At 40.7% G+C, this 212,079-nt stretch overlaps 3 protein-coding genes and 2 pseudogenes across 8 annotated transcripts; 2 read left to right on the top strand and 3 right to left on the bottom strand.

Moving 5' to 3' along the window:
- Positions 1 to 6,809: 6,809 nt before the first annotated feature.
- Positions 6,810 to 84,610, bottom strand: KLHL5 (kelch like family member 5). Of its 3 annotated transcripts, XM_036331514.1 has the most exons (12): positions 59,534 to 59,719; positions 54,381 to 54,462; positions 48,832 to 49,014; positions 44,696 to 44,832; positions 42,343 to 42,539; positions 36,523 to 36,735; positions 23,275 to 23,461; positions 18,265 to 18,489; positions 17,177 to 17,339; positions 15,008 to 15,220; positions 12,604 to 12,775; positions 6,810 to 8,046 (listed from the first exon to the last, which is right to left on the bottom strand). In XM_036331514.1, the coding sequence occupies exons 1-12, from the start codon at positions 59,580 to 59,582 to the stop codon at positions 7,990 to 7,992; spliced, it is 1,878 nt and encodes a 625-aa protein (XP_036187407.1). In that variant the 5' UTR covers positions 59,583 to 59,719; the 3' UTR covers positions 6,810 to 7,989. The 3 variants fall into 3 exon arrangements, with proteins under 3 accessions (XP_036187407.1, XP_036187415.1, XP_036187401.1); XM_036331522.1 differs by lacking the exons at positions 54,381 to 54,462; positions 59,534 to 59,719 and adding an exon at positions 84,533 to 84,610; XM_036331508.1 differs by lacking the exon at positions 54,381 to 54,462 and having other exon boundaries at positions 59,534 to 60,016.
- A 13,271-nt stretch (positions 84,611 to 97,881) lies between these two features.
- Positions 97,882 to 98,025, bottom strand: LOC118662180 (annotated as a pseudogene).
- Positions 98,026 to 98,230: 205 nt separating this feature from the next.
- Positions 98,231 to 134,476, top strand: TMEM156 (transmembrane protein 156). 2 transcript variants are annotated; one of them, XM_036331423.1, is made up of 7 exons: positions 98,231 to 98,371; positions 108,446 to 108,715; positions 112,051 to 112,308; positions 115,645 to 115,764; positions 118,399 to 118,479; positions 130,222 to 130,324; positions 132,850 to 134,476. In XM_036331423.1, exons 1-7 carry the CDS (start codon positions 98,284 to 98,286, stop codon positions 132,860 to 132,862), a joined length of 933 nt encoding a protein of 310 aa, XP_036187316.1. In that variant the 5' UTR covers positions 98,231 to 98,283; the 3' UTR covers positions 132,863 to 134,476. The 2 variants fall into 2 exon arrangements, with proteins under 2 accessions (XP_036187316.1, XP_036187308.1); XM_036331415.1 differs by having other exon boundaries at positions 130,219 to 130,324.
- Positions 116,131 to 116,959, top strand: LOC118667650 (annotated as a pseudogene).
- Positions 134,477 to 152,819: 18,343 nt separating the features above from the next.
- FAM114A1 (family with sequence similarity 114 member A1) lies at positions 152,820 to 211,775 on the bottom strand. Of its 3 annotated transcripts, none has more exons than XM_036331382.1 (14): positions 211,660 to 211,775; positions 204,021 to 204,376; positions 193,893 to 193,980; positions 182,428 to 182,538; positions 182,204 to 182,310; positions 179,689 to 179,823; positions 177,410 to 177,562; positions 171,759 to 171,882; positions 167,348 to 167,445; positions 165,071 to 165,232; positions 164,073 to 164,212; positions 161,706 to 161,778; positions 156,551 to 156,604; positions 152,820 to 154,392 (listed from the first exon to the last, which is right to left on the bottom strand). In XM_036331382.1, exons 2-14 carry the CDS (start codon positions 204,366 to 204,368, stop codon positions 154,291 to 154,293), a joined length of 1,695 nt encoding a protein of 564 aa, XP_036187275.1. In that variant the 5' UTR covers positions 204,369 to 204,376; positions 211,660 to 211,775; the 3' UTR covers positions 152,820 to 154,290. The 3 variants fall into 3 exon arrangements, with proteins under 3 accessions (XP_036187275.1, XP_036187285.1, XP_036187294.1); XM_036331392.1 differs by lacking the exon at positions 211,660 to 211,775 and adding an exon at positions 209,529 to 209,547; XM_036331401.1 differs by lacking the exon at positions 179,689 to 179,823.
- Between the last annotated feature and the right edge of the window lie 304 nt (positions 211,776 to 212,079).

Raw genomic sequence — 212,079 nt, 5'->3', positions numbered from 1 at the left:
GAGGTAGTTTATTCCAAGGCCTTAATGGGCCAACTAAATGCGCCAGCGAAAGTGGGCGGGCAGAATGAGCCCTTATGAAACAGTTTAAGTGGCACAGAAAACCGGATTTAAAAAATACACGATCACATTGCCCGGCTCATAGGTGTGGCTCAGTGGTTGAGCGCCGACCTATGAACCAGGAGGTCACAGTTCATTCTGGTCCGGGCACGTGCTGGGTTGCGGGCTCCACCCCCAGTAGGGGGCGTGCAGGAGGCAGCCGATAGATGGTTCTCATGATTGATGTTTCTCTCCCTCTCCCTTCCTCTCTGAAAGAAATGAAAATATGTTTTTTTAAAAATACATGATCAATTGACAAAATTCCATACCCTTAAAAAGTCAACACACATTCATGATAAAACTAAACTAGGAGTGGAAAGTAACCTCTTTAAAGTGAGGAAGATCATCTGCAAAAAAAAATACCGCTAACATCGTACTTCATAGACTGAATGCCTTCCCCTAAGCCTGTGGGGAAAAAGTTCCCTGATCCATGAATGCGATCTATGTTCACATTGATTTTCTTTTTTTAATTTCTTTAAACAATTTTGTAATTTTCAGTGTCCAAAAATTTTATTTTGTTAAATTTATTCTTAATGTATTTTATTTTTGATGATATTATACATAGAATTTTTTAAAATTTCACTTTTAGACTGTTTATTTCTAGTGTAGAAAAATGGAATTGATTTTTGTATATTGATCTTGTACCCTGAAAACTTGCTCAACTCATTTTTTTTTTTTTTTTTTAGTGGATGTCTTAGAATTTTCTATGGTCAATTTTACTGGTTTCACTTACTCCTCTCCAATCTGGATGGTCTTGTTTCCTTTTCTTGGCTAGTGTGGACATCCTTTTAGGAATGCTAGAACCTATTGATAGGTTGTACGCATTGTTTCTTTTACTGTATTATAAAATTGCGCTGTTATCTTTTTATTTTTTAACATTCATTTTTACCTCAACTGTGATGAAAATTACATAATAGGGTCAATTTAATGTGTATTCAAGAAATTGGCTGAGAAACTTTTCAGACGTGGGAACATAACTTTTCTCAATAACCTAATAATTAAACAAAGCTGGCAGGTAATGGCCATTGCATATTTAACATTTAAATATGAGTATTGAGCATCACATTTGGATTTTTCAAATGATTTTACTTTTGTGCAATGCTTCATGTGTTTATATATTTATTGTGAAATATTACTCTCTTAAGTACTGCCTGGTGTAATAGCGAATTAAACTCCCAGTTTACACCCCGTTCATGGCATTCACTAGTTCTTTAACCTTTAGCCAATTTCCTCTGAATTTGTGTACCCAGATCTAAAGTGGGAATAATAGCCCTAGCTGGTTTAGGGAGAGCCTATTACAGATGCAACAGTGAATAAAATGTTAATTGCTTCAGGAGATACAAAAATATATCCAAGTATGTGCCCTTAAGGAACTAACATTCTTTGCCCATCTTTGTTTTATAGTCTATTATCATGTAAGATTTTAGTCTCCACACTGTTTTGCTCGGTGCCTTATTGATCAGAAAGTTTGAGGCAAATTAATTCTCAGTTAGATTAACTCACTTCCCCAGTCCTTGTCTGCAGTTTTGTTCCCGAGTCTCTGATACAGAATCAGACTTAGATAAGTAGGTCAGCTTTTGCCAGACTTACTACGTAGCATATTCTTTCTCTGAAGCTCTCACACAGCACAGCTATTCTCGTCACTAACAGAGACAGCTCTTTAAATGACAGCTTCTGTAACCTCAGTGTTGTCACGTCATCAATTACAGCAGTGGTTCTCAATCTTCCTAATGCCGCGACCCTTTAATACAGTTCCTCATGCTGTGATGACCCCCCAATTTCATTGTTACAAATTGATCATAATTAAAGCATAGTGATTAATCACAAAACAATATGTAATTAGATATGTGTTTTCCGATGGTCTTAGGTGAACCCTGTGAAAGGGTCGTTCGACCCCCAAAGAAGTCGCGACCCACAGGTTGAGAACCGCTGACTTACAGCATAACCCAATAGTCATTGAGCCATGTGTGCCTTCCCAACTTACAGTTCTTTTAAGGCACAAACATCACATAAATAATATTCATTCTCTAATATAAAGCTATCTTAAAATACTTCAATTAAATATAATTGTTTGTTACCCACAAAGAATTGTCATTAAATGGACCCAACTTCAGCCTGGGTATAGACAGAGGTCCCTGAACATGGTTCCTAAGCTTCCCTGACTTCACGTTCTAGATGCACGTCATTAGCTCAAAGGAAATAACTACTCAGGTCTGGGTCACATAGGGTGTCAGTCGAGGCTAGTCATACTAATATCCCTATCAATCAATACTGCATTTTTTTAAAATATATTTTATTGACTTTTTACAGAGAGAGGAGGGAAGAGGGATAAAGAGCTAGAAACACCGATGAGAGAGAAACATCGATTGGCTGCCTCCTGCACTCTCCCCACTGGGGTGTGCCTGCAACCAAGGTACATGCCCTTGACCGGAATCGAACCTGGGACCCTTCAGTCCGCAGGCCGATGCTCTATCCACTGAGCCAAACTGGTTAGGGCAATACTGCTTTTCTTTAAGAGATTTACAAAATGTCAGTGTTGTTCAGGCCCAGTAGATAAAAAAGAGATATACTTTATTAGGCCTTACAAATAAGGGCCTCTGATGGGATACTGGTGCACTCTTATAAAGATAAAGGTATTTGAGATCCAGAAGGATGAAATGCCAAAAGCAGGCTTAGACTTTTCATGGCATTTAATTTTTTTTACTCTAACTAAAAAATGAAATAGAATAAAAGCACTCCATATGAATTAATAATCTAGTCACAGTAACATTACCCATCATTTTACTGAATATTTGTTCCTGAGTAAGAGTTGAAATATTGGCAACAATTCCAAATAGTTTAGAGTTTATAAAAAAAAAAATATATCTTGACTTTCAGCAAACATTTATGGAGTGTTGTGTACCAGGTCTTGGGGAAGAGCTCCAAATCAAACTTGCCCCTTACGGTTTCCATTGTGTTTATCACTCTCTTTTTAGACTAGATTTAAGATCTAAAGAGACCTTCTGTCAGGCTTTTCAGTTTATTTAATTGCAAATCCCATTTTTAAAAATTGTCTTTGGTAAGGCTATAAATGCAGTTTTAATAATATATATATATATATAATGCTTACTGTTATGACATTTAAATAACAATTTGTAATGTACCTAATACAATTGTAAAATATCCATAAAATTTACCATAAGTGACGTTTACCATAAGTGACATTATACAACATATTCTCCATGTTGTATAACCATCACCACTAATTAGTTTCAGAATATTTTCATCACCCCAAAAGGGAACTCCTTACTCACTTAGTGGTCATTCTGCTTTGCCTCTTCCTCCTAGTTGTTCAGCACCACTTGTTGAAGAGACTGTTCTTTGTCCATTGAATGGTCTTGGTACCCTTGTTAGAATCAATTGACTATAGTGTATTTCTGGAGTTTCTATTGTATGCTATTGGCCTACGTGCTTATCCTTATGTCAGCACGATACTGTTTTGATTACTGTAGCTTTGTAACAAATTTTGAAATCAGGAAATGTGACTCTTCCAATTTCGTTCTTTTTCAAGATTGTTTTGGCTCTTTTGAGTCCCTTAAATTCCATATGAATTTTAGGATCAGCTTTTCCAATTTCTTTAAAAAAGTGGCCATTAGGTTTTTTGATAGGGATTGCACTGCTGTAGATTAATTTGGGGAGTATTGCCATCTTAACATCACAAACATGAGATGTCTTTCCATTCATTTATTTAGGTCTTCTTTAATTTTTTTCAGCAATGTTTTATACTTTTCAGTGTATAAGCCTTGCACCTCCTTGGTTGAATTTATTCCCAAGTATTTTGTTCTTTTTGATGCTATTGTAAATAAAATTTTCTTCTCAGAATTATTTTTTTGCCAGTGTATAAAAATCAACTGACATTTGTGTGTTCATTTTGTATCTTGCAAAGCATTACTGTATTAGTTCTCATAGTTTTATTTTTGTGTGTGGATTCTTGATGATTTTTAATATACAGGATCATAACTGCCAATGGAGATAGTTTTACTTCTTTCTTTCTAATTGGGGTTTCCTTGATTTTTCTTTCCTAATTGCTCTGGCTAGAACTTCTGGTACAATGTTGACCAACTAATGAAAGTGAGCATTTTTCTGATTGTAGAGGAGAAGCTTTCAATCTTTTACCATTTAGTATATTGCTGGGTGTTGGTTTTTCATGAATGCCTTTTTAAAAAATTGATTTTAGAGAGAGAGGAAGGAAGAGGGAGAAACACTGATGTGAGAGAGAAATGTCAATTGGTTGGTTAGCTCATGTACACACCCAGACCAGGGATTGAACCTGCAACTTGGGTATATACCCTGACCAGGGAATGGAACCTGTGACTTCTGGTGTACAGAGTATGTACAGGACCATGCTCCAACCAACTGAGCCACACCGGCCAGGACTCATTAATGCCTTTTAACAGGTTGAGCAAATTCATCCTCTTTCTAGTTTGCTGAGTTTTTACCATGAAAGTGTGTTAAATTTTGTCAAATGCATTTTCTTATCTAGTGAGATGATGCCATTTTCCTCTTTATTTTTAATTTTTATTTATTTTATTTTTTTCTTTACTGTTTAAGGTATTACATATGTGTCCTTATCCCCCCATTGCCTCCCCCGCCCCCCCACTCATGCCCTCACCCCCCTGGTGTCTGTGCCCATTGGTTAGGCTTATGTGCATGCATACAAGTCCTTTGGTTGATCTCTCCCCCTTATCCCTACACCCTCCCCTACCTTCCCTCTGAGGTTTGATGGTCTGATTGATGGTTCTCTGTCTCTGAATCTGTTTTTGTTCATCAGTTTATGCTGTTCATTATATTCCACAAATTAATAGAATGAAGGAAGCAACAGCTAAAAAAACTAGGACAGTAATATGAAAATAAAGCTTTGTTATTAAAAAACTGTTTTAAATAAAAAAACAAACCTTTTTTTTAAAAATAACAAAGAGCTTTATTTTCATATTACTGTCCTTGTTGCTCCCTTCATTCTATTAATGTGGTATATCACACTGATTGATTTTTGTGTGTTGAACCATCCCTGTATTCCTGAAATAAATTTTAGTTTGTCATGGTGTATAATCTGTCTTTGTCTGGTTTGGAAGCAAGGTAATGCTGGTTTTATAGAATGAATTAGGAAGTGCTAACTCCTCTTCTTTTTTTTTGGAAGAATTTAAGAAGAATTGGTGTCAATTCTTTAGATGTTTGATAGAATTCACCAGTGAACCCATCTGGCTCTGTACTTTCTTTGTTGGGAGATTTTTGATTATTGATCCAAACTCTTTAATTGTTATAGGTCTGCTTAGATTTTTTTTTATGTCTTGACTCAGTTTTGGTAATTTGTTCATTTCTAGGAATTTGCCTATTTCATATAGAGTGTCTAATTTGTTGGGAATAAAGCTTATTTTTTATGAATAAATTTATTTATGGTTCAGTTATCCAAAATACAATGCAATTTATCTAATATTTATAAAACTTGAAATGTCATGCTTTCTGGGATTTACTTTTCTAAAGCAAAATGTATACAAAATTCCATAAGATATTTAAGCAAAATCTCTCCCCAATACTCAGGAACCAACATTTTCTTATAAGAGTGTTACTGGTATAAACTTTATTTCTGAAAAGCATAAGCTTCATTCTTTTGACTAACATGAATGCTTCCCCACATAAAATGAAACCTGTCTTTTTCTACCTGGAAGCAGGAATGATAAGAGTGTGGACCCTGAGCCAGACTGCCTGCACTGAAACCCTGCTCGCCGCTTACTTGCTATATATAATCTGGTGGTTAACCTCTCCAAGTCTGTTTCCTCCTCCGTAAAAGGAATAATAGAACATACTTCACAAGGTTGCTGTGAGGATTCAGTGCATTCAAGCATGCAAAAACCAAGTCCCCAGTCCATAATGAGCATCAATAATTATTAACAAACATTGTTTTTCATATGGTGGTCATTAATTGGGGTTAAAATAAAGAACAACTAGACATCTCAATGGAGAGACTAAGAGTAAAGTCAAGGCAGAAATGTTGGATGATGGATACAAGGAAGAGACATATTTTCCTCTAGATTTATAAGACCCTAGACTGGAAGAAGGAGTGTTTGGCAAATGTTCTGTCATTAGAAAAGAAATGTTCTCTTTGTCAGTATCCAGGAGAGCAGGTCCTACTGACTATAAAACTGCATCAGAGAGGCCCTCTAGTGGGACAGAAAATCAAAGGAACTGTTCTAGTGACTCCCTAAAAGAAAGGAAGGTCCTCAGAGAGGGAAATCAGTTCCTTTACTTTAGGGAGTCTGGCTCCAGTGTGGGCACAGGGAACCAGAGAGTGGATGACAGTGTTCTAAGGAATGATCACAAGTACATGTACACGTGCTTCCTTTCAAATCACAGGTCTAAGCCTCCACAAGAAGGGATAATGTACTGATATGTTTCTGCTTTTGAAAATTTTGTTTTGTTTCTTATACCTTTTCCTCTTCCCTCCCTTCCTCTAAATATATAAATATACTCCACAGCTGATCCTCCTTGTCAGGAAAATAATTGAATTCATATTCATAATATAATAAATTTATGAAATATTAATGTACTTGTCACCAGCACTATTATTTTCTAAGCAGTCACAAAGTGAAATAACTACAGGTTTTGTTTGGGGAAACAGAAGTACTCAGTTCCTTGATTTCTAGAAACAATGTGGAAACATTGCATGAGCATTCAAATTAGCTAAAAAAAGTTTGTTTTAATTTTTAAAGAAAGCAACTAAAATAAAGGTTACCCTGATATTCAATGCAAAAACACATTAACCACAACACTGTATTTTAAAATATGGGTATTTAGATTATGCTCATTTATATTAGGATGTAAATTAATGACTTATACCTTAAAGGATTTATCATAAAATGTTACTGCCCAGTGCATTTTTGCAAACAGTAAGCAATTCACTGGGAGTATTAACATCCACATATGTAATTAGAGTTTACAAATGTACAAAACTTTGGGTAATAAACATTTTAAACTTATTTTTCAAACATTCAATATCCCATTTCCCCCAAACTGATTACAAAGAAGCACAAAGGGATAAAAACATCTTTTATAAAAGAAAACAAATTCATATAATTAAATACTTGTTAGGTGAAAGAACATTATAAGGTATATAACATTTCTTTTCTCTACATAAATTTGCATATCTTAAGTTTAATGCAGAACACCATGTTTCAATTCCAATCTGAGAATATCATTACATGTACTTCTTGGTGAATCTAAATATAATAGGATGAATATTTAAATATATTCCAACGATCATATCAAGTTTTTATTTGGTCATTATTACTTTAACTTTTTAATGTTTTTCTTTATTTTAGAAAAAAATCCACAACCAAAGCACATATATTACAGCTATTTCTGGAAGAAAAAAAAAACCCACTAAACTAAATAGCATACTCTTTAGTATATCATTAAAAGAGTGGTTATGGTTAAACAAGGAAATGAATAAAAAATACTGCAACTCATGTATGATAAAGTTACAAAGAAAAAAGTTATAAGTTTTAGTTGGTCTATTTGCACTGTAATAAAAGAAATCTGGATAATGTGTTTCATTATTAAGAAATGAAATTTCCAATTAACACTGGGCTGTGCTTAGGAGCAGTGTGTTTGTTCTTGTATTTTGTATGAGGAATATATGTTCATAACCTACCAGCTATACTTCTGATTTACTAAGAAATGAAAGTATATGATTCTGGTTCATCCTCCCTTTTTAAAAATATCTTCACTTTGAGATCAGGCACTTTGTGCCCAGGAATGTGGCATTGCAAATTTCCTAAAAATGTATCCATTGATAGTAGGATAAATGTACCAAATTCATAAAAGAGGATATTTTCATTTAGAAACCAAAACAGTAAATTATAATTTTACAGTCACAACGCAAGCCCCAGCTCTTCCTAGGCACAATGGAGCAACCTGAAAAGAAACAAAAAGACATATGTTTTGGGTTTGTAGGTAAAAATGTTGATAATACTAGACTAGTTGGTGAAACACTGAAATAGTCCATACTCCTTGGCAACAGGCTGCTGCCCCAGGCCTACCGCTGGCCTGGTTCCTCCCCGCAAAACCTCCTCCTGATGTGAAACTTTTGTAGACATCCCACATCACTTGGGTACATCACATGATTATGTATTATTCACCTCTCTTTAAAGGTAATTTTTCTTTTATTAATTGAGATATAATTGACATATAACATTATATTAGTTGCAGGTGTACCACATAATGATTATATATACACACACATATACATATATAGTGAGAAGGTGTTTTTATAACTGAGGAATTGTTCTACATGAAGTACAATGTTTTAGATAAAATGGTGTACAATATGGGTGTGAGGAAATGCTGATATTGTGAGAAAATGCTGAATACTTACAAGCAACTTTATGACCAATATGGAGAAAATATCAAGTATTATCTAGAGGGGCCCTGTCGGAGGATTATCTGAGAGAATACACAAAATACACTGCATGCCTGGGATCTGCTTACTCCGGAAAAAACAGTGACTTCCCAAATAATGACTGCTTTCTCTGCATGGCTGAAAAAGGCTAAACCCGTGCCACTGATTTTTAGCAGAGTAAATAAGTAATAAATATCTTTTTCAACTCCCCAGTAGTGGGAACAAACCTGATGAATGAACTCTATGACAGTGAGAGAGAAGTGTGAGTGCTAGGAATATAAGGTGTTTACAGATAAGGAACAGCTCTTAAATTTTTCACTTATTGTCCTTTTAAAAAAATGTTTTCATTTTTAAATTTATTTTTTGTTTTTAATGATTTGAGAGAGAGAGGAAGGAAAAGGGACAGATAGAAACATCAATGAGAGAGAAACATTGATTGGCTGCCTCTGGCATACCTATCACAGGAGATCAAGCCCACAACTTGGGCATGTACCCTGACCAGGAATTGAACTGGCAACCTCTTGGTGCATGGGTTGATGCTCAATCAACAAACCACACCAGCCAGGCTGTCTTATTTTTTTTTTTTAATATATATTTTATTGATTCTTTACAGAGAGGAAGGGAGAGGGATAGAGAGTTAGAAACATCGATGAGAGAGAAACATCTATCAGCTGCCTCATGCACACCCCCCACTGGGCATGTGCCCGCAACCAAGGCACATGCCCCCGACCGGAATCAAACCCGGGACCCTTGAGTCCACAGGCTGATGCTCTATCCATTGAGCCAAACCGGCCAGGGCTGTCTTTTTTTTTTAATGTATCCTAAACACTAGAAAATTACTAGTGAAAACAAAAATGTGGAAAGAATAGTTTTCAAAGAACTACTTTGAAAATAGTAAGAATCTATGCATTTGACCTAAGAAAAATAAAATGTTAGCATTTGGGAAAGAGTGACTAATATAAAGAACTAATATAAAGTGTTTGTATCAATTAGTGGATTTTAAGAACACAACAGACTTCAATTGTAAGAAAATTCTCAGTTATTCTCCATCTGAATCAGTTGTTTTGATCACTGTTCTATCTCTTTGAACAAATAATCTATTTTAAAACCATATCTACTTACAGTATTCTAGGAGTGACTTCTAAGTCATTAAAATCAAAGCATCTGTTTGTAATTAGCAGTTTTTCTCAAAAGAACCAAGACACTAAATCTCTACACTGTGAATAGTACATGTTGTTATGACAACCGGCTAGCAAGTTTAGCTTAGAGAATTTATTAAATACAATGCAGGCACCTCCTGCTTTGGGTCAAGGCTGGTAGTAGGGTAGGTGATGGCTTAAGATTTTGTAACCTCATTTCATTCCCTGTACACATGTCCTCTCATCCATTTGTTGGAACACTGAATGAAACATTTATTTTTCAGATACTATGGTTTATAAGCTCACACTTAGGTGCTGTGAAATAGTGATAGAGGTGGCATGCATATAAAATAGCTATGTGGTCATAGATTATTAATTTTGACACAGAATGATTCAGCATAAAGCATTAATTATCTGAAATAATAAGCCTCAAATACTGGCCAATAGATTTCCTTATAACTGGCCCAAGGGTTTAAATCAAATATGTTTCAGAGAAAGAGATCTTTTATCCCATTTTGGGTTTCATGGTTATCATTCACACTACTTCTGCCAAGGTGGAAGGTTGAGGGGAAGTAATCACATAATTTCCAATGAAATCCTGTAGCTCTAACTCAAGCCTTCACTTCTGCCTTAACCCACCTTATCTTGTCCCCTTCTACTGCCAGGCGAACTTTTTGTTACTGTATCACTCTCTTGGTTAAAAGTCTCCACCAACTTGTCATGCCCAAACTCTTTAGCTTGACCTCCATGGATTTCCATCCTGACCCCAACCTTCCTCTCCAATAAGAACTCCTATTCTTCTCAACCAGCCACACTTCCCGAATAGAGCCTACATATTTCTGTTTGGTGACATTTCTTTCATGTTTTCTCACACAATTTCCCCTTTCTACTTTCTGAGTTGGATCCATTAAGGTTTAGCTTAAATCCAGCTTCTTTCTCACTGAAGCCCTCTCAACAACCATTTTCCTTGTTCTCTGGTTTTCTATAACTACTCACTGCCTATGCCACGGGACTCTTCATATCACCACTCTCCATGGTGGGCGCTCCTTACACATGCAGACCTTAACTACTTAGGTAGGTAAGGTCTATGACAGTCCGATTCTCCTAAGTTTTGTTTTCTTAACAGTACTTATCATTGCGTCTTGTAAAAAAGCTTTGGCTCAATTAAATAAACGAATGTCTTTTATGTACCAGATACTGAATTGGGGCGCAAAATTCCTGATTCTGTTCTTGGTGACGGAAAAGAAAGATCTCAAAAGACCATTCCTGGAAGTGTGAGGCTCTCCCAGAAACAGACACATTTGGAACTCTTGCTATAATTTGCCAGATCAAGTGTCTTACTTGTTAATGTAATTTAGGATTACCATCTTAACTAATTAGGTTATGACCAGCCATTTGATCTCCCAAATGTCAGTGGCTTGAGTATTTAAAAATTATTGGTCATGTATGGGTAAGCGGCTCAGATTTTTCTGACTACCCTCTTTGTTTCCCACAATCTCCCCTCCCTTTCTCTTTCTCATAGCCTGATTGTGGTACTGTCAGCTCTGGCAATGCTAGAACATCTCACCAATTCCCAGCAGGCAAAGGGTGGCATACCAACTAACAATAATTTGTCCGAGTAGTATTAACTTATACTTTAAAGGTGATTTTGGATTTTAATTATGTTATAAAATTAATGAGTCCCTCTTGTTTTTTATATTTAATTAAGTGATGATTTTATCATGTTCAGGCTATATATTTTGATACTCTTTTGTCTGGGGATCATAAACCTCCAAAAAATTGAGAGGGTCTGTTTTACTAAAAGAATTGTTTTAACGAAAACAGAGTAAGTGCACAAGGGTTTCCTTTTCTCCACATCCTCACCAACATATGTTATTTGCTGACTTTCTGATAATAGCCATTCTGACTAGCGTAAGGTGGTTCTCATTGTGATTTTGATTTGCATTTCCCTGATGATTAGTGATGTTGAGCATTTTTTCATGTCTGTTGGCCATCTGTATATCTTCTTTGGAGAAGTGTCTTTTCATGTCCTCAGTCCATTTTTCAATGGATTGTTTATTTTTTTGTTATTGAGTTGTATGAGTTTCTTATATATTTTGGATATCAACTCTTTATCAAATATATTATTGTGTACTGTTGGTGAGACTGCAAACTCATGTAGGCCATATGGAAACAGTATGAAGATTCCTCAAAAAACTAAAAATAGATATATCATATGACCCAGCAATTCCACTTCTGGGTAATTATAAAGAAAACGAGAACACTAATTTGAAAAGTTAGATGTAGCCCTATGTTCGTCACAGCATTATTTACAACAACCAAGTATGAAGGCAACCTAAGTGTCTATTGATAGATGAATGGATAAAGAAGATGTGGGATATATGTACACTTTGGAATATTACACAGCAATAAAAAAGAATGAAATCTTGCCATTTGTGACAATATAGGTGGATTTAGAGCAGCAGTCGCCAACCGGTGGTCCGCGGATCACTGGTGGTCCGTGAGGTCCGAAAGGTTGGCGACCACTGATCTAGAGGATATTATACTAAGTGAAATAAATCAGGCAGAGAAAGCCAGATACTGTATGATTTCACTTATATGTACAATCTAAAAACAATACAAAACAAGCAAACAAACAAAACAAAAACAGATTCATATAAACGGAGAGCAAAATAATGACTGGTTACCAGAAGGGATGGGGTGAGGAGATGGATGAAAAAGAAAAGGGAATACAGTCAATAATATTGTGATAAATTTACATGGTGTGATAGATGATTACTAGAATTAGTGGGGTGACCACATTGTAAGGTCAAGTCACTATACTGTACACCTGAAACTAATAGAACCCATATAAGACTCTATACCAACTATAATTAAATAAAAAAATTAAAAAACAACAGAGTAAGTGGAATAATGAAAAATGAAATGACATACCTGAGTCCACTCATTTGTTTGGGGATCATAAGCCTCCACTGTATTAAGATAAGTTTGTCCATCATACCCTCCAACAGCATATAATTTATCTCCAAGTAAACAGACCCCCACTGCATCTCTGCTGATGCTCATCGATGCCACCGCAGTCCACATATCTGTTTTGGGATCATATCTGAAAGAAAATTTTAGAACTGGAGCTGACATTGTTCTCACAATATTTCATGTAAAAATAGTTTTGTTCCTTAAGCCTATCTTTTGTCTTATTATCTGCTATATAAAATGCATTTGTACATAGTTTAGAGAATGTCAATAGAATATCAATATTTTCCTAAAAACTTTTAACTTACAATAGTACAGATTCATTTAGCAGATGCATTCCACTTAAACTTTTCCAAAGAGCTAAGTTCAATACTGAAAACTGCTTTAAGGTTTTTAGATTGCCTACTGAAAATTGCCTACTGAGGAAATCAGTATGTGAAGATCTATATGTGATGACTCACAGCCTCAATCATTGTAGCTGTCCATTTTTGGACTTTCTTCTTCCTTTCATGAAGTATGTTTACTAGAATTGCCTAAAGCTGTCTATCTAAGAGCAGATACATGCTAAGAATACTTATATTGCTCTAATACCCCTTATCTCAATGAACAACTTTTCACTGGGTGCAGTACAACATTGAGCCTGCCGTAATTTATGGGGCAAAGTATATAAAAACTTCCACATTCCTCTCCTGGATTATAACATGCAACATGGGTAGTCTGAATTAGTCTCTCCCCAATACAGGTGAAATGCAGGCGTAACATTCCTGCTTTCTTATCTGCCTCCTGCACACCTCCTACTGGGGATTTGCTCACAACCAAGGTACATGCCCTTGATCGGATTCAAACCTGGGACCTTTCAGTCCACAGGTCGACGCTCTATCCACTGAGCCAAACTGGTTAGAGCTTATGGTAGGCTCTTTACCTGGCCCCACACTTGAGTTTCATGAGGCCAGTGTGGATGACTTGTTAAAGCTTCTAAGCCTCATGAGTCATTTATTATTTTACAATATTTTATTTTATATAAAAATATGTTAGAAATACCCCATTCCTTTTCACTTCTTATTTAGCCTCTAGCCCAGTGGTTCCCAACCTTTTTTGGCCATGCCCCACCTAAGCATCTCCAAAATCCTGATGCCCCCCTCCTTCCCCCGCCGTGACATATAATTCTTATTATTCAAAAAGTGAACTCCTATTCACATGGGGGAAGCCTCAAAGGCCATTAACTTGGTCTAAACAAGCTTTCAAAGAACATGGCACCCATGTAAGAGAAAAATAAAAGAACGAAAGGACAGTTGAAGTACTGAGGAAGAAATCATTAAGAAATTGTTAAAAAATAATAATATGGCCCTAACCCAGTGAACCTTTTGAGCTCGGCGTGTCAACATTTTGAAAAACCCTAACTTAACTCTGGTGCCGTGTCACATATAGAAATTTTTTGATATTTGCAACCACAGTAAAACAAAGACTTATATTTTTGATATTTATTTTACATATTTAAATGCCATTTAACAAAGAAAAATCAACCAAAAAAATGAGTTCGCGTGTCACCTCTGACACGCGTGTCATAGGTTCGCCATCACTGCCCTAACCGGTTTGGCTCAGTGGATAGAGCATTGGCCTGCAGACTGAAGGGTCCCAGGTTTGATTCCCATCAAGGGCATGTACCTTGGTTGCAGGCATATCCCCAGTAGGGGGTGTGCAGGAGGCAGCTGATCGATGTTTCTCTCTCATTGATGTTTCTAACTCTCTATCCCTCTCCCTTCCTCTCTGTAAAAAATCAATAAAATATATTTAAAATAATAATATGAAGTGATATGAAAAATAGCAAATAAAGTTTAAAAACATAACAGAAAACTGAAATGCATAAATATATATCTATATACTGTATATTAGGCCTCTAGAACCATAAGAAATGTAAAAAATTCACTGTTAATAACTTATCCTTGAATTCACTCCCTTAAAAATCAAATTGCTCCCCTGTGGGGCATGTGCCCCATGTTGGGAACTACTGCTCTAGCCCCTAACTAATTATCTCTGAAAATCACTGCGCTCCCTTTCTTTTTTATTAGTTACAGTGTCTAGTACAAAATGGTATACAACAAACATTTTTCCTATGATTCAATTAATAAATTACATAATCAATTCTAAGGGAAAGTTGAAGCAGGCAGTTATAAGACAAGAGAAGAATCTGAGGAGGTTGTTAGGATACAGACTGAGAGATGGCAGAGCAGACAACCCAGTATTTACAAAGCTCCTAAGGAAAATTGCATGTGGTGGATGCTCAATAAAGAATTATTAATTTTTCTGAAAGTGTCTGAGGCCTAAAGCGTTCTTTTTTCCCTAGTTTTCCTGCATAAGAAATTACCTCTCCACACAGTCTGAGAGTCTGGAGGTCAGGTTGGACGCAGGAGCATCGTGCCCTCCGATAGCATACAGCAATCCATTCCAGGTGGTTACGCCTACTCCCCCTCTCCTTTTAGACATTTGTGCACAGAGTGTCCACTTATTCGTATGAGGATCAAAACATTCTACTGACTTGAGACAAGAACTTCCATCCCGACCACCAACTGCATAAAGTCTATAAAAAGAACAAATAGAATGATAAGTAAGAAGCAGTGCTACACTTAAAGAGGTTATTCTTACGGTATTTCTATTAACTTAAGGTGCCATTGAATATAAGACACACTGTCAATTTATGTTCCATTAGAAAAATATATGTTACCAATTAAATGACATATGTATATATCTGGATATATCAGATATCACTAAGTATACATATAAAAGAACACCAAACTCACATGAAAGCAATGACAACTGTTTCACAGCTGCCATCTGTTTGACACACCCTTGGCTGTAAGATGAACTGCATTTTTAGAGACGTTAAAATGTGTCTTAGAATATAGAAAATATGGTATATAAATGCTTCCTTGGTCAATTTTAATTCATTTTCAATTAAGATACAGTACTAATTTGAAAGTCTTTTACTCTAAATATGTATCAAATGGTTTAAATATTTGAACATCTTAATATTTTTATTAGGCACAAACTCTTCTTGTACTTATTATTTACTTGTAGTGCTTCATAGATATTTTTTCTATTAGTTTTTTAAAGAAAGAGCAATAAATTCATGCCCTGACCAGGTGGCTCAGTTGGTTGGAGCATCATCCCATGCACCAAAAGGTTGCAGGTTTGATCACTAGTCAGGACATGTATTGGCAATCAATCCATGTTTCTCTCTCACATCTATGTTTCTCTGTCTCTCTCCCCTACCTTTCTTTCTCTCTCAAATCAATAAAAACATATCCTTGGGTGAGGATTAAAAACAAGAGTAATAAATTCAGTTCATTGCTACTATTAAAGGTCAAGTATTTTTAAGTTATAGAGGCCTTAGTTAACATTTAACTATCTTTTTATTTTAAAGAAATAATATTTGAACTATACCAAGTTTCTGCCAATTAAAATTCGAAGTATTTTTTTAAAAATATATTTTATTGAATTTTTTACAGAGAGGAAGGGAAAGGATAGAGAGTTAGAAGCATCCATGAGAGAGAAACATCGATCAGCTGCCTTCTGCACACCCTCCACTGGGGATGTGCCCGCAACCAAGGTACATGCCCTTGACCGGGATCGAACCCGGGATCCTTCAGTCTGCAGGCTGACGCTCTCTTCACTGAGCCAAACTGGTCAGGGCAAAATTCTAAGTATTTACATTTGGATAATACACATATTTTAAAGACAGATTTTATAATTTTAATTCATAATATAAAGTACACTATGCCACTCAATCTAGTTTTTAAATAAGATGATGCTTTAAATAGCAACATAAGGTTGTAGTAATTGTTACAACAAGTTGTAAGCTTAAGCTATATTATAATATAGAAATTTCAATTTATTTGAAACTTTAATCTGTTCAAATTTGTTATCTGTTAAGTACTACTTTTTGTGTTTCACTGTTCTTAATATTAAACTACTAGAGGCCTGGTGCACAAAATTTGTGCACTGGTGGTGGTGGTGGGGGGGTCCCCTCAGCCCAGCCTGCCACTCTCACTGTCCGGGAGCCCTCAGTGGATGTCCTACTGATGGCCACAGTCTGGCAGCAGAGGCTCGGAGCAGGCGTCCCGTGTGTGTGTGTGTGTGTGTGTGTGTGTGTGTGTGTGTGTGTATGTCCGCTGGGGGCCTGCCCCCAGCCGCATTGGAGGCTCAGAGCAGGCGCTGTGTGTGTGTGTGAGAGTGTGTGTGTCTGCTGGGGGCCTGCCCCCAGCCACACCGTGGAGGCTTGGAGCAGGCGCCCCTCTGTGTTGCTCTCTCAGGCTCCTGGCCTCCACTGCATGTTTTTCTCTCCCTTGAGCTGTGGCCAGGTAGGGTGCTGCCTGCAGGCTGGACATCCCCCAAGGGCTCCCAGATTGCCAGAGGGTGCAGGCCAGGCTGAGGGACTCCCCGCCGCCGGCCAGTGCCTGAATTTCATGCACTGAGCCTCTACTAGCTTAATAAATTTAGTTTATTGTTTTAAAGAGAACTTTAAATATTTTCTTACTTGCCACTTAGTACTGCCACACCTACTGTGCTCCTGGGAGTGGACATAGTGGCAACAAAATTCCACTGGCGTGCCTGAGGGTCCCATCTTTCCACTGTGTTCAGATAGCTCCAGCCATCATGCCCTCCAACTGCATACATGGGACCTTCCAATACAGCCACACCTACAAGACAAGAATGACTTAAAAATTACGTTTTAATTGAAATATAAGTACAATGAATCTTAAACATGCAAATTTAACTAAGCAAAAATTTATGATGTAGACATCTGGTTTACTCACAGCTCTTCTTGGTAGACAGGTGGGTGAGTGTGTGTGTGTGTGTGTGGGGGGGGGGGGGGCGGGGGAGAAACAGCACTATAGCTCTGGTCTTAAAAGTTTTAGAGTGCCCCTGGCTCAGTGGATAGAGCGTCAGCCTGAGGACCAAAGGGTCCTGGGTTTGATTCCAGTTAAGGGCACGTACTTTGGTTGCAGGCTCCGCCCTGGCCCGGGCCCTGGTCAGGGTGCAGGCAGGAGGCAACCAATTGATGTTTTTCTGTCTTTCCCTCTCTCTTCCACTCTGCCTAAAACGCAATGGAAAAATATCCTCGGATGAAGATTAAAATAAATAAATAAATAAATGTCTAAAAATATATTTAAAAAAGTTTTAGAGGCAGTATTTTGAGGACCAACAGTGAATTATTGAATGCAAAAATAAAAAGTTTCTATCATTGCCTTCTCTGTGCCACTTTAAATTTTTCTGGGTTTTACTCATTTGTGCTTAATAAATAAAACACAATAATGCTAAAGATGTTTAAATAATCATTTCAATTAGGTTAGATAATACTAACTGTCAACACAAAATACATCAGTCCATCATGCTACACTAAAATATTCATGTTTTACTTGTGTTAGTTGCACATGGACATTTATGTACATGCTTGTTTCCTCTGCTCCTAACTCCTCAGGTAAGAGAGAGCACGTGAAGAAATGCCTGGTGCCTCTTCTGACTCAGCAGCTGCCATACTGGTCTTCCTCTGCCTGGTACAGAATGTAAACATGCCGTGGAGGCCTAATCCTAACTTAGGAACAAATCTGCAGTGATACTCACCAAGGCCATGCCTGTGTGTGGACATAGGAGGCATCACACTCCAGGTCTTTGTTTTGGGGTTGTAGCATTCTACAGTATTCAACGTCTTCAGTCCATCTCTTCCTCCAACCACATACAGTTTGTCATCTAACACGGCAACACCGAACTGCAGTCTCCTCCCATTCATATTTGCTACCGGAGTCCACATATTGGTACGGAGATCATACTTTTCAATGCTTGTTGCTCCTTAACAGTAATACATAAAATTATGTAAATAAAAATTTCATCATGACTGAGTATTTTATGACATTATACAGATAAAAGTATAATTTTATTAGCATTGACAATAATACTTTTATTATATTCCAGTAAGCCCCTGCATGATCTGGCCCCTGCTATTATCTCTGACCCTGTCTGCTAATATTCTCCAGGGCATACACCAGGACATTCATCTCCTACTATTTATTCTCCCGGGCATATATTACGCTCTGGTATTAAAAGATCAAGTAAAAGAAAATTATTTGTCAAAAAAGGCCGAGAAGCATTAGCTAGAAGTGGGAGGAAAAGAAGGGTAGTTTAGTGTCATTAAAGCCAAAGGAAAAAAAGTTTATAGCAGGGAGGACTATGAACAGTATCAAATGCTACTGAGAGGGCCAAGTAAGATGAAAACTAAAAAGTATTACTGGATTGGCTACGTGGAGGTCATTGGTGACTTTAAGGAGAGTCCTTTGATTGAGTGGTTAAGAGGATTGGGAGGCGAGGAAATGGAGACAGTGAGCACAGATAATTCTTCAAAGTTTGGCTATAAAGGGGAGGAGAGAAAGATAGAAATTACGAGATGGGTTGAAGGAGGTTTTGCCTTGCTTTGCTTTTAAAATTGGAAAAACCTGAGTTTGCTTAAAAGGTAATGGGAAGGATCTAGTTATAAGGAGAGAAGCTGAAGATACAGGAGATGATGGGATCCCGAAAGGCAGGAAAGGGTAATATCAGAGCATGGGTAAGGGGCTGGTTTCACAGGGGGAGGGAGAGGACACACATTCTACTGCAACCAGGAGGACAAGAGCATATGGATCATGTGCTTTGGGAACTGAGTGTGGGAAGTTTAGAAAATAATTATCTGATGGCGTCTACATTTTTGTAAGAATTGGAGGAGTCAAAGAACTCATGTTTTATTTATGAAGTGAGACCAGTGGAGTTAAGGGGAAAAAAACCCCAACCCCTCAGTTACAAAGTTTAGTTAGTATCTACTTTCCTCTTCTAAGCTTCTAATATAACATGCAATCAGTGCTATTCAGTCAGGGCAAACATTTATCCTAAAGAATTTACTGCAATTAGGTCATCAGAGCACCAATATTATTGATAATCTCCTAAAATTTAGAAATAGTTTTATTATATATGTTATCACATTTTCTCATTATTGTAGTTTTCATTATTTTTTATTCACTCTAAAAAATTTTAGGTTATTTTAAATAAAAACCAAGTCTCTTTCCATCTCTATATTTTCACAGGGCCATAAAGTAGATTCCCTTGTACATAGTAGCTGCTCAAAGATACTTTTGAATTTGAATAGTCTTTTTTTAAAATTCTCACTTGAGGATATTTTTAGAGAGAGGGAAAGAAAGAGGGAAATATCAATGTGAGAGAAACACATCGATTGGTTGCCTCCTGCATATGCCCCGAACCAGAGCCTGGGCCAAGGAAAGCCTGCAACTGAGGTACATGCCCTTGACTGGAATCAAACCCAGGACCCTTCAGTCCACAGGCCAATGCTCTATCCACTGAGCCAAACTGACTAGGGCTGAAGAGTCTTTCTATGTAATTTTTAGCTATAAGAAGATTTTACTCATACACTCAGATTATTTTATTAACGGTATACTTGACTCATCACTTTAAATTTGATCTTAAAACTATTCCTTCGTTAATGTATTTCCCTTGCTAATGGATTTAAGAAATATTTATTTCATTTTGATTTTAATTTATTTTTATATCTAGTTCATGAACCAGTATCAATCTATCTAATAAAAGAGAAACATGCAAATTGACCACACCTTCACTATGCCCAAGCCACGCCCATAAGCCAATCAGAGCAACTATATGCAAATTAACCCAACCAAGATGGCGGCCTGCAGCCACGGAGCTGGAGAAAGCAGGAGGCTTGGTTGCCCTGGCGATGGAGGAAGTCAAGCTTCCCACCTGCCCTGGGCTCCGTGCAAAGCAACAAAGTTTCAATTATAGAAGATAAATAAATCCCAGATACCTGCTTCCAGCCAGCCTCCACTGGGAGCTTGGGTGGCTGGGGGCCATGGCCAGCCTGCAAATAGCCCTCAGCCCCTCATACAGGCTGGCCAGGCACCCCAGCGGGGACCCCACTCTGAAGGGGGCGTGGCCAGTCTGAAAACAGCCCTCAGCCCCTCACCCAGGCTGACCAGGTACCCCAGCGGGACCCCAACCCTGATCCAGGACACCCTTCAGGGCAAACCCCCCATGCACCAGGCCTCTATCCTATATAATAAAAGGGTAATATGCAAATTGACCCTAACAGCAGAAAGACTGGGAATGACTAGTCACTCTGACACACACTGACCACCAGGGGGCAGACGCTCAATGCAGGAGCTGCCACCTGGTGGTCAGTGCGCTCCCACAAGGGGAGCTCTGCTCAGCCACAAGCCAGGCTGATGGCTGCCAGTACAGCGGTGGTGGTAGGAGCCTCTCCTGCCTCCTCAGCAGCGCTAAGGATGTCCAACTGCAGCTTAGGCCTGCTCCCCGCTGGCAAGTGGACATCCTCCGAGGGCTCCTGGGCTGCCAGAGGGATGTCTGACTGCCAGCTTAGGCCCAATCCCCCGGGAAGCGGGCCTAATCCAGCAGGTGGACATCCCCTGAGAGGTCCCAGACTGCGAGCGGGCACAGGCTGGGCTGAGGGACCCCCCGAGTGCACAAATTTTTGTGCACTGGGCCTCTAGTAGTCTTATAAATTGCTAATGAAAATTCTTTTGCTAATGTCAAACATAATCTTACATAAAGTCTTAAAACACTATCTGAAACATATATCTTATATATCTCAAAGCATAAGAAGACCCTAACAACTGCAAAATTCTACATAAAGGTTTAGAACTTCGCTAATTTATACCGAATAATTAACTTTTAAAAATAGTAGGCACAAATATAACATTTTCTTAGTGACTATTTAGAACCATTCCCAGTTTATGTGTTGGCTCTATACTAAACAGATACATGATGGATCAAGAACCCCATGAGCAGACTACTATTCAACTAATATGAACAGCTTTTCTTTATAAAGAATAAGGTAGGAGCAGGAAGATAGCTTGAATAGGATGGAAGGTCAGAGTATTATTAAGAAAAACACAGAAATAATGTTGGCCAAGCCACAAGGGCCAGATTACAGAAAGCCTTGAAATCTAGAAGAAGAAATTTATACTTTATGTGGTAAGAAATGAAAATTGCTTGAGCTTTTGAGCAGGATAATGGCATGTTAACAGAAGAGTTAATGAAGCAGAGAGTACTGTTTGAATCCTCACTCCATCACTAATTAGTTTTGTGCTCCTGGAAAGTTACTTAAGTTCTCTCTCCATATCCTCTTCTACAGAAGAGTGTAATAACATTCAGCTCTGAAAATTACTATGAAGATAAAATGATATAGGTCAAGTGCTTAGAATAAATGCCTGGCACACACGAACAACATAAATTAACATGGTCAATATATGTGGGCTGACAGGAGGCTAACTGGAATTAGAAAGAGAGCAATGGAAATGTGGAAGCATAAGACCCATTTGAAAGAAGTCACTTGGTGACTGGGGGCGGGGGGCGACAGTAGATATATTTTGTTTACTCTGGGTACTTAGAACCTGAGTCCCATTCTCATGCTTGGGAAATTTTACACTGTATGTATGAGCCTTGATGAGGGGCAGGAACCCATGTCCCAGAAAGCTGAAAAGACAGATATACATTGTGTTTGCCCTTGGAAGTTTAGGACTAAAGTCTGAGCTAAATGTAGTCATATGGATGCTTGCACTTGGGATTTAAAATTGAAAGCAGGATTTATAAAGAAGGGACAGTGGATATAGCTCCTGCCAATTTCTCAGTAGCCTTCCAATAAATGTCTACCTCCTTAAATGAGTAGACACCAGAGTTGGTATCTACTGAGTCCACTGAGGAACACTGAACTACGAATCCAAGTTTTCAAAGCTGGGAGACATGGTCAGAGAAGATTTGAACACACAAAGTTTGAGGTGAAAGTTGAACATAAAACAGTACATTTTATACAAACTAGAATTATAAGAATAAAATAAAGTTAGAGAGCATAATTAATATAGAGATAATAGGTAAAGGCTTGAAAAAGAGAGAGAAAGATAGAGGGGAACAAGCAGTGCTAGGAACGATTACAATGCTAAGTACCAGTAACAGGTACATAATATATATACTGGCAATAAGACCTTTGGTTACTTGGTTAAGGTGGTGTGCCAGGTCTCTCCACTGTAAAGATATGATTTTACCCTTTGTAACTAATAAGAAAGTGGTTGGGAGATCCTTTGAGACTAAATATCCTGTTCTCAAACTTTCACCTACTAGTCTCACCATCCACTGATGACTTTTGACTGAATTAGTTATTATGGTGGTTGCCATGTGGCGATTTTTCAAATCCCATCTTTGCTTCCACATTTATTAGTTGGCATTCTCTTACAAGGAGGAGCTTCCCTTCACCCTTCTTTATTTGAATTAGTGTGGTCATGAACACTTATTGATTTAATAGGTTGTAATCTTTTAACTACATTATATATTTTTGATGCTGAAGTTATCCTAGATTGGACAGTGGTAGCCCCTACAAACTGTTCCTTGATCTGTCTCCATTATTCTTTGGGCACTTCTTACTTTCTGGTTCTACAAGATGTTCTAGGTTTATCTTGTACTTTTTCTACCCCAATGTTAGAGCAAGCCATTTTTCCAAAGAGCTCCTTGGCCATATTTAGTACTAATTAAAATTCATTTTTCCACAAATAAAAGATTGTTTAATACCTTTTGTTGAATCCATTCCTCCAACAGCAAATAATGTACCAACAGTTGACTTCCTAGGTTTTGTCCGAGGACTTTGTAACATGGGTCGTCTCTCTGGTAATAAATGATACTTCATTGCTTCCATAATTAGTTTCTGACATTCTATATCATCTCGAAAAAGTGCATTATTTTCCATGTCTGCCAGGAACTAGAAAAAAAAGTTATATGTAAATTGAATGACCAAGAAAATAGGAAGGGTAAAAGAATAAATTATACAGTTCACAAATGGCAAGGATCTCACTTTTAAAAAATCCAAGTCTGGACACCTATTTTTAAGTAAAAAATGCAACATTTACAAGATTCACATTTTAAATTTCCTTGAAAATAAAAAACTGTGAGGGATATTTGGTTTGCTCTCAAATCTTAATAGTGTTTATCTCTGGGTAGTAGGGAAACTGGTGCTTTTTTAATAGTATTTTTTTTCACGACTTTTCTGTATTTTCCAGGTTTTCTAAAATAAGTAATTTTACTTCCATAATTATAAATGATTTTAACTGAAGAGGAATAATTATAAGTTAACTAATTAAACTGCATTTATCTGTCCTCTCAAAATAATCTTCAAACAACAGCAAAAACAAACTTACCAATTTCTTAAGGGGCAAAGAACTCTAACTGGTTCTAAAATAATTAAAATCTTTTGTGAGTCACTGAATTCTACTTTTTTACTTATGTAGTTTTATGTAAATGCATACACCCTTCCTTTTAAAAAGTGAATTTCTAAACAGAGTATGAGTTGAAAAATACTTTTATTTTCTTCCAGGTGGCTAGCCAGTTCTGTATGAACACCATTTATTAAATAACCTCTGTCATTTCCAACTGAATTGAACCTTGGTTGTATGTTACATTCTCATAAATAGTCTCAGGATATATGATTTATTTTTTGATTCTTTATTCTGTTCCATTGATCTGATTTATCTATTTCCATTATAATACCGTATATTTTTAGTGTTTTTATAGCATGTCTGATTACCTGATATAAATCGACCCTCACTGTTCATTTCACAGTTTTCTTGGCTATTTTTGAGTCTTTACTTTCCATATAAACTTGAGAGAAATGTATCTAGTCCCCTCCACCATCCTGACCCTGTTGGAATTCTAATAGGAACTGCATTAAGTTTATTTATTAATTTCCTCCCATTTCCCTTCCCCTGGCAATCACCACACTGTTGTGTGTGTCCATGAATTTTTTTCTTTTGCTCAATCCCTTCACCCCCTACCAGCCCTCTCTCCTCCACAGCTGTCAGCCTGCTTTTCATTTTTGAGTCATCTCTATTTTGCTTAGTTCATTTTGTTCATTAGATTCCACATATGAGTGAAATCATATGGTACTCGTCTTTCTCTGACTGGCTTATTTCACTTAGCATAAGGCTGTTGCAAAGGGTAAGATTTCCTCCTTTTCTTTTAATCCTCACTCTAGGATATGTTTTTATTGATTTTTAGAGAGATGAAGGAAGAGAGAAATATCGAATGGTTGCCTCCCATACATAACAGGGATTGAACTGCAACCTGAGTTTGTGCCCTGATTGGGAATTGAACCCACCACCTTTTGGTGTACAGAATGACACTCAACCAACTGAACTACCAGCCAGGCAATTTCCTTCGTTTTTTTTTTTTTCTTCTTTTTCTTTTACAGCCAAGTACTGTTTAATTGTGTAAATGTACATAGCTTTTTTATCCACTTATCTACTGATAGACACTAGAGCTGCTTCCAAATCTTGGCTATTGTAAATAATGCTGCAGTGAACACAGGGGCACATATATTCTTTCAAATCAGTGTTTTGGGTTTCTTCATCTAAATTCCCAGAAGTCTGTTTCATTTTTAATGTTTTGAGGTAACTCCATATGCTTTCCACAGTGGCTGCACCAATCTGCATTCCCACCAACAGTGTGGGAGGGTTCCCTTTTCACCACATCCTGGCCAACACTTGTTTGCTGAATTATTGATGATAGCCATTCTGACAGATGTAAGGTGATAGCGCACTGTGGTTTTAATTTGCATTTCTCTGATGAATAATGACATTGAGCAATATAGAGTATTTTTGTTTCTGGTTTGAACTCATATTGCTTTAGTATCTCACTATTTAGGATAATAGTTGCTATAGCATTTAGTAACTCACCTTTATTATATCTAGGTTGTTTTCTTCTCTACCTTTCTACTTTAAAGTTTTAATATTAAGAATGATTGCTAAAATTTTCCTCAAATACCCTTTATACATCTATTGATATAATCATATGGCTTTTTCTCCTTTATGTTATTAATGCAATTAATAATTACTGCAACAGACTTCCTGAAACTCAACAATTCTTATATTCCCCTAAAAAGACCTTCCTGGTCTCCCTTTTGATACCCTATAGTATTGCATTTGATAAGATAAGGTGTATTTTACACATCACATAATGCACCATTTCAAGTATATAATTTAGTGGCTTTTAGCAAATTTACCAAGTTATGCAACCATTACCTTAAAACAGTTTTGGAAGGAACATTTTCATCACCTCAATTAGATCATGCCTATTTACTCTTAATCTCTGTTCCCATCTCCTGTCCCAGGCACCAAAATGTCTTAATAGATTTGCCTTTTTAGATGTTTTATGTAAACAGAATCATACAATATGTGATCTCTTATGCCTTGCTTTTTAAAACATTTAGCTTATTTTTTAGGTCCATCCATAGATAGCATATACCAGTACTTCATTTCTTTTTATTGTTGAACTAGAGGCCCAGTGCACGAAATTCATGCACGGGCAGGCGGGGGGTGGAGGGAAGAGGAGATGTCCCTCAGCCCAGCTTGCACCCTCTCTAATCCGGGACACCTCGGGGGATGTCCGATCGCTGGTTTAGGCCCGATCCCTGTGGGATGGGTCTAAACCATCAGTCGGACATCCCTCTTGCAATCCAGGACCACTGGCTCCTAACTGCTCACCTGTCTGCCTGCCTGATTGCCCCAACCGCCTCTGCTTGCCAGCCTAATTGCCCCCTAACTGCCCCCCTGCCGACCTGGTCCCCCCTAGCTGCCCCCGTGCTGGCCTGGCTGCTCCCTAACTGCCTCCCTGCTGGCCTGGTTGCCCCCTAACTGCTCCCCTGCTGGCCTGGTCATCCCCTAACTGCCCCCCTGCCAGCCTGGCTGTCCCTAACTGCTTGCTCCCCTGCTGGCCTGATTGCCACTAACCACCTCTGCCTCAGCCCCCACCACCATGGCTTTGTCTGGAAGGAAGTTGACCCAGTCTAATTAGCATATTACTCTTTTATTAATATGGATAATATTCCATTGTATGAACATGCCACATTTTGTCTATCTGTTCACCAGCTAATGGACACTTAGGTTGTTTCCAGTTTTGGGCCATTATGAATAAAGCTGTTAAGAACATTTGTGTGCAAGTCTTCATGTAAGTATTTATGTTTTCATTTCTCTTGAGTAGATATCTAGGCGTAGAATTGCAGGGTCATATGGTAAATTTATGTTAATGTTTTAAGAAACTGCCAAACTGTTTTCCAAGGTGGCTGCATCATTTTATATTCCCATCAGCAATATATAAGAGTTCCTGTTTCTTCACATTCTCACCAACAAATGTGACTATCTCCTTTTATTTTAGACATTTGAGTAAGTGGGAAATGCGTTTTTACTTTGTATTTCCTTAATGACTAACAATGTTGAGAATATGTTCATATTTTGATAATGGAAGAAAAGGAAGCTTCTAACAAAAGTCACTGTAAGAAAGTTTGTGACATTTGGAAACAGAGAACAGCACACTGATGGCCAAAAAGTCAAAGTAAGGCATATGTCTCAGGACCTATGTTAGAGTATGCATTTTGGTATTAATTACTCCATATTTCTTCTATGCACACAAAATAGTTATACTTGCTCCAGAAGCCATTAATGAATATGTACTGAGTTGGCTCATTTATATTAATCTTAATGTTTATATTACTTCTGCTATAAATAATTACTTTAGTCCTTTCTAAATAAAAATGTAAAAAATTATAGAAGGTAATCTTGAGAGACTTAATTGTTACTGCAATTTAAAGTATAACATATTTCTTAGCATACTGACAGCCTATAAATTATGAATAAACTAGAGGCCCGGTGCATGAAATTTGTGCACGCGGGTGTGTGTGTGGGGGGGTATCCTTCAGCCTGGCCTGTGCCCTCTCACTGTCCAGGAGCCCTCGGGGGATGTCCGACTGCTGGATGAGCCATCAGTGGGACATCCTTAGCACTGCTGTGGAGGCAGAAAAAATCTTTCAGAAGGCACTGAGAGAGAACTACAAAATACAGACTCAGGTACTCTGCATTTTAGGTGAATACTATGTGCCTTCTCTGCCATAAAAGAATGGCAAATTATTAAAATAAAAGCATTTATTAAATAGAAGAAATATTTTCAATTTGTGAACTTTTATCTTTACTCATATACTTGTTTAGCATACATATGATTATTTCTCTAAAACTATCCTCCCTCCAAAATAGAATGTGAATGATTTATGAATGCTTTAAAAATTGTTTTGGTATTAAAAAACTTGCAAATTAAAAGAATGCTAAAGATAAATACAAACTCATTTTATATTTTTGACTTTTAGTAAAAAACAACAGTGAGAATTGAGAACCGACTTGTGAAGGCCAAGATATTTGTAGTACAGGCTATACATGGGAACATTAAGAATTTAGGTGTCAATATCTTTTAAATAATGTATATAGGCCCTAGTATTTGTATTTACATGCTTTAAAATTTGATCAAATAGAAAAATTTGGAATGCTTTCAAAGGTAAAATAAAATGACCACAAGCATTTGTCTTCTGGATTATTAAGAGTTTTTGAAAAGGGCACACTAAAATGATTATTTGGCAAAGAATTATAATTATATATGTTATTTCCTATATGATTTTAAGGATCTAGCTAGGCTAAATAGAGTGTTTCATATTAACCTAGTAAGGTAAAACCTCATTGAGAAAGAAACTATTCACAAAAGTAAATTCTAAGGTAACTGGACCTAATGGCAATTTTTAAGAACATTAGTCATTTATTATTTGATAGGTATTGGGACAGTTTAAATAATTGTCATGCTTTTGTATCCTTTAAATTTTTTATTGAGATATAATTGCCATTAACACATTAGCTTTAGAATATAATGATTTCATATCCTATCTAATAAAAGACAAAAAGGGTAATTGACCGTACCTTTGCTACGCTTCCCATTGGATAATCGGGGCGATATGCAAATTAACTGCCAACAAAGATGGCGGCCAGCAGCCATGCAGCTGAAGCGAGCAGGAGGCTTGCTTGCTCCAGTGATGGAGGAAGCCAAGGTTCCCCGCCTGAGCTCCGAAGGCAACAAAGTTTCAATTATAGAAGCTAAACAAACCCCAGATACCTGCTTTCAGCAGGCCGTGGCCTCAGAGCTGGAGCAAGAGCCAGCTCTCAGCTCCAGTGATGGCAACAAAGTTTCAATTATAGAAGGTAAATAAATCCCAGAATAAAAAAAAAGAAGAAAATAGGAGAGGCTGGGAGCTTCAGTCGCCGGCCAGGCTGAAAATGGCCCTCAGCCCCTCACCCAGACTGGCCAGGCACCCCAGTGGGGACCACCACCCTAAAGGGGGTGTGGCCAGCCTGAAAACAGCCATCAGCCCCTCATCCAGGCTGGCCAGGCACCCCAGTGGGGACCCCCACCCTGAAGGGGGTGTGACCAGCTGCAAACAGCCATCAGCCCCTCACCCAGGCTGGCCAGGCACCCAAGCGGGACCCCCACCCTGATCCGGGACACCCTTCAGGGCAAACCAGCTGGCCCCCACCCGTACATCAGGCCTCTATCCTATATAATAAAAGGGTAATATGCAAACTGACCCTAACAGCAGAAAGACTGGGAATGACTGATCACTATGACACACACTGACCACCAGGGGGCAGACGCTCAATGCAGGAGCTGCCACCTGGTGGTCAGTAAGCTCCCACATGGGGGAGATCTGCTCAGGCACAAGCCAGGCTAATGGCTGCCAGTACAGCGGTGGTGGTGGGAGACTCTCCTGCCTCCTCAGCAGCGCTAAGGATGTCTGACTGCAGCTTAGTTCTGCTCCCCACTGGCAAGTAGACATCCCCCGAGGGCTCCTGGGCTGCCAGAGGGATGTCTGACTGCCAGCTTAGGCCCAATCCCCCCGGGGAGCAGGACTAAGCCAGCAGGTGGTCATCCCCCAAGGGGTCCCAGACTGCAAGAGGGCACAGGCTGGGCTGAGGGACCCCCTCCCCCCCGAGTGCACAAATTTTTGTGCACTGGGCCTCTAGTATGTATATATTACAAAATGATCACTACAGTGACACATTTTTTTTCTTTTAAGGAGAACTTTTTGTTTATTTATTTTTATTGTTGACACTATTACAGATGTCCCCATTCCCCTCCCCACCTTTGACCTCTCCACCCAGCCCTTCCCCTTTCCTCTGGCCGTCACCACACTGTTGTTTATGTCCATAGCAAGAAGAAGTTCTTAGAGCTCTTCGCAATGATCAAATATACACTATATTATTATTAACTATGTATATTACATCCCCAGGAATTAGTTATTTTATAACTGGAAGTTTATACCTTTTGACTACAATCACCTATTTCATCATCCCCCAGCTCCTTTCCCCATCTTTTATTATTATTTTTTATTTACTGATTTTAGAAAGAGAGGGGAAGGGAAAGAGAGAGAAAAATGGATTTGTTGTTCCACTTACTTATGCATTCACTGGTTGAATCTTGTATATGCCCTGACCGGGGATCAAGCCCACAACCCAGGCATGTGCCCTGACTGGGAATTGAACTGGTGTCCTCTTGGGGCATGGGATGATGCTCAACCAACTAAGTCACACTGGTCAGGACAAAATTTCCTCCTTCTTGAACTTGAATCTCTTTAGGAAGTTTTAAAAAATTTCTTAGACTCCAAGAATATAAAAGTGTCGAGAAGCTCTGGGAACATGATTCTTCCACTTCCTTTCCCACCTTCAAAAGCAGCTCTTCACCCTGTACCCTTTTTCTTAATTGACAGAACCTTCATTAACTTAGTTACACAAATCAGGATCACTCTGGACTGCTGTTATTTTTTTACCCCCCACCATTCAACTGGACATTAAGCTCTATCAGTTTTACCTCCTAAATAGCTCTTTTTTTTTTTAAATTAAATCTTTACTGTTCAGATTATTACATTTGTTCCTCTTTTTTACCCCCCATAACTCCCCTCCTCCCAGTTCCCGCCCCACCCTCCGCCCTCACTCCCCACCCACTGTCCTCATCCATAGGTGCACCATTTTTGTCCAGTCTCTTCCCGCATCTCCCACACTCCTTTCCCCCCCAAGAATAGTCAGTCCATTCCCTTTCTATGTCCCTGATTCTATTATAATCACCAGTTCATTCTGTTCATCAGATTATTTATTCACTTGATTCTTAGATTCACTTGTTGATAGATGCATATTTGTTGTTCATAATTTGTATCTTTACCTTTTTCTTCCTCTTCCTCTTCTTAAAGGATACCTTTCAGCATTTCATATAATCCTGGTTTGGTGGTGATGAACTCCTTTAGCTTTTCCTTATGTGTGAAGCTCTTTATCTGACCTTCAATTCTGAATGATAGCTTTGCTGGATAAAGTAATCTTGGTTGTAGGTTCTTGGTATTCATCACTTTGACTATTTCTTGCCACTCCCTTCTGGCCTGCAAAGTTTCTGTTGAGAAATCAGCTGACAGTCGTATGGGTATTCCCTTGTAGGTAACTGAGTTTCTTTCTCTTGCTGTTTTTAAGAGTCTCTCTTTATCTTTTGCTCTTGGCATTTTAATTATGATGTGTCTTGGTGTGGTCCTCTTTGGATTCCTTTTGTTTGGGGTTCTCCGCGCTTCTTGGACCTGTAAGTCCATTTCTTTCACCAGGTGGGGGAAGTTTTCTGTCATTATTTCTTCAAATAGGTTTTCAATATCTTGCTCTCTCTCATCTTCTGGCACCCCTATAATTCTGATGTTGGTACGCTTGAAGCTGTCCCAGAGGCTCCTTACACTATCCTCGCATTTTTGGATTCTTTTTTCATTTTGCTTTTCCGATTGGGTGTTTTTTGCTTCCTCGCATTTCAAATCATTGACTTGATTCTTGCGCTCCTCTGGTCTGCTGTCGGGAGTCTGTATAATATTCTTTATTTCAGTCAGTGTATGCTAAATAGCTCTTGAGCCTGTTAATTTCTCTATCTCCTCTGCCACAGAATGCTTACTGTGTGAATCCAATGGCCTTCCTAATGAGTGTCTACTTTGACCTCTTGAATCCATTCTCTACAATGCAGTTATAGGATCTTTCTGAAATGGAACGATAATTATGCTATTTCCTATTAAAAACCCTTTAGTGCTCCCTCATTGCTTTTAGAATGAAATCCATGACTCGAGGATCTTCTTGATCTGGTCCATTTCCCTCTCCAGCCTCATCTCTCAATACTGCCCTTTTATTTCTGCATTCTAGCCAGGCAAGCTACCTTCAAACTCCAGCACATGACATATTTGCTCAGGACTTGATAACTAGGTACAATCGCCTCTCTCTCCTAGACTGCCATGCCCCTTCTGGGTAGCTTACTCAGGATGCAGATTGAGTAACACTTCAGGAAGTCCTCCTAGCTTCCCCACCATCAGTCTGGGTGGGCTACTCTGATTATTTTCATAATACCATGTTTATGCAGGGGTGGGCAAACGTAGGTTCATAATAATAATACAATAATAAATAAATAATACAAAAATAAATTGTTTTGAGTACTCACAACTGTAAGCCTACTTTTGCCTACCCCGGTATATCTATCACAGATTTATTTTTTAATCAATTTCTTCCTCCCGCCCAGCAATTTTAGACATAGTATATACAAGAGGCAGAATGGTTCAATGGAAAAGGCGCAGACTTTACTTGAGTTTGAGTCCTATCTCAGTGTCTTATTAGCGCTATAATATTAGTCAAGTAGAAAACCAAATAAAACTACAATGCAGAAGTGATTCTGCAATCACTTTGCGATTTTGATCACATGGTTTTACTTTTTTGGTTTGTTACTTCATTTAGGTGTTAGACTAAATGATCTCAAAGTGCCTTTCAAATCTAAGATCTTAAGACTATGATTATCAGCAGTATCCTGGATAACAGAAAATCTGAAGTTCTCTTAGGGTCATGCAAAATAGTACCATAAATACAGTGGGGCCTTGACTTACGAGTGTCCTGACTAACGAGTTTTTCGAAATACGAGCCGTCTCTTGGCCGATTTTTTGCTTTGAGTTGCAAGCTAAAATTCAGGTTACGAGATGCCCCACCGCTAATTGGCACAGCGAACATCACAGTGAACACCACAACATCAGCTCAGCATCACGTGTCTCACTGGTTCACTTTAAGATTTGACATACGAGTAATTTGAGTTATGAGCTCCGTCACGGAACGAATTACACTTGCACGTCAAGGCCCCACTGTACTTGAAACGGCAGGACTGAAGTAAATTGTCAGGCTACTTAATTGTCCAGATTATATTTAAAGTCTAATTTTTTAGGTTATATATTCTCTCATCTAAAAAGGATAAGAAAAAAATTCTGCTAGGTATCAGTAAAATATAACTTTCTTCTTTAAATTTGGTTTTGAGAGAAGTATTTTATGATGTTATTCTTCCTGAATTGTCACAAATACATGCACTTCACTCCTATGAACCCATACAATGTTCTCTCTGAAGAGGAAGGTCTTTCTTATCAAGCATCCGCACAGGTTTTTGCCTCTGTGAGGTAGAAAGCAAACAGCAACTTTTGCTCACATCAGCTAGAAATAATACAGAATCCTCAAGATAAATACAAACAGGACAAAATTTATGGCACTTTAAACAACAATAAAAAGTTGAGCAGTAACAGCTCATTCTTGCTCTACTTTCAAGGCCCTTTTCTCTATTCAAGGCCTCAAAATGTGCAGCAAAGTATGCAGAGGACATTTCTGTATATCCCAGTCAAAATTGTAGAAAAGGGAAAACTTTGCATGTAAAAATGTTATGACTATTGCCTTGAATACACCAACTGTACAATCTCTCAATTGTAAAGTAGTGATAATAATCGTACCATTGTTATTAGTTTAACTTTATTGAATTTATTGGGGTGACACTGGTTAATGAAATTATATAGATTTCAGGTGTACAGTTCTATAATACATCATCTGTATATTGTGTTATGTGTTCATCACTCCAAGTTGAGTCTCCTTCTATCACCATTTATCCATTGATTCCCCTTTTACCCTCTTTAACACCCCCCCACCTTACTTTCCCCTCTGGTAAGCACAGTATTGTCTGTGTCTGAGTTTTTGTTTTTTGTTTTGTTTAATCCCTTCACCTTTTTCACCTAGCCCCCCAACCACCCTCCCCTCTGACAGCTGTCAGCCTGTTTTCTGTATCCATGAGTCTGTTTCTATTTTGTTTGTTTGTTTTGTTCATTAGATTACACATAGTGAAATCATACGGTATTTGTCTTTGTCAGACTGGCTTACTGCACTTAGCATAATACTTTCCAGGCCCCTCCATGCTGTTGCAAAAGGGAAGATTTCCTCCTTTTCTACAGCCAAGTAGTATCCTATTTTGTAAATGTACCACAGCTTTTTTTATCCACTCATCTATTAATGGGCACTTGGGCTGTTTCTGGATCTTGGCTACTGTAATTAATGCTGAAATGAACATAGGGGTGCATATATTCTTTTGAAATAGATATGCTTCCAGTTTCTTCAGATATATTCCTAGAAGTGGAATTGCTGGGTCATAAGGCAGTTCCATTTTTAACTTTCTGAGGAATCTCCGTATTATTTTCCACAATGGCTGCAACTGTCTGCATTTCAACCAACAGTACATGAGGGTACCCTTTTCTTCCCATCCTTGCCAGCATTGTTTGTTGCTTTATTGATGACTAGAGGCTCGATGCAGAACGTTCGTGCACTTGGGGAGTCCCTCAGCCCAGTATGCGCCCTCTCACAGTCTGGGAGCCCTCGGGGGATGTCCAACTGTGGGCTTAGGCCCCCTCCCCTCAGACATCCTGAGTGCTGCCATGGAGGCGGGGAGGCTCCCACTGTGCTCGCCAGCCGTGAGCCTGACTTCTGGCTGAGCGGCACTCCCCCTATGGGAGCATACTGCTTACCAGGGGGGCAGCTCCTGCGTTGAGCAGAATCGGGTCAAAACCAGCTCTCCAACATCCTCTGAGGGATCCTGGATTGCAAGAGGGTGCAGGCCAGGGCAAGGGACTCCACTGGTGTACAACTGGGGCCGGAAAGGGATGCAGGAGGTTGGCCAGTGTGGAAGGACCGTGGGAGGGCTCCAGGGTGTGTTCAGTCCATCTTGTTCAGTCCCGATTGCTGGACCCCAGCAGCAAGCTAACCTACAGGCTGGAGCGTCTGCCCCCTGGTGGTCAGTGCATGTCATAGCGAGCGGTTGAGTGGCCTTAGCATATCATAAGCATATTATGCTTTGATTGGTTGAACGGACAACCAAACACTTAGCATATCAGGCTTTTATTATATAGGACAGCCATTCTGACAGGTGTGAGGTGATATTTCATTGTGGTTTTAATTTGCATTTCTCTAATGATTAGTGATGTTTAACATCTTTTCATATGTCCATTGGTCATCTGTATGTCCTCTTTGGAGAAGTGTACATTCAGGTCCTTTGCCATTTTTAATTGGTTTGTTTTTTGGTGTTGAGCTGTGTAAGTTCTTTATAAATTTTGGATATTAAATCCTTATAAGATGTTTCATTGGAAATATGTTTTCCTATTCAGTGGGATGACCTTTCATTTTTTTTGATAGTTTTCTTTGCTGTACAAAAACATTTTAGCCTGATGTAATCCCATTTATTTTTTATTTTGTTTTCCTTGCCTGAAGAGATATATCAGAAAAAATACTGCTATGAGAAATGTCCAAGTTTTACAGCCTATGTTTTGTATAGGATTTGTATAGTTTTGAGTCTCACATTTAAGTTTTTAATCCATTTTGAGTTTAGTCTTGTGTATGGTGTAAGAAGGTGGTATAATTTCATTTTTTGGATGTATCTGTCCAATTTTCCCAGCACCATTTATTGAAAAGACTGTCTTTATCCCATTGTATGTTCTTGCTTCTGTCAAATATAAAGGCATGGGTTTATTTCTGGGCCCTCTATTCTGCTCCATTGACCAATATGTCTACCTAATACCTGGTACCATTTGCCATTAACATCTTGATGTGACTTCTTTTGTAAATCCTTGGTTATTAAACTTCTAACCAGCTAGTATTCAGTTGGTTATTCAGGCTGATTGTTCTGTATTTTAGTTGTAATTCCAGTTTGTCCTGGGAGGAGATGAGTGTAACAGCCACCTAGTCCGCTGCCATCTTGGATCTCTCTGTACCACTATTATTTATAGCACAGTTAATTTCACAGAGCACTTTTCTGATCCTCAGAATAATCCTATGAGATGGTCAGAGAGGATATTATCTCCACTTGACAGATGAAGAAACTGAGGTGTGTGAATGTGTTAGGTCACAGGGTTTTAAAATCTCAGAGCTGAAACTATTATCATATCTCATTAATTTATGTATCATTAAAATCCAGCATTTAGTGAATAGTTAACTGTGGCAAGTGAAATAATCTAAATTTTCTGGCTCTTAGGATCTAGTGTTCCTTTTATTAGCAGCTTTACTAATTCTTCAATTTCTAGGATAGGTTTGTAGTTGAGTCAAATAAAATTACTAACCTCAAAGCAACAATGTTACTTAATTGATGCAATTAGGTTATTTAATTGACAGAGCCAGATCTGCTGGGTTGAAACATACACGAAAATTTTTTAGCTCACTATCTTTTCACTTAAACACTTAATAGAAGCCTGGCTTTCCTGGTCAGTGGTTGAGCATCGACCCAGGAACTAGGAGGTCATGGTTTGATTCTCTGAGGTCAGGGCATATGCACGGGTTGCGGGCTTGATCCCCAGTGTGGGCGTGCAGGAGGCAGCTGATGGATGATTCTCTCTCATTGATGTTTCTCTCTCTCCCTCTCCCTTCCTCTCTGAAATCAATAAAAATATATTTTAAAAAAACTCACACTTAATAGGAATATACGTAAAATAACCCTATGGGATAGACTAGTAAGAAAAAAAAAACTAGACACAACTATATATTAATGTAATTAGCATAAAGTGAATACTCATTTTGTTGAAATTATGACATTGTTTTTAAATAATCAAAAATTGTTTACCTGTGGTGCAAGAAGAGGTAGCCTAATATAAGCCAGAAGTTTACTAAGATCTTTCCGTCTCGGTTCCAAGTCATGACGGACCCAAGTAAGAAGTGCATTCAATATCGTCTCCTCATTAGGAATGTTCATGTCATCACTGGCCAAGAGCTTTGCAATTTCATTGGCTGGTAATAATACAAATTCTTGGTTTCGAATTACTTCCATGAAATGTTCCTAGAGAGAAAGTAAGTATCATATAAACAAAACTTTTTTTTTCTTTTTCCTGTCCAATACTGGTTTTATTTGATGCCAAAATAGTTTATAAGTTAGACCTTCCTTACAATTTATTACTGCTTGCTAGGAAAGAAACACAGTAGGAAAAAAAAAACCCAATTTAAACTACAGTCATATTGTTAAACTTTTAATTTCTATATTAAGTAGAATTAAAGTGTTGTATCATTTATAACATTTTAAAAATGGACGTGGGACCTTCAGGTATTGCTTTGCTCAAGTTAGGGAATAATTTTGGCATGTCTTTCAAAGGAAGATAAAAGAATTTAGAGATGAGATGTAAGATAGGCTAACATTAAAATTTAGTTTAGATTTGTGGTTGCCATAGAATTTGGCCAACAGTGGAGCCAAATACTGGGTGAGCTTGAAGCTATTTCTCTTACCCAGAAATGGTTTCCAGGCTGGCTAGATTTCCCTGGGCCGCAGGCGTCTTCTCAGACTGCCTGGGGAAGAGTATGTGTCCTTAGGACTATCCTAAAACCACACGGGCCTTTAAGAGTGTTTTAATGTTATTTATAGGACCACCCAGGACTTTAAGTCTAGTTTGAAAACTTTAATCTCCTCTAATCTGACTTGTGTACAAAGTTCTATTGGTCTATAAGAAAAAGCCAAAGTACAAGAATGTACTGGGACTCCAGGACCTTATACTAAAGATGACTCAGCCCTGGCCACATTCTCGAATCAGGCTATTTTAATTTGAAATGGGCACTAGGAATGCCCTTAGATGTGAAAGAATGACTTTTATTAGGCAATTGTACTAAGCAATCTGAAGAGAAGGGAATTGTACTCTCTGGTATACAAGGTTACAAGTCTTAGTGCATGGATTGATTATATAGTTGTAATTTAAATGCAAATGCTAGACATATTGTCTCTATGTTTTTCTTACACTTCTTAACATGCTACGACTGTCTCAGCACACAGAATTTTAGTAAAATAGCTAAGGCTGTTTAAATTACAGCTACAGATAAGGACTATCAATAATTATCTCCTAAATTAAAATGAGTATTATATTTTCCATATAGCATGCAATAACCCTAGTTAGGTACTGATCTAAAATATATCTAGGGTTAACATTCTTTTCTATAAAAATTTTTCAGAGGAAAACCATACATGAATAGTTAACTAAATTCAATTGCTTCAATTCATCATGATTTGTTAAAGATGCCACAGTGAATCTATTTTAAATGACTGGTTATCATTTTCAGAAATATATTTTAATAAAACCTCAGTTCTGGAATGGCTTCAAGCAAACTGTTCTGTGCCATTGTATACTGACATTATAAAATGATTTGGTAACATACAGCAAGAACTATAAAAATGTTGAAGTTCTCAACCCAATTATGTCACTAGTAGTTTAATCCTTACTAAATAATTCATGAGGGAAGGAAATTGATGCTTCTCTAATGATGCTTATCTGTATTATCCTATACTAGAGGACCAGTGCACGAAATTCGTGCACTGGGGGTGGGATGGGGGGATCCCTCAGCCTGGTCTGCACCCTCTTGCAGTCTGGGACCCTCAGGGGATATCCCTTTCACAATCTGGGAACCCTCGCTTCTTACCACCGGCCTGCTCACTCCTTACCACTCGGCTCATTGCTCCTTAGGGCTTCTGCGGAGGTGGGAGAGGCTCTCGCCACCACTGCTGTGCTTGCCAGCCGTGAGCCTGGCTTCTGGCTGAGTGGCTGCTCCCCCTGTGGGAGCACACTGACCACTGGGGGCAGCTCCTGCATTGAGCATCTGCCCCTGGTGGTCAGTGTGCATCATAGTGACCGGTTGTTCTACCATAATGGCCGCTTAGGCTTTTTATTATCCTGTATAATAAAAGGCTAATATGCAAATTGACTGAACAGCAGAACGACCGGTTGATATGATGTGCATTGACTACCAGGGGACAGACGCTCAATGCAGGAGCTGCCCCCTGGTAGTCAGTGTGCTCCCACAGGGGGAGTGCTGCTCAGTCAGAAGCCAGGCTCACGGCTGGTGAGCACAATGGCCCACCTCCACGGCAGTACTAAGGAGCAGCGAGCTAAGTGGTAAGGAGCAGCGAGTGGTAAGGAGCGAGGGGTCCTGGACTACGAGAGGGATGTCCAACTACTGGCTTAGGCCCACTCCCTAAGCCGTCAGTTGGACATCCCCCAAGGGCTCCCAGACTGCGAGAGGGTACAGGCCGGGCTGAGGGACCCTTCCGAGTGCACGAATTTTGTGCACAGGGCCTCTAGTTATTTATAAAAGTAAAACTTAGCAAATAATTTAGATGTCCAGCTATAGGAGTTACAACTCAATGGACTATTAAGTAGGCATTAAAACTTTCAAGGACAAAGATCATATAGATATATAAAAAGTTGTTTATTCTAAAATATTAGATGAGATTCTGAAGAAATCAAATACATTTCTAATTGCTCAAAGGTATAGGGTATGGTATAGTCAACATTTATACACTGATGTAACTACTGCCATACTTTCACATGGTATTAACCATTTGTACACCATAAGCATCTATAGATGCAAGTGGCTTACCTTTTTTAATTAAATTCAAAATATCGTGGCAGTTAACTGGTTAATTGCATTTCATCAATGAGAAAAACCTATTATATAAAAATTCTTTTAAAAAAAATCTTTCAATATATTTTTTATTTATTGGGTTCAAAGAGGAAGGGGGAGGGAGAGAGAGATAGAAACATCAATGATAAGAGAGAATCATTGATCGGCTGCCTCCTGCATGCCCCACACTGGGGATCGAGCTTGCAACCCAGGCATGTGCCTTGACCAGGAATTGAACCATGACCTCCTGGTTCATAAGTCGATGCTCAACCACAGAGGCACACCAACTGGGATAAATATTCTTTTCTTTAAAAAAAAAATGTTTTTATTGATTTCAGAGAAGAAGGGAGAGGGAGAGTGAGATAGAAACATTGATGAGAGAGAAACATCATTGACCGTGGCTGCCTCCTACACACCCCATACTGGGGATCGAGCCTGCAACCCAGGCATGTGCCCTTGACTGGAATCGAACCCGGTACCTTTCAATCCACCGGCCAATGCTCTATCCACTGAGCCAAACCAGCTAGGGCTAAATATTCTTTTGATTACTTGTTGATATATTTCAGAACATGCCCATTCCATTTTAGTATAACTTGTACTTAGCGAAAATTTAATTTTTAAAAACTTATAGAAATACTACTAAATAAAGTACTTTTCAAAAGTATTTGGTTTTGAGACAGGTATTTTAGCAGAATTCCATGGTTTTATAGGTTTTCTAGATCACAAAACAAAATTTTAAGTTTTAAAATGAAATGCTTATATTTATTTTATAAATCCATAATGACATTAAAATTTTGTAATGACATAACCAGTCTTATACTTTTTTTGTAGAGGTTTAATGACTTGTTCCAGGTCAAGTGCAGTGGCAGTCAGAACAAGAACAAAAGTTTCCAGATTTTAGGGTTACAGGAAGGAACTCCTCATCCTTCCCTACTTGTATTCATTCAGGATCAGGGAACATCCAAAGTACATGCACCACTTATTGACTGTGCCAACTGAATTCACAATGTGGCATTACACTTCCTTCATATTTTGAATCCATTTTATGATACAAACAGCTATCATGCTACCCTAACACTTGCTAGCATTATGCTCCTTTCCCCTTTGGGATAGTTCTTAAGTAAATGAAATTACTGAGGGATTTATTTAAATTAAAGATTGAATTTTGTTATACACTTTCATTCAGTTCCCATAGCAACAATTCAAATCACACAATCTGCCTCTAAATTACTTATTGTTATTAGAATTCAATTTCATGTCTCTGTTGCAACTGAATAATGTCAAATAATGGCTTGAAAGGAAAAAAAAAAATCCCTGCCCCAACTTCTTGGCTATGAGAAGAGCTTTAAGAACATTGAGCTAATTTGAATTTAATCTATGTCTAAGTCTTAAAAAAGCAGCAATTGTGCCTCTACTGTAAACAACAGGAGTGACCTCAATATTTCATGTGAATAAAACTCCTTCCTAGGAAAGACATCTTACTTATATTACGAATTGATTATAAAGGTTTAAAAATCCAGCTTTATTTTATTTATATTCATGTTATTCCAAAAAGTATTTGACCTTGAAATGAGAACTATGCAAGGTTAAAATGAGAACTCTACAAGGAAGAATAAAGATGCGGGGGAGGGGGGGGGAGGGGGTTTAAATCTTCTGAAAGGACTTATTTTAAGATGTTAACCTAACACCATGCTAGGTCTGTATAGTATTGCCCTGTTGCACAATCTCTTATTTTTTCACTTGAAGTACTTTGACCATTAAAACAAGAACATTTCTGAAAAGTAATTATACCACAGGGAGAAAAACGAATCACAAAGGTTGTGCTTTGGTATGAGTGCTTTTTGTCCACTCACATAAATCCCTTCCGTGTTGAAGGGAGTAAATCTATATAATGTGGCGACAATTATGATGATGTCATTTATTGACTGGGTATACTCTGTGTCAGTCACTGTTTTAAGTGCTAAACTTCTAGTAACTCATTTAATCCTCACATTAAGCTTATGAAGTAGGTAGAATTAATCTTCCCGATAGTTGTAAATATTCGGTCTTATAATTTTTCCAGATCTCTATTTTTCTAGTGAATGATTCCTAAAGTACTTGTCAATACCCTGACAAAGCAACTCAAAAGAAGGATGGGGGGTGGGGGACAGTGTAGAGAAAAACATCTAAAGGTTGACAAAATTAGTAATATGGATAACTGTATTTGTTATTAAATGCTCACATTTTCTCTTCCCTTAGAAGCTGTATTGCCTTAAATGAAGCATTTAAAGCCAGAGTCTTCAATCATTGCACAAGAGTAAAGACCCAAGTGTGGACAGACGGCCATTCCTTAAAAATCCACAACCCTCCCTTCCCTAAATCCCTCTACAATGAAGACCAGGGAGTTGTTGGTCCTAACAATATGCCCTCAACATGCCCTTATTTTCTTGCTGTCCTAAATCAAGCTGTACTCATTATCCTCTAGGCTTCTGAATCAGAGCACCCTTTGTGATTTATTTTGAGCATATAATTTGATACAATTAATAACAACATATTTCTATATAAATAAGAACACTTCTTACTTATAATGAGGTTTATCCATGATAAAAAAAGCCTCCCCTTCAGTCTCCTATATTCTGTACTAGGACTGCACCAATGCACTATCATCACTATCACCAAATTCCATCAGTGAATATGTAGACAATTGTGAAATTCATGCAAGTAAAATGTTTGCTGGAAATCTTGCTTTAAAAACAACAGATGTGAAAATCTTGATTGGAACAGTCCTAGGCCACTGTTCTGCTTTTTAGTGACTGTGAAAACTTAAGGCTTGACTCATGTATCCAGGAGAAATATTCCTTGGTGTTTTTGCTTATAACCCAATGAAAATATAACAGATTAGACAGTGAACCTGAGGCTGAAAACATGTGTCAGAGCCATGGGAAAACAGCAACATGTAGCTAAGCCTGCAACAATAAAGAATAAGACAAAGAGCATATGCTTTCCTGCTTTTCAAAAAAACACATACCATAGTATAATTGTGAGCCACTTTATGCAAATCTGTACAACCTTGGGCATCAGCAAAAGAACGGATTCCAAGACAGTTGGATGGGTGAAGCTGTTTCATTAAAAACTTACAGCATGCTTCCACAACCTGTGAAAGCTGAAGAAGGCAAGCTGTAGATAACAGGCACTCAATATTATCTTCTTTTAATTCAAGGCGACCTTAATGATAAAGAGAAATTCCATTAACTACGGAATTATAATAGCTTCAGTTTATAAACTAATTGGTGTTAAGAATAATAATTCTAAATAAGAACTCATTACATGCATTTCAGACCTAGATGATTTAAGACATTCAGAAAGAAAAAAAGAGTGCTAACTATAAAATAATTTTTGCCCTTTGTGACTTCTGCTAAAATAAACAAATAGTAACTCATTTTTAAGACTTAAAAGGATGATTTAATTAGTAACATATCTATTATATATAACTCAAATTTTAAATGCAATATTCTAAACACACAGAATTGATCTAATTATTATATTAACACCTAAAAATATCATTCAAAAGCTTAATTATGATAACTGCTTTAAAGGTTCTAATATACAGGTTTTAACTTAAACAGGTAACACCAAGAGTGATTATAATAGCAGAATCCTATCTAATAAAAGAGAAACATGGTAATTAGCGTACGGCCGCTACCCTTCCCATTGGCTAATCAGGGCAATATGCAAATTAACTGCCAGCCAAGATGGCGGCAGGAAGCCAGGCAGCTGGAAGTGAACATGAGGCTTGCTTGCTTCAGTGACGGAGGACTCCAACGTTCCCTGCCTGCCTTGCCGGCCTCTGAGCTTGCAGTTTAAGAAACATTGTAACAAATATAGAAGCTAAACAAAACCCCAGAAACCTGCTTTCAGCAGCAGAGGCCTCAGAGCTGAAGCCAGAGCTAAACCTGGCCCAGAATAAAAGAAAAGAAAAGAAAAAAAGGAGCAGTTGGGAGCTTCAGTCGGCCTGAAAACAGCCCTTAGCCCCTCACCCAGACTGGCCAGGCACCCCAGTGGGGACCCTCACCCTGAAGGGTGTGTGACCAGCTACAAACAGCCCTCATCCCCTCACCCAGGCTGGCCAGGCACCCCAGTGGGGACCCCCACCCTGATCCAGGACACCCTTCAGGGCAAACCAGCCAGCCCCACCCATGCACCAGGCCTCTATCCTGTATAGTAAAAGGGTAATATGCCTCCCAGCACCGGGATCAGCATGACAGGGGGCAGCACCCAAACCCTCTGATCGCCCTGCTGCTCTGTGTGTGACAGGGGGCGGGGCCTATCCCTATCCGCTCTGCTCTGTTCGTGACAGGGGAAGGCGCCCCAACCCCCTGATCAGCCCCGCTCTGTGCCTGATAGGGGGAGCTCCCCAACCCCCTGATTGCCCTGCGGCTCTGTGTGTGACAGGGTGCGGCACCCCAACCCCCTGATCGGCCCTGCTCTGTGTGTGACAGGGTGCGGTGCCCCAATCCCCCCACCCCCCCTCCACGGGCCCTGCTCTGTGTGTGACAAGGTAGAGCCATAACCTCCCCATCAGCCCTGCCCTGAGTGTGACACTGGCGGCGCTCCAACCCCCTGATTGGCCCTGCTCTGTGGGTGATAGAGGGCGGAGCCCCAACCCCCTGATCCGCCCTGCCCTGAGTGTGACAGGGGGCGGTGCCCCAACTCCCCTATCGGTCCTACTCTGTGAGTGACGGGGGGAGCTCCTCAACCCCCTGATTGGCCCTGCTCTGTGCATGACAGGGGGGAGCTCCCCAACCCCCTGATTGACCCTGCTCTGTGCGTGACAGGGTACAGAGCCCCAAGCCCCCTGATGGGCCCTGCTCTGTGCGTGACAGGGGGCAGCGCCCCAACCCCCTGATTGGCCCTGCTCTGTGCATGACAGGGTATGGAGCCCCAACCCCGCTGTGGGCCCTGCTCTGTTTGAGACGGGGGCATCGCTCCAACCCCCTGATTGGCCCTGCTCTGTGCGTGACAGGGGGTGGCGTCGCAACCTCCCCATCGACCCTGCCTTGAGTGTGACGGGGGCGGTGCCCCATCCCCCCAATCGGCCCTGCTCTGAGCCCGACCAGGGGCTGCACCTAGGGATTCGGCCTGCCCTCTGCCACTGGGGAGCAGGCCTAAGCCAGCAGGTCGTTATCTCCCGAGGGGTCCCAGACTGTGAGAGGGCACAGGCCGGGCTGAGGGACCTCCCCTCCCCCCCGAGTGCACAAATTTTTGTGCACCGGGCCTCTAGTTAATTATAATAGCAGAATTAACTGTTAGCTGTGGCTAAACGCAGAAATCTGAAGTCTAATAAGATAACATAAATCTAAGAGGTTTTAAATTTATATTACCTGTATATGCATACTGAATCAGGGACCATAGTGAATTCGGTTCTACACCTTCCATTTTTATTTCTTCTTGTCTTGCTTCCCTGACATCATTAGTAAACATGGCAGCAAAATAATCTGAGACAGAGGATAGCACCAATCTGAGGACATATTAGAAGAAAAAAAAATCAATGACCATATTAAAGTTGATGCTCATTAATAAGTGCTACTTCTACACAGTTCTATATTTGTAAAATAATTTATGTTGTGAACTGAGACAAAAATTTTTTCCCCAAGAAAGTACACTGCATGCTGAGAATCACATGAAATAAACTCTAAGTGGGATGAAAATAAATAAATAAATAAATAAATAAATAAATAAATACTACTTCTCTCTCTCTCTCTCTCTCTCTCTCTCTCTCTCTCTCTCTCTCTCACTTTATTACCCATAGAAATTGCATGGTACTGGGAAATGCATTTTATTTGCTTTATGCTCTAGTTCCCTAGTTCCTTCCTTTGAATAATAAATTATCATTACTGAAAATTTTCTGCTGAGGTAATGATTTACCCTTTCACTCCTTAAATATTGACTTATAACATCTAGAAAAAAAAAAAGCTACAAGGCCACAGCATTAAATTGACTATATATAAAAAAGGAGACGAAATATAAAGGTTGACTTCTGTTTATCACCTGTTTTTTTATTTAATCATACAAGTAGTGAATATATGGAAGACACCTGAGAATAGTTTTAGCAAGTTATTTTTAACTTTCATGATATTTTAAATTATTATGATATTGTTATAAAGTTATAATATTTTTGTTTCAACACTACAAACTATAATATTTTGTCATAATAATAATTATTCTATATTAGCTATGCCTCTGTCCAGACTTTTCGATAGTCACATATAAGCAAAATAGGTTTTATATATATATATATATATATATATATATATATATATATATACACACACACACACACACACACACACACACACACTAGAGGCCCGGTGCCGGAATTTGTGCACAGGTGGGGTCCCTCAGCCTGGGTGGTGATGGGGGCCGTCTCACCCAATCCGGATCGGGGCTGATGGGGGCTGGCCGGGGAGGGGCTGCGGGAGGGCTCCAGGGCATCCGGCCCTCTTGCCCTGTCCCGATGGGCCGGATCCCAGCAGCAAGCTAACCCACTGGTTGGAGCATCTGCCCCCTGGTGGTCAGTGCGCATAATATCTGACAGTATTCTTGGACCTTATTAAATTATTATACAATTCTGGTCAAGTGATCAGACACTTAGCATATTTATGCTTTTACTAGAGGCCTGGTGCATGAATTCGTGCACAGAAGGGTCCCTAGGCCTGGCCAGCTGGGGCCTTCCTTTGTTCCGTGCCGCCCCCTGGTGGTCAGAGTATGTCATAGCGAGTGATCAAATTCCCGAGGGGACACTTTTCATATTAGCCTTTTATATATATAGATTATATAGGATTTTAAACATGCATTTTCATTTGATAATATGTTTTGAAGATATTTCCATATCAGGACATTTATACAGATTTACTTTATTCATTTTTTAAAAAAACACAGAGATTATGATACAATAATAGTTGAAACTGCCTTAGTGTTTCTAATTCCATTCTCCTCCCTTCCCAAGAGTGGGTTGCTGAGTCTTAATGTTTGCCAAATTGCTCTAGAAAGTGCTGTGCCAATGTAGACCCCTACCAGAATTATATAATAATTTAATAAGGTCCAAGAATACTGTTAGATATTTAAAAATTTTGGCTATCTGTAAGGTATTAAATGGTATCTCATTGTTGTTTAATTCACCTGATTGCTAGTGAGGTTGAAGATCTTTTCAACTGTTTATTGGCCATTCGGTTTTCTTCTTTTGAGAACTGCCTATTCATTCATTTATCCCCCAAACAAATGCTTATGCATGCCTAGTAAGTAATGGGCACTATCTAGATACTTGAAATATTACCAGTGCAAAAAATTGAGAAGAGATGCCTTCTCCCACCGAGTCTTACATTCTAGAGGGAAGGGAGACAAACTGATAAACAGCAGAAATAAACTCTATAGTACATTTAAAAGTGCTAAGTGCCCTGGGGGGAAAAGTCAGGTAAAGGAATATGGGGAGTGGGAGGTGGGTTAAAATAGATGGTCTCATTGGAAAGAGACAATTGGGCAAATAATTGAAGGAGATGCAGGAATTAGTCATTCAGGGATCTGGGAATAGCATTCGGGCAGAAGAGCAGCCAATGCAAAAACCCAAAAGCCAGAGCAGCATGCATGGCACATACAAGGAACAATAAGGGGGTCCGTGTGGCTCCGAGTGAGCAAGGAGAGGACTAGGACAGAACATCACAGAGGTAATGCCAGGCTGGATCACACAACTGCTGTGAGCACACTCAGCGACATGAGGAGCCACTGAAAAGTTTTATCAGAGGAATGACGGAATCTGAGTTCTATTTTTAAAGGATCACTGGAGTAGCTGTGTAGAAAACAGAATGTAGGGGAAAGGAATCAAAGGAAGGAGACTGGTTAGGAGTTTCCTGCCTTGGTAACCTAGTGACATGGTGATGGCTTACATAATATGCATGACAGGTAAGGTAATGAGTTCTGCTTAGGAAATATAGAATTTTAGATGCCTTTATAAAATTCAAGTTAAAACATGCTAATAAACTGATGCCTATAATGTGGACTTTTTGTCACCATATGTAGTAGCATCTCACGCTAATTAAGTCACTGAAAACTATAAAACCAAAGCCATTCTTCCTGATTTTACTTCCACTTTGAAGAGTCTAACAAAACTTTTGGGACAGAGTGTTAATTAATTTTGAAAGGCATAAAAAAGCCTTTGGGATCATAATAGTGATTAACACTGAATAATGAGATATGGAATTATCAGAAGAAAAATGACTTGTTTTTTTATTAAATAGCTCTTTTTTCTTTTTCTTATGTCAAGATATAATACTTCATTTCTGTTAAAACCTTTTGTTCCCTAGCACCAATGATTTTCATATTTCTTGGAGATCAGCAAACAAAAGTTGGGATAACTGCAGTTATTTAAAAATTCTTAACAGTTTTTGCCATTCTCTTTGATCAGCTTTTTTTGCTTCTGAATACCCACAGCTCTAATTCCCATTGAATTTACTTCAAGTTATTTAATACATAGAATTAGGTAGGGTGAAGCTGCTTATAATAACTGAAATCTATGCCAAACAATATTGACTGATCTGAAGCTACTGTGTTTTGTTTTTGTGCTTCTACAGAGGGAAAGTGACCCTCTGGGGTCATTTGATGTATAATAATTTCATATGCACCGTTTTCTTTGCAGAAATTCCATGAAATATACCCCTTCCCCAAAAACATTCTATCCTAACAGTCAATTGGAATTAGTTACCACAACATGATACTGTTATAATAACTTGGTTATTAAATAACAGGAAAGGAATTAAGGGAAGACTAAATAATAAAGGCATGCATTTATACAACCTTGCTAGGAAGCTGCAATTAACATTCTCCAAGTCTGTTCCTCACAGATCGCTGGGGGAAGGGACTGGACATAGATGCTTGCCCAGTAAGGTCTGGGTGCTATGGGAGATGTTTACCTGTCAGTCACACCTGGGAACAAGTCAGTGGCCAGAATAGGTGTGGCCACTGCAAGGGTGAGAAAGCTGAATATTTAAACTCTGGGACAAAGGAACCTCCCTCTTGCCTCTCTCTCCTGCTGCTCTGGGCTGATTCCTGTTGCAGGGCGCCCGGGTCCTCTGCATTGGACAACATGGCCCACAGCCACGTGGGCTCCGTAAATCTATAATGGATTAGTAGACTTTAACTTGCCTGATGTTACCTGACCCAGCTCCACCATGGAATGGACACTCTGGACAGTGGCCCTGCTTTTGGCTCTGCTGGAGCCCCAGCTGCACCTTTTTCAGGACAGGGTTAAGGGGTAGGGGACTTTGCAACCCGAGAAATATAATTCCATGCCAATAAAAACCATTCATTCTCCTGTGGGGGCCTCTGGAAATGCTTATTCCAGTGGTACCCCAAGAACCCCACTAGTGTCAGGGAAACTGAACTCACTGATTTCTCCTGCAACAAACATACATAACTAAATCATCAAGAAAATTTTCACAGACACAGAAATTTAAAAAACAGTTACCTATGAGCTGGAATTCTGCGATCACCAGCAACTAGAATTACATCACATAACTGTTTATGTCTCAAATAGTTTTCCATCTTTTTAAATGTTTGCTCAGCATGATTAAGGGCTTGGAAAAATTCATCTGATGAACATGGCTCCATAGTATGGCAGGATGATAATGTCTGACTACTATTGGAAGTCCTGAAAAGAAAGAGAACACACATTTTGAAATATCACTATTACATTAAAAAGATGTTTTCTAGCGAGTCCCTTTAAAACCTTCAAATGTAATAGAAGTAATTGATGCTACCAGTCAATATTAATGTATAATCATTCATTTTTGTCTTTTAAAATCATATGTGTGTCTTGTAAGCATTGTGAGTGAATGTGACATCTGTTAGTTAACAGCTACACATATTCTTTGTAGTTTCTGTTTTTGAGGTCTCTTCTCTGGTCAACACAACATCTCTGTTGAAAAAAAAACGCAAGTGTTTTCATATTAATAGACATTCCTCCTAACATTATATGTAGGTGTAAGAGATCATTTTTTGAAGTAAGGAAGGCAAATATAAATTCAAGTCATTCTTTACTTAAAAAATGGGTTATGTTCAATAGCTCATTTATAAGATGTGTAAAATATGAAATTATCATAAAAAACCATGCTATAAATAAGTTATTCGAGTCTCTGCTCAGTCTTCAAAAGTTCAGATAAATTATAACTTATATTGCAGGTTAAAGGACTTTGACGGCCTAACTAAAAAATTATTTGAAATTTCCAAATTATAATTTAAAGAGTATGAGTTCTGTTTTCATATGATTTTTTGATGGCAAAAATTAAAATGATTAGGATTAAGAATCTATATATATATAAAAGGCTAAGTGAACGACCGTCCATCCATCCGACTGACCGACCGGCCAGTACATATGACGCACACTGGCAATTTAAAAATAAACGTTGACTTGTGCATGGGTGATGCATGTAAAGCTCTTGCTGGTGCCAATCGTACGTGTGTGTTTTGATCTGTCATTACCGGTCATGAATTTGGTTGACACTGCTATTATAAAGAAAGGGCGAATAGCGATATTAAAATATTTCTAATAATTAATTTCCTTTCAATGTGCACGAATACGTGCAGTGGGCCACTAGTGAAATAATAAATTCATTACCTTCCCCCTGTCCTCCAATATCTCTTTTCCACAATCACTTGAATTAAGCAATTAACATATGTTGGCTATGCAATTAACTATAAAACTATCAACTGTGCCATAACTAAGTTCTCATTTCTCATCAGGTTCATTTTTAAGGATTTTATGATTCTGACAAATGCTTTGTTGAATCAAGTCTCACTATATCTTAAGAGAATTTCTTAATATAAATATCTAATAACCTTATTTAAAAAATCACTGGATGTTTTAAAGTAAAGGGAACTGAAGCCAAGGAGATTAAGTACCTTGCCAGAAGTCATAGAATTTGTTGGTGGCAGAAACAGGGCTGTCATACAGATTGCTATGTGTTCAACAAAACAGCTTTTTCTTTTCCTCCTGGTAATACTATACCTAGACTACATTTCCCAGCCTTTCTTGCAGATAGGTATGGACTTATGATGGAATTAACTGTGTCAACCCTAGGCTAACGTGGCTAAGAGCAGGTATGCCTTTTCCTTCCTTCCTTCCTTCCTTCCTTCCTCCCTCCCTCCCTCCCTCCCTCCCTCCCTCCCTCCCTCCCTCCCTCCCCTCCTCCTCCTCCTCCTCCTCCTCCTCCTCCTCCTCCTCCTCCTTCCCTCCTCCTCCTCCTCCTCCTCCTCCTCCTCCTCCTCCTCCTTCTTCTTCTTCTTCTTCTTCTTCTCTCTCTCTCTCTCTCTCTCTCTCTCTCCTCTCTCTCTCTCTCTCTCTCTCTCTCTCTCTCTCTCTCTCTCCTCTCTCTCTCTCTTCCTGAGTTGAATGGACAGGACTGAGAACTCAGATGAAGGAAGAGGTAAAATGTACTCAAATAAGAACACTCCCATAGACTGTACTCATGGAACTCTGACATTGGATTGAGATATAAGCTAGCAGTGCCTGACTAATACATATTTCTACTAAATCCTCCCAGCCCAGTGCATTTTCAGTGCCAAACAAATATGGGCCCTAAAAAAATGTTCTTGGAGATAACTGTCAATAATAATAATGAAGGCAAAATATATATTTTCTAGAAAGGATGTACTGTATACTATGAATATTATTGGTGTGATGACCTGGAAAATCCAGTATTATATACTCAACTTTACATTTAAGATCATTAACATAAAAATGTATTGAGAAATGTATATCTATATGTTGCTTACACAACTAAGAGAATTAGAATCTAACAGAAAACATAAACAAACACAAATAATGGTAGCTTTGATGAATAATAATTTGAAGATTTAAAACATTTTTAATAGCACATAATTTGTGTTATTCTGTCAATATACTGACAAATGATTATGAATATTAATAATCTAAGGATGAGAGAAAATTAGAAAAACTAATTTTAATAAGCTACAAATCCTTTCTAGGACAAGATAAAGTGAAGTAAATAAATCAAGTTCTTTCCTAGGGTTTCTATATTTTGTATTACATTTCTTATACTTTATATTACATTCTCAGAAATGACTAGAAAATGAATTTGTTGATTATTGGTTTGGGTGGACACATGATCCAAACAAGGCCAATCAGAATTAATCTCAAGATGTTTGTTGATGTTCTTTAAAAAGTCACTCTCTTCCCACTGAGTTTGCTAAGCTGATAAAAAGAAAACTTGAAGCTGCTAGTGGCTTTTTTGCTGCCACATGAGAAAATGCCATCACAAAGGAAAACAGAATCTAGAGAGGGAGAAAAATAGATTTCTGGACTTATTTGAGTATCTGGATCCGGCCAGATGTCTGAAGCTAGGCTCTGTTCATGGACTCTCTATGTACTTACATGAAGCAAAAGTTTCTAGCTTTTGCTTAAGTTAGTTGAACTGGACTTTGGTCTTTTTCAAACAGAGTCCAAATTAATATTTATATTAGGGCAAAAAAGCAGGTTGCAAAAAAAGTATGTAACAATAAGATTCAGATTTTTATTCTAAAAACACAGTTGTTATTGTGTATGTTTAGAAAATATACTGGAAGTACACTTCCCCAAATTGTTAATGATTATTTTGGGGTGGCAGGGAAATCAGTTGTTTGCATTTTTTCATTTTTGCCTACTCTATTTTCCAATGTCTCTGATAAAAATATGACGCAATATGGTAAAAAAAAAACTAATTGAAAAATTAAATCCAAAGAACTCGGAAGAGTTCTATTCAGCTGTCTTCACCTCTTGGACTGCTGATTTTAACCCCCAAACAATTCTTCACTTGTACAACAGTAGTGAGTTTTAGCTGGACACAGCTACACACTCAGGTAGAGAATACATTTCTGAGCTTCTTACAACTAGCTGTGGTCAGGGGACTGGGTTTTCAACAATGAAATGTGAGCAGAACTGATATATCTAACTTGTGATATTTGATTAATGTCCTTCTTTTCAGTCTTTGGCCTTTCCCACAGGCTAGAATGCAGAGGGGAACTGAGTAAGCTTTGACCATAAAGAAAGGAAGACACAATATGGAAGGAATCCCAGTCTCTGAGTTGAACCTGTGAAGCAGAGCTACCTAGCTGCCCTGGGCCACTTGCCATCTGTTAGGTGGCAGAGAAATAAACTTCTATCTCGTTTGAGCTGCCGTATTTCTGAAACTTTTTGTTATAGCATTTTAACCTAATCTCTAATAATATACTCCCTAAAGTTAAATGACCAAATTATAGGGCAATGTGCATACAAGTGTATATGTCATGTGTGATTGCTTTCATGCCTAATACATATAATTCTAAAAATGTATAAAAGTAAAATATAATAAGTGACATAAAGATAGGTTCTTCTGCCTTAACATTTTAGAATTACAAAGGCCAGCTGTGCAACTGTGGTGCCTATCCTTTTCCCTAAGCTGTTGCTTCAGCTTTCCCAGCAGTTCTAGGAAGAATATGATTCCAATAAATTCTTATTCTATTTAAGTCAGTCAGTCAATGTCAGTTGCTTAAAACTAAGAATGGTGATTGATATAGCATACAGATAGGTATTAGGGGGTTCATGAACTCCTTGAACTATATACAAAATATTTCACACACACACACACACACACACACACACACACACACACACACACACACACCAGTGTTTTCTGGGACAAGGTTCCATAGCTTATGTCAAGGGAATCTCTATTATGACTTGGGTATATATGTATGAGGGAAGACCATGCCATATATCTGTCCTAGATACAAGTATAGTATAGTTCAACTTCTTTGCCATCTCTGGAAACAAAATACTTTACATGTGGAAGTGTAGACATTTTTTAATTTCAAACTGAACCAGAATTAATAGACTGGTTTAAACAAAGAGATGTAGAGACAATAAGAGGGTCAAGACAATGGAGATAGCTCTGGAGAAAAGCTGATTATTATGAAGATAACCCCTTGCTGGGAGAGAAGGAGGACCTAAATGCCTTCAGGCTGAGTCAAAGAATAGCAAATCATCTTATCAAGAAATAGAATTCAAGGATATCTGTAGTTGAAACACAGAGTAGCAAGTAACCAAAAAGGTCTGCTGACTGGATAAAGGGTTGTGGCTGTGTCAAGAGAATATACCTGTAAGCCAGCCTGGTTTGCCATTTTCAAGAACCAGGCTAAGAAAATTAACTGGGGAGAGAAGGTGACACTGGTTAGAATAAATCATTAACTATTATGTTAATGCAAGTTGAAAAGGTGATTAAATAGTCACAGAGAACTGCCTACTGGTATGGAAGCATGAAATCTACATATTAATTGTTTGGGCTCAAAATGCAGCTATTTCCAAGTGATCAAGGTCAATACCAGTGGTAAGTCAAGTTGGTAGTGTGGACTAAAAGGGGCCACATGCTATCCTGACTAGCTCAGGGACCGCCTGTGTGGCGACCTTATAAACCCAGAGACCTAAACTAACCACATAGGATGGTCTGAAATGAAAACTTTTTAAATTAAAATAAGTTTATGGTGGGTAGTCATGTCCTAGGCTGGTATCTTTCCTGACAAAGGTCAATCTTTACCTTAACTGAGGCTGTTGTCTTTTTGCATCTACAATAACGTATTGTTGGAACGTCAAAGTAATTTTCCTTTTACTGGATCCCTCAAAGCACAGGCACTGTTTTGTGGAGTCCACAAATCCCCTCATTGTTATTGAGTTAATCGTTGACTGATAACTATCCTCCACCCCCCTAAGAAAAAAGATGTGTCTACCATTTTACTTTTTATCCAATCCCAGAATTTCTCCTCCTCTTCCGCTTTGCTTTCTCCTGCCTCTCTAATCCATCACCAATGGATTTCATGTAACCCACTTACATCTTCTCTTTTGATTGTAATGTATAAAATAAGGTGTAAAACTACCATTCTCCAGAGCATTATCTCAACCCATTGTGATTTTGCTTCCCAGCATTTGTCAACATTTTGGCTCAAATAAACTCAGAAAAATTCTTCACAGGCTTGAATGTTTCTTACATTGACAGTAGTATGCATCTTTGATATGATGTGATGAAAACGGTACTTTGTCCCTGTGATCTTCCAAGCTCATAACCCCAGTCTAATTATGAGAAAAACATCAGACACATCCCAATTGAGTAAGACATTCTACAAAACATCTGACCAGTACTCCTAAAATGCTGAAATAATAAAAAACCAGGAAAGTTACTGGGCTGGTGTGACTCAGTGGTTGAGCACTGACCCATGAACCAGGAAGTCACAGTTCAATTCAGGGTACATGCCAGGGTTACTGGTTCAATCCCCAGTAGGGGGTATGCAGGAGGCAGCAGACGATTATTCTCTCTCATCATTGATGTTTCTACCTCTCTCTCTCTCTTCCTTCCTCTCTCTGAAATCAATAAAAAACAAAACAAAAACACACAATAAGGTAAGTCTGAGAAACTGTCACAGCCCAGAAGAGACTAAGGGAACATGATGGACTAAATGTAACAATGTGTTGCCTGGCCGTCCGGCGTGGTCCAGTGGTTGAGCATTGACCTATGAACCAGGAGGTCACGGTTTGATTCCTGGTCAGGGCACATGCCAGGGTTGCAGGCTCAATCCCCAGTAAGGGGCATGTAGGAGGCAGTCAATCAATGATATTGTCTCATCATTGATGTTTCTATCTCTCCCTCTCCCTTCTTCTGAAATCAATTAAAAAAAAAAAGTAACATGTTATTCTGGATAGAATCGTGTAACAGAGAAAGGATATTAGGTAGAAATTAAGGAAATCTGAGTAAAGTATAGACTTCAGTTAGCAATAAAATATCAATATTAATTCATTAATAATAACAGATGCACCATACTAATAAGGTAATAATAGCAGGGGAAATTGGGTGTGGGGTATATGTGAACTCACCATATACTATCTTAACAATTTTTCTATACACCTAAAACTGTAATAAAAATATAAAATTTGTTTTTCTTAAGAGTAGTTTTTTTTTTTTAAATATATTTTATTGATTTTTTACAGAGAGGAAGGGAGAGAGAGACAGAGAGTTAGAAACATTGATGGGAGAGAAACATCGATCAGCCGCCTCCTGCACATCTCCCACTGGGGATGTGCCCTCAACCCAGGTACATGCCCTTGACCGGAATCGAACCTGGGACCCTTCAGTCCGCAGGCCGACGCCCTATCCACTGAGCCAAACCGGTTTTGGCTTCTTAAGAGTAGTTTTATTTTACTTATCATCAAGTTACTTAGGCTTTCTGTGCCTCATTGGCCTCATCTGTAAAGTTAGAATACAGGATGGGGAAAAGGAGGTTTACAGTTGTGGGTATGGAAAACTGTTTATTCTTGTACTATTATTTATTAGTTATTATATTATTTTCTATATGAAAAACTGTAAACCTACTTTTGCTCCTTCCTGTATAACAGGAACAGTCTCAGAAATCTGTTGTGAAGACTAAATGAGTTAATATACTAAAATGCTTAGAACACTGATTCACGGATAGTAAGCACCAGTCAGTATTAACTGTATTACTTTATTATTAGAGGCCTGGTGCACGAAGTTCGTGCACTTGGGGGGGGGGGCGGGCAGGTGTCCCTCAGCCTGGCCTGCGCCCTCTTGCAGTCCAGGAGCCCTTGGGAGATGTCCAACTGATGGCTTAGTCCTGCTCGGGAGTGGGCCTAAGCCAGCAATCAGACATCCTTAGCGCTGCTGCAGAGGCAGGAGAGGCTCCCACCACTGCCGCTGTGCTCACCAGCTGTGAGCCAGGCTCAGGGCTTCTGGCTGAGGGGTGCTCCCCATGTGGGAGCACACTGACCACCAGGGGGCAGTTCCTGCATTGAGCGTCTGCCCCTTGGTGGTCAGTGCACATCAAAGCAACTGGTCATTCTGCTGTTCAGTCGATTTGCATATTAGCCTTTTATTGTAATAGGATTTTTCAATATTTGTAAAGTACAGTAACATTTTATGCATATTGACTAAAAAATTGTCTGACATTAAAGTCTAACTTTACAAACAAAATTTGAAATGATTTCCCCCAATTAAAAATGTCAAAAATTACAGAATTTCAAAGCTGCCAAATCAAGGGAAGTGTAAACTGTGTTTGTATTATGGTCACATGGTGGGCTACGTGTAAACCTTGCGGACCCTGTTAAGAATTCATGAGTTAAGCTCTTAGGAACCTATAGTTCACATGAAAGGTGACAACTCTATTACATAGGGTCTAAAATTCTCATGGTGTAACAAAAACTAAAGTTTGTATTTTAATACCAAAGTAATGATTTAGATGACTTCCATGGAGAAAAGGCGGCTAGGTTATAGACCCAAGATCAAAGTTAAAAGAAGAGGAACTTTTAAATCATTTAGATCTGTGGCAGCAGAAACTACCAGAAGCCAAAGGCTCAGGCAGATACTTCTCCTAGCCATTATACAACTGATCAAACATATTAATAATGTAGGCTGCCTCTTAAGTCCTTATGATTCTGTATATGTAAAGCCACTCAGCGGTCTTCCCTTTTTCTAATAACTGAAAATTTCAGTCTAAGTTTTGGGGTCTAAATAAAAAATATTACTGCCTAAATAAATTCTCCATGTATCATATGTATTTCCCCATTGTGTCTTTAATATTTTAAGACATCTACAGTATACTTAAATAAAATGTTTACTACATATTTTCTATTATTTGCAAATATTGTATAAGAAAAAGAAACATTTTCAAGTTACATAAAAAATTTGATATCAGTGTAGCTTCTTTTGACATTAACAGTGATAGTTTTTTATTTGTTTACAGAAGAGCAACCACCTAGAGAGATGCTCACTTAATCAAAAAGCTAGGGCCAAATAAATGTATCTACCCTTATAACAAAAATCAAAGACTCAGAGCCAGAAGACTATAAGAAGATGTGAGAATTAGATATATTTAATCTAAAAAAAAAATGAAGAAGTAAAAGTATACACACAAATGACATTTCTAACATCTAGATGTTTGTTTTATCCTTTTTTTGCAATAAGGTGTTAAGATAGAAATTTTAAAGCACTGAGAATGTTAAATTTGACATAGTCCCCCTTTATATCTAAAAATCAGAGACATTTTAAGTACATTTTATTTTTGAAAAAGGTATTTTAGAAATAGTTTGGTTAAAGCAGATGTGAACTGTTTACTCCCACTTAATTATTTACTTTATCAATCTTCTTGACTAAATTTTTTTAAACAATGGTATTTATTTTATATTTTTAAAAAATGTCATTTTCTTATATTTACATCTCCTATAAATAGAAATATCAATTTTATAGTCTTGAAGTATGCATATAGCAATCTCAGTAAAAGGCAATCTTTTTCTTTTACAATGAATATCCCAACAAGATGTTATTTCAATATGGATACTAAAAAATAGATTAATTTAATTTCAGTAATCATTAGTTATGCAAACTACCTTTGTTGTAAGGAAGTAAATTACAGTAACCAATGTGTGTATAACCTTTCCAAGACTATACATGTATATAAATTTCATTCATACATATGCAAAATCTCTCCAAGTAGTAGATACATGTTAAGATTTTTATAATTTATGCTGGTAAATGAATGGTTTGTCTAATTTTGTTTAAATGTTGACACATTGCATTGATTTTTAAATGGAAAGATGATTACTCTTTGGTTTCCCACAAAAATGATAAGCCTTGAACCTTTTACTATATAAATTATTCTGCTATGGCAACAAGTCTCAAAACAACCACCAACTCCCCCCCCCCAAATACCACCCAAATCCCCCCAATTGAACAAACAAAAAAACCCAAAACAATAAAACCACATTAACTCAATTGATCTCCATATTAAAATTATTAGTTTCCTCTAATCTCAAGATAATGCCAAGTCACAAACTAATTAAACAATTTAAAAAAAGAAAAATTAAAAAATTAAATATACTAGTTATCTATGTAAAGATATTCCCTTCTCTCCATTACACAAATGATAATAGATGATTAGTCTATATTTATCACTATTCCGACACCACAGTTTATAATTCAATATTCTGAAGGTTAGAAGGGAAGGCAGTCAATATCCCTAAGTAAGATTTATTTGGTGTTTTTTTTTCCCTAAGTAAGAGATATTTGAATATAAGAACTCATTTTGTCTCCATCTCCTACATTAATAATCAACATACAAATTACAAGTGTTATCAAAACCTGCAAAGGGTTTTAAAAGAAAAAGAATCCATAATCAAACTAAACAAATGATAAGCTATGTATGCCTTTAAATATTTTGAAATATTTGAGTGTAGATGAAAAGAAAGGTGACTTTCATGTTCTAACTTGTTACATAATATTGTACAGTAGTTTATACTAGTTAATAAGAAAATCCATTTCAAAGATAAAATCAGGTTCCAAGGATGAATATGGATAAAGTCATTGTGAAATTACCGATGTTTTATTTTCTCCCCTCAAACTCATTTTCCCTCCTTCTTGCCCCCTTTCACCAGCTGACCACAACTAGCCCTCTACATTCCTTTAAACTCTCCTGAAGGAATGTCCCTCATTTCCCTAAATAGCACAATTTTCAGTGAAGTGAAGGTAACAGGAATTAGTAGCTGTCATCTTAGAAAGAGACATGTTACTGTATTCTCTGTATTAGTCTGGAGAGCTGCAACATAGACAAGACAAAGAGAAATAACCATAAAAAAAGACTATTGACAACTACATGGTGTAAAAAAATTATTGACAACTACAGTGTTATCTCCCTATAAAACCTTTCATTTTCATTTAGATTTTACAATGACTCTCTCTAATCTGTTGCAAACTAAAATGTCATAAAAAATGTATACACTAGAAATGTCTCCAATAGTTTTGCTATGATTAAGAAAGGTAAAAGAATGAAACAAACTGCAAGGCAATGATGTATAAAACTGTTATTAATATTCTTTTCAAGGCAGAGCCAGATCTATATATGGAACACAAGATTATTTTTAAAAGAATGCTATTTGTTGTCTTTATAATTTTACAGAATTAATATTAGAATATTCTTAAAACCTAGCAAAAGTCCCACATTTGCATACCAAGATATTCTGTATGTGTATGTACAAGGTACATACATATATATTCATAAATTTTAAATAATACTGTTATCTTAAAACATTATAGAGAATATACCCCACCCCCCCCATTTCTAACAGTAAGAAAATCATCGACCTGCACGAACTGGAATCAGATTCATTTTCCTCTTCACTAGTGCCATCATCCACTTCTGGTCTATCCAGCCAGTGTGCACCGCCACAATCTTCTGCTGTAAACTCAAATGCAGGGACTTCAGAGGTGGATGCCATTGGCCAAGAAGGTGAACTCTGAAAATCCAGTTGGCTGGACCTTCGGTAACCAATTGAAGCCAGAGGCAATTGTAGGCTACATGGATCTAAAAACTTTCTCCCACCGTTTGCTCCAGTCTGTCCTCGATTCCAAAATTCTCCCTGCTGGCTGTCAACTGTAGGATTAGGAGATGATGCTTGATGGCCAAACCACCTCCATCTGATTTTCAAAATCTGCTTCACATCAAACTCTTTACGAGAACCAGACATCCTCAGAGAAACCAAGTGATCGTCTAGGCAACGGGCAAAAAGCACTGCACACAGATCTGTGCATCCAACCAAGACAAGAGAAGTATATGCCCTGCTGTACACAATAAACAGATTGAAAAGAAAATAAATCACATTCACATATATATCTACATTTACTTTTACACCACGATGTCAGATTATAAAGAACAAAGGATAATGAATAAAGATGAAACACGGTGGAACATTCCGTTCAATCAGAGCAAACTCATCCACCTATCCTGAAGCAGCTAGCCCACTTTCCTCTGCTCTCCTTTCCCATACTGACCATTAGCTCTCACAAACACTGACAGCATTCATTAAAGCCCTTTCAAATGCAGAACACTACCCCCTTTCCTTAAACCACAAATGACAGAAAGCACTATCCCTCACAGTATCAGTCTCTGCTGCTTAGTGTATTAACTCTTTTATTGCTGAAACAAGAAATTTATTCCAGAGCATTTTCCTTTGTACTTAAAAATCACTGTAAAACTAAAGTGCCTCTATTTTTACACAAAGTTCCTACATGAGATGGCACAAAAGAATAGTTTTTAAATAAGCATTTTTTTAATTAGACAAGTTCTAGTGGTTTTTCAAGCTGTGCTCTTTGGATGGGAGATGAGGAGGGAGGAACGTAACAAAAGGTGAGGTTCCAGTTTGTTGCTTTCCACCTCTATCTTCTCCCTTTAGGAAAGGAGTGCATTTCATTAATAGAGTAAGATCCTGGGTAAGATTTCATTTGAGCAAAGAATGAGGAGAAAAAGTTTGAAACTATAAAGATCAAAATACGGCAGTACTTATTCTTCAACTAAATAACATGAAGCCAATATTGCTCTAAAAATAGGATTGGACTGTGATAATATCCAAATTCCTATGACACTACTTAGAAAAAGGAAAGTGTGGCTCAAGAAATCTACCAACGACTGGGATAGGACTATTTTGGGGGTGAACAGGCATTCTAATGGTACCCTCTATTGTTAGCAAAACAAAACAATGGCCTAAACATGGTTACAATTAAGGCAAATTGATAAAGCAAATAAAAATCAATCAAATGCAATCAAATTATAAAATAATGAGTGGTTACTGTGGGCAAGACACTCTACTAGGGCACTGGGGGAGGGGGGCATACATATATGCATCTTGGTTCCTATACTCAAAAATAATTATAACCAGTTATAGAAACAAAATATTTGATAATTTAAATACAAAAAACATTTTTTGGGGTGCTCAATACCTAATACTATATCAAGTATTTCACTCAAACGGCAATGCCTTTTATCAACTGACCAAGAAAAAAAAAGCTGCTTTGGAGGCTTAAAATGTATTTCAAGGCATATGTCTATATATCTTAACCTCACACAGCTCTTTAAGAGAATCAGAGTGAGGGCATGAACAGCCATATACAATTTTGTGCTAAGTATTGTAGGACAAACCAAAAACACTATAAAAAAGAGAAAGGAGATATCAGGCTGGTGTGGGATGGTATGGGCCAGTTACGTTAGAGAGAAGGCATCTAAGAGTAGGAAGAAGTTGAACAGGCAGAATTATGATAGATTTTATAAAGGAAGAAAGACATTTAAAAAAAAGCATGAAGTGAGCACATTGACAAAGAAAGGGGGAAATATTATTTTAATCAGTCAGCCACACATACTAATTAATTTTAAGGAGTAGTACAGTTGGATAAATATGATGAGATAAAATGCCTTGAGCACAAAGCAAAGGTGTAAAGACTAACAGGCAATGCTAAGTGGACTACTGAATAGAGCAGTGTTTTATGAAATAAGTTTGGCAGTCGTATGCAAGATGCATTAGAATGAAATGACACTTCCCTTTCCTCATACCTCTGTCAGACTTCTAACTCCACTCTACCTATCCAACTTTATTTCCAACATAGACATACCACTTCATCTGTCAAGGTAGAGTCTAATTATGTTGCTCCCTCTTTTATATGCTGTTTGTGTCTCAATTTCTGTGGTGTTTTTTAAAATACATTTTTATTCATTTCAGAGAGGAAGGGAGATGGAGAGAGATACAAACATCAATGATGAGAGAGAATCACTGATTGGCTGCCTCCTGCATAGCCCGCCACTGGGGATCGAGCAGGCAACCCAGGCATGTGCCCTGACTGGGCATCGAATTGTGACCTCTTGGTTCATAGGTGCACTCAACCACTGAGCCACAATGGTTGGGCCCAATTTCTATGGAATCCTACTCATCCTTTAAGGCTCAGCACAGACATTACAATTCTTAGAAATATTTCAATTACTCCAACACTGTGGTTCTCAACAAGAATAGCACCAACACCAACACCCCCTGCATCCCAAAAGGGGTGCTGGAAGTTGGGGCTGGAATTTTAGTTGTTGGAATGACCGGAGAGTGCTATAGGCATTGAGTGGGCAGGGGCCAGAGATGGTAAATACCTTGCAAAGCATGGTATAGACCAGTGATGGCGAACCTATGACACGTGAACTCATTTTTTTGGTTGATTTTTCTTTGTTAAATGGCATTTAAATATATAAAATAAATATCAAAAATATAAGTCTTTGTTTTACTACGGTTACAAATATCAAAAAATTTCTATATGTGACACGGCACCAGAGTTAAGTTAGGGTTTTTCAAAATGCTGACACGCCGAGCTCAAAAGGTTCGCCATCACTGGTATAGACCCACACAATAAAGAACTGCCATTGCAGTAGTTCATAATGATCTTGCCATCATTGTCTTCATTCAAATAACTATTTACCAAGCATTATATGTACAAAGCACCACAAGAAACAGAAAAATGAATAACAGATTTTTTTGTTGTTAATCCTCACCCAAAGGTATTTTTTTCATTGATTTTTTTTTTTTTTTTTTTAGAGAGTAGAAAGAAGAGAGGGAGAAGAGTGAGAGACAAAGAGAGGGGGAGAGAGAGGGAGAGAGAGAAGAAAGACAAAGCAACTGGTTGTCTCCTACTGGTGTCCCTGAAACCCTTCAGTTCATGGGCTGATGCTCAAACCACTGAGCACACTGCCCAGGGCGGATTTCTTTTTACTTTTTTGTTAATCCTCATGGGCGTATATTTTTTCCATTGATTTTTTAGGGAGAGTGGAATGGAGGGAAAGGGAGAGAGAGAGAGAGAGAGAGAGAGAGAGAGAGAGAGAGAGAGAGAGAGAGATTGGTGCCTCTCACACATGCCCCAACCGGGGCCAGGGATCGAGCCTGCAACCGAGGTATGTGCCCTTGACCAGAATTGAACCCATGACCCTTTAGTGCAAGGGTTGATGCTCTGTCCTCTGAGCCACACAAGCCAGGGCAAATCTTTTTTCCAAAGAGTTTTTAAACTTACACTCTTGCAGAGAAAAGGATAATTAAATGAACATTACAAATGAAGACTATATTTTGATAAATATAATTTTATATAAATATAGTTTTTAATTGTATTTAATCTATCAATGTGAGAGCATTTATCAGAGATTCTACTTTTAATGTGCTAGCTCCAATAGCTAGAAGTGATTTTAATTGTTCTGTTGTTCGGTTGACTGTTGAAGCCTGAACTCTAGAGTGAACTTCAATAAAGGCCACTGAGATGCCAGACACTGCTCAATATAATACAGAGGAGAAATCCAAACACTTAAGGAGATGTGAATGTTAAAATATTAAACCATGCCCCTACTTCCAGGAGGGCCCAAAGACCCTTTACACCATGGTATTAAGACATACATTAAATATGACCTCTTTAATGTAGTAGCTGTTCTGAACAGTCTAGAGATGCAGGTGAGAGATTAGCCGTTGAAATAGGTTTTTTGATTTTAAAGGGAGTTCAACCAGGATTTCAGGTTGTCAAAGACCAAGTAGCAGCATTTAACCACTACTGCCATGATCATGGGTTCAGTCACACACACACACACACACACACACACACACACACACACTTAAATATATATATGAGAATATATATATATATATCTCCCACGTTTAAAGGCTGTTAAATTGCATTGTTTACCCATATCTTCAGAAAAAAATCACTTCTACTGTCGTGGTAAACAACCTGCTTCCCTATTTATAATGGTCTGGCCCTCTAGCAACTTCAGTGCGAAATTATAGCTAATTTGCCTACAAACGTCAGGTGGTCATAATAATCTGGCCACTCAGTGTATGTGTGTGTGTGTGTATATTTTTAATATATATACATTTTTAAAGCCAAACTTTTGTATCAGTGGACTTATACTGCATGTTTTTTAAAAGGAGACCTTTATTTTGCCAATCCTCTTCCATTCATTCTCCCTAGTAATCAATGTTGACAGGCTGGTGTAAAGCCTTTCACATCTTTCTTCATGTTTATAAAAGCATATATAAACTTATATGTACATATATAGGAGTTTGTTACTGTTTTATAAAAGAGACATATTATAAATATCTCTTTGGCATTTTGCTTTTCTTAATTATATACATACTAGAGGCCCGGTGCATGAAATTTGTGCACTCAGGGGAGTCCCTCAGCCCAGCCTGCTCCCTCTCGCAGTCTGGGAGCCCTCGGGGGATGTCCGACTGACGGCTTAGGCCTGCTCCCCCTGGAGTGGGCCTAAGCCGTCAGTCGAACATCCTTAGCACTGCTGCAGAGGCAGGAGAGGCTTCCACCACCATCACTGCGCTCGCCAGCCTTGAGCTGGCTTCTGGCTGAGTGGCGCTCCCCCTGTTGTAGTGCACTGATCACTAGGAGGCAGCTCCCGCATTGAGCATCTGCCCCCTGGTGGTCAGTGGTGTCATAGTGACTGGTCATTCTGCTGTTTGATTTGCATATTACCCTTTTATTATATAGGATATATTAGTATATACATATATATGAACTAATAATCTTTTTAACAGTTGCATAATCTATACTAATAAAAGCCTAGGTGGCCCTTGTGCCCTTGCGTGCGACGTCGTCACAAGATGGCCACCACAAAGATGGCCGCCAGAAGATGGCCACATGCATAGCAGAGGTGGGGTCCAGCGGCTGCTCCGTGCGGTGAGGCCTGGGGGTCCCATGGCTCTGCGCAGCATGGAGGAGGCTGGTCCCGGCGTCTGCTGCCTTGTGCGGAGGAGGCAGGTCCCGGTGGAGGAGGCGGGTCACGGCAAGGGAGGGCAGTTGTGGGTGACCAGGCTGGCAGGAGAGGGCAGTTGGAAGTGATCAGGCTGGCAGGAGAGAGCAGTTGGGGGTAATCAGGCCAGCGGGGGAGGGTAGTTGTGGGCGATTGGGCCAGCAGGGGAGGGCAGTTGTGGGCGATCGGGTCAGCAGGGGAGGGCAGTTGGGGGTGATCAGGCTGGTAGGGGAGCAGTAGGTGTCAATCAGACCAGCAGGGGAGTGGTTAGGAGATCAGGCTGGCAGGCAGAAACAGTTAGGGGCAATCAGACAGGCAGGCAGGCAAGTGGTTAGGAACCAGCGGTCCCAGATTGTGAAAGGGATGTCCCAGATTGGAGAGGGTGCAGGCCGGTTGAGGTACACCCCACCCCATGCACGAATTTCGTGCACCGGGCCTCTAGTATTTCATAAATGTAAAATACAATTTATTAAATTATCTCCTTGCTAATGGGCATTTGAGTTGATTTCAGGTGTTTGTTTTATGTTATTAAAACAATGTTGAAATAAAAATGTGTGAGGCTTTTATGTCTATGGAATTTATCCCAAAGAATAGAATTGCTGGGTTGAAGGTATGTGTATTTTATATTTAAATACATAGTTTACTTTCCTAAAACTCACATTTCCAAACCTAAAGTGAGTTTATCCCTCTAATCTATTTTATTAGGCCCAATAGTCAACAATGAGTATTATAGTTATTTTAACTCCAGATGACTACCAGGCTTGAGAATATTTTCATAGGCTATTGGCTGATTTGACTTCTAGTTTTCTTCTTTTTTAAAAAAATATTTTTATTGATTTCAGAGAGAGGAAGGGAGATGGAGAGAGAGATTGAAACATCAATGATGAGAATCATTGATTGGCTGCCTCCTGCATGGAATCGTACCTGGGATCCTTCAGTCCACAGGCCGATGCTCTATCCATTGAGTCAAACTGGATAGGGCGACTTATCGTTTTCTGAACTATGTATTTATGCTATGTTTTTTCCTTATCACTATCTAGATGCTCTTTCTATATTACAAATATTAACTCTGTCTTATTTTGCAAATAATTTAAATTCATCTGTAACAAACTAAGGATGCTAAGATAGGTACAGAGGTCAAAAAGTATATTTCTAGTCAAGTTGGAACTCTGAGTATTATAAAAGCCCCCTTGCCAGATGAAACCTATAGTTGGTTCATTAAATGAAAAAGTCAGTACAGGTATCTCCCAGTTTTTGCAAGTTTCCCTTTTATGAAAGATCTACAGTAGAACCTAATTTAGCTAACTGAAAGAGATCTGAAGAGGATTTTCACTTTTACAAAGAAAGGTGAGAAGCAGCATTCAGCATTTGTTTGGCTGCAAGCTGTTATAAGGCAGCGGCATCTCCAGCAGTGAGAGTGGCACTACCACGTTTTCCCAGGTAACTACACTTAGCTTCCCAGCATCAAGCCGCCAGGGCTGTGAACTGTGTCTGTGAGCATCTGTACCTTATTTTGGTTTGTTTTGTGCATCCCTGCTTTCCCTATATGTTAGTGTTATTTTAGGTTTTTATGTGTTATTTGGCATGATTTGGTGAGTTATTTTTTGGATCTGGGAACACCAACAATTTTTCCCATACAAATGAATGGTAATTGCTTCTTTGCCTTACACCAGCGATTTTCATCCTATTTCAGCTCATGGCACACATAAACTAATTACTAAAATTCTGCAGCACACCAAAAAATATATTTTTTGCTGATATGACAAAAAATAGATATAATTTTGATTCATTTACGCTGGATGGTTATTGTTATCATTTTTTGTGTTATGTTTATTGTTGTAGTTGTTGTTAATCCTCACCCAAGGATATTTTTTTCATTGATTTAGAGAATGGAAGGGAGGGAGAAGAGCGAGAGAGAAAGAGAGAGAGAGAGAGAGAGAGAGAGAGAGAGAGAGAGAGAGAGAGAGATGTGAGAGAGATACATTGATTCGTTGCTTCCCGCACATGCCCTGGCTGGGCTCGGGAATCGAACTTGTAACCCAGAAATCGAACTTGTGACCCTTCAGTGTGCAGGCTGACACTCTAGCCACTGAGCAACACTGGTGAGGGCTGCTGTTATCATTTTTTTATTTGATAATCTAAAGGAAAAGAGGTCAGGGTCCCTGACTAAATAGTCAGGTATTGCATGTTTTAAAAATTCTTGTGGCAACTGGCTGCCATTTCAGCTTAGAAAGTTTCATAGGATATGCTCTACTTTTGGATAGCAGGGAAAACCTGTAATTGTAAAAATTATCTTTACATATCATTAAAGATTTTATTTTAATTTAAACACATAAGTACACATTTATTCACTAATTTTTTCATATAGGGTTCATGCTTTGTTTGATATGGGCATCCTAATGAGTTTGGGTACTCTTTATTATATAAGCCATGCCCACAATGATCCATCATCTATTTTCACTTATGGTTTCTGTAAATGGAGAAAGAACTGAAAAGCACTTCTGAAAGAATATGAATACAGAATCCTTTAGACCAGTAGTCTGTCCACCATGAGATAAAAACCTTGGGCCAGATGTAAATTAATGTACTGCTTACTTCAGGAGAAGTAAGGTTTTAACCATGCATGGGAAAAAAAAGTCAGCAGAACTAAACAGTGTGCTTAGTGATGTAGTTAATTTACATTCCGGTGTGAGCTCCTTATTTCCTTGAGAACCACTAATACTCTAAACACCACTTAGCTAGCTGGTCCATGGACACTTTGATAGGCACTGCTTTAGACTTCGATGATTCCCTGCCCCCATCTCTTACAGTTATCCAATTTGATAGTAAATTTGTTAATAACTCAGTTGTATTAATTAAGCATTCAGCTTAATTTTCAAAGAAAGACTTCTCCTTTCTTTATGCTCATTAATTTACATGTTTACTCATGTTTTATAATTATTATAACAAGCATAACGGTTACAAACAGGTTTCTGAATAAACACAACTAACTTCTGGCAAGTACCTGCAGGTCTACTACAGAGCAGCCTACTTAGCCATGAGCATTCAGCTGGCCCTTGGGATAAGTTAGTACATTTAACAGAGGAAAGAGAAGCATTAGTTAGGTTAGAGCTACCGTATGAATCTTCAGAAGTAGTTGGTGAAGAGATCTTCTGCTATTATTTCCCCACATTATCACTTATTAATGGTAACCTAAGTGATACAGTGGAAAGAGCCCAATAGCTAAATCACCTACTAGCTCACTGCATAATTGGGCAAATCACGTTTTCTTGATCTTTGGTTTACTGTTCAGTAAAATGGGGTTAAGTAAGTAGCATGAGCAAGTACTTAGTAAAGATCTGGATTTGTAACAGCAGCTACTATTTCCTAAGTGCCTAAACGAGCAAGATAACATGTGGAATGCTTTACATTGAGGCATTTAGTTGTCACAAAACTCTGGCAAATGGGGTGATTTCCTCTTTCCCTCACAGATAAGGACACTGAAGTGAAGTGAGGTTACATATCTAGTGAATAGCAGGGTTCATTATGAACCAGAACTGAATCTAAAGACCATACACTTTCAAGTACACACACTGCTTCTTGCTTTCAAAGTATTCTCATTTGCAACTCACAACCACCTTGTAAGGAGGCAGGGTAGCGAGGAAGCACATTCAGAGGCTAGTTGACTAGTACAAGGTTAGACATCTAGGACAGGGTAGTAGAGCAGACTTATGTTCTTTACCAATAAGATCTGACCAAAGTTAAAGCAAATAAGGCACTAAAAAAAGGAAAACACACAGAGTAACTAAAGGACACATCACTCCGAATATAACAAATACTGTTAAGTTCATCATAATTAAATGTCAAAATGGCATTTATTCACCAAGTACAAGCGCCTTATAGATTTTCACCCACTTGGCTCCCTCCCAGTTTGTCACTATTTCGTTGGGCCAAGTGCTGAGGCACATTAACATTAAAAGAAACTTTTCATCCCTCAAATGTCTATTGGTTCTAATATCCAGTTATAGAGCAAGGAACATTGAAAAAAATCAGCTAAATTAATATTCTATGGCCTTCTTAGCCCCAAACTCATCTATAAAAGTTATCACAGCTGATACTATGAAGGCCACAACATGATTATAACAAAATGTTTACTTTTTTAAAACAGCCCTTTGACTTGATGAAAGGTAAAAAAGACTTCCTTGCCACCCATGCCTTAGATTTTGTGAATTTAAGTACATGTTTGCTGTAGCACAAGGATGAGAACTGTTATACCCTAACGACAGCGAATCACAGCTAAATTTCCTGTTTGGCATGTGTGGAGACACCCAACTGTCTTATGTGTAATAAAAAGTAATAGTGTGGATAAACGTAATCTTGTCTTTTACTGACCTGAACCAAATCCAGCAAGTGTTTGTCTTCTGTGCAGCTTTATGGCAATGAGGGACGAAAAGTAATCAATCAGTACTCTAGACACAAATATAATCAAGCATTGCCTCCCTCATTGCCTGGGTTCTCTGCACCCATAATAAGCCAATCATAGATCAACTTAATTCTGCTGCAGGACCAATCATTTTTTTATAAATTGTATATTTATATTGGACAGAACCGTGTAAGTCGAGTAAGGAAAGAGTATAAAGGGCAATGTAAGCAATAGAAGAAATATGTGAAGCAGTCTGTTTCTCAGCTGCTTGTAATTAGAAATAGTTAATCACTACAAATGTTAATTAAACCAGTTAACCATTAAAGAAACTCCCTGGCTTGCCCTAAAATTAGACCTAAAAACAAACCAAATATACCGTATTTTTCCGTGTATAAGATGCCCCCATGTACAAGACCCCCCTCCCCCCCTTTTCCAACCCCAAATTAAGAAATCAATATTTTAAACATTTTACTGGTTTTCCTCTTAAGGCCTTCTTCTTTTTTGGCATCTTAAGGAGTTGTTCTTCCTGTTTTCTCCACTGTCTGATCACACACTCAGTGGGAGGAGGTCCAAATTGTTTCTCTGTGGCTCTATGTCCATGCTCTTTTGCATAGCTGATTACACTCAGTTTGAATTTTGCAGAGTAAGACAATCGCTTACCAGTATTTATCCTTTTATTTTTTGACATCTTTATGAGCTCAGAACGCTCTGGTCCCTATTGCATCTGTGCACTCTCCACCTCCACCTCCACCTCCAATGGCATCAGCTGTCGTCAGTAACAATAAGGCTCGTGATTGGAGGAAGCCTGTTTGACAGGGTATGGGCAGCTACACACCCACGACTCCCTCATCGGCTGACTTCCATGTATAAGATGCCCCTCGATTTTCAGTCTAACGATTTTAGAAAAAAATAGCGTCTTATACACAGAAAAATACGGTATCCACTGAAAGACTGTTCTATCCATTAACTCCAGCAAAAAGCAAAATAAGGGCTGCTGTGAGTCAAATGAAATCAGTGGAGGCCAGAATTTCTTAGTGTTAATTTCTTAGGAGGCAGTTAAGAGTAGTCCTCCCAAACTCTCAATCTCCAATGGTGGGGGGAGCAATACATTTAGAAGGATGAGCTGATCCAGGCCCCTCCAAAGAATCATGCTGAATCTGTCCAGCAGTTCTAAACTCCTATAGAGCACAGAATTGAGTAGTCCTTCTTTCTGCTTATAGAAGAAATATCTCCCCCGCAAAAGCAAATATTAAGTAGAAACGAGCCAACTAGCCTCAAGTCTAAATCCCCTCTCATCTACTCTCCACTAAAGTCAAAACAACCTTCCAAAGTACAATTCTTGACCACATCACTCTTAAAACTTGTATTTTATTGTTGTTCTCAATCACCTACAAGATAAAGAAATGTCAAGATCTTTAATATGGAATTCAGTGTTTTTAACAATCTAGTAGTCTTTGTCTACCTTTCTAGCCATACCTTCCTCTCAACCCCTCTTCCTGTTTCACACGTTTTCTGCTATAGTTAACACACTACATCAAAGGAAACAAAATGTATATTATTGAATAATTCCCAAATGAAAAGGAGTATGCAAGGTACTATGGAAAATACAAATATGAGTAGAGTTAAAATCTTTTCTTTTTCTGCACTTAACCTTCAATTAGTTAACTCAGGTCTGATGGAAGAAGGTATGCCACCTAGGCAACTAGGCAACATTGCTTATAGTAAAAATGATTAGTAAAATTTGCATCTTGACTCTGAGATCTATAAATAAAACCATAAATACCTGCTAGGAAGCCATAGCATTGACTTCCCTGAGTGTGATGGCTCTTGTAACTGGCATATTGCTTTCAGGAACCCTGGGAGCTAAGTCTATGGAGTTGTGGAGGAGGTATTGTCTTCTGTGGGACATGAGGTTTTTAAAGCTCACAACGCACCTACCCGATGTGAGCTTTGTCTCCTTGCACTTGAAAGGATGTCTCCTAGAGAGCTACAGGAACTGTTTATAGGGATCATTGTAAGGAGCACAACCACTGATGAGGGACATGGGCTGCTGCCCTGCTGGCCAGCTGTGGTTCATGTCTGATATCCTTCTGAGCAAACAAGCCTATGGTAGCTTTAGGAGTCTGAATGTTCAGTTGAACCTAAGAAGACTCGTTCATCTGCACAGCAACAAGAATGTAAGAATGTCTTAGAATGACAGTCCAGATATTCTAAAGTTTTAAATCAAACTCCTTCCCTTCCTTGTTTGCTCTTTTAGTCTAAGCTATATCCCTGACAAATCCACCTAACTCTATACACAGCTTTTACTCACCTTTCTCTGTTGTCATTTTTTCCCCGCTTTTTTTCTGGGGATTCCCTTTTCTAGGTAACATCAACTAATTCCCTGTAGTCCATCTCCTCAGCCATCTGCTGAGGGGAAGCTATGGATATTTTTCAATGAGGAAGAAAGGAGATATAGCATAGGTAAGGAATGCAAGGAAACTCTGCTAGATAAGCTAAGTACACACAGCTTCCAGAAAAAGAATGGGAATTTATTAGAGAAAAATAACAAGTTGGTGGGGAAATATGGCTAAAGTGAAAAATGTCCAGATAGAGTGTCTAGACCAGGGGTCCTCAAACTATGGCCCGCGGGCCACATGCAAATACAAATATTGTATTTGTTCCCGTTTTGTTTTTTTACTTCAAAATAAGATATGCGCAGTGTGCATAGGAATTTGTTCATAGTTTTTTTTTTTTAAACTATAGTCCAGCCCTCCAACGGTCTGAGGGACAATGAACTGGCCCCCTGTTTAAAAAGTTTGAGGACCCCTGGTCTAGACCAGCAGTCGCCAACCTTTTGGACCTCACGGACCACCAGTGGTCCACGGACCATGGGTTGGCGTCCACTGGTCTAGAGACCAATTTGGATGGTAGAAAAGAGCAGAGCAAGGCAGTTTATTAAGTGCTCCCTTCTTCCTGCATTATTCGCCATGGGGAGAAGCCAGGGAGCTCTGTATCAGCATCTAAAGCAGAGGACTTGTAAGATTTAGACAACTTAGGACTCTATATACCTAGGGAGAGGGAGAAGGGATGGATGAAAGGATTAGAATGGAGGTGGTGCCTGCCAGGGTTCAGGGAGGGGATATTGTTGCTACAAGGCAGCTCCAGTTCCGTCTTCTTATCTTGATTACCTTAATTAGCCTGTCCCTCTAGAACAGTGGTTCTCAACCTTCCTAATACAGTTCTTCATGTTGTGGTGACCCCCAATTTCATTGTTACAAATTGAACATAATTAAAGCATAGTGATTAATCACAAAAACAATGTAATTATATATGTGTGTTCCGATGGTCTTAGGCAACCCCTGTGAAAAGGTCATTGGACCCCCAAAGGGGTCTCGACCCACAGGTTGAGAACCGCTTATCTAGAATATGCAAGCTGATGTTAACTGTGTAGTAGAGCTTTGAACTGGCATGGTAGGTTTCTTCAATCCCAAACTAGGAGAGCTGCCTCTTGCTCTATTACATATGAAGTTGCCAATTATCCTAGCTTGTGATACATTATTTCCAAACTCCGATAGTGATTAATTTAAGAACTAACCAAGATGTGGCACTTAGAAAAAATATAATTCTTCTATAATTGCTAGAGACTGTAGTTAGTTTCCTTTAATTATGTGAACTCTTGGGTTAAAACACCCATTTAACAGCAAAAGCCAGTCAACACATTAAAAGAGGAATGAAGTATATGCACAGAGAGAAGCACTGGCAAGAAATTATATAGACCTGGAGAGGAAACACAGACCCAGCTCCTAACTTTCTGTTATTGATGACAATTGCCTCTGAATTCAGCTGCACTTCCAGCCCTTGGACTCTGTGACATAAAACTATATCCCTCTGGAGAACCAAGATGGCGGCATAGGTTAACGCCGGAGTTTGCTGCTTTGAACAACTACTTCAAAAGTGAAACCAAAAAACGGAAGGGACATCACCCAGAACCACAGGAACGCTGGCTGAGTGGAAGTCCTACAACTAGGAGGAAAGAGAAACGCATACGGACACTCAGAGGAGGCGCAGTGCTGAAGTCAAATTCTGAGGTGCGGAGTGCGCGGAGCGGGCTGGCGGCGGAGGGCGCGGTTGGCGTTTTCAATCCGGAGGGAGTCGCAGACTCTGAGCTCCAGATCCGGGCGAGTCTTTAGGGACCCAGACTCAAACGGGAGAAGCGGGACTGTCTGGCTTCGGTCAGAGCGAGTGCAGCTTTCTCTCTGAGCTTTGCAGCGGGTGCTGGGACTCAGAGAGGCAGAGCCCCTGGGGACAGGACTGAGAGCCGCCATAACTGCTCTCTCCGGCCCACCCCGTTGATCCTGTGCGACCCGCCCCGCCCAAGCCCTGCACAGAGGCATTTGCCGGATAGCCTCAGGCAAACGCCAGATTAGCACCTCCCTAGAGGACAGAAGTTCTCTCACTGCAGACACAGCTGATTCTCATAGCCACTTGGCCTGGAGGTCAAACCCTCCCTGGAATTAGCTACAACAATCAAGATTTAACTATAAGACTGCGAACAAAGACCACTAGGGGGTGCACCAAGGAAGCATAACAAAATGCGGAGACAAAGAAACAGGACAAAATTGTCAATGGAAGATATAGAGTTCAGAACCACACTTTTAAGGTCTCTCAAGAACTGTTTAGAAGCCGCCGATAAACTTAATGAGATCTACAAGAAAACTAATGAGACCCTCGATGTTATATTGGGGAACCAACTAGAAATTAAGCATACACGGACTGAAATAACGAATATTATACAGACTCCCGACAGCAGACCAGAGGAGCGCAAGAATCAAGTCAATGATTTGAAATGCGAGGAAGCAAAAAACACCCAACTGGAAAAGCAAAATGAAAAAAGAATCCAAAAATGCGAGGATAGTGTAAGGAGCCTCTGGGACAGCTTCAAGCGTACCAACATCAGAATTATAGGGGTGCCAGAAGATGAGAGAGAGCAAGATATTGAAAACATATTTGAAGAAATAATGACAGAAAACTTCCCCCACCTGGTGAAAGAAATGGACTTACAGGTCCAAGAAGCGCGGAGAACCCCAAACAAAAGGAATCCAAAGAGGACCACACCAAGACACATCATCATTAAAATGCCAAGAGCAAAAGATAAAGAGAGAATCTTAAAAACAGCAAGAGAAAGAAACTCAGTTACCTACAAGGGAATACCCATACGACTGTCAGCTGATTTCTCAACAGAAACTTTGCAGGCCAGAAGGGAGTGGCAAGAAATATTCAAAGTGATGAATACCAAGAACCTACAACCAAGATTACTTTATCCAGCAAAGCTATCATTCAGAATTGAAGGTCAGATAAAGAGCTTCACAGATAAGGAAAAGCTAAAGGAGTTCATCACCACCAAACCAGGATTATATGAATGCTGAAAGGTATCCTTTAAGAAGAGGAAGAGGAAGAAAAAGGTAAAGATACAAATTATGAACAACAAATATGCATCTATCAACAAGTGAATCTAAGAATCAAGTGAATAAATAATCTGATGAACAGAATGAACTGTTGATTATAATAGAATCAGGGACATAGAAAGGGAATGGACTGACTATTCCTGGGGGGGAAAGGGGTGTGGGAGATGCGGGGAGAGACTGGACAAAAATCGTGCACCTATGGATGAGGACAGTGGGTGGGGAGTGAGGGGGGAGGGTGGGGCGGGAACTGGGAGGAGGGGAGTTATGGGGGGGAAAAAAAGAGGAACAAATGTAATAATCTGAACAATAAAGACTTAATTAAAAAAAAACCAAAACTATATCCCTCTTCTAAAAAAAATACATTTTTTTTTTTTTTGCTTAAGCTAGTTTACGTAATATTCTGTAACTTGCCACCAAATAATTCCTAAGACCAAAATATGCCATAATGTATATATACACAATCCATTTTTATCATATTGAAAGATTCTGTTAATATTATTTTAAAGAGAAAGAAGAGAGAGGACTTAATTATAGCTATTGTCTATTGGGGTTATAAACTTCCATTCATCTTTTTAATCTCATAGAATCTAAAACAGTGCCTTCTACACATTACATTGAACCAAATGTGTATTGAATGAACATATAATTCAAAAAGAACAAAATTCACTTGGCTAAAATAGTACATCTAATTGTGAAGCTTTCAAAAGATTTCATTTCCAATTAATAAAAGATGTTCTTTATAATTTTCATTAGCATAATTCTGTGATTAAACACACATGTATACACAAAGAAATGCTGCTTTCTGTTTTCTAAATAGAATCTTGAAAATATAATTTGGATGTTATTTATTCAGATTTTATTTTAACTCCTGGGACTATGAAGCCTGCTTAGTGTAGTAGTGGTCATTAAGAGTGTCCTCAGACTGTTCCAGTTCTCCTTCTGGGCACTTCATAGAGTTGCATTTGCCCACCTCCTTGAAGTCGAGTGTAGTGTTTTGACTTGTTTGACCAATGAAATGGCAGTGGAAATTACATGTGTCATTTCCAGGTAGAAGCCTTTAAGAGCCAACGTGCAGTGCAATTCATCACATCTTTCCCCTGCCTTGACAATTGTGGAAGCAGTGTTGAGATGGAGCCTCTGACAACTGGGACTCTGATAACAGAGCTATCCTGCTGACCCTAACTGGACATGTATTGTGACTGAGAAATAAACCTTAGTTGTTTTAAACCACTAATATGTGAGAGTCCTTTGTTACCAGAGCATACTTTACCTTACCTGATATACTCAATAAATCCCGTTCTCATAAATGGAGTGTAGACACTGAATAGCTCTGACCCTCATTTATCTTCAGAATGGTAACATTTTGTATATCACCACATCATTTATAGAATAGTTTCTTATAGGAGTGTCCCTTATTACCCAAACTCTCAAAATCCAATCAGGAACTGAATGGATTTATATAAATTTTTGGACTAATCCCTCATTCTCTCAATTCTCACTATGTGCTAGCTGAAACTCAAGAACCACTTTCCTCCATACTCTTGCCATCTATACTCAGAAAAGAAATTTAGACAGAAAAAGATTGTTAATACACTATTATCACCCTTAAAGCTGTTATTCTTTATAAAATTTTATTTATTTTTAACCTTTAAAATAAATTTATCGGGCAGCTGGGGGAAGGAAAGCCCAGGTAGGCCCTGATCACCGGCCAGGACTAGGGACTCTACCCGAGGGATGCCAGATTGCGAGAGGGCGCAGGCCGGGCTGAGGGACACGCACTCCCATGCACAAATTTCATGCACCAGGCTTTTGTTGATTAATAAAATTATACAGGTTTCAGATATACAATTCTATAATACATATCTGTATATTATATTGTGTGTTCTCCAGCCGAAGTCAATTCTTTCATTTTGTTTATGTGATGTATCACATTTATTGATTTGCAGATATTGTATTAACCTTACATCCTGGAAATAAATCTCACTTGATCATGGAGCATGATCTTTTTAATGTATTGCTGCAGCCAGTTTGCTAATAATTTATTGAGGATTTTAGCATCTATGTTCATCAGAGATTAGCCTATAATTTTCTTTCTTTGTAGGGTTTCTATCAGGTTTTGAAATTAGGATAGTGCTGACCTCGCAAAACAAATTTGGGAGCCTTCCCTTTTCTTGAATTTTTTGGAATAGTTTGAGGATAGGTGTTAGTTCTTCTGTGAATGTTTGGTAAAATTATCCTGTGAAGCCATCTGGTCCAGGACTTTTGTTTGTTGAAGGTTTTTTCGATTACTGCTTCAATTTCATTAGTTGTAATTGGTCTATTCAGATTTTCTGATTCTTCCTGATTCAGCTTTGCAAGATTCTGTTTCTAGGAATTTATCCATTTTGTCCAGACTGTCCAATTTGTTGGCACACAGTTGTTTGTACTATTTTCTTATAATTCCTTGTTATTTCTGTGGAATCAGTTGTTACTTATCCTTTTTCATTTCTGGTTTTATTTGTGTCCCCTCTTTTTTTTCTTAAAGAGTCTGGTTAAAGGTTTGTCGATCTGTTTATCTCTTCAAAGAACCAGCTCTTGGTTTCACTGATCTTTTAAATTTTTTTTTGGTTTAGATTCTATTTCATTTATTTCTGCTCTGATTTTTATTCTTTCCTTTCCTCTACCCCAGTGGTCGGCAAACTGTGGCTCGCGAGCCACATGCGGCTCTTTGGCCCCTTGAGTGTGGCTCTTCCACAAAATACCACGTGCGGGCGCGCATGTACAGTGCGATTGAAACTTCGTGGCCCATGCACAGAAGTCGGTATTTTGTGGAAGAGCCACACTCAAGGGGCCAAAGAGCTGCATGTGGCTCACGAGCCGCAGTTTGCCGACCACTGCTCTACCCAATTTGGGCTTTGCTTGTTGTTCTTTTTCTACTTCCTTTAAGGGTAAAGTTAGATTGTTATTTGAGATGTTTCTTGTTTCTTGAGGTAGATCTGCAATGCTATGAATTATCCTCTTAGGACTGCTTTTGCTATATCTCATAGATTTTGGGTTGTTGTGTTCTCATTTTCTTTTGTTTCAGGTATCTTTTGACTTCTTCCTTGACCTCATTATTAACCCATTCATTGTTTAGTAACATGTTATTTAATTTCCATGATTTTCTGTGTTTTTTAGTTTTTTTTCTTATGATTGACTTCTAGTTTCATACCATTATGGTCAGAGAAGATGCCTGACATGATTTCCATCTTTTTAAATTTATTGAGACTTGATTTGTGTCCTCACATGTAGTCTATCCTAGAAACATGTTCCATGTGCACTTGAAATGAATGTATATTCTACAGCTTTGGGTAAAATTCTCTTAAGATATCAATTAAAGCCATGTGTTCTAATGTGTCCTTGAAGGCCACCGTCCTTGTTGTTTGTTTGTTTGGAAGATCTATCCACTGTTGTCAATGGGGTGTTAAAGTCCCCTCCTATGACTGTATTATTGTCAATCTCTCCCTTTATGCCCATCAATATTTGCTTTACTAGTATATATGTAGGTGTTCCTATGTTATATGCATAAATGTTTACAAAGGTTATATCCTCTTGTTGGATTGCTTCCTTTATCATTATGTAGTGCCATTCTTTGTCTCTTCCTATAACATTTGTTTTGAAGTCTATTTTGTCAGATACAAGTAATGCTACTCCAGCTTTTTTTAAGTTTCCATTTGCATGAAATACGTTTTTCCATCCTTTTACTTTTAGTCTGTGTGTACATTTTGTTCTGAGGTGGATTTCTTATAGACAGTTCTTATTTCCTTATCCATTCAACTACCCTATATCTTTTGATTAGAGCATTTAAGCCATTTCCATTTAAAGTGATTACCGATAATTAAGTTTTTATTGCCATTTTATTCTTTTAACTATATTCCTGTTTGTTTTTTCTCTTCTTCATCTTCTTAAAGAAGACTCTTTAACATTTCTTGTAATACTTGGTAAGTGGTAACGAATTCCTTTAGCTGTTTCTTATCTGGAAGATCTTTATTTCTCCTTCAATTTTGAATGAAAGCCTATCTGGGTAAAGTAGTCTTGGTTGTAGGTCCTTCCTTTTCATCACTTTGAATATTTCATGCTAACTTCTTCTGGCCTGAAATGTTTCTGTCGAGAAATGAGCTGACAGTCTTATGAGAGCTCCCTTGTAGCTAACTAACTGCTTTTCTCTTCCTGCATTTTAGATTCTCTCTTTGTATTTAAACTTTTGCATTTTAATTATGATGTGTCTTGGTGTGGGCCTCTTTGGGTTCATCATGTTTGGGACTCTCTGTGCTTCTTGGACTTGTGTGTCATTTTCCTTCACAAGATGAAGGAAATTTTCAGTCATTCATTCTTCAAATATGTTCTCAATCCCTTGCTCTCTCTCTTCTCCTCTGGTACCCCTATGATGCAGGTGTTACACTTCATGTTGTCTCAAACATCCTTTATGCTATCCTCATTTAAAAAATTTTTTTCTTCATTTTTAGAGAGAAGAAGGGAGAGGGATAGATAGAAATATCAATGAAAGAGAAACATCAAGCGGCTGCCTCCTGCACAACCCATACTGGGGATTGAGCCTGCAACCTGGACATGTACCCTGACCAGGAATAGAACTGTGAACTCTTAGTTCAGGGGCTGATGCACAAACACTGAGCCACACTGGCCAGGCTATCCTCATTTTTAAAAATCCTTTTTTCATTTTGCTGCTCTGATTGTTTTCTGTTACCTTCTCTTCCAAATTGCTGATTTGATCCTCTGCTTCATCCAACCTACTGTTTATTCCTTCTAGTGTATTCTACATTTTAGGTATTCTATTCTTCATTTTAGGTATTGTATTCTTCATTTCTGGTTCTTTGTTATGGCGTCTATGTCCTTTTTCATGCTATCTCTTTGTTAAAGTTCTCACTAAGTTCTTTGAGCATTCTTAGTCCCATTTTTTTTTAACTCTATATCTGGTAAATTGCTTGCCTCCATTTCATTTAGCTTTTTCTGGAGATTTCTCCTATATATGTTCTTTCTTTTGGGGCATGTTTGTCTTCCCATTTTGGCTGCCTCTTTGTGTTTGGTTTTATGTATTAGGTAGATCTACTGTGACTACCTTGGTAGGGTGGTGTTATGAAGTAGGTGTCCTGTGAGACCCAGTGGCACAGTCTCCTTGATCAGCTGATCTCAGTGCTCCAAGAATGTCCCTTGCTTGGGTTATGTGGGCCCTCCTGTTGTAATGAAGTTATTTTTTTAAAGACATGCATTTTTTTCCTATTGATTTTTTAGAGAGGGTGGAAGGGAGAGGAGATTGAGAGAGAGAGAGAGAGAGAGAGAGAGAGAGAGAGAGAGAGAGAGAGATTGGTTGCCTCCTGCACACACCACAACTGGAGCTGGGGATCAAACCTGCAACCCAGGCATGTGCCCTTAATGGGAATCAAACCTGTGACCCATCAGTGCATGGGCCAATACACTATGGCCACTAAGGCACACCTGCCAAGGCTGTAATGAAGTCTTGATTGCTACTGGCCCATTTGTGTGTGGGGTCAACCCTCAGGCTGGCTGATTGTGAGGATCGATCCCAACCAGTGTACAAGCTGCCGTGCAGCTTCTGACCACATGAAGGGGAATTCGCCTTAGCAGTGTATGGTGCCTGCCAAGACCTCCCTTTGGATATTCTGCTTGTGAAGCTAATTGGATCCTGCTCTGATGTTGTCTGGAGCTGGCCACTGAGTATGTTGGTTCTGAGGCCTCTTAAGAAGGACTCTGGTGCAGGCCAACATCAGATGTTGCTTGAGACGGGCCCTCGCAACCTGTTTGGAGCTGCAAAGCAATCCATAGTTTGTGGCTGCCTTTGCTGGGCCTGGCTCTATGTGGGAAGGATCAAGCTTTTACCACACCGGATCCCTGGGGCAGGTCAGCAAAAAGGAACCCCAAGATCCTCCTCCACCTGCCTGCCAACTACCCGTTAGGCTCAGTCGCTAAAAGAGCCTCTGGCGATACTCGAGTTGTAATAGGTACATTTTCAATGAATCATCAGGTAAGGGCAAGTGGTGTTCCCCAGGTCTATGCAGGTTCAAACTTGGTGCTAGTGCCTGGTCTGAGGCCACTCAGCAAATATTCCAGGGTATATACCTGCTGGGGGTCTGCAGACCTTTGTGATGGGGCCAGGTCTCAGAGAGTCATCAGGGTGAGGCCAGCAGACTTTATCAGGCCCTAACCAACCAAGATTTGGCCACATGAAGGGAGGGCTCTGCACTGTTTGGGTATGCCAGGGAAAAATTTCCTCCACCCTAGAGCCACAGAACGTAGTCTGTCCCAGATTCTACGAGGAGCCTGATCTCAGTTGTTTGGGGCAGCCAGGAGTAGGGAAAGGGGGAGGTGCTGGTCAGGTTTGGGGGTAGGTAGGGAGAGGGGCCCCCACCCCATAGTTACACAATACAGTGTCTCCTGAATTCTGCCTAAACCTCAGTAGGTGGAGGCACCAGGAGTTGGGAGGATGGGGCTGCTAGGAGCCTGGTGAGTGGGGCTAGCAGATCTCTCCTGAGGGGATGGTGCCAGTTACAGTCAAGGGAAAGTGGGGTAAGGGCCCCCACACCAAAGCCACACCACTCTTTCCTGACACCCCCTGAGTTTGCCCAACCCTCTACACCCTGGACCAGGCAGCTAACTCCTCAGTAGGATGCAAGCTCCACAGGGTGGGTGATAGGGAGTCCAGAGGGAAGGGCTTTCCCGGAGGCTGATGCTATATGGAGGGACATGCTCCACCCCAAAAAGATGGTGTCTGCAGTGCAAGAGAGTGACTCAGCACAGGGGTAGCTATCCCCTCAGCTCTCTCCCTAGAGCCACAAACCCCAGTCTCTCCTTACTCAACTAGTCTGCTCCGCCCTCCCTCCAAAGGAGCCCAAGGTGAGTGGCTGGGAAAGAGATTTTATGCAATGGCCCTTTAAGAGGGTGCCTGTGTATCTCGTAGACTCTGGTCTCTCCTTGGCAGACAGAATCCCCACTGATTTTCACAGCCAGATGTTAAGTGGTTGCTGGGGAGCCTAGGGTGGGGGTTGAAACTCCATGCTCCGCAACGGGAACATTTGCAGCTGAGATATCCCTCTGGAATCTCAGATGCAGCCCTTGGGAACAGGCCAGCTCTTTTCATGTCTACCCCCTTCCTACCAGTCTCGATGTGGCTTCTTCTATAAATCCTTGGTTATAAGATTTCTTTTCAGCCCGTCTACAGGTTGATTGCTCTATATTTTAGTTGTAATTCCAGTTTGGTCCTGGGAGGAGGTGAGTGGAACATCCACCTACTCCTCCGCCATCTTGGATCCTGGCCCTTAAAGCTGTTTTTCTACTACCCAATACCTATTCCACTCTCAACATCTATTGAACGAATTGAGTGCTGGCATCATTCTAGTCTTACAAATAAGAAAACAGATTCAGAGTGGTTCATAAATTTGCCAGAAACAATGCTGCACATTAGTGGTAGTATCCCAGATTTCCTGGCTTCAAAGTCCTTTCCAGTATGTACCATGCTTTCTAAGGTCTCTTACCACTACAGAATTCTAGGATTTATAGTAAAATAATAGTATCAATAATGTTTGTGATGGAAAGGACATGTTAATCACATGTTTACATCTGAGAATAACTGAAGTTATTCTTCAAGGAATTCTATTTGTGTAAACCTAGTCTAACTCAAGACCAGGAGTAGCCTTGAAGCGCCGAATAGGAAAAAGCCCTAAAGGTCATTTGGTCCAAAAGGCAACCTGCAGAATAATGAAGAACTATGAAAGAATTCAGGAGAAAAGTAGCCTTTACCTTTAATATATATAATATTAAAATTCTGACTTTTTAATTATCTTCACTTTGGAAATAAATTGGAAAACCTCAAACTCTTTGCTTTCCAGTTCCTATCAAACCTCAGTTGTAGGAAATTCTCATGAAGAACCATTTGAAGAATAGGCAGTCCAGCCATTTCGACAGGTTCAGTGGTTTTCCATTTGTGTTCCATAGTCAAATAAATTTGGAAAAGGTAACAAAATGTAACACCCTTTAAAAGAGTAAATTTGAACATTAGCCAAGAAAGAGTAAATAACTACTAAAATTGGTCTAATCCAGCTATCTCAAATTTATTTGAACTAGAATCTTACTTTAAGTAATAAACTATTGATTTCTCATTTCTTAGGACACAGTTTGGGAAATACTGTCCTAGGTAATTTTATTTTCTTTTTTAAAAATATATTTTTATTGGTTTCAGAGAGGAAGGGAGAGGGAGAGAGAGAGAGAGAAACATCAATGATGAGAGAGAATCATTGATCAGCTACCGCCTGCATGCCTCCCACTGGGGATGGAGCCAGAAACTCTGGCATATGCCCTGGCTGGGAATTGAACCGTGACCTCCTGGTTCATAGGTCAATGCTCAACCATCAAGCCACAGCAGCTGGGCCTAGGTAATTTTAAATGTTATGAATGGATCAAAAAATTAAGCTTTCAGAAAACTTACCTTTAGAGTTTTATTACTGCCCTTTATTGAAGAACACTGTTGTCCAAAATTCATTATTTTCTGCAGGATATTTTTAAAATGTCGCCAAATGCCATCATACAGTTTTATAGTATGCACTTTCCCTGTCACTTTGTATTGTTTTTTTTTTCCTGCTCTGCCTCAATTTTCTCACTTAGTTTTGTTTCTTCCTATGGTACTATATGCTTCAAATAATGTCTGGAACTATCTATTGTATATATTAAGACCTATCTTCCTACAATTTCACAAGGATTTCTACCTACCTGCCCCATTACCCACAAATAGTATATTCACCTTTGTGTAAAGGTATTCACATAGTTATGGCAAGTCAATAGTATATACACATTCACGATCTAGTTAAATTCACAAATGCTTAAAACCAGAAATAAGTCATTATTGCCCCCCCCCCCCGCCCCCAGTGGTATAATAACCAATAAGACTTGTTAATCTGTTTTCTAAAAGGAAGGAGAAGGAACATTTATTAGGCACTAGTGACTGAAGGCATTTTTTAAAGGGCATTTGCATATGCACACGGATGCACAAAACAGTGGTCAGATTGGCTGGCTGGGTGGGCGGGAAGAGGGAATGTGTATACATTATCCCTTTTGAATTCTGTGAGTGCATCAACCATTGAAACACATTTTCCAAAATCAAACGGATCAATAATAAAGATGGCAGTGGGGCTTTCCTCTTTGATACAGCAAACTTTCTCCCTTAGCTTTTGACGCCGAAGGATGCCCTGCAATGCTTAAAAGGAATAAAGTTTCACCCCGGCACGCCAGGGCTCATCGACATAAAGTCCCTTCCTGGTTCTCCACACTCTGGGGCGAGGCAATGACTTAACCCAAAACTCAGAGCACGAGCGTCTGCGGGAACAGCGCGGGGACCTGAAATGGTTCCCGGCTCCCGGCGGAACAGTCCCGGGAGGAGCCATGATCCTGGACAGCGGTCCCCGCCTCCCAGGCCCGCCGCCCGCGCCGCGGCCACAACTTTGCACAACTCAGGGCGGCCCAGACGCTCCGGGGTCCGGCTGCGCGGCACGGGGACCCGGGCCGGGTTCGAGCCCGGACGCGGTGTGGGGAGACCCCCGCCTGGCTGCCTCCTGGGGCGGACGGAGGGCCCAGCGGGCCGCGGGCCGTCCAGACCGGGGGGAGGGTCGCGTGGGGACCGGCTGCCAGGAGGAAGTTGCACTTACCTCGTCGGGCTCCCGAGGCGGCCGGGGGTCACGGCGGGGCGGGGCGGCGGGCCGGCGGGGGGCGGGGGCCGGCGGGTGGGGGAGAGGGATGCTCGGCCCCTCAGGCGCCCCCAACCCCTCCCCGGCAGCCTCAGCCCCGGCGCCCGCCGGGCCGGGGCGGGCCACTCCCCCTCCGTCAATCTGCACCAGGTCTTGGGGGGACCAACTCTTCGGGCGAATCGGAGGGAGCGGGCGGGAGGGCGAGGGGGTGGGAGTCGGGACCGATCGCCCGCCCGTCAGTCCAGGCGCCGAGCGAGCGGCTCCCGCCCCGCCCCGCCCCCTCTCGCCAGGCCCCGCCCCCACAGGCCCCGCCCCCTCCTCGCCGGCGCTGGGCCCCGGGAGGCTGCCGCCGCCTCCGGGTTGGCGGTTTCTATTCCCCCCGCGCGGCGCCCGCCGACGGCCCGGGCCTGGGGAATGGAGGGGAAGAGGGGAGAAGGGGAGAAACGGCGGGGAGGGCGCGGGCTGAGGTTTGGAAGCTCATGGGGGAGGAGGACGTCAGTCTGGGCGGGGCTCTGGGGCAGGGGGCGGGGGCGGCAGCCCTGACAAAGATTCCGGTTGTTCCCCGCCCCTTGAAACTGGGAACGGGGCATTCTTGGGTGTGGAAGTTTAGGAAGAGGTCCCTCTGCAGGGCTGGAAGGCGACCAGACAGTGGGCCTGGGGTTTGCTTCCTAGGAGAACAGGACTGTATTGTCCCGGAGCTTTGGGGAAACTCACCAAGAGTCGCCTCTTTTCCAGTCTCTGCACCCTTCTTGCAACAATCTGATCATTACTGTGTCCCAGAGATGGTGTGTGCCACAGGGATTATGATTCTCAGCACTGTCCATAATCATCGTTTTCCAATGGCGGGTTAATAGGAATGCCACAAAAGTAGCTTCCTTATTTAAATCTTTTTAGCCAACATATATTAAACTCCCATACAGTATACTAGATGCTGAGAACAGCAATAACTAACCTACTCAGCGCCTATATGCTAAGCACAAATCTAAAGCACTTTATGTAAACTCATAATCAGACTTGAGCAAAACAGCCAAGGTACTTTCCCTCATGGAGCTTATGGTGGATAAGGGAGGACTGGGGTTTCCTTAGCTTGTTTCAGACTGATGTGTAAATGAAATGTCCACCTCCTTTTGATTCTCCAAGTAATGCATATGCTCATTATTTGCAGGTTAATTGTTTGCTACTCTGAGCTAGCTGTATGCTGTCGCCAAGGGTTGAATGTGGCATTCCCCACTGCCAGCCCAAAGGACACTTGCTCAGGACATTTCCAGTATGTCTTCCGATAGGAAAACCCGACGCAAGCAAGTGGTGATTCAGAAGCCTGATGGATCAAGTCACTATCAGAATAAAAGCCAAATGGTGGCAGCAACCTAGGGGTGGCTGGAAGATTTATGTTAGGGATCTATTTTGTACACTCCCTCTTGGGGAAGTGGTTAGAAAAAAGCAGCATAATGTAAAACAATGAAGCATTGAATCAGAACTGCTAGTTCAAAGGAAAGCGGAAGGGTGGATTTAAAACTGTCACAATCAGGAAAGTGATACATCAGAAAATCTACCACGGAGAGCTCCACAGAAGCACAGGGTACCTTTGTTGTTGTTAACCCTCCCCCGAGGATATTTTCCATTGATTTTTTTAGAGAGAGCGGAAGGGAGGAGAAGGGACAGAGACAGAGAGAAACATCGATGTAAGAGAGACACATCGATCGGTTGCCTTCTGCATGTGCCCTGACCACGGATCAAACTTGTAACCAAAGTACGTGCCCTTGACAGGAATTGAATCTGGGACCCTTCAGTTTGTGGGCCGACACTCTATCCACTGAGCCAAACTAGTTAGGGCAATTTTTTAAAAATTAGAGCCACATGGAAGAGACTCCAACCCCCTCCTTTGCCATCACTTGCACAAATAGATAAAAATTATTTCAGTAGTATTATCTTTAAGTACAAAAGACAGTTCTCTAAATCCATAGCCTAAATTTTTGGAATTTGATACTACTTTTCAGCCCTCATTTGACTTTTCATTGTTAACATTACATTAACAGCAAAAGACATTCTTCTCATGACCACCCCTCCCCCCTAGTTGTTGTTCTGTTTTGGAATTTTAATTGTTGTTTTCTTTTGGTTTTATAGTGAGTAAGACTAGAAAAGCATTGCAACCAAATCAGATTCCAATTGCAGTAAAAAATGAGTCCTAATTTAAGAAATAGGATTTCCCATATACCCTTACCTTTTTTTTTTTTCACATTAAATGTGTTGTTTGTACTGTCCTAAAATCTATTCTCTTTGATTTACTAATGGATATTTTAAGTTTATTTGCTCCACCTCCCCAATAAAAGCAAATCAAATACAACATCCCTCGTAATCTGGTCCCATGCTGCTGGCCTCAGCTCTTACCCACCGGACTCCTTCCTCTCTGCCAAACACACTGAGCACTTGCCAGTCACGCTTTTGCATGTCCCTCCTTCTGGAAGGCTCTTAGCTATTCACACGACTGTTTCCCTTTTCCTTCATCTTACCTTTCCTGCCGATCCTATGTAAACCTGCAACACCCCCCTCCCCATTTCTCAGCACTTAGCACCACCTGACCTGTATCTGTTTATCTCTGTAGTCCCAGTGGAACATAAGCTCCCTGAGAGCAGAAACGTATCGGTTCAGTTTGCGGTTACATCTCCAGTGTCTATTACTTACCATGTCTGCTATTTGTAGATACTCAACAAATATTTTTTGAATGAATGAATGACTTCACCTTGGAAAGATAGCTTGTATGTCTTTTTGTATTGGCCAAAGGGCTTGTATACAGTTATCTTATAACTAAATCATATGATATAGACATGTGAATGAGGTTTAAAATACAGCCCATTTTTAAAATTAGAATTTGAAATGGCTGTTTTTAATGGTTCATTCTGGCAACACATTGAAGAAACATTCATAGCTAAGAATTTATGCTGAGATTTTATAAGTTGGCCCATAAATGGATCCATAGAATCATAGAGTAATAATGGATCAATAAATGCTGTCCAAGTCCTAATATTTTTTTCCCTAAGAAGAAACAATACAGCAGTAATCAGAAGTGGAATAAATGAACCTAAAATTTGATTACTGGTAACTTTACAGGTGGTGCTAATACTATGGCCTTTGTGAGTTCTCAGATGATTTGAGTTGATAATAATCACGATGGTGAGCTTAACAATGTTTTCATCTGGTTGAAGTGTAGTACTGACAGGTAGCAAACAGAACTTGATCCTTATGTGTAGATGCCCTTAATAAAGAAATGGTTTGGCTTTTCATTTTCTGCTCTGATTACGAGTTGTGTAGGTGGGGAGGATTAAAGGCTCAAATATAATTATGTACAGTATCTATGGTCAAAATCTCGATCCCAGGATTTGAGGATTTAGGATTACTTTTAACAGTACTGCCACTATCCATTTAAAAAAATATATATAAATTTTTTATTTATTTCAGAGAGGAAGAGGAGGGAGAGATAGAAACATCAATGATGAGAGAGAATCATTGACCGAATGCCTCCTGCATGCCCCCTACTGGGGATGGAGCCCGCAACCTGGGCATATGCCCTTGACTGGAATCGCACCTGGAACCCTTCAATCTGCAGGCCGACATTCTATCCACTGAGCCAAACCAGCTAGGGCCGCTATCCATGTTTTTACACAAAACAGCCTCCTATTAAAATACTTTAAAAGGTGTGAGCAGATCATACCCCTGGAAGGAAAATTTCCAGATGGATGAGACAGGTGGCCAAGTAAATCCAACCCAAAATTTGTCCCCTTGAAGTTCACCTCAGATTCTCACTCTGATTTCTTTTGGTTCCCAGGGTAACTTGTTTCCCCTTTTAACTTAGTTTTAAAAAAAAAGTTTCCTTGGCTTCCTTTACTACAGCCAAAAGCCAATCTAGAATTTTCAAAATGAATGTTACTAAAATCTAAAGGAGATTAAAAATGAAATTATTATGGAAAATGTAAGGGAGAGCCATAACTCCATTTCTTTGTCCAGTTATGCTTCTACAGTTTTCATTCCTCCAGGAAAAACACTTCCATCCCCAAAGGGCAGGTGTAAATTGCAGGCAATCTGCCTAGATTCCTTCCTTCTTGGCTCCCCCTCTGGCTCCACATGGTAGGGTCACTTTTCTGTCTTCCACGTGGGAGCCATCAAGCTTGTCCCAGTCACAACCAAGGCTAAAAGCCGCATTTGTACTCCTGTTCATGTCTTAGTTCTGGTCAGAGGGAGAGGGCATAGTCCCAGTCCAGTCGCAGGGACGGACACAATGCCCCTCGTTCAGGTGCGACTCTCTTTACACATGGAGGAAAGGTGGTTCCAAGGCCACTGCCAGGTCGCTCCTCTTGGTCCCCAGAACATCTCCATAAGAACTACCTTACATCCTGAAAAGACTCACAATTATGTGTAACATAAATTCTGTTCACAATAAAAGGTGACCTAGATCTTAGGAACTGGAGCCTTTTCTAAGGCCTGTAGGGAAGCTCCTGGCAGGGGACAGGGGCCTGGCAGGGCTTGGGAGCAGGCACAGCAGAGCCAGGCACTGCCAGCCTGAGGGGACCTTGCTGGAGGACGCCCCAGTTCTAAGAAGGGAGGCCCGGGGCCAGGCGAGTGCATCTCTGTGGAGAGCGATGGCCCACCCGCAGCAGGCACACAGTGCCTCCGAAGCACAGAGCCATGGTCGCGATTCAGTAGAGGCAAACTTGGCACCTGTCTGAGTCAGGAGGTGCTCTTGGGAGACCTCGCTAGCAGTGCTAACCAGGAAACAGAAAGACTGAAGGTGGCCAACCTCACACATGGTCTGCGTGGTCTCACAAATGGGAACAGTGTGGCCTTTGGAAGGCACGTAGCAGTTCCCAAACTCCCGGCTGTGGGTTGGAGAGCCCTGGGCCTCCTGGGCGGAGCCCGTGACACTGCCTTCAACCTGTAACCATTCAGTGGGGCCCTGGGCTGCTTGGGCTCTCATTCTGTGGTTAACGATCACCAGTGTGTGGGGCTGATCCCAGCTTTTAGGGGACTGGCGCGGTGGATGCCAAAATTGTATAACTGAGATAAGGTGAGTAAGTGACCAAGACAACTTTTTACAAACAAAGAACTGCTCTGCACTGGTGCTGAGACGTGGGGATGTAACGCACATTCTCTCCTGCACGCGTTTCCATCCATCCATTCACAAGTAGGCCTCCTGTAAGCAGGCCACACTCTCTGACCAGAAAAAAGGGTTTTTGTAAAACGGATTCCAACACTTCTTGCCTGTCTCCCTAACCATTCTAAAATACAAGCCTAATTCTGTTTGTCCCCCAGGACCCTGCTTAAAACACTTTAGTGACTCTCTGTTGCCTTCCAGGTAAAGTCCAAATATCTTAACACGGGCTTTGTAGGTTGTAAGCTTCGTTATCGTCGAATCCCCCCGCTCTCTCTCTCTAGGCCTGTGCCCATTCTGGATGATTTGCAGTGTCTAGAATGTATAATTTCTCTCATAATTATACCTTTAAATAAGTGTCCTCCATTTGGAGTGTCCTGCCTTTCCAATCTCTGCTTGTATGAATCCCTCAAGGCTCAGCTTAAGGGTCACTTCCTTGGGCAATCTCTATCCTGAACTCTCCAGGCTGAGCGCGTTCTTCCCCTGGGTTCCGTAGTAACCCATGCACCCTGTGTTGTAGCAGGTACCTGATTGGCTAACTTATCTATGTCCCTGACTGGCTGAGAGGCCTATGATGCCAGGCACTCATATACATTTGTTGAATGAATGAATGAAATAACACACCTCACTTATGAAGACTTGGGAAGTAACTATTACAGTGTGGCCATTTTTCCCCATAAGCATTGTAAACAGGACCTTTCTTCTAATTTATAATGTTATACTCCCAGTTTTATGAAACTTTAGAAGATCCTTAATTTAGGATTCCATAAACTTACAAGGCAAGGGATGAACACAAAGTATCTGTATTTATTTCCACGTATTAAAAAAAATCTTCCAGTATCTCAACATACTTGTTTTGCTTTCTGAAGACAAAAATTGTGAGACTACTTATTGATGCTGATTTCTTACGAGTTAAAAAATGTTCCAGGGTGTATCTTCATATTTGACATATTACTTCCTGTCTAACGGACAGGAACCACTCAATCCGCTTTCATTTTAATGTTCTCAGAGAATGTTTATTACCATTCTACAAGGTTAAGCATTCAGGTTTGTCACTGTGCTGGTGGATTGCTTATAGAATATTCATTCAGCAACATTGACCAAGTATTATGAAGAAGCCCACGGCACAGAAGACATGGTGCTACTTGTTCCGGGGGGAGAGAATGAACAAAGATGAATCAGACAGCTAAGTAAACTGAAAAGTTCTTATCGATCATTATGCTTCCTCTTCCTCCTTCATTTTGTTCACCTTTTTAAAAGCACACATCCCTCTGTGTTCACACTTGCTTTCTATATTCAGTGACTATACTTAGCACAGAATTGTGGAGGAAAGATTCGGGCTGAGTAGCAAGCAGCTGACCTAGGATAGAAAAGCAGTGGGTGAATTGGAGGTGGCACGCACTATACACAGTTGAAGACAGTCACAGAGCCAATGCTCTAATACAAAGAGGAAAAAAAAAACCCAAGCATTTTATTCTCTTCCTTTCCAACCACAAGGAAATCAAGAAACACGATTATTTACAGATTACATGCTAAAGAGACCCCTAAAAAGCCCATTTGAAACAGTCTTATGCTGCTAGCATGTAACAACCTTTGACTCTTCAGGAAATTGAGTAAAATCAATGGCTAGAGTCTGAAAGTATTAGGTCCAATTGGTCCAGTGTCAGATAAAAAGAACAGGCTACAGCAAGAGGGCTCTTCTGAATCTAAGTAACACTAGTTCTTGATTTCCTTGGGGATGGAGGGGAGGAGAATGGAATGTATTCATAATTTGACATTGAAATGCCCTTTGGTTGCCTCCAGTTCTTTTTATCTGGGACTGGACCTATTGCACTGAATGCTTTCAGACTCCTAGGAGTTGGTTTTACTGGATTTCTTAGAGTCAGGATGTTATATTTTAGTATCATAAGAATATTTTTTTAAAATATATATATTTTATTGATTTTTTACAGAGAGGAAGGGAGAGGGATAGAGAGTTAGAAACATCGATGAGAGAGAAACATCAATCAGCTGCCTCCCGCACACTCCCCACTGAGGATGTGCCTGCAACCAAGGTACATGCCCTTGACCGGAATCGAACCCAGGACCCCTGAGTCCGCAGGCTGACACTCTATCCACTGAGCCAAACCGGTTAGGGTGAATGTTTTTTTTTTAAAATATATATATTTTTATTGATGTTAGAGAGGAAGGGAGAGGAAGAGAGAGATAGAAACATCAATGATGAGAGAGAATCATTGATGGGTTGCCTCCTGCAACCTGGGCATGTGCCCTTGACCGGAATCGAACCTGGGACCCTTCAGTCTGCAGGCCAACGCTCTATCCACTGAGCCAAACCAGCTAGACCATGAAGAATGTTTTGATTGTGTTTTTCTGCGTCTTTATACATGGAAGTAACATGATAACGCATTTCCAGGCCAAATTAATTGCCAGGAACTTTGTTCCCAGAGGCTGAAATACTACAGTGGTCCTAGGAATCCATTCCAGGGTGGTTTACCTTTCTGCCCCCACTCCCACCCCTTCCCCCAGTCTCTGAGTGAACTGGCTGGGCAGACAAGCCTGCCTCATATTCCTGCTAAGGAGAGTGGCCCCAGTGGGTTCTCTCCTGTGCAGGCTACAATCTCAGTGCAGTGGCTTTTGTTGGTGAAAACAGATTCTGCGCTTCTGGCCCCAGGTGATTGGGGTGGGGACAGTGCAGGCAGAGCACCTAGATATGGGCTGTGCGGGAGAGGGCCCATGTGCAAAGGCCTCAAGTGAACGAACTCTGCCCAAGGAGCATTCTGAACACAGTGGTGGCAGATCAAACCAGATGCTCCCCAGAGGGTCATGAACAAAGAGAAGGCGGCTCAGTGAACCGAAGCCTGTGGTCTGAGCAATGCTGACCACCTTTTCTGGGTCACTGACCTGGCTGCTAAAGACGTGACTTCCTGTGTGCCTTTGAGCCCTGGGTTCTTTGCAACAACCTCACCTGGGCCACTGCAGGAAGCAGGGGCAACGCTGTGGTCTCCTGCTGACCTGGCCTGAGGCTCCCTCTGGAATTCTCTTCAGTTAAGTTCAAGCTCTGGTCCACTCCCAGCCTCAGAAACAACATCCCAGCCCCTTTCTCCATAATCTCTGCTTCTAAAACAGCAAAATAGCCTGTGTGGAGATGACAGAGAGAGAGAGGGAGTGAGAAAGAGAGAGAATTGTGTATATTGAGTCATAATTTACCTATAGTAAAATCCATTCTAGAGTTTTGACTAATGCTAACAGTTGCATAAACATTACCATCATCAAAATATAAATTTTCATCACCCTATAAATTCCCTCATGCCCCTTGGGAGTCAACCCCTCCCTCTATCTCCAGCCTCTGGAAATCACCGCCGTGTTTCTGCCCCTGTAGTTCTGCCTTTTCTCTCGAGCCTTATACAGTGGGGCCTTGACTTACGAGTGTCCCGACTAACGAGTTTTTTGAGATACCAGCTGTCTCTCGCCGATTTTTTGTATTGAGTTGATAGAGTAATTTGAGTTAACGAGCTCCTTAACGAGCTTGGTCTCGGAACGAATTAAACTCGTAAGTCAAGGCCCCACTGTACATGGAATCATACGAGGCAGGCCTTCGCTAACATCCTTGTTTCAACTACAACATGCGCCCTGCCTGACTCTCTCTTAGCACATCAGTCTTTGCCTTTTTTTTTTTTTTTTCAGAATACTTAACGTTATCTGAACATAAGCTGTTGTCATTTTTGATGATTGTCTGTCAGTGGAATGCACGCTCCCGCTAGAATGTGAGTGCAGGCGCTTCGCCTCGTTTGCTGCTTCATCTCTGGGGTGCAGACTGCTGCCTGCCATCGCGCAGGTGTTCAGGAAGTCTTTGCTGAACGAGCCACCAAATGAATGAGGATGTTGGAACTTCCCCAAACCCTCTCCACATTCAGATGGACCTCATGAATAAGAGATTATCCTCGCCCCACTCTCCCCGCAAATGTGTCAATCCAAGCTTCGCTGTGGTGCCAAAGTAGATGGTTCAGCTGCAAGTAACACTATTAGAAGTAATTAGGCTGATGGAGATTATAAATTGTCTTTTAAAGCCACTCCCTGGGACATTAGATCTCCTAGAATGGAGCCGGTCTGATGCGAGGAAAATGGAAACAATGATAGTGACTATTTCCTAAGGTTGTTTTGAGGATAAAATGGCTTAATTTAGTGCAGGCGAAGTGTTCAGCACAGTGCTTCTCAATGGGAGTATTTTGCCTCCGCAGGGACATCAGGTGGTGCCCGGAGACATTTTGTTGTGGTGGTGGTTGTCAAAACCAGGGCAGGGTTGTTACTGGCATCTGCTGCTAAACACTCTACAATGCACAGGACAGTCCCCTACACACAGAGAACTAGATTCTAGCCCCAAATGTCAGTAGTGCCACCTGTGAGTTAGAGCAGTGTCTGGTACACAGTAAAACTATATTTGGGTTTGCTACTATTATTTTTAGGCCCTGGCTGGGTGGCTCAGTTGGTTGGAGCATTGTCTGTACACCAAAAGGTTGAGGGTTCAATTCCTGGTCAGGGCATATACCTAGGTTTCGGCTTTGATCCCTGGCTGGTGCGCATTCAGGAGACAACCAATTGATGGGCCTCTCTCACATCAATGTTTCTCTCTTTTTCTCTGCCCCTTCCTTCCTTCCTTCCTTCCTTCCTTCCTTCCTTCCTTCCTTCCTTCCTTCCTTCCTTCCTTCCTTCCTTCCTTCTTTCTTTCTTTCCTTTCTTCTCTCTCTAAAAATCAATAAAAACATATCCTCTGGTGAGGATTAAAAACAACAACACAAAAACATGACAACTTAGGGAAAATTGTTTGCAACATATATGGCAAATGATACTTATTCCCAAAAGCAGCAACAAGGATGTGAGTGCTCTAATAAAAGACACGAGCAGGCAATTCACAAGAGTAGAAATTCAAATTTCCAGTAAATATGAAAAGTATTCAGACTTACTAGCGATAAAAAAAAAATGCAAATTAAAACACAAATTATTTTTTCCCTTCAAATTGACAAAGGTTAAAAGAATAAAATGGCGAGTTTTGAAGTTTGGTGATAAATGGACACTCTTATACACAGTATGCTGACAGGTTTTCTGGGAAACAGTTGTCTATGTGAATCAACTACTTCAAATATCTTCATACTGTTTGTCTCAGTAATTCTACTCTACAATCAGACTCAAAGATGTTTGTATGTGAATATTCACATGTGGTGCTATAAAACAACTGAAAATGACATAATTGGAGTTTGGTTAAATGAACTATGTTGTATCTATGGACCATTAAAAAAATCAAATGAAGTCTTTAGAAATAACTTAATCTGCAGATTGTCATGTTTGATTGATGGAGAGGTGATGGTTCAGATATATGAAAGAAAGGGGAGCACAGATGCAAGGAGGGACACCAAAGGAAGAGTGACAACAGCAGGGAGAGCCCCTGTGCACATCTCCAGCTCTGGGAGCCACCTTGGCTTCCCACAGTTCCTCAGGGCAAATATGCACAGTAAGTTCCAACAGAGTCACACACTGGAAGGTTTAGAGCTTGGCACATCTCTGTCCTTCTTAATATATGAATCAAGAAATTGGCTGTTGAATAAAATTTCTTACATACCACTAGATGCATGTCTACTCCAGGTTTGTTTGTTTCTAACCTTCTGTTGCTTCAGTTCTATCTTCAAAATAAAATTAAAAGGTAAATAAAACCAAGAGTTAGCACAACCTGTCCAGAGACATGGAACCATGAACAGACTGATGAATTTCAGAAGGAAGATGGGGGTAGGGGTGGAGGGGGAGAGATTAACTGAGGAATTTATATGCATATCTGCAGAGCCCCAGGACACAGACAATAGTGTGGCAAAGGCTCTGGAGGGGCAGGTGCAGGGAGGAGGGGGTCAATGGGGAAACACACACGCACACAGGCTCAGATCCTAAGGGTCTCTTAACCTTTGATTTCCATCTGTCTATCAAAACCCCAACCCTAATCAGAAGATGTTCATTCATGTTCATAATATATTCACAGCAGACATCTGTAATACTTTCAACAATAAAGATAAATTTAAAAAAACAAACAAAAAAACACACCCACTGAGAGGTCGTGGGTTTGATTCCGGGTCAGGGCACTTGCCTGGGTTTCAGGCTCAGTCCCCAGTAGGAGGCGCTCAGGAGGCAGCTGACTGATGCTTTTCTCACTTAGATCTTCCTCCCTCTCCCTTGATTTCTCTCAAATCAATAAAAACATATTTGTATTTAAAAAAGAAAAGAAAACACAGGATGGGCAAAAGTAGGTTTATAGTTGTGAGTACATGAAACACAGAGTTCATTCTTATATTATTTATTAATTATTGTATTATTTTTCATACAAACAACTGTAAACCTATTTTCTTTTTTTGCCACCCTCTTTTGAAGTGGCATAGCAGCCTTTTGAAGAAAATTGATCAAGGAATTAAATAGACTTAATGGTGTTAAATAAATAAATACTTTCTGATCAATTTTATCTCCATTGGTAAAATTATGATTGAATGTTTGTATTCATAAATGAGAAAGTGTCTGAGTGAATCAAAACAGGGTCCAAATGGGGAGTAGAAGGTCCACTGATCACTCAGTGACACCTGTAAGATGGGGAAGAATTAAGGGACAGGGTCTCTCACCCCTCCCTACCAGCATCTCGACTGGACCTTTTGCTGGACCTGTATTCCTATACGTCTCCTTTCAGTAGGTTGTGTGGGCAATGACTCTCATCAATTCTTCTCTTCCTTTGAATGATTCTTGTTGTTGTTCATAAAATAAATCTAATGTTGCCCGGCTGATGTGGCTCAGTGGATGAGCGTCACCCTATGAACCAGGAGATCATGGTTTGATCCCCGGTCAGGGCACATGCCCAGGTTGCGGGCTTGATTCCCAATGTGGGGCATGCAGGAGGCAGCCGATCAATTATTCTCTCTCATCTATCTCTCTCTCCCTTTCCCTTCTTCTCTGAAATCAAGAATAATAATTTTTAAAAATCTAATGTTTGAAGCCCTTACTCCCATTTGACTATTTTTAGGCTCAGATCCTAAGGTCTCTTAACCTTTGATTTCCATCTGTCTATCAAATCCCCAACCTTAATCAGAAGATGTTCATTCATGCTCATAATGTATTCACAGCATGACCTTTGTTCCGGGCCTTCAACTCCCCACTCACCCATTGTTCGATAAAGCCCAGGGCTGGGTGGATAAGAACAAGAAATAGGATAAATAGAAACGGATGGGTGGTGAGAATACAAAAGAGAGTGAGCAGGGAGGAAACTGATAGCCATTTAAAAAAACCCAACACTAGAAAACAAGAAAAATGGGAAAAAATATTTGTTTACACATATTCTTTATTCATCATGAATTTTTCCTACTTTATATATTCTAAACAACGTACTTTGTTTTACTAAGATTACCATAATGAAAAATCTTAAAAAAAATGGGAATGGAAAATGTGGATTCTGTAACAATAAACAGTTACAGGCATAATGATAATGAGTCCCATTCTACTGCTTTTGTACTTTGTAGGTAAAGTAGAACTAAAGTTGTGCAGGTATCTGTAGTTTATCCTTACCTTTTGTCAGTTTATTGTCCTCTAGACATACTGTTTTCTGAACACCAGAATCCAGCACAGTGCCTGCCTCACACTTAAAAGAGGCCAACAATCATTTTTTAAAAAATCTTTTTTGTTTAGTATTTTGTGAACATCTTTCCATGTTAATATTCTTCTCAAAAGTGCTTAATATGACATTATATGAGTGACTGTAGCATAATGTCTTCAAATCCCTGATTCAGTTTGTCCTGCATTTTATTATGAACACAAGTAATATTGCCATGAAATTCTTGTAGTTTAATCTTTGTGCACATCTTTAATTATTATCTTGGGATATATTCCAAATATGGAATTGCTGAGCCCAGGAGTTAATGTGTGCTTTTAAAAAAATATATAAAATCAACAATCATTTAATAACTAAATGAATGAATGCTGTCCATATAACCTGGACATGACTGACCTTCATCATTTTATTTTTGGTGAGTATATTGTGAGTTTATATTTATCACACAGATTGGTAAACAAGAGACAATAGCTTCAAATTTAGGTGAGGACAAGACCCCTTTGCTTCCTAAGATCATTTTTTTATTTTATTTTTTTCATTTTATGTGCTGCAGGCATGAAACAGCTCTGGCCGCCGGCACAGGCATCAAGTAGGATGAACTAAGGACTGTACATCTGCTTTGCCCCTGATTGCAATAAGAGCAACACCACCAATCAGGTGTCTCCTTGCCCATTGCCAGGGGGTTCCTTTCTTTATTTTTATCTTGTTTAGAAGATAGTTTGAAAGTGCTTATTTGAAAGTAGTTTTCTCAATGTCAAGTGACTCAAAATGAAAAAGTCTCAGTTCAAGGCCTCTTTTTTTTTTTTTTTTTTTAAAGTCTTACCCAAAAGGAAGTATGAGGTCAATTGCATAAACTTAAAGTACCACAGAGATGAAACTTAAAGCAGGAAGAAACTTGCCATCAATGCACTAGATGGGAACACGTGTGCCATGTGAACAGATATGACAAAAACAGCCCTCCTTAAATTACTTTTAGCAATAGTGATCACATTCATTTTAATTTTGCCGGAATATTTCAAGACACCAAAAGGTGAGTATATAATTATAATTTATCTTTTCTTTTTCTTAATTTTAAAAGTGATGACAGCCAATGGTTACAGGAAATGTCTTCATTTCAGAGACATGCTGCATGGGTGGAAGCTCTCTATTTGAAAAGCTAATACAGGGAGATTGCAACTTCAGTTTACTGTTCCATGGCACAGTAACCTTAGTCATAGCACTTAGTCATTGTAGCATACAATAATGAAATAAAAAAATGAAAAGAAAATTTAAAATCTGTGGCCAAGATTTCAAACATTCAGTTTACAGTAATCTCATCACATGATTTTGCTTTTTAAAACATTTTCCTTCAAAACCAGTTTTAAGTATGCTTTTACATCTGAAATTATTATCGATAGAAAAGAACATTTATTATGTTAAAATGGCTTGACTTCCTTCCAACAGCTATTTCACACAATAACTTACTATTGCTTTTTGAAAAACGAATTAGCTATTTCAAAATATAATTAGAGTAAGATGGGTGCAAATTTAAGCAGGTATATGGGTGTGAATGTTTGTAACAAGAGAAAAATGGAACAAAATGAACTCTGTGGATATTTCAAAGAATTGTAATGCTTGCTAAAACTGAGGATAGAAAATAATTAGGTGTAAATTTAAACTATTTTTATATGTCAGTAAAAGATTTAAAAATATGTTAATGTGACTATTTGGATGATAACTGTGTTCCCTAGCATTTAATAATAAGAAAAAATAAAAAGAAAATATAATATCATTAAAAGTTATATAAATTTGATTAAAATTAGGAAAAATCTTATAATTTGACTTGCTGCAGTAATTATTGTTGCATATACATAATGCTAATAGACAGATAAAAATATTTTCTTTGTAAATAAATACCACGGTTGTGCAGTTTTGTGAACAATTGAATTGTTTAAATTTCTCTTGTTTTTCAGGCATTATGTTGCTTAGATTAGGCAACCACAGTGTACATATATATTTATTTTCCATTTTTTTGTATTAGTTTCAGGTGTACAGCATAGTGGTTAGACAATCATATACTTTACAAAGTGTTCCCCCCGATATTTCCACTACCCACCTAGCACTATACTAGGTGGGTACATAGTTATTAAATAGCACATATTTTTAATTCTTGATTTCATTGAATGCAAATATAAAAAGAATAGTTAGAATTGGACTAGAGATAACTATTTAAATGTTTAAGCGATTGTGGGCTGAGAGTAAGCTCATTTAATAATTATCTAAGGTAGGTCATATAGGCATATCTAGCACCTCCAAGAAATCAGGTTGTATCTAATGAAATCTAGGTAATCAGCCTAAAAAAGATTTAATAAACTACTTGCTAATTATTGGTTAATGTTTATGTGAACTGGTAACTACCGACATTGATATAATTTTTGTTCTCCTAGTTTTCTAACCAATTATATCAGCTCCCAATACTACCTTTACTGCCTTCACATACTCTAAAGAGCCATTTCTCTTTTCCTGCTTCAAAAACAGCATAGATATTTCCCTGGACTCTTTGGGGTGATGAACTTATTTGGGAATTTTGTTTCAAAGGAACCTTCCTTAGGGCCAATAAACAAAATGTTTGAAAAGCACCATCTTATCCTGATGTCATTTTCTGGTAGAAGGAATTTTGCACAGAGCCACCATAAACAAAAAATTTATTACTAGGCAAAATGTTTTACATATACAGTAGTATAAGAATCATGTATTAAAAATAGTGTAATAATAATGTTTTATATCTTTTTTTGTTAAAGGGACTGCTTTTAAAAATATATATATATATATATTATTGATTTTTTAGAGAGGAAAGGAGAGGGATAGAGAGTTAGAAACATCAAGGAGAGAGAAACATCAATCAGCTGCCTCCTGCACACCTCCTACTAGGGATGTGCCCGCAACCAAGGTACATGCCCTTGACTGGAATCGAACCTGGGACCTTTCAGTCTGCAGACTGACGCTCTATCCACTGAGCCAAACCAGTTAGGGCTAATGTTTTATATCTTATACTGGTTTATGGAAAACCAGGAATAGTTCCTATCACCTCATGTTATCCATAAGGGCACATAATTGTTTTTGCTTTTAAAAAACTTTATATTTTAGTAATTTTTAAATCACAATAATACTCAATGTTTTATGAAATGAGTTGACTTGCTAGCCAGTATAGTTCATAAAACAAACTCTCTGGTAAAATTATCTAGATAATAAGCTTAGAGGGTTCCATTAGTGCTAAAATTAACCTTGAGCTCTTCCTGTATAGTCTCACCCTCCCTATCAGTTACTTGTGTCTTTTTTCCCCACTTTTTCTTATGTCCTATTCACTTTAATTTCTAAGACAAATATTATGAATGATTTTTACTTATAAATTATTCACTGATACCCTGCGACATGTCAAATGAATTAAAAAAGAATCTTAATGAGGAATAATGTATTCACGAGGCTTAATAGATTTGATTTGAAAATAACAAACCGTCCAAAGGCCTGTGTTAAAAATAGAGAAGTGTATTTGATCATTTTTCATCAAGAATGTATCTGAGTCTCTGAGTAATCATTACTCGGAATATTCAATTATCATAGTTATACAGTAGAAGCTATTTATTCTAACTTCACCAAAGGAGAGGAACTTTAACGGTATCTGAGGGTTTTAATGAGTTTGCATTGGCAGGAAAGCTTATTCTAATAATTGCAGCTTACTTGAAAAGCAGCTTATGCTAAGATTTGGTAGCTAATATAATGTTTTGATAGGCTTATATTGCATGGAGATAATAGAGATATAAAAAGGAATGGATATATTTTGATTCAGGGCTTCTTGAAATTAAGGGAGCTAGCTTTCCCTAAACAATAGACTTAACCTACTTTTGTTGGACAATGTTTACAAGAGAGCGAGACCTGGTTAACTCATATAAACCTCAGTAATCTTTTATTTTTTCGTTCTTTCACTTATGAATACTATCTACCTGTACTAGGAACCCAGGGCTACGAAAATGAAAGGCAGGTCTTCCTTCAAGGAGTTTTCAGTCGGGAGGACTGACTGGTAAATAATTAAATACGATACTGCAATTACTGGATAGCCACGTAAAACGGCTCAACGTGAACGCAGGAAAAGTGGCCTCTGGGCCTGTCTGGGGGAAGATGTTTCTTTCATTTTTGTTGCCAGGGGAAATAACTCCCAGATTTCAAATGATCACCCAATATTTCTCCTTACCTGCTTGCAGAAGCACTTTCTAAGAGAAGCAATTATTATTGATTTTCAAATAAAATGTACTCATATAAATATCTCAGAAATTCTTGAAACCAGAGGTAGTAATGAGTTACGCAAGTACATTCCTGATGATTTGTGACAGTGTGGGACAGGAATAGTGCAGACGAAAACACCTCAAACCTAATTTTATCTAGCTGTTTTGACTTCCTCACTAACTTTTAAGAGCCAAACTGACATAAACTATGTTTGCTAGTTTTAATTTCCTCTTCCTTTTCACACTTTCTGATGGAAATAGTGGTTTAATGAGCAGTGGAGTTGAAGAAAACAAAAGATAAAGGAACTTCAAATACTTAATGAACTCAAGGTTAACCCCTGAAGCATCTGAGCATATGTACTACATATTACTTAGTCTGGGGTATAAAAAAAGTGTTAATTGAGGCTATCCACCATGAATTTGCCTGAAAGTGTTATCCCACTTCTCAAAAATGGGCTCTTTAATTTCTTCTTATTGTCTGGCTTATGGAAAATTTAATTGTAACCGCCAATAAGGTTTGGGATATAGTTTTGTGACTATTTAAATTTTAAAAAATTAACAAATAGTTATACATGTGCCAGGTAGTATACCAAGTACTTTTACATAAAATGTCTCATTTCAAGTCATTCAATACTTAAGCTCATTCACAATGAAGCATCTTTCTCAAGAGACTATTCTGAAAATGTTCAGAAAGAAGGAATAGAACTTGATGGGTAATTTTACTTTGTTGTGAGATTTTACTTCTTCCTGAATTTTATGAATCCTTATCATTTTTAAATGGCTACAAATGGACACAATATTTTTCCATATATATTTTAGACAATAAGTACTGGCAAAAAAAAAAAATACTGCCGAATATAATGCTTTTTCACTGGTATGGGAGAATTGGCCTCATTGTCTCATCTATTAGGTTACAATACCAACAACCCTTGCTGGGGATGGTTTCTAACTGCTTGTCTCATTGAATTGAGGGATAAATGCTCTCTCTGTGTATTTCTTTTTTTTTAAAAAAATAGAAAAATATGACTTTCTCTAAAACACGAATACGGTAATATATCTCCCCCTTGCACTGCTCTGCTTCTTTTCTTCATAGACCTATCACCTATACAATTTACTTATTATATATATTTTTTGTTGTCTGATTTCTCTAAATAGAATGTAAACTCCATGAAAATGAGGTTTCTGCCTGTTTTGTTCATATTTCAACCACTTAGGACAGTATTTATTGATTGAGTGAGTTTTCTGAGTCATATTGTAAAGCAGCTAAAAAGCGAACATTCTTGAAGGAAGCATTTCTCATCTGATTCTCATGACCATCTTTTGATTTAGGCAGGCCAGGCATTACTATCCTCTTACATGTTTGAAACACTAAATGTCATCACAAATCTAGAACTTTTAGATTGTGACATTTATTTCACGGAATTTTTTTTACTTAAAAATAATGTGTCAAAGCAACAAATGAATAAACAAAACTGACAGAGACACAGCAGTATGGTGGTTACCAGAGGGAAATGGGAGTGGAGGGTTGCAAAGGGTAAAGAGGGTCAAATATATGGTGATGGCAGGAGACTGACTTTGGGTGGTAAACACACAATGCAATATACAGGTGATGTATCATAGAATTGTACACTTGAAACATATATAATTTTACTGACCAATGCCATCTCAATAAATTTAATTAAAAATGATATGTGTCCCTTTACCCTGAGTCATTTTTCTACCATTTTTTCCTCCCACGGAGAATTTCACAATGTGTTAATGTCCCTTGTTTTGACAGGTAAAATCAGCAGTCTCTTTCTTCTGTCCCAAACCTGCCTTTCACACACTGGTACCATTAGCTAAAAGTAACCCCAAACTTTTCCCCTTACCCCCAGGAAATATTTCAAATTGTCTCCCTCAAATGTTTATGAATAAATCCATATCCTATCTAGACTTCTCTGTCCCTGACCTGGTTAACATGGTAGATGGTTAACACATCATGGCCTTTTTTCACCCTTTCCCACTCCGTATTTACTAAAGAAGCATCAGCATTGGATCCAAAATGGAAATATAATTGAGTTTTTGCTGCTGAAATGAGTCTATGCCAATTGTTACAGAGGCAGACCTGTGACCAAAGGAAACGACATGTTAAACAATGTCTGTAAATTAGGCAGCAAAACCATACACTCTCTCCTCTCCTGGCAGCTAATATTTTTAAATTGCTGAATACCCAATAATGATGCAAGATCTTCAGAAGCAATTGGCTATGCTTTGTTTTGCTCTGCTTTTGAAAGACATAACTTACATACAATAAAATGGAAAAGATCTTAAATGCTCAGTTTCATGAATTTTGACAATGGTATGCACCTATGTAACTGTCATCCCCATATAAATTATGGATTTTCAACACTCTCGGAGAGATTCCTTCTGCCTTTTCCTGTCAAATCTCCTCCCACCCCCAAGGCAACTTCCTGACCTGTGTCATCATAGTATAGTTTTGTGCCTTCTTATGCTTCATATAAATGGAATCATCATACAATATCCATTTTGGTCTGGATTCTTTAGCTTAGCATAATGTTTTGAGATTCATCCATGTTATTAAGTATACCATAGTTCCTTTGCTAAGTAGTCCATTGTATAAATGCACTAAATTTGTCTATTCGTCCATTGGCTTGTTTCCAGTTTGTGGCTATTATAAATATGCTATTATGAACATTCTTGTACAAATCTTTGTAGGAACATATGTTTTCATTTATATGAGGCAACTAGTAGTAGAATACCTGAGTATATTTAATTTTATAAGAAGTCACCAAATGCTTCTCAAAAATGGTTGCACTTAGCTATGTTTCTAGTGGAAACAATTTCTTATTTTTCCTAGTTTACATTTAATATTCTGGAGCAACAACTCAGAATATGTATTGTCTGAAATAATCCATACTTCTCCCAAAGTTCCCTGACAACTAGTTAACAGAGGAATAGCTCAGGAATTGGGGAAATATGACTTGACACAGAGTAGTTGTTGGAGCTCTTATCGTCTGTCAAGCAGTGAAGGTTTTATTATAAATTTTCACATATTTTTGAAGGTCAACAGAGAGTTGAGACTTCCCTTCTTATAGCCCTACCTTGAAAAACATTCCTAGCACAAAAAAATAAAATGTGAGTTAAAACATATTTAAAAATTTAAAAAAATACATAGTTGAACTGATAAGAAAACTTCTCAAAGGGGAAAAATGACTAAAAATTATAAATCCAGATGGGTAAGCAACAGTGAACAAATTGGTCACTTCAGGGGCATCTACCAATTCCTGATGGCCTAGAGTCTCAGTGTCATGGGGCCATACGTGGGGGACAGGGACACTAAAAGGTGACTGAAAGGATTCTTTCCAGTTTTGGGTTATTATAAATAAAAAAGCTGCCATGAAAATTCATTTACAGGTATTTGTGTGAACATATGTTTTTATTTCTCTTGTGTAAATTCCTAAGAGTAGAATTGTTGGGCGATATGCTAAGTGTATATTTAACTTAAAGGAAATGAAAACCTGTTTTCCAAAGTGGTTGGACTATTGTACAGTCCCATCATGTATGAGCATTATAGTTCATAGCAGCATTATTCAGAACAGCAAAAAATAGAACACCCAAATGTTCACAGTCAGAGAATGAATAAATTGTGATACATACTTCAAATGAATACCACAAATAATTAACTACAGCAATATGACTAGGACATATTGAGGAGAAAAAGCAAGTAATAGATGAAAACATATAGCAGCCGAAACCGGTTTGGCTCAGTGGATAGAGCGTTGGCCTGTGGACTGAGGGGTCCCGGGTTCGATTCCGGTCAAGGGCATGTACCTGGGCTGCGGGCACATCCCCAGTGGGGGATGTGCAGGAGGCGGCTGATCGATGTTTCTCTCCCATCGATGTTTCTAGCTCTCTATCTCTCTCCCTTCCTCTCTGTAAAAAATCAATAAAATATATTTAAAAAAAAACATATAGCATATTCCATATATATGTATATATTTCTAAAATATGCTAAAAAGCAACGTTATTTGGAATATATACATTTTTGAAAGAAGGTAAAGCAAAGGGGTGGTACACACAAAATTAATGAGAGTGGGCAACCTCTGGGAAAGAAGTAGTGTGTAGGGATGGGAAGGTTAGGGTGCCTAAAAGATGTTGTTAATATCCTGTTTCTTAATCTGTGTGATAGATACATGGTCTTTATTTTTATTATTATTTAACTGGCACAATACATTTTATATATGCTTATATATGATTTATTATAATAAAAGTTAAAAAAGAAAATAACTTTCATAATTTCATCAGGATGTGCCAAAAAAGAAAATAAAGATCGTCCATGTTTCTTTAAAAAGAAAAAATAACTGATCTGGGCATTTGTCCTATACTGTAATGTGCTTTCTTAATACTATTGGCATTCTGTATACTTCCTCTGAGAGATGGCAGTCCTGCTAGTGGAGTAATTCTGGCATGCAGTTCTATCTCTGGGAGTGAGAATTTAGATTCCTGGTTCCCAGCAATATTAATGGCAGTAGTTAAAGTCATAAATCCTTGTTTATGGTGATGAAATTATAGCCCATCTGATAACAAAAATGATTGAGTAGAATTCATTTATTTCTTAAAATTATATCAGGGAAGGATATGTCCTCTACTTATTTTCCAACTGAATTATTTAAACCCGAGGTTTAAAAAACATCATAAAATGACCTCATACCCAAATGTAAATTCTAAGAAGCCCAGTGGGTCACTTATTGAATAAGACTGCACTATTGACAGTAAAATTTCTCTATCTCCCTTCTAGGTCATAGCATAAAACTATAAATTCAAAAAGTTGAAAATTTCACGAGTTGAAAAATTCCAGTGAGGAAAGTGGAAAGACGGCAAGAAATAAGATTTTCGTGTATTTTGCTAACATTAAAAAAGCTAGAGTTCTATCAGCTAGTGCATTTCTATCTCCCTCCTGGGACATTGTTATTGAAGACAATGTTTTAAAAAATTAGTTACTATTTGATTACATCTTTGTTTATAAATAAATTATAAAATTATGTATTTGAGTAAATTATCCCTCCTCCAAAAAACTTTATAGCAACTCAAGTATGAAATGTGTTTGAAGCTGGAAATCAAACGTGAATTATCACAGAAGCAATTTAAAATGCAGAAGGGAATGAGCCTTTAACTTATTACATAATAAAAATATCATCAGTAATGAAACACTTATGAATATTCAAGTACAAATTCCAGAAGCAAAAGAAATGTTTAATATTAATCAATAGCTTCATTTCCTTTTAAGTTAGAACCAAGATGTATGACTAGAAGTAATCATTCTAAAAAAATGGAGTAATTCTTCTATTGTACTCCACAGTATTTAGAAAATTTAAAAAATATAGTATTTTGCCCTATATGATTATATGAAATATAGGTAAAGACATATAATGGCGGAATTGAGCATGTTATTTATTTTCTTATACTGGCAAATGAGAGTCAGATGGGAATATCTGAAAGAGGGGTTACCTATTCCTTAGTGGAGCACTACTGCTAAGCTAAGTAGGGATTTCTGATTTATATAGTGATCTTTAATTACTTGTACGAATTAAATCATAGACAATTCTATCCTAAATGAAGGATGCATTTTTAATTTTTACTTTGCAACATGGGTCTGAATTTTAAATAATATACATTTGTACAAATTTCAGAAGTGTTTTCATATGTACTATAGCACTTGATACTACTATAACCCCATGAGGTTAGCAGAATCTAGAGTTATTATCTCTATTTTGCTGATGAGAAAATGAGACTCATGGAGATTAAATTGTTTGAGTATCTTGGCTAATGACAGATACAACACTAAGTCTTTCTGTCTTTTCTTTTGAAGTTGATGTTTTTTTTCTATTTATACCACCATTTCCATATCAGATGTTTGTCTTCAGACAAAAATACAAATTATGTCATCCTGTTAAGTTTCATCTTTGGAGGTTCAGGCAGGTTGACTAATGGCCACCCAAACATTGGTGATTAGGTGTTAAAACCTAGAACCTGTGAATGCTACCTTATAACGAAAAAGGGTCTTTACAGATGAGACTAAGTTAAGGATCTTGAGATGGGGAGATTATCCTGCATTATCCAAGTGAACCCTAATCCAACCATCTGTCCTTACAAGAGAGAGGCACAGGGAGATTTGACCCAGACAGAAGAGTAGAAGACAGACACAGAGAAGGTAATGCAACCACACAGGCTGAGTTTGAAGTGATACAGCCACAAGCCAAGGAATGCCAGCAGCCACCAAAAGCTGGAAGAGGGGCAAGGGACAGATTCGTCCCTAGGACCTTCAGGGGAATGTGGCCTTGTAGATACCTAGATTTCAGACCAGTATAACCGGTGTTGAATTGCTGGCCTTCAGAACTTTAAGAGAATGAATTTCATATTTTAAGGCACTCAGGTTGTGGTAACTTGTTACACAGCCCTTGGAAACTAATAGAGATACTATACTGTTCATGTCTTCCATTCCCTGTTCAACTCCATGCAGTTGAATTGAACCTTCAGCTTAGAACAGATGAATTCAGAGGAACCTGAGGCTTGTCCATTAGAACTTTCCCAGAAGAGAGAATGGTTAAAATGCTAGGGTTTCCAAGCACTTTGTTACAAGGACTGTTTGCTGAAAATTAATAGGGAATGTTGATAAACTTTAAAAAGAAATATTTAAATGGAGTAGCTATTGTTAATTCATGTAAAAACAAAATCTTGTCACTGATAAGCTGAAATGTACTGACTAAAACTGGGAGCTATTATTGTGTATTTATTTGAAAAATTCAAACTTTCACAGTAAAGAAGGTTTTTGTTTTCCTTTATAGGAAACATGTTGGAACTATCATGTCTGGAAGTGTGCTTACAACCTGATCTTACCTGTTCATTCTCTTCTTTAAATTTTTCTGTTGTGACTTTTCTGCAACCAGTAAGGGAAACTGAAACTATGATGGGAATTTTTCTAAATCACTCCAACTTTCAAAACTTCACCAGGATATGCTCTGACATCACAAGTGAATTTCAAATGTGCTCCTCGTGTTTGGTTTGTGAGTCCAAAGGAAACATGGATTTTATTTCTCAGGAACAAACATCAAAAGGTAAATTCAAAGGGAAAGTGAGAATGAAATGTATCAAGGATAGATGACCATATTCTGTTAAGAAAGGGTATTAATAATATATTCAAATTTTAAGTCCCTGGAGTGGCTCTTGATGACTGACTTGAAGGGCTTTGAGATATTAATTATTCTTGGTTTACTTTGATTGATCAAAAACAAAATATCTATTCAAAATATGGATGCCACTGTAATTCACAAAGATTTGATGTCTAAAGAATTATTTAACATGCTTTTTTTCAAAGATACTAAATTTAAATAAATGGACTTTAAAATGTGAATTAAAAATTCTAAATTAACTTGTAGGTTCTCATTGTAAAAAAATAACACTTTGATTCTCCAAGGAGTCATTGAATTCTTGATACATTTATAACTATTCCTGCTTAACATTTATCCACTATATATGAGCTGTCTTTTTACTTGTCTAACTAACCAGTGAGCCTGTTGATGGCAAGGTCTTTGTTCACTAGTGTATTTCTTTATCTTAGTATAATGTCTGACATTTGGCACTCAATAAGTATTTGTTTAATGAATGAATGAACAAATAAAAAATAACTACATATTACCTGTAGTGCCTAATTGAACCTTACGTTTACTATGTGATCAATATATATTATTTAGTTAAATTGTATTAATTTGAATCTTTGAGAAATTAAGTAATTCACTTATAATCACAAAATATATTGGTTGCCTCAAGCCTAAGCATAAAAATGATTGCTTATGCCGATTTATTTTTGTCACTGATAAGCTGAAATGTACTGAGAAAAAGGCATAAGCAAGATTGCCTTTTATTTGTTTTATATTGGCATTTTCCCCATTCTTTAGAAATGGGAACAAGGAGGGGAGGATGAGAGGACATCTGTAATAATGCCAACAACAAAAAATTGGGAACAAGATTTCTTGTCATTGACTTTTCATGAAGTACAATAGACATGTCTTCTTGTGAGTTCTTATTCAAGTAGTGCTGTAACTATTGCATGGCTTTGGGTCAAATCACCAGAAAGCAAAATGGGGAAATGCCTTTATGATAGCAAAGAACTAGAAAGTGTTTCAAGGGCTGGCATTTCACAGGTGCTACTTCTCTGTCTCTTTGAAAAGTGAAAACAGTGTTTTCTTAAATAATAGGTGTTTATTGCATGTAACATCATTCTATTTAAAATCCTTTTTCTTGAGCTATCAAAAAAGAAAGAAAGAAAAAGATCCCAGTTGAGGGCCATTTTATAAGTACCTGGCTCAGGACTCCTCAAAACTGTTGAGGTCATCAAAAATAAGACAAGGTTAAGAAACTGTCGGTCAAGAGGAGCCTAAGGAGATATAACGAGTAAATGTGAATAGGTACCCTGAATGGAATCCTGGAGTGAAAAATACCGACATTGGGTCAAAAACAAGGAACCCTGAATAAAGTACGGACTTTAGTCAATAATAATGTGTCAATATTGGCTCAATAATTGTGACAAATGTTCCTGTGAATGTAAAATGTCAATAATAGGGGAAAGTTGGTACGGAGTATATATGAACTCCATGCATTGTCTCCACAACGTTTCTGTAAGTCTAAAACTATTCTAAAATAGTTATGTTCAAACCAATTCATTAAAAGAAAGTGAGGCCCTCTGGCTTGGAAGGAAATAAAAATTAAAAAAAGAAAGTGAAAACAGTGCATTGATAAGTTCTCTTAGTTGCTGTAGCTGTGTAATAAATCACCCCAAAACTCAGTGGCTTAAAAAAACAGCAATCATTTCCTTCCTTCCTCCCTTCCTTCCTTCCTTCCTTCCTTCCTTCCTTCCTTCCTTCCTTCCTTCCTTCCCTCCTTTTCTTTTCTTCCTTCCTTCCCTCTTCCTCCTCCTCCTCCCCCTTCTCCCCCTTCTCCCCCTCCTCTTCCTCTTCCTCCTCCTTCTCCTCCTTCTCCTTCTCCTTCTCCTTCTCCTTCTCCTTCTCCTTCTCCTTCTCCTTCTCCTTCTCCTTCTTCTTCTTCTTCTTCTTCTTCTTCTTCTTCTTCTTCTTCTTCTTCTTCTTCTTCTTCTTCTTCTTCTTCTCCTTCTTCTCCTTCTTCTCCTTCTTCTTCCTCTTCCTCTTCCTCTTCTTCTTCTTGGTGGGCCAAGGATTCAGAATGGGCATAACTGGGTATTTCTGGCTGGGAGTTTTTCATACTGTTGGGTAAGACAGTGGCAAGCTAAAGCAGAGGGGCTGAGCAGCTAGAGACAGGTGGGCATTTCTCTCCAGGTTTTTTTTTCTCAGAATTTTCTATGTGGTCTTTCCATGTGGGCTACTTTGGGCTTCCTCACAGCATGATCATTTTGAGTTGTTGAACTGGTACATAGTGGTTCAAGGCCCCAGTATTATGTTCCAGGGAACAAGGTAGATATTGCTTCACCTTTTCTGGTTTCACCATGAAGGGTCTCTTTTTCTGAATTTGGTAGATTACACTTATCACAAACCCTCCCACCCAGATTCAAGGTGAAAGGTATTAGACTCTACCTATTTATGGTGCAGTGGCAAAATTTTAAGTTAACATGTATGTTATGGGTTGAATTATGTTGAAGTCTTATCCCTCAGTATCTCAGAATGTGATATTTGAAAATAGGGTTGTTGCAGATGTAATTAGTTAAGATGAGGTCAACAGGATGGGTTAGGGTCCAATATGACTGGTGTCCTTACAAAAAGGGGAAATGTGGACACAGACAAGCACACAGATGGAGCGCCATGTGAAAATAAAGGCAGAGATTGGGGTGATGCTTCCACAAGCCATGGAATGCCAAGATTGCCAGCAACCCCAGAAGCCTGGAGAGGGGCCTGGTGCAGATCTTACCCAGATAGCCCTCAGAAAGAAGCAACTTGGCCAGCACCTTAATCTTGAAAGCCTAGCCTCTAAAATTGTGAGACAATAAATTTCTGTTGCTTAAGTCACCCAGTTTATGGTGCTTTGTGATGCAGCCCTAGCAAACTAGTGTAATGTGGAATGAGAAATATTGTCGTGACAATTTTGAAAAATAAAATCTGTTCCACAAGTTGTCAGAGAAATATCTGTGTTTTCTTTGAGGTGCTCCGATTCTGTTTCAATCTTACTGTCCCTTGGGTTTCACAATCTTAAAAAAATTTAGTGCAGGTAACTTCTTGTTTCTACTTTTATCTATATCTATCTATATCTATCTCTATCTCTATCTCTATCTCTATCTCTATCTCTATCTCTATCTCTATCTATATCTATATCTATATCTATATCTATATCTATATATATATCTATAGAGAGATATTTAGTTTTAAATTGTTTTCTTAGTAGGTATTACTATTTTGTGAATAACATTTTTCTAATCTCTTTCTAGTTCTTATCATGAGAGGATCCATGGAAGTGAAGGCAAATGATCTTTCACCTTGTCGACATTTTAACTTCACTGTAGCTCCTGCAGTTGACCACTCGGAGGAATATAACATTACCTGTAATCTAAAAACAGGCACCAGAAACTCAGCAATGATGGAGGAAGAGCCAACCAAGGAAAAGTCTATAGACCGTACTTGTGGAATTATGAATCACTCGAATAATTGTGTGCACATTTCTTTGCACCTAGAAATGGATGCAAAAAGTAAGTCTTAAAGGAAATTAGAGGGAAAAGAGAAATGATATAAGGGCTATCACATTAACTCCACTGAAAGTAAAATCAATTGAAGAAGGATTTTATTGATGAAATAATATGGCTAGAAAAGTGTTAGCCCTTTTATCTGTATTTTTTTTTCTTTTTTGAAAATGTGCTCTTTATGGGGCCCAACCCTACCTGGAGGCAGAAGGAGCATCTGTGGGTGGTGACTGGGGGTCACTAGAAAGACCCTCTGCCCTAGAAAAGATGTTATGCATGCCTACTAGCTGTGCTTGAAGTAATACTACCTCACTTGGGTATGAAAGGGTGAGGTTTATTTAAAATGTAAATATCCATGTACATTGTGATATCTATTAACATCTTACTTTGAATTGATTTAACATTTCCTCTTAGAGCTGTGAACCAGGTCTGCATTAAATGGGATTCTTTCTCTTTATTGATTAAGGTATTACATATGTGTCCTTACCCCCCCCATACCCCCCCTCATGTCCTCACCCCCTGGTGTCTGTGCCCATTGGTTAGGCTTCTATGCATGCATACCAGTCCTTTGGTTGATCTCTCCCCCTTACCATAGCTAAATAGGATTTTTGATGTGAAGCCAAGAAGATAGGCAGGATAAAGATTAAGCACTTTGGTTCCCTGGAGGAGTTGGGGGAATGTAGGGGCCCAAAGACAAAACTTACATATATCTTAGTTCTGCTCATTGCTGATTAACTTCCTACCCAATCAAACTCCTGATTGACCACAAGTGATCCTTTTACTGAGCACTGTGCCCTCACTTAGCCACAAAACCTACTCTTGAAAGGCATTTTATGACCTGACCATTTAATGAGTGCCTGCTGTATGCCAAGCTGTGTTCCAGGCATTGGGGACACAAAGAGAGATGAATGCAAAGCAATCAAGGAGGCCATTCAGTGGACAGGTGCTCTGCTAGAGCAATCTTCTGTGCTTTTGGTTGTTCCAGATGCCTGGGAGCCTTTCAGGTGATTTTAGGATGATTTTCTAAAACGTTAGTTATTTTTGAGGCAACTATTTAAAAAATCTTATATTTATTTTAAAGCAAACACAAATATATACTATGTATGCATTTTGAAAATAAAATACATGACTTCAGAGAACTTTCTCCTGTGAGTGAGTTTGCCCAGGACCCTACAGCTTCTGCAGTTAGTGCGTATTTCCAGGTGTGTGTGCGTGTGTGTGCGTGCGTGCGCGAGTGCGTGTGTGTGTGCGTGTGCGTGTGTGTGTGTGTGGTGGGGTGGGGGTGGCATGGGAGAGGGCATGAGAAAGTCCGTTCCTCTGGTTCAGGTGTGAGGTTGGAAGGTAAGTTTTGGAAAGGCTGCATAGGAAAGGTGACTATGATAAAATCTGAAAGATAAAGAGGTTTGGATTATAGATTCTAAAACATTTATTTCAATGTACATTTATATATCCATTTAATTACTTGATGTTCTAAAACATAAAGGAAAAATAAGCATTTCTATTATGATTTTAAGAGGATTTATTTTTGTGTTAATGGAAAAATTCACAAATCTAGTCAGAGTGAAATGATAGTTAATTTTTTGGGGGGTCCACAATTCAGAAAGATTATAGGGGTGCATAGATAGGTAGTTTTATATTCTGGAAAAACTATATCCATTTTGCCTTGTGTAGAAGATTAAAAAATTATTCGTATTTTACTCTGCTGTGCAAAGACTAATGTGATCTTCTTTAAAAGCCCCATCCATCAGGGAATGAAACGAAATTTAGTCCAATTTGGTAAATTTACTCTGAAACAATAATTTAAACTGTCTCTTTAGATTTTTTTCAGATTCTTGTTCGTTTCCCCTTGGCTCTCTTCCAGGTGGCTGCAGGGATGCAGAGAAGGTGTGCGGCATAGGATGTGGGGAAACACATTCCTCTGTATTAACACTGATGCTATGTTCACACTGGCTGGCTTGGCCTCAGCTGTGCACATTCTGCTCTTGCAATATAACTTTGGTGAATGCATGGTTCTTTTTTTGTGGCTTGACCACTACCCAGTGACACCTTGGTGGTTGGACCCATCTTGGCTTTTGCTGGCAATGACAATCTTCTATTCCTTTAAAAAAAAAAAAAAAAAGAGAGGAAGGGAGAGGGAGAGAGAGAGATAGAAACATCAGTGATAGAGAATCATTGATTGGCTGCCTTCTGCATGCCCCCTACTGGGTATCAAGCCCACAACCTGGGCAGGTGTCCTGACTAGGAATCAAACCATGACTTCCTGGTTCATAGGTCGACGCTCAACCACTGAGCCAGGCCGGCTGGGCTGACTACATACTTTTACCTTGCTGAGTAAGAAATGCAAGTTTGGCAGCTCACTATCATGGAATGATATTGGGGAGGCCGAGTGCTATGTCATCCCAGTCAACTATGACTTTTCTTCATCCAGCTTCTTCTCTAAATACATGTTGACTGCTTATGTAATGTACACCTGCCCATGGAGGGGGGGTCCTGTGAAAGGGATATCCAGATCATGAGCACCACAAGGGCAGGCATCCAAGAGTAGATGCCAGTTATATATCTTGCTAAGTTGAATAAGTACTAGCTGTATTTTGTGTGCAAGGAAGAGGGTCCAGAGGATGGCTTAGAAAATAAGTAGACAGTTGTGTCTTGGACATGATGAGGTTGCCTTCGTTTAAGTCACTGATTCCTGGGTCGGCTGGCCAGTGTGTCTCAGTGCGTCAAAGGAGATCGTGCTAAACTTTTGCTGGATGGTGACCGTCCTCCCCGTGTGGCTTCACTGTCATTTAAATGACCAAGTGTTTACCTGTATCTTCATTCAGTTTAGGCTGGGATAACTGCATGTTTAATTAATGCACGTACTTGATCTGATCATCGCCTTGAGAGCCCGTGAAAAGGGGAGTCTGATTATTCATCTGCCCTGGCTGCTTTCACCTCCTATGCCTCAGCCCAGCCCTTTCTCTTTGTCTGTCGTTACCTTTCTTCCTCATCCTCCTCATACTCAATGCATCTTTGTTGATTTCAGGATATAATTTTTGGCTGCTTGGCTATGTCCTGGTCTTAACCTAGTGATAGAAATGATAGTGAAACTAACACTAGCGTAACCTGTAAGAAATTAACCCTAGGATTTCGGAACTAAATGAATCTCTGGAAGCCACCTGATCAAGTTTCCTCATACATCAGGGAAGAATTCAGGAGAGCAAATGACCCATAAAGTGATGCTATGTGCTATTTAGCTTTTTAGTTATGGGCAGAATACATAATAGAACCCAGCTGCACCCCCACATAGCCTCTTGTTTATTGTGTCCTTTTATTGTATTTTTTATAGTATTTTTTTCTTTGCAGATTTCTCTTGCTCCATGAAGATCACTTGGTATGTGTTAGTAATATTAGTTTTTATATTTTTGCTCATCCTCATTATCCACAAAATACTTGAAGTCCATAGGCGAGTGCAGAAGTGGCAGAGTAAGTATTGAGAAATAAATCCATCATTTGGGATAATCCATTTAGTTTCAAGGAACTCCTAATCTTATCTATAGTTTTTTTTTGTTTGTTTTTTTTTAGTTCAATTTACCAGTTACTGAGCACCTACTGTGTGTAACTGGCGATTCAGTAGCGGGTGGTGATAAAGAATGTTATCATTAGAGATCTAAGTAAAGGTGATGAGTGGGAGGGGGAGCCAATCTTTAATGAGTGTGAGTGTGTCAGTAGATTTTTGGCTGGGCTGAGCTAAAATGTGGAACTGGAAATCAAGACACTAGGGATGATATTAAAATATTTAATAACTAGCCATCTCGCAAGAACTGGAAGTGCCTATGTGATCTGGGCTAAGCGGAAGTTGAGCCTCTTTTTCGTGGCGCCTTGGAGGCTGTCGGCTGCTTCAGGGTGAAGTTCAACATCTCTTTCCCAGCCACTGGCTGCCAGAAACTCATTGAAGTGGATGATGAACGCAAACTCCGTACCTTTTATGAGAAGCAGGTGGCCACAGAAGTTGCTGCGGACGCGCTGGGTGAAGAATGGAAGGGTTATGTGGTTCGAATCAGTGGCGGGAACGACAAACAAGGCCTTCCCATGAAGCAGGGTGTCCTGACCCACGGCCGAGTCTGCCTGCTGCTGAGTAAGGGGCATGCCTGTTACAGACCAAGGAGAACTGGACATAGAAAACGCAAATCTGTTCAGGGTTGCATTGCGGATGCCAATCTCAGGGTTCTCAACTTGGTCATTGTATAAAATAGGGGGAGAAAGATATTCCTGGTCTCACTGATACCACTGTGCCTCATGGCCTAGGGCACAAGAGAGCCAGAGGAATCCACAAACTTTTCAATCTCTCTAAAGAAGATAATGTCCGCAAATATGTTGTGAAAAAGCCTCTAAACAAAGAAGGTAAGAAACCTAGCACCCAAGATTCAGCGTCTTGTTAGTCTTGTTATCCACGTGTCCTGCAACACAGACGCAGGCATATTGCTCTGAAGAAACAACATTCTAGGAAAAACAAGGAAGAGAGGCCGCAGAATATGCTAAACTTTTGGCTAAGAGAATGAAGGAGGCCAAAGTAAAACGCCAGGAACAGATTGCGAAGAGACGTAGACTGTCCTTTCTGAGAGCTTCTACCTCTAAGTCTGAGTCCAGTCAAAAATGAGATTTTGTAACTAACAAATAACTAACAAATAAAGGAGAGCAAATATTAAAAAATAAACAATAAACTATTTAATAACTAATAGCCCTACTGGTGTGTACCCATGCATATATCCATTCATATACTGGCTCTACGAGTGCGTGCCCATGAATATACTGGCTGAATATCAGGCCTGATCGAAAGCAGTGGTCTCTTAAAGACAAGAGAAAAATGTGTCAGTATGAGACCAGTCTTTGGAGGTAGGTGGATACATTAGAATCCTAGTACTACCACTCACTAGTTATGTGACTTTGAGCAAGTTGCTTACTGTATCTGAGTGTTCCTTTTTCCCTCTGTAAAACAAGGCTAGTCACCATTACCACACAGGGTTGAAGTAAGCATTGAATGAAAGAGATTACATAAGAAATTTAACACAATGTCGAGCATGGCAATGCTCAATAAACAAGAGTAGTATTGTGCTGCTTGTATTATTTCCCAAGGCTCTTATGTTCTTTACCAGGCAAGGCTGTTAGTCATTTCAGTAGCCAAACAAATGGTTGCCTGTAGGTTTGAGGGCAAGTGCCATTAATTCTTTTGACTAAGTATTTGTTGCAGACATTTCTGAGAGCACTTTCATATCAAGTCTTGTCATTGATACCTTATATATAAGACCCCTAATGCATTGGTTAATGATCATAATATTGTATATTTGTAGAATAGCATTCTCACAAGATTTTTACTAGATTTTCAAAGCATGAAAACAGGGTATGTGCTATTATTTTTATTAAAACAACAACAACAACAACCCTGAGCCTCAGGGAGGTAAGTATTCTGTCCAGAGTTATACAACTAATAAAATGTCAGCATTAAGACTCAGGGTCTTTCTAGTTTTGAAAATTATGTTATTTTAAATAAATGTATATTATTGCAAATAGTGCTTAGTTTTGAGTTTTTTAAATCTATTTTTTCCATATAGTAACATACTAAGAAAGAGAGATAGAAACCAGAAAGAAAATGGGTCTAGAAAGAGACAAATAGTGGGGATTGACATTGAGTTCTTATGAACATTGAGCCTCATGACAGGCTTAATAACTTTCAAAGTCTTGCTTTATAAATCCAAGCATATACAGTAATAAAAAGTCACATCATTTAGGATATTAAATATCAAATAACAAAATATTCTGTACATGATATCTATGTATATATAATAACATAAATAAGATAACATTCTATACACAAGAGCTGGGCTTTTCATTAGGAAGATGGCATATGGCATTTATGGCGGTGGAGAAGCCACTGGTTTTAGAAAGAACTTGTATTTGTTCATGAAAAACAACTTAAGGAAAAGCTCTTTATGGCTTGCCATTCCAGGCCCTGTTGTGAATGGCCCATTTCCTTGGTAATCCTTGGACTCAACATGGGGAATATATTTTAAGAATGTGCTTGGTTACCATCTAAATATTTCATTTCTTTTCTTGGAATAGGTCATAAATACAAACCTTCATCTGTTCTCTTAAGAAGTGATTCTGAGAAACTCCAAACATTGGAAATGCGGGTAATTTCAGGTGAGCTCTGTGACATGCAAACAGAACACTGCTCAGCAAATTCCAAAACTTCACTCTTTCGATATTAACTCAAGATCACGAGATCTGAGCTCGTTTAAATTAGCCGTGTATCTGGAAGAAAGGAACCATGGGCACATGATATCTAGTTTAATATGTCTTATTATCAGGGGACAGTCACAATCAAAACCACCTCCTTAAATAATGGCAAGTTTGCTCAGTTGGCAAGAAGAAATTCATGTGGGTAGGCAGAGGAGAAAAAGCAATCAGGAATACATCGCAGATTTATTTTTAAATGAGACAAGATACCATTATTTCTCAGAACTGCAAGAAGTAATTGCAGAGTGGGCCTGGCTCTTGCTGGAGCCTTTATGTAGCGGAGGGTGTCATTGTGCAGAGAGCTTCTAATAGCCCCAATTAAAAAGAACCCTGTCCTCTCCCGAGAAATAGAAATGGAGTACGGGAATCCTCATTAGAGCAGCAAGGGGGCTGTTAGCACAGACACTGGAGTTCCATCCCCTTCTTCAAATTGGGAAGCTTCCTTCTGAATTCAAGCTGTCAAGTCATATTAAAAAGAAAGAGGCAGACTATGACAGGGGCAAAGGCCTCTTCTTCGTCAGGAAGAAATAATATACTTGTGTTGCTGAAAACCACAGAATTACGAGTTATATAACTATATCTCCTCGTGCACAGCCAGTGAGCAGACCTCTTCGTGCTTTGTGAGAAGTTACACAAGGAAACTTCATGTCTGGTGTGTAAACCATTTTCAAAACTGAAAGGAAATTGAACAAATCCTGGGCCTGCAAAAAAGTGGGGGACTGCAGCTGCATCTGTAGCCACGTGGAGATTTGCACAGCATTTCACTGGGGACTATGTTCCTGAGCTTGTCTTAGCTATTTAAGTTAGTAGGTACTCCGCCCTCTAGCTTGAGGAAAAATTGTATTGGGTGCACCTAAACAGCTCACTTTCATTTTAATTAATTAATTATTTAATTAAGTATTTTACTGATTTCAGAGAGGAAGGGAGAAGGAGAGAGAGAGAGAATCATCAACGATGAGAGAGAATCACTGACTGGCTGCCTCCTGCACATCCACACACTGGAGATAGAGCTCACAACCTGAGCATGTGCCCTGACCGGGAATCAAATCATGACCTCCTGGTTCATAATTCAATGCTCAACCACTGAGCCACGTCAACTGGGCCAAAAGAGCTCACCCTAAAAATATATACATATTTTCTAATCTCAGCCTTCGGAGTAAAATTATTAAACTACTAGAGGCCCAGTGCATGGATTCGTGCACATTGAAAGAAATTAATTAGAAGGTGGCTAGTCGGGAGGGACTGGGCGAGATGGGCTGGACATGCCCTGGAGCCAACCTCTGATGGTCCCACCCTGACCAGCCGCAGCTGGGGTGGTGCGCCGGGGCTCGAAGTGCATCTGCAGAGTGAGGGGGTCCCTTTGGCAGGTGGGGTCCCTCGGCCTGGCCTGCGGGGATCGGGCTGAAACTGGCAGTCCGACATCCCCTGAGGGGTCCCAGAGTGCAAGAGGGCACTCTGCAAAGTTGCTCTCTCTTGGCAGCTCCTGTGTTGAGCATCTGCCCCCTGGTGGTCAGTGCTCATCATAGCTACCTGCTGGTTGGCCAGTTGGCTGGTCGGCTGGTTGCTTAGCCTTTTATATATATAGATGTCTAAAAATAAGTATTAGTTAAATAGTCACTGGATACTAGCTAACAGTGGGGGAAGCTGATGGAAATTTTGGGTGGTCAGTGACAATTTTGTTTGGTTAATGAAATAAAAGTCACAGGGCTGTTTCTAAAGACAAAATTAACTTTTAAAGAGAGAAAATGGCATTTCCCCTGGTGTCCCCTCTAATCCAGCACACACACCTGACATCCATACACTAGGAATGTTTTAGCCTAGCTCTATAGGGCTTTTGCTTGCTCTAGGCCTAGGGACTCCCAATCATTTCTCTTTTCAAGTTGAAATTTTGAGCACTGCAACCAAGAAAAGTCAATAGTTGTCCTCTCAACACAGACAATGGGGAGAATCACACATTTAAAGTTCTGGCTAACCACAGAACTAACCACAGGCTGTGTTTATGAGCCTGTGATTTTCATTCACCAGAGAAACCCGCTTCAGCCACCCTTTCCCTTTAACAGCTCTCACTAAAAATCCTCTGGCTTTATTACCGGGTATATAATATTAATGTTTAGAGCAGGCCAAGGGATGGTGGCCTGTTTTAAAATGAAGAGTCCTTTTGAGGCTTAGCTTCTTAAAAGGGAGAAGAAGCAGATTCTTTCCTGTTATTTATATTGCTTTAACCTAAATGCAATTTTTCCTCCTCCCATTCTAAGCTGCTCTTTCTGAGAGAGAAATGGAAAGGAAATCATGTCTCCCTCGAGCGCTGTTTTTAAGGCCTCTCTTTGGAATGATGGATTATAGGCAGCAGTAGGAAAAAAAATGTGCCGGCCTGGTTCTCTGGAGAAGCAGTAACACGAGCTTTAAAAAAATGTAGTTCAAAGAGAGCAGTGACTGCAGTCACTTCAGCAGAGCCTCTTGCTGTCCACTGCGGCTGTACATCCTGCAGTGTCTCTCAGCTGTTCACGAGTAAGTATTGTTACACATGTACACACAGAGTGTAGATAGGCTCACACCCTCAGAAAGACAAGGAGAACCGGGAGAGCTTACCCAGACCCTGACCCCACACGGTGCCTGGCGCGCAGTGGGACCCAGCAAACTCTGATGGGATAAATGAGTTGCTTTGCTGTAGAAAAGATGTCACAGAGAATCAAGTCTCAGGCTTTCCTATGTCCCTTGTATTTTCTTCCTTGCTTTGAGAAGCGCGGTGGCATATGTTGCCTCTCCTGGCATTAATCCATTTTACATTTTATTCTTTCGACTATTATCTTCACACAGATGATTTTTATCTTATTCACCTTTGGATCCTTGTCCCTAGCATAATATCTGGCAATATTTTCATGGACAATAAAAACTTATTAAATCACACAAACGCTAAGGGGGAATGTGTCTAGAGTTAAAAGAGCAGATGAACAAGAAATGAAGCTTGGGCATTGGGAAAGGTGAAACAAACAAAGAGACAAAGAGTGATCCAAGGCAGCATAATTCTACTTCATTAAAGAACGTGTAACACACTTTATAGAATTGCTAAGGACATGAAAGAATCGCGAAAACACTGACCATTTGAAGAAGATATTTTGAGAATTAACACAAAAACAGCTTTGGAATATATCCCTAGACACAATCCTTAATGAGTAGATCCCGTTGGGAAACCAAGGCCAGGGGCAGAGGCCATAGACTAGGACCCAGATCGCTGGATGCAATCAATAGACACCAACTTGGCTGACTTGGCAGAAAGGAAATTGATTGGAAAACCAATATGGAATCCACAGAAGCAGCTGGGAGGTTAGGGAATCTGAGATTGGAAAATAAAGAGGAGTTAAGAGAGGCTAGACAGCTAAAAATGCATCCAAACTCATACCACAGGAATGGTTTGGTGAGAATACCTCGGCTGGTGTCCCGACCAGTGGACATTCCCTCTGATCTGCCAAAGCTAGCCTTATACCACCTGGCAGTTTTGCATCTCTGCCAGGATTGCCAGCCCCGAGGTGGAGTAGCTGATTGATGGAGGGTAGGCCAGGAGGCCGAGAGTGGGAATATCTGCCCTTCTGGCTTCCTGCACCCCTGAAAGTCCCCGTGAGCTATCCACATGCTGGACAGCCAATACATCTCCACAACCCCAGGTTTCTGGGATTCAAGCTCCACTTATTCCTGCTGTGTGGGTCCCTTAAGGGGGTCATTTCATCTCCCCCTTCTATGTCCATAAAACGTGAAATTTTTAAACCTGAAATTCTTCACCCACAAACGTTCAACTAAAATCCATTGAACACCGACTACACACCGGGCGTTGTTAAGTGTTGACAACTGAGTGGCTGTACTACAGCACGGTCGCTGCCTTCACAGAGCCGACACCACAGTTAAGGAGATTCTGGTTGCCTTAGGACAGCGGTTCTCAACCTGTGGGTGGAGACCCCTTTGGGGGTTGAACGACCCTTTCACAGGGGTCGCCCAAGACCATCGGAAAACACATATATAATTACATATTGTTTTTGTGATTAATCACTATGCTTTAATTATGTTCAGTTTGCAACAATGAAAATACATCCTGCATATCAGATATTTACATTACGATTCATAACAGTAGCAAAATTACAGTTATGAAGTAGCAACGAAAATAATTTTATGGTTGGGGGTCACCACAACATGAGGAACTGTATTAAAGGGTCACGGCATTAGGAAGGTTGAGAACCACTGCCTTAGGAGAAGGGGAACCAATGAAACTTTAAGAACTCAGTAAATACCTCCAATATGCACAGTTCTTTCACACACATCACTTATTTTCTTTCATAAGAACCTCACTCTTTTTTCCTGATGGGAACATTGAAGCTATGAGAGTTTAAGTCACCAACCCACAGACAGGTCCTAGCAGAGTCAGGGCTCAAACTCCAATGGATGCACTTTCTAGCACCCCAGTGGCAATGGCGAACGGGGGAGTTTACCTCTTCTGGTTCCTCACAGACAAAAACTCTATGCTCTTCAACACTGGATACTGAGGTGAGACCTTTCCTCTACAAGCATATAGAACAGTGATGGCGAACCTTTTGAGCTCGGCGTGTCAGCATTTTGAAAAACCCTAACTTAACTCTGGTGCCGTGTCACATATAGAAATTTTTTGATATATGCAACCATAGTAAAACGAAGACATATTTTTGATATTTATTTTATATATTTATTTAAATGCCATTTAACAAAGAAAAATCAACCAAAAAAATGAGTTCGCGTGTCACTTCTGACACGCGTGCCATAGGTTCGCCATCACTGATACAGAAGCTTGCGCGAGACTATGCGGGTCATCCACAAAGTCACATTTCAGCACTGGCTGAAATGCTTTTTGTAGTTAATGTGGGTGAGTATGGAGGGACCATGAAGGAAAGAAAGTGGAACTTTATTGTGAAAGAGAATTACTTATACCATAGAAGGAGAGATAAATAAAGCAGACACAGAATAATAAAAAAAAGAGAAAAAAGAAAGAGAATTACTACAGGCCAATAGTGGGTGACCCAGTAATTTGTATTACCCGCACACAAAATGAATGGCACTATAAAATTATCATTTGCAACATGTTTATGGCCAGTATAATAAAGATTAAGCAGGTTCAATTTCCTGCTGAAGAGAAGATAAATCACTGGGGCCAGATGTCTAGCAACCAAGCAAGATAACATGAAAATTCAATTTTTACTTGCTTAACTATGATTTTTATGACTCTTAAAATACAGATTTGGGTTCATAAAACAGTAAAGGTTATAGCCATCTGCTTGGTTCCAGAATAGATCAAAATGCGGAGGGTGACTCTATGCGCAGAAAGAATTTCATAAGTGTGAAGAATCTATCGGCAGAATAGGGTGATTTATTTTAATGCCTTTATGTGACAGTCATTTATGCCAGGTATGAAAGAATTGATGATAAAACATATGCAGATAAACATTTGCTCCATCTTTGCACAGACTCTCCCTGCCTGAACCATCCTCCCTCCCTTGCCATTCCCTGCACACCTCCCCTCCTCCCACCCTGCCTTTGTCTAGTGAACTCCAACCCTGGTTTAATTGACACCTCCTCAGGGAAGTCACATTGGACCTCCCAAATTAGGTAAAGTCTCCTTATTACACATCGTCATAATACCACAAGTCTCTCTTTGTGGCAATTATTACTCTTGATATTGGAAATATATTTGTATCCTTAATCCAGGATATGTTTTTATTGATTTTAGAGAAAGAGGAAAGGGGGCGGGGGTGAGAAAGACAGAGAAGAGTTTAGTTGCCTCCAGTACGAGTTCTGATAGGGGATTGAACCAGAAACCTAGGTATGTGCCCTGATCAGGAATCGAACCTGAAACCATTTGGTTTACGGGGTGACCTCCAACCAACCGAGCCACTCGGCCAGGGCTATTTGATGTGTTTGTGCTATTATTTGACTAGAGGCCCAGTGCACAGATTCGTGCACAGTGAAAGGAAATTAACTAGAAGAAATATTTTAGAGTCCAGGGAGGGACCACGGGAGGGCTCCAGGGCGTGTCCTGCCCCACTCACCCAGTCCCCATCAGGGCTGATTGGGGCCGATCAGGGCCCATCAGAGCTGGCTGGGGAGGGACTGTGGAAGGGCTTCAGGGTGTGTCCGGCCCATCTTGCCCAGTCCCAATTGGCCAGACCCCAGCAGCAAGCTAACCTACCTGTCGGAGCATCTGCCCCCTGGTGGTCAGTGTGCGTCGTAGTGACTGGTTGAATGGTCGAATGGTCGGACACTTAGCATATTAGGCTTTTATATAGAGAGATTGATGTCTCTCCCATGAGCCAGGTAGCTCATTGAGGTCAGGGGTCACTATCTTATAGTACTCATTACTACATCCCAGCTCATAGCATAGTGCATATAAGGGCACATAATAGGTGCCCAATAAAAATTTATCAAGTCAATACAACTCTACGCCGACTATGTTGAAAGAACGGCTGCACAAAGACCTTCTAAATACTCCCCCCCTAAATTATAACTTTTGATAATGCCTATTCAAAATAATGAAAGGAAAATGGTTAAACACTTCATCAGTTTCATTCCTTGGAGTATTAAGGGTATTTGCAGTGTGAATGAACCGGAAACTGAGTCAATGGCTCAGAATATTGGCAGCTGTCTGTTGAATGACTATTTTTTTTCTCTTTAGCTGTTAATTCTAGATAATTTTGCAGTAATTTATTTTTCCATCCTCATTTGATTTTCACACTGGCCAGATTTGGAGCAAATGAGTAGTTTAAAGATCACTGTTAATAATAACAGACAAAGCTTTGTACATAGTAGGAAGTTGGTGCCTGGAATAATGGAAATCTATTTTAAGTTACCATAATTGGTTCTATTAGCCCTGAAAGGCTACTAGTTATCTTGGGCTTGCACAAAAGTGCCAATGTTTTTATGTGACAAAAAGATGATGTATAGCAGTATTAAAGTTCTGCATAGCAATAAGGATAAATCATTAAGACTGGAAGGCTTTTTGAAGCCAGATTAGAGAACTGAATAAGAATTGCTAAACCATCTGAAAATTTCCACATCTGTCTTGATCACAGTCATCTGTTAAGATTAACTTGAGTTCCGTGCATTTTTTGAGAAGCTCTTATGAGGAAACCTAGTACAGTGGGGCCTTGACTTACGAGTTTAATTCGTTCCGAGACCGAGCTCGTTAAGGAGCTCATTAACTCAAATTACTCTGTCAACTCAATGCAAAAAATCGGCAGAGAGACAGCTGGTATCTCAAAACACTCGTTAGTCAAGGCCCCACTGTACTTCGTGGGTAACGGTTTAGACATTTATTACCACTGTCTCCACGAAGGCTCATGGTTGAATCTCCCAAAGTTTGAAGGAGAAGGACACACTGAGATCATCATTCCCAAGGTTAGCTCTCCTTACCCATCTCCTGTTGAGCACAGATGCGGGCCCTGCTTAATTCTGAGCAGACCTCCTGAGTGGGCTTAAAAAAAATGCTGGTAAAAATATTCTGTTTTGCACTTAGAGCTTTCTATTTTTCGAAGTACTTCAAAATACACCGTTATTACCTCATTTCACCCTTACCTTTCTTTTCCTCCGTTAAGTCTCAAGGCAGCCGCACTCGCTTTGCTGAAGTCACAAGGAAATGATCTCAGTAGTTCAGGGATCAGTAACCACTGCCGACCTTTTATACGAAACCTGTGGGGTGAGGCAGGGCCCTGCCAGGATAGGCTGCTTGGCTGCTGCCGCCCACGGGCCACGAAGCCACACAGGTGCCTGGTGTAGGTGAATTTACCTGATCCTGTGCCTCCTTTCAGGCCGGTGGGCTCAGCCTCCTGCAACGGTAGTACACAAAGAAGGGTCCCTTGTATAATCCCGCTCACATCAATAGGCTTAGAAAACCAGAGGGCCACTGTATTAATTCACAAAGAGTAGTCCCAGTGAGAGAAACACGACCCAAAACATTTCTGAGCAAACACGTGCGTTCTCTCTCCTTAGACCCACCTGGGAAGTCAAATCACAGTCAACACTTGTTTGGCAGGTCTTAGGGTGGATTCCTCTGCCAACATATGTTGGGGGTCCTTCTTCCCCAGTTTAGGGGAAGCCTGATGGCTCACATAACACAGCACTTTTAACACTTAACAGGCTTTGGCCTGGGGATCATTTCTGAAGATGACTTTGTGTGTTTCTGCTCTGATTGTGGGTTGATTTGGTAGATTAACTCTCAGGGGGCAGTCTTATCCCCAGATTCCAGGTGGCACCCCCGTTGACTGCTGTACTGCCTCTAACCACACCCTTTTATTAAGGAAAATGAAGCACAAGAAAGTTAAGTGACATTCTCTCAGTCATTCAACACGTCTTTACTGAAGACCCATCACGTGTCATGCTCTAAGGTGGCTTCTTGCATAAAATACAATCTTTGTACACAAGAAGGCAGACAAGTAAGCAATTACAGCAAAACTGGATAAATTCACAAGTGGGGAAACAGAGGTCACAGAGGATTATATATTGCATGGACACCTAACCCTACTTACTACTCCTTGTTTGTGTTTTGTTTTTGTTTTTTGTTTTTGTTTTTTTTTGTTTGTTTTTTGTTTTTTTAGCTATTTTGGCTTTCCTGTGTAATAATCAAGTAAAATATTGTTGAACAAGTAGTTTTTGAGATAAGAGTATAAAAAATTGATGGGGAAAATTCACTTAGCAGCTCAGAGAGCCTGGTAAGATGAGGAAGTTTCAGATGTGCCTTCACTGTGGGAGATGTACCTTGTCTTTGGCAGGAAAACCATCAGGAGCAGAACATCTTGCAAGTTTCTGACACTTGGAATAAAAAATTACCTTGGAAGGATGAGTTGAAGTTAGATACCAGATGTCAAAAAACTTTTTGAACGTGATAGAAATCTTGAAAAATAATGACCAGAGGGCACCCTGGACATTGTCATGGGCAGGGTTATAGAGGCTTTATCCGGGAACATAAGGCATGGAGTTTTACTTTTCATCAAACTTTCTACTGCTAGAAATCCATTTTATTCACTAGATTCAGCCAGGTCAAAACTCCAACTGGGGTTCTTTTCAATGTTTTAGGCTCTTCTGAGGTTTCTGAAAAAAGTCAAAGAAATGCTTGGTTCAGAGATTTGACAAATTCATAAAAAGACTTCTGTGAAGTTTTAAAATGTCTGACTGCTTCTACTGCCTTAACTGGTGCTGCTGAATTAATATTATTCAAAAGTAGCTCTATTTCCCAGGGTAGAACAAAAAAGTTCCACCTGCTTTAACAGCTATTCTGAAGAAGTTATTAAAATCACACATGTCTTACTTTTTGCCTTTTCATCAAATTTTCAGAAGTTTTGCTATAGCATAGAAGTTACATGACCCTGGTCACTAGAAGAGACAGAGGGTAATGCCCCACTAGAGGGTTACTTTAGACATCACTTAGTAAAATATGGTTATACCATAATATAAAATATTAGCAAACCAAATGAATAAGCAACTGGTGAGCAGCTTGGCTTTCCAACTGAAAGAGCTTCTGTTCATTTTCTTCAATAATTATTTAGTTTCATGAATAGGCTCTTTGGATACTTTAACCTAATTGTGTAAACAATTATTTGCATAGTAAGTTCATGATGAAGCTTTAAGGTGCATCAGAAGCAACTTGGATGTCTGTAAACAGATACTGAAGTTAATATGTACAAGCCCTTTGAGCCAGTTGTTCTATTTCTAGGAATTTGTCCTGTAGATGTACTTACATGGGCGAGAAATGACATATGTACAATGTTTATTGCTAGTGTATTCACAATGTCAAAAGATTAGACACAATCTACATAGAAGGCTATTTAAAGACATGATGATAGATGGATTATGTGGAATACCAGGAAGTTGTAAAAAGGAATGAGAAAGGTCTTAATGTGGAAATATCTCTAAAATATATATCCTTAAGTACATGTGTGGATAGTAGGCTACCAAATTGTGTAAAGAGTGACAAAAATAACACACATATGTATATATAAGTATATACTTATATATAAAAGTATAAATCTATCTATCCATTTATTTATCATCTATTAATACACAAAAAACAAATAACCTTTGTTGCCAGTGGCAGAGGAAGGGAAGTATGTGATGCAGTGGGAAGTGGTTGTCTAGGATATAGGGTAAGAGAGAGAAATTTCACTGAATATCCTTTTATAGTTTAAAAAATTCTAATCATGTGAATGTATTGTTTATTTAGAAAGCTAAATCTAAAAATTAAGTTTTTCTTATTGAAAATTTTCTCTAATGTTGTATTATTTATTTAGAAAATTAAATCCAAAAATTGTTTTTCTTATTGAAAATTTTCCCTAATGAATGTATTATTTATTTAGAAAATTAAATCCAGAAATTAAGTTTTTCCTATTGAAAATTTTCTCTAATAAATATATTATTTATTTAGAAAATTAAATCCAGAAATTAAGTTTTTCCTATTGAAAATTTTCTCTAATAAATATATTATTTATTTAGAAAATTAAATCCAGAAATTAAGTTTTTCCTATTGAAAATTTTCTCTAATGAAAACAATAAAAATTCCCAGAGAAGGGTTGATAGTATTTCTATTTTGGTAAACTATACCAGTGTTAATCATCTTCATGGACAAGAAACATCATATTCTTGATTACATGTAAATCCTCCTTTTTGACTTCTCTTTTTAAGAAGCAACTACCTGCTCTCTTTCCTTTACAGGTCACTTCATTTCCATTCATGTCCAGGGCTTTGTATAAGAGGCAGAGGCATCTGTGAAGCAAAACCCACATATACTATGTAGGACTAAGTTTCAATATAAAACACTAGAAAAGCAAGACTTCAGACCCCAGTGGAATAAAAGAGATACCATTATGCCATGGACATGACATTTCATCTTCTGCTTTGAAAGCAGCTAAAGATAATATTAGAGGAATTTGATAGAGTCACATGGTCATAGTAAAGAAAGACAGATTAGAATTCACCTAGTTTGTAACTTTGCTTTTTTGGTAAAATTGTCTCTGAAATAAAGGATGTCATTAATATTCTTCTTAAGGACACATTTCAACAACGTACCATAGAAGAACATGTTTGCAGTCAGTTTCCAAACTAAAATTCTTTTCTTGCTACTTGACATTGTACTTAAAACATTTTCTCTCTACTTTGCTCCTTCTCAACTATGCTTTAGGTCTTGTCCCCAGAAAGTGGGAGCAGAGGAATAATGAAAGGAAAGAAACAGAATTGAGAGGAATGGGTCAAAGGTGTCAGAGTTGTAAGCAGGAAATTTAGTGAATGGCGGAAACTGCCAACATTCTTTCTAGACCAGTGGTTCTCAACCTTGGCTGCACATTAGAATCACCTGGGAATCTTTTTAAAATCCTGATTTCTGGGCCTCATCCTCCGGAAATTTTGTTTCTTTGTCACTAATGTTGTGGCCCCACCCCATCACAAAGAAACAGAGTTTCCGGAGGATGAGGCCCAGAAATCAGGATTTTAAAAAGATTCCCAGGTGATTCTAATGTGCAGCCAAGGTTGAGAACCACTGTTCTAGATGGAGGGCTTGGTTCTCCTACTTTATTAGAAAACAGTGTCTGTGTTTGCCTTGCTGTGGATTAAATGGAGACGAAAACTGTTCTCCTTCTTAAATAGCAGGTGCCAAGCAGAGGCTGCCCTCGACTCAGGTCAAGGTGGTGCTTTCTCCAATACCAGAACTAGAAGGGCCTTCCACGACACGTCAGCACGAGCAGTATACACGGTGAGTCATGATTCTGCTTTATTGACGATTTGACTGCATTATAAATGTGAAGAGATCCAAGGAAGTAAAGTATACTTCAAACTATGTTTCTATTTGAGAGTAGGAGATATAAAGTGATGAACTTGCAAAATCAGCTCAGATGAATTCAATGACATGAAATAAAATTACTTGTTTCTCCAAGGTGTAGGAAGAACCAGTAAACTAATCTCTTAGTCTGTTAACCAACATGTGCCTCTGAGCTGTCAACTCATCCCTTGGCACTGTTTCCTGGGGTTGAGTCACAATTTCAGTGGGCCAATCATTGTTTCAGTTGGAGCATGAGAAAAGAGAGAATGTGAATTTATAAAGAACTGTCCACTGATCCTCAATTACTGAAACTAAAGACTTCTCTAAATTTAACATCTGATCGTCTAGATTAATGTACATTGCTTCCCATCTATTTGAATTCAAAACTGTGGTCAGAAGTGTCTTAGAAAATTTTTTCACTCATTCAACAAATATTTATTAAGTTGCTGTTCTGTTAAAGGCAAAATTGGTAGCCATTGTAGGCAGTATAATAATTGTAACAGGGAAGAGGAGGGACACTAGCATTTATTTGTTGTATCCTTTTGTGCTTGGTGGTGATAGGCTAGATCATTTATTCTTCACAATCCTTGGGTAGTTATCAGTCAAGGTCCTAATAGGAAACCATTGATATACTCAAATAATTTGTGAAGAGTTTAATAAAGGGTTTATTAAACTAGGAAAACCAAAAAGGAGAGTGTGACACCATAGGACTAATAAGTGGGGATACTGCTCCTGTCTCTAAGATTAAAGGATCCTGGAGAAACACACACAGAAGCAGACACACATGCACACATACACACAGGTGGAGTATGTGCAGAGGGCTGCCTGACAGGAGCTGTGACCTTTGGTCAGGGGACACAACAGCCTGTGGTTGCCATGAAGAGAGAGAATAAATACCCCAGCTTGGCTGTTCTCCCTTTACTCAGTGTACTTCCCACTGGCCACACTGAACCAGAGCCAGGGGACGCTGACACCAGATGGAGGCAGTTCCTATAGATTGACCACCCAGAGTACCAGCAGGTTGGGAGAAAGTGGAGGGCAGATCTGAAAAGGTAACCAAAGGGATCCAGCACAGGTGGCTCAATACATCAAACTGGAAACTATGTGCCAAGGATATGTTTGTGTTCAGGACTAGAGAGAGGCTGGTCTTAGTAGCTGGGTCTTAGTGTAATCAGGGTCTGCTGTTGGCTCAGAAATTTCTACGTAGACTGTAATGTAATCATGTAATTGTTATAATGGAATATTACAGGATATTTTTACGTCTGATTCTTCTTATTCTGGTTCTCATTCTGGGATGCTCAACCTGGCATAGGAAGAGCTCCCCTTTGTTCATTCACCAAACGCTTTTGCCAGGAATTCTACTCATTGGCAAAAATAACATGCAGTCAGTGGAGGAATCAGATTAGGGAACCCCTAATTCCAATAGAGTGCCAAATAACATGATAGAGGCATTGACAGGGAACTTGGGATCATAATGGAAAGATTTCGCATTCAGAGGATACGTTGCCTAGCATTTAATAGATGCTCAATAGTTATTTTTTGAGTGAATGATTAAGGCCTAGCTGCCAGGGTTCTTGTCCCAGCATCAAGAAGGGTTCAGGAATCTGGAAAAGGCTGTGCGTAGATGACATAGGAATCCAGAGACTAATAAAGAGTCTGGAGACGAAATATAATTTTGAAAGGCATTGGGGGTCAGAAGAGCTTAGCTAAAGGAGCTAAGTTCTAAGATCTTAAGTCTAAGGTCTTAGGTTCATTCCTCATCCCCAGGACCCCATACTTTTTATTAACACAATTTGTCCTGAGGCGAGGCAGAGATATACACTTCAAAGGGTCAGGGTTTGGTACAGGGTCCATTGTCCGAATGGGGGAATAACCTACAGCTGTTCAGGTGTTTGGCCAGTAGGAGGCAGTAACATGTAGATTAAGATGCCTTTTAGCTGTCTGGCAGCCACAATCAATTTAATGTCTCCTATTCAGGTTTGAGGAAATGCCTTCAGCCATTCCCAACAGGTGACTACATGTGTGACTCAACCCTGTTGAGTCCCCAAGTCTCATCAACCTTTTGATGAAACTCTTGAAATTATGACATGCTGGAATTGGTCTCCGGCATCTAGCTTCTATGTCTCTCTACTAGAATCATGGACTGTGAACACTTACAGAAGTGGAGAGTAACCCAAACATCCTGTAGTGGCAGAGGCTGGAAAAAACCCTAGGTTTCCTGAGTCCTGGGCTGAGAAGTTTGTTTACCACACTGTCTTCTTGGATATAATGGAGGCTCCATTGCATAACATGGGATTGGAAGACCCTTAATCAGTGACTCTAGATTTTTAGTGTTCTTCTAAGACACACTTTTGATGAATGGTTTTAAACTTGTTTTCCACTAATTCTCTTCAGGTAATACTACCAGGTAACAATATTTTTGTGTGATTAATATTTGTCTTTTTATTTTTAATCTTTAGAACATCCTTCTGAAGTCCTCTGAACAAGTTGGACAAAATCCTTTTGAAGAATACTCACAACTTTATTTTGGGACTGAGTTAATTGGTAAACCTATGAGTCCAGTTGAGGATGCACAATAGGAAATAGCATCCTGGCTCGGGAGCACTCATGGGACACATGAGATCAAAGAAATGAGGGGTTTTTTCAGGAAACCATTGTGAGTCATGGAAACAAGCTGATGAAACCCATGGAAATAGGAAGGGAATGCTTAGTCTTCTTGAATATCCATCATTGCACAGCTTAGGATGGCCCCAAGATTTTGATTTTGAGGAATCAAAAAACAGGGTCAGGCTTTTCTCCGCTTGGCTCAGGGTGCAGATTCTGATTTGATGGGTTTTCCTGGCAAATGGATTGTTTCTCTTGGCAAGTCACTTCAAAGGGCCTGAGTTGTTTGCTTCTACATTTGTTTGGATTTATAAATCTTGCCTTTGAAACATCCTCTGTGGCACTGAGGACGTTTCAAAAAATTCAAAGACACTAAAATACAATGAATTGAAGTAAAATTTAAGTGAAACTTCAATATTTAAATTTAATTCCAAAATGTGTCCTCTGATTCCTTTGGCTTTCATATGTTTTATGGATATCATTCATATCAGAAATACTTACAGTGATTAATTATAAGAAAAGCACATAGAGATAAGAGGGCAGGTCTTATCACTGAAAATTATAAAACTATCCTCCCAGAGTTAAGGTGCAATTTAATCTCCTGGCATCATTATTTGGTTAAAATTGCTTAGCTGAGTAGAATTCCAGATTTTGGAACTCTGCTAGTCTCACGTTTTCTTGTCGGTGTAGCCCTGATTAACAGGTGAGTCAGGCTCAGTTCTGGAATATTCAGCAGGAGTTAAGGGGGTGTCACACTCCATGAGGAATGGATATTATACAATTTCTGAGAAGCCAAGGTATTGTTTCCTTGCACATCCTCTATTATGTTCAGACAAGTGACTTGGAAATCAGTGGGAGCTTGGCTTACAATAGGCATAAATTAAGCTTCAAGTTCTGCTAAGTTGTGTCAGCTTTCTGGAAGCTAATTTCACTTATTTATTCAAAGAATAGACTTTAACAGATACTCTGAAGCATTCAAAATAGTGTTGGCCTGCTCTCTGCCCATAGAGTTTACAAGGTGGTGGAGGAGATAGATATAATACTACTGGTTATAATACTAGACACAATACAGTAAGGTAAGTGTGTCATTTGCAGGCCCCATGCTTCCTGCTGAGAATTCACAGGCCATTAGTATCTGTTAGAGTCCGTTCTCTTTTCTGTCTACATCTTTCTTAAGAATCTCCAGCTATTGATGCGATTCTGATGAGTGGTGATTTTAGGACGAGTGAAAGTAAGTTCTTACATTTAAAAAAAATCTAAATAAGGTATGTCATCATTACCTCAGAGGTATGACAACCAAAAGCCACATTAAAAAAAAAATCTCTGTGAACTAGAAATCCTGTAATTCAGTAAAGACAGGGTAGGGATCCAGAGACATGGAAGCATGTAACAAATTGATGATTCTACGAGAGATTAACCAAAGAACTTGTATGCATATATTCATAACCCACGGACACAGACAATAGTGTGGTGAAGGCCTGAGGAAGGGGTGGGAGTGGGGAGGAAGAGATCAATGGGGGATAAAAAGGAGACATCTGTAATACTTTCAACAATAAAGATAAATTTTTTTTAAAAAAGAAGCTTCTGTGATTTAAAGAGCAAGATGAAGTGTGCATGCATGAACAGGGAGAAAACAGAACATTTTGGCAAAAAAAAAAAAATGATACTTCATAAATCTTCTGGAAGAGTTATTTTCCACCCCCTCCCCAAAATTAAAGATATTATCAGAAGAAAATCCTGTATAATAAAGATGAAATATGCAAATGGTCGTTATGTGGTGAAGCATAACGACTGACCGCGTCACAACCGGATCAGCAGGAGTGTGGGGCAGCGAGCTACAAGCGAGCTACAGGAGGGGGCAGGGCAGCAAGCTATGAGGGGGGAGCTACAGGAGGGTGGCAGCGAGCTACTGGTGCACGGATTCGTGCACAGGCCTACTAGTATGGAGATAATATTGCTGCTTACTAGAAGAATATCATTCTTTGGATTATTAGTTAATATACTTTCATCTTCAAATAATAGCAGGCCTTCGTCAAAATGTCTTAAATGATAAGAAGTGTTATTATCTTATCTAACAGAAATTCTGAGGAGTGGTTCCAGGGTTAGTTAACTCAAGAACTCACATCATCCATCATCCAAGTTCTTTCCTCTCTTCTCTGCCATCTTTAGCTTGTTGGCTTTTGTCTTCAGGCTTCTCCTGTCACCATTTCAAGAAGCGATTGTATTAAATGTTGGTACCACAGCTGCCATAATCATCGCATCCTTACACCACAATGTCCTTGTTAAGAGCAAAGAAACCTTGACACCCAGCAGATATATTCTCATGTCAGAACATCTAGATCAAAGACCCACCCTTAAACCAACCAATGATGGTGGAATGGGACCATCAGGATGGGAAGGACCAAGATTTACCTGCTTCTTAAGGAGGGGAGAGGAACTGACCATCAGAATGAAGACAGAGCTCTGTAAACATGGAGGAAGTGTGCTGGCGGGCCTTGTGAATGCTCCTCCTCAGTTCCAAGGAGATGTGCAGAGAGAAACCGACTAAAAACAAAACACAGGCTGTGTTTTCCCCATAACAACCCCTTGAGGTGTATGCTAGGCTGTCCCTCAAGCATGTGTCATTGCCCAGCATTTTGTCATGGGTGTCTACGATGTTGTCATGGGGCCATTATCTCCCTCTAATGATACACCGATTTTCAGATGGAAATAGCCCATCTATTTTCACATAGAAAAGTGATATCAGTGTGTGATATCATGAAGGCAGACACAAGTTTTGTATAAAGAGCTGCACAGTAGGCATTACCTTTCTCTCATTACTCTACCTACACCAATGGCCTCTTAGGGAATCATGTCTCACCCATTGAATGATGTCTTCTTGGTGGGACTGTGAATCAAGTTTCTTGCCCACCAGCCAAGGAGTGGCATGTGACCTGAGCTGGACCCGTTTGACCCTCTATTTTTGGTTTATGGATGCAGTGATGTGAGGGTGGAAAAAATGATTGGAGCTTATTCATTCCAGCCGCAGAGTTGAGTGGTTTCCACTTTTAGATATCCCAACATACCCGCTATGGCCACCAAACCGCCTTGTTTCTGAGCCTGGTTCTCCAGCCTTCCATTTGATTCTGACCTACCAGTAATATCTTTGTAAAGAGATCGTTTTTCCTGCTTAAGTTTCCTGAGTTGGTTTCTGGTGCCTGCTGGATACAAAATCCATTTTATTTCCTAAAGCCATAGGATTTCTCAGCTGTAAGAAACCTTATAAATCATCTGGCTCAGCCTCATTTTATAGCCAAAGAAACGGAAGCCCCAGGGGATGAGGGTTTCACCCAAGATCACATCACAGAGCTCATCAGTAGCAGAACTTTGAATAAGACCAGGTTTCCTTTGCCCACCGTAGTCCAGTCTGCTTTTAAGTTTAATCCCTTTTTTACTATAAACCACAGTGTCTCTCTCTCTCTCTCTCTCTCTCTCTCTCTCTCTCTCTCTCTCTCCCTCCCTCCCTCCCCCCCCTCATGCTTACTAGAGAATAGTGACTTAAAAAAATCTTCACTTTTATTCCTAACTGACAATTTGCTTTGTGTAGTTTAAAACCTTGTATCACAGATTGTTCTTTCAGAGATGTGGCATCTGGTAATGACAGGCTTCAGTTTATATCCTTATATGGAGTCTTGGTTCCTTCCAGCTATCTTGAAATGTTTGGAAAGGAAGTGGTGTGCTCTAGGGAAACATAAGGGCTAGGCTTCTGACAGTGATTATTTACCACTTCTAGGTCTAGCTTCTAGTTGTGTGCATGTGGGAGAACCTTCCTTGACTCACATGGAAAGATATATATGTGCTCTATTTTTTCAGTTGCTCTAGGGCAGTCATAGCTCATACAGCCACTGTCAAAATAGCCCAGAATTGGGGTAGAGGGGATTAATAATTATAGTGTTACAGGATAGGAGAGGGGCTCATCTCCCCCAGTTGCTGTTGGGGGTGGTGTCCCTGGGGTACTGCTGGAATAAGCATTTCCGGAGGCCCCCACAGAAGGATGAGATGTGATAGAAAGCTTTATTTCTATGAGATCACACCCCTGGGTTTCCAAAGACCCATTTCCCTTAGTCCAGGCATAGCAGAAGTGTAGCTGGGGCTTCAGTAGAGCTAAAATCAGAGCCAGTGTCCAGAGTTTTCTTTCCATGTTGGAGTAGGATCCAGTCCAGAAGCAGGCTAGCATAGCTTGTGTTTCCTGCTGCAGCCCATCAGTCCATTGCATGTGGGGTCCACATGGCTGCAGGCCACACGAGAAAATGCGAGAGAACCAAGAGAGAGCACCCCAAGCAACATGAGCAACAGAAGCCATGATTACAAACTCCTTTTTTTAGGGGATTATGTATTCCCAAAGTTTCTTGCCCTTGCAGTGGCCATGCCCATTCTGGCCAACCATCTCTGTCCCCAGGTGTGATTGACAGAAAAGTACCTTCCCTATGTCACCCCAACTTTACTGGGCATATATCTATCTTCCCTCTGTTGAATCCCTTCCCTCCCTGGGGAGTGCAAAGTTGCCGCTTCCTGGTTAAGCTGCCCCAATGGCATGCCCATAATGTCTGGCCTTCCCTTTGCTTCTTCTCTATCTATACTAATAAAAGGGTAATTTGCTAATTAGACCAGACATCTTCTGGACATCCTTCTGGAAAAAGCCATGGTGGGGGGGTCCGGGGGGGGGGGCGAAGCAGAGACAACCAGGCTGGCAGGGGAGGGCAGTTGGGGGCGACCAGGCAGGCAGATAGGTGAGCAGTTAGGAGCCAGTGGTCCTAGATTATGAGAGGGATGTCTGACTTCCGGTTTACTAAACTGGCGATGGACATCCTCTGAGGGGTCCCGGAATGAAGAGGGTGCAGGCTGGGCTGAGGGATCTGCCCACATGCATGAATTTTGTGCACCAGGCCTCTAGTCTATATATATAAAAAGCCAGCGACTGGAAAGCCATAACAACCTGAACGACTGGTCACTATGACGCCCACTGCAGCCTGATCAAGGGGTGGGGCCGGTGGCCAACCTCCCGTGGCCCCTACCCCCTAATCATCTCCCCTACCTCAATAGGGGGCGGGGCCAGCTGGCCAACCTCGTGCAGCCCCTCCCCCCACCCCAAATCGGCCCCCCCCACCCTGATCGGCCCCTGGCCCCTCCCCCCAGCCAGCTCCGCCCCCGATCAGCCCCCCAACTTTGATCAGGGGCAGTGCTGGCCGGCCAACCACCCATGGCCCCTCCCCATGGCTGGCCCCACCCCTGATCAGCCCCCACCACCCCGATCATCTGGTGGCCCCTCCCCCCAGCCAGCTCCACTCCGATTGGCCCTTCCACACCAATTGGGAGTTGGGCTGGCTGGCCAACCTCCCATGGCCCCTGCTCTGGCCGCTGACCCCCAATCGGTCCCCCCACCCCATTTGAGGGTGGAGCCGGCTGGCCCACCACCCACAGACCTTCCCCACAGCTGGCCCTGCCCCCAATAGGGCCCTCCACCCCAATCGGGGGTGGGGCCCACTGGCTAATTGCCTGCAGCCCCTCCCCCAAGCCGGCCTGGCCCTGATCCGGCCCTGATCCTGCCCTGATCAGGGCGGGCCGGCTGGCCAACTTCCCATCGCCGTCTTTTCCTCCCAATAGGCCCGGTCTCGATCCGCCCCAATTGGGGCCTGGCCGGCCGGACCCCACCTGTGCATGAATTCATGCACTGGGCCTCTAGTTATTAATAACTAGCTAGTTACAATGTTATCATTAGTACTAATTATGTGCCGGACACTATTTTAAGCACTCAGCATGTTAAGTAGTTTATTCTTTCAACACTGATAGGTAAGTGCTATTATTATCACCCGTATTTATAGGTGAGGAAATTAAGGCAGAGAGAGATTAAGTAACTTGCTTGAAGTCACACAGCTTTTAAGTGGCAGAGTTAAAATTTCAACCCAGGTGGTCTGGTTTCGAAGACCATGCTCTTAACCCTCTGCTCTGTTGCTTCTTAATCACATAATCTCTCTCTGTGGAAGTACAAGTAGATGATGATGATTTTCTTTTTTAAGGAAATAAAGATTATCCAATGTAGACAAATGACTTTTCACAAACACTTCTAGCAGGAGTTCTGTATTATGAATCTCTTGGGGTATACTTACAAACAATAATCTCCCACAAATACTCCTACACAACAGCTGCTTCTCTTTTAATAAAGTATCTTTAAAGAACTCAATTATTTGAGAATTGTGAAAATTGCACAGAATGAAACTTTTTGCCCTAGGTGCTCATAAATTAGGGTCAATAGTAATTGTTCCATTGATTATTTAAAAGACTTTAATTCTTTTAACTCATGTCAGGGTCCCCTGTGGTGAAAGATATTAATTACAATTTAACTACCCCCAAATATTGATGAGAAAAGGCGGTGAACCGAGTACCCAAAAAGCCCCTTTCTGCTTACTGGGTTCAAAACACATTTTTCTACTTGAAATTTGCTACAGAGAGACAGGAAGTCATTTCTATTCTGGTTCTATTTGGCAAACAGACAATGTAGGCTTTATTTTTAAGCAATTTATCATAACAAAGTTCCACTATGTCAAAACAAACTAACCGTGCTTAATGATTACATCATAATGAGATCCTCCGCCCCCCCCCCATATATTATTCTTTATTCAGAGTAAACATTTTAGTAGAAAAAGGGTCTTTAAAAATGCTCTGCTTTATTCCAGCTACCTAAATAACAGGCTAATACCAGAAGGAAAGTTCTTCATTATTCATCATTGCCTATTTTTTTATTTACAAAATAATTAGATCAATGTGAGCAAAAAAAGATTTCTTTCAATGGTATGCTTTAGTGCCAGAAATTTCATCACATGGACTGTACTCTAGGGCACCTGTCGCTTTGGTGGGATGCATAGTGGTCGGGGAGCAGTAGGGCGGTTATTCTGTCCTCTCTTGGGAACTAGTTGTATGGGCCCTGGGAATGGAGGCCTGCCCTCCCCGGGGACCCAGGTTGGCCCATCTGTGCCCCAGACAAGCCAGTGTCTGAGACTGTCTTTCCTTGCTGTTTAATTCACACCACCACGATAGTGCAGGACCTCCCCTACCAACTCAATACACAGGCTTGGTTTATTAGCAGGTGTTTTTTTTTTTTTTCCCCCAGCAAAATATAATTGGAGTCCATTACATATTAAAGCCTTGGAAGGGCTCCCTTTTGATTATTACAATACTGTTGAAATGGAGGTCTTTTATTTATCTATTTACTTGTTAATGTGATACCCACCTTATGCCAGGCACAGACCCATAGCAGAGACAAGTTACACAAACAGTTATCATGCAGTCTGGAAAGAGCTGGGCTGGGTCTTTACTCTTGAGAAACTCATTTTTATCCATCTTTGAATGCTCAGCCAAGGAGATTTATATAGAAATTATCCAGTAAGTGTTTGTGGCCTTATTGAACGTTGCTATGGGAGCCCAGACAATGGGCACCTGAATCAAGGAGGAAGCAGGAATGAAGCAAAAGTTCCTGGAGAAGGGGACACAATCTGAGTCCTTTTTTTCCCCCTCAATCAAACTGTTGCTTTCTTTATTAATTCTCTAGAGGGCCAGTGCATGAATTTGTGCATGGGTGGGGTCCAGCTGGGCCCCTCACCCCATGGGGGCTGATCAGGCTGGGCTGGTGTGGGGGAGGGGCTGCAGGAGGTTGGCCGGCCAGTCCCGCCCCCGATTCAGCTGGGGCCGGCCAGGGGGAGGGGCTGCCCCCCCTCCCCCATCGGGCCAGTTGGCCGGCCACAGTGCAGGTCATAGTGACTGGTTGTTCTGGTCATTCTGGTCATTCTGGCATTTTGGTTGCTTGGATTTTATATATATAGATTATTTAAAATCTGGGGGAATAACGTTATAGCTTCTTTATCTGCTTTCACTTTTTCCAGATAGCTTGACACAATCTGAGTCTTAAAGGATAAGTTGGCCAGGGTGGAAGGAACACATACAGAAAAGGGGACCTTAATTTAAGATATGTGTCCTCCAACACACACACACACACACACACACACACACACACACACACATACACACACAGACACACACACATATGTGGGCTCCTGACATGCAGGAGACAGAAGTATGCTCTCTCTGAAAATAGTAATAACTATGCTCTTCTCTATTTCAAGGACATTGCAGTAATTAATGTGTGAGAGATGAACTTTGTTACGCTTGAGAATGTCAGAGTTCTACAGGGGAAAAGGAACCATACTGTGATCTATTGTGATATTTTTCACACTATATAATTTGAACTTGTAACTGATTAACCAATTAAAGTGTAAGCAGGCAGGCCTTAAAGGCTACTGCACAACTGAAAGAATGATTTATTACACAGAAGGTTATTGGAATAGAGGAAAGCCAGATTGCATGCAGAGGAATACCACTGTAGGTAGCTGTTCACTGGTGCTTCAGAACCAGGGTTCCTTGTTCAACTTGGAGAAAAGCAGTGCCTTAAGTCTCCCTTTTGGAGAGTTCCAATGCACAGTTGCAAACTAAAAGGTTTGGAAAATTCATATATATATATATATATATATATATATATATATATATATATATATCCTATCTAATAAAAGAGAAACATGGTAATTGGCGTATGACCGCTACCCTTCCCATTGGCTAATCACGGCAATATGCAAATTAACTGCCAGCCAAGATGGTGGCCGGCAGCCAGGCAGCTTGAAACTAACATGAGGTGTGCTTGCTTCAGTGATGGAGGACTCCAACATTCCCCGCCTGCCACTGCAGGCCTCTGAGCTGCAACTCTAGGCAACTATGTAACAAATATAGAAGCTAAACAAAACCCCAGAAACCTGCTTTAGTCCGCCGGGCTTCAGCCAGCAGGATCGCAACATTGTAAGCAAAGGCCAGAAACCTACTTTCAGCAGCGGAGGCCTAAGAGCTGGAGCCAAGCCTCAAAACTAAAGCTGGCCCAGAATAAAAAAGAAAAAGAAAAAAAGGAGCGGTTGGGAGCTTCAGTCACCCCCAGCCTGAAAACAGCCCTCAGCCCCTCACCCAGACTGGCCAGGCACCCCAGTGGGGATCCCCACCCTAAAGGATGTGTGACCAGCTGCAAACAGCCATCATCCCCTCACCCAGGCTGGCCAGGCACCCCAGTGGGGACCCCCACCCTGATCCAGGACACCCTTCAGGGCAAACCAGCTGGCACCCACCTGTGCACCAGGCCTCTACCCTATATACTAAAAGGGTAATATGCCTCCCAGCACCGATATCAGCGGAGCCGTGAGGCCTCCAGGCACCGGGATCAGCATGACAGGGGGCAGCGCCCAAACCCCCTGATGGCCCTGTGGCTCTGTGTGTGACAGGGTGCGGTGCCCCAACCCCCCCCCCCCACGGGCCCTGCTCTGTGTGTGACGGGGTAGAGCCATAACCTCCCCATCGGCCCTGCCCTGAGTGTGACAGTGGCGGCACCCCAAACCCCTGATGGGCCCTGCTCTGTGGGTGATAGAGGGCGATGCCCCAACTGCCCCCAATGGGCCCTGCTCTGTGTGTGACGGGGTAGAGCTATAACCTCGCCATCGGCCCTGCCCTGAGTATGACAGGGTGCGGCGCCCCAACCCCGATTTGCCCTGCTCTGTGACAGGGGGCGGTGCCCCAACTCCCTTATCGGCCCTGCTCTGTGAGTGACAGGGGGGAGCCCCCCAACCCCCCTGATGGGCCCTGCTCTGTGCGTGACAGTGGGTGGCGCCGCAACCTCCCCATCAACCCTGCCTTGAGCGTGACAGGGGGTGGTGCCCCAACCCCCCAATTGGCCCTACCCTGAACGTGACTGAAGGTGGCATCGCAACCTCCCGATCGCCCTGCTCTGTGCATGACAGGGGGCGGCGCCCCAACTCCCTAATCGGCCCTGCTCTGAGCCCGACCAGGGGCTGCACCTAGGGATTGGGCCTGCCCTCTGCCACCCGGGAGCAGGCCTCTACCCTATATAGTAAAAGGGTAATATGCCTCCCAGCACCGATATCAACGTGACAGAGGGGAGCTCCCCAACCCCCTGATCGCCCTGCGGCTTTGTGTGTGACAGGGGGCGGGGCCACAACCTCCCTATCCACCCTACTCTGTTTGTGACAGGGGAAGGCGCCCCAACCCCCTGATCAGCCCTGCTCTGTGCCTGATAGGGGGGAGCTCCCCAACCCCCTGATTGCCCTGCGGCTCTGTGTGTGACAGGGTGCGGCGCCCCAACCCCCCCCACCACCCCCCCACGGGCCCTGCTCTGTGTGTGACGGGGTAGAGCCATAACCTCCCCATCGGTCCTGCCCTGAGTGTGAGAGTAGCGGCGCCCCAACCCCCTGATGGGCCCTGCTCTGTGAGTGACAGGGTACAGAGCCCCAACCCCGTGATCCGTCCTGCTCTGTGCGTGACAGGGGGTGGCGCCGCAACCTCTCCATCGACCCTGCCTTGAGTGTGACAGGGGATGGTGCCCCAACCCCCCAATCGGCCCTACCCTGAGCGTGACTGAGGGTGGCATCACAACCTCCCGATCCGCCCTGCTCTGTGCATGACAGGGGGCGGCGCCCCAACTCCCCAATCGGCCCTGCTCTGAGCCCGACCAGGGGCTGCACCTAGGGGTTGGGCCTGCCCTCTGCCACCCGGGAGCAGGCCTAAGCCAGCAGGTCGTTATCTCCCGAGGGGTCCCAGACTGCGAGAGGGCACAGGCCGGGCTGAGGGACCCCCCTCCCCCCCGAGTGCACAAATTTTTGTGCACCGGGCTTCTAGTATATATATGTTTATTAATGGCTAAACACACTTCCCAGGAAAATCCTGTATTTTTCTCTTCCCAAGTATCCTCTAAATAGCAGTTTTTGAATCATTGCAGTAAGAGAAGATTGAGACACTGTAGGATTTATGGAATTTTATCCCTCTTTTGGGGTTATATTATAGCCATATTTTTAAAAACACCCAAAGATGAATGCCACTAAAGCACACTTTCATTTGTGCTACTGATGCTATACAGGAAGTCCTCACCTAACATCGTCATTAGGTTCTGAGACTTTAAGCAAATGGGGTATAATGAAACCAATTTTGCCATAGGCTAATTAATATGAACAAGAGTTCAGTTCTATGGCATCTCATCAATGTTACAACAAAATGTCAAAACAAGATGTTATTTGAGGACCTACTGTATTGATTTTAGGAATGCTTTGGTCTACGGCATCATCAGTACTGGTAAGTCCTTCTATTCATACTGGTCCTTCGTGGGCTCCAATAAATGCATGTTGGCAGCTACATAAGTTAAATTCCCACTACACAGAGGTGAGAGGGAGCACGATGCAAGGGACAACCCACACGGATCTCTGTCGGTTTTACCCTTGAGTTGATGAGGAGTTGATCAAGGTGCCTGAATTGATGGAGAAGTTGATAAAGGTGCCTGAAAAGGTAGGCTGGGACCAGACTGTAAAGCACCTTGTTTGGATATTTTCCTAAATGCCGGGGCGAGCCAATAACGGTTTTAATCAGAGGAATAACCAGATTTGAACTCTTAGAGAGTCTGTGCTGATGCTATCATTATGGGTAATTAAAAGGGGCCTGAGACTGTGCTAATACCAGGTGGTTATTGTAGGGGAGGGAAAATAATTATCTACCCTTCTGAGTTCTTAGTGGAGACCCCTGTAATAAAATATTAACAAGAGAAAAACTATATAAGTTTACTAACATGTAACCTGTGGGAGATAACCAGGGAAAAATGAGTAACTCAAAGAGGTGGCTTAAAATTCAGGCATAAATACCATCTTCACAGAGAAAAAGGAATGGGGATACAGGTGTCTGAGGGGAATGTCAATGATTTTTAGGAAAAATAAATGGGCCCTTAGAAGAACAGATGGGAGGTGTGATAACTTGTGACAAAGTTGGTCTGGGTGTGACATCAATTCCTAGTCTCCTTTTCCTGTGATAAGAGTCAGTCTTCCTTGGTTGATAAAACTCCTGGGCAGGAGATCAATGACAACTGAGTTCCTTTCAGGGGATCTGTCTTTAGACAGATAAGGGGAGTTCAGAGAAAGCCTCTCTCTGTATTTTGCTGCTTTTAAAGTGCCCACAGGTCAAAATAATTAATATACCAAAGCAGCACATTTTGGGGGTGGAGCATGTCCTAAACTCCTACAGTCATATAATACTGGGGTATATTCAGCTACCTTTCAGTGTCTATTAAACTAGTTCATAGGAAGGAAGAGAAGAAAATAAAACAAGAATGAGGCAATAGGATGGAGGAAGATATACAAAGAAGAGGTCATTGCTACCACTTGGAAACTGAGTGGGTGTTGACGGTGAAGAAAAGTAACAGCCTAGGGCAGTGGTTGGCAAACTGCAGCTCGGTAAACTGCGGCTCGCGCATCACATGCAGCTCTTTGGCCCCTTGAGTGTGCCTCTTCCACAAAATACCGACTTCTGCGCATGGGCCATGAAGTTTCAATCGCACTGTATGTGCGCGCCTGCACGTGGTATTTTGTGGAAGAGCCACACTCAAGGGGCCAAAGAGCCGCATGTGGCTCACAAGCCGCAGTTTGCCGACCATGGGCCTAGGGTGACAGGTAGGCTCTGGCAGAAGTAACACTGTGCATCCAGCTAAGACAGAGAATGTAGGAGGAGGGGGAAAGATGATGAATTCAATTTGGAGATGTTCAGATTAAGATTAGTGGGACACCCAAATACTGATGTACATCAACCCTGACACATTTTCCACATCCACAATTTTGCCATAAATTTGGAGAGGGAGAGACAGAAATTTCAAATGAAGGTTTAAAAACCCACTTGTGCCACATTTGTCAAGATGAGCAGATTGCAAACAGCCTCTTGCAAACATGATCTGCACCAAGCTAATAACTCTTTCTACAGGTGTCTAGTAGAAAGTTGACTCTATGGCTGGAATTCAGGAGAGATGTCAGGACTCCAGGTAGAAATTTGGGTGTCACCAGCATATAAGTGGGTGGCTGCAGAAATCATGGACACACAGTATATTTCTTTGCTCAAACCGATTTATACAATTTTGGATGAGAGACATGCGAAGTGAACTTCAAACTGAGCCCTGTTTTATTCAGGAGAATGCACAACAGTTACAATAAATGTTTGTGGACCCACTTGATGGATATATGGATAGATGGATGATCAAGAGAATGAAGAGTATAGGTTCATGAAAATCTATAGATATTCTCTTCTTTTACTTTATCTCATGACTAGAGGCCTGGTGCACAAAAATTTGTGCACTCGGGTGGGTCCCTCAGCCCGACCTGTGCCCTCTCGAAGTCTGGGGCCCCTCGGGGGCCCCTTCCCCTGGCTGCTGGCACCAGTTTTCCTCTGGTGCCTGGAACCCAGGCCTTCGCTTTTCGCTGGGAGGGGCCTGGGCCCCGGGGGCGTGGCCGAGGCCGGTGTGGCGGGCTTCTCTCTTTGCTCTTTGCTCGACATGCTGGCCTTCGCTCGCTGCTCCTGCCAGGGCCAGCCAGCTTTGCCTACATATGCAAATTAACCGCCATCTTTCTTGGCAGTTAATTTGCATATCGCCCTGCTTAGCCAATGGGAAGTGTAGCGAAGGTACGGTCAATTACCCTTTTTGTCTTTTATTAGATAGGTTGTGTTTCAGTTTTAGCTCTGGAAAGAAAAACCATATGACTATCTTCAAGAAGCCAAAAGGCAACATTTGAATGCCTTTAAAAATCAATGAGCCTTTCATTTTTATAAAAAGCCAACTGATTTCAGACCATTTGCTGTATATTATTCCCATTAGGTAATGATGCCTTTGCAGGAAATCCAGATGGAGAAGACCAGCTGAGTATGGGCTGGGTACTGTGCAGCAAGAAAACATGTTATTTCACACATGACTTCTCTTGAGTAAATATGAGTCTTTACATTCCTTGTCAGAGACCAAATGGTTTTAAAAGAAAGAGATGTAGAATGCCAGGCATTGTCACGTAACACGCATATCTTGTATAGATGGTGAAACTATGGTTCTAGGGGCTGCAGAATATACCAAGCCTCTTTACTAATCAATCACACCACCATCAAGACAGTGAACAGGCAGATTGGAAACGATTTTTCCCTTACCACTGATGGATGCATTTTACCTTTCCAGGGAAAGGTATTTCTGACCCTTCACAAGTCATTGAGGAAATGCTTAAAATGCACAGTTGTGGCCCAAAATGGCCAAGATGTTTTCACACCTCAATACAGGCACCACATGATTTGGGCAATGCCAAGTAAGTTACAAATCCATTTTGTAGTTCAGGAAGGTCATTAGGACTCAGATTCATTATCTGTTGAGACTTCTTTTTTCCATTCGTTACTCTCCTTCGAGCGAAATGAAGCTGTAGGAGTAGAGCAGAGACCTCAGGTCATTCAACCCTGACACATTTTTCGCGTCTACAATTTTGCCATCAATTTGGAGAGGGAGAGACAGAAATGGCAAATGCAGGTATTAAAACCCCCCGGTGCCATATTTGTCAAGAAGAGCAGATTGTAAGTGGCCTCTTGCAAACATGATATGCACCAAGCTAATAACTTGTTCATTTGCATGGTGCTTCCCTCCAGAAGTTTCTGAAATTGCTTCTGCAGTCATTACGTACCCCAGAGCTGTTCAGGTTTAGTAGGAAGATTAGAGAGACTATCCAGTTGGTGTCTCTTCCAGTGAGATGGAAATGAAAAAATTTTCCTGTTTAAAAACTATCCCAGAACTGCTCCTGCTTTACCTTATCCTACCCCTTATCTGTAGTCAATGTAAATACTCTCAAAACAAGTTCTATCTTTTGTCCTCCTACTTGATGCACAAAAAAGCCCATTGACTCCAGGATGGAGGACATGTTGCCTTTTCCACTTACTGCTGCTGCTGCTGGGTTAGACTTCATGCCCCAGGACCTGGTCCATTATGGCCCAATAACCCCTTCTTTTTACAAAGGCTTTCAGTCATGGCAGTTAAGGTTCTTGTTTAACAATAAGTACTCAATAAATAAGTCCACCACCTAAACCACAACCCCCATCACCATCATCACCACCATCACCATTTCTTGGGCTTTACAGGGAATAACACCAAGTTAAGGGACAAGAAGGCATTATTCAGTACATCTTTAAATTATTTATAAGTGTGTCACAGTACCTGGTGCTGAAGATTCAGCGGAAAGACTGTGAGACAAGTTGGTAATCTTCAAGGCAAGGAAAGCATTCAAAACACCCATGCTCCAGACAGGGAGTAGAGGGTTAAGGATTTTCAGGATGGGCGGTGATTTACAAATGAGCTTCCTGGGCAGTGAGAAAGGGGGTGGGAGGGGGAAATAAAGCCAGTTTAGGAATAGCAGAGGCACCTGTGAGACAGGATGCTGTGTTCATGATGACCAGGGAGCTGCTGGATGTAAATGTCTGTGAAGTGGTGGAGAGGCCTGCGGTGAGAACAGCCCAGGGGCCCAATAACCTCGCCTGGCTTCATTCTGTGTCTCTTTAGTCCCAGCTTGTTCTTAGTTTCATGGAAACAACCAAAGCTGATGGACCAAATCTTTCAGCTATAAATCCACCTCACGGCACAAAGAGAGCGAAACCTATAAGCATTCGGATGTCTCTAAAATTAACGCGTTACGTTCTCTTTCATTAGGAGGCTCTGTATAAGAGTTTAAAAAGCTAGTCAGGTCACACTGACCTCGGTTTGAATCCCTGGCTCTGTCTTACTAGTTGTGTAATATCAGATGAGTTATATAATTTGTCTGGGTCTCAATGTTCTCATTCATGCAGTTGCAAATGTAATAATACCTACCCGGTTGGGTAATTATGGAAATTAAATGAGATAATGCATATAAAACATCCAGCACAGTGCCCAGCATGTGGTCAATACACAGTAATTATTATTATTCAAGTCTTTTGGATGGATTGTTTTCTGGTGAGATAAACGGAGAAAGGATAATATAAGTTACAGAGAAAGAGAAAGGAAAGAGATATGGAAAAGAGAGGCAGGACTTTAAAAGCTGATCCCGGAAAAGAGGCGCTTAATGACTGTCAGGAAAAAAAAAAAAATCTCGAGAGAAAAAGGATAAACATGGCAGGAACTCAAAGACAGAGGCTTAGCTTTGCTTTCTGCCAAGGTTTCATCCATCTGGCCTTGGCTTCTATGCTGGTTTTTCCCTCCAAATGGCAGCTCTGGAAGCCTGGTGTTGCAACTCGCAACTCAGGTCAGGGAGATACTCCATCTCCGAATTGCCCTAAACTTCTATATTCAGTGAAGGCATATGAGAAATGTACATGTTATTCTTTTGCAGTATAGAATTCTTTTGAGACTCATAAGAGACAGGCCTGTGAAGTGAGCCAGCAGTGACCATGGCAGACATAATCCTATTTCTTTTTGGCTGACAGCTCATGCAGAGAAAAACACTCTTTGATCCAGACAAAGGTAAATGTAGCTTAAATCCCAACACGAAACCCTGACCTTCCATAATCAGCCTCTATTCCCAGTCTATGATGACCCTAGACACCAGAGATATAAGAAACACAATCAATGCATTTCTCACTGTTGGGCTGTAACAATTTAATCACCGTAGAAGGCAAAATGCTCAAAGGGTAGAATAATAGATTATTTTTAGGACCTAAGGAGAGGGGGTGGGGAGAACAGAATGGTCTTTCCTCATATTTGTTTAATAGCAGATACTGAATGGAGCATCTATTATAGATGAACACACAGAAAATGAACATAAACCTGAATAAGTAATGAGATATCTAGAAAAATGAAACAAATGGTTAACACAGGATTCTCCCCCCTCCCCCCTTTATTTGAATCCACTCCTACGGCTTGTTGAATTCTAATCAACTACAAAACCAGGGCAAAATTGCAGTTCTAAGATGAATTTTCAACGTGATCTCTTCTGATGCGCCTTTACCAACACGAGAATTTAAAAAACCAAGTGGAAGCTGGATCTGAATATAAAAATGTGGGGCATGCTTGAGAGGAAGATCAAAGGGCAATCTTTACATGACAAAAATGAGCTTGACCCTGAAGAATCATTGCTTTCATAAAATTAAATACAGATTGAAGTCATGTGCTATAATCCATCCCATCTATTTAGCAAACAGATATATATATATATAGAGATATATATATATATATATATATATATATATATATATACACATATAGTATATATGTGTACATATATATTTTTAGAAAAGAAGAGAAATATGTTTGTTTCACATTTGTGCTGAATTACTTCCCTGAAACACATTATGTTCTGATTTCTGGGATAACTATGATTGGAATCTGTCTGCTTTTTTTTTTATTATTAAATATATTTTATTGATTTTTTTACAGAGAGGAAGGGAGAGGGATAGAGAGTTAGAAACATCCATGAGAGAGAAATATCGATCAGTTGTCTCCTGCACACTCCCTACTGGGGATGTGTCTACAACCAAGGTACATGCCCTTGACCGGAATCGAACCTGGGACCCTGGAGTCCGCAGGCGGATGCGCTATTCACTGAGCCAAACAGGTTAGGGCGGAATCTGTCTGCTTTTGTTCCTAACTTAAGCGAGCATGGTTGGCCTGCGTGGAAGGTGAGTTCCCAGACATGCGAGCACCTGGGGCATCTGACTTCTACAAAGACAGAAATGCTCTCATTTCTGGATTCAGACACATACCCTACTGTGTAAGTTTCCCCTGGTCCTGCGTGGTTCAGGGTTCAGGATCTGGAAGAGGGGCCGCACACAAATGAAAGAGACAAGAGATAAAAATTGGGGGGCCAGGTGAGAGCCCATCCCAAGAGGATGGACTCCGCTTGTGCTCAGGCCTCACCATCTTTTTATTCAGTTTGGGATACACCCATAGTCCTTAGGCAGGCAAGTTCCAGTAACAGGCAGACTATCTTACCAGTAAGGATTTACATGACTATCTGGTGGGAAAGTTGCTTCAGCTACCATTGTCTTGACTAAACAGTCGGTGCATAGCTCTGAACTTTGCCAGGGCTCAAGGGTCACCAGCATTCCGGACTCTTTGTCCACACCTCCCTGCTAGAGAAGACAATAGGCGGCTTCCCACACCCTACACTTATCACTTTCCTTGAGGCTGCCCAAGGCTGATGCTTCTTTCATGCCCTGTGAGCTCTGCCACTGAGGTCCATGGTTCCTTGTTGGTGTAAGGAACTCAGCCCAGTCCTGCCACTGCCTCAAGCCAGTTACTCCACTCATTTAACCATGAGCTTGATGTGCAGCCCAGTGTGAGGCCAGAGAAGAGAGAGATGTTTGTGCTCAGAGGGACAGAATATTTAAGATTGGGCCTCTGCTTTAAGATTTGGGACTCAGTTTTGTCCTTTAGTGGTATATATATCAACTAGTGACCCAGAGCGTGAAATCGCATGAGACCCAGACCCATGGGAAATTGCGTGAGACCCGGGACCCCTGAGCCCAACAGTGCTGTGGCACTCCCCTGAGTCCCGGTGCGCTGCAGGACCCAGAGTCAAGTCCCTGACCACCTGTGCGTGCCTTGCCGTGCACGCAGCCTCCTCGTGACCAATCTTTGGTCGTTACAGCATTACGACCACTGGGTTTTTATTATATAGATACCCCAAAGGGATTTTCTTGGATGCATTTTGCTTTGAATTTGAAATTGGCTTTTGATGCTTTTCATTTGATAAGGCACAGGCACGGAACTACATCCATTATTTAGACTACAACTTATTTTGCACTTGATGTAAGAAAAATCTGGCATGCTTCTTCAGGGTAATTGCACAGCGTGAAATGAACCCAGTTTATGTAAAGGATTATTGAAGGAATAGAAAACTTCCAGAGTAAGCCTGCTAAATCATTCATTCAGGCACCGACTGACATTTCGCCTAGATCTGGATCCTGTGCTTTGCCAGCTTTTAAAGCAAAGCAAAGAAGCAATTATTTAAAAGTGATGGTGAAAAACCGTATTGAAAGAGAGCAATTCTGGAAGGTGGATATATATTAAGTGAGTATTCTCTCTTAAATAATGTAATTCACAGACCATGGAGCTAGGCTCTGGGAATCATCTCTCAGCTTATGTCTTTACCTGGCAACATTTGATATTCTATCATTAAAATACATGAAAATGCAATGTAAATTATGTCACCCAGTTTTTTTTTTTTTTTAAAAGTCCTTACCCTAGGCTACATTTATTGATTTTAGAGAGAGGGGAAAACAGAGAGATAGAGAGAGATAAACATTGATCCACGTGCACCTGACGAGGATCGGCCCCACAACCTAGGTATGTGCCCTGACCAGGAATCGAACCTACAACCCTTTAGCGCATGGGAGAATGCTCCAATCAATTGAGCCACACTGGCCAGGGCATGTCAACCACTTTTTAAAAGAATAATTATCTCTCAGCCCTGGCCGGGTAGCTAAGTGTGTTAGAGTGTCATTTGACACACTAAGGTTGTGGGTTCAATCCCTGATGAGGGTACATACAAGAATCACCCAAGGAATGCATTAATAAGTGGAATGAAATCCATGTCTCTCTCTCTCAAGTCAATAAAAAAATTATAAAAAGAATAATTATCTCTCATTCTTTTACAGATTTCTATTTTAGTTCATGATTAAAATTTTGTTGTACACCAAATGGGTGTAGTTAGGCTTAAAGACTAGCTTCTTTGAAATGATTTCTTTTATAGTTCCAGTTAGTGTCTATAAAATCTATCTGATGCTAAAAAAAAAACCTGATGTGAGGAAATTGTAAATCTAAGTCCTTTCCTCTGCTCTCTAGATAAAAAGTATAAATTTCTGAAGAGGTCGATGTAACATTTTCATCAGTTAATTGTTTTCTAGATTTAATCACAGAAACGTTTCAACCAATCAAAAAGGCAGTAGGGAAAAAAAAAAAAGAAACACCATTTTTAATGGATGCCTTGAATAATTTCTTTTCCAGATTGTAAATAAATTGTTTTTTATGTTTTCTATTTGGCCGTTTCAGCAGATACACAAATGTAATATACAACATAGACAAATGCAATGCCTGCATGGAACAAAGGCAGTCTATCAGGGGAATACAAGCAAATGCAAAGGAAGGATTTTTCATGCTTGCAAAAATATAGGCTCTATCTGCCCTGGAGAGAACCACTGGGCAAGACATCTTGTGACAGTGCCTGTGAGGATGTCTAAAACAGAAGCATTCTATTAGCACCCCCACCCGGAATGAGCGTATGGAGTTTAGGAAAAGAAATGCCCATTGGTGATGCCTCTCCCAGCTAAAGGGCCTTCTGTGCAGTCTCTCGTGGATCAATATACCAGTTAGTCAACCCACACATCAGGGTTTCCTGCCCCTTAGAAGCAGTGCTAGTATTTGCTGCTGGTGAACATGATCTGTGTATTCATAAAACAGCCTGACGCCACTGTAGTAGATTTAAAAATGCAGTCCTAGGGGTCTACTGTGCTGGAATCCCTTTAGTTTTCTAATTGAATACTTCCAAGCTTTGTAATTATGCTATCATGTATTTATAGTCATAAGAAGTCAGTTTTAAACCAAATACTCTATAGTACCCCTTTTCATGTATATGTTCACCCATGTACAAAGTTTGGGGATAAAAAAGTGCAGAAAGAGTGGAAAAATAGAATAAATGGAAGGGTAGAACATTTTAAAAACTATGAATTTACCTTGTTCTGTCAAATATTTTAAGGTTTAGAAAATTTATTAGTGTTTTAAAGCAGTTTAAGAATGATTATAAACCCTCTTTCAATCTATCTCTATTGGGGTGAGATTATGTTCCCGTACTGTGAGCATACAGTAGGAGCTCAATAAATGCTTGTTTCGAGAATGAATGGCTCTAAAGAGATACTTACGTTTCCCTTTAAATATTACAGATAAATATATAAGTAGTGTTATCTTTGTCCATGACATTTATGTAATAAAATTAAGTTCAGTATAAGAACTGATTTAAACTAATACTATAAGAATGGAAAATTTAAAGGTGGAAATTTAAAGAGTCAAAAAAAAACAAAACATGTAGGGTCTGCCCATGAATTTCTAAATATGGGATGCTTGACCAGGAAAATGGCAATGAGTATTTGTGAATGAATTTCAGATGGAAGGACATGACCAATACAAAGCTGAGTAAGTTTAAATTAACATCACGAAAACACTCTTATTTGTAAGAACAACCATATACATTAAGAGACAGGATACTCTTTAAACTTTCATTCTCAACACTGTCTGTGCAAACTTGCTTGTAGTGTCCTCAAATCGGTGTCTATGGGCAGATGCATAGAAAACATCACCTTCAATGATAAATATATCAGAGCCACAGGGCCTGCTGCTTCCTTTAAGCAGATGGAGTCTGGTCCGGTCATGGCTGTGCTTCTGAAGGGCTGGCCTGGATGTGGGAAACCTGCAGAACGGGCAGCAGCAGCTGGAAGGCATCCTGGATGTACGTCGTGCTGTTGCAGCCCTGAGAGAGGAGAAACGTGTGGAGGAAGGGTTGTTTTCTTAGGTCAATCCTGACAATCCTTCCAACTTGATAATGTTCCCTCTCATCAAACTCCGTCATATTATATCATATTTTTCTTGTGACATTGGTGCTTAAATCAAACGTAAACACATTCCTTGGGATGGAGTGCGTCCATCCCTTAATGAGCTATACCAGTGGTCGGCAAACTCATTAGTCAACAGAGCCAAATATCAACAGTACAACGATTGAAATTTCTTTTGAGAGCCAAATTTTTTAAACTTAAACTATATAGGTAGGTACATTGTTATTAACATAATTAGGGTACTCCTAAGCTGGCCTTTGCTAAAAACGTCCTCAATCTGAGGGGTCGACCTCAGCGAACGTACCCCTACTTCTTCTAATGCCACTTCTTCAAAATAGACTCGCCCAGGCCGAAAACTGACTTCTGCGCATGGGCCACGAAGTTTCAATTGCACTGTACGTGCGCCCACACGTGGTATTTTGTGGAAGAGCCACACTCAAGGGGCCAAAAAGCCGCATGTGGCTCGCGAGCCGCGGTTTGCTGACCACTGATCTATACTAACAGAGAGAAGAATTCACTCAAAATGAGAAAAGCCATTCCCATAGATTTTGAGGGCACATCAATGTGCGTATATTCATGACCCATGTCCAGTCTTAACTATCCTCTTCCCAGATCGACCCCACGGTCCTGAAATAACATAAAATCACAGCAGGCAGGGGAATCCAGTTTGTCCAACCTGCAGATGTGTAAACAAGAATGGCCTGCACAAAGCTAACTGGAAATAGTGTGCCATTATTCGTGGCAAACTTTGAATGCTAGCATCCTCCCATGCACGCTGGTACCTTCTTCCTGGTTTGGTGTTTGATGCTGCTGCCACGTTCTCTGCCATACATACAGCATCAGAGGGAGAGGCCATTTCAAGTGTCAGATGACTAAAACACGAGAAAACTCCCACTGGGAGAATGAATAAATATTTGACCTCATAGTCTCCATGACTGACATGGTCAATTACTCTGCTAATGCCCTCTGGGTGGCCAGGGGAGAGATTTCCCTGTTCCACATTCTGCCTCTGATAGCTTGGGTTTCTTCTTAACTGTGTCTGTCCCTCCCTTCTCCCCCCCCCCCCCCCCGCCCCGACACCCGCCCCGACACCCGCCCCGCCCGCAGAACCTGCCGCTACACTCTTTGTCCCTTGACTCCATCCCATGTGTGGCTGTGTCTTATACAACGACACTCGGTGCCACCACATCGGTACTTTTTGTGGCACTTTGGTTGTTTTCCTGAATAGTAAGGCATGACTCCTAAAAATATTGCTATACATATATAGGTAGCCCTCCCTCCTTTGATGTTCTGTAATTTCCAAAATTTGCAATTGACACCTGCAAAAAACGACGGTATATGCATTGCCCATGTTTAAACGTAACTTGGTAGCACCTTATGGCTTCAGCGCGGTGCCTGTGGCTACAGATATGTCTGTTTCTTAGTGTGTAGCCCCTAAGGGAAGGTTCTCCCCCACAACCACAGGTAGAACACAGCGCCTCATGACTGAAGAATGTTCCCGAGCCTCTCGTACGTCCCTGTGTCTGGCAAAGACACAGAGGTGCCAGGGCAGCTTCCTGTTTCTGCGACAGCGTCCTGGTGCGTGGACGGGCCACGGAGCGAGTGGCTGCAGAGGAAGGCGCCTCTGGGTCACTGACCAGGCAGAGGCTAAATTGTCTACGTGCCATTTTGCCCGTCTGGAGCTCAGACCCAATAAACCAAAGATTATTATGAATGAAGGGAAGTGCCCATTTTTATGAAAATCACCATTGAGCAAGCATCCCTCCCTGCAGCCAATAACCACAGAGTCAGATCTGGAGTCAAACCGGGCCACAGAAAGCTGCTTCAGCCGGAGGACACAGCAGCAGGAATAACGTGCAAGCTGTGCATTTCTCTTCATAATCAGGAATTCTTGAGAATCATGTATTGCTGCTTCACCCTCGGGTTTACAGCTGGCTGAGCTCCACAAATGTACTCAAAAGAAGACCGTTGATGATAAGATTTGGAATTGCAGTAACACTTGCTGCCTGGGGAAAAAAAAATGTAGCGCTAACATTTGCTTTGATTCAGAAGCACTTTCTCTCCGGGGCCACTTACCTCTAACAATACACTATTGATCATGGGGTTAAGGACCTCGGCCTTCTTGTCGCTCTATGGAATGAAAAGAAGGAAACGGACAGATTAGGTGCTCATACTGCCAGGCGTGCCACAAAATGTCAGACACTGGCTTTGTTGAGGGATCTCTCAGGGAGGAAGGAGAGGAGCGGTGGAAAGCTTACTCTAGACCAAGCTTCTTCTTTGCTGCTTCCCCTGGATGACCTCATTGAGTTCTGACAGAAACCCTAGGTAGGTGCCATGACAATCCTCATTTGAGATGAAATGGCAATCAGGAAGGTTGAGTAACTTGTGTGAGGTCACACAGCTAGAAACCGAAACGCAGACCTGTGTTAACTGTTGAAGACTTGTAGCAGGCCTGGGATTAGTGAGGGGAGTGAGGCTGGGTGTAGCAGTGCAGGGCTGGAGCCTGTCTTTACTTAAAATTGTTTTGTATTCATTTTGATTTTTTTAAAAAATGTTGCATTAAAATATTTGTCTAGATGATTGAAGTTGTTTCTGTGTCTTTTTTGGAGGGAGTCCCCTGAAAATTTTCAAGTGAGTTAAGAATCTTACTTGCCTATCTTAGTCCCAACCCTGGTCATTAGTCTCTTTTCTCTTTTCTTTTCTTCCCTTCCCTTCCTTCCTTCCTTTCTTTTTTTTCATATTAAATTTTTTATTATACTAATTTTCTTCCCATGAGATCAGTTCTTTTCAATTAAAATTTTTCAATCTCTCTCTCTCTCTCTCTCTCTCTCTCTCTCTCTCTCTCTCTCTCTCTCATTCTCTCTCTGTTCCTTTCTTTCAGTGCAAAACTTGGGTATTTGGTTATAGAGTGTGTCTTTCAGATTAGCAGCAAAATTAAAACAATCTTAACTATAACTTGCAAATAGGTCTGCAGATCCCGGTTTGCAAACCATGACTATTCTGTAAGGCACAGGATACAGAGCCTGATATAAAGCAGGTATTCAAAAAATGAGAGCTAGTGTCAGCATCGTCATCATGATCTCCACTGTTGGTCTATCCATCAACAGTCTTCTCTGTCTAACATGTTCAGTCTACTCTTAGGCAATAAACAATTAAAGGGACTGGAAAGAGAGGGGGCAATTTTAATAGACTGCTTTTCCTTACTGTACCCAGGAGACTTTATGGTAAACAGGAGAATATAAATGAAATACATCGTCCCAGAGCAGCCTACTTTCATTGACATTACTCTACTGGGAAACCATAATGAAGTCTTGATGGAAAAAAAAACCTTTAGAAGCCCAGTCATTTTAGTAAGTAACCAGAAAATCCATTATGGTATTTGCTTTCATGTTTACTTGATTATCAATAAATCTCTAAAATATAATCAAAATGACATTGATTTTCAGAATCAATGAGATGTGCAAGCAATTTTAATAGAGTCTAGAGAGCAATATACTCTCATTAACTTCAAGTTATGAATAATGGCTGTTTTGGAGAACAGAAACAATGCTTGATGCGGATGATTCATCACAGCATCGGATGAGACGGATTTTGTGGCGAGATGGCATTTCAGAGAGCTCTATTTAGACTTAGCTTTTTCTTTCTCCCATATAACAACTGTGTGTTTCTGATTCTGTGCACACATTTGTACACATTTCTGTATGTACAGTTGACCTTTGAACAACTTGGGGTTAGGGACACCAAGACCCTGCATGGTTGAAAATCTGTGGATAACTTTTGATGCTCCCAAAACTTAACTAGTAATAGCCTACTGTTGACAAGAAGCCTTACTGATAACAAAAGAGTCAATTAACACATATTTGCATATGTATTATATACAAAGAAGAGAAAGTATCATTAAGAAAATCATAAAAAAATACATTTACAGTATTTATTGAGAAAACAACCCGCATAAGTAGACCTACGCAGTTCAAACCTGTTTTCAAGGGTCAACTTTACATACAGATGTGAGCTCAAGTACAACACCTGTCTGCTGATCTTTACGGTGGGTCAGGAACCTTGTCATCACCTGGGAGCTGTTAGAAATGCAGAGCCTCGGCCTTCATGCCAGACCCACTGAATCGGAATCTGCATTCTAACAAGATCGCCAGGTGACCTGCTTATACATTCAGGTTTGAGAAGCACTGCGCTGGAATATACTGTGTTAAAAGGAACCGGAAACTACTGTGAATAGTACCCACTAAAGCAAATCAATTAATGTTTACCATGAACTGTATAAAACATACAACACACACCCATGCAGGCATATATATATATATATATATATATATATATATATATATATGTCCTCATCACTAGATAACCACAGAGAATCAGCTATCTGTCTGTCTGTCTGTCTGATGTGTCTGAGGAGCAGACAACTGGAAGTTGAGGGACCAATTGCAAGGCTTGGGTGAGTCAGTGCACTTCTTTGGGGCTCAGTGTCTCACCTAGTAAACTGTGGGGAGTGAGAAGAGGGTACAGTAGAGCCTTGGGAAGCTGAGCCACTGAGGCCAGCCCATCCTGTGTAAGACCTTCCATCTCTCTGTAAACCTAGCAGTTACACTGAAGTCCATGGGTGTCCGTTAACTTAGAAACACTGAGCACATACATGCATTTTATCGAGCCTATCATATCAATGAACTTCCACCTCCCCCTTTACTCTGCCTGTATACAGTGAAGCTCTATTGCTGATGGCTTAGAATGAGACAAATATAAAAGCTGATGTCTTACAAACTAGGAGAAGCAAACCAGATTCCTTGACAGCTGGACCAATAAGTGGTGTATAGCGTTATTAACTGAATCACTTACAGAAGTGTGGGTGACACACGTCTCCTGACAGGTCCATAGCCATTTCCACCGTGTTGAGAACTGCCATTGGCCTGGGGTTGGGGGGAGGGAGGTGCACCCTAGCAGCCAGGTAGGTCTACACGCAGGCTATGACTGTCCCCAGTCACTACTGGTGATTCCAAGATGGGTATCTGACTCAGGCTGTTGAGCCTTTCAAACCTTCTCCCCCCGGGAACCCAGCATTTAAAGGGAGAGAACTGGGAACTGGGTAGTTGAGTCCCATTGTGGCAACACTTGAGAGAGAGGGTATGTGAGCTCTGGCACTGGGCCCCCAAAGCTGTTCACATTTCTCCACTGCCTCTAATAAAGTCCCTTTCTGTCTAAATTATTTAGAGCTTGTTTCTGTTACTCCGTTAAGAATCGAATTGTGTCCCTTCCTAAGATGTTACAGTCCTACCCTCCAGTCCAGCAGTTCTCAACCTGTGGGTCTCGACCCCTTTGGCGGTCGAACGACCCTTTCACGAGGGTTGTCTAAGACCATCCTGCATATCAGATATTTACATTACGATTCATAACAGTAGCAGCATTACAGTTATGAAGTAGCAACGAAACTAATTTTATGGTTGGGTCACAACATGAGGAACTGCATTTAAAGGGCCAGAAGGTTGAGAACCACTGCTCCAGTCCATCAGAACGTGACCTTGTTTGGAGATCAGGTCACTGCAGATGTCATCAGTTATGATGAGGTCCTTCCTTCATCCAATATGACTAGTGTCCTTATAAGAAGAGGGAGGTTTGGACATAGCTATTCACTGAGGGAGGACAATGTGAAGACAGAGAAATAGGTAGAGCTATGCTGCCACAAGCCAAAGAATGCCTGTGGCTCCCAGAAGCTGGAGGAGGCAAGATGTTCTGAGCAAGCATGGCCTTGATCTCGGACTTTTGGCCTCCAGCACCGTGAGACAATCCACTTCTGTTGTTAAGCCACCCAGTTTGTGGTACCTGTTACAGCCCTAGGAAGTAAAATCTGCTGTTTCTCATGGAAAGAATCATCCACCTTGGCATCCAGGGCTTTAAAAGAGGAAGTACAAAGGCTGAAAATAAGTATTTTCCACTTGTCTTCTCTGGTCCCACTAAGGTGGGGTTACATACCGTGACTAATTTCTTTCTTTTTTTAAAAAAATATATTTTATTGATTTTTCACAGAGAGGATGGGAGAGGGATAGAGAGTTAGAAACATCGATGAGAGAGAAACATCGATCAGCTGCCTCTGCACGCCTCCTACTGAGGATGTGCCCGCAACCAAGGTACATGCCCTTAGCCGGAATCGAACCTGGGACCCTTCAGTCTGCAGGCCAAAGCTCTATCCACTGAGCCAAACCGGTTAGGGCCATGACTAATTTCTAAAGAAAAGAACCAGCCTGGCTGGCATGGCTCAGAGGTTGAGCATTGACCTATGAACCAGGTGGTCATGGTTCGATTCCTGGTCAGGGTAAATGCCGGGGTTGCAGGCTCGATCCTCAGTGGGGGCTGGCTGTGCAGGAGGAAGCCAATCGATGATTCTTTCTCATCATTGATGTTTTTATCTCTCTCCCTTCCTCTCTGAAATCAATAAAAATATTTTGAAAAAAGAAAATAACCAGAAGCTATACCTTCAAACGAATACAAGCCTTTCCAAGTTGTTACCTTCAGAAGAGAAACACATGCCAAATTGGTAAATGTATTTCTTTTGGTTAAAGTTGAAGTGTAACAATAAGCAAGGAAACTTTTCATTTTGGGTGCTTATCAATAGGCTCTGAAGACAACAGTGAATGAAAATATTCAGTTAATTATTCTTGAATTATATACTTCAGATATTAAGTAACGGAAGGAAGGTTTGCTTGACTTCTTTTAAAAAAACAGATAAAGAAAATGAGGCCCAGCCCTTGCTGGTTTGGCTCAGTGGATAGAGCGACGGCCTGTGAACTGAAGGGTCCCAGGTTCAATTCCAGTCAAGGGCACATGCCCGGGTTTTGGGCTCGATCTCCAGTAGGGAGGCGTGCAGGAGGCAGCCGATCAGTGATTCTCATCATTGATGTTTCTATTTCTCTTTCCCTCTCCCTTACTCTCTGAAATCAATAAAAATATATTTTAAAAAAAGAAAAAAGAAAATGAGGCTCAGAGTGGTTTGAAAGCCCACCCAACGTCTCAAAATCTGAGGAGGCAGTGTCAGGGCTAAACCTCAGTCCGATGAGGGCCCTGAGCTGCCTGTTAGAGAAGGTGCTCTTGGCCTAGTTTTGGTAAACGTCCCGGCAGAGCTTCTGTGTGTGGAGCCATCACAGTCGGCCCTGAATCTTCCACTCTTCCTCATAGAACCCTCTCCCTTAAAGAGGGGAAAAAAGAATCAGCATTACAATCTTACCCCAACTGTGGTCAAGGAATTTGTAAACTTCTTTGATAAGGAGGCCACTTCATTGCACATTGCAGTAGTTAATCTGAAATTTTAAAAAAAAAGTGGTTTGAGGATTTTTTTTTAAAAAGTAAAATAATTTAACCATGAAGACAATTACTGATCTTAATACCATATTCCACTTAAAAGAATGTCACACAAGTTTGAAGATGCTCTGTAGAAATGTTTTTCTCAATAATCTTCCATGATTCACAAGCACTGTTGAATCTAATCCTGGGTTTCTTTGCATGCTAATTAAGAATAATCATCTAATCCATTCAGGCCACATGAATCAAAACCACATGCAGAAGAACACCAGTCTCAGGCCTCACATGCAGAGGCATTTAACACTCTTACCAAGTTTCTCCAGCTTTTTGGTCATTTAAAAATAATAATGAACATTCATTGAGGTACTAAGTTAAGTACTTTTGTATAAATAAACTCATTTAACCCTCATAGTGACCTGATTGGTTACATTATTATTCCCATTTTATAGATGAAAAAACTGATGTTTAAGAAGTTTAAGTAACTTGCTCAGGACAAGCAGTAGTAAATGACAGAGCTGGGATTCAAACTCAGGTGTCTCAGATGATTCTGTAGAAGATGTTTTTAAGACTTACATCAAAACTCCAAGTTTATTCCAGCCATTCCACTTCTAAGACTTTACCCCAAGAAAGTAACACGAGATGGGCACAAATATTTAACTAAAGGAATGTGTCAGAACGTTACAGATGATGACAAAAACGGAAAACAGTCTAATTACCTAACAATGTCGGTATTGTCTGATTTTTTAAAAATAACATATGTGACCTTCATGAATCGTGATTAAAATCCTATTAGAAAAACAGTAACTCAAAGCTCAGAAAAGATCTAGTGCATTGAGTAGAAGGAAGTAAGCTTTGTGTTGAGAAGTAGGGGTCCTTGTCTAAGCTATGTATTCAGGTTTATTGAGCAACATTCATCCATCCCTCTACCCCAAACTGCTCTTCCGAAAGGGTCAGGAGTAAAGCTAGGAGATGGCCCAGAGCCATTCTGTCTGTGTTCTTGGTAGGTGGGTGGAGAGGCACTTATTACACACAAATGTGAAGTCTGATTATTCTTTGCTGTGAGCTTGGTAAGGATGGGACCAGCAGGACTGGGAATCAGAAAGAAGCTAAAAGTAAGGTCCTGCTACCCATACTCAGGGACAGCTCAGAGTCAGCCCTCCTCTTCCAAGTTAGTGCAGCAAATATGCAATAGTCCTTAGGTGTTTTCATCAATGTTAACTTCTCCTATTTTGCCATTTCCTCTTCCTTCCACACATTGGAGTAATATTCTTTTCTAGGCATATGAAGGGCAGGATTATACAGTTCTTATAATAGCTTTGATTTTTCATGTGTTTAAATATGAAAATCTAGACTAGATGACAAAACTTCACAAATGAGGAAAAATGCCACTAATATTGACTTGTTGGAAAATTTGTTCCCCGACCTACAATGCCAAATGCAGTAATAAGCAAAGACTAGTCAGCTAGCGAGGTGAATGAGTGAGGTGAGATATGTGTGTATGTGCACCTAATATTTTTTGGAGGCTCTTATTTTGTCTTCTGTGTCTGTATAATAATGAAGTTGTCTTTGGACTTGTGCTAATTTTCTAGCACACAACACAGAGTCATGTGCATAAAAGTTAATATCTTATTTTTCCACTCCATACCAACTATATTAATGAACACTCTATACCAATTATTTTATTGTATACAGAGTTACATATATACATTTTTATTTCACTAGATTAACTGATAGTAACTTCTAATTTTTGAAGAACATAACATATAACAGCACATATACGCATGCATGCAGTCCAGTGAACTGACTTACATTAGCAACTGCCATTGCCAGAATTCAGAATACGAAGAGCTGGCATAAGTCCCTAGGAACAGTGGGTGTGTGTGCGCATATTTTTATGAAGCTTGCTCAGAAGTCACATTAAGGTGTCCTCTCAATATCTGTGTGGTATGTTGTGTAATTACCCTTAAAGGTTCATACTTCTAAGACTTGGATCTATTAAAATAAATACTAGTACTTACTTAGCTCTGAATTATTTAAGGTGTCTTCTCTTAAATCTCTTCATAAATAATTCCTGAAATATCTAGTTAACTATTATATCCTTGCTGACATGGCTCACTTCTTAAGAGAGTCCTTATTCCTTAAGATGACCATAAAAACTGGAATTAGTTGATTTGAAATGGGAATCTTTAGTACCTAGGGTGTGTGTGTGTGTGTGTGTGTGTATGTGTGTGTGTGTGTTTGAATGGCACATGTATATAAAATTGGAAAAATAAGCGTTTAAAATAACATTTACTTTATCAGCACTTTTGCTTGGTCCTGAGCTGATTTCTCCTCTTCTTGTCCATGAAGAATTAATTCTGCTACTTTGTGAAGCTGCTCGATACAGCGTGCTGTGACTTCTGCCAGACTTTCAATGGACAGCATGTATACTTCCTGAAATAAGTGAATGCAAGTAAGAAAATTAACAACTGAGCAGATGCTTTTAAAAAAATACACACTGCAATATTAAAAAATATATATGCACATATAATTTTTTAAAAAAGAACCCAAATATGAATGGAAACAGTTTACCCAAAGATTAATGGGCATGTCTAAGACTTTTCTGAGTGGAAATCTGCCCTAAAATGGAAGTGCTGTCCAGTTCCCATGGACATGGCAAGTCTTAGTCACAGCTCTGTCCCTCCAATGTCGGGTACTCTACAGGCAGGCACTCAAGAAGGCTTGTAAAAGGGCAGTTAAATGAATAGACCTCAATGGACATTTTTCTCAGCGTGATCTAATTTTAAAAATTACTTTTTCTAAAATTCAAATCCAATGTAAGATGAAGTGATCATGAACTCATTTTTAAACACAGGCAGGATATAAATTATACACATCTATATTTATTAAACTACAGAATAAAAACTGTGCTAATAAAAATTTTTTTTGGAAAAAGCTTCAACTACCTCATTAGTTATGGGGCATAGAGGCATTTTATGGTTACAGATTTGCATACAGGATGGAATTTCACTCTTAAGCTAAATCAACTATGTCCTTAAAGATCATTCCCTCCCCCCCCACCCCCCCCCCCCGCACCCTCTGTAAATTATAATTGTAGAGCTACGGAGAAAATTACAATGCCTATGCTAAGTCAGGAATTATCTTGGAGTTGAGAAATTTCGGTGTTTATTATACTAATACTCATATTTCCATAACAAAAGTGAAATGGCTTTTTCTCACTTAAAATTAGGCCGGTAATAAAATTAGCATAATATTACTGCTCTTTAGGCAGACAATCTAAAATAAATTTACCTCAACTGTCTTAGTTCTCCTTTCTTGCTTTTCGCCCTCTTCAGGGCTTTCAGGTTTCTCTTCATTTTCTTCCTTCTTAGTGTTCTCCTCTGTCTCTTCTGCCACGTCTACCGGCACCACAGTTTGGTCTTCTTCCACCCAGTCGTGAGCTTTCTTCATGGCCTGCGAAGGCCCCAGCCAAAGCGAGACATTTATTGTGCAAATAGGAGACTAAGATATTCCATTCTCCAGACTATGATCAATTTGCCCTAAACCTTCAAGGCTGCTTCTCTGTACATTTAAACAATGATGGGGCAATTCCTTATGCTCCTTACAAACATCTTGTTGTTGCTTTTGGGTGACTATAACATAGGAAAAGGGGACAGAATAGAAAGAAAGCATGGAGAGCCCTGTACAGGGCGAAAGATGTTTTATTTATTTATTTATTTATTTATTTATTTATTTAGCAATAGAGAGAGATTTATTGTCATATTTGAGGGCAAATTTCCAACGTAGGCTGAAAACAAACAGACAAACGAAAATTGGCCTACCAAAGGATTCAACATATAACTTTTGATCTCACTATTGGTACCTTAGTGCAGTATCATTTTCTACTCAGAAGGGTAACTGTCACAGGTTCTGTGTACCTGCCACTGTGACAAGTATGTTCTTCATCGATGTTCTGTTTTCACAGGGCTCCATGCAGCCTGCACTATGACTGCTGCACAATGAGCTATATTTCTGTTCAAATATAGAGGAAAATTTCATTTTTTTTCCTAAAATTAGTCATTCTGGGAACTTACATTTTATAAAAATGGGAATTTCCTATCTGGATTTCTGGATGACTTACTTAATTTATGGCTATTGTACCAACTTCAATGACTGATATCCACTGAGGGTGAAGGATGTTTTAAAAAGCGCTCTAAAATGGTACTCAGTGATAGTATATTTTTCACTTTTCGTGACCAACGATAAAAGAATCACAGGACTTTTTAAATATATAGGTTAGACATTTAGCCAGGGTCATTACTAAAGCAAATGTCCTCGTCCGCTATGTCTCATGAATCTGATAGTGCATCGCGCTGGAGAGATGAAAGATGGCTCTGCTCTGGCTGTGCCAGGTCTCCTGACCTCGGGGGGAGGAGGAAAGGGCTGTTGGAAAGACCTGGCATTGCGCTGTGACTAGCTGAATTTCACAGGAGTGCCTAAGAAATGATGGTTAAATTGAACAAGCATCAACCACCTTCCCTCTCTTAGTTCTTGCATTTAGAAAGGGAGCTTTTACCATTAAAGTTTAAGCCATTTGCTTAAGTGCAAGTTGTATCTGAGCTTAGGCTAAACTACTTCTCATCCTAAAGTGTCCATGTCAAAGTTTAATATGTCAGAGTGTTGAATGGCGAGTTAATGGTAAGAAGATTTGGGGAGACAAAACCCAATAACACTATCCTTGGCGTGTCCTCTTTCAGGGACCCAGGTTTACCTGACTATGTAACTACAGAAACCGGGAGGCCCTGGAGACCGCACACTCTCCGGCCAGTGGCAGGAGCTGCTCTGAGATGAATGAGGCAATTTCCCATTGTGCTCAAGTCACTGACCTGCCAGAATCAGTGAACTCTCTCGGAGATAAAGAAATTACTCATCTCTCCCCCTCACTGCCTCATGCTGCTCTTTCCTCACCCTCCTGAATAAAGGAGGGCCTGTTGCAACTACTGGGGGCTAAAGAGAAGAACAGGAAAACAAAAAGGGAGACGGTAGGGAAGATGACACAGTTTTAAGTGCCCTCGTTAAGAAACTCTGCAGCAAGACCTTGCACTATGAGGGGAACCCTGACTGTAGCAGCTTGAACATCCTGAGACAGGACGTGGCACCAGCATTCCAGGCAGGAAAGGGCACGGGGCCCCCTGGCCGATGTGCTTCTCTCTGCCTAATTCTGGCCTGCCACTCTAGTGGGGGAGGGGAGATGGCGTTTGAAACAGCCCCTTGGTGATTCTGGAACCCTCGTCTCTGCCCTATGCTGAAGGTAACCTCTGCTCCGACATACAATTCTATTTTGAGAAGTGACTTGTTCAAGGTCATAAGGTAATTACTACTGATGCTGCATCTAAAACGCAGGTCCTGCATGTGCTCTACCATTGCATTTCATTATGTAGCTGCCCTGAGTCTTAATTTCCGACCTCAGACCTCCCTCCACCCATGTGTCATATGGGGTGTGGGTTTTTTCCATTTCAGGTGGAGCTCTGGAATTTGATAACTGGGACCTTCTTCTAAAAGACAAAAACTCAGACAGATGGTGCTGACCTTATTGAGTTTGTCAGGCGTGGCCGCAACGTGTAATTCAAAGAGAAGCTCTGTAAGCATCCTCGCAAATTCTTCTCCCTTTTCCTCCGAGCCTAGAACTAGAAAATGACACAAGTAAGAAGCGTGACTTATTTTTCATCTTTTTGAATGTGGCAGCTCTGCCCCCCCCCGCCCCCTGCCCTCCACAACCTGCCCTCCAGCTGCCAGCAAAGATGAGTGTTGCCCACTTATGACATGGCAGTGAGGCAGCAGGCTGCTGCTGGGTGGGGGCTGCCAGAGTCTCACAGCACTCGCTGGGGTGCCACCAGGTTGTAAGGGGAGGGCGGGGAGGGACTTAACCGTCTCATTTGTAGCTATGGGTGGTCAGTAGCTATTTGCTGAAAGAATGACTGATGAACAAATGAATGACCTTTCCCAGGCCCGAGTGGCCTGCACCAACACTGTATTTATGACTTAGAGTACTATTATGCCTAGCATTGCAAGTCTGATGACACGCAGAGCCTTTTCATGTCCACAGAGCCACGGTGCTGAGCACATCAAAGTAGTCTCGATGGAGGAGCTCATGTCTGATCTGAGTCTTCAAGAGTGAGAAGGCAGCCCTGGCTGGGGTTCTCAGTGGTTAGAGGGTCTCGGGTTTGATTCCCTGTCAAGGACATGTACCTGGGTTGCAGGTTCATTCCCCGGTCAGGGTGCATGCAGGAGGCAACCAATTGATGTATCACTCTCACATCAATGTTTTTCTCTCTCTCTCCCCCCCTCCCCCACTTCCATTCTATCCACAAAAAGCAATAGAAAAATATCCTCTGGTGAGGATTAAAAAAAAAAAGAATGAGAAAGGATTACGCATGCACAAAGGAGAGTTTGGGGGTGGGTAAAAGGGGGAAAGGAGAGGGAGAAAGAAACATGGAGGGAGAGAGAGATATTTCATTCAAAGCTGAGATTCCCTCTCCACTGGGTGGAGGTCTGGGTCATCCTCTCTAGGTAGGCAGACTAAGAGGGACAGGGGCACAGCTGAGCACCAACCAGGTCTCATCCCCAAACTGCCCGTTCGTCTCATTCCGCAGGAGGCAGAGTGACAGGGCAGGAGGAGCCCTGCACTGAGACTGGAAGGTATGGTTCTAGCCCGGCCCCAGCACCTGGTGGGTCTGTGACGTGTGGCCCGTCAAAGGGCTTCTTAGCTTCCAAACCCTCCTCTGCAAACTTAGGAAAATAAAACCACACTCTTTCATAGTGTTGCAAGGACCAGATACTATAACAGATGTTTTATAAATCTCTGAAGTTTTATGTAGCTATATTGTTATGTGCTACAAAGATATAACATAAGGAGATTAAAAATATTTGGGAGTAATCAACACTAATGTAGAAGACAAGTACTTGGTGCAGCCCTGCTTTTAAATGTGCATTCATTCTGTAAAACAGGAACATCCACCAATGCTGCTGCCAAATATGTTAGGAAAAGAATCACAGGGGAAAATGGAAGTGGAAAAAACAGATGATAAAAAAGCGTTGCAACAAAGGATACTTATTCCTGCAACTCTTGTTCTGTGTATATGGTGAAAAGACCTTCACCAAGGCAATGAAAATAGAAAATGGGCTTTTAAAATCTCTTCACAACAGTGGTAGACTCAATTAGAGATCTATGGCAGTGTGATAAAATTATATTCTGCTGGAGAAACAAACAGGCAGATCATAAGCTAACATTAGTCAATGCAAGGGAGCCTGATATTAAATTTATCTAACAATGACAGCGTATCCGGAGACTATCAAATAAATTATTTAAGTGTTAGGAAGTGGTTCCAAGAAAGGATTTGATGAAAATGTTCTCCTTTCTTCTCGAGTTTTGCTCTTGGATTGTCTGCTCACCGGCCGCCCCCGCCCCCTATAAGTTGTAACACTCCATCATAATAAGATTGATTTAATGACAACCCTGCTATTCTTCCCTCCCGGTTCTTTTTCAAGTGTTCGAATGACATTTCTATATTAAATTAATTAAAATTAAGTGTGGTTTGATAACCTGGAGATGCCCTTTGGGAAAATGGACATACTAAACAGGAGATTACAGGGTTCTGTGACTTAAGGAGAGACATTTCATAAGCATGCTATTTAGAACTTTAGTATTTTTTGTCGTATTAAAAAAAAATCTCAATTTACTGAAGCTCTACACGGGACTGGGACACACCGTTTTCTATTTAACAATATTGAATCAAACTTCCTCTCCAAGAAATAGCACTAGTTGAGAAAGCAATAACTGCCTTATCTTGCACTGGCAACAATATTTCTCCGATGTTACAGGGAATTTGGGATCTCTTTTTTATCTTTTCTGAATGAACCCCTAATAGGAACAAAGTCTACCTCAGGCATCAAGAAACTGAAGAGAGTCTGCCAGAGTGGCTCCGTGGTTGAGCATCGACCTATGAATCAAGAGTTCATGTTCAATTCCCGGGCACATGCCTGGGTTGGGGGCTTGATCCCCAGTAGGGGGCATGCAGGAGGCAGCCGACTGATGATCCTCTCTCATCATTGATGTTTCTATACCTCTCCCTTCCTCTCTGAAACCAATAAAAATATTTTAAAATATTAAAAAAAAAGAAATGGAAGAGAATAGCCTGGCTCTGATGGTGACTGTTACACTAGCTCATCCTGAGTCCAGAATACTAACTGTAGTCTTCGCTTCTTCATTATTAACCCCAAGACAAGGCCGTCAGCCTCTGTGACTTTAGAGAAACACACAAATGCTCAAACACATAACTCTCCAACGTCTCTTTGCAATAGGCCTCTCTCTAGGCTTTAGTATAATTGATTCTTCTATTTTGATGCAATGAGCGTGAAGCTCATTAAACTGGAGGCACATCAGGTCACTACGTGGGGCTAATGCAGGAGATGGTATTTAAATGACAGTTTGCAAAAGCTTAGAATAATTTTGCCCTGAGCCCCGAGGCTGAAGCGTTGGGTGCTGGTGTTCAAGCTCTGATTAAAGGTCCGTGACACACCTGGGCACAAAGCACTTCCGAGACTTGGCGGAATGAATGCACGTTACTATAGTCGGCGTGTGGGTGACACCGGGGGCAACTATAAATAAGAGTTACACCTATTGCATCTTTATTATTTTCCTGGCATTGTGTTAGCACTTTAAATCATACTCACAGCTAGCATTTTTGAGCGGTTCTGTGTGCCAGGCACTGTCATATATGTTTTTACATATATGATCTAACTTGATCCTCACAATAGCCCTTGGAAATATGTGTCACTGTCGCCACTTTGCAGGTGAGACACTGAGTTTCAGGAAGGTTACATAGCTTGTTCGAGGCCATATAGCATGTAAATGGTGAACATATGTCCAATGGGACCCTTCAGAGGGTCCTAGAAGCTGGCCCTGTCTTGTCCATGGCTGCTTGACCTTTTCAGTATAACCCACACCAGTGGTTCTCAACCTGGGCTGCACATTAGAATCACCTGGGAATCTTTTTAAAATCCTGATTTCTGGGCCTCATCTTCCAGAAATTCTGTTTCTTTGTTACTAATGTTGTGGCCCCACCCCATAACAAAGAAACAGAATTTCCGGAGGATGAGGCCCAGAAATCAGGATTTTAAAAAGATTCCCAGGTGATTCTAATGTGCAGCCCAGGTTGAGAACCACTGACCTACACGAACGCTGTGGTTGTAGTGCTTGGTGATGACATCGGTAAGAAATCCCGTCCATGTACACAGCAAATGTTTTACTATATTCTGCTCCCAAATGGACAACTTAATCGTTAAGCGTGTCTACCTTTGAGAGCGTTTTCTACCCTCTCAAGGAAGCCTTGCTTCTCACAAAATAGGTCCTCCTGTCCCTGGGGTCATGTCGGTGTCGGGAGAGCGCACCTGGCTCAGTTCAGTGATTGACAACCTGACACACAACACTCCAGTGTGGGCCTTTGTATGAACTGTACCTTTCGCTGGACTGTAGGCGACTTACAAATACATCCTAACGTCTACACATATACATTAAAAGGGAGAGGCAAACTATGAAAAGAAATCCATTGAAATACCTGCCCATCATCAATACCAGTCACATTCAACAGCTTCCACCTGCAGATAGAACATTAGCCACCGGAGCATACACTCTCGCCCTCAGGGCCCTGTTCAGTGCTTTGCCCTCCTAGTTCACTTGACCACACCCATTCATTGAGTGCCTGTGATGTGCCAGCGACTGTGCTGGAGAAATAAAGATGCCCCAGTCAGGAGTTCCCGCCCAGCAAAAAAGAGAGGACTATAGATCGATGGGACCAGCTCCTTGGAGTGTTTTGGAAGTGGGACGGAGGAGCCCTGGATTAAATAATTCTACCCTGCCCAGAGGGATGTGCTTATTAATAGCAGTGTCAAAAGGATTATACCAACCGCCCGTCCTGCTATTAACTCGTTATTCCGTTACCTTGTTCTTCCTGATTCTCTTCATTCTCTAACTCCTTGGCTGCAAAGATGTCTTTAATGGAAATTAGGTCATTTTTTAAGAGTTCCAGCTTCTCTCCATCAAATGATGCTAAAAATGACTGAACCTGAAAAAAGAAATAGGTCAGCATAACTGTCATCCTTTCTTCTCCTTAATAGCATTTACGTACACGTGTCCCCAGTTCTCCCGGGAACGGGTGAGTCCTGGCGTGGGAGGTAATGTGGGGTTGAATGAACTGCCTATTAACTGTGCAACTTTGGGCCCATGACTTAAGCTCCCTTGGCTTCAGTTTTTTTTAATTTTAAAGTGAGACCCACACTTCTACTGCGATTGATGTGCGGTAAACGAGGAGACGAACATGAAGGGCATTGCACAGGCGCCCACAGCAGGTGTTGAATGAATGGTGGCGAAGGCTCCTGGGTGACAGCACTTATAAACACACTTTGGTGTCAACCCTAGATTCCAATATCAGCTCCTCACTTGGTAATTATGTGACGTTGGGCAATTTAACCTTTCTATGCCTCAGCTGCAAATGGTGGGTATCTTTCAAATGGGGACTAAAAGCATCTACCTTATAAGGTTGACTTGAAAGTTAAAAGTATTTACAGTGATGATCAAGACATTTTGTATACATATACATATACACATGTAATAAATATTATATATACACAGATACAGATACACATATACTTGGGTTATTATACTGGAGTTGCAAAAAATGCACAAAACACAATTTTCTTTTCAGAGATCTTATAGTCTAGGAGAGGGAGCCCACGATAGCCTATAACACCATGCCAGTGCCAGTGGAGTGTCAGTGGGGGCACCAGGGAGGGAGCTGCCCATCCCTCGGGGGAGACGAGAGGGTGTGTGAGGTCTGGTGTCCTCCCTGAACTGCTGCTCTCCCTGCCCAATGTCTTCAGCTCCCCTCTTGGAAAGGATCCTTTGTAAACACTTAAACATTATTTGCACAGATGGCCAGGCATCCTCTGTGAGTCTGAACATTGATTTCCATTCCCCAGCTGGCCAAAGGGCATGGTTCTCGCCCTCTGAAGTACGACCGCACAGTATAAGGCTTTTAATTTTTCATTCTGCGGGGCCAACCCTTGCTCTGGAGGGAGAGCCAGCAGAGGAACCACCATGCCCTTTAGAATATGTTTAAATATTCATGATGGCAGTAGATTCACACATCAGGGTAAGTGAGGGAGTTAGAGAGGGCATCGGGATGCCAGAGCACCAATTTCCTAAATGTTGCTAATGCAGCCAGCGCCGAAGCTTTGGGCAGAAGCCCGGCGGGAAGTCATCAGCACAAAACCCATTAGCCGAGTGCAGCAGGTGAAAGCAAATGCAGGCTGCAGGCGGCTGCCGCCCCCCCTTTTCACCCTGACCGCCTCAGACTCTTTCCTGCAGCGCACACACTCATGTTTAGGTCTCAGGGTCCTGGATGTGCCCACGTCAAATTCTGATGCCTCAGATATATTTTCTAAACAGCAGTTGTCTACGAGTAAAAATAAAGGTAACTGAGTAGGTGTGTGAGAGTACAACCCTTAGTGAAAATGCACGCACACATACGGAACATTTGGTTTTCCCGTGGCCTCTGGAGGGGAGCCATCCTCCTGCAGTGATCGCAGTGGGGTTTGCTGCGTGGGGCACCCCTGGGAAGGGTTCTTTTAAGCAAAGGACTCATTTGTCTGCATCTGTCTACTACCGCATCTCTTTTGCTTCCTTCTAGTTCACTCCCTTATGCAAGGCAATGGGCATTGAATCTTTATGTCAACCCAATAACAAATAATTAATTATGCACGCCTCAATAAATATCTGTGGAATGTTGACTGCATGCCTGGCACTGTTCTTAAGTGCTGTCGGAACTCACGAGGGCAGACAGTCTGCCTTACAAATCTTTTCCCCAAAAGGGGGCGTGGGGCACCATTTTGAAGATTCTTGTTTACTATTTTTGTTGAATATTGAGTATAATGGCAATACAATTATTGGTTTTTCCTGAAGATTTATAGATTATACCACATTGCCATGCCCACTGCCATCCTAGAACCAATCTGGTAGATAGTCTTTATATTTCCTTATGCCTTGTCTCAGTTTAGCCAATGGAATGTTAGCAGAGGAGACAGAAATCAGTTCTGGGTCAAGGCTTTTAAAAAATGCGAGTGTCCCCTCTACACTCTCTTTCCTTATGCTGGTGGGATTGAGAAGACACTAGATGATGGTAAAAGCCAATACTTTAGGATTGGACACAGGGGAGTCCGCAGGGCAAAAGGATAGGCTGCCCAGAGCCCGTACTCCCCCTGCTGGACCGCCCTCCTCGAGGGGACTCTCCAGGTTCCCTTCCAGGGCCTGTAGGGACCTCTTCCCCAGGCGGTGCTCCTTACAGTGGGACCAGCTACTGGAGAGTGCACTTCTGGGCCCACGGGATGACAAGGAGGTGGTTGTTCGCAGGGGGTGGTGGAACTGGAACTAAGTCATCATTACATGTGCATGTGAGGCTCTCTGTGGTGGGAGACAACTGGAGATAAAGGGAGGAGAGCAGGCAGGAGGGTGGTGTGGAAACTGGAGGAGTCTGAGAAGTCTAAATGGGAATCTGGCCTTCCAGGTCATTAGAAAGTATATTTGTCAAGGGTAGGATGGCAGAATATATTTTCTTTAGCAGTCTGTTTCCAAAAGTGCTTTTGCTCTTAAATATTTGGTATGCGTAGGGTTGCCAGATAAAATATGGGTGAGTTAGTTAAATTTGAATTCTGGATAAACAATGAATATTTTTGTAGTACAAATGTTATGTCCCAAATATTGCACCGGACATATTTATGCTTAAAAAAAAAGTATTCATTGCTTTTCTAAAGTTAAAATGTAACTAGTCATCCTGTATTTTTATTTGTTCAAGCTGACAGCCCCAGCGCAGGTCTCCATCTGTGTTCTTGCCAGAGGCCTGTGAGCATTAGGATAGGTCTAGTGGAGGCACAAGATGGGCAGAGTCTGGCTCCTGGATCCCTTACATGCAGGAAAGCTGCCCGCTGATCAGGCACCCCCACCTGGGAATGTTACAAGAGGGAGGATAATGCCTAATGGGTTCAACCCATAACATTTTAGGAGTTTATTACAGCACCCAGTAGGTAACATCACTAAGCCAAGAAAAAAAAAGGTCTACATTTCTTACTATGAAAACTACAAAAATCTCCAGGTTGGGGAAGGAAAGCTGAGTTTGAGGGAGCCGTGTGCAAACAGAGAGCAATGCCTCCCTCCAGGGACCTCACCTCCCTCCTAGCAACGGCAGTCCTTCGGGGCGCTTTTCTAGGGACCTGGGACCTGCAGCTGTTTCACGGCTGAGACCTGCGATGGTACCAGCCAGAGTGAAATCTCTCCAGCTACCACCATGACAGCTCCAAGGGGTCATGCTCCCTGGTAATGTTTTTAGTTTTAACAACAAATACGTAACATAAGAATTCATATAAAAAGAAAATGTCATCAACATTATATATACCTATACACATATATGTATACAATAAAACGGCAGCTGCATTTACTGAGTGCTTATTATGTATAAGGCATGCTGTGGCTAACTTCACTTGGATTAGCTCAATTATTTTAATAACCCTATGAAGTAGGTTTTCATTCCCATTCCCATTTCAGAGATAAGGAGTCTGAGGTAAGACAGATCCCAAACCATACAGCTACAGAGTCATATCTGATCACGTAATATCTGACCCCAAACAGCTTTGTAGGGGAAACTGTGCTTCATTCTCTAAAGCACCCCTTCCCAGATCATCAGATTCTGCTCTATGGGAGTCATTTTATAACTCTCTAAATTGTAGAGAGCTGTTTGAAGCACAAAAATAATTCTTGACTACAGATATGTGAGTGAATTTTGCCCAGTGGAGGAACAAACTCCTCTGCAAAAACCAGGTTTGTGTCCATTTGCACATTCATTTCAAAACTATTTTACTCCATATAAATTTGTGCTTCTTTGGCTTTTCCTTTTGCCTCAATTATAATAGTTGTTTGGTTCCTTCATTTAATTAATGAGATAAATAAATGATTTAATTCATGTTCATTTTATATCTCATGATTTTGCCTTTTTAAAAAAAATTGTCTGTTAATAGTTTAACCAGAACACTGTCACTGATGGCTCCTGGGTAACTGAAAAGGAAATAAACACAGATAGTAACTTGTAACTCAATAATCTTGTGGGTGAGGAGTGGGGATGTGTGTGTTTCCATCTTGTTTGGTCCTTGGTTGCCTGCTATGTGGCAGATGTCATCTTCCTCTGACTAGGTAGGAAGAATGTCTCAATCTCCTCAGAGTCCAAACATGAAATGATAAGGCCTCTTCTCCATTTGGAGGCTCACCTCCAAGTTCAGCTTCCTGTCTGAGCACCTGCCTCTCCCAGTGAATGGCCCACGGCTCCTCATAGCCCATAGCCCCTCATGGGAGGTCCAAAGGGCACTGCTCTATGGCCTCCACTGGAAAAGTACCCGTGAATACGGTCACCCTGACATTCACACAACAGAGCCATACATACAGTTAAATGAGTTAACAGTTTTGATGGAAGATGATTTGATTTTGGTTGATGGGCACACAGTACAATATACAGATCTCGTATCATAGAAATATACACTTGAAACCTGTATGATCCTATTAACCAATGTCACCCCAATAAATTTAATAAAAAATAAATAAAATGAAGTGCTTAGAATGGTGACTATATAAGTGCCAGTATAAGTGTTTGCTAACTAAAGACACACATATACACACCATGTAGATCCTTTAGAAAGAAATTACCACACCTTGCTGATTTTTGCTCGTCATATTTTTGTTTTGTTTTTGTTAATCCTCACCCTAGGCTATTTTTCCATTGACTTTTAGAAACAGTGGAAGGGGGTGGTAGAGGCAGAGAGAGAGAGAAACATGGATGTGAGAGAAACACATCGATTGGTCGCCTCTTGCATGCACCTCAACCAGGGCCGGGCGTCAAACTTGCAACCAAGGTACATGCCCTTGACGAGCACTCTATCCACTGAGCCAAACTGGCTAGGGCGATGCTTTATTTCTTGGGATCACAGCCTTGGGGTCACAGCGGGGGGATGTAAACATGCAAGGCTGCTGCGTGGCTTCTCAGGAGCACCCCCAAATACAACTGTAACCACCAATAAGATAATCCTGCCCATTGTAGCCCCGGCAATCTAACAAATGGGTGATTAAACATCTGAGCCATAAAACTAAATATATTAAAACTCCACAGCCTGGAACCAACATCAGCTGCTTTGTTTTCACTGGGTGGGAATGAAGACGGGGCTTCGTAGGGCATCTTTGATCTGGGTATTATGTCAGCAAAGATAGGTGCAGGGCCCGGAGCCTGACAGCCAAGCTTCTGAGCAGCCTTTTGCACCATTAGGTCTGGCTAGTGATGACTCTCGCTGTGCTGGCCTCCTGGGGATGCGGAGGAGTAATAGCTTGGCAGAGGACGGAGCGGGAATAACATGGAGCATGGGGCGGTCCGAGGCTGTACAGTATTTGTGACCTCAGCACAATAATAAGGAGGTGTTTTAGTGGCAGATTTTCCAGTTTCTTTCCTATTTAAGAAAACACGTTGATGAATATGTCATTGAAAACAGTCTCTGCTGACATACCTTGCTTTCACTTTCATTGGATAGAATTTCCAGAGCTTCCAGGTGTGACAAACCTTGGTACTCATCAAACAGCATCCCGTAGTGCGCAGTCCTCTCGGCCGTGACCTGCTGCGCCAGTCTCTGCTTCTCCTTCTCCTTGGCCTCCCTTAACATCTGCAGAAATAGGCAATATTCGTATACTCACTGTGTGCCACAATATTCGTATACTCACTGTGTGCCCGGAAGCCCCGTTTCCTGCATAAGACGTAGGGGGCGATGAGAGCAGACTCTGTATTTGTAAGAGTAGGTTTTAGTCACTTTGGAATTTCTAAAAAAAGATGATGGTTTTGATGGATCCTACTGACAATTTTTACACAGTGGTCCACTTTGAATTTTACATGTTCATTATGTACACAACAAATCAAAGCAAAAATTCTATGCCCCAGTATAGGACTGGAAAGAAGCATAACAGAAGCTCAACAGTGGTTTCCACTGAAGTGTTTTCTGTGTGTCATTAAATTCTCTACAAAGTCAAATTTTTTTTATAATGAGCAAATGTATGTGCACTAGAAAAGTTTAATCTATTGTGACAGGATTAACTGCGCTGGCTGCACTTAGGCAGACTTCAAAGCAGAAACTAACTGACCTGATTTTATCTGAGTCACATCATTTAAAAATTTGTGTATGTGTGGTTATTAAAACACACAAAATGAATAAAATATAAATTCATAATATATTCCTTACTAGATCCTGAATGTAAATAAGAATGTTTGCTTGGCAGTTCATGAGAAGTATGACTGTGAACTGAGTTCCTCTCCTCATTGATAATTTTTCTCAAGTTATGTTTTCTGTTGATTTAAATAAAAGGACAATGAAAGGAACACAAGTCCACCAGTCACTACCAGTTTCCTGCACTTTCTTTCTTTGATTTTATACTTCACTTATTCGATTCCTCATCAAATTTACTGGGGCATTAAGTTTATAGGGATCTTTACTATCTGTAAAGAGCACCATAAAGACACTGGCCACCATAAGGTCACCAAGGGAAGATCACAGGCAAATAGATTTTGTTTTTATTGTGTTTCAATAAAACAATCAGCCACTTCCTCCGTTTGGGTCTGGATGTTATTGGCTGAAAACCCACAGGGCTACAGACAGACTCTCCCTCCTGTTTATCTCTAACTAATAAGTACAAGCTCTGAATTTTAATGTTTTCAAAACAACCCCATCAAACCACTGGCAATTTTTAACACAATAAAACCCAGTGAAGAAGGCTGATAGAAAAAAAATCTCTCCTTTGAAATACGGTGTTGGAGGAGAGCTCTGCGGATGGGCTCTCAGGAAGATGAACAAGCGGGTCCCAGAGCAAATTGAGCCTGAACCTCCCTGGAGGGAAAAACGTCAATACTGAAGCGGTCCTTTGGGCATTTCATGACAAGGTGGGGGTTTGGAAAAGACAATCATGCTGGGAAAATAGAAGGCAGCAGGAAAAGAGGAAGGCCGAACAGGAGAAGGACTGACTTCATGCAAGAAGCCACAGGCCTGAGTCTACAGGAGCTGAGCAGGACAGGACACTGTGGACATGACTCAGTCACCAGGAGTCGGAGCCAATCAAGGTGGCAGGTGACACACACACTACTCCCCACTGACCTCACTGGGTTGGTGGTGGTCAAACAAAATAACCAGTTGACATTGAAATCGCTTCCTTTTCTCTACACCAATTTCCATCTCTGACTTTGTACTTGGGAATAGAGAGGAAAGGGCTGAGATGGAAGGTAAAGGGGAAGCATCATCCTGGAATGATTTGAATTCACTCCAAAAAAATGGAGAGTGGGAATTCAAGTTGCCTAAAGAAGACCTGGCTTTACCCAGGATGCTGGTTCTATTTTCCCTCTGGAAAGGTGATGGGTTTAAAAAGCAAGGAGTGATTCTGGCGTGAGGTCCAATGAATATTTCCCAGAGAGTTCCCCTGGGAGAGAACTGTGAGGCATGCAGGTGGTGCATGGGTGAACACTTCCGATTTCCAGTCATTGACTGTGGGTTAGGGAAACCCTAGCAGACTTCCCTCAGGTAATGGCAGCATCATCCTTCCAACTGCTCAGGCCAACACCTCAGAGCCATCCTTGCCTCCTCCCTCTATCTCACACCCCACATTCAGCCCTTCAGGAAATCTGGATAGGCCTTTGCACTGCACCCAGGGTCAGCACTCATGACCACCTTCATGGCTCCACAGTTCCAGGCCTCTACTACCTCTTGTTTTATTGACTGAAAGAAAAACTTGCAAAAAACCATAATCCCACCTGGGATAACGAAACGGTTCTTTCCATGAGTGTCTTGGTCCGCTTAAAGCCTGGGTCACTTTCTGCGAGGACATTCATGGTTTTCTTGCCGATGAACTCCAAAGCATCAAGCCCACCAGTTAAGACGCTTTTACCCTACAGATGGGGGGGGGGAGGTGGGAGGGGAGGTTGCATGAGATTCGATTTTTACATTTTGCTGCTTCGCAGCAGTCGGCAGCTCCCAGAGGACCCTGTCTTCAAATAATATCAATATGACATCATAATTTTTTTCATCAGGAGATTTATTATCCACTTAATCTGATTTGCTTTCCCTTGGAAGAGCATATGTCATATAATTTGTAGGACATGCAATGTTATTTTAAAAGGACGGTTAGGAAAAAAACAACATATTTGGGATTACTTTGACCAGCTCTGAGTGTATGAATAGATACGTATTCAGGACATAAAATTAATAGGTGGCCCGATTGCTACTTTGAAAAAATTTTAAGCCAAGTAACTGAGTTATGTGGAGCAATCTATTGAAATGTCAAATGCTCTTGGCAGTTTAGGGAATTCTTTAATCGAGGGCCCTGAAGTGTAGAAGCCTTAGGCTGTTTCAGATGGCTCCTCCACACTTTCAGAAAGGAGTAATAACTGCCTACGATTAGTATATTCATGAACTAAGATAGGCTGATTTCCATATACTACTGGCTTTAGACAATGTTCTGTTATACAGTTATCCTATTGTGAATCCCTTTGCCAGTCACTGTTTTCCTTAAAAAAAAAGATGAAAACAATCATCTTTTTCACATAAACTGTTCATATAAACAGAACTGCTTAAAGTCTGTGCAACTTCTGCACATACCCTCTGACTGCACAACTGAAATTACAATATGCATATACCTGTGTTTTCCCACCTTACCTAAATTTATATACATTTTATTTTATTATTACATTACCAGTGGCCCGGTGCACAAAATTCGTGCATGGGGGTGGTGTCCCTCAGCCCAGCCTGCGCCCTCTCCAATCTGGGACCCTTTGGGGGACATCCCTCTAGCAATCCGGGACTGCTGGCTCCTAACCACTCACCTGCCTGCCTGCCTGATCACCCCTAACCACCCTGCATGCTGGCCTTCTCACCCCCAACTGCCCCCCCTTGCCGGCCTGATTGCCCTCAACTGCCCGCCCTGCCAGCCTGGTCACCCCCAACTGCCCCCCCCGCCAGCCTGGTCGCCCCCAACTGCCCACACTGCCAGCCTGATCGCCCCCCAACTGCCCCCCCCTGCCAGCCTGATCACCCCCAATTGCCCTCCCTCCTGGCCTGATAGCCCCTAACCGCCACCATGGCTTTGTCCAGAAAGACGTCCAGAAGGTCTCCTGGTCTAATTAACATATTACCCTTTTATTAGTATAGATTTCCTACATGCATTTCCCAATCTTCATAATTATCACTTCAATAACAATATTCTATTTCACTGAGTTAATATGCTTTATCCATCATTTCCATCCTGGACATTTAGACTTGTTTTGGGTGCAAATCAATAATCACACTATAAACCAAATCCTCAAATACACATACTTCGGGAGGACTGGGGTATCGGCCGCTCATACTTCTGTATATTTGATGTATTTCCTGCTAACATTCTATGGGGGGTTACTGAAGTAGAGAATAAGACGAGAGGAGGGAGGCCGTAGAGACTCTGAATAAGGGCAGCCCTGGTGGGGGCGTCCGGAGCTTGGGAAAAGAGAACATGGTGGCCTCCCAACCTGTGGTTTCACTTCGCAAGGTTTCAGTTACCTGCGTTCAACGGCAGCTCAAAAATATTAAAGGGAAAATTCCAGTGACAAACAATTCATAGGTTTGAAGTTGCACGGCCTTCTGAACAGTGTGACCTCAGTTGGGGTACCTCCCGCCTTTTTCATTAGTCATCTGTTTTGTTGCCAATAACAAGTTTCTTTAAGAGGTAGGCGGCCCCCTCCCCCCAGCCAGGGGTGTGAGTGGGGGGACAGACTTTGAGTTATTGGAGGAAGGGAGAGTGGAAATTGGGAGGTGGGAATGGGGGAAGAATGTGGGTCTTAGTTATCTGGAAGCGCTTTAGGAACATCTTGGGGATGTTGTTCCTGACTCTTTACCAGAATTTGTTTTTATTTAAGTGGCTTTATGTATTTCAAATGGAAGGTTAAGAGGCACAGAGCGTTGAGGGAAAACAGCTGTCCCAGCTCTGAGAACGAGCCCTCTCTCCCTGCAGCCAGACGCTGTCCTTGCAGCAGCTGGAGGACCGTCACATCAGACTGAGAAATGTGCCTTTTAAACAGCTCCTTTCTTTTAAACAGAAAATGCATTTCGTTTTGCCCTTATTATTTTGGTTCCAAGGTTTATGCCTACTCTGTAGGAGAAAGCATAACAAAACCGTCATCCAAAGTTGTGAGCAAGGCCATCTTTGCTCTGATGTATCTAGGTCACTGGTAAATAGAGATATCAAAGGAAGGCGCCGGGAGACTCCAGGGAAAACAGAGGAAGCAGCGAAGGACTCACTGTGTTTTGAACCACATTGGTGATGGCTGACAGCATGCCCCGGGACCCCGACGACGGAGAAGTGGGTGGGCCTTCCTCAGGGCTCTGATCTGGGGCCGCCTCTGCGGCTAAAGAGAGAAAAGATTGTTTCACAGTTCATTTCACTGATCTGAAATCTTCTTATTTGTGCATTGAGTGTAATACAGCCCAAGTTTGAAAAGCCCCCAGATTAATACCTCACTCACCTGGAGGGACGCCATTTTCGGTGTCAGGCTGGGCCCCTTCGGAAGAGCCAGAACTTACACTATGAATCCGTAGGGCCCCTGCTTTTTCCTTGACCGCCGTCAATCCGTGACCTACCGGGAAATAAAGATATGGTTCATGGCTACAAGAGAAATCCTCCAATTCTATAGCACGTCTCCCAGAGTGGTGGTAAGCAGGGGTGGTGGAGGACAGCTTAGGCTTTGCAATCACTCAGATGTGGGTCCCAGTTCCAGCTCAGCTTCACTGCCTGGGGGTGACCTTGGAGAAGTTTCCTCATCTCTCAGTGACTCAGTTTCTTTGTTGGGTTATTGTGAGGAGCAGATAAGAGAGACAGATGTGAAGCGCTCCCAGATGCTTTATTATTCCACGTGGCTTCACACACTGTCTAACTAGCAACCTGGCATCCCACACCAAAGATATGACCTGTGAATAGTATTTGATTCATTATTTGATTCCTTGCAGGCCCAGCCCATGGCAGGTGCTCCACTGCTATTTGGTGAATGGAAATCGGTTGAGCTTTAACATGCTCTTTCCACGTGTTGGTCATTCCTTTAGAATGGAGAGAGCAGGGTTGGAGCCCATGTGTCAAAATCAAAAGGCAAGTCAGTGGGAAAACCAGGAAGGGCACCCGACCGCTCTGACAGTTGTCTTGACAGTAAGTCTAAACATGAGCTAGAAGAATAGTCAGCCAGGATAAAGGGCACTGGCTTCACTCCATCTGAGCAGGGATAGAACCTCTCTCTCCTGGACCCAGCACAGTGGGTATTCAGTAACTATTTGGTAAATACAGAGCTGACCTTCTCATGCCCCACCCCACCCCCAACACATTCTCTCTCTCTCTCTCTCTCTCTCTCTCTCTCTCTCTCTCTCTCTCTCTCTCTCTCTCTCTCTCCCTTGGTTTGATAAATATAGGGTGTCCCCCAAAAATGTATACAGACTTTAACAGCTGATAGCTGTAGATTCTATTACATGTTGAAAGTGAAATATATTTTAATAAATGCTGCCTTTATAACATGTATACATTTTTTGGACACCCTGTATTCCTTTCTACACTGTAGTCTGCAGCTTTATCTGCTTCTCATTAGAGGCCCCCCTGATGAGCTATAGCTTTTCTCAGAGTCCCAAATCCAACAACAACAACAACAATCTCCTGACACTCTTAAGTGGCTGTTTAGTTCTTGAAGGAGAAACAGCATGAGCTGCCATCCTCACAGCACTCACCTCCCCCGAGCACTCTGGGAGAAATGGATTTCACTGGGGATGAGGGCAACCTCAGGTTGTTAAAACCCAAGGCAGCAGCAGTAGTAATATACAGGGGCGGGGGTTGGGGCTGGGGAGGGAAGATCCCAACTCGTGCCAGGACTTAGAGCCAAAAAGAACCACCTGGTCTTAGAAGGCACTATTACAATGATCCATTATCCACCTACTGACTAAGAGAAGGACAAGGCTGAATCCCAAACCCGAATAGTAGTATTGTGTTTGTTGTAACTTCATCAGAGCGATCTGAACATAATTAGGACACTGATACTTACCAAACAGACAGAGGACTAATTATACCCAGTGGGAATCACCTATCATTATACATGATCTAGAAAACCCTGAAATATTATCTACAATGTTTGTAACACTAATTACATGCAGAAATATGTGTCTATATTCATGTGCAGATCATTAAATGCAGTTCAAATTCATTACTGAGTTACGTTGGGGGGTAGGGGGGGAAGATGCACTGTAACTGTCAAAACCAAGCCTTGAATTAATTCTCTCCAGCTTCCAATGAATCCCAAGCATTTCAATGGGAACTTATTGGCGTTTCAGTAGCACATTGAAGTTACAGAACATAGCCATCTAACCTATTTACATACGGAGTCCATATTCCTTGCCATCTTTTAAAAATACATATTGTTAGAAAGGAAAGAGTGCACACCCAGATAGGAATCTATGCTTCTCACCTAGATTTCTGGGATCTGCAATCAAGGAATGAATGAGTTTGAGAAGGCTGGGGCACATCTGTTACAGCTTCTTTGCGTAAGCTGTGTAAGAAAGATGATTCCACCTCATTCCCTGAGACCAGTAGGGGGTTATTAAACCTCACTGTCATTATCTCCTCTTTCACCTTTTCCACCCTTTGCAGGTTAGGACAATGTCTGATTCTCTTCCTAGAGAAGAACAGCTTCTCACCACCTCAGAAAACAAATGATCATGGATATGTGTGCATAGGCTATCTCTAGAAACATTGCTTTGTTTCTGGAAGGAAATACCATTTTTATGTGCATTTCAATGGGGGATGCCTGTTTAACAGATATGACAATAGGCTCCAACTACACACACACACACACACACACACACACACACACACACACACACACAGTCTTATTGAGTTGTAATTATACTGCACATATTTAAGGTTCTTCCAATGATATATTCTGATGAATAGTTCTTTTTTTCTGAATTCTTTTGTTAGTCAAAGTACACCTTTACTACTTTCTACTAGAAACATAAAGAGATGGTCTTTCATAACTAGGCTTTACACTGTACACCACACCCCACTTTGAAGAATAACTTCTAAAACTTTACTTAGTGTGACATCTAGTGCTCAAAACAAGGAAGTAAAAATAGGGAATCATGGTTGCCTTTTGACTGGGAGGGATTCATTTTCAAACATTGATCGGTTCTACCACTAACAGAGAAAAACAACAAATATGAAAAATACTATAGGGTATAGTTCCTCAATTAGTTTCTTCACATGTCATCACAAACCCTACATATCCTTAAAGAAATCAAAACCCTCAAATTCCATGGTTCTGAAGATGGGCTATCCTCCACCCGCTGACATATTGCAGCACTGCAAGGATAAGAATGTCTATAAACGCTGTGATGCTGTATAATTTAAAAGTAAATGTTAAATGATTGACTGGTGTTTAATTTACCGCCTATACTCAAGTGGAAAGAACCTAAACTTATAGTGTTTGCCTAATTATCAGACAGAAATTCATTAACCCCTGGGCCATATTCATAGACTGTAAAGGATTGTGAACAAACTTCAAGCATGAATCTTACTTTCTTTAGTTTCTTTTCTATATATTCATTTTTGAAAAGAAAAATAAATAAATGAATGAAATAAAAGGGAGGAAATGTTATATTAAAAATTTAAGTAATCAATTAAGATACCTAGGAATAAACTTAACTAAGGAGGTAAAAGATCTGTACTCAGAAAACTACAGCACACTGAAAAGAGAGATAGAGGAAGACATAAACAGATGGAAAAACATACTGTGTTCATGGATTGGTAGAATCAACATCATTAAAATGTCCACACTACCCAAAGCAATCTATAGATTCAATGCACTCCCCATTAATATACCAACAGCATATTTCACAGACCTAGAACGAACTCTCCAAAAATTCATCTGGAATAAAAAAAGACCCCGAATAGCTGCAGTAATTTTGAGAAAGTAGAACAAAGTAGGAGGGATCTCAATACCAGATAACAAGATGTATTAAAAGGCAATGTTCTCAAAATTGCCTCGTACTGGCACAAGAACAGACTTATAGACCAATGGAATGGAATAGAGAACCCAGAAATTGACCCAAACCACTATGCTCAATTAATATTTGACAAAGGAGGCAAGAACATACAATGTAGTTAAGACAGTCTCTTCAATAAATGGTGCTGTGAAATTTGGTCAGACACATGCAATAAAATGAAACTAGACCACCAATTTACACCATACACAAAAATAAACTCTAAATGGATAAAGGACTTAAATGTAAGATGGGAAACCATAAAAAATACTAGAGGAATCCACAGGCAGCAAAATCTCAGACATATGCCAAAGCAATATCTTCACCGATACAGCTCCTAGGGCAATGGAAACTAAAGAGAAAATAAACAAATGGAACTACATAAAAATAAAAAGCTTCTGTACAGCGAAAGAAACTATCAACAAAACAAGAAAGTCCACTGCATGGGAGAACATATTTGCCAATGTTATCACTGATAAGGGTTTAATCTCCAACATTTACAGAGAACTCATACAACTTTACAAAAGGAAGATAAACAACCCAATCAAAAAAGTGGACAATAGCCCTAGCCGGTATGGCTCTGTGGATGGAGAGTCAGCCTGCGGACTGAAGGGTCCCAGGTTCGATTCCGGTCAAGGGCATGTACCTTGGTTGCAGGCACATCCCCAGTGGGGGGTGTGCAGGAGGCAGCTGATCGACGTTTCTCTCTCATCAATGTTTCTAGCTCTCTGTCTCTCTCCCTTCCTCTCTGTAAAAAAAAAAAAAAAAAAAAAAGGACAATGGACCTAAATAGACACCTTTCAAAAGAGGACATTCAGAAAGCCAAGAGACATATGAAAACATGCTCAAAATCACTAGTCATCCGAAAGATGCAAATCAAAACAACAATGCGGTACTATCTCACACCTGTCAGAATGGCTATCATCAACAAATCAACAAACGACAAGGCTGGAGAGGATGCGGAGAAAACAGAACCCTCATGCACTGCTGGTGGGAATGCAGACTGGTGCAGCCACTGTGGAGAACAGTATGGAGTTTCCTCAAAAAACTAAAAATGGAATTCCCATTTGACCCAGTGACCCCACTTCTAGGAATATATCCCAAGAAACTAAAAACACCAATCAGAAAGGATATATGCACCCCTATGTTCATAGCAGCATAGTTTACCATAGCTAAGATTTCAAAACAGCCTAAGTGCCCATCAGTAGATGAATGGATTAGAAAACTGTGGTACATCTACACAACGGAATACTACGCTGTGGTAAAAAAGAAGGAATTCTTACCACTTCCAACAGCATGGATAGAACTAGAAAGCATTATGCTAAGTGAAATAAGCCAGTCAGAGAAAGAGAAATATCACATGATCTCACTCATTTGTGGAATATAATGAACAACATAAACTGATGAACAAAAACAGATCCAGAGACACAGAAGCATCCATCAGACCGTCAAACCTCAGAGGGAAGCTAGGGGAGAGTGGGGCTAAGGGGGAGAGATCAACCAAAGGACTTGTATGCATGCATATAAGCATAACCAATGGACACAGACACCAAGAGGGTGAGAGCATGAGTGTGTGTGGGGGGGGCGAGCAATGGAGGGGAATAAGGACACATATGTAATACCTTAATCAATAAAGAAAAAAATAAAATAAAAAATGTAAGTTAGCTGGTGCCCTACTCAAGGGTCCTTGAACATATGGGACCAATAGAAAGTGCCCATGGATTAAAATCATGATTCTTGAGAATTCTTACATCATCAGCAATGTCACATGAATTCATGTGATATTAATAGTGATTTACACAGTTAAGGGTTCTCATTTTAGCATCATTCTGACAAGTTTGGCATTCTCTGTAATAAAGGCTGTCATTATTTCTGACAGTGCTGGAAGAAGGGATTCATTAACATGTGCAGAAGGAAAAAAATGTGTAACTTGGGAGAGGACGGAGAAGGGGGGCAATGGTAGTTTTGAAAGGTAAATATGCAGATCAGATGCACCTCCCCTCCCTCAGGTTCTCTTGTAGACTCATAGAACTGTCAAAATAGAATTTTAGTAAACATTTAGGCCTTTTGTAGTATCTAGGAATACACTGTTCTGTTCTGCCATGGAGCTTTTACTTTGGTATACATATTTGTATGAGTTTCAGCATTGTCGACTTTCATTCTGATTATTGGTTTATCGCTCTTAACTTAGTATATTCTAGGAACTAGTCAGGTCTCTAAGAGGCTTGTGGGAAATCACATCTGGTTCTCACAACATCACTGTGAAATTACCATCACAATCATTTTTTTTTTTTTTTTTTTACATTTTCCTTTCCCATTCTGGTTTCTGCCTGGATCTTCAATAGTAACCATTTTTATTGCATTTTATGACCTTGCCCAAAGGCCTGGGTCTTCTTAGAATGTGATGACGGTGCAGCTGTGGGTGAAACTAATGCAAGAGTTACCACCTTTCCCAAAAATAATTGCTGGCTGAGAAATGCTTGATTTTATATAAACATTGGGAAGGTTGCTTTTTCTCATTTTCCTTTAACTTTGGGGTCAATGTAGTGAGGCAGGCAAAATAGAAAAATACAGAGTAGCAAAAAGTCAATCAATTTTCTGTATTTTTCCACTTAGCACGGTACTTATAAACATCTTTCTCCTTCTATATATAGCTATAGACTATGGAATCATTATATTCCAGAAGTTGAAAGGAGTCTTAGAATTTGTCAAGTTCCCTGGCCCCCACTTTTCCGAATAAGGAAGCTGAGTCTCAGAGAGCTGGCATGCACGGTGCAGCTAGTTAGTGACAGTCCTTTGTGATCACAAGTAAATAGCAGTCAGGGCCGGGCTCAGGTCTTCTGACTCCTGGTACAGTGCTCTTTCCAAGAGACAACCACCTTCTAAATGTTTCCATTTTCTAATTCCTCTCCTGCCATCTTTAAACAGTTCTAATTACTGGGACATCAGTTTTTCAACCAATGTAAGAAGTATTGGTTTTGCCCTGGCTGGGTGGCTCATTAGTTGGAGCATTGTCCCTTACACTGAAAGGTTGTAGGTTTGATTCCCTGTCAGGGCATATATATATCCAAATTGCGGGTTCGATCCCCTCTTGGGGCATGTGCAGGGGGTAACCAATTGATCTTTCATTCTCACGTCGATGTTTCTCTCTCTCTCTCTCCCTCTCCTTTCCCCTCTAAAATCAATAAAAGCATGTTCTTGGGTGAGGATTAAAAGAAAAAGAAGTATTGGTTTCTGTTTCTAGTGCTGAATTGACAGCTCTGTGTTTTGTTACAGATTATGTGTTCCGCACTCCTGTCTGCAATTGGAATTGCCCTGGGGGTTACATGAGGTTTCTGAGTTGAAATCAATTGCAATGGAATACGTGGTTATTTTCATTCTTTACTTTCTACAGGCAACTTAAAAACTTTCAAGAGCTTGTCTACTGCTCTGACTGCTCTGTTCTCCAATAAGTTTCTTTGCCTTATGATAATAAACTATCAATGCTGCAAAGCCCTGGGTGGATAGTATACCTCTACATAATGGAAGGCATGCCTAGCTTGCCTCTCTCAAGTCCAAGGTAGCAGATCAATAGAGAACACAATCCAGGACGTTACCCATAACTTTTTAAAGTCTTTGTTCACTGATGGCTGGACCCTATTCCAACCCTTTTGCAGGCTTTGAGCCCAGCTATGACACCTCTCCGTTTGTGGGACATTTGTGATCCCTTAATTATCTTTTGGGAGTTCAACTCCCTTCCACTACCACTTTCTGTTTCCAGCTCTGGAACCCATCACTTCAGCCTCCCCTGACGATACCTGCTTTAGTTCTCTATCAGGCCCACAAAGATATGTATCCAGTTTTGAAGTACACACGGGTATTATTTTAGCTACTATCTGTAAAGTGATAGCACATCCAGACCAGAAATCTCCGAAATATGCCTTAGGAGCAACGTACGGTGGGGTATTCAGTTATATTGCTTTTGCATGCATTAGGGTGTGATGACCAGTGGTGATGGACAAGATAGCTCCAATTTGTCCAAAGGGACTCTTAGCATGAGCATCAATGTTTCAACATTTCTTTGGTCTCCCTCATGTGCCCTTTGACTATTGATGGTACAAACAAGAGAAAAATGCCAAGATTCAAACACTTTTCAAAATTCCATCATGTAGCCAGAGCCATCAGAAGATACTCCGTTTCTAAAATTGGTGATGTAAACACTTTCTTCCCCCTCCCCCAGTCCTGTCCCCCGACTCTCAACCTTAGAGTGTGAACAAGATTGTGAATAAAATGGGCTTTCACTCCCATGATTAGTTATGTTTAGGGAAAACATGAAGGGATTTTTCAAATGTAATTAAAGTCCTTAATCAGTCGGATTTGAGTTAATCACAAGAGAAATCATTGTCAGTGGGCCTGAACTAATCAGGCGAGTCTTTAAAAGGACTCCTAAAGGGAGAGATTTAAAGTATGAGGGAGATTATTCTGCTGGCTTTGAAGAAGGGCCTGAGGGCTGCCTCAAGGAGCTGAGAATGACCCCTGATTAAGAACCAGCAAGAAAATGGGGATATCCGTCCTACAATTGCAAGAAACTAAGTTCTGTCAACACCCTATGCAACTGAAAATGACCCTGAGCATCAGGTGAGAATGCAGTGGGCTGGCACCTAGATTTCAGCCTGGCAAGACACTGAGCAGCAGACCTAGCTATCCCTGCGCCTAAAGTCCTGCCCCCACAGAAACTGTGAGCTAATCAATGTTGTTCTAAGGTCGCCAAATTTATGGGAATTTGTTCCACAGCAATAGAAATGAACGCAAGAGGATATACTGAACATCATTTGGATATTATATCGGCCAATGTGCAAATGTCCTACAATCTCAGAGAAACAGCATATCCACCAACCAGAAGAGGGAAGGTGACACGGCAATCATGCTGGCTCAAGGGCACTTATCTCTCTAGACCCGTGGTCGGCAAACTGTGGCTTGTGAGCCACATGCGGCTTTTTGGCCCCTTGAGTGTGGCTCTTCCTAAGCCTTAGGAGTACCCTAATTAAGTTAATAACAATGTACCTACCTATATAGTTTAAGTTTAAAAAATTTGGCTCTTAAAAGAAATTTCCATCGTTGTACTGTTGATATTTGGCTCTGCTGACTAATGAGTTTGCTGACCACTGCTCTAGGCTCTTTTTACTGCACAGAGCCAGCCGAGAAACACCAGAAGCTTTAAGTGTCTGCAACATCAATAAGATACAGCATTTATCATCTTCACGGTAACTTAGACACAGGGAAACTTCAAGAGCAACACCAAACATAAGCACAGGCTGCAGATAAAAGACATTGACTTCCGATCAAGTTAAAAGATGAGTGGCTACCAGCATGGGGTGAGACCCGCCACAGAAATAACACTGTGCTTTTTAAGCAGTAAAACCACATCATCTACTACTGGCTATACTTGAACTAGGTAACAGAACCCAGAGACTTTGCAGCACAGTCTACTGAGGCCAAGGCTGCACTAGGCCGTACGTGTGCGAAGGTCAGATTACAACAGGATACCTAAGATGCTAGGTGGTAAATTCAACAGGCGAGCTGTCAGTTGGTGGATGGAAAACCTTGTAAGGGCCCAGAGAAGCCCAAAGTCAAAGGATGAGGTGTAGCTGTCGACCAATGAGAAACAAGAGCAAAGAGTCAGACCAACTAGGGCAGAGCAGTTACCGGCAGGTGCACCTGGAAGTGTGCACACATTTCTGCATTTACCGTGGAAGGAGCTTATATTTAACATGAAAGTACATCCTTTCTCCATAAAAGACCCTTCTAAAGCACTGAATTTGTTATAAAACCCGGGCAGCTCTTGACACCATTATAACTGGAAGCACGCAGAACACTTTGCTGTTAATGACGTTAATAGTGACGACAGCTGTAGAATTCCGTGACCATATTATTTACTTTTCCATGACTTCTCCCATTTTCAAAAACTTCTAGACTCCACACTTGTAGGTTTTGGTTCAGGAAGCATGTCAGTCCTAAGTGCTGCCAGTGGCAAGATCCATTTGTGACCACTAAAAGCTCCAACGTTTTCCCCGAAGCAGGCTGCCTGTAGGTGCTTGTTCTCACTCTCACGAAGAGATTCTGTCCTCTTCAGACAACACAGGTTTCTCTGCTCTAATTTGGCTAATTTTTCCATCTCCGCATATAGTGCCCACCACACACCTGTCCCCTACAAGTAGCATAGAGAAAAATCTCTCTCCAAGCTCTCGCCAAAGAGGCTGACATTTAAACACCATCTACTTCCTGCCGGAGCTCTCGTGATATTTGACAGACATGGAATTAGGGGGGGATAATCTATCCATTCTTCCGGTAAGTCTAAATCTTATCAAATTAGATATCTGGTCCTTAAATTGCTTGTGACCATGGTCCACTGCAGCAGAGCAAAAGACCTTCAGACCTTCCTATCCCTCCTGGTTTAAGAAGTAACAACAGATTGGGCCAATCATGGTCCATCTCAAGATGCTCATGGCCGTGAACTATACCTGAGACACCCGAATTGAATGATGTGAAAGCTATGTTATTTGTGACTTCTCCTGTCCTGCTCCTCACTCTCTAGCTTCTAGATGAAATGCCTTTGCTAAATTATCTTAGGCATGTTGATGTTATACCCTCAGTTTTCATGAGAAGTGGATGTAAGGAAAGGACACATGAAGAATATTTTGACAAACCAGCACGGATGACGACATTGTCCATTATATTTTCTCCTTGCATAAGAGCCAATAGTTCTCTGGCCAGTGTTTCTAAATGGTTAGAGCAGTGGCCCACACACCAAAGGGTCTCAGGTTAAATTCTGGTCATTCTCAGTCAAAGGCATGTACGTGGGTTGCAGGTTCCATCCCTACCAGGTTGGGGCCTGTGCAGGAGGCAACTGATGGATGTATCTCTCTCACATCAATGTTTCTCTCTCCCTCTCTCTCTCTTTGCCCCCTCCATCCTGCCCTTTCACTCTCTCTACAAATCAATGGAAAAAGTATCCTGGGGTGAGGATTAACAACAACAACAAAGGGCCAATAGAAGAAACTGCTTCAAAAATTTAATACCATAAAAAATAATAAATTTATCTAGCTAAAGTAAGTTTTTTTCTTATTAATCCTCACCCAAGGACATGTATTTTTATTGATTTTAGAGAGAAAGGAAGGGAGAGAGAATGAAAGAAAGATCAATCGCTTGCCTCCCATATAAACCCGTCTAGAATCCTTTTGGTGCATGGGACAATACTCCAACCAACTGGGCCACTTGGCCAGGGCTAGGTGAACTAAGTTTTATTTTATCATTCAGTGAGAAATACTGGCAGCCAAAAAGCTCAGTTATAGTAACTCTATTGATAGTAAGGTCAATGCTCAATTACAGTAACTCTATTAGCTTTGGGATATATTAAATATATATTATATATCCTTCCTACCTGCATAATTATTTCTATTTGTATTTCAGTGCTCTGCTGATGAAGTGCCTTTTATAGATACCTCAAAAGTACCATTTGTGGATCCCTTTTGGTATGTTCATTGTACATTTTAAAATATTTAAGTGAAATGATGTGTACAAAGCTTTAACAATATATTCTAAAAAGCCCAAATCTTATATTTTAAGAGTCAATATAATATAGTGTTTTTTATATAAAAAGCCATACTCCTTGGTTCAAATCTCAGCCCAGCCACTCCTCACTTTGGACAAGGTCTTTGCCTCAAACTCTGTGATTCAGCTGGAGAAAATGGGGAAAATAAGAGTATGCTCTTATAGGTCTATTTTGAGGAATAAATGCATTAATATATATGAAGCACTTAGAACACTAAAAATGATGATCTTAGGCTAATGTTAAACTGTATCCGCACACAGTATGACTAAACTATCATATCCTTTTAGGCTTCTGAACTTTATCCATTCAAATGCAAGATTTAATGCTTACCTACTGTGGCAGATGCTGATGAGAGCAGAGATTTGCCCCAGGATCCCCAGCCTGCCCATCCGCCTCCTTGTGGAGGGGAATCCAAAGCCTGTTGAAAAACAGATTAGCCATGAGATCAGTAATTCAAAAGCATGCATTTGTTTGAAGCAAAGAGATTTTTGTTTGATTTTTAAATCACCAAGAACCGTGCCTCACTGGCTTGCAGTTTATAAAGGCCATAAAAGAATATACCATCCCACACTGCAATATGTACTTTGGAACCAAACTGAGTACTTGTGGTGTTGGCTTCTGAGGGTTTGGCATGAAGTGAGAAGAAGGGAGTTTGATGTTAACCAAGACTCAAATCTCCCATCATCTGGACAGGGCTGTGGGGGGAAAGGGGCACAAGAGTGTTTGGAAAAAGTTCAAAACAACTCTGACTCATGCGATTTGTAGAGAACTGAACAACTGTTCTTCTCATGGTGGAGTGAATTTTCAAATCTCTGGGGGCATGCAGGAGGGAGCTTTGCCATAGGTGATAGGCAAAGTGTCTAGAAAAGCATCAGTGAGCCTGGAAATCGAAGCAGCAACAGGTAGCCTTTTAAGGTAGACAGCTTTCAAAGTGTCCACTCCACTCACAATGACCCCTGCAACCATATCTCTCCCTGTCCGTGGGCTCAGTGGAATCAAAACCTCTTGCTTAGGTGTTTGAATTAGGACTGAGAGAGACTGGTTGCTTGAATAGAAGATGGAAACTTGGGGAATGTAGGGCGACCATATTCTATCCACCTGGCAGGCTAAGAATTCAGAGGAAGCAGCATGAGCAGAGTGAAGGAGATATATTCAGAGGATCTATTCAAATTCCTGATACCGCCTCAGCCCTGGTTCCTCTTCCTCTTTGAGGTTCTGCTGCATTCCTATCTTTGGGTTCCATGAGATTCCTGCATTGTGTGTGTGTGTGTGTGTGTGTGTGTGTGTGTTGTGTGTGTGTGTGTGTTGTGCGTGTGTGTTTCTATTTTCTCCTCCTCTCCACTCATGTATCCCCAGAAGAGTGCATGATATATAATGAGTGCTCAATACATTTATTTGTTGAATAAATAACTAAAATTCATCTGTTTTCTTAAGTGTGCAATACTTGCAACCAATGCATTCTGATCCAATTAGTGAAACCATGGCTTTCTCTTATTATCTAGGAACTAGAGGCCTGGTGCACGAATTCGTGCATGGGTGGGATCCGGCCAGCCTTGAACGGGATGAGGGTGGGGGCTGATCAGGAGCGGGGCTGGCCAGAGGGAGGGGCCTCAGGCAGTTGGCTGGCCCTGCTCCCTGGTCGAACTCCCAGTTGAGGGGAAAATGTGCACATTAGCCTTTTATTATATAGGATACATTCTAAAAAATGAGGCACGAACATATTAGGACTTGGAGAATCACAGTTCTTTCACTCCAAAAAGAAAGAAAGTAGTTAAGAAAGAAGTGAAAAAGTCCTACAAAGTTTGTAAATTATATAACTTTTGACCCAAGCTTGGTCCATCAGTCATCTCCAACTCCCTTCCCCTGCTGTCTGCCATTCTTGCAGATAAAAGTGGACGTGTGGCCCTGACTGGTGTGGCTCAGTTGGTTGAGCGTTGTCCCAGGCACCTAGATGTCTCTGGTTTGATTCCCAGTCAGGGCACATGCCTGGGTTGTGGGCTCAATCCCCAGGAGGGAACATGCAGGAGGCAGCCGATCTCTCATTGATGTTCTCTCTCTCTCTCCCCTTTCCCTTCCTCTCTCTCTCTAAAATCAGTAAAAACATTTTTTTAAAAAATATTTTTATTTATTTCAGAGAGGAAGGGAGAGGGAGAGAGATAGAAACATCAATGATAAAAGAGAATCATCGATCGGCTGCCTCCTGCACGCCCCACACTGGGGATCAAGCCCGCACACCAGCCATGTGCCCTGACTGGAAATTGAACCGTGACCTCCTGGCTCATGGGCTGACGCTCAACCACTGAGCTATGTAGGCTGGGCCAAACATTTTTTTTTAAGAAAGAGTAAACATGTGAAACAGTTTTAAATTAATGAGATATAACTGGGAATGCTTTGTTTTCATAATGAATTATAAAGTTATGGCCAGTGCCAGCTCTTTCCCTCTCCCTTTATCCTGCCCTGAATGTAGACATAATGCTTCAAACAGAAGCAGCCATTTTTGCTGCCATAAGGGAAAGTCCAGGGAATTCCAGATACTGGTGCTGCCACTGCTGAGCTACTAACCCAATGTGAGTAGCTGCCTATCTCCATTCTTTCTGTCAAGTGAGAAAAAACACACCCAAATTGCTATTTTATAAGCAACTATAAGTTGGATTTTAATTACTTGCACCCAAATGCATTCCTAACTGGTTCACCTGTAAATATCAAACCATCCACCAGTGTACACTGCTGGTCAAGAGAAAAGGATATAGAATTAAATTGCTTGGGTTTGACTCTAGGCTGTGCCATTTTGGACCACAAGTTACTCAAGTCCTTTAAGCCATTGTTTACTTCATTACAGAACACAAGGTATGGTAGTATAAACACATTCTGTATAAGAACCAATGGCCTCAGAGGTTTATTGTGAAGATTAAAAGAAATAATTCATATAAAACTGTGAGCATAGTTCCTGGCACTTAAGAAATACTTCATAAATGTTAACTAATAATAATAATAATAATTAATAATAACAATAATAAGAAACTACATTTTTAACACTAAGAAGTAAAAAGCTTTGAAAGCTGGCTGACATTTTTTCTGTTGGAAACAATGAAAAGCCTGTTAACATGAATGGAAATACTCATGATTCATGACTGTGAGCTTTCATTTTTGGAGTCTACATTGATTTACTTCACTCTGGCAATGGAAGCCAATGGCAATTTTATACCATCATGAAGATAGATGTAAGCTGGTGAATAATATCATTCTTTTATGGAAAAAATCACTACCTATGTGATTAAGGAGAGTTAATACACTTAAGGGTGACAGCTTCTGACTCAAATTTACAATACTTAATATGTTCTGACAGCTGGTAATTGACTAGCAAATGGAAATAACTGTGAAATAAATTTGGAACTTTTTGCAGTATAATAAGTGACAACTTCAATTGATTTATTAATAAAGCTCCTTTGACATTGAGATGTGACCTAATCAGCTGTGAAGAATATTTATCAGTGGCAAATACTCAAATTACTAACTGTGCATGTTTAATACAAAAACCATATAAACTAAATGTTCAGCATGAATTATAATTCTATCTCACCATGAGTACTGTCTCCACTTTAAATGGCTTTAATGTCCCAAACTTTTGAGACTATAAAGTAGACAGATTGGACCTACTCAGATCTTCCATGATCAAATATAGTTATTTTAAACCTTTTTTTTCTCACCCTCTTGCCATGTAACCCCCACGTCCTTTATCAGACAACTTTACATCCTATTTTACAGAGAACTCAGAAGCCATTAGATGACAACTCTCTGAATTTCCTCCTCCCTCCCCATACAATTACAGAGGAATGACCTCATCTCTTACAACTCAGATCTGGCTTGATCAAGAGGAATATCAAAACTCAACTGGAGATCATTTAAATGTCTAAAACCATTGTGCAGGCCTAAGGATAGGAAAGAATTCAAGATTCCATTAAGTTCAAAGGTCTTTAAATAGAAAAGACATGCATATCTCTGGTATCTTATTTAAAGATCTTCCAATGGAAAATACATTTATTTACTTTAGGCTAAAAAGTTCAATGGTATCATGAGACAGAAAAAATGTATAAATTTTAGATTCTATAGAATTTGAAGGTCTCTAACATTTAATCAGAAAATAAATGAACCCGTCTTAAGATCATAGATCAACCTGGTTGTCCTATTTCCTTGAGTAGATCAAGAATCAGGTACTGTATATAGCATGTGTCTAGGGATGTGCATGATAAGAGCTGCCCTTTTTAAGTTTTGTAACTTATGACATAGCTTCTCTAAAAGTGGACTCAGTGTGACATTTGGGAGCATGGGAATTGCTCTGTATGCCTTTAGCTCTGTCAAAATATTGGCTGAAAAATGGCTTCAGTTATTTCCAGGTAATTTTCTTCTTTGGTGAGTATGGATCATCTAGCTCTGGGAAGACTTAAAATTAATACAGAAAGGTTGAAAGCATCAAAGTCAGGCTATTAATATTTTTGTGCATATTTGGTCTTTTCTGTACTACTAAGGTTTAAGGAATTTGACTGATGAGAGCATCAATTTTTGAAAACCAATTAAAATGAATAATTGAATTATCAGACTTCTGATTTTAAGTTGAAATCTTCCTAAAATTATGCATATTATTATAATACCTAAGAGGTCTTTAGGTCTGCTCTATAAACTTAATTTAATATATTTGTAACTATTCTTAAACACTCAGCAAGGTTTTCTTTAAGTAGGTAAATGAGGTGCTTTAAAAGGAAATAGAACATATTAAATGTATGCATGCTGTTTAAAAATATTTAAATATGTTTAAGTTGGTAAAAAGGACCAAGCATTAATCAAAAATCCCTTGAAAGTGATTGTTCATTTTGCTAGATTTCTAAATAAAAATTTGTGAGATGAATATAAAGCCTAGGGAGAAGTGAAATTTCGAATTTGTGACCGTAATAAATTGAACACTAATTACTTAACCCGAATTAAAAGTCTGTGTAGTCCTTTTTATGCACAAAAACACACTGGCTTACACCAGTGTGTTCTATTATCTGAATCTCTATTAACATTTGATGATTTGCTAATTAGAATACTGAGGTGCAGAAACGAGTTTTAACTGGTAAACACGGTGAACTGTTAACTAGCATTCTGAATATCTGAAAGGAGTTCTAGATGATGAAATTAAAAGTATTTGAGGTTTGTAGATGATTAAATATATTTTAAAGCTTCTTCCTACCTTTACATGAACAGGATATAAGAAAGGAGGTTGCCCTATGCTAAATGGTTTTCTATCCAGCTCTGAACTCTGGGGAATTCTGGTTTACTGATGTCAACGATAAGGGGAAAAAACCTGCCTCTAGAATGCTAGGCATTTGCCTTGAGTGAACCTTTCACTCAGGCTGGTGGTCAGAGCCCCTAAAGGGACAGAACAAAAGGATGTTCTCAAGCCTACAAAAGAAACAGTTTTTATAAACTGTTTTTAACTTTCTTGTTAATTGATGTTTAATTTAAAAATGTCAGTGTGGTACAATGTGATTTGATATTTGATTTCACTTATTGACTGTGATGGCGAGATTGTGGAGAGAAGAGGTAATTCTCAACACCTCAACTTCTTAGTTGTCTATCACAATCTATCAAAGAGAATCTAAGAACTGTGAATGACAAAATTGTGTTAGAAATAGGAGCCTTCCTGGGCCAAGTCCTTGGTCTCTGTTCTTTTTCTTTTTTTAATAACAGCTGGTCAATCTCCCTCATTCCAATTCCTTAAATAGTATCCAAGTACTCATGGCCTCCAGACTCTCTCTCTCTCTCTCTCTCCTGGACTCCAGACCATTATCACCAACTGCTTACAAAATCTCTTCACTTAGATGTCCCATAGCATGTTCTGAACTCCCCATCTTCTCAATCTCACCCCACCCCACAACTACCTCTTTTTGTGTCCCAAATACTGGTCCACAGACTGCAAGAGTATCATCTGGGGGAACTTATTAAAAATAGAGTCTTGGCTTCCACTGTGATCTGTTGAATAAGAATCTCTCAGGGTAGAGCCCAGGAATCCGAATTTTAAACAAATTTCCCAGGTGATTCCAATACACCACTAAATTTAGGAAGCACTGCCCTATCTGACCAAATGGCACCAGCATCTGAGTGTCATCGTGTAGATCAGGCTTAAAAGGGGGAATACTCAAACAGAATTGGAGCAAACTCTACTCATTAAAGAGGCAAAAATCTGTTATCAGCATGTCTTGGCCTATGTTCTCTCTTCTTTGTCTCCTTCAACTGCAATTTTCTGACTTAAACATTCTGCTTCTCCTTTTCTAGGGAAAGAACTATCTGGTGGTAGTCTATGTTTTCCTTGGAGAGTGCTTTCTGGATTCTTCACCTTCATAATTAGCCTTATGCATTGGTGTTGAGCAGTAGGGATGGCATTCTTCACTCTGGGTCACATTTCTTGGTGTTAAGAGTTTAGGGACATTTGATATAGATAGGATCTTTTGGGGGGCGATGGACTAGTATATAGTAAGGTCCTACAAGATCTCTGGGAATAAATGTCACTCCTGATTAGCATCGAAGACAACCATCTCTGAACTGAGGCTAAAAACTTTCCTGACTCCTTAAGACTCATTTAAGTGCCCCATCTCATTCTTCCCTCGTGCCTGTCCTATCTAGCACTATAGGACATGCTGTAATTGCTTTATACCACATTGCCTTCCCCACCTAGACTGTAGGCATCCTGAAGATAGTTTCACCACTCAGATTCCTGGGCAAAATACATGGTGTCATGGGACTGATAGAGGCCTTGGAGAATCTAGTCCAATATGTCTCATGGATGCTGTAGAGTGGATTCCTGCAGGAAGCACCAATTCAATGGCTTCTAGTCTGTACATAAGAATGGATGAGAAAGAGAAGGAACACCAAAGATGAGATAGCTTCTGTGAGAGCATAAGCTGTGAATGGTGTGATCCTTCAAAGCAGAGGTGCCAGCTGAGGAGCTGGCAGAACCACTGGCCTCTTCCTCTTTTCTAGGTCCCTCCTGGTCACGCCACCCTCCCTGCTGAGTTATGGCCACCCTGCTGACTCAGGCAAAGGTGAAGCTAATGATGCAAAGGATTTTAAGGGACCTCATACCCAAAGTAACTGCAGATACAAGCCACTTAGAGAAAGATATACACATTTAAGCACATCATTACAAAATGCAGTGTGTCCTAGAAGATATTGGTTTATAATACTGTCTCATAGGCTATTCTACCAGGTTGTTGTTTTTTTTAGCAGACATTTTTCCATAGAAGATTTTAAAATAGGGTGATGAGATGCTTTCAGGCTCAGCTATACCTGGGATCAAATAGGCTTTTGAATTTGGCTGTTTTTCTATAGGACCTGCCATTCCTCGGGGGGCCTGTGTTCATGATCCAAACAATCAACTTGTAAATGAACTTATGATGCAAGATTTTTTGTAGAGTTCATCCTCTTGTGGATCAGAAAAACATTTGTTTTCTTTCTCTCACTCATTTGTGGAATATAATGAACAAAATAAACTGATGAACAAAAATAGATCCAGAGAAAAGAAGCATTGATCAGACTGTCAAACCTCAGAGGGAAGGTAGGGGAGAGTGGGGGTAAGGGGGAGAGATCAACCAAAGGACTTGTATGCATGCATGTAAGCCCAACCAATGGACACAGACACCAGGGGGTGAGGGCATGAGTGGTGGTGGTGGGGCAATGGGGCGATAAGGATACATATGTAATACCTTAATCAATAAAGAAAAAATAAAATAAGTGAAGGGAGTTAAGTCAAAAAAAAATAAAAATAAAGCAAGAATAAAAACCAAAAAAACAAAAACAAAAAATCCCACAGTTGTTTTCATCACTGTGAGAGGACTTCCTATAAGTGTCCAGCAAAGAGCAAATAAAATAGAACAAATGAACAATGCTTGAAGATGAGGCACAAAACTGACTTCTAATATTAACTTAAAAGAATAGGTTACCAAAAGCGATAGTAGAATCCTCTTTTCTGGTAATTCTTAAAAAAAGATTAAAGTTGTAACTACCTAGAAGAGTTTAAACATGACCCGCGTGAAAGGGATACCCTTTCCAACCAGCCCTATCAGCTTTCTGCCTTTCTTAGAGCAAACATACTCACAGGTGTGCCTCCCACAGCTTGGTTCTACCCGAGCTCCTGAGGGCAATGCCACGTATACATCCAGAGCCAAGGTCCCAACTCTGTGGCCAATATTTGCACTTCCATCCAAATACTCGTGTGATAGTTCATTATGAGGAAATGCTCACCTTTAACAAAGTCCCTGAAAGCTAACAGTGTTGTGCAGACGCAGGAGGGAGGCATCTAGCTGCCTACTGGCTCATTCTTGCAGCATCAAGGAGATTTATAAAGTGCTTTCAAAAGCAGGATCCATTCAATTTGCTCAAAAAATTTAAGAAGGCAGATGTATAGGAGCATACTGACTTTTTATTGTGCTATCTTTATTAACAATCATGAATTATTAGAAGTCAGAAATTGAATGAATAACCTAGGCATCAGGAACATATATTTTGACTAGGTAGAACTTATGTAGTTTCTTTAAGTCATCTCAGGATGTTGTGGCTAAGATATATTTTTCCTAATCAACAAAGGTATTTATTAACAGTAGCACTTATAATAAAAATTAGGAACCAATGCTCCCCACAATAGAAAGATAGCATGGGGGGAAAAGGGGTTCCAGAGTCAGGCATATAGGTATTTATAGGTAGAGGAATTATAAATATGTATCCTGTTGGTTCTGTTTCTCTGGAGAACCCAGACTAGCCCAGACCCTGGCATCAGTATTTTTTTAAAGCTCCCCCATTGGTTGAAATGTTCAGCTACGGTCACAGAACCTCTAGTCTGTGAGTTCTTAAGCCCTTATGGGGCCCAGGGTGAATTCAAAGGGTCTGAGAACTCTCTGAACTCAGAAACAAAAGTGTGCATTTATGTTGACCATATCTGATCCAACTCCCAGCTGACATCCTTACAAGATAATTGTTTGGTTTTGTTTAAACATCTTGTCTTGGAAAACACCCTCCTCTCCGAGAAAGCCCATCTCAGAACAGTTCTAAGGAAACTAAGAAGAGATTTTCTAGGACTGGGTGAAAAAGGTGAAGGGGTTGAGAAGTACAGCTTGGTAGCTCCAGAATAGTCATGGGGATGTAAAGTACGGCCTAGAAAATATACTCAGTAATATTGTAATAACTATGTTGGGTGCCAGGTGGGTACTGATAATATTGGGGGGTGGGGTGGGGGGAGGAGCACTTTGTAAAGTGTATGATTGTCTAACCCACTACCCTGTACACCTGAAAGCAATACAAAATACTACTGAATGTGAACTGTAATTGAAAAAATCAAAACGGAAGTTGATTTTGAATAAAAGAATCATAAAACATTAGTCAGAAGGATATCTTCATGTGTAAACCTTTCATTTTATAGAGGAAAAAAGTGAGGCACAGAGAAATTAGGTGTCTTGCCCAAATTAACAGACTTGATGACAGGTTGGAGGAGGAAAGCCCAGGCCCCCTGGCTCCCTGTTTAGTTCCCCTCCCACAGGGCGTGCAGCCTAGTCCCTTGGAGATGATGTGAGTGACAGTGCAGGATGAGCAGGGCTGGGGCGTGGCTGAGGGAAGGCCCCCATCCCCCCATCCTGTACCATCACTCTGGAAGGGAGGATAGGAGGAGAGCAGCCCACCTCCTCCTTTCATGCTGGGTGCCTCCCATCCCCACCAGTCCCCACATGGATGGAGATGGAAATACCAACAAAACCCAGCTCCATGGTTGTGTTGATGTGTCACAAGGTAGCAAACGGGAGACAGTGGTCTATCTTTTCCCCACAAAGAGACAGATGCAGGTGCTGAAGGAAAGGGGCAGGGAACATGCCTGCCTCTGGTCCCCTGGAAGGTGGAAGGTATAGGATGATAAAAGAGTGGTCTGAATGTCTAAGATCGCCCTAGTGGATTTGTAAATGTGCATTAAAATTTAAGTTCTATTAAAGAAACATTGACTCGTTTAGGGTGAAATCAGGCTCCTTAATAATTTGGACTCATTATGTTCAATATTACAATATTTTCCATTTTACTACTGCATAGCTTAGTATCTTACTGGGTTGTTTAAAATCTCTATGCCTGGTTGCCTTGTCTACAAATTGAGGTTAATACTATCTAGCTTAGAGCCGCAAACAACTTTTGTATGGAGTGAATTATATAACATATAAAGTGGCTAGCAGAGTGCCCAGCACACAGGATGTATCCAATTATTAGTGGCTGTTATTATTATTAACACAATTATCAAAATGCAAATATTATAATGACCAGCTATGCTCATAAGGTTACATCATAGATTATTCTGAATCCCAACCCCCTCCCACAGAGCTTGGCACAAATCCGTGCCCATGGTAGGTATCAGTAAGAATTTAGGTTGAACTAAACCGAATGAACCACTCCTACCGGATTATTCTGTTCTTTCAGGGGTATTTCAGGTCCAAGTTCTGCCTCAAGGCTGACGGCATCAATGCATTGGGCAAGCACCTCCTCAGTCACTTCTCCATTGGGGGGCGGATCCATGGCACTGGTGTCTTCGGGCTGGTCAGTGTGCCCAGTGTCAGCAATCTCCTCACCCTGAACTGCTGCATTTTCACATGCATCTCCTCTGGGGTCAGCCAGCATTGGCTCATTTGAAATCATAGCTGAATCACAGTGCACCTCTGCATCTTTGGGTAAAGAATCACTATTGGACATCTCGGTAATTTCTGCTTTGTCTCCAGGGGCTACAGTGTCACCAGCATCATCAGACATCTTATTATCTGCCAACATAATTACAAACAAAAACTTTCTGTTTTAATATGAATTGTTGAACTTTAATTCAAAGCCCTAAATGATTAAATTAAGTCTGCTGGGGTAAATCAATAATAAACTTTATGTAATCTTGGGGTGGACTGAACACATATCCCGAAGATATCCTAATTCCTGGAATCTGTGAATATTATCTTACATGGCAAAAGGGACTTTGAAGATATGATCAAATTAAGGATCTTAAAATGGGGAGATTATCTTGGATTATCTGGGCGGGTCCTAAATGAAGTCCTAAGTATCCTTAGTAAAGAGAGGCAGAGGAGATTTGACTATCAAGAGGAAAAGGTGGTGTGATGACAGAAACAGAGATTGATTGGAGTGATGCACTTTGAAGGCAAAGGAGGGGGCCATAAGCCAAGGAATACAGGTGACTACTAGAAGCTGAAAAAGTCAAGGAGACCCTTCTCCTCTCAGAGACTCTAGAAGAAACCAGCCCTACCAACACTTTGACATTAGCCCAGTGAAACTCATTTTAGACTTCTGACCTCCAGAACTGTAAGAGAATACATTTGTGTTGTTATAAGCCACTAGGTTGTTGTAATGTGTTACAGCAGCAATAGGAAACTAATAAAACCTACAGTGCTATCTTTAACCTTTCATGGATCTCTTGCTTGCTTTGCACCCATATACATATGGTAACTAGAAGTATTATTTGAATCTGGGAAATTATTTATGTAGTAAGACTTGGTTAATTATATTTGTCGCAATGAGAATTAGCATAGAAAATACCTAAGAGCTTATTAAAAAACACGTGACATTTAGCTCCGCCATGTCATCAGAGATTCACATTGAGAAAGAGACATACATGCACATAAGTATGCTTTGTTGGGTACCAGCTGATGAAGGCCTGTGCTCTGAATAATAATTTAAACAGGGATGCATGAGGATAAAATGGGAAGCAAAGAAGTGGTGTATTAAGCCAAAGAGGAATGTAGCCATTACAAAACCACCCGAGAAGCAGAAAACTCATTCTCATGTAGATATCATGTAGAACCTCGCTGTTCAGTACAACTTTCTCTGATGATGAAACTGTTTTATATCTGCACCATCCAGTGTGGTAGCTAATAGCCACATGTGGCTACTGAGCATGTGAAATCTGGGCACTGCCATATTAAAAATGTTAATTTTATTTAGTACATTTTAAATTTTATTTCATTTTAAATAATTAAAATTTTAATTTTACATAGGCCTATATGGCTAGTGGCTACCTTATTGGATAGCACAGATCTAGAAAGTAGGTTAAATGATAATTTTTTTTTTTTTGGCTAAAACGAAGACAGTGTTCTCATTACACAAGAAGCCAAGTCTCAGGCAAATCAATGGGTATTTTTGTTGACCGTGGTGTTTACCAATTGGTCAAATCTCAGGTTGCTGCTAAAACCATGGGATGTGAGAAGCTAGTTTACATACTGGCCACCTGGTGATGTAGACTTAGAAAGAACTCATATCCCCAACCCTCACATCCCCTCAAAGAGCAGTAGTCTGGCTAATTCCTTTTCCTGCTACATTCTCCCCCTTGGTGAAGCACATGCCTTTCTGTTTATCACACCACTTGCATGTCATGAATCTCAAATGTCTACCTCCAGTCCATGGAGACAGAAAGTAAATTAGTGGTTTCCAGAGGCTGAAGGGAAAGGGAATGAGGAGTGACTGCTAATGAGTACAGATTTCTTTCTTGGGTGATGAACATGTTTTAAAATTAGATAGTGGTAATGGCTGTACAATTGTGTGGATATCCTAAAAACCACTGAACTGTATACACTTTAAACGAGTGAATTCTGTGCCCTGGTCAGTCTGGCTCAGTGAATAGAACGTCAGCCTGTGGACTGAAGGGTTCCAGGTTCGATTTTAGTCAAGGGGACATGCCTGGGTTGTGGGCTTGATCCCCAGGAGGGGGCGTGCAGGAGGCAGCCGATCAATGATTCGCATCATTGATGTTTCTATCTCCCTCTGCCTTACTCTCTGAAATCAATGATATATAATATATATATATATGTATAGTGAATTTTATAGTATGTGAATTTTATGGTATACAAATTACACCTTAATTACTAAGAATATACACTGAGTGGCCAGATTATTATGACCGCCCAGATTATTATGACCACCCCAACAGTACAATGAAGTGAATTAGTTATGCAAATAATAATAATAAAACCTTGAGAGTATTTGCTTAGGAAGTTTTCAATATTCAGTATTTTTGGAAGTGTCAATGAAGTACTGATGGGGTGGTCATAGTAATCTGGCCGGTCATAATAATCTGGCCACTCAGTGTATATATGTAATATATAGTGTTATATATTAATATGCTGTTATAAAGAGAGTCTACCCCTGGATAAGTAGCTCTAATGGCCAGTTGGACATCTCTTCCTGGACAAAAGGAAACTTGTTGTCTTATCATTAACACTAGATCTTCCTCTTAACTTTTGTGTTTCATTTAATGCCACCCAGATGTCCCCAATTACCCAGGATAATCAAGGTTGGAGATGGTCTGTCAATAAGTATGACCAATGTCTAGTTGAAACAGTAAAGAATGATACAAGGCCGCTGTACAGAGAAGGGTAGTTACTGCGGTTCATAGGGGAGGGGTGGGGGTGGGGAGGGGATTGAGGGAGGCTACTTGAAAAGCCACTGTCATTTGGAAACTTATAAGATCTTTGGGAAAACACTGTCAGGATTGGCTTAGGATGGCAGTTGGCAAACTAGAGCCTGCTGGCTAAATCTCACCCTCCATCTGTTTTGGTAAATAAAGTTTTATTGGGACACAGACATGCTCATATGTTTATGTACTGCCTACGGCTTCTCAGAGTTGAATGGCTGCAACAGAGACCATATGGCCCACAAAGTCGCAAAGCCTAAAATATTTATTATCTGGCCCTTTACAGAAGATGTTTGCTGACTTATGGCCTAGGACACTGCTTGACTGCCATGGCCTAAAGAGTTCTCCGTCCTAATTTATCCTATCCTCATCTGGGTGCTAGGGGCAGGACCATAAGGAGAATGGGTCTATGAGTAAATGATGTTGAGACATCACTTTTATTCCTAGTTTTGGTTCATCAATAGCTGGTCACAGACACTGTCTATTTTCTCTGTAAGATAATTTGAAAATCCTTATCATTAACCTGGATTATTAAGAAGCTCCAAACTATTTCACTTTCCTATAAGCAGGAACATAAACCTGGCTGTGATAAACATTCGTGGGCAAATAAAAAGCATTATGAACACTTTGTCGTGTGTGCTCTGCCCTAAATGTGTTATGATACCATTCATAATGTTAAAATACTCCAGCACATACCAGATGCCATGTGTGCGGGTTGTCATTTACGCCCTGGCAGTGGTGGGTTAACATCTGAAGCCCCGTATTCAGGAATTTGCTCACCAGAGGTCTTTAGTTAGCATTTCAGTATCTGTAACTGAGTTCACCTCTTCAGAGGGTTCAACTTTTACCCTCTCGGGTAGGTACTCCAGGGTGTGCTAATTAGCATAAGGGATATTAGAAATCATTTTCACTGATGAGATGGCAATGGGGCTTAAGATAGGTGACTGGCAAGAAGTAATGTACAGGTTCTTGCTGCCCTTCCATTACCAGGGCACACAATTGCACTGAGCCCAGCAGCTTACTGACTGCCCTGTGGAGTAGAATTTTTCTAGTTCTTCTAGCTGATTTTGGGAGAAGACAACAACTGAAGCTGAAGAGGTTACCTGAGTCCTCCCAGAGGCCCAAAAGGACAGAGCTAGGACCTCAAGCTCCCGGAACAAGCTGTATAACTGAACCCAGTGGGTAGTATCCGTGCGAGTGGGCGGCAGAACTCTTTCTGAGAACTTCACTCTCCTTCGAGAGGTTTGCAAGGGAGGAAACCTACAGCCCTCACTCATCTCTAATGGCCAAATTGCCTTAGGTCAGCTCACCTCAATTCTGGAAATATTGCTGCAACAAAATCTCTCTTCTCTGCACCTGCTCTGCATTCAACCAGCAACACAAGACCATTCCTTCAGAAATACCCAAGAAGATGAGTATTTGAACTGATACTATTAAAAATGTTTATGGACAACTTATCAATTTAAGAAGGACTATATTTTTACATCTGTTTATATAGTAAAAATGGGCACTATAATATTCAGTCCTACTTTAACTTCCAATTGTACACATCTCTAATCTCTTTACTTCTACCTGTTACAGGTCTACATCTCCCCCTAAACAAAAACTAACACAAGAGAGATCTTTTTTGTTTGTTTTGGTAGACCTTTACTCTGGGTGTCCTTATGACAGGAGAGACGCAATCATTTTTTAAAACTTTGCCCTTTTGTCTGAAATCATCAGAAATTGTGTATTCTGGATACACAGCTGTTTCTGAGCAGTTACTGTTGGCGTCCACCCGGACCACAGCCGTGATGCACACACTGTTTCCCGGGACAGTCTCATCCCTGCCGGGTGCCCATAGGCAGTTCGGCTTCAGAATCTCTCCTGATTTATGGTTAGGAACATTGATCACGGCAGCTACATCACGGCTTTGATGCCGGGGAGACTCAACCCACAGAAACAAGGAGGCTTCTTCAGTAAACTCCAAGGAGAGGAAGGGGCATATAAAGAAGCCTTTGTGAGCTGGGACTAAGTTAGTTTTTTCATGCGTAAATGCAATCATTACCTAAAATGCTCCCAGAACGATGCTATGTAGTGGGGCAGCAGCACCATAGTTCCAAAAATAACTTTAAAAGAGAAGACGTGATTACTATCCTTCAGAAAATGACTAATGCATTTATATCTTATTCCTGGTCAGTGAAGGTCCAGGAAATGAATTCAGCTAACACGAACTACTTAAATGATGATGTAAAACAGCATCTCAATTAAGGGAGAGGTGAACTAGACTGACCTCGTGCAAGGGAGGACCTGTGAAATGTCTTTGATGTGGTTTTAGGCATGATGGGATAAGAGTATATGCAAATGTCCAGCATCAGAAATGAATCTACATAGTCAGGATGGACATCGGAGTGACTGGGCCCAGAGGCTACATGAAGGACTAGTGAGGGTGGGAGGGATGGGATTCTGAGGTGGAGAGAGCTGTGCTCTGTCCCTCCGTCCCTTGGTGGGCATCACTCACTCACTTCTGTTGGGCTTCCTCACTTCCTCCTCTGTAAAGTAAGGCTGGACACAAAGATCCGAATACTTTGTTCTCCAACACCAGACTGATGACAGAGAAAAATGAGGACAAGGTAGCCAGTTTTTCATCAATCTAAATTTATTAAATATAAAGGACTGCCTTCATTTTCCAAGTTTAGCTTTCCTTGGGATTGTACTGTCTTTCATTTTGATGAAACAGCGATGTAGTGGATGGATATCTTTTTACATATGGCTTCATTTGGCAAAACAAGAATTTGGTAACACGGTTTTAAAAAGTGCAGGTCAGTAAAGGACCAGGAACAACAACTCTAGAAGAGAGGTTCCTAATCAGTTTGTAAGAGTGCCTATGGACAAGGACACATGCCTGGCCCCATGTGTCTGCCAGGTATTTTTCTGAAACATAGAAGGGAACTATTTGTTTTCTTGCTTAGAAGCACCTTTGCACAGCATCAGTGGCCCCTCATAGCCCAGCTCCAATCCCTCTCTCTCTCGCTCTCTGCCTCCTGCAGCTCTCAACACACCCTGACTCCTGCCTCACCAGACTTTCCATCAGAGGAGCCCACACAGCTCGTAAACCGTCCCACCTCGCTGCCTTTGCTTATGCTGGCTCCTCTGCCCTGCCTCCAACTCCGGTTTGTTTCTCAATGCCTAATGTCACTTTTCACTCCGAAATTTTCCTTAATGTGCCCTGCTCCTTCTGAAGAATTAAATTGCTGCCTCTTCTATATTTCTGCAATACTTTTATGTGATGCTTCTATTGCACTTAATGGAGTATTTGTTTCTATGTCACAGTCTCCTCTGGGGCTGTGACCAACAAGCACCTGGCTTGGTTTATTACCCTCAAATATTCACCCAACTTGCATATATTGTCTGGCACTGATGTAAGAGAAACAATGCTTGCTTTAAGCTAGTCTTATAAATAAATGACTACTTATATGGACTGAATCGCTGAGATTCAGCAAGGCCCCCCTCCCACCCTCAAATTCTTTCTGCACTGGCTCGCTTGCGCCTCAAATTCCACCCTGAAAGGTTCATGCTTTTGCTTAAAGCTCGCAATGTAAAGAGTGTGTCATTCTTTCCTCAGCTCAGATTTTGATGGGGGAAAGGAAGGAGAGAGTACAGGATGGATATAAATGAGGTGGGAAAGGGGCCCCCAGGAAGAAAAGAGGGCAGCAAGGAGAAAAGCCGTTCTGACCCTCAGGTCTGCGGGTTGCCTGAGGCGTTCTGGAGTTCAAGAGAAATGGATTTTAAAAGCCACCTGTTGGTATCCCTCAAGATGTTTAGGTTGGTAACTGATGGGATCAGCAGGGCATACTCAGAGCCCTCACAGCCTATAGAGATGTCTTCCTACTCTAGGAAAAGGCAATGAAGTTCAGGTGCCTGATTTGAGAGGAAATACCCACCACATTCCAGGGAGAAGGCGAGTAAGAGTGGGTGGGTGGATGGGTGGGGTTGGGCTAGGGAGTCGGACTCAACCCAAGGGCTGTGAGTCCAGGTGGTGTCAGTTTAGGATGTTGGCTGGGGTGGAAGGCAGGGCATGGGTCTGCAGGGGAAGGAATGATGAGCTCGGGTGGGAAGTCAGGGCCTGCACTCAGTTTTCCAAGTCCATGGGCAGGCGAACCCCAAGAAGGAGGCCCCTGCCTTGCCGGGGACCACTCCCTCTGCGCCCCCAGCTGCCTAGACCCCGAGGCCATCTGGGCCTCCGACCTGGGACCCTGGGAAAACTTTCTCAAACTTGCTTGGTGCTGGGACTGGATGCATCGGAGCTCGCGGCAGGCTCCGCGGAGGTCCCCGGCGGCCGAGGGTGCAGAGCCGGAGTGCGGGCGTGTGGGTGTGTGCATGAGCGTGGACCCGAGCGACACACACTCACACACACACACTCACACGCCCGCACCCACGCAGGGCCCTCGGCCGCGCCACCCGCGCCTCCCTGGACTTCACCCTCCAGCCCGGATCCTCCTGGTCCCGCGCCCGGTGGCCTGTCCCCACCGAAGGGGACACAGCGTGCGGGATTCGGGAGTCAGGACCGGGAGCGACGGCGCGGTCTCCCCACCACCCGCTGTCCCCGCCCGCCCGCCCGGGGAAGGGGCCGGGAAGGGCGCCGGGGGCTCTTACCGCTCTGGCGGCCGAGTGCGCGCGGGAGCGCCCGGCGGTCCCGCCCCGCCACGTCGGCAGGGCTGGCGGGGACGCGGCCGGAGGGCGGACCGGAGGGCGGGCCGGAGGGGGACACGGCCGAGCTGCCCCGTCCCGCCCCGCGGCCCGCCCAGGGCTGGCCCCGCCCCGTGGGCCCCGCCCCGTGGGCCCCGCCCCAGCCCCGGAACGCAGGGGGCGTCCGGGGCGCGCCCCTCCTCTGCGCTTCCCACCTGTTTGGGAAACTTTGCTTTTCCAGCTCTGTCCCCGCGGGAGAGCCGGAGGGGCGCCGGATCCCCGTCTTTTCCAAGGTGCCCCGAAAAGCCCGCAGGCAGTTATGCTGGGGAGGGGTCGCTCCATTTCAGCAAGAGTTTGCCATGTGCCCAAGGCGCATTGGAAGTTTTC

The sequence above is a fragment of the Myotis myotis genome, unplaced genomic scaffold, assembly GCF_014108235.1.
Source record: "Myotis myotis isolate mMyoMyo1 unplaced genomic scaffold, mMyoMyo1.p scaffold_m19_p_1, whole genome shotgun sequence".
Classification (NCBI taxonomy): Eukaryota; Metazoa; Chordata; class Mammalia; order Chiroptera; family Vespertilionidae; genus Myotis; species Myotis myotis.
The sequence above is the reverse complement of the archived record's forward strand: the minus strand, read 5'-3'. Positions and strand labels throughout refer to the sequence as shown.

Excerpts from the sequence above, each read along its gene's own strand:
- TMEM156 (XM_036331415.1), top strand. The coding sequence starts at position 98,284 with ATGACAAAAACAGCCCTCCTTAAATTACTTTTAGCAATAGTGATCACA. Across the intron at positions 108,716-112,050 it reads TCAGGAACAAACATCAAAAG|TTCTTATCATGAGAGGATCC; the intron begins GTAAATTCAAAG and ends ATCTCTTTCTAG. Across the intron at positions 112,309-115,644 it reads CCTAGAAATGGATGCAAAAA|ATTTCTCTTGCTCCATGAAG; the intron begins GTAAGTCTTAAA and ends TTTTCTTTGCAG.
- KLHL5 (XM_036331508.1), bottom strand. The coding sequence starts at position 59,916 with ATGTCTGGTTCTCGTAAAGAGTTTGATGTGAAGCAGATTTTGAAAATC. Across the intron at positions 44,833-48,831 it reads CGCAGAATTCCAGCTCATAG|ATTGGTGCTATCCTCTGTCT; the intron begins GTAACTGTTTTT and ends ATATGTCCTCAG. Across the intron at positions 17,340-18,264 it reads CACACACAGGCATGGCCTTG|GTGTGGCTGTATTGGAAGGT; the intron begins GTGAGTATCACT and ends CTTGTCTTGTAG.
- FAM114A1 (XM_036331382.1), bottom strand. The coding sequence starts at position 204,368 with ATGTCTGATGATGCTGGTGACACTGTAGCCCCTGGAGACAAAGCAGAA. Across the intron at positions 171,883-177,409 it reads CCAATGAAAGTGAAAGCAAG|GTTCAGTCATTTTTAGCATC; the intron begins GTATGTCAGCAG and ends TTCTTTTTTCAG. Across the intron at positions 156,605-161,705 it reads ATTCCTTGACCACAGTTGGG|AGCGACAAGAAGGCCGAGGT; the intron begins GTAAGATTGTAA and ends TTCATTCCATAG.